Source organism: Mastigoproctus giganteus, chromosome 5, assembly GCF_048544385.1.
Source record: "Mastigoproctus giganteus isolate SK-2022 chromosome 5, ASM4854438v1, whole genome shotgun sequence".
Classification (NCBI taxonomy): domain Eukaryota; kingdom Metazoa; phylum Arthropoda; class Arachnida; order Uropygi; family Thelyphonidae; genus Mastigoproctus; species Mastigoproctus giganteus.
In genome coordinates, this window is record NC_143579.1 from 180,831,689 (window position 1) to 181,120,046 (window position 288,358).

The 288,358-nt window shown below is 39.5% G+C and overlaps 2 protein-coding genes across 2 annotated transcripts; both read right to left on the reverse strand.

Moving 5' to 3' along the window:
• Window positions 1-27,274: 27,274 nt before the first annotated feature.
• LOC150085891 (uncharacterized) lies at window positions 27,275-52,446 on the reverse strand. The gene is made up of 3 exons (XM_090373557.1): window positions 52,343-52,446; window positions 48,297-50,291; window positions 27,275-28,140 (listed from the first exon to the last, which is right to left on the reverse strand). Exons 2-3 carry the CDS (start codon window positions 50,119-50,121, stop codon window positions 27,407-27,409), a joined length of 2,559 nt encoding a protein of 852 aa, XP_090229683.1. The 5' UTR covers window positions 50,122-50,291; window positions 52,343-52,446; the 3' UTR covers window positions 27,275-27,406.
• Window positions 52,447-95,704: 43,258 nt separating this feature from the next.
• On the reverse strand, window positions 95,705-241,672 carry LOC150085892 (protein unc-13 homolog 4B-like). The gene is made up of 20 exons (XM_090374285.1): window positions 241,631-241,672; window positions 225,327-225,422; window positions 225,032-225,132; window positions 213,700-213,889; window positions 198,493-198,617; window positions 194,897-194,987; window positions 192,919-193,230; window positions 169,637-169,794; window positions 161,352-161,490; window positions 158,847-158,915; window positions 157,250-157,324; window positions 156,320-156,415; window positions 148,553-148,828; window positions 145,567-145,707; window positions 135,165-135,197; window positions 131,873-132,031; window positions 111,229-111,316; window positions 109,932-110,094; window positions 104,699-104,891; window positions 95,705-96,260 (listed from the first exon to the last, which is right to left on the reverse strand). Exons 2-20 carry the CDS (start codon window positions 225,420-225,422, stop codon window positions 96,105-96,107), a joined length of 2,661 nt encoding a protein of 886 aa, XP_090230411.1. The 5' UTR covers window positions 241,631-241,672; the 3' UTR covers window positions 95,705-96,104.
• Window positions 241,673-288,358: the final 46,686 nt, after the last annotated feature.

Sequence of the window (288,358 nt, forward strand, 5' to 3'; positions counted from 1 at the left end):
ATAGACAAGCGGTATACCCTTCTCAACCTACGCGAGGAGTCCCCTCCCAACCAGGAGGCACAAACGAAGCTAGGGCAGAGAAGACACTCCAGGGCAGACCCTATAATGACCTCCATCAAGATCACATCGATAACATTGTTTCCAATGCATGGCTCACAAGCGGGAAGCTCTTCCCCGAGACTAAAGAGCTCTCACAACTGGCGAACTCCAGGAATAGATAACGTCCACAACTACTGGTACAAGAAGCTCACTTGCATACACAAGCACCTGGCAGAGCAGTTCATCCGAATGATAAGGCACCCAGAGACAATCCTGAAGTTTCTCACTCAAGGAATCACATATCTGAATCTAAAGGCGAAGATACAAAAAACCCGGCGAAATATAGGCCAATCACCAGCCTCCCAACAATGTACAAGATCCTGACTAGCTGCATAACCAGGAAGATATCAGACCATTTGGAGAGCCAGAACGTAATGGCCGAACAGCAGAAAGGATGCAAGCGGAGGAGCAAAGAATGCAAGGAGCAATTAACCACAGATGCTGCAGTTATGGAGCAAGCCTGCAAGAAGTGCCGCAACATGTACACAGCCCACATCGATTACCGGAAGGCCTTTGACTCCGTGCCTCATAGCTAGCTAATAGAGGCACTGAAGATTTACAAAGTCAATCCGATAGTGACAAACTTCTTAGGAAAAACGATGGCGAAATGGAGTACCACCATTAAGGTGGAAAACATCACAACCAGGCCAATTCCCATCAGGAGAAGAATCTTTCAGGGAGATGCCCTGACCCCATTGTCGTTCTGTCTAGCACTTAACCCGCTATGCACTATGCTCAACAGTAGCAAGTACGGATATAACCTCAAAGAAGGAAGGAAGAACCTGTACACCCTCACCCACCCGATGTACACAGATGACATCAAGATCCACGTGGGAACCGAGAAGCACTTCCAGCAACTACTTTAGATCACCGAAGAATTCAGCAGTGATATTAGGATGGAATTTGGTCTAGACAAATGCAAGACCCACGGATTGCACAAGGGAAAATTAGTCAACCGAAACCACCAGCTGCAGACTGGTAAAAAGATCGAAGCCATGGCAGAGGGAGAGGCCTACAAATACTTGGGGATGATGCAGGCTCAGCAGTTACAGCACATGGAAATTAAGGCTGCCTGACCGAAATATACCATCAGAGGCTCAGAAACCTGCTGAAAGCAAAGCTGAATGGAGGGAACACAGTTAAAGCCATAAACACCTATGCAGTCCCAGTGCTAATATACTCCTTTGGGGTCATAGATTGGACTAACACCGAGCTGGAGGACATCATGAGAAAGACAAGGACAATGATGACCAAGAGCCGCCAACACCACCCGAGATCTCCCATGGAGAGACTGACAATTGCTTGGGAAGAAGGAGGAAGGGGTCTGATAAACCTCATTGAGCAACAGAAGACAGCGATAGTTAACCTGAAGGAGTTCTTCCACTTCCAGAAACACACAGCAGCACTCCATAAGGAAGATAGACAAGCGAAATATACCCCACTTAACCTAAGTGAGGAGCCCCCCCCCCCAAACCAGGAGGTACAAACAAAACTAGAAAGATGGGCTGAGAAGGCACTCTATGGCAGACACTACAACGATCTCTATCAGAGTCACATAGATAAAACTGCTTTCAATGCATGACTCACGAGTGGGACGCTCTTCCCTGAGACTGAAGGATTCATGCTTGCCATCTAAGACCAGGTAATTAACACCAGAAATTATAGAAAATGCATCGCCAAGGAGCCCGGAGTGTCCGATGATACAACCTGGCTTCAGAAACGATCCAACACATCACTGCGGTGTGCAAGGTGATCACCCAGACTAAGTACACTCATTGACACAACCAGGTAGCAAGGATAATACATCAGAAACTAGCGAGGAAATACCAATTGACCAAAGAAAGTGTACCATACTACAAGTACGAACCACAGGCACTACTAGAGACCCCAACTCACAAGCTGTACTGGGACGGCGCCATAATAACGGATAGGACAATCCCACACAACAAATCGGACATAACCCTTGTGGACAAGAAGGAAAAGACTACCTATCTGATTGACATAGCGGTACCCAACACTGGCAACCTGAAGAAAAACCATGGGGAAAAAATCAGGAAGTACACGAACCTAAGACAGGAGATCAAAGAGATGTGGCATATGGAACAAGTAACGACCATCCCGATCATTGTGTCAACTACGGGTATGGTGCCAAAGACCCTACATAACAGCCTAGCAGCAGTACGTCTCCCAGCGAATACCTACAAGGAACTCCAGAAAGTCGCAATCCTGAACACCTGTAGGATAGTCAGAGAGTTCCTCGACCAACAGTAACACCAGACATAACAACTACCACCCTGTGTACTTGGTAGCAATACCCGTCACGAGGAAAATAATATAAGAGCAATAATAATAATAATAATAATAATAATAATAATAATAATAATAATAGCCCATTCTCAAGCTCATGGAGCCTTGAACATATCTGTTCAAGACTCTATGTGTGAAAAAAAAAAAAAAAAAAAAAAAAATGCCTTCCCATTTCACCCATCCATTGGCTCCAAATGTTTGTCTAGTTCTGCGTTGAATTTATTTAAGCTGTCAACTTCTACAACGACAGATGGAAGTTTGTTTCGGCAATCAACCATCTGCTGGCTAAAGACAAACTTCGGCACTTCTGTTCTACAACTGTCTTTCCTCAATTTGAAGTTATGTCCCCTCAGGCGATTAATCTGGGCAAGAGGAAGAATCCCATCAGCATTGAGCATGCTCAAACCATTCAAGGCCTTATATACTCCAGTCAGATCACCTCGCAGGTGCCTAGCCTTCAGACACAGTAATTTGCAAAACTTAAGCCTTTCTTCGTAAGAGCAACCCTTTGTTCTATTCACTAATCTTGTTGCCGTTCTCTGTACTCGTTCCAGCACCTCCACATCCTTCCTGAAATGAGGCCTCCAGACCTGTATACAGCACTCAAGGTGTGGCCTGACCATTGCCTTTTATACAAGGGGCAAAATCAGGCCACATCTATAGAGGAATGATCAAATTATGAAGGAAATATCTTGTGTTATTATCGCACGATTAGTATTAGCGTTGTTTTAGTTTTAGTGCGAAGAAAATACTCGGAAAAAATGTCCATGGAAAATATGTTCACGGTAAAAATCACCAGTGGAAAATTGTGTTCTTAAATATCAAATGTTCAAGGATCTATGAGCCTGAGAGTGGGCTACTTGTTTATATCTTTCTATATCATAATATTTTAGAATAGTTTATTATTATATTATTAGTTTATATTATTCGATTGAAAATGTCCACCAAAAAAATGCCACGAGAATATTAGTGTATAGTAAAAATGCACACACGAATTAAAAAATAATACAGCTACGTTTTGTCATTTTAAACACTTTCTGCAGCTCCGAAAGTCTCACAGTACGATGTCCATGATTATTTGTTTCATATTGATAATGAACTGCTTCTCTAAACCCCACACTTTTTAAAAAGTCGAACACCTTTCAATACAGCCTCTCCACTTTTCTTCCTTGCTTAATATCGGACATTCAAAATAAAAAGCTAAAATCCTTGCAAACAGAAACCAATTCCCGCCTTGGAAATCCGAACTACGGTGGAGGGGGGGGGGGTTTCAGTTCCGGTAAGGAGAATCAGGTAGATCAAACTTTAAGCCTTGTACCCTGTTCCTGTTTTTCTGTCGTAGCGTCCCTGGTTTCATTTATTCACTTTCTTTCTGTGTGTTCGTAACGTTAAATGTTTATGGATCCATAAACTTGAAAATAGGCTATTTATATATTTCTGTATCAAATTACTTTAGAATATATTATTTGTATATTATTAGTTTCTATTATTCGAATGAAAATCATCTGGTTATCAAAAATTTTAGATTTCGTTTCACGGAGCATCCCCCGTTTATATATATATTATTCCTTTAAGTGGTGTATACTGTATTATTTCTTCATTCATGTGGGGATTCCAACTTATATCGCTATATTATCGTGGACATTTTTCCCTAGATTTGAAGGATGTCGTAGGCTTTTGCTGCGCCAGAAAAAAAAAAAATATATATATATATATATATATATATATAAAACAATAATTAATTAATTTATTTATTAATAATAAATAAATAAATGAAAAATAAATAAAAGAAAATAAGCTATGTATGTGTTCCTCTCCTGACGTAGGTACTCTATAATTACACTTATTGGCTAAATAAATTTTGTAGTATGTCGATTAGGTAAAAACGCTTCTTTTTTTTTTTAACTCTCTAAATATAAGCGTCTCCTGTTCATGCATTTTAAAGCATTTCATAGATTGCAGTTAAGTAAAATTGATTGATAGATTATAAAATGCCGTTATGCTAAAAATCTGTAATAAATGCATCATTTGTTTTAAAACAGAATTCTGGTTCTGCAAGAAGTCCTTGTAATGTGATTCGCCGATGTGCACGTGTTCCAATTCACATAACTGGAGTGCACGAGCCACGATAATCGTCTGTACAGTTAGCAAAGCAAAATTACTTAGATCAAAGCGGAAAATGTCAAGAAACGTTTCATACCAATAGTGTAGTGACCATTTGGAATTCAGAATTTTTAGTGTAATTTCTTTAATCGGAAAATATAAGTGAACTTCGGCGTTTTTTAATCAGAAGAGATGGTTTCGTTTAATATCTGTAAGTACCTCGTTTTACTTTCATATTATTGAAATGATAGAATATACAATACAGTATATGGAATTTTTATGAGAAATACCGCTCAGATAAAGCCTAATATCTGTATTATGTTGGCCGAAATATTATTTTGTGCAAAGAGTAATTAAAGTATAATTAGTGTTTTTTTTTTTTTTAATTTTATGTAAGATTTGTATGACGTTTACCCAACTAATTATCAGGTAATTCAAGAAGAAAAATTTTCTCTGCGCTGGAAATGAAATTAATACCTGTGTATAGTTTATTAAAATCTTATTAATTTTATGCATTTCGCTGTTTATATATTCACACATATATATAGCAGAAATATGAGAAAATGTAGGTGTGAAAAGGGAAAAAGAATATGAATATCCTATATGTTATGATGAATTAAGTAAAATTATAGGCTAAATTGTAAAGCCAATTAGAGAGGAGTGACCTGTAAAGTAAAAATGATTGTCAGAATGATAAATTAATAAAAGTAATGGTAGCTGGCATCAGATAAGGGTGGGTAAATTTGGCTATAATTCAAAAAGTAGGGTAAATTTGGCTATAATTCAAAAATTTAATTGCAAATATGCATTTAAATCTGATGTTAGCAAAAGTAAATATTGATACATGAGCAGGATTTCTTCAGGGGGACTATACCTGACCACGTATCAGGAAAAGCGTTTCTATACTTGTCCATAAAAGTTGGGAGAGGCGAAATATATCAAAAAGATTAAAATTAGCACATTCTCTCACAGTATGGACAAGGTAGCCCCTAATAGTTCCTAATACATAGGTGTAGTCCCTTGATGATGAAATACCTGACCATATATCAATATTTACTTCAGCTTGCATCAGATTTTTGCTATCCCTATATTCGACTTATAACTAAATTTGTCCACCCATATCTAATGACAGCTATCCCACCCTTTATTTTATTTGTTTAATCATTTTATTTTGCAGTTCCCCCACCTCTAATTGGCTTTGCAATTCAGCTTATAATTCTCTTAATTCATCATAACACAAAGTGCACTTTGTGTATTTTTCAATTCCATCTATGTAAACTTTATCAGACTTTTCAATTCTTACATTCTTATATATATAAACTAAAAAGAGAATAAAACAAAAATCAAGCGAGTAGTAGCATGGCAAACCAGAAGAGCGAAATTAAGTTCAACTGAAAATAAAAAATCAAACCAATAGGGAGCGGGGAGGGAAGGTAACCAAGACTAAAAATATTGTAGAAGCCATGCTCCAAAATAATTTAGAAGTCTAAATGGAAAATAAATTTGGAAAATCAATTAAATGAGAATTTAACGGCGCCGCCCACGAGGCACTAGGTCCAAATTGCTTTCTTTTTCTTTCATTAATAATTCTTCTTTTATTAAATTTTCATTATATATATACAGGGCCGGACCAAGGTACTCTCGATCCACGGGCAGAAAAAATTTTCCGCGCTTATTTACTAAAGATATATGTATTTTTTTCATGATTCGCAAAATTTGGCACCCCCTTAAAGAATGGCACCTCGGGTAACAGCCCTGCTAGCTCGTACCTTAATCCGGCACATATATATTTATTTATTTATAAGATTAGAAATATAACTAATAGAGTGAAGAGATTTAGAAAAAGAGTAAAGATATAAATGGACAAAAGTAAAAAACGAAAGAAATCACAGTACACGTAAAAAACTTCTTAAAAAAACTTCTGTTTTTTTAAGAAGTGTAATATTTTATTTTATAAGTTTAGTTCAAAGAAGTATATATATATTTAATTTATATTTTCTGTGTGAATTTTTTTATAAGTAAAAAATTAAATATAAAATATACATATAAAAATATACAAATAAAAATTGATCAGTATACTGTCGTATAACTAAAGTGACCAGATGTCCCGGATTATGCGGGACATCTGGTTGGTCATTTTCACCGCATTGCAAACTGTCCCGGAAAACGTCCCGGATTGGACATGTAGCCTCCATACTTAATGGCAAACATAATGCAAATCGTTTGTATTATGCTTGCCGGGAACAAATAGTACAACGGAAAGAGTTTTTTCAGTAGTAAATAAGTTGTGGACGTCAAAAAAAAACAGAAATGCTGAAAGCAATACTACAAAATAATGAAGAATTATTAAGAAAAATTCACTCAGCGGAAAAATATATTTAATTATATTGTTTTATTATAATATTATAATTATATTATTCACATAAAAGAATTATGTGTTATTATTAGTATTATTTCACAGAAAAAACAACCTTTTTTCACTAAACAAAAATGAAAGTCGATTAAAAACATGACCCTTCTAATAAGAGTTATTTGTTTCCTTCTAATAACTATTTTTTTTCAGTTCATGTTCTTCACGCAACCTTCTGTTCTTCATGTAGCGTAACACGAAGGGTACCTTTCCTGACTGAAAATATAATATTTCAAAATTTTAATATTTCTTAATATCCTATACATTATATTTATTATCCTATTTTTATTTGGTCTAAATTCAAAACATCATTTTAAAATGAAGACACAGCTTCTCTATAAGAGAAAATCACAATAAGGTGGCATTTGTCCGATTTTACGAATATTAGCGGGTCTCGATAACACAAGTTGTTTATCCAACATGAGGGATAACTATACTGAATAGCCTTACTGTGAAAAAATAAAAAAATAATATATATATATATATTTGTTTTTTGTTTTTTTTAAGAAGTGTTATATTTTATTTTATAAGTTTAGTTCAAAGAAGTATATACTGTATATTTAATTTATATTTTCTATGTGAATTTTTTTATAAAAAAAAATGTATGTATATTGTTTCTAGTGGGGTTATAAAATCCCCCCCCCCCAATGTCCCGCATTGGAATACTAAGGATCTGGTCACTTTACATATAAGTTATAACGGACAACTCTGGCGCTTTATATTATATTATATTATGTATGTCTTTGCTAGGGATGGGAAAGCTAGACCCGGGTCATATTTAGTGGACTAGATGATGCATAGCATGAACAGGTTGTGCGAATTGAGACAATTGGGGCACTTCTAGAACCTTGGGCTCTTGGTGCCGTATATACGTTAGGGCTAGCCTTAATGATCAGCTTAACTGTGATAAGGTTGTTATCATAAGTGCGCCACATAGTTTATCATAATTGAAAAATTCCTTAAAAATATAAATAAAGAAAAATAATATTAGGATACTGAATATTGCACATCGGAGAAACTAGGCAATTTTTATTCCACTATGCGAATTTATTTTAGTTTAGTTCAGTTTAGTTTATATATTTTTTGAATGTTTTAACCGGGGTTGGGGGGGCAAGGAATATCCCCAATGTCAGGGAGCAGTTGGTGGCATATCGTCCTGTGGTACATCACTCGGAGAATGGGATAGAAAGGAAAAGAGAAAAATGAGAATGGTCCATAAATTAAATAAATTACGTTGCCGTATCGTTCCCATACCTTTGTTTTACCAATTCATAGGTTTCAGTCGTAATTTTCCCCAACTTGAACAAAGTTTAACATTCGACTTTTGTTCCATCATTTAACAGAATAGCTGTAACACGACTGTGTGCAAACGACTTTAAATACGCAAATGGCGGTTTAGAATTAACAGTCATGTAGGTTAGCTGCCACAGCATTTTACGTCATGGTCCTGAGTGCTTTTGACATGTGTTCAGTGGGCTGGGTCCCGAAACTGAATTGTCTACTCTTGTAGTAGTAGTAATAGAGGCATGTGATGCAAGAAAACAAGCGTATGAATTTATGTAGCATCAGCCAAAAAATGCAATACTCACCATATTTGGCAGCGCACGTGTGCTCTATCAAACGGCTGGTGCTTGTTTGTTTGTTTGTTTGTTATTTGGTTTTTAGGAGCATTAGCAACTAAGGCCATATTGCTCCGGGATATGCGGTGGTCATTTCCTGACCTTTCCGCATCTTCCGTATTTGGTGGTGACGGGCTCGAACCCCGGTCTAATCAAGAAGCGTGTGCTATGCACTGCTGCTCCTTCCCACCTGGCTACGGAGGCGCCCACGGCTGGTGCCATAGAGTAGCATGCACTTTAATTCTGCGATTCCATTTGTTTTGTTGCTGGACATCCTGTTCGCATGCTGCGAAGGTAAGACAGCACTCAAGTCCCAATGCCTCGTCCCGTCCAACGTGTTGCCCTCTCTCTCTCTCTCTCTCTCTCTCTCTCTCTCTCTCTCTCTCTCTCTCTCTCTCTCTCTCTCTCTCCCTGTCTCTGACCTAATCTAAGCCTGGGTAGTGGAATGGATTAGGTCCGACACCACCGAGAATGTATCTCCTGTCAGCCCCCCCCCCTTACTTTCAAACTTGTTTAGGCGCGCCCCAGGCAGTTTTCACATGGGAGTAACTTACGTCCGTGGATTGACAAAAATCGCCACAAAAATGCGACACGAAATGCCGCACACCGTACTTAGGCAACGATGTAGACGCAGTCAGTACCCCTACAGCGCCGACACAGTGTAACTCGCACGCGTGTCGCGTTTGCGTTTTAAATCGCTATATCTCAGCTTCTATCAGTCCGATTTTAAAAATTTACAAACAGAAACATTTCTTTCGGCATTCTCTACTGTATTTCATAAAAAATTTCAATGGAAAACATTTATAATTCAACATGCCGAAGACAAATAGTGAGCGTTGTAAAGCGTATAGAGCACGTATACGTGCAATGCGACCATCGAAACCCTCCTCCATTGAGTGCAAAGGAGAGATCTGTAAAAACTTTGTAATGAACTTGTAAAACAATTGTAAAATGTTAAACCACTGTAACATTGTAGTCCTGCAAAAAGATTCTAAAGAAGTTTCACTTAATTTCCGCTATGCGTGCTGGGCGCACATAATTTTTTTTTTACAGGGCCTAATCTCTGAAATCCTGCGGTACCAGACTGTAGCCGAGTACAGAATATATGAATGATCAGGCGGCCTGCCTTCTTGGCCAAGGACAGGAAGTAGCAGCGAATTTTCAGGTGATTTTCTGCTTGTTCGGTGGCTGCTGAGTGGCTAATCATACAACACAACAACGCAACATGATGCTCAACATAGAATTACGTCACAGAAATTTACACAACATGCGTGACTGGTTATACAGAGAAATAACACAGATGACATCGGCGGATTGTAGAGTGCTCCTTGGGAACCGCCCAGAAAGAAACACATACATACTCCCCATGTCCTTCCAATATAGGGAACAGTTCAAGTTTCGAAGCTCACAATTCAAACTCCGGATGGTTAGAGCTTTAAAAAAAGCTGTGCAGTTTAGGGAGTCTTTCCATAAAGATTATGTAAAAAGGCTGTCACGATCTAAGTCAGCGTTTCTCAATCTTTTTGCCCTGGAGGAACCCTTAAAATAATTTTCAGGTCTCAGAAAATCCCTGCGTAAAAAATATATCTACAGCTCATGGTATGTTAGCGTGATCCGTAAGTTGTAGATATAATAATCCAATAATAATTGTCAATACCCTTTGGAGTAGAGAATGATATTTTTCTGTGGATCTGTTTATTTTGGTCAACTTATTAACCTACTCTTGTTGTGTGGTTCTCCCCTCCCCACAAAAGATATCAACTCTAACGCAAGTGAATAGTTTAAGTAGAGGAAACTTCAGATTTTCCCTTTTTTTAAATTTCTTACTTGATTTTTTTTAAAAGTCGTATCAAAAATTTCTACTATACAAGATGCTCATGAGGTATAGTATGTACAAGAGTAATTTTTTTCTCTATTTAAAACTGAAATTGATTTTTAACCAACCTTTCTTGAATAAAAAAAAGCAGCTAGTTTAGCGAAAAGCAGCTTAGCTTACCTTTCTTAAAATTAATCTTTCTTTCCTTTTCATAAATTTTAAAAACTCTTAAGGCAAACATAATAAATTTCTGTTAAATAACTGGCTTAAGCCAAAATGGAATTTAACTTTTCTAAAAGTAGCCTCTGTTGATTTAATTCAAATAAAGGTTGTAAATTGATTTTAATTAATGTTATTTACAACATGAAAATTTATTGACAATGTTGAACAGTAAAGCTACTAAAGCCATAGGCCAAAGCAATATGAATAAAAATATAACCAAGACACAATTTTATACAAGACTTTGAAAAAACATTTTCTTACTGAGTGACATGATCAGGCTCAAATATAGGCCTAGCGCTTTTAAAATTATTATACATGTGTTGGTGTCTTTATCCCTTTTAACGGCCTATATATGCATAAAAAGTGTTCTTTTTGAAACTAAAAATAGAGAATGAAATTTGTCTCTTTAATGTGAAACCCGTGCTTATTTTTTGCTGCACAAATACTCAGTTCTGGGTCGAACTTACGATAAGCACACGCGGATTTCATCTTCCACTGAAATGAGCCGATTTCTGTCCTTTCTCTTGATGCTTGTTAAACAAGAAAAAGCTTGCTCATACATGTAAGAAGTTGAAAAATGTTCATCGATTTCCTATGAATTGCAGGATACTCTTTTTTCAAAGAAATCCAGAACTAGACAATAGGCGCAATTCAGTAAATCTCATCTTGAGTGTACGATCAGACTGCAGCTCACAAAGTCTTCCTCTTCTCTCAAAGTCAAGTTCTCAGGCTGAGCAGAAGATTCAAAGAAAGGGTCCCTCACCCAGTCATACACTTGTGTTGAAAGGGAGGAAAAAATACTGTTCAGTTTTGTTCTGCAGTTCTTCCAGGTGGTTTCAATAAGACTTGCTGATATCCTTCCTCACTCTCACGTCCAAGCAGCAGCGGAATCATTTCAAGATTTCCATTTGCAACATGATTTTTCCAAAGAGTCAGTTTCCTTTTAAATCCAAGAATCTTGTCACTTGAAGTCAAAACATTTTCTCAAGGACCTTGCAGAGACTTGTTCAACTGGTTCATGTGATGAAAAATGTTTGCTAAGTAGTCTAGTTTCTGCAGCCATTTTTTAGACCTACTATTTTCTTGAAGTACTCCTGCAATTCACCTTTCATCTCAAACGCCCTGTTAATAACTATTCCTCTGCTAAGCTACAGGATTTCTGTTTGTGGCAGAAGATTAATGTGCTCTTTGTCCAAGGTTTTGACATAGTTTTTAAACATTCTCGAGTGAACTGGTCTTTGTTTAATAAAGTTAACCATTTTTGTAGCATCATCCAGAAAAAAATTTTTCGTTTCATCTCCAAGATTTTTTGATACCAGCACCTCTCTGTGAGGAAAGCAACGTGTTTCGCCTCTCTCGTAAAAAAAAGAAAATTTTTTTTACAAGGTTTCGCCTCTCTTGCAAAAAAAAGAAAATCCTGTTTTTTACAAAACAGGATTTTCTTTTTTTTACAAGAGAGGCGAAACCTCTCATGGAGCCAGTCATTGATGGAGGCACCATCAGTACAGATGCCAACGCAGTTCCTCCAAGACAGACTTTTTGTTTCCAAATATGAAGAGAAAACATTAAATATATTTTGGCCTTTGCATGTTTCGGGCAGCTCTTTACAGCAGAAAAAGTGTTCTTGAATTTCACCATCATTTACGAACCTTACAAATGCTATAGCATGACATTTATTGGTGGAACCTGTTGACTCATCAATCTGGATGAAAGCTGTTGTTTTTCAGTTTATTACACAAAACCTCTTCAGCCTCATGTGACATGCCATCAATACGTCGACTTATCATGCCGTTTGAGAGTGGGACCTTTTCAATCTCTTGTATTGAATCTTGTCCTAGCATTTTACTCACTACAATATTACATGCTGGCATTATTAGTTTCTCACCGACTATATGACTTCCTTTTCTGGGCAATAACTTCTGCTACTAAATAACTTGCTTCCTGAGCCTTTTCACTGAATGTGACTTTTTTTTTTTTAACAAAAGCTTTATTCTCTTTGTTTTGAGATTCCAATAGCCGTTTAAAATAATCAGCACTTTTACTTGTCAAATGGCTGTGATATGTAGTTAAGTGTCTTTTCAATTTTGCTGGAGCCATTGCTGCATTTGTAAGTTGTTTGCTACAGACGACTCACAGTGGAACAGGACAACTTTGATTACCAGCCGATGTAAAACCCATTGATAAGTAGCTTTCATTGTAAAGACGGACTTTTTTTGTATCCCTTGTTGCACTAGTGCAGTGAAATTATTCAGAAGATTGTAATTCTTCATCACTTATCTTATCAGATTTGCCTAGGCCTAAAATCCTCCTCTTCTATCTCACACCTTGTCTTCAAAAATCGTCACATTGGATCGTCAGATATGTTTGTAAAATACAAATGCTAATAAAATATAAAACAGAAGAGCATATTTATTTATTTATTTATTTAAACAGCTACAAAATAGCAAACAAACATGCCTTAGTGCGCAGCAACAAAAATAAAGTTACACAGCTACAAATCAGAGACTGAAATACAAATTTCATCAAGCAAAAAACTGAAAAAGTGCATAAATGAAGAAAAAAGCTATTAAAGGCTCAGGTAACGGATGCGGTTAGAGATTTCAGTTGCCTCTTGAAGTACTTCTCTAGGAATATCAAATATCTCCAGATCTTGCAGTCCTGTTGTTGTAGTTGTAATATCCATAATTTGTTCTTGCATAGGATGGTTTCTTAAATCTCTTTTCGGTGCGTTGAAGTTAATTTGTGAGAAAAGGTAAGGGCAATTTATGGTACCATTTACCAACTGGTTAAATAGGAGTAGATCGGCTTTGTCTCTTCTTTTTTCCAGTGTTTCAAGTCCAAAGAATATACTCTTGGTAAGATTTTTCATTCTATTCTAATACACTTTTAAAACAGACGTATTGCATTGCTCTTTTTTGGATATTTTCAATTTCTTGTTTTTGGTAAGCTGCATGTGGGGACCACACCTGGGAGGCATATTCTAGGGCTAGTCTAACATAAATTTTGTAAAGAAATATGAATACACAGTAGTGCCAATTGACTGAAGTCTCAGTTAATTCTTTTAAGAAATCCTAGTCTTTTGCTAGCTGACCTCACAATGTTTGAGACATGGACATCAAAGGAAAGTGATTCTTTGATGAAAATGCCCAAATTTTTGGCAGAACTAACTTTTTTGATTGCATTGTTGTTGATGCAATAAGAAAAGTTAAGTGTTTTTTTTTTTGTGTACGTTGGCAAAACTCATCAGCTCGCACTTATTTTCGTTGACAACCATTCTATTCTTATTCAGTCACTGAATTTACTCGTTTCAGAACTTCGTTAAGAATGGTACAGTCGTTGGTATTGCGAATAGCTTTGTAAATTTTTATGTCGTCTGCAAATATGTTGATTTTAATTTGGTAGTCTCCAAGAGTACTTGGCAGGTCGTTGACGTAGATCAGAAATAGCAGCGGGCCTAAGGATGATCCTTGCCGGACACCCATTTCTGGTTTAAAAGGATGTGAGATCTTACCTTTAAAAGCTACCAACATTTTTCGCCCTTACAAGTAGTTTGCTATCCAGTCAAGTGCCTGTCCTCTGAGCCCATAACGATCCAGTTTATTAATTAATTTTTGATGAACTTTTTTTTTTTTTTGGTAGTTGTTGGCGCATAGGCTTCTGTGGCCATAATGCACCTCCCAAGGTTTTTGCAGTACTTTGATCCAAGCCCGAGGCGGGAATCGAACCCGCGACCTTTGGGTTGCCAGGCAGGCACTTTACCCACCTGGCTAGCCCGGTCGGCTTTTGATGAACTACCAAAGTAGTTCATCAAAAATTAATCGAAGACTTTGCTTAATTCAAGGAAGATGGTGTCGATTTGTTCTCCTTCGTCAAGCGCCTGGGATATATCCGATATAAAAGAAGTCATATCAGTGCAAGTGGAACGTCCCTTGATAAATCCGTGAGAGAAATCCGACAGATTAAGATTTAAGTTTCATAAAATTAAGTTTCATAAGATTAAGTTACATAAAATTAAATAGCTGCTTCATTATAATGGATTCAATTATCTTTCAGAGTGTGTATTTAATTGACAAATTGGTCTGTAGTTGTTGGGTGAGGATGGGTCTCCTTTTTTATAAATAGGGGCAACAAAAGAGTTTTTAAGTTGAGTGGGATGGATTCTACTCTCAAAGAATAATTTTATTAAGTGAAGGAGTGGCTTAACTAGTGTCGTTCCAAATTTTTCCCCAAAAAAAAAAAAAAAAAAAAAACCGGTCAGAATACAATACCATGACTTCATGTGAGGTTATTTTTCATACTGTGGATTGTGCCCAGAAATTCTGATTGGTTTATTTCAAATACTCTTAATGTATCAATGTAATTGAGGGGAAAATTTTCGTTAACTTCAGGCAAGTCGTCGTCTGATTCTGTTTTTCTAAGCTGCTAGCAAGGTAGTTTGCCTCAGACATAGAAAGATCTTTGAGAATATCCAATGTGCTTACAACAGCGTTTTGATTTTTTGTCTTGAAATAACTGAATATAGGCTTCATATCTTTTGCCTCAAAGACTCTTCTTTCAACGATAAATAAACGAGAAAAAATACAGAAATTTCATAATACAATTCATTTCTAACCTACACAAATCCACGTTTTGCAACGTTTATAACAACAACAGTTGGGGGAGATAATTCGGGAGGGAGAGGCTGACATCATCATCCTACCGTCCTCCCCTCAGTGCAATACAGCACTCACCAAATATCAACGACCTCCCCTATCTTGCGTCAAAAACTGAGAATGGACTCAACCAAATGAGCACGGTCCTATTGTGCACTGCCATATTGGGCCATATCGCCATACAGATATATCCACCGAATCAAGATGAATTTTTGATGAACTACCAAAGTAGTTCATCAAAAATTAATTAATAAACTGGATCGTTATGGGCTCAGAGGACAGGCACCAGTAATAACAGAACTGTACGTAGGACAATCTTTGACCACTTCCAGACATACCTGCTGAAATCGACAACCACTGATTTAGACGTCGTCAACTTGACTGACAACACCTGAGTGGACACTATCAGCGAAATACCGCAGCCAGGGGTTCTTGGCGAACTCGCACTAGGCTCCCTTGCCTAGTGCCCTTTAACCACCCCACCATCATCCCGTTTTTCACCTGGTGGAGTTCAACTTCACTTTAGATTGGGGATTCCTTCACTTACTTCCCAAATATTTCTGTTTCCCACTTCCTTCTCTAAACCCCGCACCCTAACTTTTTTTTTTTTTTTTTTTTTGTCTCTGCCAGGAAGCTCAGGCGACCCTGGCAGAGGACAGCTGGAGAATATGGGACTGCCTGGCTTACCTCTCAGAGGTAGTGGCGGGCAACTTGGAGTCCTACTAGGGGCATTGGGCAGAAAGCCAGATGAATAACCCAACCCAACCCAACCCAACCCAACCCAACACTATACCTAAACAAAACATCGCACAACTCACACTTCTGGCTTACACAGAGTTCTGTTTTACCACACAAGAGAAACAATGGCGGAGCTGTGGGAAACCACAGGTGGGCCTCAACCCAAACACTATGCCATACGGAGCCGAAAGACCAGTAACAAAATTGCTAACGGGGCTACTGGGTCACTGCCCATCACTGCATCCTGAGGACATTGATAAGTTCAACATGTTCCAGGAGTTTTCAATTGCACTATTTAAGAGACGAACTGTAGTGCGATATGCTATGCATTTAACCCTGCTCATTGTGTTGGGCTTCGTTTGGAAGTACTTTGAACTTCGATATTGATACTGAATTTGGATCTTCAACACCCACTGGTATTGCACTTTTTCCTGTGGGTGCGGTATTCATGCAATATGCACATACAGTGAAAGTAAACGAAGGCCCAGCTTACACTTTTATTCTAAGTAATCCGCAGGCCGGTTATGTAGTTTTTACAACAACAATAACATAGGTTACCAAGGTGAAGATGGGATTATGACTGGGGGCCACCCCCGATACAAGAAAATACACACTTACACATCCACCCCGATACAAGAAAATACACACTTACACATACATGAACTAAGATTTGTACAGAGAGCATATTAATATATGGAGATAATAAATCTTGTATATAAATTGATGTATATAATCTTGAAATTGTAAATTGGGTATAAAATCTTGAAATTGTAAATTGGGTATAAAATCTTGAAATTGTAAATTGTGTGTAATAAATAAACGAAAAATGAAATGAATGCATCGCGCGGCTCGCAAAGTTCAAAAAACGATGTTTATTTTTTTTTCAATCACGATCTCTCGCGTAACCCCGGTCGAGAAACCCTGGTCTAAGGATCCCTTCCATAATTAGTAATGTATAGTATTGGTACTCGTACTGAAATAACTAAATAATGCAAGGAAGTGGACGTTTTCTACATTTGCCACAAACTGAATGTGTATCATAGTCATTATCATACTGTATTAATTGCGGCACTAGTACTCCTGTTATTTTTATGTTGTTTCTATGTTTTTTTTTTTGTTTTATTATGTGTCTTGCTGTAAATAGTCGTGTAGATGTGAACATTCTTAAATGTTACTTTTAATTTCTTGTAAAATTACAAATTATGCTTTAAATGTAAAAATAACTATACAGGGTGTTTCAGTTAAACGTTTCAGAACTTCTAAGAGGGGTAGGGTACATCCTGACAACTCGAAATCATATAGCAATGTGGGGTCGGAAATGCTTTCCTGAAGCGGTGTTGTACACAGAAGCACCATAAAGAAAAGAGACCGTAAGTGAGAAATCGTTTTAATAATACATGAAAAGAAGCAAAAGGTACATGGATTAAAGTAAGTGTTCGAAGTTTCTTCCACGGGCTACAATGCACGCCTCACATATCCGACGCATGGACATCCGAACATTCTGGAATACTCCAGGCGAATTTCGAATTTCTTCGGCAGCTACTGCGATTCTTGCAACCAGCTCCTCAGCATTGTCAACAGGGGTGTCATAAACTAGCGATTTCATATGACCCCAGAAATAAAAATCAAGACATGATAGGTCGGGTGACCGAGCAGGCCAACGCACGGGACCACCACGTCCGATCCACTGTTGACCAAATGTGACATCCAGGTAGTTACGAACATCTCCGCTATAATGGGCAGGGGCTCGTGTTGCAACCACAGTCTGTTGCGTCGATGCAGAAATCTGTTCATCTCTCAAAAGTTGTGGCAATACTTGCTGCAGAAAGATCAAGTAGATAGGTCCGGTTAGACGACACGGTAACAGGTAAGGTCCGATGAGGTGATCTCCCATAATACCGGCCCATACATTGACCGAAAATCGAATCTGTGCTGCACGACGTCGTATTGCATGCGGGTTCTCGACCGCCCAGATATGGTCGTTATGCGTGTTGAAAATTCCTTCCCTTGTGAAGGATGCCTCATCGGAAAACAACACTTCAGCAGGAAAAAGGGGATTTGTAGCACATTTTCCAAGGTACCACTGTGCGAAAGCAATACGAGGTGCATAATCCTCCGGTTGCTGTGTCTGGACACGCTGCACGTGAAACGGATGCATGTCTTGTTCTCGGAGAATCCTCCAGACGCTGCAATGGGAAACCCCGACTGCGTTTGCTAGACTTCGTGTATTCGTTCTTGGATTCCCCTGTACATGCTGCAGCACACATTCTGTTCGACGGCTGGAGTCCGTGCTGTTCTTATCCTGTCCCTGTCAGCTCTTTCAAATGAACCTCTCTCAGCTAACCTCTGGTGCAGTCTTGCAAAGAAATTATGACTGGGAATACGCCTCGTCGGATATCCTTCCGCGTACAAACGCTGTGCGGCTGGCCCACTACAATTTGCAGCCCCGTACGCCAAATGCATATCGGCTAACTCTGCGTTCGTGTAATCATCCATCCTACTAACTTGGCGTTCTTGTTCAAGAAATTCGAAATTCGCCTGGAGTATTCCAGAATGTTCGGATGTCCATGCGTCGGAGATGTGAGGCGTGCATTGTAGCCCGTGGAAGAAACTTCGAACACTTACTTTAATCCATGTACCTTTTGCTTCTTTTCATGTATTATTAAAACGATTTCTCACTTACGGTCTCTTTTCTTTATGGTGCTTCTGTGTACAACACCGCTTCAGGAAAGCATTTCCGACCCCACATTGCTATATGATTTCGAGTTGTCAGGATGTACCCTACCCCTCTTAGAAGTTCTGAAACGTTTAACTGAAACACCCTGTATAATAAGACAATATGTATAAATTATAAGTGCATAATAATATGTATACCTTATATTTGTATATCTGTATGTACACTGCGTGGTTAAAAGGCATAACCGAGTGTCAGAAGAAAGTAGTAGTAGCAGCAATAATTTTTATATATTATGGTCTTTTTTTTTTTTTTTTTTTTTGGTAGTAGTTGTTGGCGCATCGGCTTCTGTGGCCATAATGCACCTCACAATGTTTTTGCAATACTTTGATCTAAGCCCGAGGCGGGATTCGAACCCGCGACCTTTGGGTTGCTAGGTAGGCACTTTACCCACCTGGCTAGCCCGGTCGGCTATATTATGGTCATCCGTAATTCATTACATAAACACTTGTATCTGTAAATTGCGTGTGTTCTCTGGTCTATTTTCCTGTTTTGCTGGACGAAAAAACCCCATTTTCTGGGGGGGGAACCTTGCTTTGTGTTAATTACTACGTTAGTAAATCAAACGTCACGGATTCCAGCACCTGTTGAAACGCACTGATCAATATCTAATCAAGAAATGACCTATGTAATTATTCACCCGTGCATTTGTAGTGACGTAACTGCCCCGCCTACTTGTACCACTTGACTCACATCCCTCTTCTTCAATTGGCTACCCCACCACATGGCATTCTCAAGGTGGAATGAATATCACTATGCAATTTTCTCTGTATTTACATAGGTCATTTAGGAAAAGGCCTTTTGCTTTGGGTTCCATAATCATGAGGAATAATGTTGCATCCGAAAGAGCAGGACTAAAATATTTACAAACTATACAAATAGTTAAAATATTTACAAAATACTAAACTATTTAGAAATATACAAACTATATTGGCTCCCTTCATCAGTTGACATTACAATGGAACATCAGATGATGCCGGGTGGGGTCATGTATTAGACAGTGAAACACGTGCACGAGTTTGGTGAACGTTATGGAGGCAGTCGACTTTCAATGGTTGACAGCAATGTAATTATTAACCTACGCATTTGTAGTGACGTAATTGCCCCACCCTCTTCTCCCATTGGCTCGAATAAATATCACTAGGAAGAAAACTTTTTTAATGTATAGATGTCTCTCTTGAGCACCCTCAAGAGATACAGCGTTCGCATTTGTATTGTAGTGTATATACATGTCGAGGGTGGCACCCAGACTAATGACCATCTCCACCTGTATATCTGTATTCAAGTAGAACTTCTACAAATGGGCCTGCAGTATTATGTGTGTGATGTGTTGTTAAAAAAAAAAAAAAGAAAGAAAGAAAAATATGCCTCTTGGCCAACAGGGAGCGGCACTGTCTCAGTGCCTGATATCTGGTGACTGTCCCTAGACACGTGGTGCTGGGAGTGGGTCTACTACTCTGTCAGTGCAATTTGCACTAAAAATCCCGCACCCATCAGAGGTAGTGCAATACCGGTGGATACCAGCAATCTCGCTCCCAGGCTGCCCAAACCGAGAAATTGAGAAGCCAGCAAAAAAAAAAAAAAAAAATCAAGCTGTGTGTCCCAGCCAAAGATGACTGAGACAGAACTCCAGAAAAATTAAATGAAATTAAAATTAAACAAAAAAAAAAAAAAAAGAAAATTCATTCCAGCATTCAGTATCAGTAAAACATAAGTAACACGGACAGCTAGAAAATAAAACAGAACAAACAAACAAAAAAAAAAAAAAACAGAACAAAAAAAAACCAAACTAATATATATACTATATATCTATTAAAACAGCCAACTGTTTTCTTTTTTTGAAAAAATAATCTACAGTATTCTTGAAAGCTTAAATAATATTCTTTGGATTGAACATATAAATATTCAAAACCATTATTAAAATTAGAAAATTAATCTCTTAATATATACATGTATTCTTCATATGGTGGGCACACATACAGAACATGCTCCCAATTCTTTACCATTTTGCACTCAAAATATGGTTGGGATTCTAAACCAAACTGATAAAACTTTTGACTTAGAGAACCATGACCAATTAATATAAAACAGGTCTCAATATAAGGATAAAACTACTTAGTAACTTGTTTTCGTAATTAAAATTAACAAGTGGATTGGAATGAACAACCGAGTCACAGCACCAGTATTTCTATTATTCCATCTTTGCTGCCGAATATCAATTAATTTCATAAGAATATTTCTTTTTTCTTTCTTGCTATCTATCATTAAATCATTGGTTATGCCCAAAAATGTAATCTCCTTACCTAAAAAATATCCAAACCCAAACAGCGTCCACAAGAACTATTATTTTTAGGCCACCCGTATAATTAAATTCATCTGCCATGCTGTGTGTCTTATGTCTGTTAATTGCGTGTGTTCTATGATCGCTTTGTCTGTTTTTCTGGACAAAAAAAAAACCCCAGTTGCTTGGGGGAAAAACCTTGCTATCTACACCTGAGACTGAATAACTCAGCCACGAAGTGAAAAAAGCCATTGATAGTTCCTCGCGTCATCGATGGGATTCGAACCCAGGCCTTTTCCACCTGGTGTGGGGAGGACGGTGATGATACCACTGTGCTACTCGCGCAGACAGACAGCGTCCACAGCGAGACCAAAAATCAGAGAATATTAGGAGAATACTTGGACACACTGAAGCAGAATCTCCTCGCACTCAGCAAGAGACTACGCCGATACAAAGAGAGTTCCCAGAAGAAAATAAACAACCGAATCTTCGATGAGGACCAAAGAGCCTTCTACAGGAGTCTAGGAAAAGACGGAAACGGACCACCCGACTAGAAGGAGATCAAGGAGTTCTGGGGCAACATATGGAGCAGTGAAGTAAGATATAATAGCGGAGCCCCCTGGAAAGAACTAGAACGGAAAAAAACCAAGGACTTAAAAGAGATGAGAGAGTGGAAGGTTCGGAAGGAAGAAGTAAAACAGTCAATTAGGAATTCCCACAAGTGGCGAACGCCAGGAATAGATAACATCCAAAAATATTCAAATTGGTACAAGAAGCTCACTTGCACACACAATCACCTAGCAGAGCAGTTCACTTCAATGATAAGGCACCCAAAGACAACCCCCGAAGTTTCTCACTCAAGGAATCACACATCTGAAGCCTAAAGACCAAGATACAAGAAATCCGGCGAAATACAGGCTAATCACCTGTCTCCCAACGATGTACAAGATCCTGACCATAACTAAGAAGAAGATATCAGACCACTTAGAGACCCAGAGCATAATTAACCATACATACCGCAGTTACAGAGCAAGCCTACAAGAAGCGGCGCAACCTGTACACGGTCTACATCGATTACCGCAAGGCCTTCGACTCCGTGTCTCATAGCTGGCTAATAGAGGCGCTGAAGATCTACAAAGTCAATCCGTCAGTCACAAACTTCCTAGAAACAATGATGGCGAAATGGAGTACCACCATTAAGGTCGAGAACATCACAACCAGACCGATCCTCATCAGGAGAGGAATCTTTCAAAGAGATGCCCTCAGCCCATTGTGGTCACTGAGGAGATGTCCTTAGCCCACCTTGTTTACTAATTCTAGAAGTAGATAGTAGACTGATGTATTAATGAAGTTAAATTTCTACCTTACTAGTTCAAACAGCTTTTAACTTAACCAAATTTTGTTTTCTTAAATTAGTAATAATATGGAATGTATATAATGTTATTACCTATACATACACCGATGAGCCAAAACATGATGACCACCTACCTAATATGATGTTGGTTCTCCACTTGCAGCCAAACAGCTCGTACCTGGCGAGGCATGGACGCTACAAGATTTCTAAATGTGTCAACACGTAACAAGCAGATCCTTTAACTCCTGCAAGGTCCGTGGTTGAGACGCCGCAGATTGGAGTTGCTGTTTCAACACAAACCACAGATGCTCGATGGGATTGATGTCTGGGGTATTTGGAGGCCAGGACAATACCTGGAAGCCTTTCTCATGTTCTGCGAACCAATCTCAAACAATCCGGGCGGCGTGGCATGGTGCATTATCCTGCTGAAAGACCGCACCGCCAGAGGGGAAGCCCGTTGCCATGAAAGGGTGTACCTGGTCAGCAATGATTTTTAGGTAGGCGTAGACGTCAGAATGCCTGGCACATGGATGACTGGACCCAGGGTATCCCAGCAGGATATCGCCCAAAGCATGACACCGGCAGCTCCGTAGCCAGGTGGGCAGGAGCAGCAGTGCTTAGCACACGGTTCTTGATTAGACTGGGGTTCGAACCCGTGACCACCAAATACGGAGGATGCGGAAAGGTTAGGGAATGACCACCGCATATCCCCGGAGCAATATAGCCTTAGTTGCTAATGCTCCTAAAAAAAAAAAAAATAAATAAATAATGACACCAGCTTGTTTTCGCCCCACGGTGCATCCAGGCGCCATCACTTTCCCAGGTAAACGACGCACACGTACCCGGCCATCCACATGGTGCAACAGGAAACGTGATTCATTGGGCCAGACGACCTTCTTCCAATCACTCAAGGTCCAGTTTCGATGCTCGCGTGCCCATTGTAGGCGCTGTCGCCTGTGAACCGTGGTTAGCATGGGCACTCGGAGCGGCCTGCGGCTATGCAACCCCATTTTCAGCAGGGTTCGATGTACTGTGTGTTGTGACACATTACTTCCGTAACCAGCATTCCAATTACCTGCGAGTTGCGCCACAGTCAGCTTCTGTTGCCACGTACCATCCGGGAGAGCCTTCGCTCACCTCGAGCATCGATGAGCCGTGGTCGTCCAACACCTCGCTGGCGGTTCGTGGGTTTTCCCTCCTCGGACCACTTTCGATAGGTTCTAACCACAGTAGACCGTGAGCATCGTACCAGCCGTGCCGTTTCGGATATTCTCTGACCCAGTCGTCTGGCCCTTACAATTTGGCCTTTGTAAAACTTGCTTAAGTCTGCTGCCTTTCCCATCCGAGGAACAAGAGTAACACTGATTAACAGGCGTTTTTTATACCGTGTTCCGACTCGCGCACTCGCCGTAGTTCACCTACAGTTGCTTCGATTTGCATAACAACTTGCTGGTCATAATGTTTTGGCTCATCGGTGTATAAGGATTTACTCGTTCTCAGGGATTGAGAACCTTTGGTTCAATTGTTTTAAGGGGCTGACATGTGGTCTGTGTTGCCACAGTTCAGATCTAGTTTTAGGACAAGATCACACAAGCTGTGTAGTCTTTTCTTAGAGTATAAGTTAATCCAGTATTTAAAATTATATTTTAATGTGCATTCAGCTATATACAGGATTTAGTAAATTAGCATTAGCATTAGTAGAGGCATTTGATGCAAGAAAGCAAGCTTATGCAGCATCAGCCAAAAAAAAAAAAAAAAAAAATAAAAAATAATAATAATAAAGTAAAATAAATAAATAAAAAATAACAACTTCCACTTCACCCCTCTGTTCGTTCGAAATACCTGCCCAGCTGAGCCTTAAAGTTATTTAGGCTATCAACTTCCACGACAAGCGATGGAAGTCTGTTCTACCTACTAACACCACCCGCTGGCTAAAGGCAAATTTCCGCACATCTATCCTACATCTGTCTTTCCTCAATTTGAATTTATGCCCTCTCAGGTGATTATTCTGAGCAAGAGGAAGAATCCCATCAGCATTGAGCATGCTCAAACCATTCAAGGCTTTGTACACCTCTATCAGATCACCTCGCTGGTGCCTAGTCCTGTTCCGCCTATCAAATTTTTTATCACTCAGGTTGGGCAGTCTGGGGCTCCTGTCCTTTGGTATTGCACTCCTTCCACTGGACGACAAATTGGTGCAGCAGTACTAGACAATAGAACCAGGCACAGCTCTTCGTGCTTAGGAATAGGCACTAGACAGTGATCGACCGAGTGTTGATCGCTCACTGGTGGCGAAAAGGCCTGAAAGAACATAACAATATAAACCTACACTTACACGTCACATTAACACACACATACACTGCATATTCAGGCCTGTAGACAGTGTTACTTTTTCAACACAGATTTTCCAAGGCGGAGTTCGACTAGGTGCCACCCAAAACAAGTACATACACACATGCATAGTGTATGTTTTATTGCTTTTCATAGCTTTAAGTGAAGCTGTATAATTGATTTTTTACACAGAATCCGATGGTTGTAAATAGAAAGTGTTTGTACCTATGTATATATGTAATAAAATGTATGTAAATAAAAAATAAGCCCAGTGTGTTTCTTTCTAGCACTCAATCCGCTATCCACCACGCTCAAAAGCAGCAAAGTATGTATATAACCACAAAAAAGGAAGAAAAAAACTGGAGTTGCTTCGCGGAAGCCGAGAAGCAACTCCAGCAACTACTCCGGATCACTGAAGAATTTAGCAATGATATCAGGATAGAATTTGGTCTAAACAAATGCAAGATCCACGGATTGCATCAGGGAAAATTAGTCGGCCGAAACTACGAACTGCAGACTGGTAAAGACATCGAAGCGATAACAGACGGAGAGACCAACAAATACCTGGGAATGATGCAAGGCTGGCTCAGCAGTTCCAGTACAAGAAAATGAAGGCCTGCCTGGCCAAAAAATATGCCATAGACTCAGAAGCCTGCTGAAAGCAAAGCTGAACGAAGAGAACACAGTTAAAGCCATAAACACCTATGCAGTCCTGTGCTAACATACTCCTTCGAGATCATAGATTGAAATAACACCGAGCTGGAGGATGTCAAGAGAAAGATAAGGGCAATGATGACAAAAGCCGCCAACACCACCCGAATTCAGCCGTGGAGAAACTGACAATAGCTCGAAAAGAGGGAGGAAGGGGACTGTTGACCTCATCGAGCAACAGAAAACAGCGATAGCTTAGCTGAAGGATTACTTGCAGAAAAACGCAGCAGTTCTCTACCAGGCTATAAGGAAGATAGACACGCAGCATACCCCACTCACCCTAAGCGAGGAGTCCCCTCTCACCCTCCCAGACGGCACAAACGAAACTAGAAAGATGGGCAAAGAAGACACTCCATCAAGACCACATAGATAAAATTGCTCCCAATGCATGGCTCACAGACTGGACCTCTTTCCCGAGACTGAAGGATTCATTCTCGCCATAGACCAGGTGATCAACACCAGAAACTATAGAAAATACATAGCCAAGGAGTTCGGAGTGTCAGATGACACATGTCGACGATACCACCTGGCCTCAGAAACAATCCAACACATCACTGCGGGATCCAAGATGATCACCCAGACTGAGCACACTCGTAGACATGACCAGGTACCCAGGATAACACATGAGAAGCTAGGAAATACCAGTTGATCAAAGAAAGTGTAATGTACTACAAGTACGAATCTCAGGCTGTACTAGGACCCTGCGTCTGCGTGAGTAGCACAGTGGTATCGTCACCGCCCTCCCCACACCGGGTAGAAAAGGCCAAGGTTCGAATCCCGTCGATGACGCGAGGAAGTCCATCTGAGGCGTAGATAGCAAGGTTCCCTTGCTATCTACACCTCAGATGGGGGTTTTCGTTCAGCAAAACAGGCAAATATACCGGAGAACACGCAATTTACAGACAGAAATAGGGGTTGATGTATTGAAATGTGATTAACCCTAATATAATATATATATTTTTTGTACTGAGACCCCGCCATAATAACGGATAAGACAGCCCCACACAACAGACCCGACATGACTCTTGTGGACAAGAAGGAAAAGGTTACCTATCTAATTGACATAGCTGTGCCCAACACTGCCAGAAAACCCATGAGAAAAAAATCAGGAAGTACCAAACTTAAGACAGGAGATCAAAGAGATGTGGCATATGTAACAAGTAACGACCATCCGGATCATCGTATCAATCATTGGTATGGTGTCAAATACCCTACATAATAGCCTAGCAGCAATAGATCTCCCAGCAAATACCTTCAAGGAACTCCAGAAAGTCGCAATCCTGAATACCTGTAGGATAGTCAGAGGGTTCCTCGACCAACAGTAACACCAGACATAACAACAACCACCCTGTATACTTGGTGGTAATACCCGTCACAAGTTGGAACTCCCAATCAGGGTGCAATAATATAAGAGCAGTAATAATAATAATAACAACAAATAAATGAAATTCCCCATTTACTCGTAATTTTTCCATCGCGGAGGTATTTACCATACTCTCCGCCTCGTTCACTTGACAGGTAATTTATTCTAACGATTTGTAACATGCTGGCCGAGGGGTTAACGTCATGAGATCTAACCTTCTGTCACTTTCTAAATTGTTATATATTTGTTCCCTGGTTCTCGTCTCTCCCATTATTGAGAATATGCCTCCTCCATTCCTTTTACGACTCCATTCAGGACTTGACAATCTTCAATTATTATTCAGTTATTTTTGACGGAATTCAGTCCTTCTAACTAGAGACTACATATAAATAAATTAATTAATTTTTAATAAATAATTAATTAATAAACATTTTATTCTCATAAATATAATTAAATAATGTTTCTTAAATGGAGGTAACAATAAAACAATTAAGTTATCACAGCATGATCACAGTACAAAAAGTGTATTTACACGTAGGGCGTATTCAAAGTGTCAGAATATTTATTAAAATTCATCTTCTACGTGAATCGGCCATCTCATTAACAATGTTACCCATACTCACACAGCAGTGTCATTTTGAACTTCGACCTTCTTTTTTTGCAATTTTATCTTAGTGATGGCGCAGTTATCACATTTCTTTCACGCTGCAGTTTACGATAAACCCTCCTTATTATTTTTTTCTTCTGTCTACGCGAGAAGTACATGCATCCCAAGTTCATGCACATGGACAGTAGGCAGAAGCCGAATACTAAGTAAATAAGGTATCCGATGTTCTGTCGTATTTCTAAAACTTTATTGAGATCCAGTCGGAATTCCGTTTCAACAGCTCCTGGTCCTGTCGTTGTGAACATGAGAAGATTGAAGTATACGCCGTCCATAATCGTCCAATTCTCACGTAATGCTAGAGCAATAGATCCAAATATAAAGTACGCGAATAACAAGATGAGTCCAAATACTATTGGAATTATATGATCAATGGTAATGTCGGGTTTTTTCGATATGGATGATCCTGCGACGACTGGTGTCGATGAGCAATTCATAGTGTGATGAGTTGCAGCTGTGTAGTCAGTGGGTGCAGTCTGTTTCTCTCCAACACTGTAAGGCTTAGCTCCCACGATGTATGGTTTTCGAGACTTCATCTCGGTGTCTATAGGACATACTTTGTTACTGGGTCTACGGCATGGCCGACAGAACACTTGAACAAAAGTCACGGTCCAGAGTCGGGCAAGAGACCAACCAATCAGTGCCAGCCACGCCACTGTGAGAGGAATGCCGATTAACATGTACAGCAAAGTCACCAACTTTCCCCATTCCGATCGTGGGACAGCTACACCATAACCTGTAAATGTAAAGAAAAAGAAAATAAGAAAAATGCATCACAGTACACTTGAATTGCCCATACGTTAAATCAAAGTCAAGCATTTTTTTTTTTTTTTTTTTAAGTGGGTATATTTAAAATTATTTGAAAGATGGTTACACATCAAGCCCGAACCCCATTCCACAACAATGTATAACTACACCAGCATAGCTACCTGTCCTCTCTAGCGGAGTCTCCCAAATTATATCCGAGAGCGGGTGCAACTTATGGATATCTAACGTGGAGATGACGAGCGAACATCGGATCGATCGCATTCCAGTTAGAATATCCAGTAAGAGAGCACATCAAACGCGACATCGATCCCGGGACGAGATTTCAGATCATTATGTGGAAAGCAAATACTGTTCCAAGAGAAATCTCATCATAGTACAACCTTCTGTCGAAGTAAAAATTCGATGTTTCCTTCAAAATATCAGGAGTGTCAAAAACAAGCTAGATGGCCTACTTGATTTGCTTTCCTGCTCAGAGTACGACTTCGTCATTCTGATTGAAACCTGGCTCAGAGATGAAATGGAAATTGCTGCCTTCACCTCAAATCTTGGCTATCACACGCTGGCTGCTAATAGAATTGGGAGACGAGGTGGCGGTGTAGCAATCTGTCAAAGGAGTTCAGTACCCCTGATTAAGGCATCCACTTATCCAGGAGGTGACATAGAAGCTGTTCTTGGAATCTACCGAATTGCTGGTTTGTCGATCTCTCTGTGTGCGGTTTATTTACCTCCACCAGTTTCTGAGGATTCTGTCCTTAATCTGACAGCATGGCTGTCATCCACAATCAATCATCGGCAAAAGCTCATCATCCTCGGAGACTTTAACCTTCCACTGCCAGCCACGAAGCTCCTAGATACTCTGTCATTGAACATGTCGGAAATGGGCATTGGTCTTATTCATGTTCCTCCCTCACACGGCGATGCCACCCTGCAGCGCATCTTCTCAAACTGTTTAGTAGAGGAAACCCTGACCATAACTGAGAACTTCCTCCCGTCCGATCATGTTCCAATTGCTGCGATGATATCTCTGCAGGCACCTAAGGATGAACGTACGCAAGTACAAACTACGAACACTGTCAGGAGAGTATACAATCCAAAATACATCAACATTGGAAAAGTTACTACCCTTTTCCAACTTTACCCATGGAACATACTGGCTGAGATTAACATAAATGAGACTGCCTACTGGCTTTCGAGATGGATGGAATTCATTGCAAGGTCTGCAATGTCCAAAACTTGCATCCTTAGTCCCCACTCAAAGCCATGGTGGAATGACCTCCTGACCAAGGCCTTTAGGGAAAAACAGGCAGCCCATGCCTCTTACAAGAAGTCGCCTTCACAAGAGTCATACGCCAAATTTTCCAAAGCAAGGATGAATTTCCAGAAGAGGAAACAATTTTCTATTGACAATTTCATGAACGGCCGGCTATCCAGGGGAAAACGTGTGTGGTCCACTAGTCATATTTGCGCCCCTCTATCTTTAGATGTCCAGGAATGGTGTGAGCATGTGCTGCGTTTTCGAGATCACCGTGTGTCCGAAGCATATCCTTAGAATGAAGCGTTTAACATTTCTTCACCTACTAGTAATACAGAAATTTCCGAAGAACAACTAATAAAAATAATAAATTCACTGCCTGACAAGTCCACCATAGGAATTGACGCAATACCTCTGTTTAGTCTAAAAATTGCTTCTCATTTCATCAGCAAAGAGCTCACTCAACTCTACAACAAAGTACTCAAATTTGCACAGGTGCCTTCAAGCTGGTTATCATACAGAGTCGTGGCAGTTCCGAAAAAGCCTCATGCGAAAAGACCGGCTGACTTCAGGCCAATATCAATTGCCTCTCCCTTCCTGAAATGCCTCGAGAAGTGCATCTATAATGATGTAGCACTCGCAATCTTTGCGCATAGGCCAGAACACACCCATTATGCCATGCCTAATAGATCTACGGTAACCTGCCTACAGTCATTATCACAGAAAATACTTCAGGCCTGGAATGACAACGAAGATCTTCACACCATTTTTCTCGACATGAAATCTGCTTTCGACTCAGTCCAAATAACACCCCTTCTTGCCTTACTTGAGAGATTCTACGGGATATCCGGAAATATGCTCAAGATCCTCAATAATTTGCTATCTAGAAGAATGCTTCACTTCAAAGGCGATGGCATTGCAGTCACTAAAAGCGTCGAAGTAGGGATCCCACAAGGTAGTTGTCTCTCAGCCGTGTTATTTGCAGCAATATTCGTTCCACTAATGGATCAAATTCCAGCGTTCCTATCGCATGCTGATGATATTGTTTGCTACTTGCCATGCAAACGCCATGTTGTTCATTCACAAGAAAGACAAACCGCCTCTGAATCTGTAAACAGCTACCTGAATACATTCTATAAGTATGCTAAATTTTTTGCCCTGTCAGTCAGTCCAGAGAAGTCAAACTATCTCATCTTTACGCCAAGTCGGATCACTTCTACTGATACTGCATCTTCTCTACTTCCGGAATGGCAGGAAATGTCCTGACTCCCACAGACAGTGTCAAATTCCTAGGAGTAATCCTTGATGCCAACCTCACCTATAAAAAACAAATCCAAGCTCAGTATTCCAAAGCCCTGAGAGCGTTCTGGGGAATGAAAATTGATCTGTGCAAAACGCACAATAAGAAAATAATCAAGAAGTACCTCGCAACTTACTTCTGTAGTGTACTCTGCTATGCCGTAGAAGTTTGGTCGGCGGCACAACCTACCAGCCTCAGGAAACTATGGGGCCTCGAATTCTGGGTGCTGAAATGGGCCAACTTGTGGTCGCACCAGATCTACACAACATGTAAATCTACTCTCTGCTGCAACCTGCAATATGCGCCCATAGTCCACAGAGCCCATGTGCTAAAAATAAAGTCATTCCTTCATCTGTGCTCAGCTAAGCAGGATCACATCAACATCTGGAACACGGTTGGTTGGCGTTTGCCAGGCAGACATCTCCGTAGTACCCCTCCTTATGCTCAAGGCTCCAGCGGTTACAGAATTTCAAGAGACACTTCCCTAATGTGACTCTGGACACTCTCAACTCGCTCAACATCGACATCGACCTGTGGACTGTAGACAAGGCATATCGAGATGGCATCTTGTCCCATCTTGCTGTTTGTAAAGGACATTTATGTAAGTGCCGATCTTAGTTAGCCGATGTAATTTCATGTTCTGCTCAGCTTGTAGTCCTTTTTCGCTGTAATTACTACTTAATTCATTTTTACATTTTGACTATTATCTTTGCTTTGATCTATTAATTATTATTTAGTTATTATTATTTTATTTATTTATTTATTTTTTTTTTTTATAAATCAAAATCACTTGTATAAACAACTGATTGTAAGATTCCTCTGGCTTTCTGTGTAAGAATCACCAGTGTATAAAATTTATGTTAATAAATAATCTTATTATTATTATTATTATTATTATTATTATTATTATTATTATTACATATGTTTTGGCCAAAGGTGAGCGGGACTGCATCATCACTTATCGTTGAGTTTTTTTTTTTTTTTTGGTGTGAGTTGACGTCATTTTTGTGCAGTCTTATTTCAACATGGCTATCAGAAGTGAGAATTAAGCTAAGTCTAATATCATGTGGTCACTAGACGCCCCCGGTTTACGACGCTACTAACCGGAATTGACGTTTTGTCTCCGGAAAAGCTCCCATTATTATTTTCCGGCGGAAAGGTCCCAATCTATCTTTCCACAGATAGATTGCATGTGTGGAAAAGTGATTTACTAGAATTGTCGATCATGGCCGCAACAGTGTGAATTTCAAGGTGTAATTTGGGTATGGCAAACACTCAGAATAACCGAATTTATTATTTAGTTTTAAATTATGACTGATTTTTATTATCACGTCTTAAGTCTGTAGCTTTTATATTATTATTAAATAATATAAAATTTGCTATTCAAAAGTCTGTAGCTTTTATAGAACAGCTACAGAAAGTCCAGAGTACTTTTTGAAACATCTACTAAAATAACTCTTCTCTGCATTAACTTTTGCACTTGACCCTCTGGGGACACTGTGGTCTCTCCAATGATAGCGACAGCACTCGAGCTTGTATTCTTTAGAATCGACTACCATTGTCCACATAGCCAACCAAAAGTAACTAATGTCGTTTTTAGGCGTGTTTGCATATACAGTGTATATGCATATACCTATGCTCTTTACAACGTCCGTGTCTCCGTCTGCATGTAACACAGAGACTCTCAGTACACGGATTTTCATTAATTTTTTTCATTTAGGCCTTTAAAAAATATTTGCCGAGTCATTTCCAAATTTCATTAAAATCGGACGAATAGAAATCCGGCAATTATTATTTCTTTTTTTTTTTTTTTCCTATACAAATTGTTTGAAAAAAAACAGGAAAAAAAAAAAGAAATTCATAAATTAAATGTATTTTTAATGCGATATTGTTAGCTTTGGACAGTCCGCTCACACTTCGCATTGCATTGATATGTAACACTCGTGAACTTAGTGTTGCTTGTGAAGAGATACATATACATTCATAACCCAAAACATTATGACCACCCCTGTCTCCACGACTGGATGCATTCCACAGCACCTAGAAGAAAACGTCACCAACCGGCACAGCATATATAGTGACGGCACGGTAGTGCCAGTAATTTCTCCAGTATGAAGCCCCCGTGAAATGGGGAAAAGGAAGTACTGACGGTGTTTTAACGGGGAGCGATTTTCGGCGCTAGACTTGCCGGGAAAACATCTTAGCAACTGCAGTTATTGTCGGCTGTTAGAGAGCCACCATACTTACGGTGTGGCGGGAATGGTCCGAAGAGGAACCCACAATCACCGAATGCTGAGACGGGGAGATCAATACTCGTTGACAGTCGCGGTGAACGGCACTTGGCACGTGCTGTCACGATCTCACGATCCCTCAAGTAACAGCGAATACAACCAGGAACACAGAAACGTTTCTGAGCACACCATCCAGCGGAGACTTTTGCGGATAGGCCTGCAGAGTAGACCTGTTCATGTGCTGGGGTTGACCGACCGTCATCGAAACCTCCTGCAGTGGGCAGAGGAGCACCGTTTCTGGACTTTGGACGACTGGAAAAAACTCGCCTGGTCTGATGAATCAAGTTCCAGCTCCATCATGCTCATGGGCAGGTGCATATTAGACGGCGAGTAGGTGAGGTGAACAGCTGCAATCAGGCTGCTGTTTTGGACAAAAACAGGCCATTGGTGGTAGTGGTATCATGATTTGGGGGATGCTTGCGTAGACATTTAGTGGGTCCCCTCAACCCATTGAACACACTCTCACCGCCGGATCCTACCTCGGCATTGTTTCTGACCAAGTTTACCTGCATGGTGAACGTGTATCCAGATGGCACTGGATTCTTTCAACAAGACAACGCCCCGTATCACAAGGGGCACATTATGCAGGAATGCTTCAAGGATCATATCCAAGCATTTGTGTGCTCGTATGGCCGCCAAATTCCCCCGACATCAGTCCTTTCGAACAATTGTGGGATGCGGTAGAACGCAGCGTTCGCCAGTGCATCGATCCGTTGCTGATCTCTGGGACGTCCTTCTGTCCAGGGATATCTGAGAATGCCTTTTACGGTCGATGGCACGCAGAGTGCAAGCCGTTATTATGGGGAAAGGCGGCCCAACGCGCTGTTACGTCATAATGTTTTGGCTCATTAGTGTATATATAGAGATGAGTAATAAATAGGAGAGTAATAAATATTACACAGTTGTAATTAAATTGAACGAATAAATTTAAACAACGTGAAACTATAGAATTTTATTAGGTGTTCTATAAAGTTATAATCTTAGTCATTAATTAATAAGTAGATAATTATATTTACTTTTTACTTCTCTTAGAGAAAAAAAATTCGGTTAATTTTTAAAAATCGAACTCGCCTGAAATGCAATGCGCTGCGTATATTAACTGTTAACTGGATATCACCCATTAAAGTGAAGTGTCATATTAGGACGAGAAGTATCTCGTCTGCTCATGTGTAATATGTCCATAAATTGTGTATTCTCTGGTCCATTTTAACTGATGTTAAGGGACGAAAAACTTGAATTTTCCAGGAAGGGGGGGGGGCAAGACCATGCTACCCTCACCTGAATCCGATTAATTTAGCCGCGTTTCAACAACTCCATAAAATTTCCTGACGGGATTCGAAGTCCGGCGTTTTCTATCCGGTGTAGGAAGATGGTGATTATAACCACTGTGATACTCGCTCCGACTAATTTCGCCCATTAGGTGAATTCATTATTCATTAAAAACTGGCCAGTGTGCTACCCCTTGACTTTGAGGTCGTCAGATGCGGGTTGCTATATCACTGGCGCCTCTGTAGCCAGGTGGGCAGGAGCAGCAGTGCGTAGCACAGCTTCTTGATTAGACCGGGGTTCGAGCCCGTGACCACCAAATAGGGGGGATGCGGAAAGGTCAGGGAATGACCACCGCATATTCCCAGAGAAATATGGCCTTAGTTGCTAATGCTCCTAAAAAAATCAAATAACAGCTACATCATCTCTCTAAGGGCAAAGCAGTATCAATCATGGATTACACAACAGACCCAGCTAACACAGCTAAAGCAGAGAAAAAGCGCCTGTGCACTGCTGCTCGCGCCTCCGTAGCCAGGTGGGCAGGAGCAGCAGTGCGTCGCACACGCTTCTTGATTAGACCGGGGTTCAAGCCCGTGCCCACCAAATACGGAGGATGTGGAAACGTCAGGGAATAACTACCGCATATCCCCGGAGCAATATGGCCTTAGTTGCTAATGCTCCTAAAAAAAAAAAAAAAAAAAAAACCAAATAACAAACAAACAGCACTGCTGCTCCTGCCCACCTGGCTACGGAGGTGCCATTGTAGTCATGAACGGATATGGAATGAAATGCTGCCTGGACGTCGATATACGCAATGGTGATTTCCGAACCGTACTCAAATGCCTCGAGGATCTTGGTAATGGGTTGACTAGATTTGTGATCTTGACCGGGCAGCATAGCGGATCTGCGGTGACGGTTGTGGCATTAATTGGGTGGTTAACGTTCTCAGAAGAGATTTTACAAAAAGCTTTAATAGGCTTGATGCAGAATACCTACCTGCACGGATGCAACTTTATAGTTTTTTTTTTTGTTTTTGTTTTTTTATAACACTTGAGTAAGTTGGTCTCGGGGAGGGATTGCATTGGGTTGTCTCTCAGCAAGTGGGGTTTTTCATCCAGAAAACAAGCAAACCGATCGACACAGTAACCTAACCTTGCCTAACTTCCTTTGTGACTTGGTTACAGACTAGCTTGTTTCTATCATAGGCTTCTGTGTCGCCTGACAATTTATATGCATCCCAGATACTCAAATGTCTCGAGGATCTTGGTAGTGGTGTCACTTGATTTGTGACCTTGACCGAGTAGCCGAGTAGCATAGTGGATCTGCGGTGACTATTGTTGCATTAATTGGGTGGTTAACGTTCTCAGAAGAGATTTTTCAAAAAGCTTTAATAGGCTTAATGCAGAATACCCATCTGCATGGAAGGAACTTTATAGTTTTTTTGTTTTTGTTTTTTTATAACACTCGAGTTAGTTGGTCTCGGGTAGGCATTGCATTGCTTTGTCTCTCAGCAAGTGGGGTTTTTCATCCAGAAAATAAGCAAACCGATTGACACCTTGCCTAACGCACATACTCAAATCGGAAAGCCAATGAGGTAATACTCACGTAGTAGCCTTACCAACCCCTGAACGGATATGGAATCAAATGCTTCCTGGTCGTCGATACACTTAACGGTGATTTCCGAACCGTACTCAAATGCCTCGAGGATCTTGGTAGTGGTGTGACTTCATTTGTGACCTTGACCGGGTAGCATAGTGGATCTGCTGTGACTGTTGTGGCATTAATTGGGTGGTTAACGTTCTCAGAAGAGATATTTTTTAAAAAGCTTTAATAGGCTTGATGCAGAATACCCATCTGCACGGAAGGAACTTTATCATTTTTTTTGTTTTTGTTTTTTTATAACACTTGAGTTGGTCTCGGGCAGGGATTGCTCAGAAAGTGTGGTTTTTCATCCAGAAAACAAGCAAACCGACCGACACAGTAACCTAACCTTGCCTAACCTCCTTTGTGACTTGATTACAGACTAGCTTGTTTCTACCATAGTCTTCTGTGTCGCCTGACAATTTATATGCATCCCATGCATTTTTTTTTCTCTGCCACGAGTCTTATTACTTCATCTGAAATCTCTTTGGGCATTTTCTGAAGGATTAAGGCATTGATGTAGTCAGCAGTGTCTCCAGAGTTGATGGGAGTGAACAGTTTTATATCAGCAAAGGTGATAATATCAGTTCGGCCCGTCACGAACGGCACGCGAACAGCTGAGAACAAGATTCCAGACAGGACCCCGCCTTGTGGAAGCCTTGCCAACGCGTGAACGGATAGAATCAAATGCTGCATGGACGTCGATATACGTAACAGTGATTTCCGAACCGTCTCAAATGCCTCGAGGATCTTGGTAGTGGTGTGATTAGATTTGTGATCTTAACCGGGTAGCATATTGGATCTGCGGTGACTGTTTTGGCATTAATTGGGTGGTTAACATTCTCAGAAGAGATTTTTCAAAAAGGTTTAATAGGCTTGATGCAGAAGAAATTGGACGGTAGTGACTGTACTGAGAAGCAGAGCGTATTTTCGGCAGGGGTGTTACTAGATAGACATGCCACATAGGAGGGAAAATTTTTTGATGAAGGATCTTGTTAAATAATTCTATACAATAAAGATGATTTATTTATTTATTTACTCAAGCCCATTCTGCAATTTTGCAAATCAGTGAAAAACATGCTGGTGAGATAGGGCATCGTTACCATTCACTTGATTTATCCTTGAAATTCGTAGCTTTTCCATCGCACTTTTTCCGAATTTGAAACAAAATGTAATGTTCGCATTTTTGTCACATCACTTAACACAACGACAGTGTCTTGAACAGTGCAACAGCTCTAACATGACTGCGTGCAAATGACTTACGATATACAAATGACCTTAGAATGATGCAACCACTTAGATCAGCCGCTATAGGGCGTTGCAATTCTTTCTTGTCTGTGTTGATATACGTGCAATGAACTAACTTCTGGAACTTCATTTTTAAACCTTGATATAAAGAATACAGTACAGATCAAGAAGAATCACTTGTGTGTATAATCACATTAACACTCTTTTGTGGCGAGTTGGATATTTTTATGTGTAATTCTAAAAATATTTGTGTAGTTCCAAACGTGTTATAGCTCGTACAGAATATGCGCAGTTTTGCATATACTCGATGCAAATCGGATATATGCAAAAACGTCTGTCTTGAATTCGAAGGATATTTGTACATCTAAAAATGAAAACGGAGTTATTAATTAAGTAAACATCGTTTACGTTTTTTGTTACTGAAAGGCACTGATATTATTTTATATTTCGTGTTTCCGGGTACGAATGAATTGATTTATGGCTGAATATTGCAGTATGATCAGGATTAACTTCCATATTCAGGATACGAGTAAATCGAGAGGTTACATTACGGCGAAAATGCCTGTTGTTTGTCATTTCCCTTATGTGTGTGTGTGTGTGTGTGTATGTGGGCATGTATCAAGCGTAACACTACATGGCGTCTGTGTCTGCTGGAGACATTACAGAAATGATCGTTTCCACATAACATGCTATTTTGTGATCACTTTCTTAGGGGATCGATTGATTCTACTAAATTTAGTGTCTGGCACCGTTTCGTTCAGAGCCATGATTATTATTAAAATTATCCACTGTAGACTGCGCTATTTTCAACTTAGCACTCTCCGTTCAGTACTGTAAACATATAGGGAGTACTGTACTGTGTTTTGAGGTAGGTGGAGAAGAATATAATCGAAGCTCTGAATTGAGAAAACTACCATTTCTAGAGAGCTGAGACAGGTATCAAAGCGGCAAACTGCTCCGTATGATGTGACGTGTGTTCCTTGATAATATCAGCGCGATATTTTAAAGTCAAGGAACATTGAATTCCATCTTATAAGTGTACTTAACGGCACCCACTCACGCAGGGAGATGAATATATCCTGCTAAGCAAACACCACATTAATATTCCAAAATTTTATCTTCGGTTTCAGACAGCTACTTCCTACTGGAATGACAAGCGAACGCAGCAAAAAAGGCAGCAAACCCGTTTCATGGGCCTTTTTTTTTTTTTTTTTTTTTTCCCCTCTTATCAGCAGTTGAAAGTGCTTCCTGAAGCAAAGTAACTCGGTCTGACGGAACTTTCTTGAAAAGTTTACTTCGAGACCCTTCTAAGTATTATTAGGTCTAGCATCGTGAATATGAAAGTTTTCTTCACGTGTTCTAATATTTTACCCCAAAGGACCAAATACACGAAATTTAGAACAGGTGTATGTGAATATTTAAATGATAGGTTTAGAAATGTTACAGTTTATTTTATATTTTGGTAATGTAGTATAACTTTCGGCATATATTTAGTGTTGATTAATGACTTCAGTGAATTTTTATTAAAAATTAAAAAATATAATAAAAATTATGACATCTCCTATAAAAAAAAACAAAAAACACAACAACTTTTAATCTTATAAAGTGTCTAATTCAAACGTTGGGTGTTAGTTTGTCCAAAATGCACCGAAACGCCATTATGGTTGATATGTTCACTTTTTAAAATTAAGCTGAAATCATTCTAGATGTTAAACGTCCTTTCCAAAAGGGTTTTCCAAAATGTTAAGATGGCCATTGCCGGTTACAAATTTTAACACATTAATCGTGGCGTTCCACTGTGTAGACATAAAAAAAAATAATTAAATAAATAAATAATAATAATAAAATAAAAAATAAAAAGTTGAAACCTTTGGCGTTTTGATATCTGAAGCAGCTTCAACTGGTTATGATATTCTCACGTGTTGGATAAACTTTTGACCAAAATATAACTAATTTCATTTTTGATGAATATTAGTGATAAACGTTTTTCAGTTTGGCACTGATCAGCTTTCTGTAAATCAGAGTTTCTCAACCAGTGTGCCACACACACTGATGTACCACCGAAAATTCCGAGAGTTTGTAATTTTCGCTGAAGCATGTAGAAGCATAGAACTTCCCTTACAATGTAAGGCTTACATTTTATTTCACCTATCATGTTGGTAGTACAGTTACCATAAAAAACGTATGTTCGGTGAAACCTGTTATGTGTATTATGTATATCATGTTCGCTGAAAATCACTATATCTTATCAGAAAACTGATACCTTCCCTTTTCGTACGAAGTATTATTTTCTCACGTTCTGCTGTTTGCAAATGATATTAATACTTAGTGAATTGTTACACAAAACACTCGACAAAGTATTCATTTCATTTACTCTCTGCTCCCTTAATTTGATAGAAGAACCTCATCCCGCTGACTTACCTTCGCATTTGTCATTCAGAGGAAATCCCACGGTGAAGTAACTGATTCCTCGGTTTTGTGATATATTCGAAGGAAACGTTTGGTAACTTATTTATTGTGCATACTACTGCTGCAGATGTCTTTAAATAATTTTCCTCATTCTTGATTTATGAATTCACATAGTTTATTTTATTAATTTCTTTCTTATGACGAAAGTCGTATGAGATAGCTTTCAGTAATTAATTTGCTTCTGTTTACATCTCACGTTCGTCAGAACGAGTGTGGACGATGCTTCATTACATAGCACTAATACTGGAGTAAACATGTGTGGTAAGCGTTTTTTTGTTTGTTTTGTTATTTGGTTTTTAGGAGCATTAGCAACTAAGGCCATATTGCTCCGAGGTAAACGTTTCTTTTGCAGTTTTTGGTTTCAGCTATTTGGTGTGTTGTAAGATTTGAGCAAATATTTAAGTGTGCCGCGGAGGGTAAAAGGTTGAGAAGCACTGCTCCGGAAAGCTTTCTCATTTCATCTGATTGATTCTAGCGAATCTCTTCCCTGCTTAGAGACGGATCCCAATTTTGGACTACGAGCAAACATACAAAAAAAAAAAAAAAAAAAAAAGAAAAGGAAAAAACCTGCCGAAATTCATGGAATTACAAAGTTTTGTGTACTGCTAAGAAACAGTTCACGGAAATCTAGGAACGAGTTGCATGTGTGCATCAGAGAATGCGTGTATGCCACCCTCAGCGATAATTCTCCACTATTACAGAAAATTAACACTGAAGATGACACATGTGTTGCCTTTACAATCGGCAGTCTAAACATCAGTCCTTGTACCATAGTCGACGTGTTGAATTTGCCAAAAAGGCGAAAATTTCATGCAAATCGAAAGGCAGTCAGTCTGGCCGATCAAAGGCTTTCCTTTGATGATGGAGTTCTTCGCCAGCAAGAATATCGTTCGCGAGGAATTTGTCCTGTATGATCATACCAAGCATCTTTACAGCGACGTATCTTTACATCTCCACAAGGATCTTTACAGCGACGTATTTCCTCGCTTGCGAGATGCGTTGACTTAAACACCCAACTGTAGAAAGCAGGCAACTAAAGAAATCTGTTTCTCCGTGCCCATTTACTATGCGAGAAATGCATAAACGTGACAAGTTCAGGTTTATGGCTGATGACCAGACGAACATTGTCAACAAAACCAGCCAATGTCTTGGTGTCGTTTGCATCTTGTTCCATATGGCGTTGTTCCGAAGTCAACGCGAAGAGATACAGCAAAGCTTGCGTGTGTTATTTTGGGTATCTACTTGAAACTTACCTTGTTGAGACGAGAAAATAGATAAGCGCTGAAGGGTAAAATTACCCCGTTGAATATCAGATGAGTGATTTTTAAGATAGAAACGAGAAAATAAAGCAAAAACACGTATACCTGAGATTAAGAATTAAAGGTTAATTGGAAAACTAGCATGCCATTTGTTAGCAAAAGGGCGTACGTCTTTGCCGGGTTCTGGCCATGTTCCTGTTTTATTCAAACAAGTAGTTAGTTCTAGCTCATAAATATCGTTATATTTGTATATAACGATATTTATGAGTATACTTGTACGTATACTGTATAAGTTGATTGGTTGCTTGTTTAGGCTTTCATGGTGAATCAGCATTTAAGGCTATAATGTGCCAAGTCAAACAGTGTATAAGCAATCGTACAACCTCTTTACAAGAAAGTTCAGTAAATTAACTACTTTTTCAGCAATAGGAATTATAAAAGTTTTCTAGAAGCCATACACGCGAAAAGTCGATAATAATAAAATATTCTTACATCTACTGATTAAACAAATATGTAACAAAATATTTAATAACTATAAAATCCAAAAATGGTAAAATATAACAAGAGCGGACATATCCCGATATTTCTTGTTAGGGACTTTCTAATTTGGAATTTCTTCTTGTTGATCACCTCTGGATAGAAGGCCGCCGTAGCCTACTGGTCAGGCACGTGGGTGCATAAGTACACGTGCCTTGAGTGACCGGGGTTCAAGCCCGTGACTTCTGAATACGGTGCTGTTTCTTGTATTCTGTCTGTCTTGTGAACTCCTCTGACTGTTAGGTCGTCTCGGAGTATAAACAGAAAATTAATTTTATTTATTAAAATCGCTTTGCCTCCATTCTGTCAAAATTCATATGTTGTCTCTATTGTTCTCACAACTCCACTAATAACTCAGAGCACTTTGACATCCTTTCTTTGAAACTCAACTTCTTCCAGTCTGACTTTCCTAACATTGAGGGCCTTTTCTGCCTGTAAATCACCGAAGTAATTTTCCTTGGTGATTTCAATGTTCGCAACTCCAGCTGGTTTCACTTGTTTAGTCACAAGGACGTTCATATTTCTAGACAAGATCATATATATATTAAGGATTATTCTGACTTCTAATCTCGCTCGGAAGCAATATTTGTGATACACATACTGGCCACAAAAAATACGAACCTTTGTACTGAGACAGTCACAAACAGAAGAAATGCAAATAGATGAAAAGAAAACTGTGATGTGGAGTGGTAAAGTGTTGCCTTGTTGAGTATAAAGACTACACAGGCTGTTCTACTGCAGTAATCTGAAGCCAGAATGGAGAAAACGCATGATCTATCAGACTTTGGAAAAGGTCTTATCGTGGGTGCACGTTTAGAAGGAGCCACGATTCAAGAAACGAAAAGCATAACTGGTTTCTCAAAAGCATCCATCTCAAAGATTTTTAATTGCTGGAAAGCAAGCGGTTCTTCAACATCTCAAAGTTGTAAATGTGACAGAAACACAATACTTCAATGGCGAAGCCGTCACACTCTGAGGACTGTTAAAAAAAAAAAAAATAAATAAAAATAGGACATTCAGTGTGTAGCAAATAACATCTGAATTCAACCAAGCCCAGAGCTGCCCTATTTCAATTGCACCATTCGTAAAGAATTGAAGAAATTGAGTATTGGCTGTTGCCTGCTCTTTTGGAAGCCACCTGTTTCAATGAAAAAACAGAAAAACCTGCTTGTAGTGGTGCCGTACAACGTCGTGATTGGACAGTGGAACAATGGAAGAAAGTCGTGTGGTCAGACGAATTATGATACTTTGTTTTGCACTAATGGTAGGCAGAGAGCGCGTGGCGAGAATCTCACGAAGCGATGGACCTTGCTTGCTTTATTAAGATAACCCAAGCATCTGGAGGTAGTATTATGGTATGAGGAATATTTTGTTGGTACGGACTGGGTCCGTTGATACCGTTAGAACTTTGAATGTCATCTAGGGAGTACCTTAATTTATTATCAGATTTACTGCACCCTGCAACGTTACAATTTTATACCGAAGGTGATGGCCACTTTATGGATGACAATGTAATAGCTCATCGTACCAGAATCGTGCAAGAATGGTTCTGAGAACATGACAAGGATTTCAACCATCTTCCATCTTTCCTGTCCCCCCCATTCACCTGATCTCAATCCTATTGAGAATGTGTGGGATATGTTGGAGGGTGCTATTCGACAACGAAGTCCTATTCCTTCAATTTTGCCACAGCTTAGTGATATTTGATAGAAGAATGGTTACAGTTTGACCAAAACGCATTAAAAAACCTTATAGAATCCATGCCACACACTTGCTGTTACAGGCAACTCTCTGTTTACGAACGAGTTCCGTTCCAGGCCGTTGTTTGTTATATTTTTTGTTCGGTATCTTGCATTCCTGAACTTTTACGATACGTATCGTATAAATTAGCAGCCATTTTAAAGCATTAAAACCATGTACTAAACATCGAATGGTCTATACAATACGTTTTATTATAATGGATGTATGCGTTATGGTTTATCGTATACGATACGTCACGTAAAATAAAATAAAAAAGAATAAAAAAACAAGATATCATACTTGTTAATTTTAATTAAAAACATAAAGAGTTACCAAATAAAAATAAAGAAAATGAGTACTAACATACATGTGCTGTACATACATATGTATTCAACTTTTATAATCAATATCTTTGCATTGAACCATTGAGGCTAATTATGCGAGCATCACTAGACTCTGGGGAGATTCCCTTGGATTGGAAAAGTGCAAATGTATCTCCCATACATAAGGGTGGCTCTAAAAGTGAAGTTGGAAATTATCGACCTGTCAGTCTGACTTCAGTAGTAGGGAAAATCATGGAGGCAATGATCAAGGGTGGAATTCAGGTTCATTTGGATCGAATTGAAATTCTTAAGGATACTGAGCATGGTTTTGTAAAGGGAAAATCCTGTTTAACAAATCTGGTTCGCTATTTCGAAAGGGTCACTCACGAGCTGGATTTAGGGAATAATTTCGACATTGTTTATTTAGATTTCAGCAAAGCTTTTGACTCAGTCCCATATGAGCGGTTGCTTTATAAGCTGGAACAGGTTGGAATCACTGGGAAAATCCTTAGATGGATAGAAGGATGGCTTCAGGGCAGGAGGCAGAGGGTTGTGATAAATGGCTATTCCTCAGATTGGGTTGATGTAAGAAGTGGGGTTCCCCAAGGATCAGTATTAGGACCACTGTTGTTTTTAATTTTCATAAACGACATGGATGAAGGGATAGAGGGCGTGATGTCTAAATTTGCAGATGATGTTAAAATTGGTAGAATAGTTAATGATCACTGTCAAGCTGAGCTTCTTCAGAGAGACCTAGATAGACTTCAGGAATGGTCAGAAAAATGGCAGCTATGCTTTAATCCAACAAAGTGTAAGGTATTACACCTGGGAAACAGTAATCCCAAAATAACTTATTCACTTGGTGGAGTTCAACTAAACCCAGTACTGGAGGAAAGGGACTTGGGTGTTACAATAGGATCAGACATGAAATTCTCTGAGCATTGTAAACAGGTTACAAGGAAGGCCCATGGTGTCCTATCGATGATCTATCGAACTTTTGCAAGTAGAGATAGGGACGTGATAATCCCATTATATAAGGCTTATGTTAGACCACACTTGGAATACTGTGTTCAAGTATGGAGACCGCACCTAAAGAAAGACAGCTTCTTGAAAGGGTGCAAAGACGGGTAACTCGCCTGGTGAGATCGGCAAAAGGGCGTCCTTATGAAGAAAGACTTCGAATATGTGGGTTGCAGAGTTTGGAAACTAGACACCTTAGAGGAGATTTGATTGAGGTGTTTAAGGCTCTGAGAGGCATCAGTAAAATGAATGAGGACGAAATTTTTAAGATTATAAATGATGCTAGAACTAGGGGACATAAATTCAAGTTACGGGGGAAAATGTTTAGATTGGACTGCAGGAAGTTTTATTTCAGCCAGCGAGTTATAAATTACTGGAATAAGTTGCCTTAATGGGTGGTAGAGGCCGACAGTTTGGGGAAATTCAAAGGTCATCTGGATAGTACTTTCGGGTAAGGGAAGCGCATAGGATGATAGGTTTAATTTCCTTTTTTTATTTTTTTTATTAATTATTATTATTTATTTATTTATTTATTTATTTTTATCATTTTTTTTTTTTTTTTTGGCTGGTGCAGCATAAGCCATAGGCTTTCTTGCACCATGCGGCCGTTACTAATACTAATACTAATCTTCATCAGAGTTCAATATTTTCCACATAAGCGACACTAGGTGCAGCTGAGGTAGATGGAAGGGCGTCTGATAATGAAGAAACAGCTGGGTTTTCCACTATTTTAAAATATGTTTTTATAGAAGATTGCACAGTTAGATTCTTTATTTTTCTTAAAAAATCTCACTGTAGCATGCTAGAAAGTCATAAACGCCTCTTTTCAATTTTGCAATTCTTTCCATATTTGGGTCTTGTTCTTCAATGATTGCCAACCGCTCAGAAATTGATTTAAAAGCTGCAGCCATTTTCTGCCTTTTAAATGTTCTGGGAGGCTGTGGAATATCAGGTTCTTCTGTTACTTCAGAATTTAAATGTGTCTCTATTTCAATTATTTCATTGGTTGTTAATTCCTCAAAATGCGAATCCAAAAGCTCTCTCACGTCAATCACATCAAGGTCGAGGTCCATTTTATTGCCGAGTTCAACAATTTCCTGATAATTATTGTAATAAATACATTTTTTAAAAGTTTATTTATATAAATCTTACAGTTATGATCACTATACGTTTGGCATTTCGTTTTATAAGGAACTCTATCTATTGGCGACTTTAAGAAATTTTGAATAATTTCGACGTTCGTTATAGCGAATGTTCGTAAATCGAACGTTCGTAAACCGAGAGTTGTCTGTATTCGAAACAAAGGCTGCCCGATTCGATACTGAATAAATGTTCCTATTTTTTAGGCTTCTGTGTGTATAAGTATATCATAAACATTGCTTCCTCTGAACAAAAAAAAAAAAAAAAAGCGTTTCCTTTTTGGTTCTCGGTGCTACTGTTAAAAACATCTACTCACTTTATAAATATCTCAAATTAGTATTGTTCCCACATCTAAGGGTGTTGCCTCAAAACCTCTCCCAAACGTCATGGTTCTATTCAAAAGAGGCCAGTCAGGTTAATTAATGACCCGTCTTTTAGGAAGTCTCTCCACTCTGTCTCATACACGTTCAGCTTCTGCTGCATGTTTTTCAACAGATACTTCCACTGGCACTTTTTTTCTGAACTGGCATCTGTAATTTCTCCAATCTCTTCTGAGCAAGTCCGTACACACGCCACAACCAGTCAGCATCCATTCAGTGTCCAACTCCAGACTCACAGAACCAACTTTTCCTGTTCTCCATTTATCCATTCCATTCTGATCTCTTTTTTTCAGTTTAGTTTTATATACTAGAATTTTCAGTTTAGTTTTATGTATTAGAATTTTCAGTTTAGTTTGATACGTTTACTAAGCAAGCAATAGAAGGTGACATCCAAGAAGTGGTCAACAACAAAAAAATACGGAAAGGGAATCGCTAAACTGGAATTTCAGAACTGTGCTTTTGCCTACAATAGTCTCGATGTGTATTATGTAACATGTATGTATTTCTCCTGTGTATCTCTTATGTACAAATTTTGTATGTGTATCTCTGTTGTTTGCAAGATGTAAATATGCATCGTAAACCCCTGGCACCACCATGCCGTGACGGGAATAATTGTATGTAGGTTATAGTACAATTAAAGATTCTATTCTGTTCTTTTCTATAATTATGTTTGTTTTTTCGCGCTAAAGGAACCAGGGCGTTAGAGTCAGTGTATTGTGTTTTGTAAATGATGTGTATTCTACGCTTTTCTTGTTTTACGAGACAAAAAAAAAAAAAAAAAAAAAAAGAAAGAAAAGAAAAACGGGTTTCTTGAGGAGAAAAATTATTTATTTATTCAGTTTTAACTCCTGTACAGCGTTTATGTTAGGATTGTATATCATGCGAAGAGACCGACTAACTTGGTCGTCATTTGAATAAAACCATAAAAATTCTCCTGTTTTGACAGAATTCGAACCCAGCCATTTTCCACTCGGAAAATGTATGTAGGTCTTTGTGATTCTAAACTGTACAATCGTACAGATCTTGATTGTACACAGTGGTTACGACAGCGAGCGTAAGCATGGATGCTTACGATCGCTGTCGCAAGGATGCTTATTTATGCTTGGTTTCTGTTTGTTAATCGCCACTGCAACTAATGACATGCGCTTCAGTGTTATTAGTTTGCATGCAAGGTTTCAGATGTCTAGGTGCATAAATAAATAAAAAAATTTAAGGTGTTAGTTGAATAAATAAATAAAATTACATTTGGGTATAATTTTACTTATCACTATTTTTTAACGCTTCTTCCTATGAGCTATTAAAACATGATTTCGAATAGTATGTTATCTAAGCGGGAACTATTATCCATGATAGATAGTTAAATGAAATACAGGGCAGGCTTGATGAGAATATCTATGGTGCCACTGTTAAGTTTTCTTTTTCTTTTTTGTGATTCTAAATTCGTTTGAAATCGCGAGAGGAGTCGTGCACATAGCTGCGCCTGCTCTGACGACTTTGTATTTCATTTTAATTTCATCACGTTTATGAATATTTCCTATTTCATGTCTATAAACAAGATTGAAACTTTAAATCAGTTTGCTTGAAATTTTTTCGATATTTATTCATTTCCTCAATGATTAATCTTTGTTATATGCATGTATAACAACGTAGCAGATGTTTATAAATAAACACAGTCGCACCTTACTTCCTGTTGGCCTAGCTGTCGTGCTGATACAGAGTAAACATTTGATTTCCACATCCGTTGCAAGCACGAAATGAACAGAACTGAATTATTCACTTGTAACTAAGCAGTCTGATTGCTTAGTAACTTCAGACCGAAAAAACTACAAATAATATAAGCAGATGAATAATTTTTCAGTATATTACTCAAATAACTGATGACAGGGAGAGTTTTTCCATGCCATTCCTTCTTCGTGTTTTCTTGGTATCATTTTATTTAGTCCCCCTCCCAACAACAAGATGGATGCTAATTGAAAAGCGGTTAAAAATGGACAGAATCAACTGGACTGAATTACAACTGGTCATTTAAGCACAAAGAACAATAATTTATCATAACGTGATAAGATGCAAATCAACTACAACTAATAACTTGAAAACAAACGGGATGCTGCATGACTGGAGCGTCAGGCCCCATTTTTAATCGGGGAGATTCGTCCTAATCCGAATAGGGATGAAGGAAAGCTATTTCATGCTCTCAACATACAACAGTATTACATTAACCATTTCGGAACTGTATCTGGCTTTAAACAGCATCTTACCTGTTGTTGTCATTACAGATACGCTGAAAAACAAGGCGCTGCTGAAGCTCCACACTGGCGTTTTTTCGATATCTTCCGACCTTCTATAGCCATTATGACAGGCCTTCAAGAGATCACGTTCAAATATGTCTAGGTGGTGATAAACTTTTTGTGGCCACACTGGCTCGTGTTCAACAACATGTCGTAGTTCTGTTGCTAGCAAGACAGAGGTATCATTCTTCCATTTCTCCGTTTTCACTGCAGTCGACACCTCTCTGGAGTGCTCAAGGAAAGAGAAGAGAAATGCTCCAAACACTGCTTGGGATACCACAATCACAGTTAGCAACAACGTACACACAAACCTACACGAACACATTTGCTTTGCAGGATATGAAGGTGTGTTATCATGACGTGGACTTTGATCCAATCTCGCCCTCTCCTTCTCCACCTCCCCCTCCCTCTCTATTGCTGCTGCTGTTGCCGTCTTGGGACGCGATCTTTGCTGTTGCGGTGCTGTTGGAACTTCTTGCTGTGATCTCTGCGGCACCCCTTGACTATTAGAGGAGGAGTTAATGTCTGTGCCGTATCCGCGATGAGTGCTTGGCTTATCTTTCCAGTTATTCTGTCCTGATTGATGAGCATATGCAGACTGACTGTAGACTAGGCTTGACTCCGTGTTCTTTTCACACACAGTTTCGTTTATTTCGTTGTTCTCTTTTAACTGAGTTTCTTGAGGAAATGATTTGAGTGAACCGCCACCAACTAACGATACTGTCCTTTTCAGTTCCGGTTCTTTAGGCCTAACTCCTCGATTTTCGCTAACAGAATTCAGATTAATGTTATACACCAACTGCTCAGTTTTCGACTCTTCAGGTACTGACTTTTGTTCCTGTGTATCTTGAAAGGACTTTGATATTGAGTTATAAACTATCGGATCCAGTCTTTGGGATGTGCTACTTGTAGACATGGCTGTGCCGTAATCTTGAGGTGACACTAGAGGGTCATTGAAATAAGAAACTGGGGGCTTATATGAAGGATTATGGGACCAATTGTCTTGAAAACGACCATATGGCATTATAGATGTACCAGGCAAGGATATTAAATGAGAATTGTTTTCAGATAAAAATTCCTTCTCTGTAGACTTATTAAGGTTTCCACTTGGTGGCACTTGTGACTGAGATTCCACCTTTGGAGGTTTATCAATAGAATCAGAAGAGGATGCAATGGGTTTAATGTACACTGAAATACGAGTTTCTGAGTTATCTTTGGATGATTTCATACTAAAGGATGGAGATTTCGCTGTGTTTGTATACGTCAAAGAATTCTCGATTTGAAGTTTTGTAATAGGCATGTGATCAGATGTAGAGGCTGAAGATGGGAATGAAAGTTTTTCGTTATGATTTTCGACTTCCGACTCCTTGCATTCATTGCTTGGAGATGCCGGAAAAGATACATTTGTACCTTCGACCTCGTTGTCCAGTTGGTTCAGTGTTTTATTTTCTGGAATTCCTGGAGATAACGTGGGGGTTGGTGAATTGATGGAGGTTTCATTCGTTACGGTAATCACCGGTTTACTAAATATGGAACTGGCATTTGAAAGCGTGTTTTCTTCTTGTTTTTCATTTTCTTTGTTGTCGCTGTCGCTTTCGGAGGGAGGTACAAGGTTGTTAATGGTGCCATTATTAGTTGGAATAGCGTCGTATTTGTTGGCAATGTTTTCATGCGAGCTTTCAGTCTCTGAGTGTACCACAGAGTAATCGTTGTTCACCTTGTCTGGTTCCTCTTCCCGCTCTGATAAAACGGATGTTGGAGAGATTAAGTAAGGGATTTTGGGCTTACTTGCCATAGGGTGGAGGGTTCACATGCTAGGAACAGAAAAAATACACAGGTTCTGATCACACACCTGAAATACGACACTCACTAGAACGACAACGGGTTTGATGAATGGAACAATAGGAAACACTCTGTAATACAGGATTTACTTCTTTCTTCATCAGTGCACAGAAATTGCAGCAACTGTAAAAAAAATAATATAAATATAATAATCGCTTAAATTTCGCTTTTAATTATATGACTTATAAGGATTTGTTAGTTAAATACAGTTACTTCAGTAGAAATAATTTAATATTAGCTAATATTTAATTGACTTCAGCTTCATTCAAGGTGATCATTCTTTGCTCTTAATTGAGGTTCGCTGTTTCCAGAGGCGCATAGTATCCCGAGAAATCTGAACATTTTTCTGGCTGGGTCTTATGACAACCACAAAGGTTCGTAGAAATAGCGATGTAGCAAGAGGATCAGGATCAGAAAACCTCTGAGTCGGGTGTGCAGCAGTTTTTATATTATGCCGATATTTCATGTGAATCGAGTAATCATTGGAAGCAGTAGATTGTTCTCTCAATCACTCCTCTCTAATAATTCTACATCTGCTATGTAATTGACATACTTATGAGCATTTTGATAACGAAACGTTGCGCCACCATAGCAGGAAGTTTTCGCCATTTTATGTAATATACAGTGTCGCGTTTGACTATACAAATGTCTGTAGGGACAGGGCCTATTGAAAAAGAAATACAGTAGATATAAAATTGACAGGAGTATAACAGTCCTGTTATAATGTAACGGCGACAAATTAAACTGTAGAATATGTCAAAAGAGATAACGCTGTAATGCCTTAACTGACAAACTAATTTAAACTTGGCATTTAGTTTAATTACAACTAATCTCCTCCTATATTACTCTGTTCACAAGCAACATCACATCCACCGGTCTTGTATAACAAATGTGCGAAGCGTGCGCAGACTGTCTAAAGATAACAATACTGCATTAAAACTACTTGAAGTTGAAATAAATTTTTTTCTATAAATTTCTTTTTTCAATACAAATCGTATGGGAAAAAGAAATAATTGAAAAAAAGAAAAATTTGACTCGGCAAATATTTTTAATAAGCCCAATATACAAAATTTCATGAAAATCCGTCCACTGGGAGTGCCTTTATTACATTTTATGCTATTTTTTCATTTTATGAAAATCCGTCCAATGGGAGTGCCATTTTATGCTGTGATTATGCTGACGGACGAACAGACGGACATGGTGAAAGAAATAGGCCAGCGATTCCCAATCTGTGCGTCGCGGGATATTTTAAAATTTAGAGGGAAACACAGCGATACTCGACACCTGTTGGACACCGCACGAACTACTAGCTTGAGGTAGTTCACAGTTTCAACATTACTTATTACGTTGTTTGGACCTAGCTACTTAACAAACGGAACTGTTTGGTATTTCTTTTGGCCTAGGGGCGCCGTGAAAAAATTACTGAGACACTAAGGGCTCCCTGAACTGAGAAGGTTTGGGAACCTCTGCAATAGGCGCTTAGCATTTTGTATATATATATATGCGAACGCATCTAATAATGGCTGTTGTCAGGACACAGAAGATGACAGTATAGAGATTTATCACTCTTTTGGAAAGATGCGGATGTTCGAATCCTCTCGGAGGAAATTCTAAAGACCTCTTCATTCGGGCTGTAGTTAGTCGATCACAGGCGGAGACACTACGGTTCCCCCCAGTGAGTTACTCCTGGTTTTTCAGCATAACATGGATGAGGGCTGAACTGATCAACGTGAGCTTACAACACTTCTACAGGCATAATAACACACAGCACAATATGGCCTACCGCCTACATGATTACTAACAACAGCGAGATGTCATAGTAACATATATTATTTACGTAATCATCATAAGGTAATAAAATCATACTTATTTATGATGCTATGATTACGTAAATATTTTGTTATGAATCTGATTACGTCAAAGTAAATCAATGTAATTTTAGCGTTCAAATTAATACTTTTTTGCTGTAGTTGTATAGAGAAGCTTTTGTTTTCCAAGAAGTTTTACAGAGGGATACAGAGAGTGTACAGAGAAGCTTTTGTTTTCCAAGAAGTGTTACAGAGGGATCTATTTACTACGTCTACTCACACATTACGAAGGTAAACATAGCTTGCGAAAATACCTTTCTTTACGTCTGTCACATGCATAAAGAATGTCCAAAAGGTGAAACTTACCTAGTGGAGGAAAAAGAGCGGTATGATGGGGTTCAACGGAAGTTATTTCTCTAATAAGATACGTCGCGCATAACTCAGTAATCGTGGTATCATCCTGTTCAAGTGTTCGCGTCTGCCAACATCCACCGTACTGGTTTACTTCCAGTTACCCTAGTTACCTGCGTGCTACCAATGAGCATTCTTACAGCTAATACAGATCACGCTCCGTTTCGAGCACGCAACCCCAAGGACAGCCGTGCTGCGTACCTACCGCAAGGATCGCTGCAAAATACCGTGTCCACACAGCGAAAGGAGCCGTTTGTTCACTGATACTTTCACTCATGCTTGATGGGTGAGCAAACACATAGCAAACGTCACATACACGTCTGTATAAGAGACCACAAGATATGAGCTGGGTTGGAGCAAGTTCTCGGCTGTCTCATTTTGTGATTCCTTATCTGCCTACCGTGGTGTTACACAGCAAATAGGATATTAGGGTTTACCTCTAACTGAGAGGCTAAACCATGGACGGTTTCGAACAAAATGAAGATGTTACGGTAGAATTAGGAACAAATAGGGAGAAAATGCGTTATTAAACTTAGAATCTGAATTTGTCTTATTTTACAAGGGAGCTATTACTAGGTTTAGCGAGAGAAAGAGAGGTTCCAATCGATTATTTACAAAGATACAGAGATTTAGGCCTCATGGCCTTAGTTAACTGGCACAAATACCAAACAACAAAAATATTCTGTCATTATATTTGTGTGAATGTGTGCGAGCAGTTTTGTGGGTTTATTGGTTTAAAGAGAGTGAAAACAGTTTATTAAATATCGAAAACAAATTTCCTTCATAAATAAATAATATTGTTTGTGACAAGTACGTATATGGTCTGTTAGCAGATATTAATTATGAATTCCGAAAAGACATTTTATAAAGGTGACTAGATCTTGTGAAGCACAATGCTGAACACATTTATAACGCTGCCGCCTTATAATGAAATGTATGTTTACCTTAAGAAAGTTTATTACTTTATACTACTACTTTACATTTATTAGATTAAATGTAAAGTGATTATTGCCTTAAGTGATTATTTGCTCAACAAATACAGTATACAGTATAGGACCAACCGAATTATTGCATATATTTGCATAAAGTGGTGGATTATTTTATTTTTAACAAGAAAGAGTAAATATATGCATTTACACACAACAGTAGTGAGAAAATACGCTTTCTTTTGCAAAAAGCAGAACAAAAAAGTTCAATTCTCATTAGTACAAGTTAAATAAGTACAAGATATTGTAGTTTATTATACGAAGTTGGCAAATTCACTGCTCTTTGATTCGTTAAAGAAAGGTGTGAGGGGGCATGTCCTGCTAAATGTAGGACGTCTGGTCTCCTTATGCTTTAATTATGTTGCGTTATTAACCTAACCTGACTTAATATAACCAAGAATTTAATCAGACTGTGAATATGATATAGATACACTGAGGTTTGGATACTAGAGCTATACCCATAATATTTCATAATAAACAATTATTATAATAAATAAATAAATAAATTTTCTGTTATTGTAAAGTATATGCACTGTCTTACCAAAAGTCACGAGGCACTGCACTGATTGGAGGAAATTGTGGCTATGAAATGTGAACAAATATTTTGGTCGATAAAAGTAATCAGCGGAAGAATAAAAAGGTAGTCCGGAATTCATTTCAAATGTGTGTTCCAGGTCGACACTTGGCAATGAGCTGAAGAAATTTAAGTCAGTAGATCAGGTAGGAGTAAAATACTAACTGATAAAAGCCGATGTACCTTTAGATGGCAACAGTCATATCACCATCAGACCCTACAGAATATGAGTGTAGTTCTTTGAGCAGCTATTGGCAAACCTGTGTTTCTACAGCACGTCGAGTTAGTTACATGCGATGAATATTTCATGGAAACGCTGCAGCCTACAAGCTTTTGATATCAAAATATACACTGTTGACTGGCATGTGCAAGGCACACTGAACAGAGCTCGAAGGAAATCGGTCCTTTGGAAAGATGTGTCACGCTTCAGACTCTTCCATGATGGACGTGTTTGGGTATGAAGAGGGTATCTGGGAATCCTTACTACCTAAGTGTTTTGTCAACTGTGAAGTTGGGAAACCTGACCATGGACTGCGTTCTCTGTTCGCAGTGCATGGAACCATGAATGTTGCGCCTTACATTGTTGCTGTGGACAGTTCAGTGTGATGGACATTTGTGAAAATTTTATGGAAGCAGCCCTTACATCTTCCAAAACAATGACTCTCCATGTTACAAAGCACGGAGTGCAAGCGTATGGTTTGTGTAGAATAATATCGTAACATTGTAGTAACCAGTCCAAAACGTCGATCTCAACTCAACTAAAAATCTTTGGGATTAATTGGAATATTGTGCACCACTTCTCCAATAACGAAGCTTTGCCCAGTTAGAGCAAGGCTTCGTTATTGAAGCTTACAGATGCTTTGAAGGAGAGGTGGAGTACAATATCGCAAGCTTTCTAGCAAAAATTAGTAGAAAGTTTTCCACGACGTATTTAATCAATCAGTCAGTACTGCCAAAACATCTCAATATGCTAATGAATTTGAATAAATACACACTTTCTTCATAATTATGGCCCATGACTTTCAGTAGGACAGCGTATAGAAAGTAAAAATAAATTTAAAAAGCTTGTCGTTCATTAAACTTAACTCAATAGCTTTGATCTTGTCAGCATGATAGAAAATTTACACACCCACTAGATATTTTTATAGTTGTTGCGACAATATTTGTTTCGTAGAAAGCGAGCTCGGTGCAAAAGTAAAGTGCAGCCGTTATCAACCCACTGCAGGGTGGAAGCCTCCTCAACAATTCATGCTGAGGGAAATGGACCATAATTTGCCACGCTGGCCTAGTGCGGGTTGGCAGATCGACCGTAGTCAGCAGTCAGGGGCTTGAACCCCGGTCTACTCAAAGAGCGTGTGCTATTGCACTCCCGCTCTGCCCACTCGGCTACGGAGCTCGGTGCAAGTTGATACTAATTGGTCCACTAGTCTCCGTCTTTTCTTTGCCAAATCATTTTAATACAAGTAAAATTTTATATAATAGGAATAATACTAATGCTAATACTTTTATAGTATACTGCATCAGATACAGCATTAAAATGCTGTATCGTTTAATGCATGCCATCATCATTTGTGTTATCTGTTGTTAACAAATCTAATTATGTATTCTGTACGAAATAAAGAACATGGAAGTCTCTAAAAGAGAGAATTCATTCTATTACCTTAGTGAAAGGCGACTGCTGCTTTTCATTTCTCTCCCAATATTGAACGAGTGCCATTTTAGCGTGCAAGTATATTTCGTGCCAATTCAAAGCGCATTTTTTTTCTAGTTTTGATAAACATGCGCAAAAAATTTAGTAGTGTATCTCTCACAGTAATTTCAGAAATGAAAATTCAGGCTGCAGTAAAATAATGATGGGGAGTACATAAATGAATAAATGTCTGCAGAAAGAAACTCATTTACAAATTTAATTTCTCGGAATGACATCTAGCTCTAAGATCTTTTCAAAGAACTTTGATTAGTTACCCTGTATAAGTCACGTCATGAAGAATTGCATGAAATTCTTAGTATGATGCGCAATTTTTGGCTCATTTTTTGTCATGGTAAGGAAGGTAATAAAAATTTAAACGCTTCTAGGAATACATTTAATTTAAACTATAAATACCTTGAATATGTATACAGTTTTATAATACGTTGTAGAGGTGAAAGTAATCCTTTGATGATGACGTTACACGTACTGTCCATGTTGGGAATGTATTTGTAAACGTGATTTGTTCAAAAGTTTTCGCCTCCAGAACAACAGATTTAATATAAACTATAAGAATTTTTCTGCATTCTTGTTAAAACACTGTAGAAGAAAGTATATCCTTTTTCGGGATTAATATAGTTTAGTAAACTTATATTTCATTATTCATCATTACCACTTGAAGAATACGAACTACTTTATAAACAAATCATCTCAGAACGAAAGCATCATGTATTGCCTCTTATTATAGTAAGAAGAAAAACAATAGGCCAATCAAGTTCGTTCATCAAGCCTACCCATTCCATGCGCATACTATGGAGGGAAGTACTTGAGTCGTCTATTGTTTTTCGCTTTATTATAACAAAGTTTAGACAATATGTCCTCACAGCTAACAAAGTGACTACGGTCGCTGGTTCGAATTCCATCTTGTTAGGAATGTTTATTGATTTCTTCCAAGTTAGCGGCTTCCCCTATTGATCTGTTTTATTACCTTCTCAACAGTAAGTCACAGCCCTTTATATTCTACACATATACACCCACCACCCAACAAAAGAAATCGTCGTTAGTCAGAATAAAACAGCGACATTTGCATTTTTTGATCTCCAAGAAATTTTCGGGTATTTCATCTCGTGAAACAGGAAACCGATTTACAGAGCGCACACAATTTATAGACATAATGTACAAAAGCCTGATAGACTTAGCTGCCTCCACACAAAAGTCAGCCTAGCCTCATAACAATTCGATATTTCCCAAGTTTTTATCAGAAAATGAAAGAGACTGTTTTTCCGTGCAGTTCTTGGAAGAGTATATAAATACTGTATATGATATTATTAAGATATGAGTATATAAATTAACATTTTTAGGCTCTTTAGCATATATGCGTAAAGAGCTTATTCTTTTGTCTGTCTGCTCGTCAGGTTGAACGTAAGAACTCGACTGCCTGTGGATGGATTTTACATTTGGATATATATAATTACCACTGTAAGAGTGTAATTGGTACCATATAGGTGTTCAAAGTGTGTTAAAACTTTAGCATAAAAGTACTAGACGGCCCATTGGGCCAAAAGAACCTATAATGACTAAGATAGCCTATGCTGGTTTACTTCGTTATACCCTAGAAATAAACATATAATTAGCTATAAATAAAAACATAAAACAAAATAATGATTGTGTGGCTAATTATTGATAATTAGCCACACAAATTATCGAGGGAAATTGAGGTACTGTTACTTTACTTATTCTTACCTCCTTCTTCCTTATGTCAGCATAAGCTTTCTTTTGCACATGCATAAATTTAAATAAGCACCAATACTCAAGTTAAAATTATGGTTGGCATTAATTTTCTGTATTATTTTCAGTATTATTTGTTTCAGAGCTATCTGTGGGGCTAGTTGTTATCTTGCCTGTTTGCTGTTAAATTTAAATTTAAATATAGATTGCCTTAACGTTTATTATTTGGACCTAGTTAAACAGGCAGATAACAATCAGAAACAGATAGCCTTGCTAAGTATTGATGGGATATATTGAATGATGTTGGTCCTCGAAAATGTCCGTTCAATGTATCCAATTATCAATAATTAGCCACACAATCATTATTTTATTTTATATTTTTATTTTATTGCTAATTATATGTTTATTTCTAGGGTATAACGAAGTAAACCAACATAGGCTATCTTATTCTTTTATAGGTTCTTTCGGCCCAATGGTCCGCCTAGTACTTTTATGCTAAAGTTTTAACACACTTTGAATACCTATATGGTACTAATTACACTCTTACAGTCGTAATTAGTTTATAGACTGATGTAATATTTAATCTATAATTGATGGCATTAATCTGATCTGATATACCTTTTACATTCATTCGATTATTCCATTATTTCATAATAAATTATATATATATATATATATAGGGTTGTTAAAAATTAAAGTATCCCTGTGTAGAGGGCTCTTGAGCGAGTTCTAAGGCTCGTACTGAAGAGAAATTTGGAGAACAAGTACAATAAAGAATGCGCTTGCCATTTATTAGAAAAAAAAATTAGTTACAAAATTTGTCACTATATGGCGCTGTGACAATACAAATCACTTGAACACGCTACAATTGTTCAATGTATCCTCCATTTTGGTCAACTGGAATAGCCAGCACATGACGTCTAATCTGTCGTTCAGATCTGCCAGAGTTTGACATCCTTCCCGATAAGTATAAGGTATGTTCGTGTCAGACGGCACCTGGGATTTCTCCCATCTCCGCGTGTGTTCGCTGTATCGAGGACAGTACACTGTCAAACCAGAGACTTGAAATGTGTGGGCCATGCCTGTGCAGTGTGATGTGTTGTGCCCATTGTTTGTCCGGCTTATTGGCCGCCAGGCCCCTAGTGGGGCCCGACGTTGCCCATATCCAGCCGGGTGTGTCCAGTATCACAAGTTGCTCTGGCAGGTCCTGCCACTTAGTTTTCTGGGATTTCAGTGGCTAGGACCTAAAAAAAAAAATTACGCGTTTGACATTAATGCTTAATGGGATTGCTGTTAGGAAATCGCTGGTTGGCGTTGAACACTAGAGAGATGTGTTAAAAGGCCTAATAAGTCGGGCAAAATTTTTGATATAATAATTATATTAAATATAATGATGTTATTAAATTTAATTAAATTTTTGATGTTATTAAATATGAGGCTATACGCTAGATAAAAGATAATAGTGTTAGTTGTCTTAGAGATTTACACGAAACCGGTAGAATTTAGACGTTGATTAGAATTTTACTCGGTCGGTTTAGAGAGAGAGAGAGAGGAGGGAGATTGAAGACTGGGTGGAAAACAGATAGAAGAATAGGGACGATAGAGTAGGCATCCTCAAAAAGGTCAGTGGAGACGAGCTCCACCAGGCGAAGTATGGGGGAAGGCAGGGAGGGGAGGAGACAGAGACCTGTTTCTGTCTCTGTCTCCTCCCCTCCCTGCGATGGGGTTTTAAAGGGAACCGGGTTAGAGTACCCAGTTCAGATCGCCAATGGCGTGTCGGCAGCAAAGCCGCAGTATGTCTTTGTCGGTGATGGTTGTCATGTCCATGTAGTGTCGAATCCGGTAAGAAGTTCAAGCTGCCCATCCCGCTCTGGGGGTGGGATAAGTTAGTTGGCAGCGGGAACTCACCAAGCGAAGGGGTGGGAGAGACACACGTTTACTTCATTCATAATCTGCATTCTCATTCTATTTGCATTCTTTTTTTTTCTTTTTTTTTTATTATTTTTTCCTATTTTATAATTTTTTTCCAAAGTTTTATATATATATATATATATATATATTTGTTTTTCACTCACACTCAAATATCTTTTTCTCACACACCAGGGGGGATGTAATTATGCGTAATGTAAATTTAAATACTAATTAAAACTAGGGTTAGTGTGTACTTAACTGTAGCATTTATGGTTTGTGTTCTTTTTCTCACACACTTATACTTTCATTCATTCTTCTAGCTCTCATTTCATTTATTCGACTCTTGCTTTCTGCACTGCACTCTCTGGGCACCTCAACTTACTGTTATTCTTCAGTTTTGGTGCAGGCCTAGCCGCAATTTTTCTTTTTTTTTACAGGCCAGGGGAGAATGCAGTGATAATGTTTATGTGGTAAGTAAATATTTGTTAGTATACATAAAGTAGTGTAAGTTATTTTTAACTTTGTATTCTTTCGGCCAATTACATTTGCTCTTCCATCATTCCCATTCACTTTCTCTTTCCCTCATGCTAGGTCACTATTTCTTTCACCAAAACTGCCATTTATTCCCTTTTGCCATAATTCCTAATTCACTCAGTGCCCAACCTATTCATTCTTTTTTCATTCTATATTGCATCCCCTTGCTACCAGCTTACTGATATTTTTCAGCTAATCTGCTTCTCTGGCTGCCTGTACATCTCCCTCCCCTACATAGTTACTTATTTAGTGTGGGGCCCAGGTTCCTACACGTGGCAGGGTAGCCCTGGGGAGTTTTGCGTGTCAGGTTTCTGTCAGGCCACAGAATACTGCTATCCTGACAGTTTTAAGTCATCGTCTGGGCGTTGTGAGAAACTTGGGCAATTTTAACTATTGATTATTGTTTAATTGCTGGGTGACTGAATTGCCATTCTTTGGATTGTTCTGCGCATGCATTTCGAATACTTTCTGTGTGAAAGTTGTAAAGGCTTTATAATTTTCCTCTTCTATGATAAACAGGTCTTCTTCTCTTTCTTCACAGATTGGCCCACAGGATTAATGGGGCCCACAGAATCCCCATTCTGTGGGCCCCTTTTAGGGCATACCCACAGAATCCCCAGAAATTCTGTGGGTATGCCCTTTTTAAATCTATAATATAAGTCTCTTTTGGCTACTTCCAGGTAAAGTGGGAGAGCTCCGGCCAGCACTGTAGCGCAGGTGTGCTTACTGTGCGACACACCTGGTTCTTCTGCGAAGAAAGAGAAGAACATCTATTAGCTCTGTTCTCGGGATGTCATATATTATACTTTCATATAGCATGTGTGCCCAGTCTTCACTCTCGCCATAAGTGCAGTTTGGGTCATCAGTCAGCCCTAAGGAGGTTAGTTTTGCCTTTAGGGAGCCGTGACCTGTCAATATAAATGTTGTGAAAAGTCCAAGGCTAATCATTGACACCTGTGGCAGAAACCGTTTGGTAACCAGACCTTTTGTTTCCTGCTCCCACTTTGTTTGCCATAGCTCATGGAGCTTTCTGGCTATTCTTTTTTTTTTTTTTTTTTCATCATTGAAGGTGTTGGTTATATCAAGGGATATCCCCAGAAATTCTGTGGGTATGCCCTTTTTAAATCTATAATATAAGCCTCTTTTGGCTACTTCCAGGTAAAGTGGGAGAGCTCCGGCCAGCAACTGTAGCGCAGGTGTGCTTCCTGTGCGACACACCTGGTTCTTCAAAAACCCCACAACCAGAAGTCGCATGGGGTGAGGTCCGATGATAGGGGTGGCCAAGATGTCTGGAAACAACTGCTGATGACCCGTTCGACTGTAAAGTGTTGCCTAAGCAATCTTTGGACACAACGGTGGATGTGGGATGGCGCACCATCTTGCATGAATATAGTATCCTGAAGGCACCCACGTTGTTGCAGCTCTGGTATTGCGAAATTTGCTAACATTTCATAATATTTCTGTCCGGTGACAGAACAAGTGCGGGGTCCAGTCGGTATTACCTGTTCAAAAAAATATGGCCCAATCATGAATGTGGTCATAAATCCACACCACACTGTCACTTTTGGAGAATGGAACGGGACTTCTTGGATAACTCGAGGGTTTTCTGTTGCCCAAATGCGATAGTTGTGCGTATTCACTTGTCCATTTAAGCAGAGGTGGACTTCATCATTCCAAAGGACGCTCCATGACCAAGTGTATCCACTGTCATTCGCGCCAGAAACTGAAGTGCGTATGTGAAACGAATATCTGCATCACCGTGCTTTAGCTGCTGCAGCATGTGCATCTTGTAAGGATAGTATCGCAACACCTGACGCATTACTAGCCTTACAGTGGTATACGGCATGTCCACTTCACGAGAAACAGCTGGCACACTTGTGCTACCACATGGAGATTGACTTGAAAAATCACTGACAGCCAAATTACATCTTCAACACAAGATGAGTCCACTCGTTTTCGACCTCTACCTGGTTGAACACCAAGATGTCCTGTCGCTTCAAATTTTGCAATCATTTTGCGGACAGCACAAACAGTCATAGGTCCACGCCTTATGTGCTTCTGACGCCGGAATTCTCTGATAGCAGAGAATTTAGCAGCAGCTGCATTAATACGTACAGCTTCACTAATAGCGCCTTTCCTGGTATTGCTGCTGTAGTGCAGGCAAACATCAACTGTATGATTTTGAAGAGACTGCTTTGCTTTTATACAGTACAGTAGAGTTGAGTAGTGGGGCTGTGGCAATAACTTACGGTTATGTAAATAACGTAAGTTATTTGCATAATCGTAACTAAGATAGTTACGCGCCATACAGTGATACAGTGACAAATTTTGTAACTAATTTTTTTTTCCCAATAAATGGCGAACGCATTCTTTATCGTAGTTTGTTTGTTATTTGGTTTTTAGGAGCATCAGCAACTAAGGCCATATTGCTCTGGGGTTATGCGGTGGTCATTCCCTGACCTTTCCGCATCCTCCGTATTTGGTGGTCACGGGCCCGAACCCCGGTCTAATCAAGAAGCGTATGCTACGCACTGCTGTTCCTGCCCACCTGGCTACGGAGGCGCTATTCTTTATTATACCTGTTGTCCAAATTTCTCTTCAGTACGAGCTTTAGAACCCGTTCCAGAGTCCTCTACATAGGGATACTTTAATTTTAAGAACCCCTGTATATATATGTATATACAGGGCGATTCACTACCAGTGGGACAAACTTGTAGGAGGTGTAGGGGGCACAAAGACGAATTGGAATCACATAGCATTGCAGGGTCCGAAATGCCTTCGTCATGCGGTAGAAGACGTTGAACGGGAATTCGCGTGAACAGCGATCCCGCTGGAAGTCAGCATTTGCGAACCGTTTCTGTTGAAGAAACCAAGTAGCAAAAGTCCTCCGGAGTGGATAATCCGCAGGCTCCAATGATTGGACGCGTTGCAGATGGTATGAACTCATTTGGTTTGTTGACAGTATCCTCCATACAGTGGATTGGGAAATACCCAATCGTTGGCCTATCGCTCGAGTACTCGTACTCGGATTGCCTTATGCAAGACGTAGGACATTCTCCTCATTGTCTGGCGTCCTCGTCGTTCGCTTTCGATTCATGGTAACTCTCGTGAAACAACCAGTCTCACGTAACCTTCTGTGCACACGTGCGAAAATCGTATGATGAGGAGCACGCCTGTGCGGGAAACGTTCCTGGTACAATCGCAGAGCGGCGCGCCCGTTACAGTCCGCAGCTCCATACGCGAGGTGTATGTCGGCCAGTTCAACGTTTGAATACTCGTCCATCCTACTGCCTCGGGAACCGGTTCGCAAATGCTGACTCCCAGCTGCATCGTGTTCACGCGACCTCCCGTTCAACGTCCTCTACCGCATGACGAAGGCATTTCGGACCCTGCAATGCTATGTGATTCCGATTCGTCTTTGTGCCCCCTACACCTCCTGCAAGTTTGTCGCACTGGTAGTGAATCACCCTGTATACAGTACATTAAAAACGTTTTCCTCCTACTGATATTTATTCGAGCCAATGGGAGAAGAGGGCAGCCAATTACGTCACTACAATGCAATTAATTATTGACAACTGCCTCTGTAACGTTCACCAACCACCCACGTGCACGAGTTCACTAATATTTGATATTCCATTGTAACGTTTTTTTGTTTATTAATGAATATTGTATATTTGATATTTCCCTTCCTGTAGTTTAGTGTTTTGTTTAGTATTTTAAATATTTATATAGTTTGTAAATATTTCAGTTAAATATTTTAGTCCTGCTCTTTCGGATGCAACAATATTCCTCATGTATTATGGAACCCGAAGCAAACGGCCTTTTCCTAAATGACATGTAAACGCAGATAAATAATTGCATAGTGATATTTATTGCACCTTGAGAATGCCGCATGGTAGTGTAGCCAATGGAAGAAGAGGGATGCAGGTCATGTGGTACAGGTGGCCCCGGGCAATTACGTCACTACAAATGCACAGCTAAATAATTACATAGTGATATTGGCTGAAGTCCAATATAGTATACACCTGCAGGTACTTCGATGAAAGCGAGAAAGACGGCGATAATTGACTTGTGAAGGCATCTCTCTTTTCTGATTGTTTGTATCGTCAAGGAGGGGGACCTAGCTTATGTAGGGTGTTTATCTCCTCATCCCGCTGTTTTAAAATGGGAAAACGAGTTCCCAATTTAAAAACAGCGACAAATGTGGGAAAAAACAGCCTAGGCATTTCAACCTAGGAGGACAGTGGGCGGGGAAAGCAGTGGTATCTGCCAATCAATGCTTTGTTCCTGTCCGTTTGTCGAAATATGGAAGTCACAACTTGTCAATCACTGCTTTCCCACTGTTTTGCTTGCCGCCATGTTTGGAGAGTGTACACCGTTCTGGGTTTTACCGTGATATTTATTCGACCCTGAGAATGCCGCGCACTACAATGCACAGGTATATAATTACATAGGTCATTTCCTGATTAGATATCGACCAGTGCGTTTCGACAGGTGGGTCTTTTACATAGAAAAGATTTGACTTACTCTGTATACCTCTACATTTTACGTAGAAAAGCGTGCGCAAGGGTGGGCGAGCAAAGGGCGAAGCCCAGTAGTATATTTGTATTATAAAAAAATTTTACATTTTTTATCTCATTTAAAAAGATTGATAAAATTTCATTAAAAATGGACGATTCCGAAAATCTGGTAATTATTATTTCGTTGTCCATCCGTCCTCATGTTATACTCGACTCCAATGGATGCATTTTTATGAAATTTTATATTTAGCTCTTTTACGAGCGATTTGTCAAGCCATTCCAAATTTCATTAAAATTGGATTATTAGAAATCCGGAAATTCTTTTTTTTTTTATACATAACACACAGGCTGTCCATATACTATATATCGCATTTGGAGCACTGGATATTATGTTTGTTGCCATGCACTGATTGGAGAAATGAATGGAGAAAAGGGCAGATGCCTAGAAATGAGACGCTCTCGGTTGGCGCATAAAAGTTGTTGTTTTTTGCTTTTTTGTTATCAATTTACTAGGCACCTCTGTAGCCAGGTGGGAAGGAACAGCAGTGCGTAGCACACGCTTCTTGATTAGACCGGAGTTCGAGCCCGTCACCACCAAATACGGAGGATGCGGAAAAGAATGACCACTGCATATCCCGGAGCAATATGGCCTTAGTTGCTAATGCTCCTAAAAACCAAAAAATAACTAATAATAATAATTTACTAAACACATAAATCGTGAGTTATTGCTATTTGCGTATTATATTAATCACAGCAAAAATATTAAAATGCGTGTTATATTTCGACTGTTATTAAAATCTACGGAAAATAAATAAACTGCATTACGAAAGCGTTGCCAGTATACCACGATTGTTTAATTTATTAAATCATAGAGTTAGCACAGAACCTGTAGTGTGCTAGGCTAAGCACCATAATAATAATAATAAGATTCTTTATTAACATAAATTTTATACAATAATGATTCCGTACACAGAAATCCAGAGGAATCTTACAATTCGTTGTTTATACAAGTGATTTTGTTTTATAATAGAAAAAAAAAAAATAAATGATAAACAAATAAATAAATAAAATAATAATAATAATAATAACTAAATAATAATTAATAGATAAAAGCAAATATGATAACCAAAATGTAAAAATGAATGAAGTAGTAATTACAGCGAAAAAGAACTACAAGTTTAGCAGAACATGAAATGAGATCGCCTAACTAAGATCGGCACTCACATAAATGTCCTTTACAAACAGCAAGATGGGCCAAGATGCTATCGCGATATGCCTTGTCTATAGTCCACAGGTCGATGTCGATGTTGAGCGAGTTGAGAGTGTCCAGAGTCACATTAGGGAAGTGTCTACTGAAATTCTGTAACCGCTGGAGCCTTGAGCACAGGGAGGGAGTACTACGGAGATGTCTGCCTGGCAAACGCCAACCAACCGTGTTCCAGATGTTGATGTGATCCTGCTTAGCTGAGCACAGATGAAGGAATGACTTTATTTTTAGCACATGGGCTCTGTGGACTATGGGCGTATATTGCAGGTTGCAACAGAGAGTAGATTTAGATGTTGTGTAGTTCTGGTGCGACCACAAGTTGGCCCACTTCAGCACCCAGAATTCGAGGCCCCATAGTTTCCTGAGGCTGGTGGGTGGTGCCGCCGACCAAACCTCCACGGCATAGGAGAGCACACTACAGAAGTAAGTTGCAAGGTACTTCTTGATTATTTTCTTATTGTGCGTTTTGCACAGATCAATTTTCATTCCCCAGAACGCTCTTAGGGCTTTGGAATACTGTGCTTGGATTTGTTTTTTAAATGTGAGGTTGGCATCAAGGATTACTCCTAGGAATTTGACGCTGTCTGTGGGAGTCAGGACCTTTCCTGCCAATTCCGGAAGTAGAGAAGATGCAGTATCAGTAGAAGTCATTCGACTTGGCGTAAAGATGAGATAGTTTGACTTCTCTGGATTGACTGACAGGCCAAAAAATTTAGCATACTTATAGAATGTATTTAGGTAGCTGTTTACAGATTCAGAGGCGGTTTGTCTTTCTTGTGCATCACCAACATGGCGTCTGCATGGCAAGTAGCAAACAATATCATCAGCATACGATAGGAAGGCTGGAATTTGATCCATTAGTGGAACGAAAAATTGCTGCAAATAACAAGGCTGAGAGACAACCACCTTGTGGGATCCCGACTTCGACGCTTTTAGTGACTGTAATGCCATCACCTTTGAAGTGAAGCATTCTCCTAGATAGCAAATTATTAAGGATCTCGAGCATATTTCCGGATATCCCGTAGAATCTTTCAAGTAAGGCAAGAAGGGGTGTTATCTGGACTGAGTCGAAAGCAGCTTTCATGTCCAGAAAGATGGTGTGAAGATCTTCGTTGTCATTCCAGGCCTGAAGTATTTTCTGTGATAATGACTGTAGGCAGGTTACGGTAGATCTATTAGGCATGGCATAATGGGTATGTTCTGGCCTATGCGCAAAGATTGCGAGTGCTACATCATTATAGATGCACTTCTCGAGGCATTTCAGGAAGGGAGAGGCAATTGATATTGGCCTGAAGTCAGCCGGTCTTTTCGCATGAGGCTTTTTCGGAACTGCCACGACTCTGTATGATAACCAGCTTGAAGGTACCTGTGCAAATTTGAGAACTTTGTTGTAGAGTTGAGTGAGCTCTTTGCTGATGAAATAAGAAGCAATTTTTAGACTAAAAAGAGGTATTGCGTCAATTCCTATGGTGGACTTGTCAGGTAGAGAATTTATTATTTTTATTAATTGTTCTTCGGAAATTTCTGTATTACTAGTAGGTGAAGACATGTTAAACGCTTCGTTCCAAGGATATGCTTCGGACTCACGGTGATCTCGCTTAATACGGAGCACATGCTCACACCATTCCTGGACATCAAAAGATAGAGGGGTGTAAGTATGACTAGTGGACCACACACGTTTTCCCCTGGATAGCCGGCCATTCATGAAATTGTCAATAGAAAATTGTTTCCTCTTCTGGAAATCCATCCTTGCTTTGGAAAATTTAGTCTACGCTAAGAGGTTGTACATCACACCATCTTCAGGCTTAACAGGCCTGAAGACGGGAAACAGTGAGTTCCCGAAACGTAGTCACAAATTGTTTACGTGTTTGGCATTAAGGTGGTTCAATCTTTAAAAATTTTATCATTTCAGTAATAAATTTCTTAATCTACCACGTGATACAACAGTGTAGCATTACCATAAAATTCGTTAACATAAATATAAGAGGGCTATCGTCGCAGAAATTACGTGATTTTTTTCCGTAATTTTTGCCACGTTCAAACTGTTCTTAAAAGTGGGTGAGTTAATTGTTTTAATCAATGCTTCATTTTCAAGTCAGGAATCTGCCTTGTCGGGATTGGTTTAGCAATTAGTCATTAGTGAATTACTCTGAACTTGCTCACCTGCAAAAGTTTGTCTGCCTGTCTGTCTGTCTCTCTCTTTACTGTGATTGTATATATATATATTGTGAATACCAAGCTTTTCATAGGTATTCAATAGATATCTCTGTAATATTTTTTGTTATCTGGTATCATAATAGTAATTATTATGATACCATATAACACATTAACAATTATAATTGTTAATGTTATTTTCTTCATGCTGCTTGTAGAACATCACATTTCTATTTTGTAAAACCCCTAACTGTACAGCTGTGATGGGATATTGTATATTATACATTATGGTAACTATACAGTAAAGATTCCAACAAAACGTGTAGTGAATATTACGTTGTAGAGTGCAGTGGCATGAAAACAATTACTTTTATTTATTATTAATTAATCAGTAACAAGAAAATTAGTTATTTACTTTTCACTTCTGTTAATCATAGAAAAAGAAAATCAATAAATTAAAGAAATAAAAATCTAATGCCCCTTAAAATGAAACGCACCGTATACGTTATGTAACTTGTTTTGTTATTGGGTTTTTTAATGAAACCTGCAAACACGAAAGGTATTAGAACTTATAGTACTTAGTATCGTGCATGAGTTGAAGATTGAGAAAATGAAAGACGATTTTTGTTGACAATAGTCTTGAATTTCTGTAGATTATCATTTTCAGGAAACACATGCGATGGAAGGTTGTTCGAGAAAACGGAAGTTGAAGGGGTAAATTATGAAGAAGTAAAGTTGGTTCGGTGAGTTCGAAGTTGAACAGTAAATGAATATTAATTGGTTGCTACGCACGTATTCGGATGAATTTTATGAAATTTTATTGCCAATGAATTTTATGAAAATTCATTGGCAATAGACCCTGTGAAATACTCCGAGAGCAAGAGCAGTACAGAGTGAAGAGCTTCTCTGAAGGGCACAGCTTACTTCAGCTATAATCTTGTCAATAATTGAATTTTGTCAGCACTATTGTAAATATACGCACTTGTGTAAATATTGTAAATAATTGTAATTGTGCATTGTTGTACACCCTTTTTATATTGTAATAATTGAAATTCTTGCATTTTTGTACACTCTTCTAGCTGTAGGCTGTGTATAAGGGATGAAAGCAAACACTTGCTACTTTAATAAACGGATTTAATAATAAAACAGTCAGTCGATCAGGAACACCCACAACTGACGAACCCCAGGAATTGATAACATCCACAACTACTGGTACAAGAAGCTCACCTGCGCACACAAGCACCTAGCAGAGCAATTCACTCGAATGATAAGGCACCCGGAGACAATCTCGAAGTTTCTCACTGAAGAAGTCACATATCTGAAGCCTAAAGATGAAGATACCAGAAACCCGGCGAAATACAAGCCAATCACCTGCTTCCCAATGATGTACAAGATCCTGACCAGTTGCATAACCAAGAAGATTTGTTTGTTTGTTATTTGGTTTTTAGGAGCATTAGCAACTAAGGCCATATTGCTCCGGGGATATGCGGTGGTCATTCCCTGACCTTTCCGCATCCTTCGTATTTGGTGGTGACGGGCTCGAACCCCGGTCTAATCAAGAAGCGTGTGCTACGCACTGCTGCTCCTGCCCACCTGGCTACGGAGGCGCCACCAAGAAGATATCAGACTACTTAGAGAGTCAGAACATAATGGCCGAACAGTAGAAAAGATGCAAGCGGAGGAGCAAAGGATGCAAGGAGCAATTAACCATAGATACCGCAGTTATGGAGCAAGCCTACAAGAAGCACCGCAACCTATACACGGCCTACATCGATTACCGCAAGGCCTTCGACTCCGTACCTCATAGCTGGCTAATAGAGACCCTGAAGATCTATGAGGTCAATCCGATAGTGACAAACTTCCTACGAGCAACAATGGCGAAAAGGAGTACCACCATTAAGGTCGAGAACCACGCCAATCCCCATTAGAAGAGGAATCTTTCAGAGAGATGCTCTGAGCCAACTGTGGTTCTGTCTAGCACTTAACCCGCTGTCCACCAGGCTTAACGGCAGCAAGTATGGCTATAACCTCAAAGAAGGAAAAAAAGAACTGTACACCCTCACCCACCTGATGTACATGGATGACATCACGCTCTACGCGGCAACCGAGAAGCAACTCCAGCAACTACTCCGGATCATCGAATAATTCAGCAAGGACATCAGGATCGAATTTGGTCTAAACAAATGCAAGACCCACACACTGCACCAGGGAAAATTAGTTGGCCGAAACTACCAGCTGCTGACTGGTAAAGAGATCGAAGCTATGACAGAAGGAGAGACCTACAAATACCTAGGGATGATGCAGGCTCAGCAGTTAGGGCACAAGGAAATCAAGAAGTGTCTGACCGAAAAATATCATCAGAGACTCAGAAGCCTGTTGAAAGCAAAATTGAACGGAGGGAACACAGTTAAAGCCGCAAATACCTATGCATCTCCAGTACTAACATACACCTTTGGAGTCATAGATTGGACTAACACCGAGCTAGAAAATATCATGCGAAAGACAAGGACAATGATGACCAAGAGCCGCCAACACCACCCGAAGTCAGCAGTGAAGAGACTAACAATAGCTCGGAAAGAGGGAAGAAGGGGCCTGATAGATCTGATAGAGCAACAGAAAACAGCGACAGTTAACCTGAAGGATTACTTCGAGAACAAAACAACACAACTCCACCAGGCCATAAGGAAGATAAGTGATATATACACTACTCAACCTAAGCGAGGAATCCCGTCCTGCCCAGACAGCACAAGAAACGAAGTTAGAAAGATGGGCAAAGAAGACACTCCATGGCAGACACTACAATGACCTTCATCAAGATCACAATAATAACATTGCTTCCAATGCATGGTTCACAAGAGGGACGCTGTTCCCCGAGACTGAAGGATTCCAGCTGGCCATCCAAGACCAGGTAATCAACACAAGAAACTATAGAAAATACATCGCAAAGGAGCCCCGGAATTCAAATGACACATGTCGACGATGCCACCCGGTCTCAGAAACGATCCACACATCACCGCGGAGTGCAAGGTGATCACCCAGACTGAGTACACTCATAGACACAACCAGGTAGCCAGGATAATACATCAGAAGCTGCCGACCGGGCTAGCCGGGTGGGTAAAGTGCCTGCCTGGCAACCCAAAGGTCGCGGGTTCGAATCCCGCCTCGGGATTGGATCAAAGTACTGCAAAAACCTTGGGAGGTGCATTATGGCCACAGAAGCTGATGCGCCAACAAATACTAAAAAAAAAAAAAAAAACACATCAGAAGCTAGTGAGGAAATGCCAGTTGACCAAAGAAAGTGTACCATACTACAAGTACGAACCCCAGGCAGTACTAGAGACTCGAACCCACAAGCTGTACTGGGACCGCACCATAAGAACGGATAAGACCATCCCGCACAACGGACCGGACATAACCCTTGTGGACAAGATGGAAAAGGCTACCTACCTGATTGACATAGCGGTGTCCAACACTAGCAATGTCCAGAAAATCAAGAGGAAAAAATTATGAAGTACACGAACCTGAGACATGAGGTCAAGGAGATGTGGCATATGCAAGAAGTATCGACCATCCCGATTATCGTGTCACCCACCGGTATGGTGCCAAAGACTCTACATAACAGCCTAGCAGCAAAAGGTCTCCCAGAGAACACCTACAAGGAATTCCAGAAAGTTGCAATCCTGAACACCTGTTATGATAGTCGGAGATTTCCTCGACCAACAGTAACACCAGACATTACAACCACCCTGTGTACTTGGAAGCAGTACCCGTCACGGAATGGAATCCCCCAATCAGGGAGAAATAATATAAGAGGAACAATAATAATAATAATAATGGACGCGATGGCCCAATGGTTACGACACTGGACTACCAGTCTGATGGACTCCGGGTTCGAGTACCGCCTTATTATTATTATTAATAATAATAATAAAATTAGAATAATAATAATAAATAAATTAATAGTAATAAAAATTAATAAATAAATAAATATCGTGAAAGTTGCTCCAAGGTCGGAGTGGCGGCTATGGCAGATTGCGGTGCCACCTGGCGTCACTCCCGAGAACTACTGCTGGACATAACCCGAAGCTAAACAGGTCCACCTCTATAGATGAATGATGTCTCAGAGAAATATTAATCATACTGCATCGAGTGTGGCGCAGGATAAAGTCATTTGCGTTGAGGCCTTAGGCAGAGGAGTAGGATCGAAAAATCGGAGACGGTCTCCCGAGGAAGACAGTGGAGCAAGTGGCGCTCCACTTGCTCCACTGTCTCCCGTATCGCTACCACCAGAGAAGGGCAAGACCATCCAGCCCCACCAACTGGAAGTGCTTCCTGCGCAACTGCGTTAGTGACCACCCAGGAAGAGAGGAAACGCCAACGCATGAAGTGGAGCATCGAAATGAATACGTATATCATGCAATTATACTACGAAATAACGAAGCTGGAGACTGATATGACAACTTACAGGGCGAGACTACATACTGGAAAAATTCCCGGATATTCAGGTCACCGAACAACGAATAGCGGACCAGAGAAGGACCATCGTTACCAAGAACCTGATAGCTCCTGCAATCTTGGAAAAAATCAAGAAGGACGTGAGCGATAAACTACAAAGAATAAAGAATACGGAACCAGAGGAGGAAGAACAGTAAGAAATACTACCCACAGCAGCTGAAGTGGAAAGAGACGAGGTCATGATATCCAGAATAGAGGACGAGTGGAAGGAGGCCCTAACAGAATTCGAAGGAATGGATACCACAAAGGCTCACGTGATACCGAAGCAGAAGCCGAATAGAACCTTGTGGAGAGTCACAGACCACCTCAGTTGGCACATAATACCTCATTACCTCGACAGCAATGGTGCAATATTGGAGGCCATCCACACAGCCGTGTATTTTGAGCCGAGTGGCTGTGCACTACAGTTGCACAAGACGATAGGAGTCGGCAAAGACTTTCAATCTATAGGCTTTTTCGTTACAGAGCTTTTCCGGTTCAATTCTTAGTTGATTGAAGAGTTCTATTGTGTTTGCTGGAAAAAAAGTGACTTAGGCTGTCCAGATTTTTTAAGTTGCTTTGAAGAGGATGTCTTGTTTCAGCATTCCTGGTGGTTTCTCGACGAGAATGAAATAAGCCGTCAATACTGGGAGCGTCTAATCTTCCTGTTAGCAGCTAATATGAAAATGTTTCTTGTGTTAATTTTCTGTTTCCAGGAAGGAATACTGAGATTGGAAAGTACGTAGGATGGCTCTAGAGTTAGTAAATGAGTGATTCGGGATCCTGTTCAGCCATCTCAAGAGCCAGTGTTCAATACTAAGGAAAGATTTCAGGTTGCTCGGTGGGGCAGAGGACCAAATCTGTGAAGCACACAATTATTACAATCACGCTCATTTCACATTGGTTCTTGCTAATCAGGACTAACAGCGCTTAGCAATCAGATTACTAAAATGGGAAGTGAAGCGAATAAATCATCGCCAAAAATCGCTTGGCAGCCTTTTCTAATGGTAGTAGTAGTAGTAGTAGTAGTGGCATGTGATGCAAGAAAGCAAGTGTATGAGCTTATGCAGCATCAGCCAAAAAAAAAAAAAAAAAAAATCACACCATTCCCTCCAAATGCCTGTTCAGTTCCTCCTTAAATTTATTCAGCCTATCAACTTCCACAACGACAGATGGAAGTTTGTTCCAGCAATTAACCACCCGCTGGCTAAAGGCAAATTTCCGCACATCTATTTTACATCTGTCCTTTCTTAATTTGAATTTATGCCCCCTTAGGTTCGTAATCTGAACAAGTGGAAGAATCCCATCAGAATTCAGCGTGCTGAACCAATTCAAGGCCTTATACACCTCAATCAGATCACCGCGCAGGTGCCTAGTCTCCAGCCACTGCAATTTGCAGAACTTAAGCCTGTCTTGATAAGGGGATCCCTTCATTCCCATCACCAATCTTGTTGCTCTTCTCTGTACACGCTCAAGTAAATCTACATCCTTCCTAAAATGAGGCCTCCAGACCTGTACGCAGTACTCAAGGCGTGGCCTGACCATTGCCTTATACAGAGGGATAATCACCTCCTTTTCCCTGATAGCAAAATTCCTATATATCATTGATAAAACCCCTTGACCTGCCCTGGCAGCCTGGCTGCATTGCTCAGAAAACTTCATATCTGCCTGCACAATTACTCCCAGGTCTTTTTCATTTTCTACCACCTTAAGTGTAGTACCACACAGTTGGTACGTTTCTCTGGGGTTACTTCTACCCATATGCAGTACTTTGCATTTGTCAAGGTTAAACTTCAGTTGCCACTTCTTAGCCCATCTGCCCAAATTATCCAGATCCTGTTGCAGTAGCACACTGCCATTACTGTCATTAAAAACCCTGCCAACCTTTGTATCATCTGCAAACTTCGACATTAAGCCTGATATACCTTCATCAATATCATTGATAAATATACAAAACAACAGTGGACCACCTAACACCGAACCCTGTGGGACACCACTAATAACACTAGTCCAAGAAGAGCAGCACCCATTGTTTACCACCCTCTGTCTTCTCCTACTTAACCATCCTTTTATCCATTGTAGCAACTTACCCTTAATACCATTCTGCTCCAATTTGTACAATAGTCTTCCATGCGCAACAGTGTCAAAAGCTTTCCTGAAATCCAAATATATGATATCAAAATTATTCTTTGCATCCAGTTCCTTTGTAACCACATCATAATATCCTATCAAATTTGTCAGACAAGACTTTCCCTTAACAAACCCATGCTGTGTCTGAATTATTGCTGCAGTCTTGTCTAGATGATCCTGCAATGCATCTTTAACCAGTGACTCCATTATTTTACCAGGAACAGAAGTTAAACTAACTGGTCTGTAACTGGTGTTTCTCACTTGCTGGTTTTTCGCTTCGGAAGGCAGATTTTGGCTGACTGTCCGCATTTAAGAACAAGTTAAAAGCTTTTAAATTTGTTTTGGTAAAATGCATGATCTCTGTTTTTAGAGAAACAGACCTTATTAAATAAATGTAGGTTAACTAGGTTACTTAAAGCAGATTAATTAAGTAGTCAATGTTGATATGCGTAGTCAGTTTATTCATTTAGGAAATTTGACGTTATTAAATAAGGTTAAATTAGTTAAAGTAACTTTTGTAGCATAAACTAAAAAAAAAACACTTTTAAAAATTTTTGCTATAAATTTTTATTGGCAGCAGCTGTTAGTCATTATTGCCAAGCCATTATTACCAAGGAGAGACGAACATCATAGCTATCGACTGTCATGCCATCTTATGCATCAACTGGTTATGTGAAACCCTTGATTAATGACGAGTGTTTTTCTTTAAACTGGGACAACCCATTCACGAGATCTGTATACTTCAGGTAATTGGAATCACGAGGCAGTCTGTCTTGGCTTCATTATCTACTGTCCTTCCCCAAGGAGGAGTCTGGAGATTAAAAGTATGTCCAGACGGGTAGCAACACAGCTTTCCCAAGGCCGATGTTGATATGCGTAGTCAGTGAAATAAAACTTTCAAGCAGAGTTACATTTCCCTGCTGATATTAAATAGGACTGTGGCCACGCCTAATTGCCTATTCATTTTTATATACTTCGATGTCATATATCGCAGTTTTCAAGGCTCAACAGATATGTTCCTTCATTGTCTTATGACAACCGAAGAGCGATAATCTAAGTCTTCTCCACCCTACGGCGCTCTCTATATAACTGACTTGGTTCGTTATTGTAACGATCAATATTTAAAATTTCACCCAGATTCGAGATGAGAAGACGCACGCAAGTTTCAGTATCACTCTCTGTACCTACTAACCTGTGAGAACTAACAGCTGGGGTGTGCGGTGGTAACGAAACGCGAGGCAGCAATAACACGACATTAACACCAATGTTGTGTTTTTATTTTTAAGTGAACTGGTTACATAAATTACACGTGGATAATTAAGTGGGCCAGCCAGCCTTCACTTTCTTCTTATATCGAATACTTTGTGTGCTCGAGTGTCAAGAACACAAAAGTAATGGAACGAGTCCCTAATTAATCGATTATTAGTGGCTCGTTTCTCCTTCCTGGTTTAAAACGAATCACTTGTCGAATGTATGGGTACATTTAAACGTGCTCCTCAATTCCTTTGATCTGCGCTAATAGACGAAGATTGTTTACGTTTAAGCGTAGTGTCTTAGGAGCAGTCATGATGTGGGATATATTGTAGGGTCCAAAATAAAAATGAAATGAAAAAATAAAAAGTCGTGTTAAGTGATGTCTAATTCTGTACTGTTTATGGAGCTGTGACTGTTAGAATTTTACAAAATGACTCTGAAGTTTTGAATTGTGAAAAAAGAATAATAATAAAATAATAGAAAAATAAATATGAATAAAATGTTTTTCATACATAGGTATCTGCTTATTTTTATTTTTTACCATTCAAAATTCTATACCCATTTTTTTAAAATTCAAACAGCCGCAGTTTCTTAACCGTTCAGAACACTTTCCCAGTCCTTTGAACTAATAAGCCGCTTATCTAATACAGCAGAGACTTGTTAATGATATTTTGGCTGCCGATATATCCAGTGGTCTGTTGGCCGTTTCTCTGACCATTTACCTCTTCAGACTGTCCATCTGTCTTTTGCAGAATGTTAATAGCTCCAACTCTGCTTATCTTCTGTAGTCCAGCAAGTTCAAGTCAAGACTTTTAGACTAATATTCAAAACACGTGCTACAAGTTGACACATAGATAGAAAGTAATGCTTATGATATCTTAACGGTATGAGCTAGAACTGAATCTTGCTTAACCAATCTCTTAAAAACTCTTAACCAACCCAGAGCGTTGGTTAAGGGTTTTTTTGCTTCTAGATTGATTCAAAGTTTTTTTGCCTCTGGATTGGTTAAGAATTTTTGCAAAAACACACATAGATGCAGAAATGCATCTCTGTGAACGGCTTCAGTAGCCGAGTGGTCAGGAGCGGGACAGCAGTAGCACACGCTCCTTGGATATATCGGGCGGCCGGTGACTTGCGGTGAAGGGAAGATGATAATCGGGAAATGTTATAGGCCAAACGATTCTGAGGAGCATAATAAAAATCATTTTAGACATACTGAATAGGCAGCCAAGTGTGATTTACTCATTATGGGCGACTTCAGCCTTCTTATTATAGATCGGAAATCGTGGAGTGACAACACGCTTTGGGGAAAACACATTTTTAGCCATCTGGATGATTATTACTTAATCCAGTGAGAGAAAGTACAAGGGACGCTAGTATCCTCGATTTGCTTCTCACCAAGGACACTACAGGTGGTGGAAGCAACGCTGGCAAGACAGGTGGGAGGTTCCACAAAAGGACGGGTCACCTACAGATCATCCTTCTTCACCTGTGAATCCACATTGAAATGGTTTCATCCAAGTCTGTATACTTTCTATCTTCTGACTGGTCAAGACTTATTTAATGCAAAGCTGGGTACCTTCAATCTTTCACAGTCCGTACATTGTATATGTGGCTATACCGAGGATTGGGAGCGCGTCTTCTTTCACTGCGCACTTTATCAGGACCTTCGTCACTTCCTTGCTTGCGTCGGTATAGCTATTCCCGGAACTAAAGCAACTAAGGCTATGGGGCCTCATAGCCTATTGTGTCTTTAACCCGCGTGTATTCTGTGGTCGATTTGCCTCTGTCCTGGACGAAACATCTGAGTTTCCAAGAGGGGGGAAAAAAAAACATGCACCCTCGCTTTAGAAAGACTAACACTGCCACATTATGAAAAAAAGCCAATAAAAAGTTCCTTGGGAGAAAGCAAGTAATTATTCAATTTTCGCTATTATAGGATTTCCCACTTTTGTAGTGCTTTTTGCATTCAACGATGTGCAGCAGGTAACTGAATTTTTAATTTTCTCAACATTTCGTCTAATTCGTCCTATGCTAGATTTATTTGTGCTATATGGCTTGGCCAATGCCACAGTCCTTACGCTACTTTTTAACTCCTTAATGATTTTTAAATTTTCACTAAATTTAAAATTTTTTTCATTGTAGCTTTCTTCATTTTAGGCCCTTTAAAATAAACATACTGTATATATATAGCTAAACACACCCTTTATGTATATAAGAAATAGTGAAGAAAGCAAAGAACTATCATTTTCATATTGAACGGTATGTGCCAACAAAAAAAAAATATATATATATTCTTTATTTTAGGCCCTTTAAAATAAACATGTTATTGTTTGTTATTTGGTTTTTAAGTAATATATATTATATATATATATATATATATATATGGATATTCCAACAGGTTGCCATCACTACAGTCTAATTTAGGAGAGCCTGTTAGAACAACATACATTTTACATGCACTCAGCCCAATTTCACAGTCGTCGTACACTCTTTCCCCCCACAATTACACTCTCCCCCAATTTTACATGCATATATAGGGCAGACTGAAAATAGCGCATAACACAACACTGACAAACAGGACACAGGTGCCACCTAAATATAACAACTACCAAGACATCACTTTTTTTTTTTTTAATAAAACACTTATTAAGTATGTACAAAACTTTTGAATGCTTGCATTGCACTTAATAAACTCTTATTCAATTCTTTTGGCCATAGGGCTCCCTTGGAATACTTTTATTGTACAGTATTGCACTTTACACAATCTTACAAACGGTTGTAATTTTTAAGTGTTAAGCTACGGTTAACACTTATAGAACATTCTCTTTCATTCTTTATTTTCACACACTTTTCCCACTCAATACAGCACCTTGAATAGGACAAAACACTATTTTTTTTGCAAGTTAAAGTGGACTCATTTTCCTGTATAACTACCCTTATATACAGGTATATATACATATCTACGTCATTTACTCATACATTTGCATACATACATACTAACAAACATTTACTGATACATTCGCACATACTAAAACACACACACACACACACACACACACACACACACACACACACACACACACACACACACACACACACACACACACAGAGCACATACTTATGCACCCAAAAAATGTGTATACATTATCACATTTAAACCTACTTGTGCTCATATATTCACGCCATGTGTCCATATATATTTATAATTTGTATACTTAGAATAATAATAGTAGACATAATATATGACGAACAGTAGAGCGCCCAGAGCAGAACCCTGTGCCACTCCGCAGCAGGAAAAAAAAAAAAAAAAAAAAACAAAACGGTGAAGGATGATGAAATCTCTTAGAGAACTACCCTTGCTGACCTGTTATTTAACAACCGAATTATATAGTCAAGTAAAGGTGGCAACACTCCATAAGACTAACTTAAAACGAAGCACTTTAGGATGAAGAGAGTATGCTTTGGCAAAGTCTAGGAATAGATAATCAATCTGACCCTTATCCAGATTAACACTCGTGAAGTGCGAAAATAAGGCCAAATTGAAGCAGACTAATTTACGGAGTATAAACCCGAATTGATATTCTTGGGTAAAAGGAAGGATGTACGCTTTCAAATTCTTGAAGATCGCAGTTTCAAGGATCCTGGCTAAAACTTAATAATCGAGATGGGTTGGTAATTACAGGATCCAATACGATCAGATTTATATTCACGGTTTTTGAAAACAGAAACGAAGTGTCTGAAAGCATTATAATAAACACCAGAGGATATGCAAAAATTGAATAAATTAATAAGAATAAGCATTTTTTTAAACGGTATGACTGATAATCCATCAAATGCTGCGGTAATATGCTTTGACCTTAGAAATAATAGTTAAAATATCACCAGACTGAAATTCAAATAGACTCAGACAATCCTGAATGTTAATTGTCGACTGAGAATAGTGGTCAGGAAATGTGTAACAGTTCAGGGATGAAGCCAAGAAAATTTTCGCGAAAAGATCTGCATTTTCGGTAGGAGAAGAAAAGAAATTGCTTATCGAAGAGAGCAGGTATACGTTTCGATTTAATTTAGTCAACCTTTTGACTAAACCCCAGAAAGATTTGATGTTGGAGTCATGTAAAGCATATTCGATCGATCTGAGATATTGATGGTGCCTAGAATTGATTAATTTTTTAACCTCTCGTGTGATATCCCAGAAAGCCGCATACAACGATGGGTACGGTTCTTAATGGTTAAGGATCCAATACGGAATCATCTGGATAGGAATTGTATCCTTAATGGATTACAGCATGGGTTCTTGAAGAGGAAGTGTTCCCGACCAATATAGTTACAATTATAACGAAGTTATTAAATAGTTGGATGCAAGAAACCACTTTGATATTATTTACCTTGGCCTTTAGCTAAGCGATACGGTTCCCCTGAAAGGCTATTATGTTAATTGGGGAAAATTGGGATTGCTGGTAAGATCCTTCGTTGGCTTAAAGGCTGAATATAAGGTAGAAGAGAGAGAATAGTCATAAATGGACATTTCTCATGGTAGACCAGTGTAGCAAGTGGAGTACCCCAAGGACTTCTTTTCTTCCTTAATGACATTGATGAGGGAGTGAAGAGGGAGTTTTCAAAGTTTGGTGATGATTTAAAGGTGGCAAGGGCGGTTAACGACTAGAATCGGACCAGTTATCTTCAAAATGACTTAAACCATTTGCACAAATAGGCTGAAAAATGGCAACTGAAGTTTAATGAACGTTTTGCACCTATAGAATAGAAATCAAGGCGGAAATGCAGTGGCGGATCCAGAAAAAAATGACACGAGGAGCACCGTTTGTGACAGGGAGGACACCATTTTGTGTTTTGTTTGTGCACAAACAAGGCACAAAATAATTTTTAATAAAAATAAAAAATAAATAAATAATAATGTACAGAACAAAACAGATATGACACTCAAACATAATGTGACCGGCGGACACAGCTAAAGCCTGAATTACTTTGAAGTAAACATTACGCACGACCAAACTGCGTGACGCCTCGAACTAGAATGGCGATCACATCAGCATCGACGTTGCCAACTGTAGTCAGTTGAAGATAGCTGAGCCGCAATGCAAAAATAGATAAAATCCTATGTTAACAATGGAAAAAAAAAATGTAACTAAAGGGAATTTAAACGATTGGTTTATATGCTCCGAAAAACGATGGGGGAAGAGGCACGTAACCCGATGCCCTACCCCGAATCCGCCTATCGTTGTGTGTAAGCTAGTGGTAGTGAAGTTAAAAGTGATTCAGGACGAAAAAGACATAGGGGATACGTTAGACACGAAATCAAGCGTAATCATGAAATCTGTCTGTGATATATAGGACCTTCGCAAGTAGGGAAAAGGTGTGGTTGTCCCTTTATATAAGATGATGAGGGTTGTCTCTTTATATAAGATGATGGTCCCTTTATATAAGATGATGAGGGTTGTCTCTTTATATAAGATGATGGTCCCTTTATATAAGATGATGGTCCCTTTATATAAGATGATATCCCATTTAGAATATTGAGTTCAGGTATGGAAGCCGCATTTAAAAGACATAAGAGTTCCGAAAAAGGATTCAAAGAAGAACAAACAGATTGGTGATAGGTGCTAATCGATTCCCATATGAAGAATGTTCAGGAGATCGGATGACTGCATAGTATGGCACTAGACATCTTAGGCAGGGGAAAGAACCTGATAGAGGTATATACAAGACCCTGAAGGGAACCAGTAGAATGAACAGGGAGGTGTATTTTCACAAGAAGGAAAAAGAATCATACATCACAAACACAAAATTTTGAGGAGTAACAGAAGGCTGGATTTCAAGAGTGTTTACTTTCGGGAAACGTGTTGTAGATGATCAGGATGAATTGCTTACAAAAGTGGTCGAGGCGGAGACTTTGGTAAAGTTCAAAGCGAAAATGGATAGCCATGGAGACAGGGAAAGCACGAGAATTTTATTTTTTCCTTGGTTTTATGTCAGATGCAGAAAAAGGCAACTTTCCTACATCACTTAGCCTTTATAATAATATTAATTATTATTATTATCATCATTAATATCAGTTTATTTCCAAAGAAATGTCCCTTTACAACTATCCAGCTAGAGGACACGGATTACATGATAATATTGAATAAATATTGCCATACTCAGTGGTGTAACTAGGTTTTTGGGGTCCTTGGCAAATTCATCGTTACGCGTCTTTTTTCGATAATTGCTAAAAATCATAATAAATGCAGTTGTTTAACGAACTTCTTTTTAGCAAATTTTTCTATTTTTCGAATTTTCTTGAATTTCTCTTGATAATTACATTTAAATGTAAATGGATTTAGATGTTTCCAGTCCTTAAATCCATCTGTGTTGCAAAATGGAACATTATTTGTGCCAAACACAAACAAAAAGCACGGAAAACAATATATTATATCTGTTTTTTCAATAAAGTAACCATTTCCTCTGTTTTTTTTTTTTTTTTTCAATCACTTCATATTTGTATTTCCACGAATTATTGAAACATCGGCGATTAGTGACAGGATACGCACTTAACTGTTCAGGATCGTGTTGCACTATAAGAGATCCGTTTTTGTGGATATTAAAATTCCATGTGGTTGAATCATTAAAGTCCAGACTTACATGTTCCGTGTTAATATCATTGCTGCCATCATTTTTTTCTGTTCGTTATTCTCCATACCTTCTAATTCTTTTAAAATAACTGTTTGGATTTTTTCTTGGACTTCCATTTCATTGACATCCCCATCATCATCGTTTGCTTCATCCTCATTCGAATCATGTTCGTTTTCGTTGTCACTTTTAGTGCATGGAGTGGCTTAATGTAAACTAGAGGAATTTTTATTATTTTTATTTCCTATTTATGTGGTCTTTCTACGCAGTACTGTTTTCCGCCTTTTGGCTTTTGGCGGTATGGCCAGGGGTATTCCTAGGGTATGTGGCGCCCGGATGCCCTTTGAACGTTGGCGCCCGGGTGCAGTGCACCCTTTCACCCTCCTCTGGGTATGTCATTAATTAATTGGGATAAATTAATTGGGATTAATTGATTGGGATAAATTAATTGGGATTATTTTAGACATACCCATGGACCACCCGCCCCTGGGTTTGTCTTAAATTAATTGGAATTTTGTTGTTTTATTTAAATTACAAATTACAATCTTCACGATTACCTGTTTAAAGCACAAAAACACTATTATGCACACATTACTTATAACTTATTCAGTGTCTTAGAACGTACACCAGTGGTCTAAAACTCAAATTGCATGCGGGCCGAATGCACGATCTGAAAGCAGCTGACGGGCCGTACATTAGTTTGTCTCCATCTATATAGCAATATGAACTGCGCAGCTGTGCATCCAGCTAACCAACTAGTGACTGACTCAAGGAAAATATATATATCAGAAATACCAACTCAATAGAAAAAATCGGAAACACCACAATACTGAAGCGCCACCAACTGTCGGCTGGCGAACTAAATTTACTGATTGTACCGACGTGGGAAGTTCTCCCATATTACCCCAGTCACGTGGCCTGGCATACAAGCATACAGTGACAAAGACAAAGCCGCAACCTATTCATTCTATCGGTTTTTTCCTTCAATAGCAGTCGCGCACATAAGCTCAGTCCATATCTCTATGTCTCTAAAATTATAAGCACCGTATTAAAAAAAATACATAATTGAAATGTATTCGCAGGCTGTGTAAAATTGCTTCGGGGGCCGGATGCGGCCCGCGGGCAATTTTACACAGCCAGTTTGAGACTACTGACGTACACAACGCATGAATTGCGAACTGCTATGCATTCGAGCATGCACTGGTGAACCATTCGCTTGATTGGCCCCCCTTCAAAGTTATGGTTTGGACGGCAAATAGATCAGTGCTGCTATGTACTGAGATTTAACGATGCGTGCAGGTTTGAATCGATCTATTCCTCTGAAAACACGCCATTTGGCGAAAATTAAATTTCACAGCGCCCTCTACTCTCATCCTGATGCTGTGTCATCTAGAGGCGCCATTTCGTCGCTAGCCTCGGGTGTCGATCTGATGTGGCCTGTCAGTGACGCCCTTCTGATACTGGCGCCCTTGGCACCTGCCCCAATGCCAAGGCGTTCCTACGATACACTGTTTTGAGTACACTGTACACTGTACATATATTTACAATAAACTATATATAAATATATAGTTTACAATTAACTATAAACTATTTGAGTACACTGTACATATATTGTAAATATATATACACTGTCACCTAGGGCTTGACGAAGGCAGACATATCTACTAGAGAGGAAGATCTGTAGGTTTTGTCCTTTCATAGCCTCTGAAAGTCAATGGATAACCTATTAAATATTTCGAGGAATTCAATGGAAACATATTATCTAGGGAGCTTAGATCTGTATGGGAGTGCGTTGGTATGCTTCTATTACGATCCGACGGTCTGGCAAAGATATCCCAGATATCAGATGAGTTTAATTTTCTGGACAGAAGCTGAAGCGAAGATCATGAGGTTCCTAGAGATGATGTGATACTTCCAAAGTAGCATATTTAGATTAGAGAGCATGACAGAATTTGAGATTGTAGGTGTGCAATCTTATTTAGCCATTTTAAAATCCAGTATTCCGGGGATAGGAACCTGGGTTTGGTAAGATGTGGGTGCAGGGGACCATATAGTTGAGGCATACATAATACTAATATTAATATTAATACTAATCTATCAATGACATAGGATGAAGACCTCTCTCTCTCTCTCTCTGAATTTTTATTATAAAATATTTTCGGTACTACGTTTTTATAAGCAACATAGCGTAATAATAAAAATTATTATTAAGTATCATTTATACTTTGTAAAGCAGTTATTAATCAGTCCAAACTAGATTTTGAACAGGCTAAGAGTAGAAAACTTGCTTCTTGTCCAATGGTAGCCGAGCATTTTGGTCTCTTGCCAAAACTATTGGTTGCAATTTTTGCCCATCTCTGTTCCCAATTCAGTCAAAACCAGACGATTCTGTTGCCACATCAGCCAAAGATAAAGCTAACCAGCTAGCATCCTAATTTTCTTCCAACTCATGTATTGATGATCTTGGTAAATCATCTCAAACCATTCCTAGTACACTCCATTCAAAGTCACCTGTGGTCTTCCGTCAAAAGGATGTCAGGATTTTGATGAATCTGATGCTAAGAAAGATGAATCTGATGCTAAGAAATACCAGTTCCTGATGGTATTTCTCTACTTGTTCTTAAAACATGAGCTCGTGAACTTACTTCTGTTCTTTGCCGCTGTTTTCACTTCCATTTTCCAAAGGCGTTTTTCCTTTTGCTTGAAAATTTGCTCATATCCAACCAGTTCCTAAAAAGGGTGACAAATCCCTCCAATCCAATTATTGTCCCAATGCAATTACTTCTAATTTTTCTACAGTAATAGAAAAATCAATTAACCGCCAACTCAAACTATCTAGAAACATTCCGTCTGATCAACGATCGCCAATATGGATTCCGTCAGTGTCGATCCACTGCTGATATTCTAGCTTATGTTACCCATTTATGGACAAATTCAATAGAAAAGTTGTGTGAAACACAAACAGTTGCTCTTGACATCTCCAAGGCTTTCGTTCGTGTTTGGCATAAAGTTCTAAATAAGCTTCCATCCTATGGTTTGCCAGCTGTTTTTTGTAATTGGGTATGCAGTTTTATCTCTGACCGCTCACTGGTTAATGGTAGACGGCTCTCTGTCTTCTAACTACTCCACTAATGCTGGTGTTCCCCAGGATTCAATTCTTTCTCCAACTCTTTTCCTCTTGTATATTAATGACCTTCATCCATTGACCGGAAATCCTATCCATAATTTTGTTGAAGATAGCACATTACATTTCACCTTCCAGTTTGAGAAACCTTGCCTTGCTCAAACAGCTTCAACTTCTCGAATATCCACTACCATTTCCTTAAATGCTGATCTCCAGGTAATGGTAGTGGGGCAAAGATAACTTAATTTCAATCCTTCTAAAACTCAGTACTGTCTGATATCTAGCAAAAAGGATTCTTCTGCTCCTATCGGGGCGTCCTTCGAGACGCCCCGATTTCTAGGCAAGATCTTGGGGGTGTTACACTGACTTTCAACCTCTCTTGGCACAAGCACATTACAAATATTGCTTCCTCTGCATCTAAAAAATTTGGTTTTCTTTTTTTCTCTTGTCGTTACTTTTCTTCCAAACTGTTGTTGCTCTGCAGAAATCGCAAATCCGGCCTGCCATGGAATATTGTTCCCACATCTATGGCGGTGCTCACGAAACCTCTCTCAGGCTTCTAGATTCCATTCTAAAGAGGGCAGTTGGGTTAATTAATGTTTCATCTCTAACAAAAAAAAAAAAAAACCCAAAACAAATTATGATGTTAAGGTCACCCGTAAATGATTACATCTACCCATATATTTATTGTGTCTGTAAATTGCGTGTGTTCTCTGGTCGATTTGCCTATTTTTCTGGACGAAAACCAAGTTTCTGGGGGGGAAAACCTTGCTATCTACGCCTGAGACCGACTAACTCAGCCACGGAGTAAAAAAAAAGTCCATTAAAATTCCTTGTGTCATCGACGAGATTTGAACCACTGTGCTACCAGCGCAGACAGTCTTATCTCTAACAGAGTCTCTCCACTCTTTGTCTCATAGACGTACTGTTTCTGCTGCATGACTTTTCTATAGATACTTCCATGGGCGCTGTTCTTCTGAATTGGCTTCTATAATTCTCACTCTCTCTTTTAAAGCAATCCGAACACGTGCCGAAACCACTCAACATCCTTTTACTGTCCAAGTTCAAACTCACAGAACCAACTTTTCTCCTTCCTCATTTATTCATTCAGTTTCCGTTTTCTGGAGCAACCTTCCTTCATACGTATTTCCTGAAAATTACAATCGACAGAAGTTCAAGTCTAATGTCAACAAGTATCTTCTTTCAACCTTTCAACCCATGCACGGTACTGAGTACTATAGATTCTAAAAAAAAAACGTACCTGTACATAATAATGGTGCTTGAAAAAAAAAAAAATTTAGTATAGAAAACATATTTATTTAACATGATATACTGTAAGATATTAAACTAATTATAAGGAATTGTGGGAAATGTGGTTTCTTTCTTTGGCAATTCTTTACTTTTTATTTAATGTAATTTTACTGTATTGTTTATTATTATGTATATATTTTGTAGTTTACAATAATATACCTATGTAAATAAATTTAAGCAGACGTCATTATAGAATTTTTAGTGCGAAGTCCCTGGAACACTTTCGCGAACCCCTGGGGTTTCGCGAAAGTGTTCCAGGGTTCAGAACCGCTGCTCTATAGTAACAACTTTCTGATTTCCTTTAGATCAAGAATTACTTTTATCCTGCCCTGAAGTCCTGTAGGAAGGACCGAAATAATCTTTATCAGATCCTTCACTCGAAGATTTCTAAAATCTGCCATAGCCATGGTTTAAAAGAATTTTTATATCTAATGCGATATTCATCTCCAACTCACCAACTCCAATACCACAAACAGTCTTATTAAAGAAAATACTGTCCTCTAAAAAAAAGGTCCTCGCGGTTAGCACAGTTGGTATAATCACCATCCTCTCCACATCGGGTGGAAAAGATCTGAGTTCGAATTTTTATGGGCTTTTTTTCAGAACATGGCTGAGTTAGTTATTCTCTGGCGTGGTAGCATGTTTTTTCTCCCGGAAACTCTGGGTTTACTCCAGCAAATAAGCACATCGACCTTAGAACACACGCAATTTACAGACATAATACGTACGGACCAATATGATCTAAGTCGTTTATGCGCCTAAAACTTCATAACAAAGCAATCAATCAATTAGCTCTGAAAGAGAAAATAAGGTCCTCTAAAATCCATCTCCAGTTTCTGATGCTGTATTCTTATATATGTGATCATTCTTGAATATATCAAAAAAAATTGCCAAAGTAGCTGGAACATCAAAATGTTCTACTCTGAAACCACTGGCCTTAAGAAGTTAATTAGCTCTTCTTCCCTGACATAGGGTTGTTGAGAAGAGGGGTATATCAAATGATGTGTGAAAATTTTCAGGTTAAATGCTGGATGGGTGGTTGATATGAACACCAGAGTGGTGTCGTTATATGACGACTGTAGATTGCGAGTATTCCCATGCAATCTACAGTCGTAAACTTCATGGGAATGACAAACCCAAGTTTTTGGGTGAAATACTCACGAAATTCTTGCCCGATACCGACTGCCTTGACCATGGTGTGAAATAAGCAAGTAAAATTTCTCTCTTCTCAACGCGTTTCGAACCCAGGAGGATTTTCCACATAGTATAAAGAGAGAAGAGACCGTAACCACTCTGAGATAGGTTAAATTCTTTTGAATGAATGAGCAGTCACTAATTGAAATTAGATGAGTAATGTAGGGTGACTTTTAGGCACTTCGACACATAATTACTTATAGGCTTGCATATATTATTTATTAAATACTGTATACATAAATGCTAACTAACACAGTATTCCTTTACTTAAATATCTGAAGCGACTCTATTATAACAGTAGTTATTCGGTCGTGAATGTAGCTAGGATTAAACGAAAATTTTTAAAAATGTAAATTTGTGAGTATGGATGCCTGAATTAGTAGTCAAGGCGACATAATAATTTTAAATATCGGTTAAGAGATAGAAAAGATTGATAAGTATTGCATTTCGGAAATTTTCCATCATTTGTAATGTTTTTATTCATTTAAATGTAAAAAAAAAGTGGTTACTGCCCTCTGTCAGTTTTTCCATCTGTGTCTCTGCATGCCAATGTAAATAGCACCCAACAAACATTTTAGATGCCAACAAAAGAAAGAAATGAATAATATTTTTGTCGATTTATCTTACTGCATTCTCAGAATTCGCACCACATGAGTCAACTGACTCCACACGATACATTCGGAAAAAAATCACAGCCTGAGTGAGATATCTCTTGATACCAAATACTGCAGGTACGCTTGACAACGAAAAAAAGGAAATGGAAATCGATGTGCATTTTAGAAATAGATCTGAACAGAAGCTCTTGATGTGTTATTATCATATCTTGTAAGCAGTTATCATAATTATTTTTATTTAATGATTTCAAATACTTTAGCAAATAACAATAATAACCGTAGAATTTTTTTTTTTTTTTTTTGAAGAATAACCAATCATCAATATCAACAAGAAAAACTTTTTGGCTTATTATTAATATTTTATGTGTCACGTATAATTTTCATTTTAGTGTCTCTCTTTTAGTATATCTTTAATACAGTCACATACCTGTTCTCATATAATGGACGAGTAGACGTATTTTTAGAGATGACATGATTCCATAACAAAGGATACAGCAAGTGTGTGTGAGTGTGTATTTTTAAAAACCAGATGCAAGTGGACTTACCTAGTTATTCTGGTTCGTCCTTAATGGACTTCTGTAATTACCAACGTTTCACCTGTAATCCCGCCTGGTTCAATACACATTAATATCCATTTTTGCCTTCTTTCAGCAAAACGTGACAGTCCTTGCCGTAATGTATAGTTTCCAACGTAACCACCTGGCGTCTACTCCAGCTATTGGTCACCCAATCAGTAAGTGTGGTACCGTTCTCGGACGACCGTGCAGATCACAGCACGTGCAGAGTAATGAGTTGTACTCACGAAAGCACTGAAATCCCCCGTTTTTACCTCCCCTCCTTCAACGGTACCTATTAGTTTTGTTACTGAAGCGTAGACTAAATCAATCCAAACATTAATATTCGGCCGAAGTTGGCTGCGTGGTAGAACATTTTATGGAATGAACGAACATGGAAGCAAATTTGGATTAATGGAGCCTGGCATTTCCTGTTACTTAGGGAACACACAATGCATGATATATCTATGATGGTATCATACATTTGTTTTTGTTTGTTTGAGAACCCTTTGGTAACCATTAGCAACAGGTGTCCAAATATCGGAGGACACTGCTCCGGAAAACTCAGTGGGGAACAAATAAGAGCGCGCGCGCACACACACACACACACACACACACACACACACACACACACACACACACACACACACGTCATTCAAATTCTATTGAAAGACTATGTTGATAATATGTATCTGGTTGTTGACCCGCACTGAAAATATTGACTGAATCCAAACCTTATCTGTTTTGTAATTACACGTAGTTGATATTTTTGGTTTACGTGATTATTTCCGGAGTGCTCCAGGAAAAAAAAAAAAGAAGTTTTTATTCTGTATTTCTTATAGCGGAAAGGTGTGTGTTTTAAATAAATGAAAAAAAGAAGAAAGTAAAAATGAAAAAGGAAAGGGAGATTTATGGAGAAGGGCCACTGACAAACAAAGTACCCAAGGACCAAAATGAATATAAGTAATAGAAAGAAGAAATATAGAAAAAAGAGTAAAAACATAAGTAATAGAGCGAAGAAAAGAGTAAAGAAATTACGGCGTAAAAATACACAATAATTTTAAAATATACAAATAAAAATAAAGAAGTGTATTATCGTATATCCCACAACCCTGGTGACGTTATCTAAAGTCAACCACTAGAATTGCACGAAAAGAAAACATTATAGAGCCTCTGTTTTTAATGTAAAACACATGGCAAATCGAATCACAATTAAAGATGATAAATAAAGGAGAATTTAATAAAATTAAGGAATTTGAAATATAAGAGATAAAGGCCTAAAGGTTATAAATATGAGGAAAAATAATGCAGTTATGTGGTTCACGGTCGACACTTTGTCGGTCAGGTAAGTTCTTTTGCTATTGTGTTTGTACATTTTCCTTTTGTTCCTCTGTCCAGTCAATCTTGAACCCCATGCCAGCATTATGTGTTCTCTCCCATATTTATCACCTTTTTGCATTTATTGTTATATTTCAAATTCATTAATTTTATTAAATTCTCCTTTATTTATTATTAACATTCTTTTATTTCCACATCAGTGGCCACTCCGGAACAGAATGGTTTGGCTAGAAGGGTGTACATTATGAAAATTCAGGGTGGTTACACTGATTGTATAAAAAATGAAGAATAACACATTGTATTTACACAAAAGCAAATAAAATAATTAAGTCTCAGAACAGGAAAAGAATATAGAGCCTCTGTTTATAATGTCGTCTAAAGTTGTAGTTATCTTTTCGTGAAATTCTGGTGGTTGGCTACGTAATAGAGTTATACTATAAAATATCGGTGTAAATAAACGGTGAACTCATAATGAAAAACTACATAAGTAGTGTAAAGGCATCGATTTAATTGTCATCGCTACAAACTGACTGTATTTTCAGTGATCGCTTTGAGCTGCAGAATGCTTCGTGGATTGCTCTCATAATCTTTCTGCTTTAATAATCCCTATAAAAGAAGTCTAGGGACGTTAAATCAGGAGACTTAGGTGGTCAAACTCTTTGTGATATGATTCGATCCCCAAAAGAATTCTTCAACCGTTTCACTGGTTCAGCATGTAATATGGCAGGTTGCCCCGTCTTGTTGGGGCCAGATAGCTTTTTCAGTTTCCTCTAGCATTGCAATAAACATATTATGATGTTTTCGTAAACATCAGAGGTGACAGTTCAAAAAATATGGGCTTAATTATCCATTTTCGGGATATGGACACCACACATTGACTTAGCCACTGAGGCGAGACTACGCTTCGTCAGTGAAATAAATTTTATTCAAAATTTCAATATGTTCGACGATGTAAACCTTTAAAGCGACAGTACCGTAATCTTTTTTAACATTATCTTGAAATTGAGTTCATGTTTAATGTGGACTCGGTATGGAAAAAAGTTAGGTGTTTTCTTACAGCGAAATAAGCTGAACCCAGTGATACCACCATCCCCTTCTGGATACTCAGTTTCTGTAGGGATTTGTTTAGAGGTTGCAAAATTGTTTCTCAAATGTTGTCTAAAGTGTCACGTGTAAGTATATTTCCTTTCCTGTTCCTTATTCCCAACTGATCCACACGCACGAAAGTTCTTTATTGAAAATTGCAGCTTTACATGGTCGTTTAGTGTTACTGAATTTTTATGTGAATTTTTGTTGACATTCACTGTATTTATTTTCGAAGTTGTTGTTGTTATTTGGTTTTTAGGAGCATTAGCAACTAAGGCCATATTGCTCCGGGATATGCAGTGGTCATTCCCTGACCTTTCCGCATCCTCCGTATTTGGTGGTGACGCGCTCGAACCCCGGTCTAATCAAGAAGCGTATGCTACGCACTGCTGCTCCTTCCCATCTGGCTACGGAGGCGCATTTTCGAAGTAAGATTCCCCTTAAATAAACATGGTGCTAGATCGGTATACAGCGTGATATTTTTTCAGTAGCAATGACGCATGCAATTTCAAATATGAATTGTGACAAAGTGAACACTTTATGTGTGTTAAAGGTGATTATTTCACCTTTCAAACTCTTGAAGGGTGTCTGTCCGGTCTAACAACTATAGCTGTTGTTAGACTGGAAAGATCTCCTTTCATACATCTTTCTCTCTTCTACGACTGGAATAATTTTTACCTTTTCACTCCCAGCTGTAGTCAGCCGCTCCCAGGCAGAAGTATGTAGGGTTACTACTGGGAATTATTTCGGATTTTTCATCCCGCAAGCATGAATCCCATCTTTTTAACAAATGCTTTCTGCGAACTTTTATTTCCGCCTGTATTATTGGAGTATGTGGTTATTTTTCCACCTTGGAGCATGTGGTTAATCTAACCCATTTGGTGTTTAAATAAATGAATAAAAAAATGCCTTAGTAAAACTCTCTTTGGTATTCGTAATGCTCACTTTCTGTTATCCTACAAATTAGGGAGTGTAGAAAAGGGAAAGGGAAAATGAAAAGTTAACAGGAGTCTACAATGAAAAGTTCACTGTCAGTATTACTGAAACGAAAAAGTAGTTAAATTTATTTAAAGGTTGACGACCCGCTCTAGAAGAAAGCTGATAAACTTCTTTATTTTCTTGTTAATACAAGTGCATATGCAGTAAGATAAGACGATGCAAATATTGCACGTATTAGCAACGGAATTCTGAAATCCTACATATCAATGAAAAATATAAAAAATTCATATTTGTTAACCTGAGCTTTATCTCCACTAACGGCGCACTGATAGTTCTTTACGTGCAGCAAATTAGTTATCTCCATATCAATTGTTAATTACTTTTTATAGATTATTGATATTGGCCATTATGTATTTTCCCGTCGAACACACGCTCGTATTTATCTTCCCCACCTGTGTGATATACACACTAGAGAGATAAGCGAAATGGATTCCTTAATTTGGACTTCTCTCATTTGTTTCTTGTTTAAGACAGTCTAATGCGAACTCTGTGTCTTTCCATGTACTTGTTTTTTATTTATAGGCCCTCTTGGATAGTAAGTGGATAGCGTCACTGTTCTCTCGAATTGTGCGGAAAGGGACTGAGGCGTTTTCTGTTGCTGGTTCAAGTTGAAAAATGCTTCGTAGAAAGAAGAGAGATATTTTATGTTCTGAGTTAGTTCGGTTTCGAATGAGGCTTAAACGTGGGTTTTCTTCACTCCCGGAAACTGTAGTCCCTTATATCATATGCACATGTGGTACTTATGTTTAATATGTACATATTAATCTAAAAGAGATATTTATAAAATTTTATGAAAATCCATCCAGGAGCCCAGTTATTACATACGGACGGACGGACGGACGGATATGGTAAAGACAATACGCGCGTTACTTTACGCATATATGCTAACGCGGCTAAAAAGAGTGCTATTAAAAACACAAATACACACACAGCCGCACATTGAGAGAGAGAGAGAGAGAGAGAGAGAGAGAGAGAGAGAGAGGGAGTTCCCCAGTAATTCCATTTTTATGGAATTGCTGGGGAACTATTTGATCAAAATAGGTACCGTTCTTTTTTAAATTGTAAGTATTGAGGGGGAGGTACATCCAATTATGTGTTGAAACATTACTGTAGTTGAGGTGTAATTAATTCTACATTAAATTCTAAGTTATCAGTTTATAGGATAAGCTTGCTCTTTCGTTTTGCGGGGATGAAACAGATATTGAACCTTATCTATTCGACATGTGGATAGTTTAGTAACAACGATTCGCCCTATTTGTTTTTGCCTTTGGATCGAAAACAAATCTAAACTTTCAGAAATTTTTATAAATTTATTTTTGCTAAAGGATTGAATTGATAACTGAAGGTTAAATTCATTCATTTAAAATATATACTATCCTTCAAAATATACTGCGACACCTTACCCATGGGAAGTAATGACTCTATTAGTCACATCATATATCATCTCGTTGTGTTCAATTTATTTGGCATTTATCAGTAACAAGCAAATTGAATACAACGCAATGAAAACAGGATCTAGATCCCTTCACAAGAGGTGTAGTAGTAAGTTGTCATGTAGCCGACATGTTCATTCGCCAAACACCAAAAAGAGTAGGAAATCAACTGTAGAAATATCGTACGCCAATTGAAGACAAAGTAACGCGACCATTCACTTCAAGTCAGATAGGCCACCATTAATGATCCCCGAAGCACGATGGCAGTTGAAACGGATGATAAGTTGAAATTGGAAAGGCATCCTTAGTGAGGTGATAGTTGCTTAAGTAACCAGAATAGAATGGGTTACTGTGGCCTCGTATACGCCGAAGTTGTTCCCTAGCAATGTCTGTCCTGGTGAAACGCGCACGCAGACATGTTAAAACAGTTGCAGAATGCGATGTGAAAAAGATGGGTTTCACCCAAATTCTGTTGCACCAACAGTGAAGTTCGGTAGTGGTGTGATAATATGAGTCTGTTTTACCTGTTTCGGATTAGGTCGACTGATGTAACCATGGATGCAGCAGTCTGTTGTGATTTTCTGAATGATTCAGCCATTGTCATTTGAAGTGGGAGGGACCTTATTTGTATCAGTATTAACATCACGCTGTGTAACAAAGAACGATTATGGTGAAAGAGGCCTATGCGCTCTGGATTCATGTTATTGAAAGAAAAATTATAATTCCTCAGAGCGGTTTTTTAATTTCAGAATACACATACAAGTACGGTTAATATATAAATACGGTTTATATTTATATATTAACCGTACTTGTATGTGTATTCTGAAATTAAAAAACCGCTCTGAGGAATTATAATTTTTCTTTCCATAAAGAACGATTAGTAGGACAGTACTAATCGTGCTTGAAGCTTGAAAAGAATAATCGTAGTTGAGGAGAATAATATGGCAAAGCTACGATGTGCAGCTCAGAGCCCAGATGTGAATGCAATTAAATGCCTTTGGGAGATGTTCGAACAACAATTGAGAGTAAGAACTTGTAGAAAGAATCTCAGAGGGTTATGGATACCATTAAAGCTAATTGGTATTCGATATTAAAAATTTTTCTAACCAGGTGTTTTTTTCATTTACTGTCCCAGCGCATTTTAGAGTATAATGGATGTTCTGATCGGTTTATGCGGTATCTGTTAGGATGCTGGGGGAGAGTTTCTGTTATCCTGTTTTCAGCAATCAGTGTGGTGGTTGCCTATAACGGGCCACCTGTAGACTATGGAGCCTGCTGAAACTGAACGGATCGCCTACGCCATTCATCTTATTTGGTAATGACTACTTTAAAGAAAGGATGCGCTTACGATGAACACCGAAGTGAAATATTGAACATCTTTCTAACAAATTCAGAATCTTCTCCAGACTACAGGCAGTTCAGCAGAACAGTTATCTGTCATGTAACTGGGATGTAGTACCCAGGGACATGCTGAAGAAAGAATGGCATAATTTCCCGAAAACTTAGTGATATTTTTTCTATCGTTTTTGGTTCCATATAAATTGCCTTATGTGAATGCACTGCGTTTCCCTGATGTGACATATAGATTTTTAAATTTTTAAAAAGTACTTCTTTGTGGAACTGTTCCTTTAAAGAAAACCTATTTACCTTCTTTCTGAAATTACTGCAAATTTTAAGAAAAATGTATTCACACAGTTTCATGATACTATATTTTTACATTATTCTGCAGCAATTATAGCCGAGAAACTTTGCCCACTTGTAGAGCAGTAGTTCAGGTGATTAACACAATTACCATGATGATGTTTGCTTATTAAAAGCAATGTTCAATAACTGTCGGGTATTTACAGGAAAACAATTATCATTAGGCACGTTACATGAAAAACTTCACAGTCATGAAAAAATAAATACATGAATTAAAAAGTCATTGTACATCTCAGGCGTATCGTCTTTCTGTACGTAGCTCCATATGTACATAAAGAGACTTCAGACAGGCTACGCTCAGGAAAGGGGCATAGAGAAGGTGGTTCAGGACAAAGCTATGTACAGAAAGACGCTATGCCCGACAAATACAATAACCTTTTACAGCTTTTGTAGCTTGAAGCTTTTGCCCTGAACTTAATTATGTATTCATAAATTACATAATGGTAGCGCCAGTTATAGTAGAATCACTGCACATGGACAAGCCATCTCAAATATCACACTGGCACTACTACGGGAGGGAATGTTGTGCTCTCCGGCGCTAGACAAGACATTAACAGGGAACCATTTCTTGTTTTTTTTCTCATGATGGTTTCATGGTAGTTAACAAATTGCCGAGCTTGTTTATCTTCTTTTTTCCTTTGTTCCAGAACCTGAAAAATAAAAGTGGGAAACGTTTGAAAGAAGGAAAACAACGAAGGAACGATATTTTGGCCGCATGCTGCCAAACTTCTGGTCTCTAGTACCCATTAAAAATACTCACTTCTAAAAAGATACATCTCTTAAATTGAATTTGTATATATATATATATATATATATATATATTTTTTTTTTTTTTTTTTGTTCAATGTTGGTGGTTTGGATCAAACCTTGAACAGTATTATGAAAATAACTTTGATGAAATACATATATGATTAGCCAGGATAAGAATAAGCGCTTAATTTATTTTTTTTAAATATGATTTGGCAAATAATAAAAAAATTACATATAACTCTGAAACTTACAGGCAATACAAAACTAAGATGTACTGTAAGTATAAAATGCAATGATTGCTGAAGGTTTAAATGAATAAGTTATGAAATTATTACAGGATTAACTAAAATAACAAAATGCTTCCTCTTTAACCGACCATGTAAGACTACGCAATACATCGTTTAAGAGAGTGCGCCTGTAGCTAAAGTAGCACATAAATTCTCCACCTTGACTAGCTTGAATCTGTGATATTGAAACAGAAAATTCCTGACTAGATGGGGATAATTCTAAAGTTGAATAAATAACAAACTTGAAGATATGGACAGATTGGATATGAAATCATTAGGAGAATGAATAAGTCTCTTTTGATGGTGTACCATTTAGGATCAATCCCATGGTTGATGAATTTTGAGTGGCATGGGTATTTTCAAAATTACAGTAAAATTTGCTAGTTATTATTACTGTTGGTTTCATCTATAGCTGGGACAGAACTATGTCTGTCAGTGACATCTGATAGAGTAAATTTCTCATCTCTCTGGATTAAATGAAAATATTCCATATGCATACAAACTGTTTACAGCCTTTTCTAATGTTTGAATAGGTATTATACTGGTGTGAAAAACTTAAGGACCAACACTATTTCTAAAGGTTATAACCACAAAATCTTTACTTAAGGTACCCTTTACTGATGAGAGTAGATTCAGTCTCAGCAGCGATTCTGGACGTTAGGTAATCTGGCGAGAGGTTGGCAAACGGTATCACCCCGCAAACATCACTGAAAGGGATCGATATGGCGATAGAGGTGTTCTCGTCTGGGGAGGCGTTATCTTGGATGGACGTACACACCAGATACTGGAAGGCGGTACTGTAACCGGTGCACTCTACTGTACTGAGGTAATCCTTCCCCATGTGCGTCTATTCCGAGGTGCTACTTGCCCCAAGTTCGTGTTTATGGATGATAACACCACACCCCATCGCACTGCAGCTGTTGATATGTTTTTTGGAAAGTGAGGACATTGTTCGTATGGATTGGCCTGCCCGTACAACGATCTAAATCCCATCGAACACATATAGGACGCTCTAGGGAGATGCCTAACAGCACGTCCACACCCATCAGAAAATGTTCACCAGCTGAAGATGGCACTGACAGAGGAATGGACGATGTTACCGCAAGAACTTATCAATATCATTGTTCTAAGTATGGACAGTTGGTGCAAAGCCTGCATCGACATTAGTGGTGGCCATATCTCCTACTGAGTACCACCTCTTCCCTTTGTTCCATCCATGGCAGTGATGCATCTGTATCCAGTGCTATGTTGCCATTTTTGAATAAAGTCCCTCTGTACCATTTTGTTTCTGTTGTTGTGTCGGTGTTATTTCCTTCATAATTTCTGTATTTGGTATGCATTTCTCATGCCACACCATGTCAAAAGCTCCAGTAAAATCTATAAAGATGGCTAACACATACTTATCCTCAACCTGGTTGGTGAAATTCATGAGATCATTAATGGCATCCTCCGTAGAATGCCCTCTCTTGAAGCCATACTGATAAGGCAGGGTCAAACCATTATTATCCATGACTTGGTTCAATCTTAAAAATAACAATCTTTTAAAAACTTTGCCAAGATTGGCCAAAATCATTTGGTTTTTTACCCGGCTTAACTAACAGCTTGATCAAACCAACTTTCCAGATCCCAGGAAAGGTACCTTGAAGTAACCATTTATTATATAAGTTTAACAAGATGTTAGGATAAAGCTCAATCACTTTAAGAACAGCGATATTCTCTACTAAATCGATCCCCGGAGCTTTGGAAATGTTAATTTTCTTAGAAACGGCTCTCAATTCCTCTAAAGTAAATAAGCTAATATCGACATACCCAAGGTATGTTACATTAGAGTCCTTGATACCTTCTTGCTCTGTTGTCTCCCTCCCCTCTTCCTCATGAGGAAACAACTCCGATGTTATTGCCTGCACTGTTGTAATCCAATCAGTTGTTTCCACACCATTGAGGATTACGGTATTCATTATCTCTCCAGGTCTTACTTTATTCATACTTAGTTTATAAATTAATCCCCAAGGATCTGTATTGCCCACACTAGTAACTAGATTTCTCCAAGCCTTTAATTTACTCTCATAAATAGCCCTATAATAAATTTTCTTTTTATTCCTATAACATGCGTGATAAAATTGAGCCTCATTCAGCCCCCACCGCCTATACCTCTGATATGCCTTCCTACATAAAAATACTTCTTTCCTTAACCTGGATAATTCCGCATTCCACCAATTAACAACTCGCCTCTTAACTCGTTGTCTTCTTGAGGCACAACTGAGGGCTCTAAGCAATGAAGACTGAACGAAAGCAGCATACTCACAAGCATTTAAAAAATTCTAATTAACCATATTGTCTCCTGAAAAATCTAAAGCCACTGACCGTGCAAAACTAGACCAGTTAATCTTCTTATAAGTAAATCTAGTTAATTCAAAATTATCAAAATCTAAAGTAGTATTTAAATCAGCCAAATTAATATGAAAAACCAAAGATCTATGATCACTATTCGTATAGTCCGTTTTCACAAGCCAATGACAAATTCGTCTGGATAACCCCTGAGTAACTAAAGTCAAATCAATGTTCGACCTGCCATGAACATTATTAAAAGTATAAGGCTGACCTGATATATTGACTACACACAAATTATTCATTAAAATAAAGTCCTCCATCAAGCGACCTCTCTGATCAGTCATGCCGCTAAACCATAAGTTTAACTTTGCATTGGAATCCAATGCAATAATTAAATTACTACAACCAGTTTCACTGAAAACAGTTTCCATATAATGGATAGAATTAACAATTTCGTGACTTGGAGGACAATAAAGAGATATTAAATTAAAAGACAACCTAGGAGTACTAATGTTCACACATGTTGAGTTCTGACTACACAGCCCAGAGAGGACAGTTACCTGCAATAACTTATTAAAGACCACAATTGCTGTTTTAGGTTTCACATCAACTACACTTATAACTCTGGCATCAGCAGGAAAACCAACAATTTTATGTCCATGTGCAAAGGAACCAACATACGGCTCCTGCATACACAAAATGTCAACACTTTCTTGCACGGCCACCATTCTAATTTCATCAGTAACCGCACGACATCTTTGGGCGTTGAGTTGAACCAACTTAAGCACACTACCTTCATCTTTATGTTGAAAACTACCATTCACATTAAAAGTACTACAGTTATCCATCATAGGTACGCGTACTGGCGAACTCTAGAGCCTTTTTATACTCAGGACAACAACTACTGCTCCTTAATGAGTGATCATAAGCTCTACCTCTGCGCTTGCAGTTCACACAACATGGATCTTTATTTTTATTTGGGCAATCAACAAAAAGATGGCCACTCTGAGCACAATGACCACACGACACAGTCTTGTGTGTGCAGTGTTGTATAGAGTGGCCATACCCCAAACACTTAAAACATTTAGTCACAACTGTAAAACGCGTGAATTTGTGTGACGTATATCCAAAATACAACCTGTCATTACACATAAAATTTTGCAACATATGAGGAGCTACCCCAATCACCCAATTATTAAACCTTGCCTTGGAACTGTTACTAAATCTAAAAACAATGCCCTCTCTCTGACCTCTTGCTCCTCATATCCATAATCTTGCAGGTTTTTCTTATATAAATCCCTAATAATATCCTCCTGAGTTAATTCCTTAAAAAACACTTAAAACATTTAGTCACAACTGTAAAACGCGTGAATTTGTGTGACGTATATCCAAAATACAACCTGTCATTACACATAAAATTTTGCAACATATGAGGAGCTACCCCAATCACCCAATTATTAAACCTTGCCTTGGAACTGTTACTAAATCTAAAAACAATGCCCTCTCTCTGACCTCTTGCTCCTCATATCCATAATCTTGCAGGTTTTTCTTATATAAATCCCTAATAATATCCTCCTGAGTTAATTCCTTAGGAACATCATACACTAAGATGGTAGAGTTCTGTAACTTTACTTTATCCAGATTAATACCCTTTTGAAAAAAATCCCCGTCAGTAGGTCTTTAACTGGTGTCGGTTTGAGACATCCGATCACAAGTCCGATTTTGTAGAGGGATCTAATTTTGTAGCATGACAGGATCTCGCCAGTCCTGTCTGGCCGAGATCCTGTCATGCAACAAAAGGCTAAAGCTGTCGTTCTTATTATGTGCTGATCCGCTCCCCATTTAGTTGACGTGAGCCTCTGAAGGCTGTTGTTTCGCCTCCAACTTTTAGTCTAGTTTTTTCCTTGTCTTTTAAAGATAAGTGTAACATCCAGCGTGATACCCAGGTCGACTGGGTTCTTATCAAAATTAAGATGGAGGTCATTCCAAGAGAGATGTTCAGGGGGCCCGTTAGCATTCTTGTTTTTAAGGTGGAACAAGCTGCGTTTTGTTTTGTTTAGATTTGCTCATAAGGCATTTTTTTATAGTACTCGCCAATATTGATTAAGGCCAAGGTGTTAGTACTCGCCAATATTAATTTAAGGCCAAGATGTTTTCAATAGTCTGAAAAGGTTTAACCTGGACGACAAGAGCTAAATCGCCTCCATACAAAAAGCTCCGGGTTCTTCGAAAAATGGGCTGGTCGTTTGTGTAGATGTTAAAGAGCAAAGGAGCTAGAACGCTGCTTCGAGGTAGGCCACTTTTCTGGGAATGTTGCTTTCTTTTCCCCAGCCAGATGAACAAAAATTTCCTCAAGAGGCAGTGGGTTAAACACGACTGATGGAAGCTTAGTGAAACTGTAAACATTGTGCAGAAGTAGGCAATGGCAAACTGTGTCGTAGGCGGCGAGATGTCTACAAAGGCAACCCACCCCCTGATGAGCTTCTCCTCAAAGCCATTCTCAATAAATTGAGTCAAGATGGAGATCTGTGAGGTACAGGATCTGCCTGGTCTAAATCCTGCCTATTCAGGAATTAGGATCTTGTCAATTTCAAGTTGGATTCTATTAAGGATAAGGCGCACACAGATCTTGAAGAAACTGCACAATTGCGAGATGGATCCATAGTTCTTAACATCATCTGGCATTTTTCCAGGTTTAAGGAAAGTCATAATCCTTGTATGGCTCCAGATCATTGGAATAGTTAAGGTTCTTAGGCTGTTTTTATAATAATGTAGGGCCCATAATTTAGCTTTCAGGCTAAAGGATCTGTTCATTGCAGACATTGTCTAAGCCAGCTAGCTGCTTACCTCAGGGCCATGCCGAGCCATTTTAATACCTGAGGTAAGAATGAAAAATTGCGCCCTACTGTTAATGGCAACATTGGCAATTATTTAATCTTTATTTTCACGCCCATTTCAGCTTTTAATCTGAGGCAAGAGCCTCGTCCGCCTCATCCTTGGCACGGCTCTGCTTTGCCTGTTTTGTAAATGTGATTGAAAAGCAGGTACGAAGGGTGAAAGCTTTTATAACAATCATTTCCTTTCACTCCAAAATTTCTATACAAGGGTTTTTTAGAGGTACCGGAAACTTAGGCTATACTGCACTGTGTATAATATGTCTGTAAATTGCATGTGTCCTGTGGTCGATTTGCTGTTTTCTGGACGAAAAACTCGAGTTTTGGAGATAAAAATTCATACTGCCCTCGCTTGACTACTCAGCCACATTTCGAAAAAGATCCATAAAAATTCCTCAAGTCATTGACGGGATTGGAACTCAGGTGGGGATCTATATAAGATATACCAACTATTGCCAGCTTCTTCCTAATGAGATGGTTGGCACGGGTATTCAGATCTGCCATCACACTCGTTGCCTGTCTTCGTTTCTTCTTATTTTAAAGGCATAGTTATGAAGTGAATAGCACTCAGGCTATTTCTTGTAATCAACTGAAGTGCATAGTGGAAAATAATTATGTACCGTACATGGGTGTTAACAAAAGAAGCAGATTAGCATAACGATGAACGAAACAGGTTAATCAAGAAAATATTTATACTACACCGAGTGGACAGAAACCATGGGATACCTACCTAGTAATGGTTAGGTCCACCTTTCGTCCCGATAAGGGCAGTCTCACGGCGAGGCATTGAGTCCACTAGTTCACGAAAGCGTTCCACAGGTATTTCCATTCATGCTTGCTATACCACTGTCCATAATTCCGTTGCATTCCTGGGTGGAGGATCCCAAACTCGAACGGACCTTTCCACAGCATCCCAAAGATGTTCCACAGGGTTCATGTCCGGTGAACGGGGAGGCCATTTCATGGTGGTAAAATCTGCGGAATGCTCTTCGAACCATGTTCTAGTCACCACGGCTCAGAAGGAAGGCACATTATCCTGCTGGAAGAGTCCATTGCTCTGTGGGTCATGATGACCATGAACGGATGCAGACGGTCTGCAAGGATGGACACATAACCTGGACCGTTCAGAGATGCGTCTAGACGTACCAGACGTCCCAACATGTGCCAGTTGAACACGCCCCAGACCATTACCGACCGTCCACCTGCCCGAACAGTTCCTTGTTGACATGACGGGTGTATAGCTTCGTGCGCTTTCTGCCGGATTAGCAGCCCTCCCGGTTGCTCGAAATAACTGGAAACGGGACTCATCGGACCAGGAGACCCGTTTCCAATCATTCAAGATCCAGTTTTATGTTCTTTCGCCCAGTTGAGGCGTACAGCTCCGTGTCGTTGTGTTAGCAATTGCACTCTGGTGGGTAGGCGGCTCCCATAACCTATTGTGAACTGGTCGCCTGATGGGTTTGGTGGAGATGTTTCTGGCACTTCCCTCTTGGAAATCAGCGGTGATTTGTGCTAGTCTGCGCGGTAGCACAATGGTATCGTCACCGTTCTCCCCACCCCGGGTGGTTCGAATCCCATCGATGACGCGAGGAACTTTAATGGGCTTTTTTCATTCCGTGGCTGAGTTAGTCGGTCTCAGGCGTAGATAGAAAGATTCCTCCCCCCATAAACTGGGGTTTTTTTCGTACAGCAAAAAAGGCAAATCGACCAGAGAACACACGCAATTTACAGACATAATACATACACGGGTATATGTATGAAATTACGGGTGGCCCTAATATAATAATTTGAACTTAAATTTGATTTCTGCCACTGTCGCTCTCCGGTTGGCTGAAACAATGCAAGCAGACGTCGACGGACACATTCATCCACCACCTCTCTCCGCCCACAGTGCTCTCCACGATGAGATGCTATTCCGGAAATGGTGTATTCCCGATACACTCTTGATACTGTCGAACATGGATAGTGTAATTTCTGCACCACATCCGCAATAGAGTGACCTATGAGTTGAGCACCCACTATAATCCCTATTTCAAAGTCAGTTAACTCACGACGTTTATCCATACTGACATTGAATTACCGTCTACGCGAATGCAGTGTACCTATATACCCGCCAAACGGTCGGTTCGTCCGCTAGCGAAAGGGGTGACAGCGTCGCGTTGGCCACGAACCAATTATCCCACGAATTCTGTCCTTTCAGTGTATATTAATATATTACTTCCATAATCTTATATTTTTGTATTTACTGAAAGTATTTGTAACTATTTAGAAAATGACAATAAAAACTAGTAACCAAAATTTAAAGAATAATTGCATTTTTTTCTAAATATTTACGTAATAAAATAATAGAAAAGTTCAATGTAATTTAAACTGAAGTTTTATTTTTATGATCTTTCTACATCGTTAAATAGTTTTTCACTTCCCTGAGAAAATGATGATATTCATTCATAATTGCTGAAGATTCAGAAAGCCAATATATATTAAACACCAATTGTAATTAATAAGAGATAGTTAAAAAGCCATGTACTGTACCTAACAAAATTTTTGCAGTTAGATATTGAGTCACGGCGGCGTTAATAGTGTTTACAATAAACGCTAAACGTTATATGTTAAACGCAAGGGAAAAAACAGATTTTTTTACGTAGAATTTAATTAATAAAATATATGTTACCATGCTTTGTTTATTATTTTTTATTTAAGTTGTCTGTTGCTGTTAGAAAGTCGGTAAAGTCTGAAAACTTTGCTCTATTGATATGAGCTATTAACTGCTAGGTGTTAATTCATAAAAATGCTAATGAGATCGACCTAAGAAAAGGAGTTACTTACTTGAAACGTAGCATTCCGTGGAAGCTCGCTGAGAGGTAAAATGTGAGCTGGAAGATATTCTATAGATCTGTATGATGACATATTGGGAACAGAGCTTAACGGAAAAATGGCTTCGCCAACAAAGTTAGGGCCTTTGAGGATTAAATGGAGAACTGTTCCCTTCATGGTGATTATAACTGGAGGTAGATCACATCTTGAAAAATAAAAAGTTTTTGTTATTATCTCCATTGTGTCTATATAGCGACATTTGAACTGAATCTGCCTCATTTCAAATGTTGCTACACTGTATTCGAATTTCATTTTATAACAATTTTATAAGTTTTATAGTTAATAACTGCTTATTTACAAAAAAAAAAAAAAAAAGAAACATTATATCCCCCTTGGCAACTTTCTGAATGTGCATTATGTTTTTTATAAAATAAAAGTAAATATTATGAAAGCAAAATTTATTTAGTTTTACTAAAAAATCATTTTAATAAAACAAAACTAGACTCCGCTATGAGTTTTAAAAAATAATAAATAGATTTTGGACTTTTTTTTTTATGGCAAATTTTAATTAGCTGGCAATTACGATAGCCAGATTCTGTTCTACTGACGCCCGTGGCGGAGTATATCAATAAGAACTGTGCGAATTGTGTGAATAACATGCAAATGTTAATAATAATTTTTATTAATTTATTTGCTTGTGATAGTGTTATCAACTGTAATTAGATGCCAAATGGAACAGTTTATAAAGAAATAAACTTTTTGATTAATACAAATTATGCTTCATAAAAAACTAAGTCAACTGAAATTATAGTTGTGGAATGCCTTGTTTTTTTCACTTGTTATAGTTTTAGTGGCAAGTATAGGTAACTTCATTTTTCATCTGTTTGTTTTATTGTTAATTAGAAAACTGTATTTCAAAGTTACAGTCTGGATGGCAGTATTTTAAAATACTCTTATAATGCGTCACTGTTGTGAACGTATTTATCAATCATACTATATTAATAATTTTAAATTAATAAACTTACTATTAATTTAATGAAATAAATATATTAAATTAATAAATTTAATAATATATGTAGATATAGCAAAGCGATAATTTAGTGAAGAACGTTTCTTGGGAAGTTATTAGAACAATTAATCGTGCGATGTAATAAAAAAATACATATTTTTGTCTTAGTTCTATCACAACTACTATACTCGCGTGTTGGAAGTCTTGCAGACAGTTGTCACCAATGTTATCATACTAATAAACAAACCACTTTTGTGTGTTAAAAAAAAAGAAGAAAAAATAAATAAAAGAATCAAATGTCGGTTCATTAATAGTGTACATATTAACGTGATGGTGTGTGCTGATGTGTTTCAGCTAACATATTTGCCAAAAGTAAGATGATCAGTGTGCTATTTTTGGTATTCATACTAAGTTAGCGCAAACACACTTGACACGGAGATGTAACCTTGGTATTATAAAGAATTTGTAACTTTGTTGTTAGATGTAGGCCACTGGGGAAAGCTTTAATTATGGAGGGAAATGTGTTTTAGCCTAAAAGATGTCATTTACGATGAAAATGCTGATTTTCATTGCACGCATCAACTTAAATACCCTCTTGCTTAAATGCCCTACAGGTCTAATAGTTATAGCTGATGTACAAGACTTTTATCATTAAACGCTATGACGAATAAAAAAAAAAAAAAGAAAAACAAGCGTTTCTCAGCAGCAGATTACTTGTCAGGTCGACACACAACTTGAGAGCTGATGTTTTAAATTGATTGGTACAATTTAAAAATAGCATCACATACCAATTACATTTGCACAGTTATCAGCATTCTTGGCAACACTAATATACACTACTCTGTCAAAAGTATACGAATGCCAGCACGTTTAGAAAAACACGAGTTTTAATGAACAAATTAATAAGGTGTAGACTACCTTTGTCCCCTTACAGCATTGATAGTTCCTTGCAGCAAAAATTTGTGCTAATTCCATCTTCAGTGTAGTCGCCGCCCTGTTCTAGTATATTGATAGATTTGAGGTATGGGCTCTGGGCCGGACAGGAGTTTTTGGACAGTGTTTCCTTCAAATGAGCGTTTTGCACGCTCGCTGTATGGGACGGAGCATTATCTGCTGGAACATGGAGAGGGGGGCATTTCCATAGAACAAAGTATGGGCACCATGGAATTATGGAAGATATTCGTATCAATGCAAAACGCGACATTGATGTCGCGTTTTGCACTACAACCAATGATCCAAGACCGAAGTACGAGTAGCAACTTCACACCATTACTATGCCACATCCGAACTTCATTGTCGCCCGCCGCGCTACTGGACCTGTTCCCCGGGCCAGGAACGAAGCTAAGCGCTACTTGCACCCGACTACCTGGCGTTCACTGATATCACGTGGAGCTTTTTTTTTTTCTGTTTTGTTTTTCTTTTTGTTGCCGTAACAGCCAATGCTGGCAAGATGTTCTGTATAGGTAACTTCATTTTTCATCTGTTTGTTTTATTGTTAATTAGATAACTGTATCTCAAAGTTACAGTCTTTGAATGAGCAGGAAAATGAGCAGGAAAATAAAGCTAGGAAACAAGCCTAAATAATTTCCATGGGTGTGTGAAGGTACTAAACTATAGAATAATACTTAAGTCTTATCTGTGTCTACAGCAATGTCAGGAGTGTTGTCGATAAAATGGATGAATTCAAACTCCTGGTTAGGACAACTAACGCTGACATAATAGGGCTAACAGAAACGTGGTGTCATCTGGAAATTGGAGATTACGAGTTCTGCTATGCTATGTATAAATTACATGCTGGTGCAAATAATAATCATTTAGTTTATTTAAAAATGCTGTTCTCCATAGTGAGTTCCCCTAATTATTCCAATCAATTAGGGGAAAATTGAAGTCATGACACAGCCGAGTTGTCTGGAGCGCAATTGCAGAGTGTACGCTCTTTGAGGGGAGCAAGGTTCAGGCCTGTGACTGCTAAATGCGATAAAGATTGTATTCATGATTTACTATAAACTCCTCTGACCTGCTGGTCGTGCCGGAGCATAAACAAGGAAAAGGACAAGGACTATGAGACATTCACACTTGCTTGCCCGTTACATATAGAGACGTCATATCCTTCACAATCCTCTGATCTGTTGATTACTGCTACTCTCATTACAGTGGCAGTAATATACAGATTAAATTACAGATGACTGTTTATTAGTAAAAATTTATTTCAAGCATAAAGTCAAGTAAGACTCCCGGAGTTGATGGCATATACCCAGTAATTTTGAGGGAGGCGGCCAGAGAGTGTATTGCAAGATTGAGGTTAATTATCAGGGCATCATTGGACTCGGAAGAAATTCCTTTGGATTGGAGAAGTGCCAGCGCATCGCCAATACATAAAGGTGAGTCTAATAGTGAAGTCGGTAACTGCAGACCGGTTAGTTTAATCATTGGTAGGGAAAATCTTAGAGGAAATGATCAAGAATACAGTCCAGGGACATTTAGATAGAAATAGCATTCTGAAGAACACAATATTGTTTTGTTAAGAGAAAGTGATTGACTATTAATTAAAAATTAAAAATGATTAAATTGCTTAACTAACCTAGTAAGTTATTTTTACTCAGATACTCATGAGCTGAATGTAGGAACAATTTCGACATAGTTTATTTCGATTTTAATAAGGCATTTGACTCAGTCCCTCATGAGAGGTTACTGTATAAGCTGGAACATGTTGGGATTACTGGAATGATTCTAAGATGGATTGCAGGGCAAAAGGCACAGGGTTGTTATTAACGGATATTCTTCAGATTAGTGTAACGTTAGAAGTGGGATCCCAAAGATCGGTTTTTGGATCACGTTGTTTCAAATTTTCATAAACAGCATTGACGGTGGGATAAGCGTGATATCAAAAAATTTGCAGACAATGTAAAGATTGAGAGGGTCATTAATGATCAGTGCCAAGCAGCGCTCTTTCAGGATGACTTGAACAGACTTTAAGAATGGCCAGAAAAGTGGTAGCTATGTTTTAATGCAGAAAAATGCAAAATCTTGCACTTGGGAAAGAGCAACCCTATAATAACTTATATACTTGGTGGGATTAAATTGAAAACAGCAGAGGAGAAAAGGGAACTGGTAGTTATGACACGGGCTGATGTGAAGTTCTCTGAGCAGTATAAATAGGCAACCAGGAAAGCCCATAGTGTCTTATCGATGATTTATCTAACAATATCCTGTAGGGAGAAGGAGGTCGTAATCCCACTGTATAAGGAATTTGTAAGACTGCATTTAGAATACTGCGTGCAAGTATGGAAGCCTCATCTGGAAAAAAAACATTGAACTTCTTGAAAGGGCCCAAAGACGGCAACTCCAGAGGTATAGTGCTAAAAAATAGTACCGGAACGCTCATTCTCCAGAAGACTATATGATAACGCCACATCAACAGTACAGTAACTGAATCAGACATCAGACTTACGGTTCATAGAACAACCAGTTCTAGAGTTCAGCTCATGGCGAATCAAAATGCAGCGTTCGCACGCATCACAGTATATCCCATTCGTTGGATCGCTTTATCTAACACATTGTACTTTAGTAAGAAATCTATTAATTTTAAAGATTACTAGTAATGTAGCAATGGGTAAAATAGATATTTCTCCTTCCCCTTTGATTATGCCATTTTTTCATAATATTAGGTGTATAAATTTAATGATTTTCTATTATGACATTTAGAAAAAAGTACCGGAACGTTATTCTGGCCAGAATACACCACTGGGCAACTCCTACGTTGAGATCAGAAAAAGGGCAACCGTATGAGAAAAGACTTCGCTTATACAGAGCTTGGCAACCAGGCACCTTAGAAGGGACATGATGAGGATTATAAGGCTCTGAGAGGAGTTTGTAAAATAAATAAAGGCGAAATTTTTTCTGTTATGAAGAATCTATAGAACTACGAGCCATAAATTCAAATTACCGGCGAACAGGTTTAGACAAATTGTAGGAAGTTTTCTTTTAGCCTGTGAGTTGTTGATTACTCGAACAAGTTGCCTCCTCCTTTGGTAGTTAAGGCTAACAGTTTAAAAAAATCAAAGCTAAACTGGATAGCAACCTAAGTAATGAGGGAAACGCACTGTTTGTATTTTCTTATCTGCTTTTTTTTCTTTCTTGTCCCCTGCAGCAAAAGCGTGTGGCTTCCTTTCACTAGATCGCAAATACTAGTACTAAAACGAAATGGTTATATATAAAATAATTATTTTTACTTACATTTCAAATGTCTCATTAAAGGAAGGCCTAGCTGTGTGTGAAACTTTTTTGGTCTTTTTCAACTTTACCTTCGGGAAGAGACACAGTGGACATAGAGATGCGAGCACAGCTACATTTGTTATAGTTGCCATTTTCGGGACAGGAATCCCACGTCCATTTATTACTGAAAAAAAAAAAAAATAATAATTTAGGATATATTCTAATGAAGTGAAATTTTCCTATATTATAGCGCCTTTAGGGTAGCACAGTGGTTAGTGTTGCAGCTCTTACATAGTACGGAAAAGAGCCTAGGTTCTTTTTTCCATCGTGAACCGATGTTGAGAATGCTTTTCGGCGAAAACGAGAACTTTTATGGTTGTTTTTCACACCTTGGAAAAGTTGAGGTTCAGGCGAGGACTGCATGAATTTTCTTTTCTTTTTTTTTTTTTTTTAAATCCACGAAACCGGCCAAGAATACACACATACAGGTTTACAAATGAAACATCATGATGAATCAAGGCCTTAGTTGCGTCCTTGCAAAGTTGTAAACATCGAAACCTCACCGCCACACCCAAAATAATTACACTAGTGAGAGAGAAGGATAATCTGGTTAGTAGGGGGGTTAGTAAAAATTTATTATCATAAACGTGATATCAGTGCAATAATCAGCAACCAAGTGCTTTCGGATCCGTTCGTATTCCTAAGTTGGATCTCCAGGTTCTTCCCTTTACCCCCACTATTTAATGATTTCATCAGTGATCTGCCAAATGATCTGGAAAAAAGCCTGAGTGTTCGAATCTCGTCAGGAGGGGAGCAGTTGTTATATAGGCTCTTTTCACACTATGGCCTGACTTAGTTGGTCTTGGATGAGAGTTTCACGGTTCTTGGTCCCGAGGAACTTGGAATTTTCATCCAGAAAAACAAGAAAACTGACCATAAGTCAGAATCCAAAAGCAATTACAGAAACTAAAACACTGACTTTCCGTGGTCCCAGTTGCTTAATCATAGGAGAGAAAAAAAAAAAAAAAAGGAAAAGAAAAAAAGAAAAAGCCCAGGGTGTCAAGTATTGCTGTGATCAATATACAGATATAATACATGTGATAGAAAAAGGACCGGGTATGAAAATTAGAAACAAATTAAATTATTTTGCTCAGAGTTCTGGGAAGAAAAAGTTACTTTCCTATATTGCTAGAAGATAAAATATTTTTAATATAAGGTATTGCTTATGAGAAATAAATATTTGAGAAGATATATAAGATACTGAGGTTTCCCCCCCCCCCCCTTGTACTAAAGGTCTTTGGTAGAATGTGTTACTCACCTTTCACTGTAAGCGTTATGAGTCCTTTGTTTACTTCCTTGTAACCGGTGGCGAAGGCCAAATGTCCGAGATAGGCTTCTGGCGTGCGCTGAAAAATATAATTGTCGTATATAATATGACACGTGGTATAAGTGTGTTTCATTGTATGACTTATCAATTGTCATATGTTATAATTTTCTAAAACTTTGTATTAATATTTTACATTAGATGTTACTTCTTGAATAGCCGCCCTCGCAGTAGCCTAGTTATTAAAATCATCACCCTCTCCACAACGGGTGCAGAGAGGTCTCTTGAGAGTTCAAATCCCGTCAACGACGGGAGGAATTTTTATGGGCCGTTTTCACAACGTGGCTGAATTAGTTGGTTTCGGGCGAGGATAGCATGAGTATTTTTCTTCTGGAAGCTCAGGTTTTTCATCCAGCAAACAGCAAATTGACCACAGACCACACGCAATTTACAGACATTATATACGGCGCGATATGGCCCAAGTCTCTGATGCGCTTAAACCCCAACAGCAACGAAACTTCTTGAACATAAAAAATAGCCCTCATGTATTTCATTTTACCCCGTACAATGGCATACTTGTTCCAGTAAAGCGGTTCTTGCCACTTTCAGATTATTAGTATAATATAAATTATGAGAAATTAAATAAATAAATAATCTTTATTGAATAGTAGAATATACAGTACAGACAACAGTTCAGTCTTCATGGAAACTAGGAAAGCTAGACGCGTAACATAGTTTGTAAAAAATATAAACTAAATCGTATAAGAAAATATACTTGTGTAGGTGTTTTTTTTTGATACTGCTGATAACCGTGAAATTAACCCTTGTACCTGTCGTTCGGGCTCAGGACGCATTTTCCTTTGAGGTGTCATTACAATGAACACTGGTTATAAATACCTTCGAAATCCAGTCTTTTTGTAATCATTTATATGATATATGCTGTGTTATGTACATTCTTTTATACGCTGTCTGATTTCTGATGCAAATTTCGTGAGCTTGATACAGATTTTGGATTATTGGGAGCTTGAGTAGGGAGAAATCGGTCACTTAAAATTTATTACAAATTAGACACATGGATTGAATGTTATGTATGTAATTTTAAATGGTTTTGTGAACAGAATTAGACAATAAATTTATTCTTATTTTCTACCAAAAAAAGGCAAATCTGTTGCACTAAATAATATTACACCGTGTGTTTTCACACCTACATAAGCCACCAGGGAGCAATCAACACCTGGACAACTGCTACTTGGTGCCCGTTCCTAGCACCAAAACAACAAAGGCAATGAGGCGTCAATATACATATATTGTGTCAGTAAGTAGCGTATGTGTATTTTGTGTTTGATTTGCCCATTTGTGTGTACCAAAAAGGCAAACCTGTTGCACTAAATAATATTACGCTGTTTGTTTGTTAGTTAAGAAGGAAAGTAATTAATGTAATGAGGGATCAGTATAATGTGTATATTCTTTGTTTGATTTGCCAGTTTGCTGTACATAAAACCTGAAGTTTGTAAAGAAGTTGGAACAGATTGATAATGTGTTAGACGGGGGAGGGATATTCATGTGTTGTTGTGGCGGTTCCCAGGGTTCCCCCCATTAGTCGCTATTGTACTTCTTGTGTTGAAGCTTACGCCAAAACTGGCCATTTGTATGTAGTGTGTTGGGCGTGTAAGTGTTATGATGTGTTCCCCTTGTAGGCAGAACTTCATTTAATTAATTAATGTGTTAGACAGTAAGAAATGCGTTGTATTAAAAATGATTGCATTCTTGTCATAATTATTAGTAGTAAATCATTGATCTATGAAAAGAACATTTTGTGCCTGACGTAGCTTAGTGGTTAGGGCGTGGGTGTAGTAGCACACACGTTTGAATTGACCGCGGTCCAAGCCACGTATGTATTTATATATATACGTTCTTCGGTGGCCCCTAGACATAAGTCTAAATCCATCTAGTATCACTGTCTAATGTTATACGAACTACATAAGCCACCAGGGAGCAGTCAACACCTGGGCAACTGCTACTTGGTGCCCGTTCCTAACACCTGGAGCCGGGCCTGGTCCTACTATTCTGTCTGTGCTATCCGCACCAAAATCCTACACCCACCGGTAGAAGTACTAGACCGGTGAGTGCAAGCATTCCTACTCCCAGGTTGCCCATGCCTGAGAGCCAGTCAAAAAAAAAAAATAAATAAAATAAAATAAAAAAATAAAATAAATAATAATAATAATAATAATAATAATAATAATAAATAAAGAAACGTAAATTAAAAAAACAAAACAAAAAACTCCATCTCCTCATCTACCGACCTACCTACCTAATCCCGCGCTAGGTCAACTGGGCCCAGCGCCAACAAAAAAAAAAAAAAAAGAAAGAAAGAAAAACTGGGGAGGAAAAAAAAAAATTTAAATAATAATAAGAAGAAAATAAATAAATAATATAAAAAAATATATTCAACCCAGCCCTATCAATAGTATAGGGCGGGGCGAAAACAAAAAAAGTTCCATTCAACCCAGCCCTGCACAAGTACGAGACAGAGCGAACACAAAAAAAAAAAAAAAGTATATAACCCCACCATACTCAGTCCGGCTAGAATCCCGCACAATCTGCAAAAAAAAAAAAAAAAAAATAAATAAATAAAAATAAAAAATAAAATAAAAAAAGGGCCAGGTTCGTGGGAGGGAGGGTACAAAAAAAACATTGCACAGTGAGAATTTATTTAATAAATAAAAGTCCAAACTGAAAGTTGCCTTCTTTTTAAAAATGCTAATGTTGCAAATTTGTTGAAAGGCAGTAAAATTATTAACGTTAATTATGCAACTAAATTCATTTCTACTGAGTAACTCGCCAATTTCATTTTTTAATTGAGTTCTGTAATCTAAATACAAGAGGCAACTATACAGAATGTGACACCATGTTTCTTCTACGCCACAAACAATTGGGATCAGTTTTCAAACCAAAGTAATACAATTTATCATATAAGGAACCATGACCTGAATTTTTATTGTTCAAAGAGGAAAATGCACGGCACTCCTGCTCCATTGAATTCGCCTTTTTATTTATTTATTTTTTTGTTTATTATGTAAATGTCAGCTACCAGCGAACTGGTAACTACTGTACTGGTCATCAATAAAAACGAAATTTTCATTCAGTGCTTGGTACTGAATAAAAACCTCAGTCTTGAAAATGCTGTTTTTTTAAGTTCACAGTAGTTATACACGTAAGTTGTGAAGTTACTTTTGAATCACGAGGTTGTTTCAAAAAATGAAATAGCAAGAATTCCTTGGAGTGCTTCAAGATGTGAAGGGTTTTATTCTTACCTGCATGCACTACACATGAGAATTCGGTACACATTACTTTTACACATACCCCCCCCCCCCCATTGCACGTGCATCGCAGTGTGAAAATTGGTGTCAAGCTTCTTTATGCTAAGAACCGACAGCGCTCCGCATGCCACAATTTGTTGCGAATCGCTTGTCAGCCAAGTGCACTTTCAAAGGGATGCAAAGAGATGGAAATCACTTGGTGCGAGCTGGGCTTATGGCACGTCTCCCGGTGTTAGTCCCGTAACTACTGCCATCTGCGGCTGTGTAAGCAGCTGAGCGTTATCGTGCAGCAGATGATTCTTTCAACCTGCAACCTGCACCTCCGTAGCCAGGTGGGAAGGAGCAGAGTACGTAGCACACGCTTCTTGATTAGACAGGGGTTCGAGCCCGTCACCACCAAATACGGAAGATGCGGAAAGGTCAGGGAATGACCACCGCATATCCCGGAGCAATATGGTCTTAGTTGCTAATGCTCCTAAAAACCAAATAAACAAACAACAAACCCTGCAACATAGACTGTTTTGCGACGAAAGGTCATCTGTAACTAATTCAGCGTGAAACAGTCACGTCCGAAAAATTCATCCACTTCAGTGAAACCGAGGTCCCGAAACTGTTGCTATTATTTCTGCCGATGGCGTTGCTTTGAATTTCTTTGTGGATGCAAGGTAGTCCACATCATGGTTGTTTTTTCGTTCCTGGATTTCCATAAGTTCCCATGTTTGAAATGTGCTGTAGGAACTGCATTCCTTTGTGTTGGAAAGGTTTCAAATCAGAGGCCGAAATGGAAAAGTTTACGAAACGGACGTTTGTTAATAAATCATCTTTCTAATAATCAAGTATGTATAACGTATTACCGATGCGTGTGAGGAACAGGAACGGCGTTTCGGTGCATTTCACTCCATTCTGAGCCCTTTTTCAAATTAAGTATGAGAGAGAGAGAGAGAGAGAGAGAGGGGGGCATTTGATGAACTTTGTAATCATTTATAAGGCGCCCACACGACAAACATTGTCATCCTTGAAGGATGGCAATATTTGAGCTCCCGGATCGCTGTTTGCTATGAGCGCCTGTCCTACTGTTAGTAAAGGCAATGCATTGAACTCAAACCTGTGTTTGTGACATGCTGTTTGGCTCGTACGTGTCTATCAGTTAGCGCGAAATTTCCGCCTGTTTGGTACACTTAACACACAGAAATGGGGTCACGCAGTCTAGGGCTTATAATACCGGGATCCTGGTCATTTTTTTCCGGTATTCAAATCCCGATATTGATACAAAAATACCCGTTTCTCGGTACTAATTTAAAAAATAATTATCCATGATTTATTCACATAAAGGTTATAAAATCGACAACAGTAAATCATTAATACTGCTGAATTTGCAAATGAAGAATTGCTATACACAGTACAAATGCAACGGAAACCTGAAAACGTCATGAAACTGTAAGACGTAAAATCTTACAGATATATTTCTCTCAGTAAGTATAGTGTTTGTGGAAGTAAAGCACTGAAGGAATAACGAAAACATCATTACGGAAATATTTCCATTAGTGGCAGTAGGCCTGGTAGTGCAATTAAGGAATACGGTGAACAATGGTATGGCTGGTGCGGAAGGGTTGAAATTAAAAGCTTCTGAACAATAGTTTAATCTCTCTATTACACCGTTACTTCAGGACTTGAGGATGCATTTTGGGAAAGGATGTCGGTATGGAGCAGTTCAAAGGTATTGTGAACGGGTGATCTTGCGGTAAAAGATGAAAGTGTTTCGTTGTGTGGGAAAAATATTCTGTTTTTCCCACCAAAGGAAGAAGAGTGAGTTTAAAGAATAACACCACGATTGGGTCAGGTTTAAATTAGATAGGGGAAGATACGTAAATACGTGCAAACCCCTCTCGGGTTTGCACATAAGTTCGCGTATAAAATAGTACGAGGGGCGATTCTAACTTGCAATCAATTCAATAAATAAATAAATGAGAAGGAAATAAATAAGGTGCTCGCAACAAAAGAGGGGTTTGTGGTTGTTGTTCGGAGGGGTTGCAGACTTCCAGTGGTAGTTCTGGGTTCAGTTCGATCTGGTTCTGGGAGTGTCCAGCAGTGTAGGGTTCCGCCGGACATGTTCCTGCGCTAGAAGTTAACCCGGAAGTTGAATAACAAGTCAGTCAGATGGTGTCCTGGGTTCTACTACTGCTGCGGTAATTTCTTTCAGTATTAACAGAGAACTGTTCTCGAAATTCCGAAATAGGACAGTACTGGAAGAGCTATACAGCTAAGAAGAGAAAGAGAGACATCACCGCACTCAGTGGAAGGAACCTGCACAAAGGAATTCCACCTTGAAAGAAAAGGAAGGTAAGTCCTCTGAACTGTGTTGTTTTGGAAATGGTATTTAGATAAAGTGGGAGATTAATCTAGAGTAAGGTTGAAGGTGAAGAAACACGGGAAATAAGGAAATGTTTAGTATTGAATTGGTTTATTGGTTGAAGTTGTAAAGAAAATTAATATTGCTAAATTAAGAGAGATTACGTGGAATCGTTAGTATTAAGTTAGCGACTTATGGATTGCTGTTGTGAAGAGAGTGATGATTAAAAAAAATATGAGGAAGTGATTAAGATTGAACTAGTTCAGTGTTTGAAGCTGTAGAGAGAGTTGAGATTATTAATTGAGAGAAATTTTATGGAAATGATAGCATATATTAACAGATTAAATGAGAAAAACGAATGGATTAGATGTAAATAAACACCAGTTATTGTATTGTAAGTATATTTTTATGATAAATGACTTTTGTTTATTTTTGTGTCATTGCTCTTGAGAAACTGACAGCTCATGTATAATATATATTCTCGTGGGGGGGTGGGGGGGAATATCCCTCAGCTCCTGGAAATTCTCATTTTTTAACGCAGTCAGGTAGCTTGTGGGGCTTAGTGCTTGAGGGGAGCTGCTGTACGAAAATCATAACAATGGCCACTGACGGCGATACTAATGTACAGGGAAATAAATAAATACTCCCCACCCACACAACTTAGATTTGGTTCCCTCACCAAGCTTAACCGTCAGTCCCTTTCTTTCGTTAATACGGATATAGTGCCTCAAAAAGGAAATATTTTTTATTTTTGATAAAAAGGAAATTAGATTTTTTGATAATGAGGGAGTAAAGGTTGGGGGTAAACTGCAACTCGTCTACGACTATCTCAGTACAAAACACCAACCAGCACAGAATCCAAAAGGACGTTTTCTGCCGCTAATTAAATATATATACCAAAATTAGATCCAGTTTAAACGATAACACTGTTGAGTTTCTTAAGAGAAACTCAACAGTGTTGTGTGGATGCTTATTTTTTTTTGTTTTTAGAATTTAGTATGTTTAATAATTTTTGCTAGAATATTTATTATTGTAATAAAAGTTTGATTTAAAACGTGAATTCAATTAAATATTTGTTTTTTCCTTACTTTATTGCACCTAATTGTCATAAAAATTTATTGCGAAAAATGTTTTTTTTTGACCGGTATTGTGATTAAGATTTTGACCGGTATTGTGAGCCCGATAAATCACGCTGCGCATCTCTTTGATAATTTTTCCATAGTCCTCCGTCTTTTAAGTGATAGTGGGGCGATACGCCACGCGCATAAGCTGGAATCTCGTGGTCGTATGAGGAAACAGACGATTTACGCGCTCGCTTTACTTGGTAAAACCGGCCGCGAAACATGCCTTTTCACCTGCGATATGCTATTTTCTTACCTACTTATTTTAGTAGCGATCAGCGCCATCCATTGTTCATCTCACTTTTCCTTCTACTTATATATGCATTGTGAATGTAAGTAGATTAAAATCGGTGATGGTATTACGCTTTCGGATGATATATCGATATAAATCAATTTGCATTCTTATCCTGCAATTATCTTCTTCTTCTTCTTCTTTTTTTTTTTTTTTTTTTTTTTTTGGCTCATCGACTCCTTTGATTCTGGCGCTCCGCCATGGCCCTTGTTTTGCACACGTTTATATGAAATAAATGATTTAGGCTTAAAACCTAGAGATGTCGGGGTGGGGGGGGAACCTCTCTTTATCTGAGATTGACAAACCACAGCCTCATTTGGAGAATCCCTTAAGAATGTTCCATTCTCTGACGGGTTTTGAGCTTAGCCTTTCAAAGCGAGTGAGCAATGGGGAAACTACTATACTGTTGATACTATACCTTGGTGTTGTACTGCGAACTTTCAATAACAGACGCACTTCCAAACGAAAAGGCACGAAGCGCGTTTGAAACGTTCGTGGCCTGAGTATGGAAGGGTAGTAGTATAGCGTTAAAAATTTCTGTACTTCAATATATATAACACTGAAAATAGTAACCCACTAAATTTCGTGCATTTTCAACATCTTTCTTTAATTATAGGTGTTGAAGTCAACAAAGTTGTGTGAATGAGGAAAGATGAACAAAATCAGTCGTATTTGGATAAAAAGGGACTAAACGCTACAGGAAATTTATGAAGATATGGTTACAACAGTTATAATACTGGGAAGGATGCCGCTTCCTATTCCATGGTTAAGAAGTGGGCAGCAGAATTTAAACAAGGGAAGGTGAGCCTGAAAATGACCCACACTGTGGAATACCTGCAACGTCCATCACTCCAGAAGTTGTTGGCCGTGTGCATGATCTGGTAATAAGTGATCGATGATTTACAGTTCTGTATACATTGCCGGCGACTTGGGCATCTCATGTGAACATGAATAACGCATAATAACAGAGGTTCTCGCTATGAAAAAGGTGTCAGCACGATGGATCCAAAAGTTGTGGACAGCAGATCAAAAGCGCACAAGGATTGTCAAGTCAAGTGAACATTCACATCATTTTCAAGCAGATCCAGAAAATTTCCTTGCAAGGTTTGTCATCGCGAATGAGACGTGGATTCATCACTTTCAGCCAGAGACTAAGGAGCAGTCCAAATAACGAAAATACAACTCTTCTCCCCCCTCCTAAGAAATCGATTCCTTCTGCTGGCAAGGTGATGGCATCGGATTTTGGGACGCAGGGGCATATTACTCAGACAGATCATGTAAGGTGTTGGCGTGAAAATATCAAAGACAAACTCCGAGGAAAACTCAGAAAGGAGTCTCTGTTCCCTCAGGACAACGCGCCTGTTCATAAGCCTGTCATTGTTGTGGCCGCACTGCATGAAAGTGGCTTTCACTATCCTCCATATTTAGCACCATCGAACTTTCACCTCTTTCGTAATTTGAAAAAAATACATGGCTGGCATCCATTTTCCCACCAGCAGTGACGTCATTGCTGGAGGCCCAAGAGAAAATTTTCTTCGCAGCTGGAATCAACGCATTGCAAAATTGGTGGCAAAAGTGTATTGACTCCGAAGGGGACCATGTTGAAAATTGCTGTTACCAGATTCCTCAAATAATTCCTTCATACTCAGGACGCGAACCTTTTAAGAGTCTCTCTTATATTGCTCTCATAGAATGAAGTCTTGCCCTAATTTCTTTGAGATTTAAAACTGTGTCACTAAGTAATAATTCCGAATATATACTCAGTACTGTAAATATGATATACAGTAAGTCTAAGTCTGTAGTTACTAAGTGAGGAGACATTCATTTTCAGCCCTGTTGTGTCGTGTGAAAATAGTCATTTTAGACTGAGGACCTTTTCCTGAGTACACTATAATTACCTTGTTAATGAAGGAAGGGGGACGACCCTGATCTTTATAACATAGGCACGCACCTCTGCTTAGAGAAACTAATTTTCCTAGTCAAAGTTAATGTCACGCCTTTATCACATACGTGGGTGCGTGATTGTAGTTTTCGTGCTTGTTGAATTATTTTTGTGAACACAGTATATGGAAATTACTGTCAGCACAGGAAATAAGAAAATTATGTAATGGCCAATGATAATTTTCTTGCTTTTAGAATCAGCTTACTGACACACAATTTCAATGTAGTAGTACTTTACAGGAAATTCGAAGAATACATTTCCTTCATGGAAATATATTCTTCGTTTCTTCTACTTATATAAGAATTAATACGAAGCATGATTTTCAAGACAACGCTAATATTATTATATTAATCAGTTTCATCTCGCCAAGTTTTGCGGGCTAAAAAAAACCGGTATAACTTTCGAGGAAAACCATATTCCCTCCGACTGACATGGCCTAATTACCGACTCGAATGAAGAAGACTTGAATTTCCTCCAGTCATGGAGGGGATTCGAACCCAGGCCTCTCCAGACGAATAGCACACGGATATGTATCATTCCAACTAGACTGACACGTAGGAAATTCGCTAGGTGAGGAGTGGATATTGAGTCTAGACCCCAGTCTGTTCTCCACATGCATTCTACGAGATGTGAGGGTATCTTTCTGGGTAGGTAGCTTCAGACCCTGAGTAACTTTTATTTTCATCCATTTATTTAATTTTTCTCCGTTTCCCCGTTTCGCCCGAGTTCTCTTACCTGAAAGGTAACATCAGATAATACAAATTTGTATAATTTTTCCAATATCCTATACGGACCCCTAGCCCTTCGTTTCCAACCACCCTTTTTCTGATTGTTCTCCTTTATCAACATCCAGTTCCTTGTATAACTTCACTTACCATGCTTCCATAGTATGCGAAAGCTTCCATATCATTAATGCCGTAACAGAAAGTATTTAAGTCGTATTTTCTTTCAAACAGTAGTGATATTTATTTTAAAAATTACATTATATGTATTATAAATTACAGTAAGTTATTAGTGCTAATATAGCAAGTAATTATTCCATGAGTACATATAAAAATGTAATTTGCCATATATTTCTTGAAACACTTCATGAATCTGCATTTAGTTTGGAAATTTATCCATTCGCTTACGGTAAATCAAAATCTCGAATAAAGAATTCTGAGGTAAGTTGCCCAAGGAATATGCAAAGAGTATATTAGTTGTATATTCGATTAGCATGAAGAGAATGTTTCAACTAAAGCGATGAGGAGTCAGGCAGCAGCTGGGCAGCTGCTGCCTGGCACTACAATCCAGGCCTGGGTCTATTATCACCTGTGATGTGCGAAAAGCACGAAATCTCGCACCCACTGGAGGTAGTGCAATACTAGTGGGTGCCCGCAATCTCTCTCCCAGGTAGCCCACATCTGGGAGCGAGCAAAAAAAAAAAAAATAAAATAAAATGAAAATAGTTATTAAAAAATGAATAATAAAATCCTTATTGAAAAAAAAAAAGAGAGTAAGAGAAAAAGAAGTTGAGGAGATCACTTAATTACATCCTCTGAGAGCCAGGGATCTTAGTTGAAGCCGCTTCTTGAAAACATTTGTAGCAAAATCTTGAAGGGCTTTAAAGTTGGCACACTCAACAAGAATAATGACGTTTTCTTTTGTTAACTCTGGAACAAGACCAACTAAAGTCTGTATAAATTGTTTATATTCCGGACAAAATAAGAGAACATGTATCCAAGTTTCGAGGTCATTACATGTACAGTATGGATCAGGTTCGAGTCCACGTTCAAAGAGCTTAGCCTGTAAGGAGCTGTGCCCCGTGAGCAGATAGGAATGTTACATATTTGGCGTAAACCATGAGTTGATAGCTGGGGATGTTAGATAGTCAGCCTTTTGTATATATTTCCTAGTGATGAGACCAAATTGGCTTTCATCCCATCTGCGTTGCCAAATTCCAGTTAATTCACTCCAAATGCTAGCATTTTCTTGCTTATGTTATTTTCGGGGTCGGTTGTTATTCCGTACGCTGTGATCGAAAGTCCCTTTTTGAGATTGTACAACATTCCTCGATAAATGATATAGAGGTCAAGTGGTATTACTCCTCCCAAAACCTGCAAGGCATTGTTAAAAGTAGTTCTTGGAATGCGGTGAATGGTCAGTAAGACGGATCTTTGCAAGGATATTAGCTTTGTTTTTATCTTGACTTTGGTAATATTTTGATGCCAAATGCTGGCGGCATAAGAAGCTACAGGAAAAAAGATCGTCTTTTAATACAATGATAATGTCTTCCTAATAAGACCCCATTATTTCCTAGAGATCCTAACCACTGAGGCAGTAAAATTTCGAATTTTGTTCTTCAGTTTTGAAACATGCGACTGAAAACTTAATCTATCATCTAATATAACTCCTAAATATTTAGTCTGAGAGACATATGGTATCTGTATGTTATTAAGAAGGATCCTAGGAGGTCTATTATAGTTGAAGTGATTTGCTAAAAGTCATCTTATTGGTGAAATTTTTAATTTGTTTGTATTCGTCCATGTTACCAAATCGTCAATAATTGGTTGCATACACTCCTCAAGAACCGTTCTGGATCTCCCCTCGATGGCCACTACTAAGTCATCATCATATGCAATTTTAAGTACACCTTGATGATCTCTCAAAAGCCATTTGTCTAGAACTGCATTCCAGAGGAGAGGCCCCAACACCGATCCTTGAAGGCATCCTATGGATATAGGGGAACTATATGTCAGGTGCTTTGCAATTACCTTTATGATACGATCACTGAAATAAGTTCTTAAGACCTTGTAGGTATAATCACCACAATTAGCAACTCTTAAGGACTCGAGAGCACTCTCCCCACCAAAGGGAGTCGAAAGCACCCTCGAAGTCCACAAACACAGCCAAAACATTCTTTGAAGTAGAATTCCGAGCATAAGTAGTTAGAGCAGATATGGCCTCCTATGTAGATTTCCCTTTTTTGAAGCCAAATTGTAGGTTAAAACAAAGTAGTTTCTCACGTAACGTCTTATGGAGTCTCGGGGCTAGAAGTCTTTCAAAGAGTTTTCCGAGATTTCCAAGCAATGAAATTGGTCTGTGAGCACGGGGATTGGATGTTGGTTTCCGTGGCTTGTGAATTTTCAGCAAAGCCACTTTCCATTGCCTTGGAAAAATACCCTCAAGGAGACACTTGTTCATAAGATTTAACAGAATTTGCGGAAACAGGTCAAAAAATTTAAGAATAACACCATTCTCAATAAGGTCAATCCCAGGACATTTTTTACTGTTTAGTTTACTAACAGCAGCACCAAGATCCAAGAGGGTAAAGGGAACGATGTCCATAGGGTCACTATATATTTCATTACTGTGTCTTATCTCTTGTTCTTCTGGTGTATCAAATTCAGGGGAGTCCAAAGGGAAAAAAGGTTGGAGACAATAGACCTTATTGTGGAAATCCAGTCACTTTTGTTTCCTGCCCTTGCTCCATAACAGTATTATACACGTCTCCTGCAATCATTTTATTTTTTGTAATACAGTAAATTAAACCGCACGGTTCCGTGTTCCCTATTTCTTTAACTAAGTTTTGCCAACAACTCCTCTTGGAATTGGCAATCTTCCTATGGTATCTTTTCCTGAGATTTCCATAAATTTCCTGGTAAGTCTGCACATCCACATTTGACAGATGTCTGTTTCTCTGAAGGTTCCTTCTCGTTGGAAGGACTTGTGTTCGTAAGTGTGACAGTTCAGGCGTCCACCATGGGACAAAAGGTTTCTTGGACTGTTTTCTTTTGTTGGTGTATTGCATAGCAAGGAAAAGATGAGTCTGGATAAAGTTGACATATTCGAGTGCTGTCATTGAGTTTAAGGCGTGTTGAATATCCCGTGTCAGGATAGCGTTTAGGTACTCCTTTAAATTTGTTCCATTTTGTCGACTTCACAGAAAATCGTCGAAAATCTTTAGGTTGTTCATCAATGCAAGTGTGTCTAGATGAGACCCCGAAAATAATAGCCTGGTGGTCACTATTAATAAGTCCTGGAATTACATCCCAGTCCACAATCAAACCATCCATTTCAGCAGATGTTAAGGTTACGTCGAAATTAGATTCTCCTTTGGATGTGGAGAAGGTGGGAGGTGTGTCGGATAAGTTTTGGACACAAAGATTAAAAGATAGGATAAAGTCCTCTAAGGCCAAGCCTCTAGGGTCAATATTTACAAATATTGACCCCATATAATATATAATTATATATTATAGCCATTTTAACTTTAGAAATGTACTGAGGGAGCAGCTAATTAAGCTAATCATTTCAAACACTCTAATAATTATTTCATTATGAGGAAAATATCAAATATATAATTTTCATTAATTCAATTTACAAAAAACTTTACAGTGGAACATCAAATATTAGACAGAGAATCACGTGCACGACGTTGGTGTACGTTATGGAAGCAGTTGTCAATAATTAATTGCATTTGTAGTGAGGTAATTGCCTTGCCCTCTTCTCCCATTGGCTCGAATAAATATCACTAGGAGGAAAACTTTTTTTTTAATGTATAGATAGATAGATAATAAAAACCAGACAGAAAACTCTGAGAGACGTCAGTGGCATCTCTTGCGAATATGTTACATCATTTCACGAGAGTTTTACAAAATTTCCGTATCTATTTTGCGTTCTTTCAGTGTTTTGTCATTGGGTGTGCAACTCCAGTTATCTGCAGAACTACTGGGGCGGCAATGATTTTCCTATTAAAATTTATTTTGTTTTTTGTATTTGTTGCTTATTGCAAAGACTGAATCTTGCCCATTTATATTTACAATAACTGTTAGTTTAAGAAGAAATAAAAAAAAAAAAAAAGAAGCTATATCATCCATTTGCCGATACTGTTAAAGCATGCGCATCTACCTTGCGTGAGGGGATTTACAGTTTTTTTTTTTTTTTTTTTTTTTATGCAGGTCATTGCATTTTTGCGCTAAAAGCATATCGTCTGCCAGTAGGATAAAGTAGGAGTTAAAATTAGAATCCACTGTACGTAATGAATTTTGGAAGTGTTCCATTTTAATGGTATATGTCCTCAAAAGTCAGCTGGTTTTGTCAGTCGGGTGGCTGCTTTCCAGACCAACACACTAAGAGCAAATAATATTCACCATAATTCATCACGGACTCTAGTTTGTAGCCAAACTCTTCGTGTGGTGTTTAAATTTAAATATGCAGGCATGGTTCTTGTTAACATATATCGTGAATTACAAGAAAATTTTGAGAAGTTCTTGGACTTTTTTACACCCTCCACTATTAGCCAGTTGGGTTTGCTCCCTTTTTTTTTTTTGTCGTAGTACAAACGAAGATTGTGAAATGCTGATGGTTTGTTAGTATAACATCGTTCTTTTTATTTGAATCGGACTGATACGCGAATGATCACAAACGAACAGTGCGACGCCTTACGTGTTGATGTGTTAGTGGGGGACACTATGTGCACATTTTCCACTAGGAATGGTTGCATATAATAAAACGTGGTGCTATTCGCGCAATAAAGCAACTTTTGGGAGTAGGTTTTTTTTGTGAATGTTCTCAAACATTAAGCACCTATAGTACCTACGATACCGAAGTATCGTTAAATGATCGCCAGTAATTCATGAATTCAGTTTCAATTACTTGCATATAATAAAAAGTGAGGATTTGAACACAAGTGTTTAACTTTAGAAATGTACTGACGGAGCAGCTAATTAAGCTAATCATTTCAAACACTAATAATTATTTTATTATGAGGAAAATATCAATAAAATTTGTATAGAGATGCAATTCGTCATTGGCAATACATGATTAAAATGAATAATCTGTGTACTGGCAATAACAGAGCAAAAATATAGATATTTAGAAGTCAATATAAAGTATAAGTTTTTCTGACTGCTTGACCAGTTTCACATTGCCTCCAATACTCAATTTTAAACTTCTACCAAAGATTGAAGCAACAAATCCTACCGCCCCACGAGATCTAATTTCATCAAATCTTGTTCCTGCAAGATTATTCTATACCTGTTCGAGGGAATAAAATCAGCGAAGTCATCAGACCTTGCTGGTTACTCTTATTTTTTGTTATCTTCGGTTTCTAGCTGAATTCAAAGGAGGGAACAAACTTTCTTCCATAAACAGAAATTAGGGCCAACATTCGTATAAATTCACACATAGAGTTTCAGGATCTTTTGAACACAAGAAAAGAATATGATTGCTGATATATAATACCATTTCAGACCTCCACCATCATAGCTCTCTTGTTTGAAGATCAAATAACATCTGAAATGTAGTTATAGGCTGAATTGATATTGGAAGTACATGGTCGATATGAGCATCCTTTCAAGTTGACATGTTGGTGATATCAGTTGAGACGACTTGCTTGTGGTTGAAGGTGACTCGCCTGTGGTGGACGTAGACCACTGGCCTTCTTGCATATCGATTCTCGTTAAGCCTTCGTGTCGCCGTGGCCCTCGAAATTGTCCTTTCCGAAGAAGCTGATAGCGCCAGCACATTTTCTCATCATTTTGCTTTGTCATGAGGATAATACTTGTTTTGTCTCTAAGCAGTGGTTCCGTATTTTGAAACTGATGTTGAAAAATCTTTGGTTTCTCGATGCATTCAGTCATCCTTTTTCAGCCTTTTTCTCGTAGTGAATCTGCTCACTTGGTCACGATTTCACAGCCTCCCTTCTAATGTGATGGTTTTGAAGCGACGCGGTTTCCAAGATGCCAGCTTTAATAATTTGGATGTTGTAATGCAACCAGTTTCACTGGATATTTGGAATTTGCGTGTAAAATTACGTATAAATACTAATTTTATATGCAAACGTGTTTTCACCTTTATATTTACTGCTACAATTAAGATATTGATCAAAAACGCTGTTATCTTAATTTTATCTGCCACTGCACATTTGTCACAGTTTTTAATCTGCTGGTTTCAGAGCTTGCAACTGTTCTGTGTAGTAGTACCATGAAGGAATATACTATACCAGGGCTTCTCAAGACGTGTGGCTTGCTCCCTGTTGAGAGCGTACTTGATTGTTTTGGTAGGCGGGTGTTGTTTTTATGAAGCGGTTTTTTAAAGAAATATAGACAAATTATCCACTAATCCAGGTACGAAAAGTATTTTATTTCAGTCTTTGAGATTAAATGTGATAAATTATAAAAGTATTATATACTCATAGCTAAAGTTTATGTCAAATCTGTTTATTTGCACTTGTTTTGAAAGATGGAAGCGTTTTAGGGAGAGTTTGCAAGGCATAAAAGTTTGGGAAACTCTGTACTATACTACAATTTTATTAAATAATGTAACGAAAAACTCGTTCACGTGGTATTAGAGCAGGGGTCGACAACCTTTTTTGAGTGAAGAGCCATTTTTGATCTAATTAAAAAAAAAAAAAAAAAAAAAAAAAGTGGGAGGAGTGGGTTTTTTTTTTTTTTAAAGAAATGGAATAGAGTGGGAAGGTGTTTTATTAAAAATATATATATTTTTTGAAATATTATTTATTAATACTGAAAAAAAAAGGTAACAAATGTCCATTTAGGTTACGAATTAATGTTACTTTTGCTGTTGAACTTCTTGAGCGAGTCTTTCAACATCAGGGGAGTATGCCGTATTTTCATCTTTAAACATGCTGAGACTCGCATTGTTCAGACGGTTTCTTGATTTATTTTTAATATACAGTAGTTCATGTTCGAAAATATCTGCCCTCAGAAATTCATTGAACCAAAAACTGAGAGAAGTCCAAACACAAAAAAAAATATTTTCAAATTTATATACGTGTCCTTCACGCATCGAACACAATTTGGTCCTGCCTTTTCAACTCATCTATCGCCGTCCATTTGAGTAGAATTGCAAGGGCAGCCTTTTGCCTCTCAAAATCCTCAATTTCAGTTTTAAGGCATTTTAGTCTTGCACTCCACATGTTCTTGATTTTTGAATACTCTTAACTCCATTTCAAATTGTGCTTCATGTGGGTTAAAAGAGCCGCAATTACATGCTAAAAGAGGCGGATGTGGCTCCAGAGCCTCAGGTTGCAGACCCCTGTATTAGAGTGTTCCAATTACATTAGTACATTATTTAATCTATGACTAACACCACATGGCACCATTAGATAGCGGGTAATTGATTGCTGGAACAGACTTGCATCTGTTGTTGTGTAAGTTGATAGCATAAATAAATTTAAGGCTGAACTGGACAAAAATTTGGAATGACCGGATGGGTAAATGGGAAGTTTTTTTTTTTTTTTTTTGTTTTTGGCTGATGCTGTATAAGCTTGCTTTCTTGCATCATATGCCTCAACTAATGCTAATATGCATCGTTCGAACATCGTCCTCCTAGCATAATAACACTTCATCCTCTCTGCAGACCATCATATTTTCACATCTACAGTTCTTCTGACTAACAGAATTTGACACTTGGGCTTAACCCGGCAATTTCAGTACACTTATGTTATGCTCTTGATTCGCAATAAGCAACAGATCGCCACTGGAAGTCTTAGTTGACTATTCCGGCTGTCAACTGCCTCTTGCCATATTTTCCTTCTCGGCTGCTCTTTTATGTAGTGTTTCGAATGTAGTTTTAATAAATGCGTTATTATTAGCTCTAGCATTCAGGCTCATGAATGTGGTATCGTTTGTTAAGACACACACACACACACACACACACACACAGTGATCACTGAATTATGACCACCCCTATGAAAACTGAATACGACCCGTTGACCACGTGAGGTACGAGAGTGCGGAGTTAGTCGACCTAAGTAGCATAGATAAGGTGTCAGTGGTTCAGTAGGTAGTAAAATTCTGAGCGTGATGGGTAAAAGGAAGGATTTATCGGACTTTGGTAAAGGACAGATTGTCGGTGCTCGACGAGCTAGTACCTCGATTTCCCAAACGGCTGAACTGGTGGGGTGTTCGAGAGTCGCTGTAGTTAAAGTGTACCAGGACTGGCGTTAAAATAGTCAAACAACGACCCGACGGCAAAACTGTAAAGGACAGCGAAAGGTTGATGTTAGAGGTGAGCGCCGGGTCAGACGACTCGTACAGGCGACGCACTGTTGAAGAGTTGACTACCCAATACAACATGGGCCAACCCGGAACAATATCTGGCATGACCATGCGTCGTACACTCGAACGTATGGTCTATACCAGCAGACGACCCCCCCCCCCCTACGGCATCCTTTCCTAACCAAGGTTCATCGGCGTAAGACTCACTTGATGCAAAGCGCATGCAAGTTGAACGTTAGAAGACTAGAAGAAGGTATGCTGGTCAGATGAGTCACGTTATTTACGCCACACCGTGGATGGTCGTGTACGGATTTGGCGCATGGTGTGGGACATGTTTCACTGGCAGGAACTTGGACCCCTGTTGCATGTGGAACAACGTATCAGTGGTCTCCGCTATCGTCAACTGCTTGCTGGCTGTGTACACCCGGCTATGTTACACTTTTTCCCGAATGGCGATGGTGTCTTCCAAGATGACAATGCGCCGAGCCATCGGCCACTTGTTGTGCAGGAATGGTTTGAGGACACAGTTCTGACTTCCAGCATATCGATTGGCCTCCGAACTGTACCGATATCAATCCCATAGAGCACTTGTGGGACTATGGAAAGGCATATCGGGCGTCTGGATACACCAATCACCTCCATACCTGCATTGCTGACCGCATTACACACAGCTTGGTTGGCCATACATCCCGAACGCTTCCGACATCTTGTTGAATCAATGCCACATCGGATGGCTGCTGTACTGAGGGCAAAAGGAGGACCTACGAAGGATTAGGTAGGTGGTCATAATTCAATGATCACTCAGTGTGTATATATATAAAGAGAGAAAAGGGACTTAAAAGTATATGGGAGAAGAGTATAAATATCATACAGTTGTAATTAAACTGAAAGCGAAGTTTAGATAACATAAAAGTATAGATTATTAAGTGTTATTTTATTAAGTGTTTTATTAAGTTATAATCTCTTACTAATTAACTGATAAGGAGTTAACTATATTTACTTTCACTACTATCACCAAAAAAGAAAAAAATTAAATTAACTTAAGAAAAAAGTTGAATGCGCCTGAAATGTAACACACTGCGTGCTTTAACCGACTTGTTGTATTCACTATTAACCATTAACCCTGTCATTCACTGTTAGAATTTAAGTTTTGCTTTCTTTTTTTTACGTGGGGAAGACCGATTGGACGGGCCTACCCTATACGCGATATGCGCATTTTAAAACTATATCTTCACTCCTCAAAATCAACTCCTAACTCTGTCACACCTAACTGGATTCTACACACCGATTTACGCAGAAAAATTTGCATATATTTTATATTCTGAATATCATACCCCCTCCTTACCCATCAAAAATGTCCAATGAGAACTGTTACTCTTGATTGGTAGCCCTTTTCTATCCGGCTAAACTGTCAGTTTTATAATTATTGAATCTCATTGTTTACTGCACATTTTAAAGCCGAAAGTCTTTTCTCATGTTTACTTTGTTTTGGCCGTGTATGCCACCATATAAGCGATGGCTCTAGTGTGCTAAACGATTTAAAGTGATTGTAGGGAGTTCTGTTTTAAACATTAAATTATATTTTAATCCTACTTTCTCTTATATGGGGAAAAATGACTTGAAGTAATTTTTCTCCATATAAGAGAAAAAGACAAATACTGCTGTAGTATTAAGTTCTATGAAAGTTTAAACTTTATGGGCTTACGAAGTTGCGATGCAGCGTGGGGCTCTGGCCGTAAGTTGGCGTTGTCATAATGCCCCGTTGTATATCTATCTCAACACTACAACAGGTTTGTGTAGGGGAGCAAAATCGATTTGATCTGATCAGTGTAAGGTAAATCTACTGATCTATAAAACACATACACACCCCCATATGCTGTGCGCTGACGTTATGCCATTTTTTTTTTTTTTTTATATTCCCTGCACATGGCATGAAAATCACACAACTGCGGCTGTGGATAGGAAGAAATTTAAGGCTCAGCTGGACAGGTATTTCGAACGAACGGAGGGGTGAAGTGGAAGTGGTTTTTTTTTTTTTTTTTTTTTTTTTTTGGCTGATGCTGCATAAGCTTGCTTTCTTGAATCATATGCCTCTACTAATGCTAAATTCCGCTTATTTTCGTAGCATCTCTCACTTTGGTCCCCTTCTGTGTTAAGTGATTAATTCAAATACGGGCCATACAATCAAGTATAAAGTGTGTACTTATGCCGATTTATATGTTATGCAGGCGGTAAAACCTTACATCCTTCGTCCCAGATCGGATAATTACACTCCCAATTGGAGAGGACTAAAAAATTCCTCTAGTCACAGACGGGAATCGTACCCAGATTTCTCCAAAGGGGTGGTAGGCAGCAATGTATCGTGTTGACCAATCTTCTACTCCGGAACTCTAGACACTTACAGTTCCACAGTTATGTATTGTGATGATGGGAAGTAGTAAAATGTGATCGTTTATAACTTATAAGCAACGTAACAGATCTTAAATATTGATCTTTGTAATACATGATACTTGAATGTCGTTATTTCTAAGACATAGGATACAAGTGGGAAATAAGATAATATGATAGTAATGAACACTAGATTAAAATTATTTAAACATTTACTTACTACTTGATTGGCAATCGTGCAATAGTAGTCTAACTGAAGTTCTAAAGAACATTTAGAATGCAGTTGTAATGACGTCATAAGTCCATTCAGAAATTTTAAGTCTGAAGCACTTTCATCCATTCCAAGACGGAGCAGGTACTCATGCAAGGCTTGAACGTGCTGTGAAAAAACAGTTACAAGTTCATGAGAAACTAGTTTAGTGTAGCAGCACAGTTAGACTAATTATATGTTACACTATTATATTGTTTTGTTTTTGGAGCATCAGCGACTTAGACTATATTGCTCCGTTGTATAAGTGTGTTCACGGGCCGATTTGCACGTTGTGTAGGTTGAAAAACCCCGGCATAACTCACGGAGGAACACTACCTCCTCCTCATAAGATCGGCAAGCTACAGCCCTGACTGAAAAGCTCTTTAGAAGGGAATCCTACTGCCTCCACTTAAGATCATCTAACTACAATATAATCTCATTATATTGTAGTTAGATCATTATAACTACAGTATAATCTCATTTGAAGAGAACTTGAGAAAGTTTTCCAAGTCGTTTACGAGAATCAAATCCAGACCTCTCCAAATAAGACCGCCATGTATTGTGTCGAATAAGTTACCGGAGAACGAGGCCAGAAGACAGGAGAGGTGTCTCAAAGGAAAGTTCAAGGTCGGCCAACAGTAACAACATTTCTGGATAATCGCTGTCCGGCTATCGCAGTGAGATTGAAACTTTCAGTACTCGTGTAAAGCACAGTTGGTAGAATCGTCGTCCTTCCCACATCGGCTGGAAAAGACCTGCATTCATATCCAGTCAATGACGCAAGGAATTTTTATGGGCATTTTTCTTAACATAGCTGAGTTTATCGGTCTCAGGCGATGGTAGCATGGTTTTTTTTCTCCCTCAACTCAGGTTTTTCGTCCAGCAAAACAGAAAATACCACAGAACACATGTATGCAATTTACAGACGCAATAAGGCGTCACGGAAGCTCTCCGCGACCACAAGAATGACAGCTTCAAGGCAAACTGTGTGTTAGGTAATAGGATTCTACGCTTACGTTCGTTCCACTTATCCGCTTCCACAGAGGAGCTCGTCTGACTTCATATAAACAATGCCATCTCTGTAAGAAATATCAATGAGACAGTATTTCTTTACAAATGTGTTAAGATTCAGTATAGAAACTGATTATGGAGGTGTTCTCATCTGGAGAGAATGTAGACTATGCTCCCGTTCTTCAGTGAAAGGGCACCAGTGCCCTTTCACATCAGTGGTGCCCTTTCACATCAGTGAAAGGGCACCATTATCTTGGTGGTGGTCTGATGGCCTGTGGAGATATCATGACGGATGGCCACACCACTCTACATCTTGGCTCCTCAAAGAGATTTTCGATAATGTATAAAACTTTTCAGAGGTGCTATAAACGCTGAATTTTTCTCATAGCCTATATAATGCTCTTCTCTGGATTATAATGCTTAGCTGGTCGATGGATTCCTTCATCAAAGTGAAGCAATTCTTCGAATGGAAAGATTAACTGGATCTCGGGATCTGTACCGGATTGTTTATGTCTGGGATACTTTAGAGAGACGAAATGGGGCATGGTGGCCTTCTCTCAGGATCCTCCGCATGAAATGAGTCTAATAACAGTATTGTTAGATATTTTTGTCGATATCTCAGATTTAATGGATGTCACTTTTGGATAAGAATACAGCGTAGTAGTTAATAAATGACAATAAGTTCAGTCTTGTTTCTTTAAAAAAAGAAAAAAAAAAAAAAAAGAAAAATATCCCTGTGCAAATCTCAAATTTACTCTGCTCACATCTTACATGTACACTCCACTGTGTTTTTTTTTTTCTTACGGGTTAATGACCAAGTTGTGGAAACCTACATTTGTAATCAAGTAATTTGCCAAGAGCACGCTTGGAATGTGAGAAAACTCCCACAAGTTCTTCCACCTGACACGGGCTAATAACGGAGCGAAGGGACTTTAAGAATTCCTCCATACTTCTACGGATTTGAACTCGGATATCTCCAAACAAGTGTTAAAATGGACATACACCATAGAATAGAAATTGCCTTCACATACAGAATGGCGATCCTAAAAAATCCTTAAGTCTTATCTGAAAGACAAAAAGAAAGTAAGTTAATTGAACACCCAATTTTGTCAAATTTAATTTCTTTTCTCCACTTTGTTTCCATAGTATAGTGTTTACATGCCCACTGTTTGTCAAAATCGGAAATCCACCATTTCGATGCTTTCTCCATAACCACTTAGAACATCTGACACTTTCCATCATTCCTTCATAATTAAATTCCAAACTCGCCGAATTGCGTTGTTCGCCGAGTTTGGAATTTATACACTCCTTATCTAACTCAACCTTCCTTCATTTTTCTGAAAGATGCAACCTACTGATATTGAAGTTCAGTATTAAAAAGTTTCCTTTTTGCCAGGCTTTCAACTGATCTCGAGGATCAGCCCAATTACTGCAATACAAATGCAGTAATATTTCACGATCCCAAAGATAGTATAATCTCAAAGTAATCTTTGGGATTAGGTCTTAAAGATAGGCATATGTGGAGTCACGTGGCACCAGCAATCTGCCGACCGGGCTAGCCGGGTGGGTAAAGTGCCTGCCTGGCAACCCAAAGGTCGCGCGTTCGAATCCCGCCTTGGGCTTGGATCAGAGTAGTGCAAAAACCTTGGGAGGTGCATTATGGCCACAGAAGCCGATGCGCCAACAACTAACAAAAAAAAAAAAAAAAAACAGCAATCTAGCTACCAGGGCCGGCCCCAAAATTTGATTTGTGGATCCTGTTACAGAATTACTTGCGGAACCCTGTTTGTTATTTCCTTACCTCCAGAAGCTAAAAACAATACAGATATTACTGAAAGTGAGTATAACATAAAAATTACATTTTTAAATAGCGTCCTATGTTCGATATCAAACGAAACATACACATTGAGAATGAAGTACACGCTCTACTTCTAGCAATTTTCAAGTCGACTCGCGCAAGCGCTCTTGGAGTGACGATAATGTGGGTAAATAGATAATAAGACAGGGTAGGCTCGTTGACAGAAATGCGGAAAAGACGCGGATGATATTATTATTTAGACCATTTGAGCGCGGGGGCCCCTTTTCGACAGAACTGGTTGAACATGCTTGTGGCCGGCACTGCTAGCTACTCAATGAGTATTCATGCCTTGATCCTCCCTTTCCTTTTTTGTCAGATGCCTCTCTTTCTGTTTTTTACGGAATAATCTGTAATATTATTGTATGGTAAATATAATTCAGGGATTTTACTTACCTTTCTCACCAACTGGCCATACTCTGGATTTAGCTGAAACAAATGAATGAAACAACATAAACTTCCTTTAGATGGACACGTATACAGTACAGTACAGTATATTTATTTATTTATCATCACACATTACACTAACTTTACAATTGTGAGAAAATTGTCATAGCATACAAATATAGTACATAAATATGCGAACACAACTATACAAACAAGTATAGAAGTGAAATACAAATAACTGTATAAGATACGTTCACTCATGATATATTTACTCAACAATGAATATTGAAATTTAAAACCAAAAATCACACACACACACCTTATGGCTTTAGAGACCTCTGTGCAAATTGGAAACAATCAAACATCTTCCCCACCCGAAAAATGTAATAACAATAAACAGCTGAGTATAGCTAGAGCCTGCGATCTAAAATCATTTTCAGGAGCATTAGCATATTATGCATAACGGCCTATTGTCTTCTTTCGTCTGTTGTCACTCTCAGTGAACGGATTTTCATTAAATATTTTATTTGGGCTTTTAAAAAGATTTGTTGAGCCATTTCAAATTTTACTAAAATCGGATCGATAAAAATCCTATAATTATTATTTCTTTGTTTTCGGGCCACATGCAATACTCCCAGAGGATGGATTTTCATGAAATTTTACATTTTGCTCTATTAGAACGGCTTGTTGGAACCTCACAAATTTCATTAAAATCAGATCATAAAAGTGCGACAATTATTATTTCTTTGTCCCTCCGTCCGCATGTAATAACTTGACTATCAGTGGTTGAATTTTCATGAAAAAAATCGGACCAATATAAATAAGGCAATTATTATTTATTATTTCTTTCATAATGTAAACATTTATATTGTAGCTGAAGCACTGGATATTGTCTGATAACGTCGCTAGTTGGAGGAATGAATGTGCAATATGGCGGATGCACAGAAACGAAATGTTTTCGGTTCGCGCATAAGAGCCTTTGCTTTTTTTTTATTTATTTTTTTTATATAAATCAGAAATTTAGTTTTCTTAGCATATGCGCCTATTGTCTTCACCATATTCGTTCATCTGCATATAATAACAGGCATCTAATGGATTGATTTTTTTCATAAGATTTTGTAATTGAGTCTTTAAAAAAATGTCGAGCTATCACGTACGTCATACCAAGATTCAAAATCTACGACAAATTCAACTTGTTTTGGCAGGAATAATTTGATTGTGCTGTTGCATTTCTGTCTAAATTGAAGTGGAACCGTATTTAATTGAGTATCATTGAAGCGAAACTTATTTAAATATCAGCTCCTCTTGTCAAGACACAAAATTCCACTAAATTTTTGTTGTTGAGTTAAGGAAATCATTTGTGCCAGAATTTTCGAATACAAAGCAGATTTTGCATAGTTGAAATTTAAGTCACATGTAAGAGAAATTTCCCGAAAGAGGTACTAATGATCAAGAAGCTTAGCAGGATGACAAATGGCAAAAGCGTCTGAAATAATATTTCTTAATTCAGATATATACACTGTGCCACTTTATTAGGTACACCTACCTAGTAGCGTTTTGAGCCTCCTTTAGCCTTAAAAACAGCCTGAATTCGTTTAGGCATGGATTGAACAAGATGCTGAAAACGTTGTGCAGGAATGGAGTACCATGCAGTTATGAGTGTGTCACGCAGTTCCCTGAGGTTCGACGGAGGTGTAGGCCTGCAGCGAACAGCCCTTTCCAGCTCATCCCAGAGATGTTCAATAGGACTGAGATCCGTAGACTGAGTGGGCCACTGCAGCAAAAAAAAAAGTCATTGTCATGTTCCTGGAACCATTCCATAGTGATTCGGGCTTTGTGCACCGGCGCATTATCCTGTTGGAGGTAACCATCTGACTGATGATAAACTGTCAACATGAACGGATGCACTTGGTCAGAAACGATGTTTAGGTACGATGTGGCATTCAGATGTGAGTCTATGGGTATCAGTGCCAAGAAAACATTCCGCACACCTTGCACAGTAGTCGTCAGAAATTACGGGTGGGTGGATTCATGTTGTTTTCGCCAAATTCTGAGCCTTCCATCAACATGATGCACCAGGAACTTCGAGTCGTCAGACCAAGCAATTGTTTTCCAATCCTCGATAGTCCAGTGCTAGTGTTGCTGTGCCCACATGAGGCGTGCTCTCTTGTTCTTCATTCATAACAAAGGTACGCGATGTGGCCGTCGGCTGTTGTAGCCCATTCGCGACGAAGTGCGACTAGCGGTCCGTTGCGATATTTTGTTCTGCGCAGCAAGGTTGTATTCTGACGTGATGTGCAGCATTGTGGCCCGTCTGTTTGCTTGCACAATTTTAGCCATCCTCCTCTGACCTCTGTCATCAACAGGCGATTTTCTTCCACAGGAGTGCCGTTGAGAGGATGTTTTCTGTTCGTTACACCATTCTCGATACACCTTGAAACTGTGGTGCGTGAAAAGTTCAGGAGAACTGCCGTTTCAGAGATGCTTTGTCCAGCACGTCTTGCACCTACTACCTTGGCACTTTCGAAGTCCGTTAGATCACTCCTTTTCCCCATTCTTGCTACGGTTTGTACGCTTAACTGATACTAGAAAGGTTGTTCTGCTGCATTTATATCCACAACTGTGGTCATGTGACTTGCAACATTGTGGGACAAGCCATTTGTCTGCACAGCAGGGGTGTACTTAATAAAGTTGCAGACATTGTATATATATATGAGTTACACGAAAGCCAGAAGCAAAGATAGCCTAAATATAGCTGGCATCAGATAAGAATGGGCAAATTTGGATATGGTTCGAAAAAGGGGAAATAAAGCAAAAATAAAATTATCTCTTACAAAGTATGGACAAGATAGTCCCTATGCAGTGTTCAGAAAGAAAGTTACGGTAAAATTACGGAAAATGTAATTTAAGTACAATAAGAATAGAAGCAAACGATAAAATGCTAACGCCAGTACCAAAAGCCGACGTAAAGAAAGTTAAAAAAGGAGATCTAAAATCGAAAAATTAAAAGCTTTAAAATTTTGAGACTATACCTGAGATACAGAGAAGAAAAGGAAATGACAGTGTAAAAACATCTCATTATGATAGCTGCAAACAGCGGTAGCAAACAGGGACAATCCTATCTGTGTTAATAATTTATAGTGATCAAACTAACGTGAGAGAGCTGAAAAAAAAAAAAAACAACAACCAGAGACCTCTATAATCAATTTCGAAAAACATTATTATTATTAGCTATATGGTTCAAGAAGCCTGAGGCTTATGCTGCAGCAGCCAAAAAAAAAAAAAAAAAAAAATTCCGAGTTACTCAGAGAGAGAGAGAGAGAGAGAAAAAATTGAATCACCAAGAAAGGGAAGAATGATGATATCCAGCTCAGGACCCTGGGTGTGCCAAGCCCATACTCACCAGATGTGAGCCCCTGGAGTTAATATATAATGAATCTACGTTAAAATTAATCTACATTAAATTTTAGATGAAAAAAAAAATGAAGAAATATGTCAGAAAGTGCAACAAACAAGACTATCCAAAGAAATAAAACAGAAGTGGCTGTATATTAAGCATAGCATCGCGCAAAGCAGCAGATAACTAAAGCTTAAATTGATATAAAATCAAATATAATAATAATGAGTTAAAACGAAGAGAAAAACGTGGAGATATAAACAGCGATTGATATAACAAATGCAACCGAGCGCGCAAAGCAGCAGCAGCAGAGGATGCAGATGTATATACAAAGGGTGCTAGGAAAGTTTTGCAATATGACCCAACAATGAATCACAGGAAGCTGCTTGTTGCTGCATGTTGAGACATGTTCATACGTGCATAGTAGCCGCCGCGCCAAGTCGATGGGCTCAGTTATTCATTAGTAGTGAGAGTGTAAAGTGCTTGCGATGGCATCGTGGTCACGAAATGAGATAAGGACAGTTTTGCGGTATAATTTCGTGCGTGGTTTAACCATAGACCAGTGCTTAGAAGAAATGACTCTTGCACTAGATGATGATTGTCCACATCGTACAACGATATTCAGGTGGTATAGAGAATTCCAAAGAAGAAATTTCACTCTGGAGTGCTAAGTGGTATACTGAACAATGCCTGCCTAAAGTCATTGGATCTATGAAGAACCTGCGGCCAAAGTCAAGAATGGACACCTGGTACCTCCATCACGAAAATGCTCCAGCTCACCGCGCCAAAGCCTGCACCGAATATTTGAACACGACAGGACTGAAACTTCTCGAGCACCCTCCCTACAGTCCAGACCTTGCTCCCTGTGACTTTGCTGTTCCCGCATGTGAAAATGAAGCTAAAAGGGAGGCGGTTTTCCAGTGATGAGGACCTTCTACAGGCTTGGGACAACGAGTGTGCTTTACTCCCTAGTGAAACTTGGCAGAACTGGTTTAAAGATTGGTTTCGGAGGATGGAGAGGTGTATTGAATGTAGAGGAAATTACTTTGAAAAAATTAAATAAACAAAGCTGTATTGCAAAACTTTCCTAGTACCCTTTGTATTATAATAACCATCACAGTTAATGCAAAGATGGAAGTGCGAGTCGCACATAATGCCATAAGGAAAAGGACAAAAAATAAATAAATAAATAAATAAAGTAAGCAAATGGCCGAAGGTGTAACCACCAGACTATCTATCGATAAGAAACTGAAGTTTCTTATATCAATATTGATTTTAATTGAGATATATATATATATATATATATATATATATATATATAAGGTTTAAATTTAAAATTTCCAGAGGATGTAAATTGCAGTCTCTGGGAACTAGGCATCTGCTTGGCGACGTAAAGTACATAAGGCTTTAAAATGTTAAGTGAAACAAATGCGGATGATATCTTTACTCTTTCTCAGATGAAACACACAATGGTGCATAAATTTAAATTAAAAAACTATGGTTGCTCAATAGAAATGTTGAAATTTTGAATTCAGCCAAAAAAGTAATCCAGTTGTTGGCAAAACTTCGCCTGGAGGTGGGTATTTGAATAAATTTAAGGAAGTTTGGAGAAATTATTGCAAAGAATTGGGATTTTTTTTTTAACGCTGAAATCAGTTGCTGAAGTATCGCCAATTTTTAGCAACTGACCAACCAGATCGTTGTCAATTATACGCGTTTGTTTGTCAGGATTGAATTAAGAATAAGCAAACTATATTTTAAGATATGGGGAACTGCATGTGCACCATTAATGAGCACACTGTTGGCAGAGTTGAATCAAACACACTAAACAGAATATTTCCAGCACATTTTGTATCAGTTTTAATTAAATTCTGTATTTGCTATTCATAAAATTCTTGTATTGCAAATTTTTTTTGTTGTCGCATTTTAACTGGAAACAGGTACAATAAAAGAGTGGTTGTGTGTCAGCGTCATAGTTGCAAAAGGGTGAAACAACTTAGAGATGTGAAACGTCTGTTTTTTTTGTTTAAAATACGACATTTTATCCTCCACCACTTGGTTGCAGTAATTATATTTTATTTTTAGAATTTATATATTTATTTATATAGTTTCCTTTTAGTATTTTTGCGCATTTATGGTCTGCAAAGCATGTATTTTTCATGACTCATTCAAGACATTACTCTACTGGAGATCAACTTTAAAGAGCAAATAACACATTATTTTAATCGCCAATGTTAGCCAAGTACTTGGTTAAAGCTAACAGCCAATGAAATTTTTTTAAAACTAATTCATAACGTCACAGGCTCGTAATAATGTAACAGTCAATAGAAATGCGAACTTATCCTGAAATTTAAATGCAAATTGCTATCTATTGTAAATAGTAGATTGAAATTAAATCTCAAGAATGAAATGCTGTAAACACCGAAGTTAAATTACTTAAATGTAATACATGTAAATATATTTATTTTACTGTAAAAGAAACCCAGGATTAACAGTAAGCTGCTGACTTTTTTGTCTCACTTTTAACTTTTGCTGACATGCTACAAAAACATCATGTTAGACTCGTCCCCATAATTACGGACAGTACTGTATTTCAGTTTATTGTCCAGTAAACAAATTGAGCAAATGCCAAGCAAAAAAATTCAGCAAATGTCCAGCATTTGCTGAATTTTTTTGTGTAAATTTTTTAACTTGTAAATTTTGCAGATGTTTAGGTACAATAGTATTCTGAGGTCTACTTAGAGATCTGAGGTCTACTTAAAACGGTGTTCGCAGGACGGACGCTAGTTAGTACACCGGACCGAACCTATTGGTAACTCTCTAGGAGGCTTCCGGATCAGCTAGTGTATAATCTTGCTACTTCTACTTCTATTGTCAGATAGTGACTGGAGGGAGTCCGAGTAGTGTGTGCGCGGGGGGCGTTGTCGAGGCCACGTTATGTCAAGGATCTGGGTATATTCTTACCATATGTACGCCATATCCAAAAATTTCATTACTTCATACAGCATGTCCCACCCACTTTTTCTTACTATTGAATACACCATGAATTGTCAGACTAATAGAGCAAGCTTATCTGCGAAAAGATCTAAACCTCCCAAACACTTCCTAATTCATTTCACAAATATACGTGGTCTCAATTCTAATCTCAACGATGTCCATTTCCACTTGCAGTCTGCCAAACCCCATGTACTTTTTCTGACAGAATCTCAGTTATCGGTTCATTCAATTACTACTCATCTCAGATGCCCAAATTATTCGCTGTATGATTCCTTTCGCCTCAAAGGTGGTCCTTGTGCATATGTCCGTTCTGATATTCCCTGTCAGAGACTTGGTAATTTGGAATCTCCTCTCTTCGATCTTCTCTGGCTTAAAATCTCTCTACCTCATTGTGTCAAATTCATCTGTAGTCTCTACCGTTCTCCCAACTCTACTAATCACTTGGAGCTCTTTGACTTCCTCTCTTTGCAACTTGACTCTCTCCAGTCCAACTTTCCTAACAGTGAGGTAATTTTCCTTGGTGATTTTAATGTTCACAACTCCAGCAGGCTTCCGTTTTCTAGTCACACCGACCCAGCTGGTCGAGATGCTAAGGTTTTTGCAATTACTAATGACCTTGCACAGATTGTTCATTTACCTACAAGAATACCGGAGAATCCTAATCATACAGCCAACACGCTTGATCTTTTTCTCACAAACAACCCTTCTAAGTATACGGTTGAAGTGAGAGGTCCTTTAGGCACTTCAGATCACAACTTGGTGATTGTCTCTTCTCCAATGGAGCCTTTATCTCGTGGCTATTCCCAACCTTGTGTTGTTTGGCATTACAAGAATGCAAAATGGGATGACCTGCGAGATTTCTTTTCTTCTTTTCCTTGGTCGGATTACTGTTTCAAAACTTCTGATGTCAACGTTTGCTCAGATCGTGTCAGTGAAATTATTCTTGCAGGAATGGAATCCTTTATCCCACACTTCACTTTAAAATCTCGTCCTTTATCTAAACTTTGGTTTTCCAATAAATGTGCTAAGGCTGTTCAAGAGAACAATGTTGCATATCGTAATTGGCTCGTTTCTAATTCTTCAGCTTCATTTTCTGCCTACACCAAAGCTCGCAACAATTGTAAAGCAGTTATTAATCAGTCCAAAATAGAGTTTGAACAGGCTAAGAGTAGAAAACTTGCTTCTTGCCCTAATGGTAGCCGAGCATTCTCGTCTCTTCCCAAAGCTATTGGCTGCAACTTTTGCCCATCTCTACTCCCACCTGTGTCCCAACTAGATGGTTCTATTGTCAGTTCAGTCAAGGATAAAGCTGACCTGCTAGCATCCCATTTTTCTTCCAACGCATGTATTAATGATCTTGGTAAAACACCTCCCTCCATTCCCAAACGCTCCAATCTGCCTCCTGTGGTCTTCCATCAAAAGGATGTCAGAAGGATTTTGACGAATCTTGATGCTAAGAAAGCTCCAGGTCCCGATGGTATTTCTCCACTTGTTCTCAAAATCTGTGCCCCTGAACTTACTCCTATTCTTTGCTGCCTTTTTTCACTTTCTTATTTATTCCAAAGGTGTTTTTCCTTCTGTTTGGAAATTTGCTGATATCCAGCCAGTTCCTAAAAAGGGTAACAAATCCCTCCCATCCAATTATCGTCCCATTGCAATTACTTCTACTCTTTCTAAAGTAATGGAGAAATCCATTAACCGCCAACTCTTAAACTACCTATAAACCATACATTTGATCAACGATCGCCAGTATGGTTTCCGTCAGTGTCGACCCACTGGCTTATGTTACCCATTTATGGACTAATTCAAGGGAAAGGTTCGGTGAAACACAAGTAGTTGTGAGGCGCCTCCGTAGCTAGGTGGGCAGGAGCAGCAGTGCGTAGCACACGCTTCTTGATCAGACCGGGGTTCCAGCCCGTGACCACCAAATACGGAGGATGCGGAAAGGTCAGGAAATGACCGCCGCATATTCCCGGAGCAATATGGCCTTAGTTGCTAATGCTCCTAAAAACTAAATAACAACAATAACAACAAGTAGTTGCTCTTGATATCGCAAAGGGTTTTAATCGTGTTTGGCATAAACGTCTTCTAAACAAACTTTCATCTTATGGTTTGCCATCTGTTTTTTGTAATTGGTTATCCAGTTTTCCCTCTGATCGCTCACTGAGGGTGATGGTAGATGGCTTTCTGTCTTCTAACTTCTCCACTAATTCCGGTGTCCCCCAAGGTTCAGTTCTTTCCCCCCACTCTTTTCCTCTTGTATATTAATGACCTTCTTCCATTGACTGGAAATCCTATCCATAATTTTAACGATGATAGCACATTGCATTCTACTTTCCATTTTGAGAAACCTTGCCCTGCTCAATCAGCTTCAACTTCTCGAATATCTGCTACCAATTGCTTCAATGCGGATCTTCAGGTAATTCTCCAGTGGGGCAAAGACAACTTAGTTGATTTCAATCCTAAAACTCAGTCTTGTCCTATATCTCGCAAAAAGGATTCTTCTGCTCCTATGCTTATCTTTGGTGACACTCCGATTTCTAGGCAAAATGATATATCTCTTTTGGGGATTACCCTAACTTCTAATATCTCTTGGCACAAGCATATTACAAATATTGCTTCCTCTACATCTAAAAAACTTGGTTTTCTCTTTCGCTCTCGGCGTTACTTTTCTTCCAAACAGCTGTTCACTCTGTACAAATCTAAAATCCGCCCTACCATGGAATATTGTTCCCACATCTGGGGTGTTGCCCCCAAAACCTCTCTCAGGCTTCTTGATTCCATTCAGAAGAGGGCAGTTAGGTTAATTAATGATTCATCTCTAACAGAGTCTCTCCACTCGCTATCTCATAGACGTACTGTGTCTGCTGCATGCCTCTTCTACAGATACTTCCATGGGCACTGTTCTTCTGAATTGGCTTCTATAATTCCTGCTCTCTCTTTCAAAACAGTCCGAACACGTGCAGCCACCAGCCAACATCCATTTACTGTCCAACTTCAAAATCACAGAACCAACATTTCATCTTTCTCATTTATTCATTCAACTGCCATTTTCTGGTACAACCTTCCTTCGTACGTATTTCCTGAAAATTACAGTCTACCGAAGTTCAAGTCCAGTAACAACAAATATCTTCTTTCATCTTCTCAACCTGCAACCCAAGCACGGTACTAAGTACTATAGGGTCTAATACCTCTCGTGTTTGGGGTTTACATTAAAAAAAAAAATCTATACATAGCCAAAATAATAGTTTCAACTGCTTCAATGAAATTGCAGTTTCTATAGACAGATGGACATAACAGTTTCTGCCCTGAATCTGTACGAAGTAACTTTGTCAGTTTTTAACATACCTCCCAGTTGTTTGGAGTGAAAGATATTTTCTCTATAAACAATTGATAAAAAAATTCGCAATAAAATTTAAATTATAAGTCGTAAGTTATTGTTTTGAATAAAGTTTTAATTTTAGTTCCATTATATTTTAGATTAGTATTTCTTACTATAATCTAACTCCTTTCCAACGAGACTTGTAGTTTTTTGCGTCAAACTTTCCTCTTGGGTGTTCGGTATTCTTATGTAAGCCATCGAGCAAGACTACCAGATTTGAATTAATTGACACGAAAGCGCAAAATCGGAAATTGTAGTTAAACGAAACCGGAAGTCTGCCGATATGTGCAACCAGTGGAGGACTGGATCTAAAAATATTGATTGCCCGGAGACAAAGGGGGCCCACCCACAACTATTATATTTTCAAGCTACTAAAAGGTCATTAACATTTTTAACATATTGTCTAATGCTATTGCAAGGGGGCCCGCTTGCCATCGGTCAAGCTGACACCCTGACCAGTCCACCACTGTGTGCAAGGAATTTTTGCCGATATGAGCTGTCCGAATTTTTGAGGATGTTACCTGTCAACTGTACCCATATTTGTCTTTATTTACTCTTTTTAAGAAGGAATTAAGGCTTATTACAGAAGCTATGGCAAAGAATTTATCTTCGATTTGAGAATTATCTCGACTTACTCCATCCTGGAATTGTTCCTTGACCAAATTAATGCTTGTCTGCCACACTCTGGGAAGGAGTTTGTGAAACAATAGTTCATTCAGGGTCTTATTCACTGTGTGCAGCATGTTATCCAGACACTTGAGTACCCTGTCTGCTTCCTGTGAAAGAAATAAAAAGAAGTTTTATTTTCTCTCTGTTTTGAAATTTAGATATATCTTTAGTAGATAAAGTTATATGCGTAATTCATTTCTACTTGAGAGAGTGAAGAGAAGTTCTTGGGAAGTGAACTGAAAACTGACGCTGCTGTTCTCGTTGCAGATTATAATTTTCAGTTGATAAACTTAAAAACCTTGTATAAATACTTCTATGTATAGAGAAAGAAGATAACAAATAGCCTGTTTCAGTGTCTGAGAAAGCGTTATAATTAATATATATATATATAGTAACGAATAATGGTACTAAGAAGCTAATTAATATAGGGGGAAGTGCCTGTACGAAAAAGATAATAATATAGCTTATGGATCAGGGACACTGCATTAGCAAAACGTACCCTACAGCCATAATGTGTATATATATAATATTGTAAGTAGAACGCGTAGATTAGATTTAATTGGTTTAAGTCTAATGAAAATACGGTATACACTGGGAGCGATATATGGAATGAAAAAGAGAAAGAAATGGACTGGAGATTAAAATAAGAAGTGAAAAAGCGACTAAAATGGAATAACATTGCGGTGTCTCTCACAATTTCAGTGTCATCATCAGAGGTCATCCACCGAAATTATGAAAAAGACAGCAATGTTCTTGCTTATGTTTCCGACATGATCTGTATGCTATTGTGCACGTGTAGTTGCCAGGTGCTGTGAAGGTAAATTTAGATATGAATTTTGCATTAATAAGTTTATAAAGGATGTGCCAATAAAAGTGGTTATAACACGTAGTGCATACAGATCATGGATGACCTTACAGAAGCAAGTGAAAAGAATTGAAAAACTGGATAAACTATAATAAGGAATATCAGTATAGGTCGGAAGAAAGGGACTGACCAAAAGAACAATATGGCGGGGTGCCGGTATATTTATGTGGGGGAACGCTAGCGGCTCCTAGCGTTAGGTGTGGGGGAAAAATTATGGTGTTTGTATAGATAGGAATGATATGAAATAAAGTAAAATTAAATATGTTTACAATATATACATGTTTAATACACTGTATTAATCCAATTGGTGGGTACAAGTTTTCTAGACTGTAAGACACCACAGAGGCCTAGTGTATTGTATATACACTATATACATACTTGGTGTGTATGGGTTTAGTTATTAATTAAAGATTATGCTGTTTAATTTAATGTCCCATAGTTTTTTATGCTTTAAGATGTTAAGGGCTTTACTGAAGTGGTAGCGAAGATATGATTTAGGAAAATGGTTGTTAGTTAGTTTATGGTATAGTATCTGGATGTTATCGATAGTTGTTCCCTTGTTGCTGCAAATGGTAGCTATTCTGATGTTTTGGGTTAGTATAACGTTGGCATGTACTCCTCTAGAAATATTGGAGTTCCACTGTGTGAGGTTGGACTATATTAAAGTTGAAGGCGTCACGTTTGTTGTATAGGTTGATGGCAGCTTTGTTGTTTATTAATATCTAGATCTAGGAAATGGGCTGTAGTATCGTTGTTGTTTGTTTTTTCTAGTATGAGTTCATTGGGGTATAAGTGTCCATAATCTGTGATGAAATTAGGGCAGTTAATAACTATGAGGTCATCTATATATCTGTAGAAGTTAAGGTTCTGTGGAAATGAGTTTTCAGACCAGTATAGATAAAGGTTAGCTATAATGCATGAAGCAGGACTTCCCATGGGTGTTCCGTTAGTTTGCTGATATACTGTTACCGTCGTATACAAAGTTATTAGATATACACAGGTTCAGTAGGTTGTTCCAGTAATTGGTATTGCAGGTTATATTCTCTCTATATTTAACATAAATATCTTTGAGTACAGTTTTTAGTTTGGTTTGGTTAATGCTGATGAATAAGCTGTGGAAGTCAAAGGTTTGTATATTGGTAACATTATTATTTTGTAAGAAATTTAATACTAGTAGGTTGTTGCCTATGATTCTGCTATTTTTTATAATGTTTAATAGTGGTTGCAGTAGCCGTTCCAGTGTTTTGCCCGGTTTGTGTACATAACTATTTTTGCAGGACGTTATAAATCTGAATCCTATGGGTTTTTGTGGCATTTTGGAATGAAATATATATATATTAGTAACGGCCGCATGGTGCAAGAAAGCCTATGGCTTATGCTGCACCAGCCAAAAAAAAAAAAAAAAAAAAAAATCCGAACAAAACAATGATAAAAACAAAAAATAAAATAAATAATAATAATTAATAATAAAAAAAAAAGGAAATTAAACCTATCATCCTATGCGCTTCCCTTACCCGAAAGTACTATCGAGATGACCTTTGAATTTCCCCAAACTGTCGGCCTCTACCACCCATGAAGGCAACTTATTCCAGTAATTTATAACTCGCTGGCTAAAATAAAACTTCCTTACCATATATATATGGTAAGTTGTAATTGTTAATGTTCAGTTTTAATTTTTCGTTGAAAGCTATGATTTTTTTTTTTTTTTTTTTGTAATAATATTGCAGGTACTGGATATTGGTTTGTATGTGTTGCTGGAGTTAAGTTCAGTTATCAAGGTTTGTGCATAAAAACTTTTACAAATAAAGGCATAATTGTTTGATACTTTATCCACAGGTGTAATGATAATACACCACAGGTTTAACATATATCATATATATATATATATATATATAAGAGATTTTGTTACTGAAATTGAAATACCTGCTTTTATTATAATCAATATGTTTCATTAGAAAAAATATACAAACAAAAAATGTAATTAATTAGTTAATTCATCTGACCGGAATTTAAAACATTTTAATAATTATCATTAAATTAAGTAATTCTCATTAAAAATAAATAGCATGCTCGTAAATCTTAATTACCTTTGCTTGTCCTGTATTTTGTACCCACGTAGTCAAACTGACCTTCACTCGTTGATGAATCTCGTCAGCTAACTTATCCAAAAACTTATCCAGAACAGCGTCGCTTTTTATCGAGGCACTGCGAACGAGATCCTCCAACATCTCAAGAAACTCTCTCTTCTTGTCGTGAGAGTTAAGACGATGCACGGCGTCAAGCACATCTTTCCAGTTCATCACTTCTGGCAACTGCTGCAGGTAGGTACGGACGTATTGGACATTATTTGCCCTGATGCAGATCTACAAGTACAAACCAACCAAAGGTTGTAGGGGATATAGTGAATCATACGACAGATTAGCAGAGTTTTATGATTTACTGATCCATTAGGAACACTGTAGACTAGTACCAAAAAGAATAGTTCAGAAAGAATCTCAACAGAGCTGCAAGGCATTTCGGCTGTTACCGGTGGCTGAACACATGCTTCGAGCGTCTGGGAAAGTACCCTCTACACCCATACTCCCGTACTTCACAGGCGATCCGCTGTGAAGTACGGGAGCTGTAATTATTATTTTTATTATTATTTTGCCACAGGGAAGTTAAGAGTTATAATAATCATAGCGACATATTTGTAGAAATGTATTTTACGTTTTTCAGATGGATAAATTGTTAGGAGTCGTATATAACCAAATCAACTTGTTACTTGCTGCTGTTTTTGTGCTCACCTCAGTTTCCTCTTCCCTTCAAATGAATTTTCATTAAAACCTCCTAGGAAGTTTCTCCAGCTACTAGCATACCTTGTAATCCGCCATAAAATTACAGGAAAAATACTTTTTTTTCCACTGAATTTCTGAAATATTTGAGAATTTTAGTCTAGCTTGGATATCATCTTTTATTACATTTGACGTAGGTATTGCGATGGGTTCTGTCTTAGAAGCTTGCTATATAATTCTATTGTTTTGAACGCGTTTTTTCATAAAAACAATGCTATAAATAGTGGTTATTTCCTCGGATTAATCCGCAAATACCAATTTAATCTATAGCTAAAATGAAGGGCCCATTTAAGTACTCTGGAGCTAAGCACAATTTTGTGGGCCTTAAGATTGTCCAAAATATATAAATAAATTGCAATGTAAGTAAATTTTTGGTCTCAATATCATAGTTAGGACCTAGGGCTGAAGCACTCCTAAACTCCGTTTTAGTATTCAGCTGGATAAACTCATCTCAGGGCTTGAGTCTGCGTTGGACAACAAAACAAAATCTGCTTTACATTAAGGATCCTGGAATCATTAAGAAATACATCAGAACCATTGTCTACCTCCATTATTGTATTCGTCGGAAGTTTGGGTTTCTGCCAACTCGACGACCAAAAGGCCTCTCATCGTATTAGAATATTAGCTACTGAAGTGGGCCAATTTGTACATTTAACCTGCCCCCCTCCAAACAGAACGACAGCATTAGCAAATACAATGGGAATTCCCCGACTCTCCGAGCTTATTGATGCCCAGAGATTGGTCATCATGGTAAAAATAGTTGCGGGACTAATTTCTGAATCATCCATATGGAATTCATGCTGCTGGAGAATTTCTCTCCGAGCTTTGCTGACTACTCCAAGACTGGCCTCCCAAATACGAGATTTTTCCTGACAGATCGTTTCCTCCTCCTCTTTCAAATGCTGTCTCAGGTCTACAAACCTGATGCTGGTCTTCGCAAATTTACATATGACAAAAGCTATAGCAAGGAAGTGTTATCTACGCAAGGCACAGTTGGACTAAGCATGTCGTCTTTTTTTTTATTTTTTTGTCATACTTGCAAACATGTGATAATGTAAAGTAATGTGAAAGAGGTGAAAGACTTGTGGAATTTGCAGAATCTCGAGGATTGTCAGTAACGAACACTTTTCAAGAAAAGGGTGAACAGAAAGTGGACATAGAAGAGCCTAAATGGATTAACAACTAATGAAATCGACTTAATTTTCACCAACAGAAGATATATCGTGAATGATGTTACCGTCCTGAACAAGGTAAATGTTGGAAGTGATCACATAATGGTAAGATGCGCACTTCGTATAGATAAAAGAAAGGAAAAAAAAAACTGACTCGAGTAAATAATACGATGGTCTTTGAGATAACAGAAGAGGAGAAAAAGCAGTATGTACTGGAACGTAAGAACAAATTTGAGTTTCTGCGGACGGCTCAGAACAAGATATCGACGAGGAATATTACAACTTTCTGAAAGTGATAAAGCCTGAGACACCTATAGGTAAAAAAGAAATCCAAAGAAGAAAAATTAGTCAAGAGCCGAAGACGACAAATGAAAAGCAAGATAAACACTGACAAGGAGAAAATTGATTATACTGAGTTATGCAAAGCCATTAAAAAGAGACTCAGAGAGGACATAAGAAGATTTAACTACAAGAAAAGTAGAACAAGCATTAAGGGAAAAACAAAACGACTTAAATCAGCAGCCATGAGCAGTAATACAAAAAGACAAATGATACTGAAACTGAAGAATAGCGATGGTGTACTTATAAATGGCAGAATTCAAATAGCAGAAGACTACTATAGAGAATTATACAAGGAGCGAGGGGATGATGCTAGCAGTGGGGAAGTTGGATCGCAAATTAGTAACACATACGACATACCCGATATTCTTCCTGATGAGGTAGAACATGAGTTGAAGAATCAGAAAGCCCCGAGGGAAGATGACGTTACTGTAGAGTTGCTAAAATTGGGAGGAAGAGACATGGCACAAAAACTGGCAAGACTTCACAAAATGCATTAGAAAAGGTGTAATGCCTAAGGAGTGGAATAATGCAATCATAGTTTTGCTGCATAAGAAAGGAGATACATTAAAAATTATAGACCAATTAGCTTTTTATCCCCCATCTACAAGTTGTTCACAAGGGTCATTACTAACAGATTAGAAATAATATTTGATGAGAATCAATCAAAAGAGGAAGCTCGCTTTAGGACAGGATTCTCAACTATGGATCACCTTCACATAATGTCACAGCTAATGGAGAAAGCAAATGAATATAAAACACCATTATGCCTGGCATTTGTGGATTACGAAAAGGCGTTTGACTCCTTCAGCATGAGGCAATGTTTCGGGCACTGGAAAGACAAGGCATAGATACCCCACATATTATGATTTTGAAGAAAATATATGAGAACGCTACCTCCTTTATTAGACTAGACAAAGACAGTAGGAAATTTAAAATTGAGAAAGGAGTTCGACAAGGAGACAATATTTCCGAAATTTTTTACTGCTGCCCTTGAGGATGCTTTCAGAAGATTAGACTAGTCGCAGAAAGGAGTCAATGTGAATGGAGAGTACCTAAACCATTTACGATTTGCAGGTGACATTGTGGTCATAAGCCACGATCCCAAAGAATTAGAGGAAAATCTTAATCAGTTATGCACAGTTAGTAAGGATTTTGGACTAAAGATGAATATGGCTAAAACAAAAGTAATGACGAACAAGTATGCCACGGAAAGGAAAATAATGATTGAAGGAGCAGTAATTGAAAAGGTGGAGTCATATACTTTATCTGGGACAAGTTATCAGCTGTAATAATGATAAATGGCTGGAAGTCAAGAGAAGAATAAATTTTGGATCGATAGCATTCAGAAAATATAGTCACATACTGAGGAGCAATATCCCAATTTGTCTGAAACGTAAAATAATGAATCAATGTATACTCCCACCATGACTTATGGAAATGAAACTTGGGCACTCACCAAAAGAATGGAAGAGAAGCTGAGAACGACACAGCGAAGAATGGAACGAATTATATTGGGAATCAGACTGTTAGATAAGAAGAGAAACACATGGATTATGCAGCAAACTCAAGTAATGGACATTCTTATCAAAACTAAAGAACTAAATGGTCTTGGGAAGGACACATAGCTCGAAGACATGATGACAGATGGACTAAGAGAATAACAGAATGGTACCCAAGAGGAGCTAGAAGAAAACCTGGAAGACAACAACGGAGATGGACAGATGAAATTCATGAGTTTGTGGGTAGTAAATGGATGGCCAGTGCTCAAAACAGAAGGAACTGGAAAGTTGCTGGAGAGGCCTTCATCCTGCAGTGGATTGAAAATGGCTGATTATGATGCGATGATCCTTCTCAAATAGAATTAGGATGGTGATGAGTTCTCAAAACAGTCGAGTGAATTACAAACTGTAGGTGCGGAGATCTTTTCTCTCTCATTGGTTGTGATTAATCCACTTTAGGCTACTTTAATATAAGACACTAAATTTTAATTTGTAAATACCCTTTACCTTTTTTGTATGCAATTTACTTTCGTTGTTTCTTAGCATATAAATCCGTAGTCTGCATGCCGTGGCGAGTAGGTTTCAATATAAATTGCTGTTTTTTTTTTTTTTTTTTTTTGGAGCAATATGGCCTTAGTCTTATTAGCAACTAAGGCCATATTGCTCCGTATATATTGTCTGTAAATTGCGTGTGTTCTGTGGTCGAATTTCTGTTTGCTGGACGAACCGGGAGAAAGACCATGCTCCTCCCTCACCCGAGGCCGACTAACTCAACCACGTTGTGAAAAAGGCCCATAAAAATTCCTCCAACATAAACTGCACTCTGGCCATGTTATTTTCATGTTGCAATAAAGATTTTCTCTCTCTCATCTTAGCTCTCCCCCCCTTAAACGTGCAATAGCTAAAATGCTATGCGTTTGCAGTGCAAAATAATAGAAATCACTGTTATTTATGTTTTTTTTTTTTTAATTTTTTATTTTTAAATTTCCTTGAATGTGGTACGCGAGCAGAGATTTTATCTCTGAGCATTAAAAGCTTACCGTTCCACTCAGAACGCTCTGAAGTGCAATACTGTAATTATTTTATAACATGAGCGTATTTGTTAGTGGTCTGTTGAATAGGTTCAAGAACAGCGGACATTTTGTACGTCATCCAACAACGACTAAACCTACCATAAAACACACCCGGCGCAGACAGAGTGGCGAAGTTACTATACCGCCTGGTTCTCTATCGCGGGTGCCCTCCAAGACTCAGAGGCTCAGCAGCTGATTTGGTATGGTTATTAAATTTCATCTGGGGGGCCAGAATTTATAGTTTCGCTTGTGCACAGACGGACAATCTTTCTTGACCCAAGGCCCAACTATTCTTATTCCACTTCTGTCTCTTGAGATATTGCTTTTTACCGTCGAAATTATGGAGCTCTTTGTGGTCGCTTCAGAATCATTCCTCTTCACTCCAGACGAACTCCATGGGTCTCTTTTTTGTCGACAATATCATAAACTCTGTTATCGATTCTCCATCTCTTCTTGAACAAATACCTTTCACTATACCCCATTTGAATTCTCGTTATAAAATTAATTTCTCACTGCCTGTTCCTCGTACTCATCACTACTTGGTAGTCCTCTGTTTCGTTTCCTTCAGGTACTGAGTAATTACAATATTGATTTTAAACTTAATCCATCGATCTATAAGAATTTGCTCCTTACTCTGTTTTCTTATTGTAAATTTTGTATATATTTTAATTCCAGTTTTGTATTGATTATTACTGTTTTGTATTTTCTGTAACTTAGCGTTCTCACCTCTATTTACGGTCTGTGTGCCCTGTTTGTGAGAAATGTGTGTATATATAAATAAATAAATATTCGAGGACGTGGCAATTCCGTATCTCGAATCTACGATTGAGGAAAACATGCTGACCTATTGATGTTATAGTTGCCTTTGCTTTGAGAATAGCCTAACCAAGCTTATGTTTCAGTTTTCTCTAAACTTCCTCCACGATATGCTCAGCTTGATACTTGAAAATCATTTCCATTGAAAATTATGTACATATGCTTTATTTTGTTGTATTTTTGAAGCCTTTATGAGCATTCGTCTTTTAAGAATTATTTCTGTATGTTCGAATATGTTTCATTCTTCTGCTTTCGTCACCTGTCAAATATTCAGCCCCCGTATAACGAGAGATTTATTTCTAAATGATGCATCTAGTTTATGAGCTTATGGGTCAGACAACAAAAAACAAGATGATAGTTATAAGAGACCATTTGAAAATATGGACGACTTAATCATGTTAAGCAACTGTTGTTAATCATGGATAACAAAACTAGAAATTCTGGCCATCCCTTCTGAAATTCTTGAACACCCTCCTCGTGCTTTTTAACGGCTATTAATTACGGCTTTAGAATCAATATGACTTTTGCTTAGAGCCACATCGCTTGGACATCGTAGCCTTTCAGCAGGCACGGTTTACGTGGCTTGATGGGCCTGTCCTAAGGCAGATCAAGCAATGAGACATTATCTGAGTTACCTTGGTTTGATCGGAACAAACCTAAGAAGGAATATCAAAAAGTTTTTTTTCCCCCTGACTATTTTCCTGTTTTACGTGTCCTAGGAGGTTGAAATTTGAAACAGGCCTCCGTAGCCGAGTGGTCAGGAGCGGGAGTGCAGTAGCACACGCTCTTTGAGTAGACCGGGGTTCAAGCCCCTGACCGCTGAATACGGTCGATCTGCCAACCCGCACTGGACCAGCGCGGCAGATTATGGTCCGTTTCCCTCAGCATGAATTGTTGAGGAGGCTTCCATCCTGCAGTGGGTTGATAATGGCTGCACTTTACTTTTTTTATTACTCCTTATCTCTGTAATTACCACCCAACGCGGCACATTTTGCGGCAATAAGCAAAGGTCATTGAACGTCTGTCACTTTTCTCTTGAAACCATGCATCTGCAGCAGAAATTACCACTGCAGTGGCAAAAAATGCTTTACACGATTGATTTCAGTTGGGGAAAGAGGAAGAAGTTAGAGGTGCTAAGTCAGAGAAATAAGGTGGGTGTGGCAAGATATGAAGTCCTAACTTCCGGAGAAGGCCAGCGGTTGCGACAGCAGTGTAGGCTGGTGCGTTGTCGTGAAGTAACAGCATATGATTGTCGCATGTAAGTTGCTGAAGTATGTGCATTGACGGGCGATACTCTTGCAGGTAATCTGTGAGAATAATGTCCATCTTATGCTAGAAAACTGATAGCAACACATTCCCTGCTGATGGTTGCACTCTGGTCTTTTTTGAGAGTTGGTGATATTGGATGTTTCCACTGTTTTGAAACCTGTTTTGTTTCTGTGTGATGTATCCATGATTCATCCATAGTCACTAATCGGGGAAAAAACAGGTCAAGATCGCTGTCACATACGGCGATCAGTTCAGGGCAGGCTTGTCTTTTTCCTTTCTAAGGATATGTTAGCGAGCGAGGAATCTATCGTACTCAGACCATTCATATTCAAATCATTGTGAATTATTCTCTCCACTGATCCGTAACTTATCCCATTCTCAGAAACTATCTGTCTAATTGTTACCCAGCGGTCGTTGAGGACCAGCTGTTCAATTTTCTCCACAAATTCAGCAGTGTGAGATACGGATAGCTGCTCACTTCTTTTTTTCATCATGAATGTTCTCCTGGTTGCGTTTGAACTGTCTCCACCTACATTTTACAACGTCATACAATGGACAGATATTTCCATACACCGTAGTAGACACCTCTTAATGGATAGTCTTCGGCTTTTTGCCTTGCAAAAACAGGAATTTGATAATGGATCGATATTCAACCTTATCCATGATGATACTGTCACGCATTTATTTCTGTAACAAAAGAAACAAAAGAGTTAAAGTAATGAACTTCTGGCATATATTACTAGATAAACAAGTACTACAGTCAATAAAACACAGAATGCATAGAAATTCAGGGCAAAAATTTTGAAACCCCTTATACAAGTAAACCTTAATTCTATACCACGGGCTCACCAATTCTAGAATATCAGGATGGTCACTCTCTTGATGAAGCTGTTCTACCGATGCATACATCTGGTTCGCGTATAGGTTCATTCCTTCGGCTACCACCTAAAAGAAGAGAAAAGGAGATATGCAATCAGTTTTTTGTAATAAATTTGCAAGCTCGTATATTGTGAATTAAATAAATTTTTCCAAAAACTCTGCTTATTACAAAAAAGACTACGTGATTATCCTGGAGTATAAACAGTAATTTATTTTAAATCTTAAAAACTAACTGAAATTGAGTAAATACGTTATTATATCGTATTCTATATATTGTATAGTATTAAAGTAGGACCAAACGTTACACCCTTATCCTTAAGATAGATAGCACCTAATAAGTATATGATACTTATTAAAATATTTTATCCAAATTGCAGTGCAATGTAGTCGTAAAATTAGCGAGAGGGTATACTCTATGAACGTTACGAAAAGCAGAGAGTATATGTACTGTGCATATCAGGTTTATTAATCGAATTCGCTTTGGTCGCATAGAATAAAACAAGCGATTTTTCAACACAATATTCTATATTTTGATAATTAGTATATGAAAAACTTCTTTCTTTTTTTTAATATTTGTTTTTTCATGTCTTTCAAAAACCAGAAGGTCTTTTCTAAAACTCATCTAAAGACCAGTGTAAAAACAAAACTCATCTAAAGACTAGTGTAAAAACAAAACTCATCTAAAAAAATCCAGAGAGTGTATGAAGTATACCTTCCACTACAGTCTTGCCAAAATGTTGTTTCAGTGCACGTGTATGAGCTTCGGTAGTGTAATACCTCCCTCCCCCCTACACCTCCCTCCCTTAAAGAATGGTTAGCTTGTTTGCCATACCATCAGTTGGATGAGAGTAAAATATATGTTTGGTGTTCGTTCTTTAATTGATGAATTTATATACTGACCTCTGTTAGATTTGAGAGAAATGCCATTTGAAGTTGGTTGTCTTCGATATTTAGCTGTTTCCACTCGTTCATCGCCTGAAAAGAAAGGAAATGTGGCATTTATAACCGTGTAATAGAGTATAGTGTAAGACTAACCTAGGCATTTATAACCGTGTAATAGAGTATAGTGTAAGACTAACCTAGGCATTTATAACCGTGTAATAGAGTATAGTGTAAGACTAACCTAGGCATTTATAACCGTGTAATAGAGTATAGTGTAAGACTAACCTAAATAATCATGTAATAAACTTTTTTTCTATGATGAATGTTGGCATTATCTTGCAAGCAGTCTGTAATGTTAGCAATAGTACGGTAATAAAAGGTAATACGCCGTAAAGAAAAAAAGTTTATTTTTGCGAACTTTTTCCTTTATGGTCATACATAGAAGCCAGATAAATCTTACGATTGTTGACTAAATAAATCAGGGTATCACGAGTATGCTGCAATTTAAGTGGAGACCTAAAATCCATATATTACGTCTTCTGACACCGATTAAAAAAAAAAAAAAAAAGTTTCGAAGCATGCTTGCATAGCGTCTCTAAAGATTAATCTGCGGGTGTTGTATGTGTAAAGGATAATACCACATATGTTAATATTACTGTATTAAAATCTTTGGGTGTGATTGATTTGTGGGAAAACGGCTAAAGTTGTCTAGAAATATAATAAAACTGTTGCACAGTTACGAACACGTAATATACAGTGATGCATTTTTGTATATTGTAAGAATACTTATAGTTGCATAATAATATACACAAAACATAGCATTTCATATCATGTAAGATTTTTGTGATCTGCTGAATACAGTAAGTAAAGAGCATGACACACAAAGTTCCCTTGTGGAAATCTGAAAACATTCACTAACCAGTCAACGTGTTTACTTCTCAGTTAAATGTGACTGACAGTAATTGAAAATTAAGCTGGAATTTAGCTTGAATTTATCGTAAAAAATTTTAACCATCCATGAAGTAATATACAAACAGCATGAATAACCATAATACACCTTAATAACATAAAACAAACACAAGTTTCTCCAGTTTACTTAGGCACCCTGGGAAGGATGGAACACCATCTTCCCTCTTTCCCCACCTAGATCCACCACTACCTCAGAGAGGGTACACTTTTTGGAATTTCATCACTTTTATATTCACGCGGAAAGTAGAAAACTGACTCAAAAACACAAGAAGTACGAAGGAAAAAGTTAAAGAACAGAAAGCTGTCTTTTTGTATTCTGGACTGTTAGGAATGTTGGAGTGCCTGGATTAGCTACTCTAATTAGTAGGCATGGCTAGCTGTAGTTAGCCACGCCTATTAAGAAGATAAAAAAGGAATTTGAAAGAATGGGATACACTTATCTTCTCATAATGCATATACGTTTATAATACATACTAGTGACATCATCATTCAGTAAGAACGGGAACTGGAAATGTCACCAGTTCCACAGTTGAAACTTGGTGATTAAAAGTTGTTTCTCCAGGATATATTGCTTATCCTTCGGGGAAGTCGAATCTCCGAAGTAAATTAGTTTAGAATAAATGAGTGAAGTGAGTAATTGCATTACCGTACTGAAACAGTTGACAACATCAACAGATGAAGTGGAGCGTCCGTTATGAGTAAGCCGGCACTTGTCCTAAAAAAAAAAAAAAAAGAAAGAAAAGAAAAGAAGAAAACATTAGGTTAGTTATAACTTTTAGACTTAAATAACTAAAAAACAGTTCACTATATTCCAGCTCATTCGAAATGGCTGTTAAATACATCAGTGGACTGTGAACACAAATTTTATTTTACAAACTCATTAAAATGATTAAGAGTCACGGAAACTGGTTGATCATTTCATTATTATATACTCGTAGTAATCACAGAAATTAGGTGATCATATAATGTGGCTACCTGATTTCTGCTGCGGTAGTTGCAGATCAACATTTCAGTATTATTATCTGGTTCTTGGTTGGGGTGTTTGTTCCATTTGTTTGTTTGCTGCTTTCCTTTCTCCCTCCCTTCTATTTCCATCAGATATTGTTACGCCCGAGAAATAACGTTTCACAATCGGATAAATGCAAGTACCACTTCCTATAGAGTGGAGTAGCGGTACTTGCTATACTAGTATTTATTTTACTTTCATTTCTGGTAAAAAAAAAAAAAAAAAATTGATGCGCACAAACTGTGGTCATATACGGAATCTGCATAATCAAATTAATTAATTTTCTCTCGCATTTGATAGGCATAGCTTCTAGGCAGATAGCTGAACTATCGCTGACCGCGTATAGTAACAAAGGTTCCATAAATACGGTGCTGGTTCTTGTATTATATCTTGTGAACTCCTCTGAACGTGCTGTTGTCCCGAAGTATAACAGAAAATTTATTTATTGATTTATATGAATACCCTAGAAGCAGTATCGTCGGAATGAGAAAGACCAACAATGTCGAAGTTGGCTAGAAATTTTTCTCTAGTATCAGTAGTTTGGCAAGAGTTGAAGTTTTATGCTATGCCTTGTAGTGAATGGCTTTCTTGGTTCACCTTAAGAGCGAAAATTACAAAGAATCAGTTGACAAGTTTATTGAAAATTACGACAAAATGGGATGCGGAATATTAATCAAGCTCCATTACTTGCATTTCCACCTGGATTTTTTTAGAACGAATCTAAGCGACGTTAGCGCAGAGTATCGGGAGAGATTTCACCAGGACATATGAAAAGGAGGTACCAAGGAAGGTAGGATGAAGCTATGATGGGTGAATAATTTGATTGTTGGTTGGGAATGATCAGATTGACCACAAAAGATAAGAACTTTCAAATGTACATTTTTAAAGGATATTTTAATCTAGCTTTTTACTTTTTCATTTGTGATTTTTTAAGCTCGTTTATTTGTAGCAAAGATATTAATAAGCTATATATATACGCGTGTATACATATGATAAATGTTAACAGTTGATTTAGTATTACTGCGTAGAAGTATTTACTTTTCTTTCATTTCTAGGGAAACTATTGAATACTCACAAACTGTAGTCATATACGGGATCAGCATAACAGTATTATTAAAAAAAAAAAAAAAAAAAAAAAAAAACCACCAAGAAATGCATATAAACAGAACCTTTTTTTTTTCAACAGTGCCAACTTCATGCTTGCTAAATGCTAAGGCACCTTAAAGGTTTTGGAACATAGCATAATTAAAGGATGTTATCCATTCTGATGTATTTATTTCCAACTAGTATGTTACTATTGCCAAAATGATGCAATGAAATACAAAGATTATGAAGCTCAGCCTGCTAAGTTGTTTTATGTTTCATATAAATCTTTATTTAATCCATCTCTAAGTTTTATATACCTTTTTAATCCATGAGATTAGATTCGAGTTTTTTCAGCAGCCAGTTACTTGCTACTACTACAGTAGTTGCAAATAATTGGCTACTAAAAAAAAAAAAAAAAAATCTTGTCTCAAGGGATAACGATGGACGTCCTTATTTATACATACGCACCTGGATGTATGTGTGGTTAGACCAGGTCCGTTGCTCAGTTCTCAGTCTAGTGCTGCCATCTAGTTAAAGCTTTCGAAATCAGTTTGTGGATTTTGTACTTTGTTATGTTTTGTTTTCTGCAAAATCATTATCGTGTAAATGAAAGGTAAAGAGAGACAGCAGTTGTAGGACTGTTACTACTAAGGTCGGATTTACCGAGGCGCAGTTGTACCAAGTGCTTAGGGTGGCCGGAACCTATTGACCTCCACGTACCTTTATTTGCAGGGTTTCAAAATTATGCGTACCAGGGCTCCAGAATACCCAAATCGGGCACTGATAACCCCCTCCGCGCTGAGCACTTACTATGTGCACGGTTCGGCCACTTTTTTTAGAACTGTAGTGGTTTTGGCTATATGCAACAATCTATGCAAAAATATGTAAATCGAGGAGATCACATGGTGTTGTGTGTGTGTGTGTGTGTGTGTGTGTGTGTGTGTGTGTGTGTGTGTGTGTGTGTGTGTGTGTGTGTGTGTGTGTGTGTGATGCTGAACTGTTATGCTAGACTTCCTAGTAATTTTTCTAAAACCAAAACTAAAAATATGTATTCCTTACTTTAGTGTCTATCTCCACTGACTTGTTTATTCGGAGTCTGCATTCTCGACCAATCACTCGCAGCATTACCATAAAGGGTTTCTGGAATAGTGTCCAGTATCCTCCCAGTTCCAGTGGAGGACTTGCTTTTTCATTCGATCTGAAGAAAAAGAAATAATAATATGTTTCATATCGAGGGTTTAGTGTCAGACAACGTTAACTACAAAATAATTTTGTAGTAAACGTTTTTGTAATTAACAAAGAAAAAGTAATTTGACATTTACTTGGTTTACCGGAAATGTCCTTATAGCAAGCTAACTTGTAAACTACTAGAGAGATACAGTTTTATGATATGATATGCATTGTTAAAGTTAAACTAAAGTTGTCTGAAAACAAAAATGCAATTTTGTGGTTAACGTTGTGTGACACTAAGCCCTCGATATGCTTCGCGAAACTAATCCTGGCATATTAGATGTTAAGATGCCATAACATTAACTATCAAATCATCAGTTATATTTGTTTATATATAAATGAAATAAATTAAAATAAAAAGTTAAAAAGAGATCATTGACCTTTTGCAAAGCTTTTGTGTTGAATATGACTACCCCAACGTGGCCACGTCAACTCTCCTCCTTTTTGGAAAGGTCTGAATTTGAATTCCATCAATGACCTTAGGAAGCCTTTTTAAGCAGAGATACAAGTTTCTCCAGGTATTTTTCCTATTTTCTCCCCATTCCAGCCTTAAAGCATACGCGATTACACTGACCTCATGTTCTGATTGCCTAGGTACAAATCCATGTTCCCTATTTCTTTCAGAGAAAGAAATTGGGAACATGAATTTAGAAAATTTGTATAATTTCCTTTTTCATTCACGCAGCTTATGTACATACCTGACGTAGCCTAGTGGTCAGGGGCGTGAATGCAGTAGCACACACGATTAACTACATTAACGACTACATGATTTATTGTGAACTCCTCTGACGTGTTGGTCGTGCAGGAGTATAAACAAGAACATTTTTATTTTTAAATTAAAAATCATTAACCTGTTCGCTGACACTCAATACAGTTATCATATACGATTAAATGGTAACTTTATAAATCTAAAATATATGTAGTGTTGGCTACATATATTTTAGAAAACTAATTTCTTTGTCTCTTGGTTTATTGTGAAAACATAAAATGGCTAGAGACATTGTTTTTAAGCAATAAAGAAATGTGGAAAGTTTTGTAAAATACGCTATAACAAATTGTTAGGGACGTTTAAAAAATCACTTTGAGGAATTCGTGAACAGCATCTTTTTACGCAGCGTTGGCCGAATTAAAGCTTTTTGGCTATAACTTTGACGTATACGACGAGTATATAACTTGACTTCATGGAGGATTGATTTATGCACTTTTTTCTTCTGTGTTCCAGTAGAATAGCTCTCTCTCTTTAGATATCAATATCTTTGTCATGAATGAAATTTTTATGGCTGTACTGGAGACCATTTCGTAAATAATGCAATCTTATATTAACGTTCACGGTATCTCCATCTTTATATTAAGTTAATTTCGGTTTAATTCAATTTAACAAATTTAATTTATATTAGAAAAAGTATATTAGAGTATAATATCGATCAGGTTAGTTTTACAAAAAACAAAAAAAAAAAAAAAACACTTTGTGTTTCATATGATGTAAACCCTCGATTTTACGGAATAATAGAGAAAATGGGTGTCCGTTATTGCTGAATACCGAGCTTACCCGTTAAATCGAAAGTTTTTCATATTTGGAGATCACTTGTACCAAACATAACTGTCAAAAATGTTATTCTGAATATGAGTGTATTAGAAACACTGAAATACAGTTTAACAATAAAAAAAATAAATGAATAAGCTTTTCATTTACCTTGACTTCATTCGTTGATACATTAGTACATAGTCAGTAGAAGATAATTTACCTTGACCGAATAGTGGTGCTTGGAACAGCTTATTCAGAGTAACAGCTAAGAAGTCGAAGTTGAGGTACTGGGGCACCTGGAACGATATTCCCAATGCGTTTAGCCTAGATTTTTACCAGCTATTGTATATTGATGTCGCTAGGTGGCTGCCAGCCATGCGTCTATCTCTACCTACGTACTCTGTTGGCAAAAGAAACTCAGTATTCAGACCCAAACAGTGTAAATGTGTAGGTGTTGTGTTGTGTAGTGTAATGTGAAGTCAGGTCACTTTTCCACCGGGGGAGGGGGGGGGCAGCCACCACGTGGGTAAATGCAATACGGCGTTTCCAGGCTGCCCAGATCTGGCTTAAAAATAAATAAATAAAAATAATAATAAATAAATAAATAAATAAAATTAAAAATAATAATCCCATGCAGGGGAATTAAACCCGCATCAGCAAACTTAGCTAATGCCAGCAAAAAAAAAAAAAAAATAAATAATAAATAATAAAATAAAATAAATAACAATAAGAAGTAAGAAAAAAAAAATATCCCACGCAGGGGAATGTAATCCCGCATCAGCAAACTTAGCTGATTCCGGGAAAAAAAAAAACCAAAAAAAACTCAGTACAGCTATCAAACAAACTTTAAACAGCAATTATTGACAATGAGTCATAAAAATAGACTTAATGAATGTTAACGAAGACAATCGCCTTCTTTTCATGAACACCAATCTGACAAACTCCTGTAAAGCCATGAAATTAACAACTGATTGTAAACAAATATATTCTCAACCTCTTTCCAATTTGGAAATGTCTCCTTCAATTTTGTCTATATTCCTCATACAAGGAACAATCATGGTCCCAAGACTCAATCAAAATACACTTGCAATATGGCTAATCTGCCAAACCAAATTTAAACAGTTTGAAATTAAGGGATCCATGACCCATCAATAAATAGGAGGTTTCCATTGATAAATAAAACCACTTGTTCAGTTTATTATCACTATTGAATAAAACATCAGGTAAAAATAATCTAGTTACTTCACCTGTGGTACTTGAATTCCAAAGTTCTTGCCATAAGTCAAGTAATCTCTTAAATATATTACTCTTTTCCTTTTTAATATCTCCAGCACAATCATAAGATAAACCTATAAACGATATTTGTCTATCTTTCCTTATAAAATAACAAAAAGACCGAAATACGACATATAGATCCAAGGACAAAGCCCCGGCAATAACCTGCATAGCATTGGTGGATACCGTTTTACAAACTCTTAATATTGTCACTAACATAACTCTTTGAAGGGAAATTAAATTTTGACGAAACTTAACATTTTCTATGCGTTTATACCAGATAGACGCAGCATAAGTAACAATAGGTAAAAAGATAGCTTTATAATATACACTGAGAACACGCTTTCCAAGCCCCCAATCCGACCTAGTATTACGAATTATAGAGGCAGTAAATTTTTTACCTTGGAACTTAAGTAATCCAAGTGTGCAAAAAAACTGAAATTTGTCCTCTAAAAGTACACCTAAATACTTCACCCTAGAAACCAAAGGTATCTGTTTATTGTTAATTAGCAATCGCGGCGGCCTGTCATAATTCAATTCCCCTTCATTAGCATCACGATTCACTTCAACATTGTAAAGTGTGTTTAGGGTCAAACGGCATCAGGGGTCCCCCATCTCCGCGTAGTTTCCATTGTCATACAGCACACTGCAAAAGCCAGAGAATTAAAAGTGTGTGGATCTGGTGGTGTAGCGTTGTTCTTCTGGCCTATTAGCTGATGGGGCCCAATGTTGCCCATACTTAACCTCTGGGAGGTTGACCAGATACACCAGTTTTAAATTTTTACGCTGGCAGGTCCTGACACCTAATTTATTGAGGTTTCAGTGGCTAGGACCTAAAAAAAAACTATCGTAGGAGTTAGCGCTAGAATTGAAAAGGCCAAATGTTTATAAACGCGATTTAATTTAGACGTGATTAAGTTTGAACTTTGTGTGGGGCATACGCTAGCTGTAGGTAGAGTAGGGGGAGAGGCTGAAGACTGGGGGGGTGAAAGGTAGAAATATGGGGACGACAGAGAAAGCGACCCCAATATAGTCAGTGAGGTCGGCCCAAGCCCCACCAGAAGAGAAGCACGGGAGGGGAAGACGGAAGACCGTCCCCCCTCCCCTGTCGGGTAAGGGAGTAAAAGAAAACCAGGCTTCAGCATTAGTTTAAGGTGTGTTTATGGAAAGACAAGACATAGATACCCCATATATTATGATTTTTGAAGAAAATATATGAGAGTGCTACTTCCTTTATTAGACTAGACAAAGACAGTAGGAATTTAAAATCGAGAAAGGAGTTCGACAAGGAGACAATATCTCCGAAGCTGTTTACTGCTGCCCTTGAGGAAGCTTTCAGAAGATTAGACTGGTCGCAGAAAGGAGTCAATGTGAACGGAGAGTACCTAAACCATTTACGATTTGCAGTTGACATTGTGGTCATAAGCCACGATCCCAAAGAATTAGAGGAAAATCTTAATCAGCTATGCACAGTTAGTAAGGATTTTGGACTAAAGATGAATATGGCTAAAACAAAAGTAATGATGAACAAATATGCCACAGAAAGCGAAATAATGATTGAAGGAGTAGTAATTGAAAAGGTAGAGTCATATACTTATCTGGGACAAGTTATTAGCTGTAATAATGATAAATGGCTGGAAGTCAAGAGAAGAATAAATTTTGGATGGATAGCATTCAGGAAATATAGTCACATATTGAAGAGCAATATCCCAGTTTGTCTGAAACAATGAACTGAAACAATAATGAACCAATGTCTGAAACAATAATGAACAAATTTGTCTGAAACAATAATGAACCAATGTATACTCCCCACCAGGACTTATGGAAGTGAAACTTGGGCACTCACCAAAAGAATGGAAGAGAAGCTGAGAACTACACAGCGAAGAATGGAACGAATTATATTGGGAATCAGACTGTTAGATAAGAAGAGAAACACATGAATTATGCAGCAAACTCAAGTAAAGGACATTCTTATCAAAACTAAAGAACTAAAATGGTCTTTGGCAGGACACATAGCTCGAAGACATGATGACAGATGGACTAAGAAAATAACAGAATGGTACTCAAGAGGAGCTAGAAGAAAACCTGGAAGACAAAGGCGGAGATGGATAGATGAAATTCATGAGTTTGTGGGTAGTAAATGGATGGCCAGTGCTCAAAACAGAAGGAACTGGAAAGTTGCTGGAGAGGCCTTCATCCTGCAGTGGATTGAAAATGGCTGATGATGATGTGTTTAGGGTTAAACGGCACCATGGGGTTTCCCCCATCTTCGCGTAGTTTACATTTTCGTGTGATAGTTCGCTGTAAAGGCCAGAGATTTAAAATTTTATGGATCTTGAGGTGTGTGATGTCATGCATCTTTGTTCCTCTAGCCATTTAGCTGCCAGACCCCTACTGAGGCCCGACGTTGCCCACACTTCGCCCCTTGGAGGCAGACCAGGTACCCAGTAGTTTTAGTTTATTCTGGCAGGTACTGCCACCTAGTGTCCTGAGATTTCAGTGGCTAGGACCTAAAAAAAAATATATTTTTACGTTTGCGTGGGTTGAATGCTAGATTGAAAGACCGAAATGTAGGCGAATTTAACTTGAATGATATTAAATTTTGACCCATGGGGTATACGCTGGCGTGCAGATAGAGAGGGAGAGGAAACTGAAGACTGGGGAGAGAAAGACAGAATAAATGGGATCAATAGAGGAGACGACTCCATTACAAGTCAGTGGGGCATGCCCATGCCCCACCAGGAGGAAATCTGGGTTGGGGAAAAGAAAGATTGGCTCGGCAAGAGTGCCGGCACTGATTGCCATCATGGCTGGCATATGCAGAAAGCTCTGCGGTCTCATTCGGCTGGTTGGAATTCAGCTGAGTAGAAAGTTACTCATGAGACTGCAAACCGTTGGGGGGTCCACATATCAGGTGTGCCATATTGTTTCCTTTCGTGGGTCAGGTCCGGTTCGTATGATCCTCTTATCAATTTTTTTTTTTTTTTTTTTGCTCTCTCTGAGGCAGTTAGTTGTTGGTTTGTATTGTTTGCCGTCATTGGCACTTGGTGGCTGTGGATTCTCGAGGCTGGTGAAGGTGAGGTTGCAACTTTCAGACGCAATTCGGCCAAAGTTTGCACTGGTAGGTTATTCATGGTTGTTGCTGCTGCTGCTGTTGTGGTGGTGGATGCGGGAGAGTTCGTCTTCTCGTGAAGAGGTCTTCTGCATATTGAGTGACGGCACTATAGGTATCTCTTTCGGTTAGTATCAGATTTCTTGGTCTTGTAGCATTATTCGGGTGGTGGTTATAAATCGGCAGCGGAGATCCTCGTACAGTGGGCAGTCGTACATCAAGTGCCCCCATGTCTCGCGTAGACCGTAGTGGCACAGTGGGGGGTGGTCACTTAATCCGAATCCATGGAGTTTCGCTTATTGCACCATGGCCGGTCAACAAGTAGGTGGCGAGAAGTCCAGGAGAAACCCAAGGTGGATAGTTTAGGACCACTTGGATATCGGGAATAAATGTTTTGGTAATTTCACCTTTGGTTGATGTCTGCCAGCGGTTTTTCCAGGTCTGGTTGAGGTGTGCGAGGAGACGCTTGCGTTCCACTTTGTGGTCGATTTCAGGATCCACAATGAAGTTCAAGCGGTTAGCCTCCCGTTCCTTGGAGAGTTGTTATATTAGGCCGCGGAAGATTTATTTCCAGGTCTAGGGGAAGCGCCCCCGTCAGTACCTGGAAAGCGTGCGTGCTTACAGTATTGCAAGCTCTTGTTATTGTAAGTAATATATACCGCTGCGTGGTGTCCAGTTTTTTGGCTTCAGCATTGCGTACTTACGCCAGTTGAGCGCTGCTGTTGTACAAACCACATCTTTGAGGTTAATAATGGTTGCCACTTTATGTGCTTTCTATCGCCAGCTGTTGAAACACTTCCATCAATGTTATGCGTCAGCGTAAACTTCTTAATCCTGGAGTGTTGGCGCTGCATCTGTAAAGTTCCTGTCGAAAATAACTAACTTTCCTTGACTGTTGGCGCCTCCGTAGCCAGGTGGGCAGGAGCAGCAGTGCGTAGCACATGCTTCTTGATTAGACCGGGGTTCTAGTCCGTGACCACCAAATACGGAGGATGCGGAAAGGTCAGGGAATGACCACCGCATATTCCCGGAGCAATATGGCCTTAGTTGCTAATGCTCCTAAAAACCAAATAACAACAACCTTGACTGTTAGTTACTCATAAATACAAAAATCTGTAATTTTCTGTCCCTTCCGAAAGATAAAGAAATTTTGTATAGTATAGTACTTGGTATATTTTTTGAAATTATTTATATACACACAGTTATTGCATGCAAAAACCTGCCAGTATTGAATTATATGCAAGTAGTGTAATACCAATGAAACTTGTTGTGAAGGTAATTTTTTTATGCTGTGAGCGTGAAGAACACTGCATTTATGCTACGAAGCTTTGAATAATAAATGGGAGATTAATTTTTTGGAGATATCATTTATTTGAAAGTCGCGTAGTACTAGCGCAACTTGTTGCGAAGGCAAACTTGTTCTGCTGTTTAGCATAAAGAATAGTAGAATAAACTATCTGTAGTTATTTAAGCTTAGCCTTACTTTTAACAATATCTGATAGTTTGTCTTTTCATGCCAGATTCCTCACAGGTGCGTAAGAGAGATGCAACAAAATGTAACTTCTCTAACAGTTTTAATTTCATGCAAAACTCAGATGTGCACTCTTTCAGTTTTCACTAATTTTCTTAGGGGCCACGACAATACTGTGTAATGTAAGTGAGGTTTTAATTTAAAAAAAAAAAAAGCAGTGCAAAGACAAGAAATTAATGATATGATACCGAGTTTTTATCCTTAAACAGACTGGAACGCTTGCTCTTGATTCATAAGTTCCTGGTTTCCTCTATTCCTTGTGCACCTCAGGTTAGGTACTCTGGTGCCAGTCGCTTTTTTCGTCCATTAAATTTCAATTCCGTTAAGTCGAGGGTTTACTATATGTGAACGCTGGCAAAACATTTAAAAAAAGTAACTGTGGTTGATATTAGCTGTTTTGATTATGCTAGCTACCTAACTGTAGAAAATGTTCATTATGTGATAATTCACATTTAAAGAAATCATGTCATTGCATATGTGTGTGCTCAGCGTAAAGAAACTAAGACTATAAGGCGGCAGAGTCATTTTTGACCTCATGAAAAAGTCAGTCGTGATCCTTTTGGAGATACTCGAACAATATACTGATAATTAAAAAAGTTGAAAATAAATTATAAAAATACTTAACTCTATGAATTTAAAGCATTTAGAAATCGGCAATACTAATACTATACTTTCTTATCATATCTTGCAACGTCGTCGTAAGATCTCTCGTAGTAACAAACAGGTTGCTGCAGATGATGCTGCTATTGCGTAGATTGACATGAAATTCTTTGTAACGAGTCTGATATTTTTGGAGGCAGGAAAGTGCCGACTTGCAAACGGGAAATACCTGAAAAATATAAAGGATGTAAATACTAGCTTTCGATCCATGCTTATAAGAAAAAACAATTATTAAAATTCACAATGGTTTTTAAAAAGATACCAGCTCGCAAAAATTGTAGTGTTATAACTGTTAGGTTGACTTCAGTTTCCAGAGTCTCTGGCTACATTTTGCATTATCACTTGATATTTAGAAATAAACACCATAGTTTCTAAGTCACTTTTCAAAAGAAGTATCGGTGTTCTGCAACAGTGTGCCGTAAATTCTGTCATTGCTTTTTATGAATGCTTAAATGTTTTGCTTATTTCACGCATTTCAGCACATAAAATACATTAGATATTAAAATAAATTAGAATTTCTCTCAACAGGAGAACCGTATTTTATTTAAATATCTAATGCAGTTTCGCATTCATTTGATATCCTTAAAAATAATATACAGTCGACCTCCCAAACGTGGCAACTTCAAGATTTGATCTTTGTCGAATCTAGGAATTTTCTGGATCAAATTTGGGTGGTCATATTATAGTCATTAATGACCACCTGAAATGGTTACTTCCACATCCGGCAATATGTTACATTGCCGTATTTAGGGAGGTTCATCTGTGTTTTACCATTTATAAAATTAAGTAGCCAGCTGCAAACTATCATTCAATGTAGTGTAGTGTAGTGTAGTGTAGTGTAGGGTTGGGTTGGGTTGGGTTGTGCTGGTATGTTGTTCCTTCGGCCATTTAGCCGCGGAACGCCTGGTGGGACACACCCTTGCCGCCATCACCGCGTGGAAGTAGGCCGGGTGAAGAGTTTAGATAAAGTCTCTGGCTGGGGCAATCCCTGTGCATCGCCTGAGCTTGCCAGGGAGGACCCTTAAGGACCCCCCCCCCCAAAAAAAAACTCGAAGATTTTATTGGAAAAGGAGCGCGGGGGTGAAAGTTCAAGTATTGGAGAAAAACTGATGATGATGAAGAAGGCGAATGATAGAAAGGCTTCCACCTGGAAACATTATATTAAAGGGGACAAAAAGGCTGTGGAAAAACCCCATCCTCTAAGGGGTCTTTCCACAGCCCTTTTGTTTTCCCTGTTAAGAGCAGGGAAAGTTTTGTGGTGATAGGTCCACCAGGCGAGAGGTGTGGATAGGAGGTGGGGGAAGGAAACAGATATTGAAGGGAAGTAAGTTCATAGGGCTAGTGCTCCCTATATGGGGGAGGAGATCGCATTGTAGACCACAGTACTTCTCTGTCCTAATTCCACACCGGCCAGGCCAGCTGAAGCAATGTCAGCAGATCCGTCGTCGTGCCTCGCCGGAGAGGGGCATGATGTCAGCAAGGAGGGTGGGTTCTGATAGGTTGCCCCTACTGCAGTCTAATTTGGGCTGTCAGAACAAAACATACTCTAAATGTACTCAACCCACCTGCACACATGGAATACTTACACATACACAAGCACACACGTTTTTTATGACATATTAGGAGGCAGGCTAATTAACAGCACATTACATTATTTTCTCTGACACATTTGCCATCTTGCATTCATTATCATACAACTAGACAGGATGTATGTGCTATCGAAATATGGACTACTACTAAGTTACCAGGACAATCACGTTTTTTTTTTTTTTTTTTTTTTTTTTATATGATACTAATCACATGCATTCACTTGACCACCAAGTTTACATAGATGACCTGGCATTCATACACATTTATACAACTTAAGCATAAAAATGGATATATATTTTTTTCTATACACATATTTAGGGTATAATTAAAACAATTAAACACTTATTGGACATTCTCACGCACTCACCATTCTTACACTTATCCCACTCAGTAGAGTACCCTAAATTAGACCACCCCACACAGTTAAGTAATCTTTTACTTATTTGTTTATTCTTATATACATAGGAATGAGAACAATAACGTTTATATATTCTTGCATTAATTTTCACACATTTGGATATTCACTCACTCACACTCCAGATTGGAGAAGCACATGGGGGGGGGGACGTTCTCTTAATCATCAGGCATTCCCACTGGTACAAGCTCTCAATCACGTGTGGCAACGCGGAAGCAACTGAGAGATCGAACCAAGCATAGACTGTCATACACACTTACTGCCATTCATACAATTATGTAAACTCATATCGGAGGGTTAGCATTGTTCATACTTCAGCATACATTTACACATATACAAGCTCTCTATCACATCCGTCAACGAAGACGTGAGTGACAGATCCAAACGTACAGTTACTTATTATCCCATAGCCAGAAACTCAGCTACGGCAGGAACATACACTCCTGCACACAAAAACATGCTTCACATAACTATCTGCTTAGACTCATACAATAATAACATTTGCTCATGACATCCATTTGTACTAATATTCATAAACATGCATTAATTCATCATATAAATAATTATATTTACATTTATATATACTTTTTTCATATAAATAATAAGAATCCTACTGGGTGAGAAACACATTCTGACAGGCCATGCTGATTTGGGATTGTCTATGTCGGTAGATGTCATTATAGGGTAGTCGTGATTGCTCATTCAGGGGGAATTTATTGGGGGGGGACGTGGACCGAGTACAGGCATGTACTTGGTCATCAGTCCCCTCAACCAATTTGTCAATGTTTAAATTAACATGGTTTTGGTCCTTCGCTTAGCGTCAAAGACCTGTTGAGCGAAGTCCGAAAATGCCATGTAGTATATTTCTTCAGCTATAAAGAGATTAGCATTAGTAGAGGCATATGATGCAAAAAAGCAAGTTTATGCAGCATCAGGCAAAAAAAAAAAAAAAACATGCTCTCATTTCACCCCTCCGTTCGTTCCACGTACCTGTCCAGCTCAGCCTTAAATTTATTTAGGCTATCATCTTCCACAACAAAGGATGGAAGTCTGTTCCACCAACCAGCCACCCGCTGGCTAAAGGCAACTTCCGCACATCTATCCTATATCTGTCTTTCTTCAATTTGAATTTAAGCCCTCTCAAATGATTATTCTGAACAAGAGGAAGAATTCCATCAGCATTGAGCATGCTCAAACGATTCAAGGCTTTATACACCTCAATCAGATCACCTCGCAGGTGCCTAGTCTCCAGACACTGTAATTTGCAAAATTTAAGCCTTTCTTCGTAAGAGCAACCCTTTGTTCAATGCACTAATCTTGTTGCCCTTCTCTGAACTCGTTCCAACAGCTCTACATCCTTCTTGAAATGAGGCTTCCAGACCTGTATACAGTACTCAAGGTGTGGCCTGACCATTGCCTTATATAAGGGGATAATCACCTCCTTATCGCTGCTAGAAAAATTAGTATATATCATTGACAAGAAACTATGAGCTACTCTTGCAGCCCGTCTGCTCTGTCCAGAAAACTTCATATCTGCCTGCACAATTACCCCGAGGCCCTTTTCGTTCTCTACCACTGTCAGTGTTGTACCCCAGACTTGATACGTCACTCTGGGGTTGCTGCTTCCTATATGTAGTACTTTACATTTGTCAATGTTAAACTTCATTTGCCACCTCTCAGCCCATCTGCTGAACTTTTCTAGATCCTGTTGCAGCAGCGTACTGTCATTAATGTCCTTAATAACCCTGCCAACCTTCGTATCGTCTGCAAACTTGGACATTAAGCTTGATATACCTCAATATACATCAATATCATTTATAAATACAGAAAACAACAATGGACACAATACTGAACCCTGAAGGACTCCCCTAATAACATTAGTCCACGATGAGCAGTGTCCATTGATTACCACTCTCTGTTTTCTCCCACTCAACCATCCCTTTATCCATAGCAGCAATTTGCCTCCAATGCCACTGCTCCAATTTGTGCAGCAGTCTTCCATGTGCAACAGTATCAAAAGCCTTTCTAAGATCCAAATATTTGATATTAAAGTTATTCCTGGCATCCAGTTCCTTTGTGACCACATCATAGGATCCAATAAAATTGGTCAGGCAAGACTTTCCCTTAACAAAACCATGCTGTGTCCGAGCTATAAGTCTGAAGTCTTATCTAGATGATCCTGCAGTGCTTCTTTAATCAGTGCCTCAATTAATTTCCCTGGAACAGATGTTAAAATAACAGGTCTATAATTACTTGTGTTGCACATCTCCAGTCCATGGGTACCTCCCTTCAGTCCAAAGAAGCTCTCATAATTATGGCTAAGGGTTTGTTTAATTCCTTTGCTGCCTCCTTTAATATAACTGGATAGATCCCGTCCACCCCGGGTGCCTTTTTTTATGTTTATCCTAAAAAATTTCTCCTCCACTTTCCTCTCAGTTATTACAAAATTATCCAGCTCACTGCCAGAGTTTAACTCACCTCTGGCATTCCCCTCCCTGAATAACTCGTCATGGGTGAATGTAGATGCAAAATACTCATTTAGTTTGTTAGCCACCTGAGCAGGATCACCAACAGTTGAACCATCAATATCCAGTGGATCAATCTGTTTCATCCCTTTCCTTCTAGAGTTTACATAGGTAAAGAACTCTTTGTTGTTTTTCTTTGTATCCTTTGCCAAAGATTTCTCATAATATGCCTTTGCTTTCCTAATCTCTTTTGTGACTTGGAGAGTCACAAAGGAGATTTGTGACCAGCTTTGTGACCTTTACAGACCAGCTTATATCTATCATAGGCTTCCATGTCACCCATTAATTTATGTGTATCCCATGCATTTTTCTTCTCTGCCACATGTCTTATTAGTTCATCTGATATCCATTTAGGCCTAAACCTTGAACAATATTTCTTAGTTGGTATGTAAAGCCTAGTAGCTTCCAAGATAAATCCTTTGAATGCTTCCCATTTTGAATTTGCTGTTAGTAACATCATCAGTTGGTCTCACCGTATAGAATTTAAATACTGTCTTAGACCACCGTAGTCACCTTTACAAAAGCAAAAACCCTTCCCTTTACCCCTAATGGTAGTTACCTCTTTGAGTAAATCCCACTTCAGCACACTGTGATCACTGCCACCTAGTGGTTCCTTTATCTGCAGATTCTTAATGCATGAAGAATCACTACTGATAATCAGATCAAGAGTATTACTCACTCTAGTTGCCTCCTGAACATGCTGATGTAGAAAACAATCATCCAATAAATCCACAAAAGTCATGCTATTGTGTGAGTGACCAACCCACAAATTCCAGTAAATCTCTGGGAAATTAAAATCCCGCATTAAAAAGATTCTCTGATTTACTGGCCCACTCTATTTCCCTGTACAGTTCCTTATTATACTCATCAGAGTCATTAGGCCTATAACACACTTCTACTCTCAATTTTGATCTCCCAATGCTTACGTCACACCAAACTGACTCGACACTGCACTGTCCAGCGATGTCGACTGGCTTAACTTCCTTGGATTTTATGTGTTTCTTAACTAATAGTTTTATTATAAATCAACAGGGATTACCTTTATTTTAGATATAGCAAGCTTCTTTCCAACTCTTCTAGTCCAACTCGCTAATAATTCTTGAGGATGGTGATATCTATTTTGTAAACCAGGTGGGACATCTTATTTCTTTTGGTCCTATAGCTGGACTTTAGAGTTAAATTTAGGGGTCTAATAAAATTGGATATGGGGGGAGGGATTATTCTCTACATTCCTTAAAATTGGATATGGGGGGAGGGATTATTCTCTACATTCCTTAATTTTATTAGTTCCCTAAATTTAACTCCAAAGTCCAGCTATAGGACCAAAAGAAATAAGATGCCCCACCTGGTTTACAAAATAGATATCGCCATCCTCAAGAATTATTAGCGAGTTGGCCTAGGAGAGTTGGAAAAGAAGCTTCCTATATCTAAAATAAAGGTAATCGCTGTTGATTTATAATATAATAGAATATAGGAATTATCGAGCACTTAATAGCTCTCAATTATCCAATCTATTAACTAATAGTATAACGCCTGCTCCTTTCCTATCTTGTCTATCTTTCCTGTACACATTGTACTCCCCAAATTCCAGTTCTGCATTCCTTATATCTGTGTGACACCACGTCTCTAATATCCCAACATTATCTGTCTTTGATGTTTTCAGCAATACCTCAAATTCATCAAATTTATTTACCAAACTCCTAGCATTGGTGTACATGCAAGTATACATGCACCTGTTACTATTCTTAGATACTCTAACTCAACCCATGTGTTTACTTGTACCGCAATGACTCCCAGCAGTCACTGAAATACCCTGCATCTTGTTTTCCCAGGCTGCTGCTCATTCCAATAGAAACAGTGCAAGAATCACTTTCATCTCTGCCAGTGGCTACTGTTAATCTAATAGTCCTTGTATCCCCCCCCAAAGTTAGCAGTTTTCCGACCCACCTAACACTGCCTCGATAGCATCAGCAAATATTCTTGCACCCTTTCTATTTAAGTGTATCCCATCTCTATAGAAGCAGTCTCTCCTGTTAACAAGTATAGACCAGGCTGAAAAAAATTCTACCCCTTGAGCCTTGCATAATCTTTCCAGGGCCGAATTGATCGACAAGGCTCTCATCATATACTCCCTCCTATCGTGCCTGGGCAGAATTGCAGACACTTTCAAATTCAACCCTAATTCACGGCTTTTTTTCAACAGTGACCTGTACTTGTTAAGTAATTCTACCGGTCTCCTACTCTTAATATCGTTAGTGCCAACGTGTACAATTATATCACCCTTGGTGCCCTTAAAAGATGACATTGTAGAGCAGATGACATATCTGCTCTACAATGTCATCAACCTTTTGCCCCTGGCAGACATACCCTGGTCCTGTTCCATCTATCCTTTTTGCACAATATGTTTCCCGTTTCCCTGACAGTAGTCTGTTTGTTTGTTATTTGGTTTTTAGGAGCATTAGCAACTAAGGCCATATTGCTCCGGGATATGCGGTGGTCATTCCCTGAATGACCTTTCCGCATCCTCCGTATTTGGTGGTGACGGGCTCGAACCCCGGTCTAATCAAGAAGCTTGTGCTACGCACTGCTGCTCCTTCCCACCTGGCTACGGAGGCGCCCTGACAGTAGTCACCTACAACAATTAGTTCCTTTGGGACCAATGCATTCTGCCTTGGTGTTGCCGCTGTGTTGCGTGATGTTCAAGTGCAAGCTCTGGCATTGATGTGGGCAGCTGAGAACTTGATGGGCCCCTCAATTTAAATCCTTCGAGGGCATGCAGTCTGTCCTTCAAGCAAGCAGTACATTTTAAAAGACTGTGATTCAGAGGGCAACTGCTCCTCTCAGTTCTACCTTGAGCCTTTTGCTTTGGTGCTCTGGTCTGAGTTATGATTCCGATTCAATTTCAATAAAATTTCAATTTCAGTACAAGATTTTAACTCTAAACTTGTATCCCAACGCAGTTGTAACACTATATATCTATATATATATTTTAACTGTCAAGTATTATTTTCGAGTTTCTTTTTATTAGTTCCGTATCAAGTTATGTATTAATTAATTATGTTACTTTTGTAAAATCTAAGTCGTTATATGTATTTAATTAAAGTACAATTTAGGACAATGAAGTTCAACAAGATTAATAACTTTACTGATTAATTGATAATATTATATACTAAACTGTTCTAAGCTCACGCTATCTGATTCGGGATATAACGTATCGTATAACAATGGCGGCAAGTTACGAATGGTAAATCTAGGAACACTTAAATATTAATTAACTTCCAAAATCTCGCTGTCTCAATTCAGAATAAATCAAGGATCTTGCCTAGGTCTGTAAGCTACTTACAGAAAATAATTTAATATAGCAATTGGTCAATAAAGCAGCTAACTATAGCTAAAAAACTTCCTGTTCGTCGGCTCTGCAAAATTTGAAAAACACGTGGATTGGATACCCTTACCGATATTAAGTAATAACCTACAAAATCTCTATCTACGTTAAATTTAAACTAAGTATCGTAACTAGGAATATAAAGCTACTCTAGAAAATAAGTTAATATGCCAATTCCAGCCAATTTAAGTTAATAAAACAGAAAATTCTCTATGTTCCTCAGCCGTAAAAACTTCGCCTGCACAAGGCTACTCTTGTCCCCAACTCGATGTTCATCATCAACATGTGGAAGTGGTCCTATTTTAATCATAATAATGCTTCTGTGACTGCGATAATTGGGGAAACCATACAAGATATGTTCCCAATCCTCGTCAACTCCACAAATGTATCTAGAATCTAGTGTAAATCCGAGTTGCATTAAAGGAGTCATATCCTGTAAAGAAAAAAGGTGGGTTAAAGACGTAAGTATCTAATCTGCTTAACAGTGGGGTGGCCATGGGGAGACCAGAGATACTTGGGAGAGGAATTTCCTAGTAACAGCCCCTTTGGTTCTTTCTTCCCATATGGCTTACCACGTTTGATAGACAGAGTTTAGAATTCTCTCTCTCTCTCTCTCTCTCTCTCTCTCTCTCTCTCTCTCTCTCTCTCTCTCTATATATATATATATATATATATATATATATATATATATATATTTTAGTGGCAACAGAACGCTATACTGGCCATTACTGTAAATATTTTTTAGTATTTCCAGTATTTCTCTCGCTCCTAGATTCTATTGTTTAGTTATTTATAAATTCTGTTCACGTATTCTATTTGCTCGCTATATATATATATATATATATATATATATATATATATATATATATATGAGGAAGTGTTCCTGCCAGCACCTGAACGCAAGCATGCTGACAGTACAACAGGCTTCTTATGATTCGCTGGTTGGAGTCAAGTTTAGCTCTGTTTCTGGCTAGAGTTGCTCTAGAAAACCAAGTACCTGCACCATAGGTACACTGGGAGGAAGACTGTTCTATAGATAAGTGCGAGAGTCTTCCTTTTCAATCCCCATTCGGCACGGCTAATTCTTGCCATCATGCCAGTATAATTTATAACTTTTTTGGCTAAGTTTTTTTTTTTTTTTTTTTTTGATAGTTGTTGGCGCATCGGCTTCTGTGGCCATATTGCACCTCCCAAGGTTTTTTGCAGTACTTTGATCCAAGCCCGAGGCGGGAATCGAACCCACGACCTTTGGGTTGCCGGGCAGGTACTTTACCCACTCGGCTAGCCCGGTCGGCTTTGGCTAAGTGCATAAGGTGAGGGTATGAAGTTAACTTATGGTTAAATATTATACCTAGATATTTAATTTTTCGGACTAAAGCTAATATTTTGCCTGAAATTTTATTTATGGAGGTCTGCGTATATTCAAGTTGCTTTTTAACAGAATTTATTTAGTTTTAGTGCTGGATATTGTTAGTTTTGGATATTTGCTCATTGCTGGAGAGTGGTTATTGCTAATTTGGCACGCTGTTCTAGAACAGCCTGGGGGTTGGCCTTTACTAGCAAAAGAAAGTCGTCAGCGAAGGCTGCCATGTCAGTCGGGCGGAATATCCATCCCCAGGAATTTATCCAGTACAAGGTTCCACAAAAACAGGGACCCAGAACAGGACCCTGGGAGGCAACCTTATTTCACTCTTCTGGTGATGCACTGATATTTGGTTTTAAGTGAAATTTGTCTATCCATGAGGTAATCATGTATTATCTGGTATACGTTTTGTGGTATTCCAACATATCGTGGTCTGCCAAGTATACTGGACCACCATAATGCATTAAAAGCAAAGCCTATAGACATGGAAAGCATGTATTTTTCCTTAACTGCAGTTTTCTGACAACTAGGTAATCCTGGCATCCTCTGTAGAGCCACGGCTGACTATGAGCATCCCAACAGCCGTGCTATTTCGGATATGCTCTGACCCAGTCATCTGGCCATTACAATTTGGTCTATGCAAAATAGAAGATGCTCTAGGAATTTGTTTTTATTACATTCAAAATATTCGTTCATCTGATGAACGAGTAACACTTATTAACGGAGCCCAGTATCAGGTGATTTTTATACCGTGTCCCAACCCGCGCACGTGCCATAGCCTACAGTTGCTTCGATTTGCATAACGACTTGCTGGTCATAATGTTTTGGCTCATCGGTGTATTTTTCAAATAAAATGCTTACTAAGTAGTTTAGTTTAGCTTTGTTTTTAATTTATTACAAAGTCGAGTGATAGTAACCGTAATTCTAATTCAGTGATTAGTGAATCGAGAAAAAGAAAAAGGGAACCAGAGAATCACAAAAGAAACAAGATCCGTAATTCAAAAGTTAACAAGGGTATTCAACATACAAACTAGAAGGTAAAAACTGTTGACGCTCGTAGAATTGGTCCGGACTGTCTGTGCCATATAGGGTGTTTCAGTAAGTTTGATTTTGCTGAAAAACAACAAATTTTAGAGCGATTTAATAATTTTGCAAATTTGCAAATTTTCACTCTGAGAATGAGCGAGGTTTTTTTTTTTTGTTTTTTTTAACATAACCTATTGAAAAAACTCAATTTAACACAATTAAAAATAAGAAAATTAATTAAAAGAATTTAACGAAAAAATTTCAAAACGATTTTTCTTTCATGAAGCTGTCTCTTTAAAGATACCGAATTTAAAATTGTGGCCAGGCCAATACGGAAATTACACACTATACTGAACAATCGCTGTCTTTTCCTCGTTCGCAACACAAATTAATGACCTGGTATACAACATTTCTTGCGGTGATTGCAACTCTTCTTACCAGGGTTCGACTCCCTTTCCTTTGAATATGCGTGTTAATCAACATGCGGCCTCAATTCGTGCTTCTCGTTCAGCAGCGTCAGAATTAGCCTTTCACGCCGTTAACGAAAAACATACTTTTTTATTTAACGAGGCCAAAATACTTAGTGTTCAACGTAATTATACGCGAAGACATTAAATTACACAAAAATTCTGTTAATGTTCGTCGGCCATATCTGATCTCCGATTCGTGGGCTTTTACTCGCAGGCGCGAAGACTAATAATCCCTATTTAAGTTTCATGCGCAACCATATTCGGTAATTTTCATTCCTGTGATCACGACATACGGTCGAAAAGTATTGTCAGCTTCAGGAAAGAAAAATCGTTTTGCAATTTTTTCGTTAAAATTCTTTTAATTAATTTTCTTATTTTTAATTGCGTTAAATTGATTTTTAATTGTGTTAAATTGAGTTTTATTGGTTAAAATGATTTTTAATTATTTGTCACTCTAATGAAAGTTTTTCGATTTTTTTTTCATTTTAATTTCTGGAGAGTATCATACGGAAGTGGTCTACGTACTATATTGAGGTAAACTCCTCTTATTATTTTAAAAATATTGATATCAGCGTAGAACGTATTGAGCATCACAGCTCTGGTTCATACTATATTAATACTACTCTTATACCACGTGATATTAATAATAGTTTATTAACCTATTCGCCTAAACTACTTTACAATAACGTGACGTTTCAGGTATCTTATCGATACTTGACTTGGCGCATTATAGCCTTAGATGCTAATGCGCCATAAAACTCTAAAACAAACAAACAAACAAACAAAATCTTATCGATACTCATCCTCTTTCCGATGCTCTCAGAAACCCGATACCAGATTTCTGTGAGCATCGGCAAGAGGAGTCTGTCAGCAGCATGATCTGATGATGGGTATCGGTAAGCTACCTGAAACGTTACGTTGATGTAAAGTAGATTAGGCGAATAGCTTAATAAACTATATTATTAATTTCACGTGGTATAAGAGTGGCATTAAATATATTAATAATCTTAATGTGAATTATTGGTCAAATTAGGGGATGCAGCAAAACGAGTAACTAAAGCTGAATTAACAATTCATAAAAGACGTGCGAAAAAGTTTTTTATTCAAAGATTAAACAAATTTCTGGTCTATGCAAAATAGAAGATGCTCTAGGAATTTGCTTTTATTACATTCAAAATATGCGTATGCCCGGTGTCTCTGTACAGGATGTGTTTTTTTTTTTTTTTTCATATGAAACAGTTATATTGTTTCGGTATACAGAACGTAATGACAGAAATGACAAAGCTTCTTGCATGCACTTGTGTACCATGAGGAAGCCAACCAAGTATGCTGTATGTTCATGAAATATATTAACTCCTGTATTCCTAGTAATGTTAAAAAAATATACCATTTTCGTGACGGATGCCCAGGCCAGAACAAATATAACACTCTGATAGGACATTGTCAAGCACTTGTAGATATTGGCCAGAACAATGAATTTCGATTTTTAAAATTGAACATTACTTCCCAATAAGGGGACATTCTCTGCTCCCAAATGATAGGAGCTTTGAAACCATTAAAAGGAAACTTAGAAAATATGATTAAAGATATACATCTGAGCAGTACAAACAAATTATCAAGAGTTCGAGCCGAAAATTTGATGTTGAAACAATAGAAACTATGCAAATATTGGATTTCAAAAGTTGGTGGACATTTCACTACAAAAAGTCCTCTCTTGCCATTGAGTCCTTGGAAAAATAATTGTTCCTGAACATCTTAATAAAACTTTGGTTCCATCACAATTCATATCTTTTTCATATGACACATCACTGAATGGTGTCATTTCTGCCCATGAATCTATTTTTTTATGAAAACCTAAAACACGAGAAGTATTAGAACCTATAGTACGGTGCTTGGGTTGGAGGTTGAGAAGACGAAAGAAGATATTTGTTGACCTTAGACTTGAACTTTTGTAGACTGTAATTTTCAGGAAATACATATGAAGGAAGGCTGTTCCAGAAAACGGCAGTCGAATGAATAAACAAGGAAGACGAAAAGTTGGTTCTGTGAGTTTGAAGTTGGACAGTAAATGGACGTTGGCTAGTGGCGGCACGGGTTCGGACTATTTTGAAAGAGAGAGAGCGAGAATTATAGAAGCCAATACAGAAGAACAGTGCCCATTGAAGTATCTGTAGAAAAGGCATTTAGCAGAAACAGTACGTCTGTGAGACAGAGAGTGGAGAGACTCTGTTAGAGAGGAATCATTAATTAACCTAATTGCCCTCTTGTGAATGGAATCTAAAAGCCTAAGAGGTTTTGGGGGCACCTCCCCAGATGTGGGAACAATGTTCCATGGTAGGGCGGATTTGCGATTTGTACCGAGTGAACAGCTGTTTGGAAGAAAAGTAACGCCGAGAGCGAAAGAGAAAACCAAGTTTTTTAGATGCAGAGGAAGCAATATTTGTAATGTGCGTGTGCCAAGAGAGATTAGAAGTCAGAGTAATCCCCAAAAAAGATACAGTGTGCTGCCACTTTATTAGGTAAACCTACCTAGTAGCGTATTGGCCTCCTTTAGCCTTCAAAACAGCATGAATTCGTCTAGGCATGGATTGAACAAGATGATGCTGAAAACGTTGTGCAGGAATGGAGTACCATGCAGACATAAACGTGTCACGCGGTTCCTTGAGATTCGACAGAGGTGTAGACCTGCAGTGAACAGCCCTTTCCAGCTCATCCCAAAGATGCTCAATAGGTTTGAGATCCAGGGACTGAGCAGACCACTGCAGCAAAGAAAAGCCATTGTCATGTTCCTGGAACCATTCCATAGTGATTCGGGCTTTGTGCACCGGCGCATTATCCTGCTGGAAGTAACCATCTGACTGAGGATAAACTGACAACGTGAACGGATGCACTTGGTCAGAAAGCTGTTTAGGTTCGATGTGGCATTCAGACATAAACCTATGGGTATCAATGGACTCAACGTGTGCCAAGACAACATTCCCCATACCATACCACTGCCCCCACCACCTTGCACAGTAGTCGTCAGACATGACGGGTCCATGGATTCATGTTGTTTTCGCCAATTTCTGAGCCTTCCATCAACATGATGCGCCAGAAACGTCGACTGGTCAGACCAAATAACTGTTTTCCAATCCTCGATAGTCCAGTGCTGGCGTTGCTGTGCCCACAGTAGGCATGCTCTCTTCTTCATTCATAACAAAGGTACGCGATGTGGCTGTCGGCTGTTGTAGCCCATTCGCAACAAAATACGACTAGTGGTCCGTTGCGATATTTTGTTCTGCGCGCCAAAGTTGTATTCTGACGTGACTCTTCTGATCTTCCAGCACTGGACCCCAACCAACATCAAAAGCTCACAACGGAAATCATCATCCAGGCCTGCAATCAATCAATTGGAAAGAAAAGACCAATGCCTTATTCCGTCCAATGGTAGTCCTCAGAGTTGGAGCACCTTCGCCGAATTGTACACTCCAAAAGAAAAGCTTTTCAGAGAGCTTGTACCTCTTGGCCCCAAATGAGGTCAACAGCCTCCGTGAAGAATATCGAAGAGTCAGAAACGACTACACCTCCCTTACCAGGCAGTGTAAAAGATCATCTTGGGAACGACTCGTCAAAACGACTGGCAATACTGAACCCTGGGGGGTGGTGTACCGCATCACCACCAAAAAGCTCCCGAGGGGCGAAGTTATCCAATCCACTCTCACACCAAACGGGACTATGACTACATCGTGGGAGCAGTCTATGGCCAATATTCTGGACACTTTTTGGTACAGATACTGATCCTCTGACAGTACAACAGCAAGAAATATGCCAGGCAAACAACATCTACTTCAACAATGCTGTAGAAGACCAATTTACCACCGATGAACTGCAGCAGGCTCTTACTAAAATGAAAGAGAGGAAATGTCCCGGACCAGATCTCATTGAACCCGAAGTCCTTAAAAAGACCGCCCAAATTAATATCCAGTTTCTACTCGACCTCTTCAATAAATGCTTGTCCCATGGATCTTTCCCAGAAGAATGGAAAAACGCCAATGTAAAACTGATCATAAAAAATCCGTCTAAACCGCTCCAACAACCAGAGTCATATCGACCCATTGCCCTTTTATCCATGGTCAGTAAACTGTTTGAACGACTACTCCTAGTACGGTCCAAGACCATTACACCAAAGCTGGGCTCCAGTCCAACTTCCAGTTTGGATTTCGACCGGGGCGTTGCACAGAAGATGCACTGCAAAGGATCATCTCTGCAGTCTCAACTTCTACCTCCAAATACTACATACTAATAGCAATAGATTTCGCAGGAGCATTTGACAGGCTCTGGTGGGCAAGTATCCTTCGCAGACTTAGGCAAGCAAATATACCATTAAATTTATACAAATGCATCGAAAACTACTTATCAAATAGGAAAATTACAATCTCCTCAACATACCGAAGAATTACCAAGTCAATCTACAGAGGTTGCCCCCAGGGTTCAGTCCTTGGTCCTTTTTTGTGGAACATTGTCCTGGATGAGCTCCTTGGACTGGACCTAGGTCCTGTAGCTATACAAGCCTTTGCTGATTATGTGACCATCTCGATTGAGGCTGACAGCAGAGCTTCTCTGGAAGCCAGAGGAAACCAGGCACTTCAAATCCTTCAGAACTGGGCAGCCCTACACAAAACTGAGACTCTCACCCCAAAAGACACAATCCATTCTCCTAAAGGGATCACTGCAGCCTACTAGAAACCCCACTATCAAACTTCAAGGCCAAACCGTCAAGCTAGTTTCTACGTTAAAACTACTGGGAATAGTACTTGACCCTAAGCTCACTTTCTCTCTGCATCTTGCACACCTCCACGCGAAAGTGAGAAACTACACTGCTCTCATCGCACGGGTGAGTCGTCGCGATTGGGGATTGAACCGACGCACCCTTAAGATTCTGTACAAATCAATCTTCCTTCCCTTCATAACGTATGGATCAGGGGTCTGGTTTCGCAGGGCAACTCTTTACAACAACAAACGTAAACTGGAAACCATCCAGCTCACCATCCTTCTTACTATTACAAGGGCATGCTGCACAGTTAGAAACCCAGCCCTTCAGGTTCTTGCGGGCGTCCTTCCGCTTGATCTGGAGGTTATTCGAAGGGGCCTCCACTACTGTCTATCCAGGGGATTACCAGCAACTATCCTTGGTCACTCCATCAGTAACCTGAATGAAATCAGGCAGGAAAAGAAAAAAAATTGCCATCCTACTACTTCAGACCTGGCAGGACAGATGGACTGCTACCGACAAGGGCCCAATCACCAAGAAATTTATACCGTATGTGAATGCCGTATTTCCTAAATCTCCCACTTGGTTTTCTCCTGGTCTTTATACCACCTACCTCATTACTGGACACGGATCAATAAACCATAAATTAACATCCATGGGAATCATTGACAACCCCTACTGTGCATGTGGTGAAATAGAAGACTGGAACCATCTAGTATATACCTGTCAACACTATGAGGACCTCCGCAGCATCCTGTTTACTCGTATACAAGATAACCCTCAAGAAAATGAACACTTATTCATCACAGAAGAATACTACTATGAGTTGACCAAGTTTGCACAAGCCCTCTTCACAAGACGGAGCACCCTATTGCCAACACAAAATAGGAACAACCCAAACATCTGATCCTAACCTAACTGGCCAACCGATCTTAACCTGGATAGGATCAACTGGCGTATGGACCACCTCATTCCTCAGTGGCAACTTGCACACGGCTCTCTTGCTGTGTCTTATTTATCGTCCTTCCCGGGTTCCCCTTTCAACTGATGGCGCTTATTGCTCCATTGATAACCTGGAGGATACCTTCGCCTAAATCCTCCATATTTCTAGCTATACCCTCCTTTCTTGCGTACACTCTGTACTTCCCCGACTATACCTTTTTTTTTTTTTTTTTTGTCTCCGTCCAGGAAGCTCTGGCGACCCTGGCGGAGACAAGCCAGAGAATAATGGGCAGACTGGCTACCTCCTAGTGGTGTGTGCGGGCAACGTGGAGTCCCACTAGGGGCCCTGCGGCCAAATGCCAGGACACACACACACAACAGAACCTAACACAATATGTCATATACAACACACAACACTTTTCTGGCATTTACAGTAGTACTGTATCGGATTGGACCGTACGGGAGGGCTGGTCCACCTCAGACCATCGGGCCATAACTTTCAACATGTACAGATCGATTACTCAGTCCACAATTATCAGACAGAAGCAACACAGATACGCTTTGAACAAAGCTGACTGGAACCTGTTTAAAGAAACACTCATCAATGGGATATTGCACTTACAAACCGAGAATGTGCAAGTTCAGCATCCAGACTCCCATCAGCGCAAGGTCACGGACATAATTACGAACGCTGCAAACACAGCAATAAAACGGAAAAATCCCATCCCTGGAGCAGTCCCCTGGTGGTCAGGAGAGCTTCAGGCCCTCAGACGTGAAGTAAACCAAAAGAGGCGTGCATTACAACGAGCCAGGCGATCCTGGCCCCCTGCAGAAATTGAATACCTCCGGCAGGAGTACAGAGAAACTCGAAACACCTACAACGCGATGATCAGGCAGCGTAAAAGACTGTCCCGGGAGCACCTGGTATCAACAGTTGGTAACTCTGACCCCTGGGGTGTCGTGTTCAAGGTAACAACAAACAAACTGCCAAGGGGAGAAGTTATTCGCTCCACAATCACCCCACAAGGCCACATGACCTCCACCTGGCAGCATTCAATTTCAAACATACTTGATTACTCTTTCAAACAGCCACCAGATGACAACTCACCAGAACAACAGCAGCTTTGCCTCGACAATAACAACTATAACTCAACACTCGTGGGAGAGCCTTTCACCGTCGAGGATCTCTCTATGGCCATTGGGAGACTGAGAAATAACAAGTCACCAGGCCTGGACATGCTCGAGCCCGAAATAATTAAAAAAGTTGCTGAATTCGCTCCAGAAACCCTGCTAAACCTCTTCAACCATTGCCTGCTAAAGGGATGGTTCCCAACTGATTGGAAAACTGCGTCCATTCGGCTCATACTCAAAAATCCAACTAAACCGTATGATCGCCCTGACTCGTACAGGCCTATTGCTCTCCTTCCTGTGCTGAGTAAGGTTTTTGAGCAGCTCCTTAGACGGAGACTGGAAAACCATTACAATACTGCACAGCTACCAGCACGAAATCAATTTGGATTCAAACCGGGCATGTCTACGGTCGATGCGCTGGAGGCTATTACAAATGCTGCCAGGAACTGCACCCAGAAGTACCTCCTTGTCATCTCGATCGACTTTGCTGGGGCGTTCGACACCTTATGGTGGCCTAGCGTCCTCGGACGGCTGAGACGCGCTGAGCTCCCAGGAAATCTCTACAACTGCATTGCCAACTATCTCAGTGACAGGAGCATTGTGGTTCAGGCTCCCTTCTCCAGCGTGGAACGTCGTGTCCACCGAGGTTGCCCTCAGGGCTCTGTCCTGGGCCCCCTTTTCTGGAACTCTGTACTCGACGAGCTTCTCAGTACTGACTTAGGCGATGTCCAGACCTTGGCATATGCTGATGATCTCTCCCTGATCCTGGCAGGGGACTCCAGGGCTCAGCTTGAAGTATCTGCCAACAGAGCTCTTACCACCCTTCAAGCGTGGGTCCGGAAAAACCATCTGACCATCTCATCCACAAAAACTCAATCCATTCTCCTGAAGGGCTATCTTGATCCGCAGAGGCCGCCTCAAATCAAGATACATGGCACAACCATCAAGCTTGTTACTCAGCTGAAACTCCTTGGCATTATCATCGACAGCAAACTAACATTTCTCCCACATCTCAACTATCTACAAAAGAAAATTAGAAATTACATTGCACTGGTTGCCAGGGTTACCCGCCGAGATTGGGGGCTCAAAAAACGCACTCTAGCCTTACTGTATAAAGCCATATTCATACCAGCTATCACCTACGGTTCTGGCATATGGTTCACCAAAGCCTCCACTGTGGTAGGACGAAGAAAGCTGAACATCATTCAACGGCCAATTCTCCTTACGATAATCAGAGCATGTTGCACCTCCAGCACGCACGCCCTACAAGTCCTCGCCGGTGTACTGCCCCTAGACCTTGAGGTGGCCCATGTGGGGATGATGTATCAACTCAGCAGAGGAAAGTCTACCACCTTTATTGATTTTACCACGGATCCTGCTAACACCTATTCCAGCGAAAAAAGCAGACTCCTAACCTACTTACAACAGACCTGGCAAGCCAGATGGTCTGAATCCACCAAAGGGGCCATCACCCGCAAATTTATACCAGACATATGCAAAGTATATCCAAAATCACCATCCTGGTTCTCCCCAGGCCTTCTAACCACGTACCTCCTAACAGGGCATGGTGCCTTTCGCAGCAAACTGAACCTTCTTGGACTTTCCGACAGCCCCCTTTGCACCTGTGGTGCCCAGGAAACCTGGGACCACTTGATGCATGACTGCCTACTATATGATGACCTCAGATCTTCTCTCATCACACAAATTCATTTCATCCCGAGAGATCAGGAGCAACATCTCCTGGAAGACCACCATACCTATACAGCCTTTTCGAACTTTGCTCAGGGCCTCTTCACGAGGCGGAAAACCCTACCACAACCACAGAATCAGACCCAACCAGACAATGAAACGGCCTAAACAGCCATGTGTTAAGACCACTACTTGCTTCAGCACACTGCAATCCCCGTGAAGACTTTCAACCTGCACAATAATTGTGCCTTTACAATGTAGTCTCAACATCACCTTCATCTACCATGACTCCGCTCCGGCTTCGCCTCCCACCAAGTTGACTCACCACTGAAATGACTCTACTATCTGGACGGGACTTCTTTGTCCCAGGATTGACACTACTCGGATTTGATCCTCTCTGATTGACTCTACCAAATACATCTTCATGCAGCTCACTACTGAAATGACTTCACCACCCGGCCGGGACCTGTCTGTCCCAGGACTGCACTACTCGAATCTTACCTTCTCGGAGTGGACTCTGCCAACTATGACTTCACGCAGCATTGCTGCCAATGCCACGTGGCGATCCTGAACCCTTGCGCGGCCCTGTTTCTCCCCTGTCCTGGCGGGGAGGAGGTGAAGGTCCCCTTGTCTCCTCCCCGCCACCCCCCTTTCCTTCTGGTGTGGCATGGGCCTGCCTCACTGATTTTGGGGTCATCTACTCTATCGACCCTATACTTCTGTCTCTCACCCCCCAGCCTTTAGTCTCCACTCCCCTCTCTAGCTTTCCAACTAGCGTTCATCCCATGTCAAAATTATCCTAGCCCTACACCCAAAATTCTTAATTCCACACTGTATAACTTAAAACTGCTTGGCCTGACCCAACCTCTAGCGCACCCCCCATTTTTTTTTTTTTTTTTTTTTTTTTTTTTTTTGGTCCTAGCCACTGAAATCCCAGGAAATTAGGTGGCAGGACCTGCCAGAGTACTTATTTAAAAATACTGGTGTACCTGGCTTGCCTCCACGGGGCTAAGTGTGGGCAACGTTGGGCCTCAGTAGGGGTCCAGCGGCTAAATAGCCAGATGAACAACGGTACACGACACTACATCCAACAATATCCATACACTTTTAAATCTCTGGCCTTTACAGTGTTCTGTAACACGCGACAATGTAGACTACACGGAGATGGGGGTAACCCCTGGTGCCGTTAGACCCTAAACACACTTTACACTTTTACACAGTACTGTATTCCTTCACAGCGAACATATGGCGCAGATGTGGGAAACCACAGGTGGCGCCTGACCCTAATACTATGCACACTATGTGCGATATTGTGGCCCGTCTGTTTACTTGCACAATTCTAGCCATCCTCCTCTGTCATCAACAGGGCGATTTTCTTCCACAGGAGTGCCATTGAGAGGATGTTTTCTGTTCGTTGCACCATTCTTGATACACCTTGAAATTGTGATGCTTGAAAAGTTCAGGAGAACTGCCGTTTCAGAGATGCTTTGCCCAGCACGTCTTGCACCTACTACCATGCCACTTTCGAAGTCCGTTAGATCACTCCTTTTCCCCATTCTTTCTACGGTTTGTACACTTAACTGATACCAGAAAGGTTGTTCTGCTGCATTTATATCCACAACTGTGGTCATGTGACTTGCAACGTTGTGGGACAAACCAATTGTGTGTACAGCAGGAGTGTACCTAATAAAGAGGCAGCACAGTGTATATCGTCTTGCCTATAAATCGGAGTCCACCAAAGATAAACATAGGAGCAGAAGAATCCGTTTTTCGAGATATAAGACAAAACCAAGTTTTAGAAGGATCGAAATCAACTAATTGTCTTGGCCCCTCTAGAGAATTACCTGGAGATCGGAATTTAAAGAATTGGTAGCAGATATTCGAGAAGTTGAAGCTGATTGAGCAGGGCAAGGTTTCTCAAAATGGAAAGTGGAATGCAATGTGCTATCATTGGCAAAACTATGGATAGGATTTTCAGTCAATGGAAGAAGTTCATTAATATAAAAGAACACCAGCATTAGTGGAAAAGTTAGAAGACAGCGGGCCATCTACCATCACTCTCTTTGTGCGATCAGAGAGGAAACTATATAACCAATTACAAAAAAAACAGTTGGCAAAATATAAGATGGAAGCTTGTTTAGAAGACCTTTATGCCAAACACGATCGAAAGCCTTTTTAGATGTCAAGAGTAACTGCTTGTGTTTCACCTCACTTTTCCATTGAATTTGTCCATAAATGAATATCACCATTGGATCGACACTGACGGAATCCATACTGGCGATTGTTGATCAAACTGAAGATTTCTAACTAGTTTAAGAGTTGGCGATTAATTTATTTTTCCATTAGTTTAGAAAGAGTAGAATTAATTGCAATGGGACGATAATTGGATGGGAGGGATTTGTCACCCTTTTAGGAACTGGCTGGATATGAGCAAATTTCCAAGCAGAAGGAGAAACACCTTTGGAATAAGAAAGTGAAAAAAGGCGGCAAAGAACAGGAGTAAGTTCAGGAGCACAGGTTTTGAGAACAAGTAGAGAAATACCATTTAGGATCTGGAGCTTTCTTAGCATTGAGATTCGTCAAAATCCTTTTGACGGAAGTCCACAGGAGGCATTGAATGGAGCGTGTTGAGAATGGTGGGAGGTGTTTTACCAAGATCATTAATGCACGAGTTGGAAGAAAAATCGGATGCTAGCAAGTCAGCTTTATCCTTGGCTGAAGTGACAACAGAACCGTCTGGTTTTGACAGAGGTGGGAGCAGAGATGGGCAAATGTTGCGGCCAATAGCTTTTGTTGCGGGCAAGAGACGAGAATGTTCGGCTACCATTAGGGCAGGAAGCAAGTTTTCTGCTCTTAGCCTGTTCAAAATCTAGTTTGGACTGATTAATAACTGCTTTACAATTGTTGCGAGCTTTGGTGTAGGCACAAAATGAAACTGAAGAATTGTAAACAAGCCAATTACGATATGCAGTATTCTTCTCTTGAACAGCCTTAGCACATTTATTGGAAAACTACGCTTTAGATAAAGGACGAGACGTTATAGATGGGCTGATTTCTTACAGTTTCAAAATTCTAAAGCCAGGCAATAACAACCTCAAAAGTTTGCCAAGTAACCAAACATATCCTGCAGTAAAAGTCCCTATACAAAGGAAAAAAAACTTGAAAATGTCCGTCAGCGTCAATCCTACTCTGACGATGAATGAAAGACTTTTATGACGAAATATTAAATCACTGACCTATCGATGAAAATGAAGAAGAGAGTGTTGAAAACAAGATTCATTAAAATCATTCAAGCTTTTGCGAATAAAATGATACTGTAATTCCCCATTATATGAAAAAATTAAATTTAATTTCGTTTCATATTTTTCACTTGGTTTTTTAAAATTCCTGAGTTAAAACTATAACAGCTGACTTCACGAAGTGCAGAAACAACATGACTCAGCCTTTTTATTTTTGTTTGTTTCATTGTATTTTAAAAGTTACTATGCATTGATGGAAACAAACGAAAAATAATTTGTAATGGATACATCGACGAAAAATAATTTGTAATGGATACATCAAAGAAAAACAACTTTATAACTTTCCTGTAAAATTTCAAATATGTGACATGTTGTTTCTGATCTTATCGATTCAATTATATATATATATTTTTTTTTTTTTTTTTAAACGAGCAGTTCAAATGAGATCCCTGAGCTTTATATGGCTTAACTAGTTAACAAATGTTGAGTTCTGTGGTAGTATCCCTCATATCGTATGACAAACCAAACGTCCCAACAATTTTTAAAGTGACTCCTAGGGAGCGATAGCGGCCCTTTAGGAACGATTAGTTTAGAGAATAAACTCTAGTGGCTATGTTAAAGCTTACTTTCCATCAGTGATACATACTACTTGAAATTCTCCACATATGAAAATTTTATTTATTTTAATATATAAATCGAGGTCTCTTTAGGGAATGCACTCTGGTAAGATTGCATTCTTTTAAGCATCTTGAAATAAACATTACCTACCTGCTCATCTACAGTGCGTGCTAACACTGATATATAATCCATCTGAGGTGTCATTAAGGGAAATTGTGGCGCGAGAACGACTGCAGCTTTTAACTGAGACACGGTTTCTTGGAAAGAATCTGCCAGCTTTTGTAAATCATCTAGGACTCCGTCCCTTTTCGTTTTCTCTGATAATTGAAACCAAGTTTCTGGACTTTCCGTTATCGCTAATGGATTTTGGACGTCAGCTTCAAGTGAATCTTCCAAATTATCCGGTACTTCAACTTCGGGCAACTCAGATAAATGCCTTTTCCACCATTCTCCAAACGATTGCTGTAAAGGAGAAATATTATTATTGTTTGAATTACTACTTGCTTGGTTGCCTACTAATATTCTCTTAGTTTCAAGATAAATAAATTTTCTGTTTATACTCCGTCACGACAACCAAGTTAGCAGAGTTTACAATAAATCGCCAATACAAATATTTATCGTATTTAGTAGTCACGGGCTTGAACTCCGGTCCAGTCAAGGAACGCGTGCTATGAACTCTCGCTCTTGACCACTCGGCTAGGTTAGGCCTCAAATAGCATGAACAATTTTATTAAAAAATTGTTGACCAGAACCGGCATTAGGCATGCGCAGTTTATGCAGCCAGTCGAGGCCTCGCATAATGAAATTTATATTTCGTATGATCTTGTTTTCACTAAAGCTTAAAATAGGTTAAAAAAGCTGCGCCGACTGTGTTGTTAACTTTGTTAATTGCAGTAACATAATTTGTGTTTACATTAGCGGAAGTTGCAGAAATGGAACAATAAATGAAAATGTTCTTAAAGCTAGATTATTTTTATTTGAAGCATTTTAAGAACATTCAGTTGGGTTATTTTAAATGATCTTGATGTCAACCTTTGGAACTACTATTCAGTTACTTTCAGAATCAAAGGAAGTTAAATTTTTGGAAATGACAAAAATTTTTATCAATATCACCGTGGTTCCATCACTTTTGAAGCAAAGGTTCTGGAAGTCGCATTCATCACGGTATGTGGTTTTGATGAACATGTCCAGAATATGTTGAATCAAAAAAAAAAAAAAAAAAAATCAAATTGTTTTTATCAAATGATTGTCTTAAGATTCAGGGACCCTCAGTTCTTAGTGCTTCCATGTAAGTCTAATGCACTTCCAATATTTGAGATTTTTTTTCTCTGATTTGGACCTCACAGTATAACTTTGATACAGCAAATTTAATCCATTGCATCTATCTTTATAGTGTTTGACCACTGAGTTTTCTACCCGAATTTGTGCTTCTGTTTTAGGCTCTAACCATTAGAAACACATCGAACTGTTCTGGGTCTTAAGGTTTGGGCCTGTATCGTATTTTCTCTGGATTAGCTCCTCTACAGATCTGCTACATCATCTTACTTTCAATCCATCGGAGGGGTAGTGGCTACTGAACAGAGATTACCTTCCGTATCAATATATCAAGGTTAGAAATATCCATGGTTCTTTTAAAGAACCATGGAATTTATAAACAAATATGACTTGAATTTAGCTTTGAACAGAAAGTAGTTTCATCTATTTATGTTGTGAGATTTCTGATTTACCGGTCGCTATGACATCCCACTTTTATGGGAAATTTTCATGAAACTGAATTAGAGAAAATACTGAAAATATCGAGTGAATCCGAAAATGTGCATCTTTCACCACTAGCTGAATTGACCGATGTTTGAAAGAGGAACGGACAGAAATACCTTCTTCTTTTTATAAAAAGTTTTTCAGTCTATTGACGAGGAACTGTTAGACTCCGAAAGAATATTTAATAGCATATGACATTTACCTTTTGGCAATATAATGTAAAAAAAAATTACGTTTATACTCGGGGACGGCCACATAAATTCAGATGAGCTATATATTGCTAAACTGATATTTGATAACAGGGTTAGCTGTATTTTGGCTTGTTCCTCGTCAACACAGCCGTTGGTTTACACGAATAATGGAAACCTACCTGTATCCAAGATATTAAATATTCTTTTAGTTCTTTTTGGTACAGTGGTTCCCATCCATTCAGATGAAGTGAAGAAAACTTGCGAAGAAACCTGAAAAACGAAACATTCACAGTTTTAAATTATCTCATTTTCTTTTGAAAAATATGTAAATTCTTTTACCGTATCACTTATAAAATTTGAATTATTTGTGGCAGTCGAAATATTGTAACCTGCAGAAAGTGATTTTATCAAAGGTAAATATAATCATTAATAATTATAGCATGGTCAATAAGGCAAAAACTAGTAAAGATCAGAGAGTCCTCAAAGAAACAAAATTAGATTAAATCTAAAGTTTGAAAGAACAAAACTAGCAAAATCTGGAAATAAAAAGGATAGTTCATCTCCGCCATGGTACACTGCGACGAGTACAGAGTTCTGTGAAATGGCCAGATACAAGTATGGTGTTATGTCTGCGAAGTATATGTCTTGTTCCGTTGTTTTGTTGTAGTTGGCCACTTAGCTACTAGGGAGCAGCGATCACCAGGATGGCCGCTCCCTAGTACCCGTCCACGCAACGAGGAGGCGGGCCACAACAATACGCGTACTATCAAACGAAAGTGACAAGGTAATAATAGTGCAACCACTGGAGGAAAAATCAATTCCATTGGATGCCAGGAAATCCCGTACCTATCACTGGGAGCCCAAACCAGTGGTACCATCAGATAAATAAAAAAATAATAATAAAATGAAATAAAATAATAAAAAAAATAATAAATATATATATAAATAAAAAAGATAAATAAATAAAAAAGCAATGAATGTAAGCAAATAAAAAATATATATAATAATAAATAAAATAAAAATAATAAAAATAAAAAAAATAATACGATAAAAATAAAAAAATAATAATTCTAAAAAAACAATGAATATAGGCAAATAAAAAAATTAAAAAAACCTGCCAAGAATAATGAATTGAGCAGTGGTCATGTAGCTTAGTGATAGGGTGGCAATCAGCAGTAATCGAGTCGTTAGAAAAATCAGTAGGTAAAGTCAGTCTGGTATCTCTTGTTTCATAATAAAATTTCAGATAGATTTGGCCAGGGCGACACATGGCAGAACACAAGACTCAGTGGAATTGGCCGACCAGGCTAGCCAGGTAGGTAAAGTGCCTGCCTGGCAAGCCAAAGGTCGCGGGTTCAAATCCCGCCTCGGGCTTGAATCAGAGTAAAAAATGCAAAAACTTTGGGAGGTGCATTATGGCCACAGAAGCCGATGCGCCAACAACTAACAAAAAAAAATCAGTGGAATTGATGCCAGAATCGTATGATTCAATGAGATTCGCATTCAATGATCCATGACCTGTTATTAAGTATGATGTGCAGAGACTGGGAAAGAACCATTTCTGTACAGTGTTGTAAGAGGTAAATGAGATGTCAGGTATAAGAGGCATCAGTAAAATGAATGAGAACGAAATTTTCAAGATTATAAATGATGCTAGAACTAGGGGACATAAATTCAAGTTACGGGGGGGAAATGTTTCGATTGGACTGCAGGAAGTTTTATTTTAGCCAGCGAGTTATAAATTACTGGAATAAGTTGCCTACGTGGGTGGTAGAGGCTGACAGTTTGGGGAAATTCAAAGGTCATCTGGATAGTACCTTCGGGTCAGGGAAGCGTATAGGATGATAGGTTCAATTTCCTTTCCTTTTCTTTTAATTATTATTTATTTATTTTTTATTAATTATTATTTATTTATTTTTTATTAATTATTATTTATTTATTTTTTTATTAATTATTATTTATTTTTTTATTATTGTTTTATTCGTTGTTTTTTTTTTTTTTTTTTTTTTTGGCTGGTGCAGCATAAGCCATAGGCTTTCTTGCACCATGCGGCCATTACTAATACTACTAATAAACGACTTGTTTACAGTACCTTTAGTAGACATGATAAGAACGATGGATATCAGGACGATGATTTTCGGAGGTATACTTTTTTTTTTTTTTTATGAACCCCAAACACGGAAGGTTCAAAACCTATAGTACTTAGTACCGTGCATGGGTTGAAGGAGAAGTATGGGTGGGGGATGCCGGAAACTTTGCTCTAGAGACCAAACATGGGTTTCCCCACTTCAAGCCTCCAATAAGCAAAGTGGTGGTATTGCACCGGTTGATGAGAATCATCTACCACCTGTATGGGGGTAGAGTTGTGGGACTCGGCTGCAGACACGACAATCAAGCCATTGAACGCCATACAACACTGGCTCCTGAAGTGCGCGACCTGGAAGTGCCATCTCCCACCATAATAACTTCACAGAACACCGATGGCCAAAACACTGAATTTAACCAGATTCGCAGCCTTAATGAACGAAAGAAGACTAATCTTCACCATCAAAATGATCACTGGAAGAATCTCAGCGCCCAACATTTGGGACATTGTGTGTTGGCGGGTTCCCCAACCAACACTCCAATTCCCAAGCTTCTTGCTCTTCCTTCGAGGCTACATTTTAAAGATCGGTTTCTCCCTTTTCAGAAGCTGTATCTAGCTCAGTCCTTGGACACTGACTTGTGAGAAATCGTAGATGACAAAAAGCGTAGACGGCTCAACTTAGATCTGCACGGGTGTTCCACAACCATCAACTGATATTAGATCGCTTCGGGTCGGCAAGAATTTCACGGAAAATCGAATTCAAGAAACTATCCTGTGTTATATTAATTTATTTTATTATTTTAATTTGATGTATTATTATTATTGTATTTTTTTAAGTAAATATAATCTGCTCTATGTTATTTATTTATCCTATATTATATTTCCGGCTAGATGATATCTCTGCCTTGTTAATCCCTAGCTTAGTGCTGTGAAGGATTTTGTAAAGTCTGGGTACCTGCATGTTCTTTGCACCGTACAATAAAGATCATATTTATTCTACTGCGCCGATCGCTTGACGTGCGAATCGTTTTCATCCATACACATCACAGTTATGTATGTAAATTTTCATGTAAATCTGTCCACTCTTTCTACTGCACTTTCTGCAATGATCGTAATCAGTGTAGAAAAAGCACAATACTTAGAGATAAAACCATTTCAGACAGGATAAAGAAAGAAATATTTAACAAATACATTCCATCTGCATTGACCTACGGATTAGAAATGTGGTCAAAAAAACAAATGAACAAACTTTTAAAAACTCAGAATAAATGGAAGAATAATCCTGGGGAATCATCATTAAAGTTAAGAAGAGAAACAAATGGTTAAGAGAGAATACTTGGGACAAAGGTTATAGCAGAAAAGATAAAAGTAAACAAATGGAGATGGGCTGGACACGCGTTAAGAAAAGAGAACAACAGGTAAACATGAAGAGCAACATAATGGACATCAAAAGGGCTGGCTAAAAATAAATAGAGGAAGATCCAGAATGAGTTGTAACGATGAAATCCAAACAAGAGAGTAGGATCACGGTGGATGAAAGACCATATTGGAGAGGCGTGACTCCAGCAGTGTGTGGTAATGGCTGATAATGAATTATAACGCAATACATTAAAAAGAAGCAAGTATTAATACTTTACGAAATTCACAAATGCAACCAGTGCATATAAGAACAAAACTTATCTACTTAACCTGTAAGTAGATGCAATTGTCTCCAACGCTTCTTTGGTCAAGGGAAACAATACAGCTCCTTTCAGCTTGTTTCTTGTGAAGTAGTACTCAATGTATGCACTTGCTGCTCGATCGAATAATTTCAGCTAAAAAAAAAAAAAGATGACAAAAGACAATTAAACCAAACTCATCCATACAGCATATACCACCCTGTTTAACGTATCATTTTTTTTTCTTTGGTGCGTTATATAAAGATCGTTTATTTATTACATTCGTAATGAATTGAGTAAATATATCAAAATGTCATGACTTCAGATTATCCTTTTGCAAACCATTATATAAATTTATTTTATCTAAAGAAACCTGTCATGGTGCTTATTTGTTGTTCGGAATATACAGGGTCATCGAAAAAGGTGTCCATGATTTCCCTTTTATCTTCGGAAATATTTGGGCGATTGCTGTGATCGTAACAGCAGAGAGTGTAAGTGTGTGTGTGTGTGTGTGTGTTGTTGTCATACGGAACCAGGGCTTTCCCCCATCTCCGCGTTGTTTTCATTGTGGTGAACCAATTCACTGGGAAATGCCAGAGATTTAAAAAATGTGTGGGAATTGTTTATGTGTAGTGTCATGTATCGTTGTTCATCTGGTCATTTAGCCGTTGGACCCCTGTTGAGGCCCAACGTTGCCCCACTTACGCTCGTGGAGGCAAAACAGGAACACAGTACCCATAGATTCACTATGGCAGGTCCTGCCTTAATTTCCCGCGATTTCGGCGGCTAGGACCAAAAAAAAAAAAAAAAAAATAAATAAATAAAATAATAATCATTAATAATAATTAATAAAATAAAGAAAGAAAATAAATAAAGAAAAAAAAATCTGCGCTATTGTAGAGGTAATATCGCTTAGGTTTGCTAGGCCGAGTTTTGGGTGTAAGGTAATTTTATCATGTTAAGTTTTTGATGTGTGGGGCTTTCGCTATAATGAAGGTAGAGAGGGGAGGGAGACCGAAGATTGGGGAAAAGAAATATAGGGCCAATAGAGAAGATAGCCCCAGTGGGGCATGCCCATGCCCCACCAGAGTAGAAGTTTTAGGGTGGAGGAGAGGAAACATAGAACGTCCCCTCGCCCCCAAGGAAGCAAACAGTGTTATAATTCATTAAGTTTTATTTGACACCTCAACAGTGACCTTGTCTGGCCGTGAGTGTGCGCAGAATGACTCTTGCGCGCACCGCCTCAGTCAGTGCCAGTAAAATGGCCACCGTGCAACAGAAAGCGCAGTGTGTGTTATGGAACGCTGAATTTAAGTCTGTCATAACAGTGAAACGTCAATGCCGATGTCGGAAATGACGTTGCACTGTTATGACAAATATTCCCGGGATGCCATGTTGCATTATTTTACTGGATAGAAAGGGGATCTACCAAGATGATAATGCGCTGTGCATCGGGAAGCACTGGGATCAAGCGAATTTGGAGGTCTAATTTGCCTGATCTCAATTCAAATTAGCACCTGGGAGATGTTTTGGTACGGGAAGTGAGGCATATGGACATGCAACCGTCATCAATTCCAATATTGTAAAAAGTCTTGCAGCAGCATGGCTGCATATCCCTACGGACGTCTTCAGACATCTAGTGGAAACATAGTTCAGTAGTAACTCAGTGTATCTTGACATCCATCCACCGTTTGATACAATCTTTGTACTTCAACTGCTTGCTTCCCACAAAGCTATTTCAATTTCTACGGTAATGTATTCTGGTTCCTAGAAGCTCTCCTATTCAAGAAGACGGTCGTCCTAAAGGTTGGGAGATAGATTGACATCAACATACACGTAATAGAACTGTCGGCGTACCTCAATGCAAGGATTTATTCGGCGTTCCTGTTCATGGCAATTCTGGTGTGTTTGTTAGCCAACAAACACAACTGGAGCACATGTGCTGACGGTGCCTGAGTGATTTTTGTCCTCTGTCATTTTGTCTCTAAAACAGTGATTTATCGGAATCTGCCAAACTGTCAATGTTCTTCAGCAGTAGCCCAGAGTCCTGAGAAGCTGATAAGATGTTTTTGGATACAAGACTCCAGAGATAAGTATTTTAATTTAAAATTTTTTTTCTAACTCTCGCATGCATAATATATACTCACTGTATCGCTTCGACTACTGCCTGCCGTCGCAACAAGGTGATCTCTGACCGTTGGTCTCTTTGACTGCCTAAGGGCTTTCAAGTATCCTAGAGACCAGACTATTGTTCTCCTCCTGCTATGGTGCCTCCGTAGCCAGGTGGGCACGAGCAACAGTGCGTAGCACACGCTTCTTGATTAGACCGGGGTTCACGCCCGTAACCACCAAATATGAAGGATGCGGAAAGGTCAGGGAATGACAACCGCATATCCCCGGAGCAATATGGCCTTAGTTGCTAATGCTCCTAAAAACCAAATAACAACAACAACAACAATCCTCCTGCTATAAAGTGATTTCCTCCCTGCTACCCCTTGCCTTTTGTTTCCAATCCTCTGGAGACAAAGCAAAAGCTGACGTTTTTCGCCCAGGAGAAAACAATAAAACTATTCCTTGACCTGAATTTAACTCACACAAAATGCACTGCCTAAATCCTAAGAACGACAAGTGTGCACGTCATTTTGCTTCTTGTAGTTGGTAAAAAGAAAAACTGAAATCTGCCCGCTTATCCGAAGTGCCTGTAAATCCGTACTTTCCATCTATCAAAACTGACAATCTCCACCATGTTAAACAGCGAACCGGAAAATGAGGAAAGAACATTGATTGTCCCCCTAACAAGATCCCGGGGTGACTTTGCACTAAATTGAATCTATGGAAGATCAAGAAGAAAATAGGCCTAACCTTGCCTGCAGGAAACGCAATAGGGAAACTGCAGCCAAAGCGGATGGCATTCCCACGATGCCATTAGAGAATAGCGTTTCCACAGATATGATAGCCATATCAAATACCGATCAAACTTACCAATACAATCGTGAATCTGTATCTATATGCACCTGTATGCAGAAACTGTAACTGACGAAGTCTTTTCCCTTAGATCCCGCTTGGAAGCTCTCATGGCCAAGCCGACCAACCGGATTACGTCTGCGACTCGCGGAGATATAATAAAGATATGGAGCCAGATGGAACAAAACCTTTTTGACTTTCACGTTAACAACGAGCGGCTCAAAGCCAAAGTGGAAACCTATCAGGAAGAGCGTGGAAATGAAATGCTACAGCGTACCCGCTCTTATGCAGATCCGCTGAGGAATCCTTCAAAAAAAGATTACTGGAGCACACAAGCCAACCCAGATAAAGAAAACGCTACTAAAGGAGCAACATCTGGTTTTATTAAAACCAACAGAAGACAGTCCCATGGAATCGAGTGAAGCTGTCAAGACGGCCGTTGTACAAAAATTAGCAAGCGACTTAAAAAAAACACCCGTATCAAATCAATAAGAAAAACCAGGAACATCGGAGTAATAATTGAGACTGTAACGCGACATGAAGTCCAGACAATACTGGACAACCCAAAAATTTCCACCATGGGACTCACAGTTGAGACACCCAAAAAGAAAGGTCCAGCAATTATTGTTTTCGGTATCAATAAAAACCCCAAACCGGAACAAGTGGCTGAAGAAATCTATTGTAGAAACCTTCAAGGTGAAAGCGAATTTACCAGCATCGAAGATGCGGTACAACCAAAGTACCAGCCCAAAGGAAAATCCTCCCAGAATGTAAACTGGGTCATTGACCTCTCGGCACAAGCTTGGCAAGTAATTAAGGAGCAGGACAGAGTTGTACCTGAGTGGACCAGCCATGGGTTCAAAGAACACAGTCGTCCCAAAGTGTTTTCGCTGTTGCAGGTTCGGCCATACTACACACATGTACACAGGTCGATTCCACGTGCGGGTACTGTGCCCAGAAAGGGCATAACTTTAACACTTGCCCTAAGAAAACTGAAGAACCGGTTTGGCCCAACTGTAAACTAGCAAAAATGGATTACAAGCATTCGATAAGGGATAACAAGTGCACGGTTTATCTGAAAGCAAGAAGCATACAACAACAAAGAATCAACTATGGCCCGATATAAGACATATAACTGTACAATCATGAAATTTATGCAGCTGAATGCTCAGCGACCGCGTGCTGTCGTGGATCAAATAAGAATAAAGGCTGACGAAGACAATACAGACGTCCTGTTCATCCAAGAGCCCTACACAAATGCAAGAAAAGTCAGCGGATATCCGCTTATGTACAAAATGATACAATCAGAAGAAGACACTCCGTGGGCGGTTATCCTTGTTAGGAACCCGCACATAACTTCCACCAAAATCCACACCCTCTCTACCCCATGGGCGGTGTGTGCCCAGTTTATAGGACCTATGGAATTGTTCCACGTCATCTCATTGTATTGTCGTCCAGGCGAAGACATAACCCCTGCCATCAGGTATCTGCAAGCAGTCCAAGCCCTCCTCCCAGATGGATAGATTATTCTCCGTGCTGACGTCAACTGTCGTTCTGCAATGTGGCACACCAACTCGGAAGACCTCCCGGGCAACCACAGCGGCCGGCAACTCGAGAACTTTCTCTCTACATCCTCTCTTGTAATCCTTAACAAGCCTAACAACATGCCTACCTTCAGTAATACCCTATGGGAGTCCACAATAGACATCTCAGCAGCCACAAGATTGGAAAGTCCGTGAGGCTTGGAAAACTTCCGACCATAGAGTGATTACTTTTAACCTTCAATGCTCAATAGAACCAGCACCTCCGCTGTTGTAGTTGTTGTTTGTTGTTGTTTTGGTTTTTACGAGCATTAGCACCTAAGGCCATATTGCTCCGGGATATGCTGTGCTCATTCCCTGACCTTTCCGCATCCTCCGTATTTGGTGGTGACGGGCTCGAACTCCAGTCTAATCAAGAAGCGTGTGCTACGCACTGCTCCTTCCCACCTGGCTACGGAGGCGCCTCAGCATCTCCGCCTAGAAACAATATCATCCGTTATGCAATTAACAAAGCAGACTGGAACCTCTTTAATTTAACGGTCCAAGCTTCCCTCCAAATTCCTGGAAACACCAATCTCACCAACATCAACCACAACCAGCATCAGAGGAAAATAACATCAATCATAACCAATGTCTGTGACAAAACAATCAAGAAGAAACACCCTTTCCCGAGTGCTGACCCATGGTGGTGCAACCAACTGGATCATCTCTGCCATCAGGTTCATACAGCACAGAAAACGTTTTAATGTGCTCGCCGTACCTGGCCCCCTCATTAAGTTGATGCCCTACGCAATAACTATCGTAGGCTAAGAAATGACTACACTAGTTTAATTAGAGCCAAGAAGAAACAGTCTTGGGAACACCTGGTCTCCACGACTGGAAACAAACCCCCTGGGGAGTTGTGTATCGCATTGTTACGAACAAGCTTGCCAGGGGTGAGGTCATCTCCTCTACAGTCGCCTCGCAGGGCACCACAACCCTCACATGGGAAGAGTCAGTAAACAACATCTTGGATACCCTGTTCCCGCTAAGCACAGATCCTCAATCCAGCCAGCAACAAGAAATCTGTACTGAAAATGCATCCTACAGCACCACCTCTATAGAATAGCCGTTCAACTTAGATGAATTAAAACTTGCCATTGGCAAAACAAAAAACAAAAAATCCCAGGGTTAGATTTCATTGAAGCAGAAGTAATTAAGAAGTTTGCAGAAACGCAATCAAATCTCCTTCTCAGCCTGTACAACCATCGTCTGGAAGTTGAACTCTTCCCGGATGAATGTAGGAAAGAGGCCAATCTACGCCTCATTTTGAAGAACCCAAGTAAACCACCAGAGCAGCCAAGGTCATACAGACCCATAGCACTCCTTCCCGTTTTAAGCAAAATATTTGAACGTCTTCTCCTATTCAGATTGGAAAAACACTATAAAAATGCAAATCTCCAGTCCCCAAACCAGTTCGTTCAGCAGAAAATGCTCTTCGACAGCTCATGGAGTCTATCAAAAATTCAGCCACCAAACACTTCTTAGTAATATCAGTGGATTTCGCCGGTGCCTTTGACTTGCTCTGGTGGCCAAGTATACTACGAAGACTCAGAGAAGCTAGCGTTCCAGCAAATCTTTACAGCTGCAAACAGGACTATCTTCACAACAGAAGTGCTACAATCAGAAATGCCTATCGACAAGTCTCCAGAAATGTCTAAAGAGGATGCCCCCAGAAATGTCTAAAGAGGATGCCCCCAGAAATGTCTAAAGAGGATGCCCCCAAGCTCTGTCCTTGGCCCTTTCCTATGGAATGTGGTCATGGACGAGTTCCTGAACCTAGACCTGGGGGATGTTTCCACCCAAGCCTTCGCAGACGACTTGATACTGACAGTCACTGGAAACTCCAGAGCTTTCTTGGAAACAATAGCCAACGGAGCCCTTACAAAGCTACAAGAATGGGCCAGCCTCCATAAACTACATATATCCCCTGAGAAAACTACTTCAGTTCTACTCAGAGGAACCCTTCAATTAAGCAGTCCGCCACAGATTAAAATTGCTGGTAGAACCATCAAACTGGCAACTGAGATGAAGTACCTTGGGGTAATTCTCAACCCCAAGCTCACGTTTTACCCGCATATAGACTACCTTCATCGCAAAAGTCAGGAACTACACCGCAATGGTAGTGAGGATCAGCAGGTCTGACTGGGGCCTAAATCGCCGCTCACTGCAAATGCTATACAAAGCTGTATTTATTCCCACTATAACCTATTGTGCAGGTGTCTGGTATCATCGTGCACTCATTGTTCGTAACCAAAGGAAGCTCACCTCCATCCAGCGTAATATCATTCTCACTATCACCCGTGCCTGCTGCACAGTAAGCAACCCAGCGCTCCAAGTCTTTGCGAATTATCTGCAGATCCCTCTGGACTTGCAGATAATTCGGAAAGGTGTGCGCACTACCGGCTCGCAAAGGGACTCCCTACCACCATCCTGGATTTCACTACAAACCCAGCAAACACCATCAAAGAAGAAAAAAAAGCGCCTTGCAAGTACCTTCTTAACGCCTGGAAAAACAGATGGAATACCACCCCCAAGGTTCCATCACTAAAAAATTCTTGCCTGAAATAGCCCAGATCTACCCTAAAGCTCTAGCATGGTACAACCCAGGGTTTTATACCATTTTCCTGATTACACGCCTTGGATCCATAAATCAAACTTCCCTCTATGAACATCGTTGATGACCCTCGCTGTCTTTGTGGTGAAAACGAAAACTGGGATCACCTATTCTATGTTTTTCCTCTCTACGAGGACCTGCGAACGTTCCTCATATAAAAAATACATGCCTTGCCTCGAGGAAATGAACATTTTCTGATCAATGAGGAAGACCAGTACCACGCTTTCTCTGCCTTCGCCCATGATCGCTTCACCAGAAGAAGATCACTGGTGCAACGTCCTGGAACTGATGCACATTGATCAACACCTTTTTCTCATATACTGAACATCTTCACCTAGATTGTGACCACTTGTAGCTACTAAACTTGACACTGAGGTCCCTTGAATTGTTTCATCCTTGTCTCTCTTGATACGTGACTGTCTTCCGACCCTCTCGAGGGCTCTCTTCTTCCACTTCGACCAGAGAATTCCCACCCAACCTGCGGAGGATGCCTTCCGTTACTTACATCCTCCGTCGCTCTGTCTATACCTCCTTTCCTTTACCCTCTCCGGTACTCCCTGTACCCTATATCTTTTTTTTTTTTTTTTTTTTTACTTGGTTTCTTTGCAGGAAGCTCAGGCGACCTGGAGGAGACTAGCGAAGAATTATGGGCAGCCTGGCTACCTCCTAGTGATGTATGCGGGCAACGTGGGGTCCACCAGGGGCCCTGCGGCCAAAAGCCAGGACACCCAACAGAACCCGACACAATAATTCATTTACAACACAAAAAAATTTTCTGGCTTTCACAGTGATACAGTTTGTCTCCACAGAGTTTATATGACGCAGATGTGGAAAACCACTGGGGGGGGGCTTTTCCCCCAACACTATGCACACTATGTGCTGACGGTGTCTGCGCAGGTAGCACAGTGGTATCGTCACCGTCCTCCCCACACCGGGTGGGAAAGGTCCGGGTTCGAATCCCGTCGATGACGCGAGGAACTTTAATGGGCTTTTTTCACCCCGTGGCTGAGTTAGTCGGTCTCATGAGTAGATAGCAAGGTTTTTACCTCAGAACTGGGGTTTTTCTTCCATCAAAACAGACAAATCGACCATAGAACACACACAATTAACAGACATAAGACACAGCACGGCATATTATGAATTTATTCTGGTGGCCTAAAAATAACAGTTTGATTTTTTTTTTTTTTTTTTTTTTTTTTTTAGTGCTGACAGCGTCAAGTTCTTTACGAAGATGTCACCATTCCACTTGCCAGCGAAAACTACTCACTAAATTAACAGGCAACTACGGGACCGCAGACTACCTCAACTTTTAATTGCAAATCAGTCCCCTATAATTGGTACAGATTATCTCGCTAAAGGCCAGCCCAACAACTTTAGAATCTCTGCTCACGGGTCCCCAATTCCAAACGTCCAATCACATAGGATTTGGGAATTGTGTTCGACTCCAAAAAAAACTATCATTTAACGAGCATATTAACCTAATTCAATCGAAGCTAACCTCTCTAAGGTGGATCTCCAAGCAACAGCTGCTCCATACCAGTGTTTTACACCTGCTAAAAAAGATGTATCGTATCTGATCTGTACCTGGTCGATACGTCTAGGAAATATGAATTTCGATTGTCGAATCCAATTTTAAAGAATGTTTTTGGCGGGATTCCGGATGTTAAATTGGATCTGCACCATGCATTGTACCCCCCCCCCCTTCCCCTAGGTCTCACAGAACGCATTTAGCAAATTTAGAACTGGGGAAGTTGCGGTCATAAACCGGAGAGTGAAGGCTACCATTCACTATTAAGATAGCAACGGATAAGATAACAGCCACTTTTCTGGAATCTGCTCTTGGCTGATTCCCAGGTCTTAATTTCAGTCATCAGCACAACTCTGCAAACCGCAACTGGCTAGCACTCATTGATAAATTGCATGCTACCCTCACTCCAAGTTGTTTACTACTTCTTCAATAAGTGGTAGCCAGCAAGAAAAAACAGAAAATCCTCTCTAAATTTAAAACGCTGTGTTCATCCAACTGTATCTTTCTCCGCCTAGTTGAGGCCCTGTGGCCCTGGGTAGCACAGTTGATAGAATCGCCGCCCTCCTCCCACTGGGTAGAAAAGAACTGACTTCAGATCCCATCGATGACGTGGGAAATTTTTACGGGCCGTTTTCACAACGTGGCTGAGTTAGTCGGCCTTAGGCGAGGGTAGAATGGTTTTTCTCCCGGAAATTCGAGTTTTTTTCGTCCAACAAACAAAAACTGGACCACAGAACACACGCAATTTACAGACTATATACGGCGCAATATGGCCCCAAGAATACAGAAATATATTCCCACAACTCCATGCAACTAAGCTTAACCAAAAAAAAAAAAAAAAAAAGCCAGAACCCAGAACTCTTGTCCAGCTCTGCTCCTAGACTTTGGCTCCGGGCTTTCATATATCAAAAACCACAAAGGCTCTGTATCGTTACATTAAGAGTGTGTTTCATCACATAAAGTTAGTCTATTAACATATAATAATGTGCTTAAGTCTAATACTAATAATGTACAATGTTAGTTCATGTGCTTATTTATTAGTTGATTGTAATCATATATGGATTGTAAATCTCTGACACTGCCATGCCTTAATTGATTAATGCGTACGTTTTATACTGCTATTCTGTTCTATTGTATTCTATATTTTGTTTTTGCTGCCTATGCGGAATTTTACTTTCGCTTTACTGTAAACGAAGTACAGCATATAAAACTTCCTTGTTGCAAGGTTAAGAAGTACGTCACTTCCTCTTCTATTTTTGTTGCTACGGTAATTATGGAACGGATGTCACATTTATCGGAAAATGAAATCAGGGATAAGAAATTAAATGAAGGTGTTGTGTATTATTTTATTAAATAATAACTATTCAGGATGTTACCTGTTTGCGTTTTTAATAATAAAAAAAGAGTGAACAATTGGAGAACGCCAACTCTCTTCACATGGAGAGACAGACGATATCGTGAAGAGACTGAGCGTGTAAACACTACTATTTTATTTTATCATTATTTTTATGTAGCCCTCAAACACGAAAGGTATCAAAACCTATAGTACTTAGTGTACCGTGCATGGGTTGAAGAAATGAAGAAACTTTGCTATGGAGACTAAACAGATTCACCACTTCAAGCTTCCAATAAGCAAAGTGGTGGTATTGCACCGGTTGATGAGAGTCATCTACTACCTAGCGTTAGTTTCAGTACTAGTAAGTATTAGCATTATATCAGTCATGATTTTGGAATAGGACCAGGGTACGTCTGCCAGGGGCAAACGTTGATGACGTTATAGAGCAGCTATCTTTTTAAGGGCACAATATCATCTTGTACAACAATATCACCTTATCGAATTATTAAGATGACATTGTTGTACATGTTGGCCCTAATGACATTAAGAATAAGAAATCTGCAGACTTACTTAATAAGTGCTGGGCAACGTTGAAAAAAAAAAGTCCCGAGTTAGGGTTAAATTTGAAAGTGTATGCATTTCTGCCCAGACATGATAGGAGGGGGTATATGATTTGAGTCTTGTCAATAAATCTGGCCCTGGAGAGATGGTGCAAGGATCATGGGGTAAAATTTTTCTCAGCGTGGTTTGTGTTTGTTAACAGGAAAGACTGCTTCTACATGGATGGGATACACTTAAACAGGAAGGGTGCAAGAATATTTGCTGATGCTATCGAGGCAGTGTTAGGTGGGTCGGAAAACTGCTATCTTGGGGGGAATACACAAAATTCCACGATGAACATTTTACCAGCAACATTCATTGCTTTTACTCCCAAGATTTTTAAAACCTGTTTATAGGGTCTGAATATATCAACCACTAAGGGTTAATGGAAAAAAATGTCCACAGAAAAAAGGTCCAGCTAAAAACATTACTCTACTGCTAGCTTCACCACTGCTGGGGACATGACAGCTTGCATGTATTTTTTAAAAGGTAATGTGGATCCATTCACGAATCTTGCAGAAGATAGCATTTCTAGTTACGCTACTGTGCGTCTTATTCACATATCGCAAAAATTACCAAGTAAGCCTTAGAAGAACTAAATTATTTCTGTCATGTATTGGCGCCTCCGTAGCCAGGTGGGCAGGAGCAGCAGTGCGTAACACCCGCTTCTTGATTAGAGCGGGGTTCGAGCCCATGACCACCGTATATCCCCGGAGCAATACGGCCTTAGTTGCTAATGCTCCAAACAACTGTCATATATTTATTTTTCTTCTTTATTTCTATTCCTTCTATATTCCACTAAAACTGCATTTATGATACATGGTACAATTTTTATGCATCCATTTCACTTATTTCAGCGTGTCTGAATTTAATCAGCTTTTTCTTTATGTTATTAAACATAATATTTTCCAAATGCTCTAATAACTAGCAACCTCTTCTATTTCTCACTCATTCTCTACTTCAATATACTTTTTTCAATTCAGAACGTGCAAATTGCTTCTACTTTTTTTGTTTAGAAGGAAAAGGAATTTTTAGCAGTGAGCTTGTAATTCACTCTGAGGCTTAGTTAAATTGTATGAAGATTGAACTAAATGACCATCTTTCGGTTCAGCATTTTTGGCTTAGATAGATTTTCTCTTGTACTCATGTTGTCAGCATTAGGCATATTTAGCCTACTGAGTAAGCTTCATTCTGACAACTAGAACCAACACAAATTTGTAATATTGTATTGTCTGCATCAGTAGTACGAGGATTCAGTGGATAGATACCAGTATGAAATTAAGAACCGTCGATTTTTCGAGGTGAGCTTTGTTTCTTGATTAAAAAAATAAAGAATTAAAAATTAAATTGTCGAAGACTTAAAAAAGGCTTTGTTACAAGACATGAAAAACATAAATTATCGGTTGTAAATTCGAGCATTTCCATTGAACGAGTTGTGGAGTTATATGTAATGCCTGCCATTAAAGTTGCTAATTTGTGCTACCCTACCAAAAATCATGGAACGGAACACCCTCTCTGATTTTATTATCATTTTAAGGGGCATAACCCATATCCGTATGTGTGCGTATTATGTTTGTAGAAGTGTACGTATTTACGGGCAAATTTGCATGGTGTGAGCTGAAAAACTCGGGAAAACGCTACTCTCTAGACCTGGAAACAGAGTTTTCCCCATGATCGGCTAACAACAGCCTCGATTGAAGAGGACTTTAGAATTTCCTGCAGGCATTGACCGTACTAGAAAGTACACCTCTCCGAAAGAGTGAAAAGTGGCGAGACCCTTATTCTGTTACACGAGGACTTGCGCTCTCTAATTGCAGGAAATTGTGTTTGATTATGAAATATGCAAATATTTTCATTATAAAGGTAATTAAGGTGAGCCCAGAATTCGTTTTAGAAGCCGAACGATTAATCCAAGAAAAGTACAGTTTCAAAGGGGAATTTGTCTATATACAATTATTCCTATATTATTGCCATCTTAAAAAAAAAAAAAAATTCAGGAACTAAACATTCCGAAGTTGACTGTCGGCAACGCTTTGCCCATTTGTTTCGTGATTTTCCTGAAGAAAAAACATGTAGGCTTCGTTCGAGACCGATTGACTCAGCCATGGTGTAAAAAAAAAAAAAAAAAAATCGGTAAATTTCCTCATGTTTCAACACATCATTCAGACCTAAGTTCTTTCCACGTGGAAGAACAGTGACACTGAACATAATGGTCAAGGATGAATCGTCGATGGAATATCGATTTCAAGTTAATGGGGGGAGTGACCCCATCTGATTGCAATACACTTTGCAGCTGGTGAGGCATCAAAAATTCAAGGTGGCAGTCATGCAGACTAGTTCAGGAACACGCATCTAAGCTCCTGGACAAATTACGGAAGTAGTTGAAGAGATAGCAGTGCCTCTCCCAAACGCACTCAAGACTGAAGGTCTGTAGATTGCACAGGCAGCCATACAGACAATTATGTTCATTCCCAAACAGCAGTCGCCCATTCTGGAGTGTCGACGTGAGAATTATTAAAAAATATCGTGTGAAGCACCATGGCAACTAAAGCTGTGAAGTGTCAGTATACTGTGTCTGTAATTACGTGTATTCTTTGGTCTGTTTGTTTCTTCTGGGCGAAAAACCCGAGTTTCAGGGAGATTAAACTATGCAACCTTCTACCTAAGACCGACTAACTCACCTATGTTGTGAAAAAGGTCATAAAAATTCGTCGCGTCATTGAGCATTCAAACACAGGTCTTTTCCACTCGGTATGGAAGGACGTGAGTATAACTACTGTGCCACCCGCGAGGGCTAATGCGAGATGAAATTAACCACTGTTGCACTTGCTTAAGGGCAGAATTTCATCTCTATACTTCTGTGTGAGAATTTTTCATCTAAAAACAGCCACTGGACGGCACATCTATCGAAAGAGATGTCTTTCCAAACCAGCACATTCCCCATTCCATAGATACCCTGTTTAATGATATTATTTAGAAAATGCCAGTGTTCGGGCTCTTTCTACTGAGTGTAAATCTCGGAACACTTTTCAGAATAAAACTGGACTTATTGATAATCAGTACAGCTGGTCATTGGTCTTTGGTTTATTTTCAGTCTCTCTCCCTCTCTCCCCTGTGATGCGGGGTGAGGAGAAATACAAGCTGGCAGTCATGCACCTTGCAGAGAGGCAATCGTAGTGTAACACCCCCCGCCAACTTGTAGGCAGACACAAACATTCGAACGTCTTCTGTGAGGTTCAGCCATACATAATGTCTGTTGTCAATTTCGTGTGTTTTGTGGTCTATTTGCTCTTTGCCAGAAAAAAATCCCCCAAGTTTCCCAGAGAATAAACCAGGCTACCCTCGCCTTAGATCGACTAATTCAGCCATACTGTGAAAAACAATCCATAAGTATTCCTCGCATCATTGACGGCATTCGAACTCAGGTCTTTAGACCGGGGTTCGAGCCAGTCACCACCAAATACGGAAGATGCGGAACGGTCAGGGAATGACCACTGCATATCCCGGAGCAATATGGCCTTAGTTGCTAATGCTCCTAAAAACCAAATAACAAACAAACAAAAACTCAGGTCTTTATCACCCAGTGTGGGGAGGATAGCGATTGTACCACCTGTGCTACCCACGGGCAGCAAAGTTGGTACAATCACTATTTAAATAATGACACTAGTATCCACGATGGTATTAGTGTCATTATTTAAAGTCTTTGCCCTAGATTTATCTCCACGATATCTTCCGATACTAATTCCTGATTGCTGGAAACTTCTCCCAAATCTTTGGACAACCACATCAAACCAGACGTGGTTTCCAGATCTTCTCCCAAATCTCTGCATCAACATCAAACAAGACGTTTACATATGCTTAAGGCTGGCCAGCCTGAAGCTTTCCAATTGTCCACCGAATCAAATATTTAGACTGATAACTCCGTTCAGACATTCTTGTCACATTGGAAACCCTAGCATGAGTAGTTCGTTCATCGAATTAGGAATAAGCTCACTCTCCTGTTCTCTCTACAGAGTCTAATGGTGGATAGATTACGTCAGCGCTTTCGTCACTGTGGAATCAGGTCACTTTAATTCACTTGCGGCATTTGAAATTAGCTCCATCTTTTTGCTATGCACGGATCCGTTCATTGCATATATCATATATTAAGTAATTTTACCCATGTTTGTTACCCATGTTAGTTAAATAGCAGTATACTTCTCCTTCGGGGACAGCGCTTTTTATTTGAAGTGAAAGTGCAATACCGGTATAGTTCGAGGTGACTTGTGCCTAAAATTTTAAGAATCTCTACCGAAAAAAGTGTAAGATTTCATATTATATGAGTTTGTCTCTTTTCTCTTTTTCTATTTTTTTAGAAAGAAATAGTCTCTCTTAATTTCTCGCTTTGTTGCAGAACATCTTTTTATTTCCTACCAAATTTCAGCCCTCTCTTATTTACTAGATCTTATATTTATGAGCTTCTCTCCGAAGTTTGAGTTTTGAAATATTATCAGTGTTAAGTGGGTGTCTTTAAACAAAATTTAAAGTTTTAAGACTATCTCTGAAAACATCTCAGTTAAATGCATTAAATTTTAATTATTTCTAATTCCAGCGTTTGGTATTAATTCAGTTACCTCAAATTCTGTAAACAGCAGATCGTAGCTGCGTCCTTTGTGATCTTTCTCTGTTTGATGAAGCAGTTCCCAGGATTCGTCAGATCTAGTGAGATCGCATTCTAGTGCTGCCAGCATATATAGTAAACTGATTTCCGTGACTTGAGGTTTCCTTTCTTCAGCGACCCACTCCAGCATTATGGCCAATTGACTGTTTCGTAAAACAAAATAGAAATAAACATCTTTTAATGCAGAATTTATGAATCACCCAAAAGTAATGATTATTATTATTTTTTTTTTCTGAATAACGGTTAATGTGACTGTGTAATTTTTGGAAATGGAAACATTTTCAGCCATCGCAGGCATAGTTTTCGCCTGCACCACAAAAAGGAACGCCGTGGGAAGTGGGGCAAGTAGCAGGTGGTTAGTTGCACTAGTGCCGAACAATGTAGAGGTGGGCCCGGATGTTCCATTTTTTCCCCTCCATTTATTTACACACACACAATTTTATGTACATTCTCATGATATATAGACATTAATTTATATACAAGATTATATACAGTTTTATACATATTATCATATATATATATATATATATATATATATATATATATATAATAGTAATCAAGGTTGTGTGTGTGTGTTCTTGTATCGGGGTGGCTCCTAGGCGTTAGTCCATCTCCACCTTTATACTCTGTTATGGTGCAGAAATTCTGCACAAATAACGGGCCTGAAAAAGTGTAAATGTATAAATATTAATATGTGTTGTATTGTTTGTGTCAGGCCACTTTGCTACCAGGGTGCAGCCAACACATGGGTAGCTGCTGCCTGGTGCCCATCCCTAGCACCGGGCCTGGGTCAACTGTCATACTGTACCGGTGTAATTACCACAGAAAATTTCGCACCCGCCAGAGGTAGTGCAATACCAGCGGGTGCCTGCAATCCCGCTCCCAGGTTGTCCATACCTGGGAGCCAAAAAAAAAAAAAAAAAAAAAAAAAAACTAGTGGTTATATATATTTATGGTCTGATGGCCCGGATGTTGAAAAAAGATGCTGTTAGTGTGCATATAATGAAAAGATTGCTTTACAGGTTCAAAAGTTATGACGTATTTTTATATGATACTTCGCCACCTTTGCATGCCTTCGAAGTGAACGATCAGCACCAGCAGTGAGTGTTATAAGCAGGACTGATTAACTGATACGGGATAATGACTGATCACCGGCCAGACTGATGACATAGCTGGCTTTAACCATCATCCTATCAAGACAGTCATTAATGACTTAAATATAGTGTAGTTTATGCTGATCATTATGAAACCGAGAAATTAAATGTCAATTTAGGTGTCGTAGAGGTGAAGTTCAAAAGCTAGATATCCGCAGGCAAAGTGATAGTTGTTATTTTTTGGGATATTTGTCGTGTGATTCTCGTTGATTTTCAATCTGAAGAGTCGAAATAAATTCAGAACAGAATTTGAACACTCTAAAGAAACGCAACATTAATATATACTTAAGTATAACCGAATATGGAGATGCAAGATGCATTACCAGGACAACGCATGTCACACAAAGTCGTCAAACGTGGGAAGCCGTTGTAAAGAATGGGCGAGCTTTTCTCCGTCATCCTACATATAGTTTACTTTGCTCCCTGAAATTCTATCGGATGGATTTGCAAGGTCAAAAAAGTTTGAATTGGACGATTGCGTATTGACAGAAGTTCATTGTTGGCTTCATGAATAAGATGAATTTTTTTTTTTTTTTTTTTTTTGCCTTGACGACATTTCTGACACGTGTGTGCAAATATGTGGAACACAACGAAAACTACAGAATGTAAGCGTATATATTATTATCGATTTATTACCCCAGGAAACCGTGGGCCACCCCGTGACGGCAATGTGCCAGGAGGGTGTGAGATTTACTTACTAAGGTGCGAGGAACCACACGTACAATGTACAAGAGTATTATTATTTTTTTTTACGTGCATAATCGACCTGACATAATTACAGAGATGAACTTACAAGAGCTCGAAATAAAAACAAAGTTTGTAATAAACAGCAAAATAAATGCAGCAGGCAAAAAGATCCAGGTGTAGGTGAACGTCAGAGATTCAATAGCTGGTAACAGTTCTTAACTATTTCCTTTCTGTAGAGCTTGTCCTCAAAGAACTTATCAGGGTGGATGCCTAAATTTATTGTATATGTCACCGGCAAAGTGTAGAATCCAGGCATTGTATATGTTACCGGCAAAGTGTAGAATCCAGGTATTGTATAGAATGCCTAGGCAACGTATGAAATAAACTTTTCTTTATTACAATAAATACTGTATATATGTAATAAAAAAAAGTTTATTTCATACGTTGCCTAGGCATTCTCTACAATGCCTGGATTCCACACTTTGCCGGTGACATATACACTGGATTGGCTTTGCATTAGCCACCAATGCATTACATTGTGATGCTGGTAAAGGCTCAAAGTCGGAAACGGTTGTTATAAGACTGTTGTTCGTACCTTCTGACGATCAGTTTTTGAGTGTTTTCGAGGAAGAATCGGTCGGAATCGAGATATTTCTAACTTCAAACGTGGAATGATTGTGGGGGCAAGATGTGTAGGTTCCTGTATCTGGAAAACAGCTAACTTGGTTGTACTCTGTGTTTTTTTTTTTTTTTTGTTTTTGCTATAGCTCTGGTTAGGTCAGTGGTCTGTGCGAACATAGTAAAATCTGCTCCTTTGTTAAGTGAAAATATACTGGATTTACTGTCTCCTAGATCACGATGAATGCCGCCAGATCAGGATCATTTTATCAGGTTTATATACGATTTCACTGTCTGCTTTTTTTTTTTTTTTTTTTTTTTTTTAAAGATTTTAAGCATCCCTTACACCATCGCGGTTAGGTGAAGCGACATACTCCTCTGACCATTATGCCTAACTCGGCAATCGGCTTCGGACAAACTCGGAGAAGTCACCACAAATTTTAGATGTCTCTTCTTGGCAAAGTACTTGACAGTTCTGTTCAAAATTTACATGAAAAACTAAAAGTTCCCTAGGAATTGGTACATTTGAGGAATATATACTACAAACTCTATAAAATTCATGCTGCACATGATATATATATATATATATATATCATGCTTTATTTCCTGTAAAATTTAATGAATTATGCGATATTCCCTAAAGGATTGTGATTTTTCTAAAATACTTGGATGCTTTTGAGTCTTTTGCACCGATTCCTGATTCCACTGGCATTGCTCAGCATAGCACTGAGAGCCACTTTTGTGGCTTGCCTTATGCGTACTACATTAGGGTGTGTAGGACGCAGCAAACCGCTTACCGGAAACCAGCAGCGACATGCAGCTTCCCACTAGTTATGAACACATAGAAAGCAGTTGACCAGTGCAACTTCTCGGTATGCGATCGGGTACAGTTTTACACGGGTTACCTACTTTCTATGTATTCATAGCCAGTGGGAAGCTTCAGCTGCATGTCCTGCTGGTTCCAAGTAAGTGGTTACTTGCGTTCTACGTGTAATCACTCGCCTAGCACTACTTTCTAGGCAGCTGTAGTAAATATGTTTTCTGGCAGTACGTATACTAGGTATGATAGATATATATACCCCTCTGTCCGAATGAAAAACAGTCACTTTTGTATGTCTTCTGACAGTGAGTCAGATATAGACTACTCCACTGATGCAAAAATAACGGAATTCAAAGAAAATCAAACCAGAGGCCGATGGACATAAAGAGAAATACCAACCAAGTGCCACTTTATCGAAAGGCGAAAAAAAGCCCCCCCCCCCCAAAAAAAAAGGCAGAAAGCGATTGAAGGAGAGAAATCATAAAGAAACCTCAAACTGCGACAACTACATGGAAGAGCAACCAAAAGCCCCAACCCCAGGAAACATTTTCGCTGAACCTAACATCTCGAAACCAGAATCGCACGGAGGATCCAAGCAACCAACAAGGAAAGCTATTCGTTTTGTTGTTATTAGAAGGTTTTACGCCGCATCGGCAGCTAAAGGTCATTATACCCCAATGAATGTACTTCGGAGAAAAAAATATTTAGTATTGGGCATTAAAAAATGTAACTATTCTTCTTAAGGAATACTTATAACGAGGCATTCGCAATATATATATATATATCAATTTACATGACATTTTGCTTTTAATGATATATTTTGCATAAGTTCAGTCAATTTCTGGCACGTAATAACGAAGTTCCGTTCTTGCCGCCATTATAACTACAGCAAAATAAAATAACGGGCGGCTCAAAGTCAACGACTAAGCCTTCTCTTCCATTGCGTTAGTACCGATTGAGCCTCACATTTCCTATCTGCTTTGGTCATGCAGCTGACGAGCTGCACAATTAGTTATGATGAAGGCAAAATCCTTGGTTGTCTGGAATTAAACCTATTGCTTGTACGCGTCAGTAAGTCGCTCTTTATAGAAGAGATAAAGGTAGATTTAATGGAGCATGCGTTTTTAAAGCTGTACCCACACATAGAATTTTCTCTCTTCCCTCGCAAATGTTTTTAAAGCGATACCAACCTAGTCACCCGTTCACAGAAGCGCTGTATGACTAGCCACAAGCTGTAATTTGATGTTTGCGCCGCGTTACGAAGTTTGCCCAATAAGCGATATCACCAAAATGGAGAAAGGTCGCCCTTTTTTTGCATGGATTCTTTAGACAAATGCGATCGTTGGTACGAATGCCGGATTGCTTTCTTAATATTTCTGGACTGTAGTAAAATTCATGGCTGAACTCCAGTTAACGGTACGCTCTTCTAATTGGCTGTGAGAACGGGGGAAAGCAGTGATTGACAGATTGTGACTCCGCCCGCTCAATGCATTCCCTCTTCGTTTCAGGCGGACGTCACTGGAGCGGTAAATACGAAATTTGTTGCGTTTGGTTTCGTTTGCATGCTGGTTTCTGGTGTGTGGTGTTCAATTGTTGCTGCTTGTTAAGAGTTAATATTCCATTGCTGCTTGGCATGTGGTTGCTTATTTAGTCCTGAGTTCCTGTGTCGTTATTCTGTTCCATCGTGCTGGTAAACTGTTTGGTTGTTTTTTTGTGCCGTGTGTTGCCGTCACATTTTCTTATTTTGTTTATTTCTTTCTGTGTTTTTTATACAAGCCTACAGGCGGGAAACAGGTATCGTGTGTGTGATCAGACACTCAGTCTAAAACACTGATGGATCCAATATCTTTCTATTACAGAAGATTTAGGCCTGCCTCCCTAAAATCCACTCATGCACACCTTCTCGATGGTAAGCCCTGTTACGTCACTTTGGTGGCAACGAACGTGTAGAGTGGTTCTCTTCAAGACGCCTGGTCAGCGTGAAGAAGAAAAGACCAAACCCTCCAGCATATGACAGCACGATGAAACAAATGGCGCTCAGTCCCCCAGCAGCTTTCACTCCTCCCTCTTACGGCAGCGAGAGGATCAGAGTGGAAGCAGAGGGTGCTAAGAATCTCTGGGTACGACCAGGCTGCCATGCACGGAAACTGAACTTGGCCTGTTACAACGTAAGATCACTCATCGGTGAAGACAGGATATTAGAACTGGAAAAGAAATTAGAAAATGTGAATTGGAATATCGTTGGTTTGGCTGAAAGAAGAAGAAGAAATGAATCACTTATAAATTTATCAAGTGGAAATCTGCTGTACACCAATGGAAACAGTGAAAGGAGTGAAGGTGGAGTTGGGTTTCTGGTCCATAAAGATTTAAAAACAACATTTTGGAATTCAAAAGTACATCACCGAGGGTGTCAAGATTAATACTCAAGATTTCTAAAAGGTACAAGCTAAAGGTTATAATGATTTATGCACCAACATCGTGCGATGATGATGATGATGAAGAGGTTGAAGAAATGTACACCGAAATTGAGTCTTCTAGATGAGCAGAAAACCCACTACACTATTATTATTGGGGACTTCAATGCTAAGATTGGAAAAGACAAAACAGCACAGAAAGGGAAACTATAGGAAATTTTGGAATTGGTGAAAGAAATGAAAGAGGCGAAAGACTTGTGGAATTTGAAGAATCTCAAGGATTGTCAGTAATGAACACTTTTTTCAAGAAAAGGGTGAACAGAAAATGGACATGGAAGAGTCCAAATGGATTAACTACTAATGAAATCGACTTCATCCTCACTAACAGAAGGTATATTGTGAATGATGCTACCGTCCTGAATAAGATAAATGTTGGAAGTGATCACAGAATGGTGAGATGTACACTTGATATAGATGTAGGAAAGGACAGGAAAAAATGATTCGAGTAAATAATACAAAGGTCTTTGAGATAACAGAAGAGGAGAAAAAGCAGTATCTGTTGTAACTTAAGAACAAGTTGGAGCTTCTGCAGACTGCTCAGGACCAAGATATCAACGAGGAATATTACAACTTTCTGAAAGTGAGAAAGCCCAAGAAACCTATAGGTAAAAAGAAATCCAAAGAAGAAAAATTGGTCAAGAAATACTTGTCATGATGAACCGAAGACGAAAAATGAAAAGCAAGACAAACACTGACAAGGAGAAAATTGATTATACTGAGTTATGCAAAGCCATTAGAAAGAGTCTCAGAGAGGACATAAGAAGATATAACACAAGAAAAGTAGAACAAGCATTAAGGGAAAACAAAGGATTTAAATCAGCAGCCATGAGCAGTAACACAGAAAGACAAATGATACTGAAACTGAAGAATAGCGATGGTGTACTTATAAACAGCAGAGAAAGCATAACTCAAATAGCAGAAGACTACTATAGATTGTTAGTTAGTTAGTTATCTGGTTTTAGGAGCATTAGCAACTAAAGACATATTGCTCCGGGAATATGCGATGGTCATTTCCTTGACCTTTTCGCATCCTCCGTATTTGGTGGTGACAGGCTCGAAACTCGGTCTAATCAAGAAGCGTGTGCTACGCAATGCTGCTCCTTCCCACCTGGCTACGGAAGCGCGACTACTATAGAGAATTATACAAGGAGCGAGGGAATGATACCAGCAGTGGGGAAGCTGGATTGCAAATTAGCAACACATACGACATACCCGATATTCTTTCTGATGAGGTAGAACATGCATTGAAAAAATGAAGATTCAGAAAGCCCCGGTGGAAGATGAAGTTACTGTAGAGTTGTTAAAATTGGGAGGAAGAGATATAACACAAAAAATGGCAAGGCTCTTCACAAAGTGCATTAGAAAAGGTGTGATGCCTAAGCAGTGGAATAATGCAATCATAGTTTTGCTGCATAAGAAAGGAGATAAATTGGAAATTATAGACCAATTAGCTTGTTATCCCCCATCTACAAGTTGTTCACAAGGGTCATTACTAACAGATTAGAAAGAATACTTGATGAGAATCATCCGAAAGAGCAAGCTGGCTTTAGGACATGATTCTCAACTATGGATCACCTTCACGTAATATCACAGATAATGGAGAAAGCAAATGAATATAAAACACCATTATGCCTGGCATTTGTGGATTATGAAAAGGCATTTGACTCCATACAGCATAAGGCAATGTTTCGGGCACTGGAAAGACAAGGCATAGATACCCCACATATTATGATTTTGAAGAAAATATATGAGAATGCTACCTCCTTTATTAGACCAGACAAAGACAGTAGGAAATTTAAAATCGAGAAAGGAGTTCGACAAGGAGACACAATATCTCCGAAGCTGTTTACTGCTGCCCTTGAGGAAGCTTTCAGAAGATTAGACTGGTCGCAGAAAGGGGTCAATGTGAACGAAGAGTACCTAAACCATTTACGATTTGCAGATGACATTGTGGGCATAAGCCACGATCCCAAAGAATTAGAGGAAAATCTTAATCAGTTATGCACAGTTAGTAAGGATTTTGGACTAAAGATGAATATGGCTAAAACCAAAGTAATGATGAACAAGAATGCCAAAGAAAGGGATATAATGATTGAAGGAACAGTAATTGAAAAGGTGGAGTCATATACTTATCTGGGACAAGTTATTAGCTGTAATAATGATAAATGTCTGGAAGTGAAGAGAAGAATAAATTTTGGATGGATAGCATTCAGGAAATATAGTCACATACTGAAGAGCAATATCCCAGTTTGTCTGAAACGTAAAATAATGAACCAATGAATACTCCCCACCATGACTTATGGAAGTGAAACTTGGGCACTCACCAAAAGAATGGAAGAGAAGCTGAGAACGACACAGCGAAGAATGGAACGAATTATATTGGGAATCAGACTGTTAGATAAGAAGAGAAACACATGAATTATGCAGCAAACTCAAGTAAAGGACATTCTTATCAAAACTAAAGAACTAAAATGGTCTTTGGCAGGACACATAGCTCGAAGACATGATGACAGATGGACTAAGAAAATAACAGAATGGTACCCAAGAGGAGCTAAAAGAAAACCTGGAAGACAAAGGCGGAGATGGATAGATGAAATTCATGAGTTTGTGGGTAGTAAATGGATGGCCAGTGCTCAAAACAGAAGGAACTGGAAAGTTGCTGGAGAGGCCTTCATCCTGCAGTGGATTGAAAATGGCTGATGATGATGACAGGCCAGGACTGATGAGGTAAGTTTTGTTTGTATTTCTGTGTTGTTTTCACATATCATTAACCTAGTAGTTGAATGTTGTGTCGGTTGCGTTCTTTAAAAAAAAAAAAAAATCTGTATTGTCGTTTTGTGCTTATGCAAAGAGCAATTTCATTGTCAATTGCACGTGTTCATTGACTTTCGTTTCTGTTTAGTGAAAAAAGATTATGTTTTTATGCGACTTCGGAATGGATTCAAGCAAAAACCGGTCGTTGGACGAAAAAAAAATTATAACAGGAGTCATGTTTTTCATCGACTTTCATTTGTGTTTAGAAAAAGGGTTACCTTTTTACGCGACTTCGGGAGGTATTCAGCAAAAACTGGTCGTTTGCTGCATGTCATATTACTTTTTGTTTTTTGTTTAGAAAAAAAAAATTACCATTTTTGTGAATTTTCTTAATTTTAACTCTGACGTGTTATTACGTTGCGTGACATTTTGTTTTCTCGGAATGAATTGCATTTATTTTAGTTGTTACTGCGAAAAAATTGGCGTTGTTTTTCAGCTCCGACATACTATTATGGCGCGTAACATCCGCCACGTGCAGTCGTCGAGAAGAGGAGGGGGAACGCAGTGAGTGGACGGAGTTACGAACAGAACGTCACTGCTTTCCCCCTCTTCTTCTCGGCGTCATTTCGTAAGGGGTACCGTTATCTGGAGTATTATCATGCATTAATAATGCATAATAAGAATCTTAGGAATCTGCAGATGATTAAAATTTTGTCCGTTATTAACAAACATATACACTATCCTCCAACATGCATTGGTACACAGAACTCCTGGGAAGTAATGATTGATTCCATATGAAAAATAGATAGCAGTACCATTGTGACAGTTGTTTGAAGGGGGAAGGCATGTTGTGTCAGCATGGCAACGATTCGTGGCCAATGATCAGTATGATAATGACTGATGAGATTAAATGGTGAACCTGCATTTTCCAGCGTAGAGGGGGAGACCTGAATGTAATTGGATACCTGGGGTTGTTTCGTAGCACTTGAGGGCCAGATGTCCTAGTTCAAGCAGATAACCAGTTACAGATTTACGGGAGTAGTGGAGCAAACTTCTACATACCAAAAACTTGCAGAAAGTTTCCCCATGGGCTGTTCATATTGTATTAAAGGCCATTTACGCAATATTAATTTTTTTCTAACAAGTGTTTTTCTTTTAGTATTCTGATACGTGTAGGAGGATAATGCATACGTATTTGGAATACATGTAACGTACTATCATGTGCGAAGTGCGGAGTAATGTCATTAATGATCCATGCAACGGGTAGCTGTAACGAACATAACGCACAAACCGTGAAATAGTGTCATTACACAGGCATCAGTAGAAATAGAGCCAAGACCACGCCCGTTGCCTTCTGCTCATTCTTAATGATTGTTATGATATACTTGTAAGAAGTATAATGATAGAATATTTTTATTTTTTTTAATGGAAAAACGTTTTTTTTTTCTTTAATGTCTTTTAATTAGGATGGAGAGAATGGATTTTTTCGTTCCCATAATATGCAAATAGCCCCTCAATATCCACTTCTATAGACGTGGTAGTAAACGATATGAAACAAATCAGAACCGAAAGAGTCAATATTTTCGGGACGGAGCGGCACTGAAACTGGACGGAAAAGCAAAATAAGTCAGAAATCGAACGAAAACCGAAACCGTTATTTATTTCATTCCTCTTTTTTTTTAGGATCGTATTACTTGTACGATCAAGAGGAGATTTTCCTAACTACATTACAGAATTTTGGATTTCTTAACATTTAGTGTGACAATACATAGCTTTGTGTTTCGCAGTTCATTTAAAGGAATGGAAAAAAGGAAAAGGGAAAATTTGGAAATAAATTCAATTAAACTATCCTTCCATACCTCATCAACTGGCTACCATTGAATTGTACACCACCAACCCAAGTTAGTGTAGAGTGGGCTTTTCTAACGATAAAATTTCTCTCTCCGGTTACACTGATAACCTGAACGTAATTTACTTGAGAATATTCTATTATTTAGATCAGAGGAACAAAGGGGGAATGACTGCTTCGATAATACTGTAATTATTTCCTTTGTACAGACGTTGCATTTTCTACACTTCATGGCTACCTTTATTAGGACCATGAGCTAATAACCTGTTGGCCCGAATCGCTGCTCCGACACAACATGGAATGAAGTCAAAAAGATGTTGATAAGTGACACGAGGAGTATTCGACCATTCATGCAACAAAACTGTCCCCAGTTCCTGAGTGACGGAGGTAGAAGATTGTGTCGAGGAAGATTTTCATAGTTTCAGTTTCCACATCTATATGTGCTCAATGGGATATAGATCCAAGGATTAAACTGGCCGGGATACATGTTAGAAGTACTCCTCGTGTTACCCAAAACTCTCTTTTACATTTTTGACGAGGTGGATGATTGCATTGTCATCTTGAAATCACCCCTGATCGTCTTAGGGGTAATTTCAAGGGGTAAACACATAAATATTTCTGGGTGTAAGTGATCCTCAAAGATGTTCAGATATGTTCGAGCATTCACGATTTTCTTTTTATTTTTATCATGTTCATATATTACTAAGACTAACTGCTGAAACGATTAACCTACAACTAAAAGTGAAGATATAAATGTATTTTTTACCACTAATGGCTGTGGTAAAAAATACATTTCTACCCATCTACTGTTGGTGGTGGTGTTTGAAGTCATACCCTTATTCCACCTTAATTAAATAACAAAATAAATAGATAAATAAAAATAAACAAATTCTAAAAATAAGCAATTCAAGAGACAAATGTAATCTTACAGAATGTCATAAGTAGATTTAAGTAGGTCATTCTCTTTTGCAAATTTCTGAAGTTTTTTCTCCTCTTCACCAACAAGGACGCCATCATAAGTATCGTTAATCTGGAAGAGAGTTGTGTATTCTTAAACTACACATACCTAGAGCATTTCCGCTGTAATAAGTAGTACAAAAGGAGGATCTTAAGAAAAATCTATAACTACACAAATAGCAGGAACACAGATAACAGCAAAAACAGTAAGGTTAAAATGTAAAAAAAAAAATATTTAAAATTTTGATTTATATGTGACCTACTTACATTCTTAAAGATTGCATTGTAATGAGCTTCTTTGAGTCTTATAAAGAACTGCTGCACATTCCTTTCGTGATCGACACTTGCAGCACGCTTCTGCATCTATTAAAAATATGCACAAGGTAGTTATGTTATATTGGGTTATGCATTGGCTAAAATGTATGCTAAGAAACCCTGAAGACATATTATGCTACTGCTACTGCTACTACTACTACTACTCCAAACCAAATTTGGAAATATTCAACTGTATTATCAAAAGTATTCGAAGCTAATGAATAAGCACATTTTATTGGTACGCATATCACTGGTGGTACACCTAATTGTGCCAGATTGTATGCAACTCCATAAGAAAAATATTGAAAATTAATACAAATACATAAAAACACTGCCTTAAGTATCATCAATTTAATTTGCTAACTTTTTAATCCTAAAGAAATACCAGTCAGATCGACAGCGTTGTTTTGTTAAAAATAATTCGTTTGAATATCTGTCAAGACAGGGCGCGTGTAACAGTGCACCCTTAGTCGAAGTCGAAAGAATTACTGAGAATAGCCGTAGGTTTGTTGTTAACATAACATCAAAGGGGGGGGACTTAAATGTCAGCCGTTTATACATACCTAGTACAGTATATTAATAACCGGGAAAAAAAATTAATTAGAATGATACAAAAGTGGTGTACGCTAAAAATATGCAAAATTTATTATTATTGTTTTAATTATTAATTAGCATTTTTCACTGAAAGCTTTGAATTGCATATTGCTGAATTGAGTTCACATCACTAGTGTTCCGCAGAACACACTTTGGAAAACGCTGACCTAATGTTTTACACCAGATCAAATGAGCTCGTCACAAAGTTCGATGTGTGTGATTGCTTGAGGGAGAATAATGTGACATTAGCATTAGTTGAGGCGTATGGTGCAAGAAAGGAAGCTTATAGAGGTTCAGCCAAAAAAAGTGACCGGATAGGTGAAATTCCATTTCACCCATCCGGTCACTCCAAATGTTTCTCTATTTTAGCCTTAAATTTATTTAAGCTATCAATTTCAACAACAGATGGAAGTCTGTTCCAGAAATCAACTACCCGCTGGCTAAAGGCAAACTTCCGCACATCTATTCTACAACTGTCTTTCCTCAATTTGAATCTATGCTCCCTCGGGTTCTTAATCTCAGCAAGTGGAAGTATCCCATCAGCATTGAGCCTGCTCGAACCATTCAAGGCCTTGTACACCTCAGTCTGATCACCTCGCAGAGTGATCTGATTGAGGGGTACTTGAGTGAACCTAGTCTCCAGATTCCTCAACTGACAGAATTCAAGCCTCTCCTTGTAAGAGAACCCCCTTTGTTCCTCTCATCAAACTTGTTCCTCTTCTCTGTACTCGTTCTAGCAACTCTACATCCTTCCTAAAATGAGGCCTCCAGACCTGTACGCAGTACTCAAGGTGTGGCCTGACCATTGCCTTATACAAAGCTATAATCACCTTCTTGTTTCTGATAGCAAAATACCTAAATATCATTGACAAAACTCCATGACCTGCTCTGGAAGCCATCTGCACTGCTCAGAGAACTTCATATCCGACTGCACAATAACTCTTTGGGGATGATCCTTGTTGGCTATCGCCAATAGTGGGAACTTACTTCTAATCAATTTTTTTTTTTTATTATTATTCAAATTCAAAGATAGGATCAGTCCACAAGCAATCTGATTACGTACTTCAATCAGAAGTTTCCAGTTTCTGAGTTTTTTTCCTTCTTGTTTCCCAGCCAAGGTAGTATCAGCATAGTGTTTTCGGGCTGTGTGTTGTTCTCTTTGAGTAAAAAGACTCCATGGACATGGTAATCAAAAGTAAAATACAGATTTAATTTTCCATTTAAAAAAAGTAGTATCATATAACATTGAACAGACATATATACAATTTACTTACAATTCGTTCTATACCTTCTACCCGAGTACATTCCTGTCCTGGAATAAAATTATCGCCACAGATGGTTCATCCTTCATCTAGTTTTCTTACACATTTGATTAATATTTATATTACCTTTACATTTATACATCTGGCCCTTTAGATCTACTATGCAGACTTATTGATCTAGAAACACAAACCTCTCAAATCAAATTCACTACACCTCTGAATACTATCAGTTTCACTAGTGCCTGCATATATGGCCCTAATAGTCTTACAATTTTTAGATTATGATTTAAGTGACCCAATCTCTCTCAATCACTCATATTTGTTGATTGGTACTTTAGAATCTATACATTATTCTTGTTCTTAAACTCCTCTAATAATGATACACAGTACTATTCCTTAACTTAACCAATGCGTTCAGTTCAAAGGGCTTACACATTCCACTATCTCACTCTCTACCATTAATTTTTACAAGATTCCAGATTTCACATTCAGAAACGGAAAAGTTCATCAGTCTTTCCCCCTATTTTTTTTTAATAAATAAAAATGAACGGACTTACTTTCGATGTCTTTGCGATACCTCATTCGTTCCTTCGTCAAGGTCCTCCCTTATAGGCTCCTTTGACTAACGATCTTTCTAGTTGTTGCGGCGTGGTACGGGTTTGGCTTCTCTTGCTCAGAATTTCTCGGGCTCCCTTGCTTCATTCTAATGCTTATGCCTTCCTTTTCTCTCTGTTTGTCTTCACTTTGCTGCATTTTTTTGACTATATCTTTTTCCCAAGATTAACCCCACTTAGCTGCATCCCTATCCGGACCGCATTTTCCTTGTGACCACCACAATCTAACAAGACGACACTCTCTCTCTCTCTCTCTCTCTCTCTCTCTCTCTCTCTCTCTCTCTCTCTCTCTCTCTCTCCCCCTTTATTTTTTCGCGCCTTTTTCTTTGTTCCTCTCTCAACTTTTCTCTCTTGCCAATCACTTGCCCCCAATTCTAAGCAACTTCCTCCTTATTCGGTCGCTGGCCCTTGTACCCCTTCTTTGGATTCATTCCGATTGGACAGTCCATCTTCCGTAGTTCAGGACAGTATAATCTCAAGTTCTAGAAAGCTCTTGCAGTAACCCCCTCTCTACTTATTGCCATTAGTTATGCCTGTTGCATTGACCATCTTTGGAATTCATGCAGTTGCACTTAAACAGTGCCTTCCCCCTTCCCTCTCACTACCGAAACTTGTATTCCTGGCTGCCTCCTTAACAATCATGACCTTTCATTTATTCTGAAAATCTTCCTCATCACAGACTTTGTTTTTCCGTACTACTTTTACTAAGTTCTTTCTCTTCTAAACCTACCTACTCCATATAAGCTGTCTAGCTCCCATGTAGTTTGTCATCCATTGTTGCCTCCACTTAGAGCAACACTTCTCGTTAATCTACTTTGTCGCGATTGTTCTTTTTTTTTTTTTTTTTTTTTTTTTTTTTTAAGAATAGACTTATTTACAATTTCATTTCCATGTAATATATGAACTTAATTTCTCATTGCATACTAAAACCCTGTAATATACAAATATTATTTTTGTATATATTCTTTCTGACCCTATTAAAATTTGTATTTATGCTTATTAATTCTTACCCTCTATTAAATTTTCTTTAGCCTTCGTATATATACATACACAATATACTTATTTACATGTAAGATTTCCATCTTACAATCCCCAGGTCTTTTTTTATTCTCCACCTCCCTGAGTGCTGTACCCCACAGTTGGTACGTTTCTCTTGGGTTACTGCTACCCATATGCAGTACTTTGCCTTTTTCAATATTAAACTTCAGTTGCCACTTCTCAGCCCATCTACCTAACTTTTCTAGATACTGTTGCAGTAGCGTACTATCATTGACAACCCTGACAATCTTTGTATTATCTGCAAACTTGGACATAAAGCCTGATATACCTTCATCGATATCATAAATAAATACACAAAACAACAATGGGCCTAGCATAGAACCCTGGGGGACTCCACTAATAACATTAGTCCACGTAGAGCAGTGTCCATTTATTACCACTCTCTGCTGTCTCCCACCCAACCATCCCTTTATCCATTGCAGCAACTTGCCCTTAATGCCATATCGCTCCAATTTGTACAGCAGTCTTCCATGTGCAACATTATCAAAAGCTTTCCTGAAATCCAAGTATATGATATCAAAATTATTTTTTGCATCCAGTTCCTTTGTGACCACATCATAGTATTCAATCAGATTGGTCAGACAAGACTTCCCCTTAACAAACCCATGCTGTGTCTGAACTATTACTGCAGTCTTTCTAGGTGATCCTGCGTCACTTCTTTAACGAGTGACTACATTATTTTCCCCGGAACAGAAGTTAAACTAACAGGTCTATAATTATTTGTGTCACCCTTTGAACCCCTTTGCACATCTCCAGTCCATGAATCTAATTATGCTCTCATAATTATGGCTGAGGGTTTGCTTAATTCTCTCGCTGCCTCCTTCAATATAACTGGATATATTCCATTTGTCCCAGTGCCTTTTTTTATGTTTAACTTCAACAATTTCTCTTCCACTTTGCTCTCCGTTATTACAAAATCATTTAGCTCCCTGTTAAAGTTGAGTAAACGTCTGTCCTCCCCTTCCTTACAGAATTCCTCATGTGTGAATGTAGATGCAAAATACTCATTCAATTTGTCAGCCATCTAAGCAGGGTCATCAACATCACATGGACCAATCTGATTCATCCCCTTCCTTCTAGAGTTTACATAAATAAAGAAGTCTGTGTTGTTTTTATTTGCATCCTTTGTCAAGGATTTCTCATAATCAGCCTTCGCTTGCATTAATGGACTAACTCAGAGGTTCCCAAAGTGTGGGGCGCTCTTCCCTCGAAGAACACTTCGTTTGTTTGGAGAGCGTTGTTCTTTTCATGAAGCACTTCTTCAACGCAATATGGACAAACCGTATCGCTAATCCGTGTGCATAGCGTTTTTTTTTTTATTTATTTCTGTTATTCGTATTTTATTTCTTTGAGATTAAATGTATTTAAGTATATATTAATTTATAAAAGTACATATATTCATAGCCAACTTTTATGTCAAATCTGTTTACTTGTTCTGGACTTGTTGGAGGGCGTGAAATTTATGAAAAATTTTTAAGGGAGCTCAAGGAATAAAATTTTTGAACCTCTTGACTAGCTTGTTCTGGGCACAGATCTGATTCCTATAGACAGGGCTGTAGTGCAGGATATACGCGGGTATATGTCGTATACCCACTGGAATTCTATTAAGAAGCCAAACATGCACAGATGCCTTAGCCGAGTGGCCCGGGGTTCAAACCCGTGACTGCTAAATACGATTAACATTTGTATTGATTGACCTGGCGGTCGTCCCGGAGTATAAACAAGAACATTATACTCTCTGCTTTTCGTAACATTCATAGAGTATACATTCTGCTGATTTTACCACTACAGTACTAAATTTTTCGAAAAACAATCGAGGTCTCAGCGATGGATGCCACTATCAGTTGTCAAAAAACTGTTCTGCTGGAGAAATATTTTTGTCGAAGCATGTCCTAAGTTGGTAAAACGTGGTCGGCGGACTGCGGTAGGGATGGATTAGTCGTACCTTATGTGTGCGCTGTTTTTTTTTGTTAAATGAATAAATCTACATTACATCTCTTTGAGTAAGCTTAGCATCATTAGATGCCTCATGATATCACCTGTCTGAAGAGCATAGCCAGTGTCGTAGTACCTAATAGGCACAGTAGCACGTGCAGAGGCCCCCAGCCCTGAATTATGTAAACAACAATAGTGAAAAACAAAACGAATAAATATATCAAAATATCGAGTGTTTCTTGCTCTAAGGAGCTGAAATACAGTGATTAATACCATTGGCTAGGGCTTCCAGGGCGCCCTTGGAAGCCCTGGCCCCTATCGGTTAATATGCGGGGTGGTGTATTTTAAAGAGGAGATAATCTTTTATTACGACTCTGCATGTTTATTTGTTTGCTTATACATTTTATTTTGTTAATTTAATTTCTTTATTTTTGTAATATACTGTGTACCGTACCTCAGTATTGTTCTCCAACAATACTGTAGTTGTCTATCGTTCAGAAAACAGCTCTCCTCAAAGCATTATGTCCCACAATTCAACTTGACTGCCATGTTTATTCTCAGTGTAATAAGATGATCTAAGAACTGAGAGTTATTTTCTTTACACGTATTTTGGACAGATCTATGTGGTGAGTAATTGAGGGATGACACGCAAAATAGAATAACAAAACATTTAAGAGCTAACTACCAATGAATATACTGTTATACCACAGTATACTATCCCAATATCTCCTCTTCTCGTTGATGTCGACAAAAAGTATCATGCATACTTATTTCGATACCTTCTAAAACGTATTTTATGTTCCTATGGGACGAATGAATCCTCTGTCAAATTTCCTGTTTTTTTTTTTTTTTTGTTTCAGTTCAGTTATGAGTTGTCCACCCACACCGGGTGAAAAATACCTGTGTTAGAATCAGGTCAGTGAATCGAACACAGACCTTTTTCCGAGACTCAGTTAGCGATGTCTCGGAACTGTTGCACACCGAAGACTGCTGTACAAATTGGAGCGGTATGGCATTAAGGGCAAGTTGCTGCAATGGATAAAGGGATGATTGAGTGGGAGACAGCAGAGAGTGGTAATAAATGGACACTGCTCTACGTGGACCAATGTTATTAGTGGAGTTCCCCAAGGTTCGGTGCTGGGCGGGAGAAGGTAGCATTGTATTTATTTTTTTTATTATTTTTTTTTTCCGTCCAGCAAATCGGTCGAAGAATACATGCAATTACAAACACAATACTGTATCTCATAGCATTAATTGGTATGAGATAGATACACCCACCAAACAACGAAATCCATAACTATAATCTTTGTTTAATTGACCCCTATACGAAAGTTTTCTAATTTCTAAAATATTCTCTAGAAATCACAAATATCTTTTGTAATAACAAGCATATTTCCTAGCTCAATTTCACATATTTTGTGCATAAAAAAATGACATTGAAAATGTCTTATTTTTCTGTGGAAGATTTTCACCTGTTTTCTTTTACAAATATATTTATCTAGTTGGGAAGATATTATGTTGTCCGAATGATAAAAATTCAATCTCAAATGGCACAATTTATCGGTTCACGATTTCCTTTTGTATTCGTGCGCTGCGAGACGGATACTGAAATTAATAATGTCAAAATTGTTTTCGTGATGTCTGCATATTGCAAAGGAGCCCGGCTTCTGTATCATAATAGCCAAGGCCACAGAATTCATTCAGCATTGACATGTGCAGAGTCATACTAACTTGTTTTTATTTATTGGAAAACACGTACAGTTTGTTATGTCATGATTGTAATATGATTTTCATAAAGATAGAAAAAATGTTTTCCAGTATGCCAAAAACACTCCAACGTTCAATGCTGGACCCATTGTTGATTTCTATATACAGTACTGTATATATAAATCTCAGAATAGCATACTAACTATGTGGTACAATACTCAGGATAGCGGAAAATGAAGAACACTTGAGGGTAGTTGTGCAGATATGAAGTTCTGTGAGCAATGCAGACAAGCTGCCAGGACAGCTCATGGATTTTGTCAATGCTATATAGGAACTTTGCTAGCTTTGTTAGATAAGGAGGTGATTGTCCCTTTATATAAGACAATGGTTCGGCTTCATCTTGAGTACTGCATATAGGTCTGGAAGCCTCATTTTAGAAGGATGTAGATCTAATGGAACTTGTGCTGTGAAGGGAACGAAAGCATGCTCTTACCAGGAGAGGCTTCAGTTCTGCAAAATGTAACGTCTGGAGAGTAGGCGCCTGCGACATATCTGATTGAGCTGTTTAACGCTTTGAATGGATTGAGCAAGCTCAATGTTGATGGCATTCTTTCTCTTGCTCAGACTACACCTGTGAGGGGGGCATAAATTGAAATCGAAGAAGTATGGTTGCGGTATACACACGCGGAAGTTGGCATTCAGCCAGCAGTTGATTGTGGGAACAAACTTCCATCTGTTGTTGTGGAAGTGGATATCTTGAATAAATTCAGGGAAGAACTAGACGAATTATTGGCGAGGATGTACAGGATTTGGCTGATGCTTTATAAGCTTGCTTTCTTGCATTATATGCTGCTACTTGCTGCTGCTGCTGCTACAACTACAAAAATAATAATAAAGAAAAAAGATACAAGAAACCCGGCGATAACCAAGAAGATATCAGATCACTTGGAGAGCCAGAACACAATGGCCGAACATCAGGGGGATATTCATGTATTATTGTGGCAGACCCCAGGGCTTCCTCTATTAGCCGTTATTGTTTATCTTGTGTTGAAGCTTGCGCCAAAACCGGCCAAACCGGCCCTGAACAGCAGGCCTCTGGAGGACGCAAGTGGCGGAGCAAAGGATGCAAGGAGCAATTAACCACAGATACCCAGTTATAGAGCAAGCTTAAATAAGCGCAGCAACCTGTACACGGCCTGAATCAATTGCCTTGCGGCAGTTGATTCAGGCCGTGTACAAATAAGTCAAATAGTCACGGAGTCAAATAAGCCTGCAATAGGCTTATTTGACTCCGTGCCTCATAGCTGGCTAATATAGGTGCTGAAAACAGTTCTGTTCTCTGATGAGTCCCATTTTTGCCTACAAACAGATTCTAGAGGTTATTTCATCTGGAAACAACGAAGAATGCGGTACCATCCCTCCAAAATTAGAGAAAGGGACATTTACGGTGGGGGGGGGGGTTCTCGTATTGGGCTGAATAATGATCAACGGCCGCACCCCTCCATGTTTTTGATAAGGATACCGTAACTGCGCAGAGGTACCGAGAACAGATTCTCGAACCCTATGTGTGACTTTTTAAGGGTTGGCCCAGATTTTATTTTCATACATGACGACACCACTGCACCTAGAGTTCAAGTGATCTAGGAATACCTTGAAACTGAAGATATCCAACGGCTGCCGTGGCCAGCACGATTACCAGACTCAAATCTGATGTAACATGTGTGGAACACCTTTGGGCGTTGCATTGCACGCCCACAGCCAACTCCTCTGTCACTTGGTGAACTAAGGTCTGTGCTGGGCGAAGACTGGGATTTGCTGCCACAGAATCTTACAGACCTTACACTGAAAAGACAGAATTCATGGATACCTGGTTCCTGGACAATGCGACGCTGTCACTTCTCTCGCTAGTGCACGAACGCACCGCTTGGGAGGTATATAGGTACATTGCATCACTGCATTCACGTAGACGGTAATTCGATGACAGTATGGATAAACGTCGTGAGTTAACCGACTTTGAAAGAGGAATGATGTGGTGCCTGACGCATGGGTCACTCTATCGCGGAGGTGGTACAGAAATTGCACTATACCCTTTCGACAGTATCAAGAGTGTATTGAGAATACTCCATTTCCGGAGTAACATCTCATCGTGGACAGCGCTGTGGGCGGAGAAAGGTGGTGGATGAACTTGGCCGTCGACATCTGTCTCGCATTGTTTCAGCCAACCAAAGAGTGACAGTGGCACAAATCACCGCCGACTTCAACGAGGGAGATGCGAGAAACGTCTTCACCAAGCCCATCAGGCGACCATTAGCTGCAATAGGCTATGGGAGCCGCCGACCCACCAGAGTCCCATTGCTAACACCATGACGACGCAGGAGTCTACGCCCCACTAAGCTATGCCCTCGTCATGTCAACAAGGAACTGTTCAGGCAGGTGGACAGACGGTAAAAGTCTGCAGCGTGTTAAACTGGCATACGTTGGGACCTCTGGTATGTCTAGGCGCACCTCTGAACTGTCCAGGTTATGTGTCCATCCTTGCAGACCATCTGCATCCCTTCATGGTCATCGTGCACCCACAGGGCAATGCAGCGCCAGACCAAGGTATTTTCGTTCCCCGGGCAGAAATAAAGATTTATAACTAAGGATATATATATATTATTTTTTTTTTTTTTTCATTTTTTCCTGATTTGTAAAATTTGGCGCTCCTTAAATAACGTTGCCCCGGCGAAGGGCCCCACCAACCGGTGCCTTAATCTGGTACTGTGGAAATGGATTCTTCCATCAGGACAATGCGCCTCCCCACAGAGCTGTGGTGACTAGAACGTGGTTCGAAGAGCATTCCGTATGTTTTACCACCATGGAATGGTCTCCCCGTTCAACGGATATGAACCCCGTGGAGCATCTTTCGGATGCCATGGAAAGGTCCTTTCGAGCTTTGGATCCTCCACCCAGGAATGCGACAGAATTATGGACAGCGGTACAGCAAGCGTGGATGGAAATACCTGTGGAACGCTTTTGTGAACTAGTGGACTTAAAGGCTCGCTGTGTGACTGCCATTATCCGGGCGAAAGGTGGGCCTACCCGTTATTAAGTAGGTATCCCATGATTTCTGTCCACTCAGTTTATATCGAGAATGTTTCAGCTTAGCTGTTGGAGGGGATCATATGCAGTACTGATGCCATGTGAGCATATTTTCGAGCATCCTGTATCGACTTCTGTAATGTGACCTTTTCTTATGCAACTCCTATAAATGTCCGAAGTTTCTAGCAGTCTCATTTCATCGTTATTCTATGGTACACCTCCATACCAAATTTTGTCCAGCTACATCGCAAGCTGCACGAGTTACACCACGTTTTCTACGTGTTAATTTTGTCGAGCAGTGAGCTTATAACAAAAGAACATATTACAAGTAATATAAGTATTGTATAAGTACTTATATCGTTATAAGTACTGTATATTTAAAAAGTTCTGTTTTGATTGAATGGTGAACTATTTGAGTTTTGTAGTTATTGTGTGTGATGGCACTTGGTAAAAGTCAATTATACCCATTCCTGAAATACCTTTTTCCCCCATGTGAAATTCTTGTTTACAGTTGAGTACTATTCTTCTGGAGTGATCTATTCTGTTGAATACTACCTCACGCATTGCATCTCGTTTATATTTTAGGAAGGTGGCTCGCTTTTTCTTGTAGATGTGGTAGTCAGCCGAGTTATTAATTTTTTTCCATTTCCGGAAGGCGTTTTGTTTTTTGCTGAAAGCTTCTCTGACTTCAGTGTTGAACCATGAATTAGACCTTCCAGAGATTGTTATTTTCTTGGGTGGCAATATTGGCAAGCTCGTTTGCGAGGTTTGATACGGCGACGTCTGGGTTTAAGTACTTAATGGAACATACTACTCGTATTTTGGGCACGAATTCATCATTACCCAGCGCTTCTCCCGCAGCTGAACTAACATCTTATTCCACAGTCTTTTACATCTCAGTATGACCTTAGAACACGACATCAAAAGCTGTGTGTTCTGAGGTCGGACCGAGATGTAGGAGATTGTCAAATAAGAGATCCAACATCTGGTTTCTCCATGTAAGAGGCGCCTCCGTAGCCAGGTGGGAAGGAGCAGCAGTGCGTAGCACACGCTTCTTGATTAGACCGGGGTTCGAGCCCGTCACCACCAAATAGGGAGGATGCGGAAAGGTCATTCAGGGAATGACCACCGCATATCCCGGAGCAATATGGCCTTAGTTCCTAATGCTCCTAAAAACCAAAAACAACAACATATCCATGTAAGAGGTGTGATCTGCTGGACCAATCCAAATGATCCAGTGACTGGCACAAAATTTTCAATGGCCTTCTAATGTCTGGGCAGCATGTTAAAATCGCCCATAATGAAAGTAGGGGTATTGGAGGCAAGGTTGGCTGCAATCCATGCTAGGAGTTCGCTCCTTGAATCTTCGGCGTGGTCAGGGGTAGATACACAAAACAGATTTGGAGTTGTATGGATCTTTTCTGAACATGGCACACCAATTTACTCGCCTGCTGTCTGGTTTGTTTGTAACTTGACGAGAACAGTAAGCCAGCGCCTCCGCCACGTCTGTTATCTCTGGAGTTATGGAGGCTGAGGTATGATATGATATACTATTACATCCAATTATCTCCTGTGTGATAACCAGGTTTTGTTCAGCAGATAAACTGATATTCAGATGGTAACACGATAGTTTAAATGGTGATTTTATTGCTGATGCTGCATACATTTTGGTAAAAGCATTTAAGGGGAATTATTCGGACAGATTAGCAAGATGCAGTCATTGGTTGGTATTCTAGTGTTGCAGTCTATTTCATTTGGTGCGACAAAGATGAGGTTCGTTCTCAGTATGTTTATATTAGTTCTCCTCGTGGCCAGGTGTGTGTGTCCAGGATTTTGGTTTGTCGCGTTTATCACAAGTAATAACGAATGAAGCATAAAAAAAACAAAACCCAAACTATTATATTAGCCACCCGAATATTTAAATTCATATGCCGTGTTGTGTGTCTTATGTCTGTTAACTGCGTGTATTTTATAGTTGATTTGTCTGTTTTGCTGGACGAAAACCCCCAGTTTCTGCGGGGAAAAACCTTGCTATCTACGCCTGACACTGAGACCGACTAACACCGGCCACGGAGTGAAAAAAAGCCCATTAAAGTTCCTCTCGTCATCGAGGGGGTTCTAATCCGGGCCTTTCAACCTGGTGTGGGGAGGAAGGTGACGATACCACTGTGCTACTCGCGCAGACAACGCAGACAACGAAGGAAGCATATGAAGGCTCTGTTTTTCAAATATTTAGATGTTTGCTGTTTGTTGTAGGGTTTTAGGCACATAAGCAACTTAGGCCATATAGCCCATATTGCGCCGTATATACGAGGCTATGTGGCCTCGTATATACGGCGTTTCGCCCCCCCAGACCTTTCCTGCTGATGGTTCAACTTTGAATTTCTTCCGCACAGGCGATGTTATGTGTCTCCATTCCACAGACGCTCTCTTCGTTTCTTGGGTGAAATGGTGCACCCACATTTTATCGCCAATGATGATGCGGTGTATCATCATTGGCGATAACATCAAGTCATGGCCTTCCACAGAACATCGTTGAAGGAAGGCTAGAGAAGACAAAAAACGTTGACCTTTGTGTTCGTCTGTCAGTGAACGAGGAACCCATCGTGCACACAATTTGCGATAGTCAAGATGTTCTCGGACGATGGAATTAACACTGCCTATCGAATTATCAAATTCCTTTGCCTTTTCTGCGACTGTCAGTCTTCGATTATTGCGAATCATTTCATTAACCTGCATTCCGTTGTCTGCAGCGGTCGACGTTGATGGCCTTCTCTTTCAATCAGCATCATTCGCCAATTATGTGTGACCAATTTCAAACTGCTGGCACCACTTCACTATGGCTGGACGCGACATTGCATTTTCCCCATACACCGCCGTTATTTCACGGTGAATCTCGGAACAATTCAAACGTTTCGACCACAAAAATCGTACTGTTCCGCGTACCTCGAACTTGGAGTAACATTCTAGTTGACGTGCCATTATGAATGCTTGCTCCTACACAACTGTTACGCTACGTCAACGAAACTCACCTACCAGGGAACGCACGATATGAACTCCATTCCGCGCAGGCGCCACATTTGTTGCGCAATTATGCCAAGAGATGGCAGCAGGTTTAACTTATTTTTTTGAATGCCCCTCATGTCTTTAAAATTGCATGTATTCTGTGGATGATTTGCTGTTTGCTGGATTATAAACCCGGTTTCCCTGACAAAAAGGCCTATAAAAACTCCTGGCGTCATTGTTTCCACCGGGCGTGGGAAGGACAGTTATTGCATCACGTGTTATCCACGAGGGCCAAAGATTTAGCAGCTGTTAGATCCCTATTTCTTTTTCAAAGAATTTACATAATATTATCACTTGTGGTGGGTGGGCCGAGTTGAAGATCTCGACTTTGTTTCAACGGACGTTGTTGTATATATGGTTATATTTCCAACCACGCTGAGTAAAGCCAATTTTTTCCACCTTGACTTATTCTGTTGCATTCATCATATCTTAGAGGAATATTTTCTATATTCTCTTTTAGCTATTTTACAATTTTAAGCATAAACAAAGAAATCTATTAGGTGTAGACCTTTCTAAAATCGCACCGGTGCAATTTACGCATCCACTTGTGGTGCGATTTTTCCGCAATAAAAATCTAAAGTGCAGCGTTAAAGAACGGAACGCAACAAACACGGAACTCAAGTAATTGTTATTATATGCACTTTTACAGTACATTAGAAAATATACTTATCATTACCGTCTTCGCGGCTAGCACAATGGTATCGTCACCGCGCTCCCCACATCGGGTGGAAAACGCCGGGTCGCATCCCGTCGATGACGCAAGGAACTTTAATGGGCTTTTTTCGCTCGGTGGCTGAGTTAGTCGGTCTCAGGCGTTGATAGCATGGTTTCCCCCGTCAGAAACATCAACAGTTAGCACATATTGTATAAAGTTATTCCAGTTTATTAGTTAGTTTCTCGGCTAGTTAAGTGATGATGCCTTGTTGTTAGTTGGTCCCTCGGCTAGTTCAAAAATGACTGAGTATTTTCTTTAACTGAATTTATAATTCATTTTAAAAATATGCCTACGGCTGTTATTATCTAAATCAATTATTTATCTGTCTGTCTGAATCAATTTTCTAAAAATCTGTAGCTGTTATATAAAATCTATACACTTTTGAATAATAATAATATAATTATTATTTTATTTAATATTTTAATTATAATAAAATCAATATTCTAATTAATTATCAGATTAATTAAAACAACAATAATTTGGTTAGTTGCTTGTTGTAGGGTTTTAGGCACATCAGCAACTTAAGCAATATTGCGCCGTATATAACTCAAGTTGGCTGTATATTGCGTGTGTTCTGTGGTCGAGTTTCTGTTTGCTGGAACGAAATATCCGAGTTTCCGGGAGGACAGTCCCATGTATACTCCAAGCTTCTGCTTTGAAGCTGTGTAATAATGCTTTGTAGCTGCACCCTCAGGCACGTTTGATTGTTGTTTTGTAGCGGTTAACAACAACAACAACAACAACAATAATAATAATGTTACCCTCGCCTGAGACCAAATAACTCAGCCACGTTGTGAAAACGACCACCCATAATTTCCTCCTCATTGACGGGACTCGAACTCAAGTCTTATCCAGACGGTGTGGAGAGGATGATGACTATACAGACTGTGCTACCCCCGAGGAAGCAATAATTAACATAATAAAACTTTAAATAAAATTATTAAACAACTGTTTTATAATTGAGTACCTTTCAATACATTAAAATAATTTTCCTCCTAGTGATATTTATTCAGCCAATGTGAGAATAGAGATGCGGATTACGTGTAATACGTAACAAATACTAAAATAAGTAACAGAAGCTTGTTTTACTGTGGTAAAACAAGCTTCTGCTTAATTAAGTATTTTATTTTACTTTATCAAAAGAATAGAGCGCAGCGTGCAGGGGGTGAAACCCCCTAGTATTTTATTAAATTATTAAATAATACTTTAATAAAAATTATTGAAACAGATGTGCATTTCTGATTATTTGGCCCTAATTTGTGGTTACTATTACTACTCAGTGTGAGAAATTCCCACATTATCGTAAAAGACTAGAACAGGGTTGGCCAAAATGTGTCACGCTCAGCTCCTCTCAGTAGTGAAATAGAACCATTAAATTATACAGTACATACATTATATCACTACCCAACAGAGACGAAACTACAAATTCTGAAATCCCCCCCCAAAAAAAAAGATGATCAGACTAGTCCTCCTGAGCACTTTAGCAACCACGTCGGTCTCTTGAGTCTTCGACTCTCTCGTGGTAGTAGTAGTAGTATGGTAGTTTCGCTACTAATTCAACGTCAATTGGTTTTACACTTTTATCATAAAAGTTCCATACGAAGCTTGGTGGATGAATGCTAAATGCCATGTCGCGTGACAGCCAAGTAGTAACTTTCGGAACTTCCGAAGTCAGCCGGACAGACTTTATGTTTTAAACATTTAACAGGTTTTTTAGGACACTCTTATATATATGGGACGTGGATGCTTTGCACCTAGTATATATCCGTTTACAGGACCCCGACTACTTGAAACAAACTGTCAGCTTAACATAATTGCCTTAACAAGTGGCGCTACAAGCAGTAACGAAACCACACATTCTGGGTCCAATGAATTTCGTAGAAGTCGACAGTTTTCTAGTTTCGTAAGCTTAATTTGTAGTTAGCTCTTTAACAACTATTAAAAAAAATAATAATAATCCCGTAGAGCGCCCAGACTCTTCGGGACTACGGTTGTCGAGAACGTGGCCGTATAGTAGTTTCGCCTCCGTCTGAAATCCATTCATAGGCATGTGTAAGTCCAGTCAAGCTCGTGGTAGCACACCAGTGCTTTGCTTAACGTGCAGTTTTCTTTTGTTTGTTCGCTTTTCTAGGTGAAATATCATAATTGAGCATATTATTAAGTTATAAAACAGATATTGAATGCTGCTAAAAAACAGAGAAAGAGCATATTTGTGATACTCACCGGAAGTGTCACCTTCAAGACGCCTGTTACGAGTTGTGTTTAGAACGCAGTTCTGTCAGTCAGTGCCACACACTGTAAACAATCACGTTTCTAGAAGTGGCGCAATTATATTGGCAGCGTTCACCATCTCATCCGGTTTCCTTCTGGGAAACCAACCGGGAAATACTGATACTAGCGAAGTTCGCTTGAGTAGCAGACGCCTTCGTCTTGGGAATATCTGCTGAATCAGAAACATTGTACAGTTGGTCGGCTACTTTCAGGTTAATTTGTGGAAATTCCAGTGTTCTCAACTTGTACATCCTGTGTCTGCCTCTGTACAAGGTATCATGATCACAGGTGATTGCAGGATGCTCATGTTGTGCTTTAAAATGCACTTAACAGTGCATTTGTATTATTTAGAAATTAATAAATCATGTCTAATTTCGTTCGGTCAGTGTGCTTGACTTTCATACCTGACATACGTGCAATTTTTCTGCTACCTCGTCGTTTTTACTTGTATTATAATTCATCTTCACTTTCATTTTGCTCTATCGAAACTTTCATTTTCAAGTAACTATTTTCACTATCGTCAGGGTCCCTATTTGCTTTCATGTCACTCACCAAATTATCTAAAATCAAACCTACGCTTTCTTCCCACGTTCAAGAAGTACCATCACTAGCCTGAATTGAACATGTGATATCTCCCCCTGGGTGTTTAATTTTATTAGTACATAAGGCCTATCGCTATGGCATCTTGTCCTATCTTGCTGTTTGTAAGGGACATTTATGTAAGTGCCGATCTTAGTTAACCGATGTCCTTTCATGTTCTCCTCAACTTGTAGTCCTTTTTCGCTGTAATTACTACTTCATTTTTACATTTTGATTATCATCTTTGCTGTGATCTATTAATTATTATTTAGTTATTATTATTATTTTTTTTATAACAAAATCACTTGTATAAACAACGAATTGTAAGATTCCTCTGGCTTTCTGTGTAAGGAATCACTATTGTATAAAATTTATGTTAATAAAAAATCTTATTATTATTATTATTATTATTTATAAATTAATCCCCGGGGGAGTCTCTTTTCCCACATATCCTTACAAGCTCTTTCCACACATTAAATTCTTCTTTTGCGATCAGATGCGTGTATCTTCTTCTCAATCGTTGGTACTTATTCCTTAAATGTATTTGATCATCTTTACCCCAACGTTTACTTCTTTGGTATATTTTCTTAGCTTTATTGGTTTCATTGTCAACTGTGGAGTCCACCACTTAACAGGTATACGTTCAGTTTGACAACGCCTCATTGCAACTGTAGAGGCATTATATAACCAACCCTGCACCAGTTGAATTGCTGCAGGGCCTCCCAAATCGTTTAAAATATGGGCTGACACTGCAGCCTTCTGTTTGCGTAATTCTTCGTCAAATAGATTCCAGTTAGCAGTACGGACAGAGAATCGTCGCAATTACTCTGCATATACTTAGTTTGACGAGTAACCCTTTCTGTTATCTCAAATCTGATCCCTCTGTGATCACTGGAGACTCAGGCAGACCCAACATTCCAGCTCGTTATGTGCTTGTACCCTCTTATAGTTTAAAGTGTGATATCGATATTTGATTCCCCATTAACTGTCCAAAATGTGCTATGCTGTGACCTCTGATTATGGATAACGAGATTATCCATAATCAGAGGTATTATGGATAATCTCGAGGAGGAAACAATTAATCGAAATTAAACCTATTTCGATTAATTGTTTCCTCCAATAAACGTCCTCTATTATCAGTATACCTGCTATACCACGAAGTATGTTTGGAATTGGAGTCCAAGCACAAAATTACTGTTTGTCCTTTTAAATATTCTAACAGACATTCCATGTAAGCTAAGTGGGTTTCAATATCTGCACCATGCTGGAAGTATATCGACGCTAAATAAAATTTTACGTCCTCAATTTCAACACAGACACATATAGCATGAGAATTACAAAACAAATGTAGTCACCTGTAAGTTATAATTGAAAATAATGATTGCGGCCCGGAGATTATGCTCTCTGCTGCTTATGGGCTACTGCTTTGGGAATCAGTAACCCTAGAGTAACGTATCAACTCTGTGGTACTACACTGAACAGTGGTAGAGAATGAAAAGGAGCTGGGGTAACTGTGCAGGCCGATATGAAGTTTTTTGAGCAGTGCAGACGGTCTGCAAGAGTAGCTCATGGTGTCTTGTCAATGATATACAGGAATTTTTCTAGCAGGGATAAGGAGGTGATTATCTCCTTGTTTAAGGCGATGGTCAGGCCACACCTTGATTACTGTATACAGGTCTGGAGGCTTCATTTAAAGAAGGATGTAGAGCTGTTGGAACGAGTACAGAGAAGGGCAACAAGATTAGTGAATGGAACAAAGGGTTGCTCTTACGAAGAAAGGCTTAGGTTTTGCAAATTACAGTGTCTGGAGACTAGGCACCTGCGAGGTGATCTGATTGAGGTATATAAAGTCTTGAATGGTTTCAGCATGCTCAATGCTGATGGGATTCTTCCTCTTGCTCAGAATAATCACCTGAGAGGGCATAAATTCAAATTGAGGAAAGACAGTTGTAGGATAGATGTGCGGAAGTTTGCCTTTAGCCAGCGGGTAGTTGATTGGTGGAACAGAAGTTGATAGCCTAAATAAATTTAAGGCTGAGCTGGACAGGTATTTGGAACGAACGGAGGGGTGAAATGAGAGAGGGTTTTTTTTTTTTTTTTTTTGGCTGATGCTGCATAATCTTGCTTTCTTGCATCGTATGCCTCTAGTAATGCTAATGCTCATTGCACGACGCAATTTTTGTAGACAGGCAACCCCATGGGTTTTCCGTCAATTTCGTAAGGTTCCTGTATGCATGTCAGATCAACCTGTTCACGCTTGCATGCTATTCTCAGTTCAGCTGCTACATCTTTTGACACTAGAACTTTTGACCGTTGTACATTCAGTGGACTATTTTTATATTACTTTTACCATCAATCCGTCCGTTACGATTGCTGCATGTACCATTCCCATTCCCATATTTACAGTAATTCTGATCTGAACTTCTTTGGCTACCGTTTCGTTCAATTCTGAATATCAGATATGTCCTCCTTTCAATTATTAATTTCCGTGCTCTTTTAAATTCCGGACATCTCTTGTCCCTAACTGAACGATCTGCTTTATTTCCTCGATTCAAACAGTTCACACACAGAACTTTTATATGACTATCTGGACAAGTGCGATATGTATGCCCACTCTTTGCACGGTGGCTACAGGCTCTTTTCGCCTGCAAGTTTTTGCAGTGTGGCCAAATGACTGGAAGTTGTAACATCTTGTGACCAAATGAAATGAATTTAGCTGATAAGACATCATTACTATATAAACTGTTCCCTGATTTATCAAAAATTTAAATATGCGACGGGACACCTCAATTATCGTGTTTCTACCAGTTTTTGTTTTGTTTATACTTCCAAAACGAACCAAAAGTTCTGGCTCTACCTTTGTTCTGTCTACATTCATGTAGCTCAAGTTTTTCTGATATATATCATTCAAAAGCTCTTCTTTGTTTATTCCTTCATCGACATTACAAATAATTATTGTCGTGTGTTTCGTCTCGTAGCACATCAGCGACGCAGCACAGTGGCCCTGCGTCCCACTCAGCACAACGTCGGAATAGCAAGACCAATACCCACATGTGCCGGACATTAGCTCATACGGGCTACAGCTGTCGACGGTCGTCACTGGTACCCATGCTTACTACAAGACACAAGAACTTTCGGTCTCCGTTTTTTAGGCTTCGAAAATGAAAGGCCTAATCGCCGAATCCGTTCAGTTTTCTTTATCTTATTGATATCTTTTATATTCTCCTCCAACTCCAGTATAATACATCTTTCCACTATTTGTCGTACCTTCCGGACCCTTACTGTTTTCAGCATTCCGGACTTGAATCTTCTTTTGCTTTAATGACAAACGCGTAGATTCCATCTACACGTTTTTCTTTAGGTTTATCATTACCTTTTTGATACGTATGCCTTCCGTCTCCTTGAACCACATCGCTGTACAGACTATTACCTACTTACAAACTCCCAGTCTCCATTGCCTTATGAAATAGTATTTTTTTAAAGTCACACATCTGTCCTTCATATGTTGTAACCATCCTTTGCAGACAAGACACGCTTTCCTTCAAAGTTTCATTTTGGACACCCAGCTCTATGGCTGAATTTTCTAATACTCCCCCCCCATCTGAACAGAATTTCTGCTATCACAGTTCTGTTTACATCGTTGTCTTCATTTAAGAGGAATTCTTGCAGATTACTTCTATGCGAACGAGTGAGTTTCGTGACTGGACATATGTATACTTGACCTGTCAAGTGTCTGGTCTAGTCTCCTCAGGCTCATTTTCTTTAAGTTCAAAGTCTGGGCGAAATTTTGTTTTGATCCTCAACTTGTGGGGATATCTGGATCGAGGATACAAATCTCTTCACACCACTTATTTATTCTAAGTTAATATCGCAAACGAAATGTAGCTTTAGATCTTTCTTCAATGGATGGTGAACGGCCAACATGGTCAAGTGCTCCAGTTCTGTGGTATCATGAGCCAAAAAAAAAAAAAAAAAAAAAAACCCAAACTATTATATTTAGGCCACCCGAATAATTAAATTCATCTGCCGTGCTGTGTCTTATGTCTGTTAATTGCGTGTTTTCTATGGTCGATTTGTCTGCTTGCTGGACGAAAAACTCCAGTTTCTGGGGTGGAAAGCCTTGCTATCTACGCCTGAGACCGACTAATTCAGCCACGGAGTGAACAAAGCCCATTAAAGTTCCTCGCGTCATCGACGGGATTCGAACCCGGGCCTTTTCCACCGGTGTGGGGATGACGGTGACGATACCACTGTGCTACCCGTGCAGACGGTGTCATGAGCCTAAGTGACTGACTCAACAGAGATCGAACAATTAACCAAAAGTCATATGTATAGGACAGCCAAGTGTGGTGGAAGCCCATAATGATCGCCGTGTGTTTCGTCTCGTAGCACAGCAGCGACGCAGCACAGTGGCCCCGCGTCCCACTGAGTACAACGTCAGAATAGCAAGACAATTCACACGTGCCAGACATTAGCTCATATCGGCTACAGCAGTCGACGGTCGTCACTGGTACCCATGCTCACTGCGACGCACAAAAACTACGCCTTGCATGGGTACAAAATGTACCAACACTGGATCACAGACGTGTGAAAATCTGTCGCTCAGTCTGATGAATCCCTTTCCAACTCTATCATGCTGATGGGCATATATATGGAACGTCTGGCTTTCTATCGTCGCTGACCAAGTGCACCCCTTCATTATGACAGTGTTTCCAGACAACTCCGGCATCTATCAACAAGATAACGCGCGTGGCTCAGCAGGGTACTAATGCGTGGTGTTTTCTCTAATGAGTCATGTTTTAGCCTACAAACAGATTATAGATATCATTTCACCTGGAGACAACTAGAAATGTGGTACGATCCCTCCAACATCAGAAAAGAGACACGGTAGAGGCGGTGTCCTCACGTATGTAGGAATAATGATCAACGACCGAACCCATCTTCACGTTTTTGATAGAAGCTGCAACTGTGCAGAAGTACCAAGATCCTCGAACCCTATATGCGACTTTTTAGGGGTACGGTTGGTTCAGATTTTCTTTTCGTACACGACAACGCCACTGCATAGAGAGCTTAAGTGGTGGAAGGATATCTTGAAACTGAAGATATCCAAGGACTGCCCTGGTCAGCAGGATCACCAGACTTATATCCAATCGAACATGGGTGGGACCCCTTTGGGCGTTGCAATGCATTCACTGCAACTCCTTGGTAACTTCGTGAACTAAGGTCTGTGCTGGTGGAAGAATGGAATTTTTTACCACAGAATCTTATAGACAACCTTATATGGAGTATGGTTCAACGCTGTCAGGCCTGTTTAGCCATTGGAGTTAACCGTATGCCGTACTCGTATCGTGTGACCATATTTTCTAGCATCATGTATTGACTTTTGTATAGTGTTTCTTGTTTCGCCGGGAGTTTTCCCTACAAACCACAAAGTATGCTTTGTGATGCAGCACAAATTCTGTAAATGCCAGAGATAGTGTAAGTACTATCTATTTATTAGGGTCACCAAAAATATTAATTCAGCTACCCATGTGTATTGTGTCTGTAAATTGTGTGTGTTCTCTGGTCGATTTGTCTGTTTTTCTGGACGAAAAACACCATTTTCCGGTGGGAAAAACCTTGCTGTCTACGCCTGAGATTGAGTAACTCAGCCACGGAGTGAAAAAGCCCATTAAAGTTCCTCGCGTCATCGACGGGATTCGAACCCAGGCCTTTTCCACCCGCGTGGGGTAGATGGTGGCAATACCATTGTGCTACCGCTCAGACATACACCGACGAGCCAAAACATTATGAGCACCTACCTAATATGATGTTGATCCTCCACGTGCAGCCAAAACAGCTCATGCCCGCCGAGGCATGGACGCTACATGATTTCTAAATGTGTCTTGTGGTATCTGGTACCAACACGTAACCAGCAGATCCTTTAACTCCTGTAAGGTCCGCGTTTGAGATGCCGCAGACCGGAGTTCTGTTCCAACACAAACCATAGATGCTCGATGGGATTGATGTCTGGGGAATTTTAGAAGCCAGTGCAATACCTGGAAGTCTTCCTCATGTTCCGCGAACCAGTCTCGAACAATCCGGGTGGTGTGGCCTGGCGCATTATCCTGCTGAAAGACGGCACGGCCAGAGGGAATGACCGTTGCCATGAAAGGGCGTACCTGGTTAGTAATAATGTTTTGGGTAAAGTGTATTGATGTCAAACGGTACCAGGGGTTTCCCCCATCTCCGCGGTGCTTTCATTGTAGGTTTCCAATTCGCTGGGAAGGCCAGAGATTTAAAAGTGTGTAGATTTTGTAAATGTATAGTGTTGTGTGTCGTTGTTCATCTGGCTGTTTAGCCGCTGGACCCCCTACTGAGGCCCAACGTTGCCCACATTTGGCCTCGTGGAGGCGGACCAGGTACACAGTAGTTTGAATTTTACTCTGGTAGGCCGGCCCTGCCATCTAGTTTCTTGATATTTCAGTAACTAGGGCTTATTAAAAAAAAAAAAAAAAAACTCGATAAGGGTGAGCGCTGGAATTAGAAAAGCCAAATGAGATTTATGCGGTTTAATTTGGTCGAAAAATTAAGTTTTTGCAGTTAGTGTGGGGTATACACTGGCGTATTAGGCAGAGTGGGGGTGGAGATTGAAGGCTGGGGGGGAAAAGACAAAAGTATGGGGACGACAGAGAAGGTGACCCCAGGATGTTCATCGAGTCAGGCCCGTGCCCCACCAGGAGAAGAATAAGAGTTAGCAGGGGAGGGGGAGAACAGATTGTTCCCCCCAACCTTCTCCCCACCAGGGGGAAAGGGAGTAAAGGTATCATTTTCCCGTGGGAAAAACTGATGCCTGATGGCGATCTGTACCGGGCTCCCTTGCCCGGTACAGATCGCCATCAGGCATTGGCAGTAGAGAGCACGTGAAGAGTCCAAGCGATCTGAACCGGATCTTCGTTGGTGATCATGTCCAATGTAAGAGTCAAATCCAGTCGTAAGGTACATGAGGCAAGTCTCGTCCTATAGTTGGTCATGTAACCTGTTCGGGTCGCCCGTGCATGTTAATGAGGATGCTGCCTTGGGTCCTGGTGATATCATTTTCCTCTGCACTTAGTTCACGCATTGGCCATTTGGTGTAGCCATCCAACTAGTGGTCCAGTGCGAATAATTTGTATCCAGCTCATGTCAAGTCCTGTGTCAGTTTGTCTGGTTCAGACGTGGGTCTTCCTGGTTGTCAGTTCACTTGTGAACAAGGCTAGATGACGGTCATTGTACGTGGTTGTAAGTTATTTTGATACGGTTTTCTTGCGTATCAAAGTACCAGTTTTCTCAGTGATTTGGAAGCTAGACAGTTTTGCATTAAATGCCCATGTCAGGTGAGCAGAAAGTGATGTGGAGCCCCGGTTGGAACCAACTCGGAGGTTTTGGAAAGACTCTGTTTACGCTCGGGAGGAACTTCTTGGTGATTACCCCTTTAGTTGACTCTGTCCACCGATCCTGCCATTCCTGTCTGAAGTGGTTGAGCAGTCTGGTTTTTTCAAGCTTCCTGTTGTTGACAAGGTCCAGAATAAAGTGTAAAGTGTATTGATGTCTAACGGCACCAGGGGTTTCCCCCCATCTCCGCGTTGCTTTCATTGTAGGTGTACCAGTACTGTAGGTGTATCCAGAGATTTAAAAGTGTGTGGATTTTGTATATGTGTAGTGTTGTGTATCGTTGTTCATCTGGCCGTTTAGCCGCTGGACCCCTACTGAGGCCCAACGTTGTCCACACTTGGCCTCGTGGAGGCAGACCAGGTACACAGAATGAAGTTTTAGTACACGGTATTTCTTTTGCCATATATGTCAGGGCGCATCTAATGATTTCCAAGTCCAGCAGGAGGTCTCCCGCCAGAACCTGGCGTGCGTGCGTGCTGACCGTCGAGACAATTCGTGTGATTGCCAAAATTATTGACGGCTGGATACTGTTCAAAGTTCTTCTATTTACCACTGTGGTTACCTTTTTGTACCAAACTGGTGAAGCATATGTTATGACCGGGATGAAGGTAGATGTGTAGTAGAGGGACATGGTCCGCTTGTTTAGTCCCCAGCCCTCTTGGTCACTCTTGCGACAAATGCAGAATATTTCCGTATCTTTTGTTTAATGTACTTTAGATGGGGATGGAAAGACAGATTTTTGTCTATGATGATTCCGAGATATTTGATTTCTGTAGCAAGTTTGATTGTGGTGCCTTGGATTTTTACTTGCTGTGGTCTGGCAAGGTCGAGTCTGCCCTTCAGGAGTACTGAGCAGGTCTTATTTGGCGAAATCCGCAGGCAATAGATTGTAGCCCAGTTTTGCAAAATTCCTATCGCGTGGTTGGCTTTTTCTTCTTTCTGCGCTCGTGAGTCAATAGCAACAGTTATTATCAAATCATCGGTGAAGGCCTGGGTGCCGACTTCGCCAATATCAACTTTTCGCAAAATTCCTATCGCGTGGTTAGCTTTTTCTTCGATCTGCGCTCGTGAGTCAGCAACAACAGTTAGTATCAAATCATAGGCGAAGGCCTGGGCGCCGACTTCGCCAATATCAAGGGCCAAGAATTCATCTAAAATCATATTCCACAACAGGGGTCCTAGGACGGAGCCCTGCAGGCCCCCCCCTGTGGATTTGTCTGGTTAGCTTCCTGTACGGTGCATGTACTTCATGCTTCTCTGTGTTAGGTAACTCCTGATTGTGTTATACAAGTTTAGAGGCACTCCAGCCCGCCTGTCTCACGAGGACGTTCGGCCACCAGATGGCGTCAAATGCCCCCGCGAAGTCGACGCTGATAACAAGAAAAATATTTGGTAATACTGTACAGGTTTCTACTTTATCTACTAGTATCTTGAGAGCTTCGATCGTGGATAGACCAGGTTTGAACCCAAATTGCATTGTGTTTGTTAGGTTTGCCTCTTCGTAATAGTGGAGGAACCTCTTGTGCAGCATTCTCTCGAATAGTTTGCTTATAACTGGGAGTAAGGCGATCGAACGGTAAGACTGTGGTTTCTCTAGCTGTTTTGATGGATTTTTCAATATAAGTATGATGTTGACAATTTTCCAGTTATAAGGAAAGGTTCCTTCTTGGAGGCAGGTGTTATATAACGTGAGTAACAGATCCGGGGTGTATTCCACCGTTTCCTTTACAATTTCTGTTCAATAAGGTCCGGGCCAGGGCATTTTTTGCTTCTCATTTGCATGGCTACCGCCTGCAACTCATCCACAGTGACAGGTGTTTCTTGTTGGTCAGTGAAGTAATATTTCATTTTCTTGACAGATCCGCAGTTGTTCCTGGAGGATAGGAGTTACCTGTTGCAGGAAGATGGTTTTTAGGATATTGGTCACCGAGTAATCCCACGTAGAGATCAGGAAACCAGCGAGGTCATTTTAAGCAAAAATGACCCCGCTGTGTTCCCTGACTTCTCCTTTGGGGTGTCCGTTAGTGGCTACTTTATAAACCACTCCCCACTGTGGAAACGAAATTTTCCCAAATTTTGCGCTTTGTGTCCTTTATTAGTTTGGTGTATCGAACTAATAAAGGACACAAAGCAGGTTTTGAATGTCGGGGTCCACCAGGGCATGGCGCCTGGCTTTGGGGTTTTCCTTTTCATAGCCTGTTCGCTAACTCTTGAGATGATTTCAGTAATTTTTCTTTGCAGGTCATTTGCCTCTCTGGGTTGGCTCGCAGTCTGGGATTGCTCCCCAACCTTAGTGAGTTTTTCCTTGAAGGTTTCCCAATTTGCCTTATTAACTGCGAAGAGGTTTAGTGATGTTTTTATCATCGGAGCTCTACTGAGTTCGTTGTGTATCTGGTATGTAATCACCCTGTGGTTGGACGTGGTCCAGGAGCCTTGGACCGTCAAGTGTTTAATATTTCGGGCAACATTCGCAGTTCGAGTGATGCATCTATTGTGGCTTCCCACAGAGTGTTACAGAAAGTTTCTAGTTGGTGTGGCAGGTTGAGGATCTGAAGCGTAGTGTTTGACAAGTTGTCGTCCAGACTCTGGCCATTTCTCGTGGCTCTCCTATCTGGGGCATGCTGTGCCAGGCCGGGGAGCAGCAGTTTACATCCGCCCATATGATGATTCTCTGATTAGGCAATGTGTCCAAGAGGGTCTGGAGGTATTTAGTTGCAAGCGTTATATCCTCACTCGGCCTGAAGTACAGGGACACTACAAAGAAGGTGTCCAATGGGGAGATAAATGAGCACAAGCAACCCAGGCCGTGCATAGTTGGGACATTCGTGTTACTGTGATGGCAGAGTTTCGGATTATGATGGCCGCCCAGGGGCTGTCTTCGTCAGTTTGAACGATCTTGTAATTGGCTGGATAACCTCGTACTTTTTAACATGCGTGTATTGTTCCTGAAGGATCAGTATGTCTGTGTTTTCCTCGTCGGCTTTCTTTCGAAGTTGCTTGACCACTGCTCGAGCTTGTTACGCGTTAATTTTCATGATTTTTAGCAGGGCCGTATTGTAGTGTTTAGGCTTAGTCCCTATAATTGATTCTTTGTTGGAAAAGACTGCTTTGAGGTAGGTAGGGCATTTGGAGTCTCTGATGAGTGGTTATGCTCCAGCTTGAGTGCTTTGCAGTTTACACAGGTCGGCGGTTTAGCCCTGTTCAGACAGTTGTTATATTCATGTCCTTTTTCTCAGTAGTAGCCACAGGTGGCAGCGACCTGGGTGCATGTATGGGAGGTGTGGCCATATCGTCAGCATCTATAGCATTTGGAGACGGCCACGTACTCTCGGAAGCGATGACTTCCCTATTCTATGTAGATCCTGGATTGATGTTTCAGTTTTTTTTTTTTTTTTTTGGCTCATGCTACATAAGCTCATACTCTTGCTTTCTTGCATGACATGCCATTATTACTGTTAGGATTTGTGGGGTGACTTCTTTGTCTACATTAAAGATAATAATTGATGGTCCCTTCCAATTTGGTGACTCTGCAGTCAGTCCCATGGTAGTTATCTTGGTGTTGATCATGATATTCTCAATGTCTTTCTCTGTCTCTGTCTCCGTTTCTATGACAATACCTACGTTTATTGTCTTTCTTATTGCCTTAATCTTTGTGGTTTTGAAGTCATCTTGCATTTCGACATAACTTCGTTTTTCGGCTCTTCACTGATCTCTGTAGGTCTAATCACTACCAGGTTTGGGGTTTTAATCAGTGGGGGTTTCCTTGGTTGGGCACTCATGTTTAAAGTATTTGCAGTGTTTGGATTCCTCAGAGCTTGTGCGTATGTAGGAGCATGCTGTAGTTTTTGATTTGCCCACATTCTAGGTATGTCTCTAGTTTTGCCAAAGCTTTTTCCCTTGCTTTGTCAGACTGGAGGAGGATGTTCTCCAGTTTTGTCCAGAGGGACACTATCTGTCCTCTGACGCCAGTTGTGACCTTGTTCGATTGGTCTTTGAAAAGATCTTCTAGGGCAGTTCTAAATATCAGGGACGTAGGAGTCTGCTGACGAGGCTAGTAGGGGCCAGACGTGTTCAAAGCCGCTAAGTGGATTTTTCTTATTTATTGATTTGAAATTATTGTTTTTCTAAAACTTTTGATTTAAATTTAGTAGTATAGCATTATTTTGTGATTTTCTGATTAATTTGGTGTATTTATTCTTTACTCGGCCTTGCAATTGCATAAAAGTATCGGTAAGGGTATCCACGTGTTGCAAGTCGCAACTCCGCTGAACGAGAAGTTTTTTAGCCATATTTAGCCGCGTATTGAATATTTTTTACATCAAGTTATTTTTTTTAAGTATCTTATAGACCTAGTAAGGATCGTTAGTTTATTCTGAAAGTTAATTAATACTTAAGTGTCCATATATCTTTACCGTTCGTAACTTCCCGCCTTTGTCTTTGTCATACGATCGTTATATACAGGGTGTTTCAGTTAAACGTTTCAGAACTTCTAAGAGGGGTAGGGTACATCCTGACAACTCGAAATCATATAGCAATGTGGGGTCGGAAATGCTTTCCTGAAGCGGTGTTGTAGTGGGCCAGCCGCACAGCGTTTGTACGCGGAACGATATCCGACGAGGCGTATTCCCAGTCATAATTTCTTTGCAAGACTGCACCAGAGGTTAGCTGAGAGAGGTTCATTTGAAAGAGCTGACAGGGACAGGGTAAGAACAGCACGGACTCCAGCCGTCGAACAGAATGTGCTGCAGCATGTACAGGGGAATCCAAGAACGAGTACACGAAGTCTAGCAAACGCAGTCGGGGTTTCCCATTGCAGCGTCTGGAGGATTCTCCGAGAACAAGACATGCATCCGTTTCACGTGCAGCGTGTCCAGACAGCAACCGGAAAATTATGCACCTCGTATTGCTTTTGCACAGTGGTACCTTGGAAAATGTGCTACAAATCCCCTTTTTCCTGCTGAAGTGTTGTTTTCCGATGAGGCATCCTTCACAAGGGAAGGAATTTTCAACACGCATAACGACCATAACTGGGCGGTCGAGAACCCGCATGCAATACGACGTCGTGCAGCACAGTTTCGATTTTCGGTCAATGTATGGGCCGGTATTATGGGAGATCACCTCATCGGACCTTACCTGTTACCGTGTCGTCTAACCGGACCTATCTACTTGATCTTTCTGCAGCAAGTATTGCCACAACTTTTGAGAGATGAACAGATTTCTGCATCGACGCAACAGACAATGTGGTTCCAACACGATGGAGCCCCTGCCCAATATAGCGGAGATGTTCGTAACTACCTGGATGTCACATTTGGTCAACAGTGGATCGGACGTGGTGGTCCCGTGCGTTGGCCTGCTCGGTCACCCGACCTATCATGTCTTGATTTTTATTTCTGGGGTCATATGAAATCGCTAGTTTATGACACCCCTGTTGACAATGCTGAGGAGCTGGTTGCAAGAATCGCAGTAGCTGTCGAAGAAATTCGAAATTCGCCTGGAGTATTCCAGAATGTTCGGATGTCCATGCGTCGGAGATGTGAGGCGTGCATTGTAGCCCGTGGAAGAAACTTCGAACACTTACTTTAATCCATGTACCTTTTGCTTCTTTTCATGTATTATTAAAACGATTTCTCACTTACGGTCTCTTTTCTTTATGGTGCTTCTGTGTACAACACCGCTTCAGGAAAGCATTTCCGACCCCACATTGCTATATGATTTCGAGTTGTCAGGATGTACCCTACCCCTCTTAGAAGTTCTGAAACGTTTAACTGAAACACCCTGTATAGAACCTAGATAGCGTTAGTATAGTATAGGTTATAATATTTTCAGTGATCGGTAAAATCTATTAAACTTGTTGAACTTCGTTGCCATTTAAATCGTACTTTTAACTAAATACATATACCGACTTAGATTACAAACGTAACATAATTAATTAATACATAACTGATACGGAAGTTATATAAAGGGAACTCGGAGATAATTAATACTTGACACTAAAAAATATATATCCCGTTATAACTGTGTTGGGAGATAAGTTAGGGTTATAAACTGAAATTGAAATTTTATTTAAATTAAAAGAAATCATGACTCAGACCAGAGCAGCAAAACAAAAGGCTCAAGCTAATGGAAGTGCTGTGGCTCAGAGGAGAACTGAGGGGGGCAGTTGCCTTCTGAATCACAGCCTTCTAAAATGCACAGCTTGCATGATGTTTGTGGAGCATTCAGGTACGGGACATGATATTGCCATGGGGATGTCTTTGTGTGTGCGCAATGCAAGGAGTGTATCGAAATCAGGCAACAACTCAGCGTTCTTATGGGCCTATATGAGAGCTTGAAGGACAGGGTGGATGCCCTCGAAGGAACTAAATTGAGGGACCACATCAAGCTCTCAGCTGCCCACATCAACGCCAGAGCTTGCACTTAGTTGTCGCGCAACACAGCGGCAACCCCCAAGGCAGAATGCGCTGGTCCCAAAGGAACTAGTAGTTGTTGGTGACTCTATTGTCAGGGAAACGGGGAACATGCTTTATAAAAAGGATAGGTGGAACAGGACCAGGGTATGTCTGCCAGGGGCAAAGGTTGATGACGTTGTAGAGCAGATATCATCTTTTAAGGGCACAAAAGGTAATACAGTATAGTTGTACACGTTGGCACTAATGATATTAAGAGTAGGAGACCGGCAGAATTGCTTAACAAGTACAGATCACTGTTGAAAAAAAGCCGTGAAATAGAGTTGAATTTGAAAGTGTCTGCAATTCTGCCCAGACACGATAGGAGGGAGTATATGATGAGGGCGTTGTCGATCAATTCGGCCCTGGAAAGAATGTGCAAGGCTCAAGGGGTAGAATTTTTTTCAGCCTGGTCTGTACTTCTTAACAGGAGAGATTGCTTCTACAGGGATGGGATACACTTAAATAGAAAGGGTGCAAGAATATTTTCTGATGCTATCGAGGCAGTGTTAGGTGGGTCGGAAAACTGCTAGCTTGGGGGGAGACAAAGACGAATAGATTAACAGTAGCCACTGGCAGAGGTGAAAGAGATTCTTGCACTGCTTCTATTGGAATGAGCAGAAGCCTGAAAAACAAGATGCAGGATATTTCAGAGACTGCCGGGAGTCATTGCGGTACAAGTAAACACATGGGTTGTGTTAGGGTAGTTAAGAATAGAAACAGGTGCATGTATACTTGCATGTACACCAATGTTAGGAGTTTAGTAAATAAATTTGATGAATTTGAGGTATTGCTCAAAACATCAAAGGCAGATATTGTTGGGATATCAGAGACGTGGTGTCACACAGATATAAGGAATGCAGAACTGGAATTTGGGGAGTACAACGTCTAGAGAAAGGATAGACTGGATAGGAAGGGAGGAGGAGTTATGCTATTAGTTAAGAAATAGATAAAATCCACGGAAGTGAAGGCAGTAGACATCGCTGGACAGTAGATGACTTTCATCAACCGGTGAAATACCACCACTTTGCTTATTGGAGGCTTGAAGTGGTGAAACCCATGTTTAGTCTCTAGAGCAAAGTTTCCGGAATCTCTCTCCCCCCATACTTCTCCTTCACCCCATGCACGGTACTAAGTACTATAGGTTTTGATACCTTTCGTGTTTGGGGTTTTCATAAAAAAAAAAAAAAAAAAAGTGCAGTGTCGAATCAGTTTGGTGTGACATAAGCATTGGGAGATCAAAATTGAGAGTAGGAGTGTGCTATAGGCTTAATGACTCTGATGAGTATAATAAGAAACTGTACAGGGAAATAGAGTGGGCCAGTAAATCAGAGGGTCTTATAATGGGAGATTTTAATTTTCCAGATATTGACTGGAATTTGGGAGCTGGTCACTCACACACTAGCTAGGCTTTTGTGGATTTATTGGATGATTGTTTTCTACATCAGCATGTTCGGGAGGCAACTAGAGGGAGGAATACTCTTGATTTGATTATCAGCAGTGATTCTTCATGCATTAAGAATCTGCAGATAAATGAACTACTAGGTGGCAGTGATCACAGTGTGTTGAAGTGGGATTTACTCAAAGAGGTAACTACCATTAGGGGTAAAGGGAAGGGTTATTGCTTTCGTAAAGGCGACTACGATGGACTGAGACAGTATTTAAATTCTATACAGTGGGACCAACTGATGATGTTACCAACAGCAAATGCAAAATGGGAAGCATTCAAAGAACTTATCTTGGAAGCTACTAGGCTTTACATACCAACTAAGAAATATTGTTCAAGGTTTAGGCCTCAATGGATGTCAGATGAACTGATGAGGCATATGGCAGAGAAGAAACATGCATGGGATACATACAAATTAACACATGACACAGAAGCCTATGATAGATACAAGTTGATCTGTAACCAAGTTACAAAGGAGGTTAGACAGGCGAAGGCAGATCACGAGAAATCTTTGGCAAGGGATGCAAAGGAAAACAGCAAAGAGTTCTTTACTTATGTAAACTCTAGAAGGAAGGGGATGAATCAGATTGGTCCACTTGATATCGATGTGCTCAGGTAGCTAACTAAACTAAATGAATATTTTGCATCGACATTCACTACAATGAGGAGTTACTTTTGCGAGGGCGCAAAGTCAGAGGTGTATTCAACTCTAGCAGTAAGCTAGAGAATCTTGTAATAACAGAGAGAAACGTGGAGAGAAATTGTTGAAGATAAACACAAGAAAAGGCACCCGGGGTGGATGGGATCTATATAGTTATATTAAAGGGGGCAGCAAAGGAAGTAAGCAAAACCTTAGCCATAATTATGAGAGCTTCCTTGGACTCAAGGGAAGGTACCCACAGACTGGAGATGTGCAAATGTGACCCCCAATTCACAAAGGAGGATCAAAGGCTGACACAGTAATTATAGACCTGTGAGTTTAACTTCTGTTCCAGGGAAAATTAATGGAGGCACTAGTTAAAGAAGCACTGCAGGATCATTTTAGACAAGACTTCAGTTATAGCTCGGACACAGCATGGTTTTGTTAAGGGGAAGTCTTGCCTGACCAATTTGATTGGATACTATGATGCAGTCACAAAGGAACTGGATGCAGGGAATAACCTTGATATTATATACTTGGATCTTAGAAAGGCTTTTGATACTGTTGCACATGGAAGACTGCCTGCACAAATTGGAGCAGTGTGACACTGTTGGCAAATTGCTGCTGTGGATAAAGGGGTGGCTGAGGGGGAGAAGACAGAGGGTGGTAATCAATGGACACTGCTCGTCGTGGACTAATGTTATTAGTGCAGTCCCCTCAGGGCTCAGTGTTGGGTCCATTATTGTTTACTGTATTCTATAAATGATATTGATGATGGTATATATCAAGCTTAAAGTCGAAGTTTGCAGACGATATAAAGGTAGGCAGCGCGTTGTCAAGGACACTACTGACACTATGCTGCTGCAACAGGATCTGGAAAGGTTGAGCAGATGGGCTGAGAGGTGGCAAATGAAGTAAGTTTAACATTGACAAACGTAAAGTACTACATATGGGAAACAGCAACCCCAGAGTAACGTATCAACTCTGTTGTACTGCACTGACAGTGGTAGAGAATGAAAGGGACTTGGGGTGGTTGTGCAGGCAGATATGAAGTTCTCTGAGCAGTGTAGACGGGCTGCAAGAGTAGCTCATGGTGTATTGTCAATGATATATAGGAATTTTTCTAGCAGGGATAAGGAGGTGATTATTCCCTTGTATAAGGCAATGGTCAGGCCACACCTAGAGTATTGTATACAGGTCTGGAGGCCTCATTTCAAGGATGTAGAGCTGCTGGAACGAGTACAGAGAAGGGCAACAAGATTAGTGAATGGAACAAAGGGGTGCTCTTACGAAGAAAGGCTTACGTTTTGCAAATTACAGTGTCTGGAGACTAGGCACCGGCGAGGTGATCTGATAGAGGTGTATAAAGCCTTGAATGGTTGGAGCATGCTCAATGCTGATGGGATTCTTCCTCTCGCTCAGAATAATCACCTGAGAGGGCAGATTGAGGAAATTCAAATTCAAATTGAGGAAAGACAGATGTGGGATAGCCGTGCGGAAATTTGCCTTTAGCCAGCGGGTGGTTGGTCGGTGGAACAGACTTCCATCCCTTGTCGTGGAAGTTGATAGCCTAAATAAGTTTAAGGCTCAGCTGGACAGGTATTTTGAAAGAACAGAGGGGTGAAGTGGAAGTGGTTTTTTTTTTTTTTTTTTTTCCGGGTGATGCTGCATTAGCTTGCTTTCTTGCATCAAATGCTTCTTCTAATGCTAATGCTAATGACAGTGCCGTCAGGGATAGTCGAATCCAGGGGTTTGTCCTATTGTTTGGATCCTCACTTTGGTGGGGGTTGTACCCTGTTTCCATCCTGCAGATCCCTGGGCTCAGTTTGCTCCTAGTCTCTATATTGGACTTCGGAACATCCGTTTTCTTGTTCTTTTTCTGAATAATTGGTGTATCTTTCACGTTGTTGGTATCTTCTCCTGCTCGGGCTGCCGTCGCCTTCGCCTCTACCGTAATTTCGGTATATTTTGCACACTTTGTCAGTGGTAGTTTCCATGAAGTTCACAGAATTCTGGATTACTGAGAGTGTTTCGGTTAATTGAGGTTTTCAACCCAGTGCGTTGAGGGCCGTGAAAGTAGTTGGTAGATGCATGGATGACTGGACCAAGGGTATCCCAGCAGAACATCATTCAAAGCATAACACCGCTGCCATCGGCTTGTGGTCATCACACATTCATCCAGGTGCCATCACTTTCCCAGGTAAACGACGCACACGTACCCAGCCGTCCACATGGTGCAACAGGAAACGTAATTCATCGGACCAGACGACCTTCTTCCAGTCACTCAAGTTCAGTTTCGATGCTCGCGTGCCCATTGTAGGCGCTGTCGCCGGTGAACCGTGGTTAGCATGGGCACCTTGAGATGCCTGCGGCTATGCAGCCCAATTTTTAGCAGGGTTCGATGTACTTTGTGTTGTGACACATTACTCCCGTCACCAGCATTCCAATTACTGCTAGTTGTGCCACAGTCGCCTTTCTGTTGCCACGTACCATCCGGGAGAGCTTTCGCTCCCCTCGAGAATAGATGAGCTGTGGTCGTCCAACACCTCGCTGGCGGTTGGTGGGTTTTCACTCCTGGGACCACTTTCGGTAGGTACTGACCACGGCTGACCATGAGCATCCCACCAGCCGTGCCGTTTCAGATAAGCTGTGACCATCTGCACGGGTAGCCCAGTGGTATTATCAGTGATCTCCCCACACCGGGTGTAAAAGGCAAGGGTCCGACTAACTCAGCGACGCAGTGAACTTTTTTCACTCCGTGGCTGAGTTAGTCGGTCTCAGGCATAGATAGCAAGGTTTCCCCCCCAGAAACTGGGCTTTTCCGTCCAGCAAAACAGGCAAATCGACCAGAGAATACACGCAATTTACAGACATAATACATATATGGGCATATATAAGAAATCATGGTTGGCCCTAATATAATAGTTTGAGTACTTACACTACACCGATGAGCCAAAACATTATGACCAGCGAGTCGTTATGCAAATCGAAGCAACTGAGGGTGAACTACGGCGCGTGCGCGGATCGGGACATGGTGTAAAAAACACCATGTCCTGATCCAGATGGGAAAGGCAGTGGATTTAAGCGAGTTTGCCAGGACGGTGACGATGCCACTGTGCCACCCGTGCAGACCAGTGTAAGTATCAGTGTTAGTTTTCGTACAGTTGTGTGGGTTATGCTGGTCTTTTGCACCTCCGGCATTTAGCCGCCAAGTACTCCACGGGATTCATCACTTCGGGGAGGCAGCCGTGTACAGCAGAAGAAAAACCTTAGCGGGAACGAACCCTGAACTGTGCCTGAGCTTGCCTGGGAGGGCCCCAGTTGACTCTGATGAACTATCGACTTCTGTAATATGATCTTTTTTGGTAATTCTTATTCAATCCTTACTGTCCGTAGTTTCTCGCTGTCCTCATTTCATCTTTATATGGTATACCACCATACCAAATTTTGTCACCTTTCATCGTAAGCTGCACGAGTTACACCTCGTTTTCTAGGTGTTCTGTTAATTTTGTCAAGCAGTGTATAAGTAAGATATAAATGTATTTATTTTAAATTCTAGCTAAACTGCTTGGCTCATCAGAGGTTGCAATAATCAAAATTATGTGTATGTTAAACTCCTCGGATCACATGTGGCCGTTCCATAGTACAGTGAGAAAGTTTACTTTATAATTAATTAATTATTATATTTTTTATGGTGGCCCTAAATGGTGTCCACAAATGGTATTTGAGCCAATAGTATCTAGTAGAGTATGTTGGTTGACAAGTTCAAAGTTGATAAGACATAATTTATTGATGTTGCACTGAATTTTTGTAATTCAAGGACTGGGAAGCATTTGCACCATATGAGCTACTTTATAAACAGACATGGTCACAAGATCGATCTGTCACAATTTTTTACAAGTGTATATCTATTTTAAATAAAAGACTGGTTATTCTAATATGTTTAAAAGTCTCCATACATAGGGAAATGGTCACTTTTTTTTAATAGATTGTCACTTTATTCTCAAAACAAACATGTTGTACATGGTTGCCATTCCTTTGAAAACACATACAGATGCGTCTCTCGCGCTCATGTTGAACTCGCGTTAACACATGTGATGTTATGCGAGTTATTAAAATAAAATGTGTTTAGAGAAAGGAATTTTAGAAGGGTACCTAAAAACAGAAAAAAAGAAACATTATTCCGTATGTATGGAGACTTTTGAATCACCCTGTATTATATTTTTATTGATGTGTACTGCGATTGACCTTTTGCCGGCCAGCAGATTGTAGATTGTAATTTTCAGTACCACACGAAGGAAGGCTATTCCAAAGAAAAGAAGTAGGTAGGAGAAATGAGGAAAAGTTAGTTCGATGAGTTTTAAATGTGAATACCCGTTTGAGTATATTTATGGTAAGCGCCAAAGCAGCTAAAATTTAAAGCCTTCGGTACATTTGTCTGTTGTTGCGCTTGTTCGTCTGTGGGTTTTTCTGTTTTCTGGACGAAAATTCAGAATTTCCGGGAGATAAAACTAACTAGTTTGTAAGAAACAAATGGAGTTACAGATGCTTTTTTCAGAAGCCCTTAGAAATATCTTTAAAAAAAAAAGTATGCAGTAGAAACTGAATAGCTGTGTAGTACGGAGTTTTTAATTGAGGGATCATTAATTAAACTGACTGCTGTCGTTTGGCTAACGTATAAAAGTTTAAGAAATGTTTTGGGTTACCACCAAAGATGTGGGAACAATATTCCATGATAGAGCGAATTTGTGATTTGTAGAGTCAGTAGCTATTTTGAAAAAAGTAGTTCCGAGAGCGAAATGAGTGCTTTGATACAGAGGAAACAAGGTATTCGGCATAGATCATGCGATCATGTCTAAGAATTTGAATACCTGAAGATGGAACGGGTTAAATAGGATTCTTTTTCTTTGAAATAATACAGGACTGGGTTTAAAAGGACTGAAATTATCCTTTTCCCTCGCTGGAGAATAATCTCGATCAGAACCTGACGATGGATATCTGAGAAGTTATAGTTCTTTGACCAGACCACAGCTTAACGAACATGTTTAACGAAAGTGGAATGTAGTGTACTAACCTCAAAAGTAAATAAAAGGATTTCTACTTGCGTGTGAACTGGATATCTGTTAATTTTAAATTGGAAATTATATGCAGATGGAAATCACTGTAGTGGTAGGAACATACCATGAAACATCGAATTTCCATCTGCACATAATTTCCAATTGGAAATAAACCGACATTCTTCTTTTAAGATGTTTACGTTAGTCACTTACCGTGTCGTTCAGGTAGCATATATGGATAAGATTTCCAGTCGTTGGAAGAAGATCATTAAGATACAGAAAGTAAACAGTGGCTGAAAGTATATAACCTTGGAGAACTCCAGCATTAGATGAGAGGCAGAGGGTTATCTTCCACCACACAGTGAGTGGTCAGAAATAAATCTAGCTGTCCAACTGATGTAAACAGAAAGAAGAACGAAGATTTTTAAGAAGACCTCTTAGCCAAACAGAATCAAAAGTCTTATAAATTTCGAGAGTAAATGCTTTAGTTTTTTTCCGAACATCTACGTGGAATTTTTTCAAGGATGATTAACTTAATCCACAATTTCACCATTGGGCCGATCTTGAAGGAATCTATATTTGTGTTTTTTTTTTTAAATGAAGGGTTTTAAGATAATATAAGCGTAAGCGATTGATGGGTTTCTCCATCGCTCTAGAAAGATGAGGAAAGTACAATGCGACGATAACTGGAAGTGAGGAAGTTCTTCCCATTTTAGAAATTACCTGGATTTGGGAATATTCTCATGAAGAAGGAAAAACACCAGTGGAATAAGAGTGTGTAAAAAGGCGACACCACAAAACCGAAGTTAACTTTGGAGCACAAGTTTTAAGAGCAATTGGGGATATTCCATCAGAACCTGGTCAGGATTCTCTATTGTCTTTCTGCCCGAAACCAATAAAATTGTCAGAATGTAAAATAGGTAAAAGTAGTATCTGAGGTGAAATATCCAGGTATAAGAATTGATGACAGATTATCGTTTTTTCCACATTTAAATTACTTACACGAAAAAGTTAAAAAATTTAGTGCAGCAATAATTCCATTAACCAGGTCAGATTGGGGTTGAAAAGGAGAGTTTTAAATTTATACTACAAGGCAGTCTTCTTACCCATAGTTGCGTACGGAGCATCAGCATGGTACTTCAGAGTTACTAACGTTAAATTTAAACAGAAATTGTTATCGATTCAATGCTTTATGTTATTTCGAGTTTGTGCAGAACAATCTCAACGAATGCTCTGCAGGTTTTGGCCGGGCATTTGCCTCTAGACTTGTATATTGTGTATCGGGCCCTTTGTTATTACTTAAAAAAAAAACATAGTTGTTTCTTTTACGAATATTGCATCTGATGTCACTATAGAGATGGCTAAAGCTAAGAAAAATGTTCTAACACAATTGATTGGTATGTGGCAACAGAGATGGGATCTTAGTGTAACTGGGGATGTGACTAGATTGTTCATTCCAACAGTTACATTTACTTAGGATAGTAACAACAAATGGTTTTTACCTTCTATGGTAACATCGTTTATTTTAACTGGTCATGGATCATTAAATTTTAAACTATATCACTTTGGTCTAGTCAGCTCTCCTTTATGTACTTGCGGTCAACCTGAGACTTGGAGTCATTTATTATATGATTGTAGTTTGTATGTTGAACATAGAGAAAGGCTAAAAGTGAAGATTGGTAATTTAGTTAGAGGCTGTGAAAGTGATCTTATTGCTAATCAGGCTAAATTTCAAGCACTGCAAGAGTTCTGTGTAACTGTTTTTCAACGGAAAAGAGATTAGAATAATCTAATGCTTACTAATTAAGATTTGGTTATATACACTTTGATTATCTGTTTTTTTTTTTTTTTTTTAGTTTGTTTATATTGTATGTATATGTGTGTGTGTATGTGTGTATATGTATATAATTTTTTTTTTTTTTTTTGCTGGCTCTCAGGTGTTGGTAGCCAGGAGCGGGATTGCTGGCACCCACCGGTATAGCACTACTTCCAGTGGGTGCAGGATTTTTGTGTAGGAGGCACCGTTAAAATAGTAGACCAGATCTAGTACCAAGTGACTATGGGCGGCCATTAGGGAGCAGCTGTCCAGGTGCCAGCTGCTCTCTGGTGGCCATACAGGTCTGTTTCGCAGAGGTTTTGCACAAATTCAGTTTATCAGGTGGAGATAGACGGAAGCTTAGGTGCCACCTTAGACATAATAATAAAAATAAAAATAATATTGTCTTTCTGCCGGAAAGCAATAGAATTGTCAGAATGTAAAATAGGTGAAAGTACGGATGGAAGCTGCGGCCAATAGCTTTAATAAGAAAACAATGAGCTAAAGTACTATTTGGACAAAAGCAAGTTTTCCTTTTCTATGCTTAACCTTTTCAAAATTGAGTTTCGAGTTATTGAAAACTTGCTTACAATTGTTGAGAGCTTTAGGGTAGATAGAAAATAAAGTTCGAGATTTTGAAAGAAGCCAATTTTGATATGCTATATTTTTAATCAGAACAGCCTTAGCCGTAAATAAGGAATACAGGATTTCATTCTTACAAGAATAGTAATAGTAATACGATATGATAAAAAAATTAGAATTAGAGTATTTAAATCAGTAGTATAATCAAGAAAGAGGGGAATATAAATCACTCGGATTATTCAATTTGTCATTATTGTAATGCCAAATAACACAAGGCTGAGACGCCCCACGGTACAGATGCTCCATTACAGAAGAGACATTCATGAAGTTGTGCTCTGAGGTACCAACAAGACAACTAAAATTAACTGTGAACGCCGAAGCGGGTGGTTAGTGTGAAAAATTTCAAGAGTGTTAGGTGTGTGAGTGTGTGTTTGCGTGCGTGCAGTTTGGACCAATTCGGTATTCTAGTAGGTAAATGAACAAGTTGTGTAACGTCATTAGTAATAGGAAAATCCTCAGAATCTCTAGCAGGTGTAGCCATACAATTACAAAACCAAAGCACCTGAGACCATTTCTATTGACACAGAGGATACGATCGCCATACTTCCGGATTCCATGAAAAAGACCTGGATTCGAAACTCGTCTTGACGGGAGGATCTTTGGTTTCGCAATGTGGCAACCGATCCTTGAGATTCTGCTCGAAATAAAATTAGTGGGACTTTGCAATGTTGACGAAAATGGTTAGAATTGCATTTTGAAATGAATTAGAAACTTATTGTGAGGTTAATTCTTTTCGCACATGTTTTCCCATTAGTTTGGCTACCCTTGATGCACTTTGTAGATAAGGTAAATTTGGAGGAAGAGATATGTATGAATTCATACATATTTTGAATTTCGTACAAAATTCATACATATAAAAACCTACATATTTTGATAACAGTCCATTTTACTAAAATAAACTATTCATATCATTAATTTTATATTATAAGGTTTTTACATTTTTTTAGCAAAATAATGATATTCAGATAAGTAAAAGAAACTCCCCCCCCTCTCTCATTGCAATTTTGATCTTAGCTCAACTGATCAAAAATACAGTGACTTCTTACTTGACGCTTGTTTAAATTACAGTACACAAATTTAAAATAATTCACTACAACCATATTTACAGAAAGCGCCACGAGAGGCCAGCGTGATAGCCCGCCATTTTTTCATTTTGTTTTGCTGAAGATTGTCGATTTATTGTCTATTGTAAGTGCATAATTTTTTTTCTTTTGTGCTTATTTTTATTTTTTTTTGTTTTTATTATTACCCGTATGGCTAGTAAGCGTCCTCGTCTTTTTTGTGCGCGTATAATGTGTGGCAGTGAGTGGGCTCTGATAAAAGTTAATAATTAGTGCAGTTATACTGATGTGATTATCAAAAATGAAGAATTCATTTGGTGACGAACTGTCTGTTCGCCTGTACCTTCCTTAGGTAATGTTGATTAACAGTGCCGGATTAAGGCACGATATAACAGGGAAGTCGCCTGAGGCGCCATTCTTACAGAGGCGCTAGAAGATGAAGAGCAAGGGAAGGATTTTTTTTACAAAGCCTTATGCAGATTTCTATTTACAAAATGAAACCAAAAAAAGGTAACTATATAAATGAAGACATATTACAATAGAAATGAGAGATCTTCCCACAAGAGTTTGGTCTGATTGAGCTAGCTTAACATCGAGATAAGAGCACCAGCTCGATCAGAGAGAAACAGGTGCCAGGTACAGATGGATCAATGCTGATTAGTCCTGCTATTCATAATTTATTTTCGGTATCTCCGGCCAACAGCGAATTTGTTCATGTCAGCGTCAAGAGCATGAGTCTGCTTGAGCATCTGCTGACGGAGGAACCTGTCTGAGAGATGGAGTCGTGCTGAACGCTGGTAGAGTCGGCGCGTGTAGCACAGTGGTATCGGCACCGTCCTCCCCACACCGGGTGGAAAAGGCCCGGGTTCGAATCCCGTCCATGACGTGAGGAACTTTAATGGCTTTTTTCACTCCGTGGCTGAGTTAGTTGGTCTCGGGCGTAGATAGCAAGGTTTTTTTCCCCAGAAACTGGGGTTTTTTCGTCCAGCAAAACAAACAAATCGACCAAAGAACACACGTAATTTACAGACACAAATGCGGGTTTATATAATGAACTACAGGTGACCCTAACATAATAATTTGATTTTTTTTTTTTATTTTTGAATGCAGGTAGAGTCGGGTTTGTCCCTTAGGGCAGCAGGGGAATTCTCCAGCCACAGGAAAACCAGAATGAAGGTGTTGCAATTATGCCCGTTAACTTCTTGACTGTTGCTAGGGAGCGTTGGTCGTCGATTAAGGTGGGAAGACGTGAAATCCCCAGAGTCGGCAATCTGCGTGGTGCGAAGCAGAGCTGGAACATTCTGCTTCCTATTGGTCCTTCCTGTGCTTCTTGTTGGTCCACTTTAGGAGCCAGAATTCTGTTGCAAAGAGTGGTTTCTTTATTGGCGGTGTCGCTGAGGCCCAAATTTCGGCAGCATAGAGTAAAGGTGGAAAGATAACTGTTCTTACTTACTTCACGGTTGTCTTTTTATCAGTGATATGTAGGAGATGTTGTTTTGCTGTCCACCGGAGTCTTGAATCACGTGTTAGGAACAAGTTTAAGTGGGCATTAAATCGAAGTTTGGAGTTGAGTACAACGCCTAGATCACGATGGCTGACATAATTGGGATGAGGGTGTTAACGACTGAAGGCTGGAGAGATGAAGGATTTTGCTTTAGTGAATACACCATGAATTCGGACTTAGCAGGATTGATCTTGAGCCCGAATTGGCAGAGGTACGATGTGACTGTGGTTAGAGCGTTGTTAATTTGCCGATTCTAGGTCTTGACTGAGGATGATGGGAGTGAATATCTTGATATCATCCGCATAGCTCAGTAGACACTGAATAGTCTGCGCCTGTAGCACAGTGGTATCATCATCGTCCTCCCCACACCGGGTGGAAAAGGCCCGAGTACCAATTCCGACGATGACGCGATGAACTTTAATGGGCTTTTGTTTCACTCCGTGGCTGAGTTAGTCGGTCTCAGAATGCAAGATTTTCCCCCAAGAATCTGGGGTGTTTCGTTCAGCAAAACAGGCAAATCGACCAGACAACACACATAGTTTACAGAAAAAATAAATATATGGATGGATATAATCATTTACGGCTGACCCTAATATCATAATGTGCTTGTTTGTAGACACTGAGTATGTACAACCAGTGGGAAGATGACAGATGAAAACAGAAGGCCCGAAAGGACTCCCTATTGTGGAACTCCTGCACTGACGGATCCTGTAAGAGTGCGACCTTCTGTATAAAGCTTTACAACTCTGTCATGCAGAAGAGAGGAGAGAAAGCATAGTATGTTCCCTGTAATCTGCTAGTGACATTCCAGGAGAGTGAGAATTTAGTTTTCTTCGACTGCCTCAATGTCTAAGTAAGCAAAAGCTAGTTCTTGTCTTTTCTCAAATGCTAAGAAGATAGTACTCGTATTCGCTACAACGATCACCAACAGATTGGTGATCGTTGATCTGTTTGGAAGGGAGTAATGAATTTTGGCTGGATTGCTGGGCAAGATCTGCTTAGTGAGGATGGAGAGTAAGGCCTATTCCAGAAGCTTTAGCAGGCTAGAGGAGTTCAGTTGGGTCCGGTAGTGTTTAAGTTGCGATGGCGACTGTACTTAGCTAAAGGTCTGATGAGAGTTTTTATGCTGCTGTGGGAAAATCTAGTTTGAGAGTAAATTGTTGAAGACAATTAGAAGTGGCTGAATAATGTACAGACTTAGGCATTTAAGCATGAATTGAGGAACTCCATCATCACCGGCGGTTGACGAGGCTGGTAGAGAATTGATGGCAACTATCAGCTGTTGTTTTGTGATCTGAATGATATTCATCAGATCACAAACACCCGGTGTGGGGAGGACAGTGACTATCTATCGTCACCGTCCTCTCCACACCGGGTGGAAAAGCCCCTGGTTCGAATAACGTCGATGACGCGAGGAACTTTAATGGGTTTTTTTCATTCCGTGGCTGAGTTAGTCGGTCTCAGGTGTAGATAGCAAGGTTTTCACCCCCCAGAAACTGGGGGGGGTTTCGTCCAGCAAAACAGGCAAATCGACCAGAGAACACACGCAATTTACAGACATAATACACGGCAGATGAATTTAAATATTCGGGTGGCCTAATATATAATAGTTTTAGTTTTGGGCGGAGGTAGTAGCTTCATCTATCTCATCTGTGGCCCAGAGTTACCGTAATAAGTCTCACCACCCTGCAGTGGGATATTCGGGACGCCAAACGCATCAAAGAGAAGGCTATCATTTAAAATGGACACATCGGCCACCTATAAGCTGCAAGCATTGCACCCGCCAACGCTCCGCCTTTGACGAAGCCTATTCGTATCCAGACTTGTCCCAAATATAACTCCAAATGATATGGAATCATACATGAAGCTCTTGCTTTATGTATGATTGCTTCTGTCGCACTACTTAAGAAAGCATCCCTCCATACAGCGTTCAAAATCGAGTGCGATGCATAGCATTTCAACGACCTCTCTTTGGTCGTCTAGATCATTAATCAGGCCATATTACGAACGTAAGTCCAGGGTCACCCCATGTCCATCTGTGGCAGGCCCTTGCCATCGAAATCCCAGGAAATTGGTTGGCAGAGCCTGCCAGAGTTCAAATTATGTGCTGGTGTACCTGGTCTGCCTCCACGGGGCGAAGTGTGGGCAATGTTGGGTCCCATTAGGGGCTCAGCGGCTAAATGACCAGGTGAACAACGGTACACAACACTTACACTGTACAATATCCATACACTTTTAAATCTCTGGCATTTACAGTGTACTGTATCACACGACAATGTAAACTCGCGGTGATGGGAGAAACCCCTGGTACCGTTTAACCCTCAACACACTGAACGCTGTCCATCTGTGGCTACTGAACAGTCCCACCAAGACAACCTCCAAGCATGACTCCGTAACAGGCGTCTCTGTGCCCCAACCCCAGGAAGCTTGTGTGGATATGTGTTGTGTCTTATGCAAGGCGGAGCCTAAACCGTCAATTTTTGTATGTTAGTCACTTCGGGGTGACTAGCATACGAAAAAAAAAATGAAAAGAAAACTGTCCCCAAAGAAACTAGCATAATTAACAATTTTAGAATAAAAATATTTAAATGGACAAAATGATATGTAAGTTTTAAAAAGAAAATTAAAAATAATAATAATAATAAACTTAATTAGATGAAATGTTATTAGCGTCTAGTTCCTGTAGCGTCGAAACCAAACCTAAAACTCACTTTGAAACCGATCATGACCCCATTGTAAGCCCTATTGCAACTTCCAACCCCAACTTTCATATCTCCAATACTGTGAAAAGGAAGGTCATGATATCTCCTACCTTTCTAGAACCAAACAAATCCCTTGAAGCAACAAGACTCATTCCTTGGAGAGTTCTTGAAACAGGCAACCTGAAACTGACCCTCGACATATTAACTAGATGGCTACACACTGTTACAATGTTTCCAGCAGCAAAACAGGTCTATCTCTGCTAGAACCAACGCTTGGTAGTCTCCTGAGCTAAATTACAGCTTCAAGCACGAACAGTCCCTCCATAAACAATGGAAACAGTCTGATACAGGACATGGTAGAATTCTGTACTCTAAAGTCAGAGAACCGTTTAATAGACTGAAATCTCAAGCCATCAAAAAAATATACTAATGGGACCGTAACCAAAGGCAAATTGCCATAGTCTACATCTAGCGCAGAACCAGATGCCAACTTCAATCCAGTTGAATGGATTAACTGTGTCGCCAGAATTATTTGAGCTTCTTGGCGAGTTTGACTTTCGTTCCATGGACTTTTCTCTGGGGGAGGGATCTTCTGATGTCAAGAGTACCCCTAAGTAGAATCGAGCAGGTTTTTCCTTGTGATATTTTTAGGTGGTGTTGGTTGACCCATTCCTGTAGAGTGTTCAGGGCACAATTTGCAGAGGCTTGGAATGTGTAAAGTGCAAAGTGCGTTTAGGGTCAAACAGCACCCGGGGTTTCCTCCATCTCCGCGTAGTTTTCATTGTGATTGAAAAGTGTACGGATCTTGAGATATGTAATGTCGTCTACCGTTGTTCTTCTGGCTGTTTAGCCGCCAGACCCTGCTGAGGCCCAATGTTGCCCACACTTCACCCCATGGAGGCAGACCAGGTACTGTACATAGTAGTTTGAAACACACACACACACACACACACACACACACACACACACACTGTTGATCGATTGCATGGGGAGGAGCGTCGCTTGGATTTGAAAGGCCGGCCGAAAGAGTGGCCGAAATTATAATTTGGAAATTTAGATTTAGATGTGTGGGGCATTCGCTAGAATGCAGATAGAGAGGGAGGAGGCTGAAGATTCGGGGGAGAGAAACAGAAGTACGGGGTCAATAGGGAAGGCGACCCCAGTTTGGTATCATTGGGCATGCCCATGCCCCACCAGGAGGAAACTTGGGAGCCGCGAGATGCGGAAGAGACAGGAGAGACCGTCTCCTACCCCCCCCCCCCCCCACCGAGGAAAGCGTAAGAAAGGTGATCCAGGCAATATCGCCTGTTCAGATCGCCAATTAGGCTTGTGCAGAAAACTCTGCTGTCACTTTGTCGTGTGGAGGTCAATCCAGGGACAGTGTCCCGATGGTAGGTGCTAGGAGTTCAGTTTGTTGTGTGGTCGAAAGTAATTCACGGGATGAGTCCCGTCTGTGGAATGTTCTTGTTTCGCTCCCTTTGGAGCCGACCGGGCTAGCCGAGTGGGTAAAGTACCTGCCCGGCAACCCAAAGGTCGCGGGTTCGATTCCCGCCTCGGGCTTGGATCAAAGTAATGCAAAAACCTTGGGAGGTGCAATATGGCCACAGAAGCCGATGCGCCAACAACTACCAAATCAAAAAAAAAAAAAAGCTCCCTTTGATTTCTCTGCAATCGGATGGCCTTCGTGGGTTCCGTTAAAGATCCTGAGTAGCACATGATGCCGTTTTCTGAGAGTCAGTTTGTGTGATGGTCATTGGTCATGGGAGAGGACCCGTCCGTGGGGTGTACTTGTCTACATTCCTTTATTCTCCCTGGAGACAAGTAGTCTTCCATAGTGTAACCATGATCTGTGCCGAGTGGGTTTTCAGTAGGTGCTATTGTGGTTGTGGGTGCAGGAAATATGCGTCTTCTCAAGAAGGGGTCTTGTATTAACTGGGGGAAGACATTGTAGGTGTCTTTTTCAATTATTATTAGGTGCTCCTGGTCTTGTAACGTTATTTGGGTGACGGTTATAAATCGACAGCGGAGATCCTCGTACAATTGGCAATCATACATCAGATGCCTCCACGTTTTCCGCTGGCCACAGTGACATGGGGGGGGGGGTTCACTTAGTCCAAATCCCTGGAGTTTATCTCTTATGGCGCTGTATTCGGTCAACAGATAGGTGACGAGAAATCCAGGAGAAAGCCAAGATGTAGTTTGGGAATATCAGTTTGATGTTAGAAATGAATTTTTTGGTGATGTTAGGAATGAATTTTTTTCTAGATGTCTGCCGGCGGTTTTGCCAGATTTGATTGAGATGTACGGAGAGATGCTTACTTTCTGTTTTATGGTCGCTTTCGGGTCCACGATGAAGTCTAGGTGAGTGGCTCCTCGTTCTTTGGAGAGTTGATAAGTTAGACCACGGTAAACAATCTCCAGGTCAACGTGAGGGGCCCCTGTTAGGGCCTGGAGTGCATGCATGCTTACTGTGCTACAGGCTCTCGAGATCGTGAGCAGTATGTATCACCGTGTGGTTTCCAGTTTTCTTCTGTGACAGCCGTGTTCGCCTTTTGATACCAGACGCCAGCGGCATACGTAATGGCAGGTAAGAAGACGGTTTTGTAAAATAGTTTGTGGGTCCTCCTTCGTAGGCCCCAGTCCCTGTGGGAGACACTCTCAAACAAGGCTGCGCGGATGGCACAGTGGTATTGTCACCGTCCTCCCCACACCGGGTGGAAAAGGCCTGGGTTCGAATCCCGTCGATGACGCGAGGAACTTTAATGGGCTTTTTTCACCCCGTGGCTGAGTTAGTTGGTCTCAGGCGTAGATCGCAAGGTTTTTCTCCCCAGTAACTGGGGTTTTTTCGTTCAGCAAAACAGGCAAATCAACCTTAGAACATACGCAATTTACAGACACAAATACGGGTTAATGTATTTAATTACGGACAACCCTAAAAAAAATAATAATAATAACTCTCAAACAAGGCTGAGTATCCTCTAATCTTATTATTATTATTATTATTATTATCTGTTTATTTCTCTTTCGAGACACCCATAGACAGCACCTGGCTAGAGGGTGTGGTTACATTATAGTATTTACAAGCATGTTTACATGAACTTATTTACAAAATTTGGAGATGTAAAAACACAGAATATGTGGTTAATGAATTAATTGTTAAGTTGGTTTAATTAATTGCAAATGGTTGTTAAATACTAAATATTATTATATAAATTATTAAATTAGTCTTATTATATTTATACTTGCCGATACACATTACCAAAGATTTCTGTCCTATACATTTTGTCTGTACATAGTTTCTCTGCATCTATATTTAAATTATTAAAATAATTCACAGTATTTGCTGGGAAAAATCTCCCCAGAGAGTCCAATTGAGTCAGTTGGCACTTGAGACTTGGTTCTTCCCTCTTTATTCTCGGTCGTATCATCCGGGGGCGAGTGATCACGTTTCCCACTTTCGGCGAATCTATTCTCTCCGTTAGTAGCTTTGCCAGAGTTAAGATGTTTCTGGTTGTGATGATATACTTCCAGGGTGTGATGTCCAGATTGGCAGACAAGACCGCTCTTGAGATGGTAAACGGTTTCCCGGCAATCTTGTTTAGCCATCTCAGGAGCCAGTATTCTACTCCTAAGAAGGCCTTGATGTTGCTCTCAGGGGCTGATGACCAGATAGTCGATGCGTACAACGGAATCGGTGTAACGCATTTAAGGATGTATTGAATTATAAGATGAGGGCTTCGGAGACCGGTGAGTTCTTGTCTAGTGCTCCACAGTGCTGTGTATGTCTTTTTCCTAATGTGTTCGAAGTGAGGTATGAAGTTTAATCCTTCATCCCACTTAAGGCCAAGGTCAACATGTGCGGGGGAATTTTGGATTCTGGTATTGTTCACAAAAATCGTAATTTCATTTTTCTTCTTTTTGTTGGTGAAGGTCATTTGGGCAGTTTTCTTTTCATTAAGTTTCAGGCCAATGTAGTGCAGATATTCTTCTAGCTTCTTGATTGCCTTGTTTGCTTCCTCTGATAGATGGGGTGCAGTTTCTTGTTCTTTAGATGTTACAAAAAATTTCAAATCGTCAGCATATGTAATAAATTGTTCACAGTTTTGAGCTAAAAATGGGGCTAGTGCTATTGCAAAGAAAGTGGCGGACAATACGCCCCCTTGAGGTTACACCCCTGGAGATACAGTAAGATGCTGTTTGTTTCCCGTTTATTGCGATAATTTGTCTTTCTTGAAGGGTGTTAGTGAGAATGCTTAAAGTGCTTCCTGAAATGAGGAAATACTCCTTGAGGATTACTGTTATAGCTGGGATTGAGACGTTGTCGAAGGCTGCTGCAACATCCAGAAAAAGATGTCCAACTGTTGTTTATTGTTTAAAGCTAGCTGTATTCGGAGTAGAGTCTCCATTAAATTAGTAATAGTCGACCTTCGAGGAAGCACAGAATGTAAGTATTCTGGCCTGTCCCCAAAGCAGTGCTGATTGATTTTTTGTATGCAAGTCAGGTGGGGCGTGAATGAGAGGTTATTGTCCAGTATAACACCGAGGTGTTTTAATTGTTTTGTAAGTTTTATTTTGGTTCCGTATATGTGGATTTGTGGAGGTCTCCTTACGTCTAGGGTCCCTTTTAGTAGAATCGAGCTGGTTTTGGTTGAGGATATGTGGAGGTTTATTGTTGTCGGCCCACTCCTGCAGGATTATTGATGGCTGAAGCTTCTAGCATGGCTCTGGATTCCTCCCTTAGTACCAGGACCTGATCGTCTGCATATCGGACGTAAGCTGGCCAAGTTCCAGGTTTATAAAGCTGTCGAGGAGCATGTTGGAGCGGCCCCAAGACTGAAACCTACGGGCAGCCTCTGAAGCTCTATCTGGTTATGGATCAGCAGGGAGCCTCTACGACGACCGCTCTGTTGGTGAGATATGTCTTTACACATTGGAAAAGGTTGCCGGGGACGTTTGCCTTTCGGAGTCGGCCGAGGACACTTGGCCACCATAAGGCGTCAAATGCCCCTGCGAAGTCTATAGCTATTACTAAGAAGTATTTGTTGTTGGTTGTTTTTGCAGCTCTGGTAATGTTTACCAGGGCGTCCTGGGTGGAGCAATCCCTTCTGAGCAGTCCCACCAAACCAGTTTGGCTTGGTGACTGCAGGCCTGCAACCGAGTAGCGAGTTTCAATCCTCTTTCTGAGCAGGTGTTCAAATAGCTTGCTTAATATAGAGAGAAGTGCTATTGGTCGATATGACTCCGGAAAGTCCTGTTTTCTGTTTGGATTTTTTAAGATGAGATGCAGCCTGGCAGTTCTCCAGGCTTGCGGGAAGTAACCCTCGTCGAGGCAATGGTTGAGGAGAACGAGTATCTCCTCCTTAATCGCCTCGACAGCCCTCTTGACGATCTCGGATTCCAAGAGATCTGCACCGGGTGATTTCGTATTTCTCAGCTTCTTAGCGGCGTTGTTTAGTTCAGTTTTGGTGATTAGTTCTTCTTTGTTGGTAGTGCTGTAGATGTCATTTTCCTGGCATAGTAGCGCTTGTTCCGGTGTAGATGGGGTGAGGTGTTCCCAGAACATACTGTCCAATATGTTATTTATGGTCTGGTAATGTTTTTTACTCACGTTTTGATGTAGGTACCTCCCTTGCGGTGTCTTGGTTGCAGGGATGATTTCACCCTTGGGGAGTTTGTTTGTTGTCACTCTAAAGACTACCCCCCAGGGGTAATTTCCAGATGTGGAGACTAATTGCTCCCAAGAACGCTATTTCTGGTGTCGGATGAGAGCCCTGTATTGGTTTCTTGCTTCGCGGTTTTGGTGACAAAGTTAGTCTATTTCTGCTGCTGCTGCTGGCAGGATCGTCGCGCTCTCTGGAAAAGCTCTCTTCTTCTGTTTGTTTCGTGTCAGAGTTGTTGTAGTTCCGGGGACCACCAAGAGACGACTTCAGGAGTAGGGTTTCTCCTCTTGATGGAGCAGTTTGCCGCCTCAGTGATCAGGTCCACCACAGCGGCTTGATGTTGGTCCGGATTCAGTCCCTCCATTCGGAGGGTTTAGGCAGCTACTGTCAGGGTGTTGTGGAAAAGTGGCTAGTCCGCTTTTTGAATGGCGTATCTGATTTGGGGCTGTGAAACAGGTCGTTGCTATGGTACGATGGAGCTCGAAAGTTATGGCCCTGTGGTCCGACATGGTCCAGAATTCCGTGATCTTCCACGCAGAAAGGTGTTCGGCCAGAGATATTGAGGCTAAGGTTATGTCGAGTGTAGATTCCCACATTGTGATGGAGAAGGTGGTAGGATTGTTTGGATGGGTTAAGAATGGTAAATGCGCTGTTTGTGAGGAAGTCCTCTAGGCGTTGTCCATTGGTGGCACCTCGCCGTTCTGGGGTTTGGCTGAACGACGCTGAGGATCGACAGTTTACGTCTGCCTCCCCGACGATCCTGGCGTTCTGGAATTCGATGAGAATGACTGCAATTAACCGGTAGCAGAGAGGATATCCCCCCCCCCTCCCCGGTGGCAATACAGCGAAGCGGCGTAGATATCTCCAAGTGAAGTTATGATGTGTTCACAGGCGGCCCAGGATGTACTGATGTTGGGGATTTTGGTGACTGTAATGTTCGGAATTATAACAAGGATGAATGCCCTAGGTTGTCATGCACAATTTTATAGGCAACGTGGGTGACTGCTGTACAAAGTGGAGCGGTATGGCATTAAAGGCAAGCTGCTGCAATGGATAAAGGGATGGTTGAGTGGGAAAAGACAGAGAGTGGTAATAAATGGACACTGCTCTTCGTGGACTACTGTTATTAGTGGAGTCTCCCAGAGTTCGGTGCTGGGCCCATTGTTGTTTTGTGTATTTATTAATATTATCGATGAAGGTATATCAAGCTTAATGTCCAAGTTTGCAGATGATACAAAGGTTAACAGGATTGTTAATGATAGTAAAGGCAGTATGCTGTTGCAACAGGATCTAGAAAAGTTAGGTAGATGGGCTGAGAAGTAGCAACTAACGTGTAATATTGACAAATGCAAAGTACTGCATATGGGTAGCAGTAACCCAAGGGAAATGTACCAACTGTGTGATACTACACTCAGGGAAGTGGAGAATGAAAAAGACCTGGGGGTAATTATGCAGTCGGATAAGAAGTTCTCTGAGCAGGGCGGACGGGCTGCCAGAGCAGAGAAAAGGAGGCGATTATACCTTTGTATAAGGCAATGGTCAGGCTACATCTTGAGTACTGGCTACAGACCTGTTCTCTTACTAAGATAGGCTTAAATTCTGTCAACTGCAGTATCTGGAGACTAAGCACCTGCGAGGTGATTTCATTGAGGCGTACAAAGCTTTGAATGGTTTGAGCAGGCTCAATGCTGATGGGATACTTCCATTTGCAGAGATGAAGAACCTGAGGGGCATGTATTCAAATTGAGAAAAGACAGTTGTAGAATAAATGTGTGGAAGTTTGCCTTTAGTCAGCGGTAGTTGATTGCTGAAACAGACTTCCATCTGTTGTTGTGGAAATTGGTAGCTTAAATAAATTTAAGGCTGAACTGGACAAACATTTGGAGTGACCGGATGGGTGAAATGAGAACTTTTTTTTTTTTTTTTTTTTTTTGGATGATGCTGTATAAGCTTTCTTTCTTGCATCATACGCCTCAACTAATGCTAATACTTATTCATTCATTATGAATCTGCAGATGAAAGAACCACTAGGTGGCTGTGATCACAGCGTACTCATTTGGAATTTGTTTAATGATGTAACTACTATCAAGGGTTAAGGGGGGTTTGCTTTCGTAAAGGTGACTACATTGGTCTCAGACAGTTTTTAAATTCTATAAAGTGGAACCAACTGATAAGCGAAATATAAATAGGAAGCGTATGAACTTTGAAGTGCTCGTAGTTAAGAAACATAAAATCTAAAGAAGTGCATACAGTCGACATAGATGGGCAATGCAATATTGAGTCAGTTTGTGTGTCATAAGCACTGCAAAATAAAAATGAGCATAGGAGTTTGTTATAGTCCTAATGACTCTTATGAGTGCAATGAACAATCATACAGAGAAATGAAGTGGGCCAGTAAATCAGAGTGTCTTATAATGGGGAACATTATCTTCCCAGATATAGGCTGGAACTTGTGGGTTGGTCACTCCCACACTAGCAATGCTTTTGTGCGAGTGAGATTTGGATGATTGTTTTCTACAGCAGCACGTTAGAGAGGAAACAAGAGGGAGTAACACTCTTCATCTGATTATCAGCGCTAATTATTCATGCATTAAGAATTTAAAGATAAAGGAATCATTAAGTGGCAGTGATCACAGTGTACTGATTTGGCATTTACTTAAAGATGTAACTACTATCAGGGGTAAAGGGGAGGGGTTTATGCTTTCGTAAACGTGACTACAGTGGTTTCAGTGATGTTTTTTAAGTTCTATACAGTGGGACCAACTGATGATGTTGTCAACAGCAAATTCTAAATAGGAACATTCAAGGAAGTAATATTGGAAGCTACTAGGCTTTTCCAACAAACCTAGAATAGTATTTCTCACTAGGAAATACTGTTCTTGGTTTAGGCCCAAATGGATGTCAGATGAACAAATGAGACTCGTGGCAGAGAATAAAAATGTATAGGATGCACATAAATTGTCAGGCGAAGCAGAAGCCTATGGTAGATACAAGCTAGTCTGTAATCAAGTCACAAAGGAGGTTAGGCAAGCGAATGCAGATTATGAGAAATTTTTCGCAGATGATGCAAAAAAAAAAACAGAAAAACTTCTTTACTTATATAAACTCTAAAAGGTAGGGGATGAATCAGATTGGTCCACTCGATATTAATGGTTTGACTGCAAATAGTCATTCTCAGATAGTTGCCAAACTAAATGAGTATTTTGCACCTACATTCAGACATGAGGGGTTATTCAAGGAGGAGAGGGCCAGATGTTTCTCAAACTCTAACAAGGAGTTAAATGACTTTGTAATAACTGAGAACAAGATGGCGGAGAAATAAAAGAGTTAGTTTATAACTCGTTTGCTAAAATAAAACTTCCTGTAATTCAGTCTAAATATCTCCCCCACTGAACTTGAAATTATGGCCCCCTAGTTCTAGAATAATTTATGACCTTGAAAATTTCGTCCTCATTCATTATACTTATGCCTGGCCTTAAACATCTCAATCAAGTCTCCTCTAAGGTGCTTAGTTTCCAAGCTCTGCAACCCACATATTCGAAGTCTTTTCTCATATGGATGCCCTTTTGTCGATCTCACCAGGTGAGTTTCCCTTCTTTGAACTCTTTCAAGAAGCACAGTGTCTTTCTTTAGGCGGTCTCCATACTTTTTTTTTTTTTTTTTTATGTAAAACCCAAACACGAGAGATATTAGAACCTATAGTACGTAGTACCGTGCTTGGGTTGGAGATTGAGAAGATGAAAGAAGATATTTTGTTGACATTGGACTTGAACTTCTGTAGACAGTAATTTTCAGGAAATACGTAAGAAGGAAGGTTGTTCCAGAAAATGGCAGTTCAATGAATAAACGAGGAAGATGAAAAGTTGGTTCTGTGAGTTTTGAAGTTGGACAGTAAATGGATGTTGGCTGGTGGCGGCACGTGTTCGGACTGTTTTGAAAGAGAGAGGGGGAATTATAGAAGCCAATTCAGAAGAACAGTGCCCATGGAAGTATCTGTAGAAGAGGCATGTAGCAGAAACAGTACGTCTATGAGACAGTGACTGGAGAGACTGTTAGAGAGGAGTCATTAACTACCCTAACTGCCCTCTTCTGAATGGAATCTAGAAGCCTGAGAGATTTTAGGGGCACCGTCCCAGATGTGGGAACAATATTCCATGGTAAGGCAGATTTGCGATTTGTACAGAGTGAACAGCTGTTTGGAAGAAAAGTAACGCCGAGAGCGAAAGAGAAAACCAAGTTTTTTAGATACAGAGGAAGCAATATTTGTAATGTGCTTATGCCAAGAGAGATTAGAAGTCAGGGTAATCCCCAAAAGAGATATATCATTTTGCCTAGAAATTGGAGTGTCACTAAAGATAAGCATAGGAGCAGAAGAATCCTTTTTGCGAGATATAAGACAAGACTGAGTTTTAGAAGGGTTGAAATCAACTAAGTTGTCTTTACCCCACTGGCGAATTACCTGAAGATTGGCATTTAAGGAATTGGTAGCAGATTTTCGAAAAGTTGAAGCTAATTGAGCAAGGTTTCTCAAAATGGAAAGTGGAATGCAATGTGCTATCATCGGCAAAACTATGGATAGGATTTCCAGTTAATGGAAGAAGGTCATTAATATACAAGAGTAAAAGAGTGGGAGAAAGAACTGAACCTTGGGGGACACCGGCATTAGTGGAGAAGTTAGAAGACAGAGAGCCATCTACCATCACCCTCAGTGAGCGATCAGAGAGAAAACTGGATAACCAGTTACTAAAAACAGTTGGCTAAGATGGAAGCTTGTTTAGAAGACCTTTATGCCAAACACGATCGAAAGCCTTTGAGATATCAAGAGCAACTACTTGTGTTTCACCGAACCTTTCCATTGAATTAGTCCATAAATGGGTAACATAAGCAAGAATATCACCAGTGAATCGATAGTGACGGAATCCATACTGGCGATCGTTGATCAGACTGAAGGTTTCTAGGTAGTTTAAGAGTTGGCGGTTAATTGATTTCTCCATTACTTTAGAAAGAGTAGAAGTAATTGCAATGGGACGATAATTGGATGGGAGGGATTTGTCACCCATTTTAGGAACTGGCTGTATATGAGTAAATTTCCAGGCAGAAGGAAAAACACCTTTGGAATAAGAAAGTGAAAAAAGGAGGCAAAGAATAGGAGTAAGTTCAGGAGCACAGATTTTGAGAACAAGTGGAGAAATACCATCGGGACCTGGAGCTTTCTTGGCATCAAGATTCATCAAAATCCTTCTGACATCCTTTTGACATAATACCACAGGAGGCATTGAATGGAGCGGGTTGGGAATAGTGGTAGGTGGTTTACCAAGATCATTAATACATGAGTTGGAAGAAAAATGGGATGTTAGCAGGTCAGCTTTATCCTTGGCTGAAGTGACAACAGAACCATCTGGTTTGGACAGAGGTGGGAGCAGAGATGGGCAAAAGTTGCGGCCAATAACTTTGGCAAGAGACCAGATTACTCGGCTACCATTAGGGCAAGAAGCAAGTTTTCTACTCTTAGCCTGTTCAAACTCTAGTTTGGACTGATTAATAACTGCTTTACAATTGTTGCGAGCTTTGGTGTCGGCAGAAAATGAAACTGGAGAATTAGAAACAAGCCAATTACGATATTCAACATTCTTCTCTTGAACAGCCTTACCACATTTATTGGAAAACCAAGGTTTATTTAAAGGACGAGATTTTAAAGTGAAGTGTGGGATGAAGGATTCCATTCCTGCAAGAATAATTTCACTGACACGATCTGAGCAAACGTTGACATCAGAAGTTTTTAAACAGTAATCCGACCAAGGAAAAGAAGAAAAGAAGTCTCGCAGGTCATCCCATTTTGCATTCTTGTAATGCCAAACAACACGAGGTTGGGAATAGCCATGAGATAAAGGTTCCATTGGAGAAGAGACAATCACCATGTTGTGATCTGAAGTGCCTAAAGGACCTCTCACATCGACAGTGTACTTAGAAGGGTTGTTTGTGAGAAAAAGATCAAGCGTATTGGCTGTATGATTAGGATTGTCCGGTATTGTTTTAGGTAAATGAACAATCTGTGCAAAGTCATTAGTAATTGCAAAAGCCTCAGAATCTCGACCAGCTGGGTCGGTGTGACTAGAAAACGGATGCCTGCTGCAGTTGTGAACATTAAAATCACCAAGGAAAATTACCTCACTGTTAGGAAAGTTGGACTGGAGAAAGTCAAGTTGCAAAGAGAGGAAGTCAAAGAGCTCCATGTGATTAGTGGAGTTCGGAGAACGGTAGAGACAACAGATGAATTTACACAATGAGGTAGAGAGATTTTAAGCCAGATACGATCAAAGAGAGGAGATTCCAAATTGCCAAGTCTCAGACAGGGAATATCAGAACGGACATATGCACAAGTACCACTTTGAGGCGAAAGGAATCATATAGCGGATAATTCGGGCAACTGATATGAGCAGTATTTGAATCAACCGATAACTGAGATTCTGTCAGAAAAAGTACATAGGGTTTGGCAGACTGCAAGTGGAAATGGACATCGTTGAGATTAGAATTGAACTTGAACACAGTATTCCAAGTGTGTCTTAAATAAACCTACAAGGCTGGGACAAACCACGTTGATGATTAAGCTTCACACCAGCCGGAAGAATTTATTTATTTATTTATCTTCCGGCTGGTGTGAAGCTTAATCATCAACATTCCAAGTGTGGTCTAACAATAGCCTTATCTAATGGAATTATGACGTCCTTATCACACAATTGCTAGTAGAGAAAATTGTGTGATAAATCATCCATAGGACACCATGGGCCTTCTTGCAACCTGTCTACAATGCTCGGAGAACTTCATGTCTGACGGTATCGTAAAACCCAAGTCTCTTTCTCCATTATTGGCTTTAGTTCAACTCCACCAAATGTATAATTTATTTTGGAGTTACTGTTTTCCAGGTATAACAGCTTACAGTTTGCTGGATTGAAGCCATTTTTCTGACAATCCCTGAAGTCTATCTAGGTAACTCTGAAGAAGCTCTGCTTGGCGTTGATCACTAACTACTCTACCGATCTTTACATCATCTGCAAATTTGGACACCACTTACTCTATCCCTTCATCAATGTCGTTTATGAAAATTAAAAACAACAGTGGTCCTAATACTGATCCTTGGGGAACCCCACTTCTTACATCAACCCAATCTGTGAATAACCATTTATCACAATTCTTTGCCTCCTTCTCTGAAGCCATCCTGCTATCCAAGGATTTTCCCTGTAATTCCAACCTGTTTCTGCTTATAAAGTAACTGTTCATGTGGGATTGAGTCAAAGGCTTTGCAGAAATCGAAATAAACAATGTCAAAAGATAATTAAGCACTGTACTGTTTGATCCAGAAAGTTTAATAAACGATAAACGACATGTAGCTTTTGGGGTTAAATGGATCCCTTGATCGGCAATTTAACAGAATAAAGACGTTAGAGACAAAATTTTTAACGAATACAGAGTTGTGTGTGCATGAGAATAAACATTCAACTGCTAGGTTGCTGCTCATTGTTGTTTCATAGACGTGTGTGGATTTGCTGCCAGCGTTTATCCAGTTTCAAGATAGTTGCTCTAAGATAGGGTGTAGTCATGTGCTCTTGCAGAGATTCATAGTTCTTGAATTGCACGAGATGTTAAGTGACTCTAGCCAGAGGCGGTGGCGAAAGTGTCGGGACTGGTCAATCACTTTATAATCGCGCTTGGGGTTAAGGTCATGATGGGTCGACCAGAAGTGTTCCTCGATTGCGGACAGTCTCACGAAGGCGGATTGACCTGTCGTACTCTGGAAGGCGATCTTGAAGGCGTCTCGAGCTCTCCCCTAAGTAGCAGCTGCCACAATCTTTGCAACTTATGCGGTATACCACCTCGCTGCGCAAAAGAGAGGCGACCGGAGTCTTCACTTTAGAAACAGGAGAACGCAAGCTTCTACCGGGTACGGTAGAAGCTTGCGTTCTCCGGTTTCTAAAGTGAAGTAGCAGCACGCATTTTATGCGGAATTCCCGGAGGATTTTTTAAATCTGGCCCGACATGCCCGGATAGTAGGGAATGTAGGTGGTAGGCATATTATCATGAGCTGATGACGGTCTCGGTGGGATCGTGATCTCCTGCGCTTGCAATAAGCATTTGTCTAAAATATGGCTCGAATAACCACAATTGACGTGGTCCGTTCTCACTCTGGAAATCTTGGTACGCCTAGCTTCATCTGAGCCGGAATGGCTCCAAGCAAGGGAGAATAGGGTGCGGGGGGTGCTGTTCAGATGGCTAGGGGCGTGGCCCGATCTGTAGCTGGGAAACTGTCCGCACCCCATAAAGTTATTTATGCTCGTTTCCCTGGCATTGGCTATCTGTTCATTTGAAACGTTTCTGTCCTCAGAACATCCTGCAAATATATTTTATTGCGGTAACAAACAAACTTGAGGTATATGTGCAAGCGTTACTTTGACAAATATTATCAGATTAACGTGTATCTATATTATCCTTGTCCCCCAAACTAGCAGTTACCCTGAACCTTTAAGGTATCCTCAATAATACTGGAAAAAACTCTTCCACCACCTTTGTCTAAATGTTTCCTGTCTCTACGAAACAGATTCTTTCTCAGCGCCAAACCAAGCTATTTCTGCCCCCCTGGCAGAATGGCTTTTCGGCACCCTCTTGATATATATATATATATATATTTCTTGCCTCATTCTTCTTCTGCGTTTGGCGCCCCTTAAAGAATGGCGCTCCGAGCTAAGGTTCTGCTAGCCCTTGCTTTATTTCGACACTGTTCCTTCTACCTACAAGTGCTGGCAAAGGTGAGAGAAAATATCCCCCAAAAGCCTTACAGAGTCCTTCAAGTCTTGAGTTAATCCAAAAGGCTTTCAGTATATCTACAAGGCTTTCGCTCGGTCCTTGAGGTTGTCACAGACATTCTCTCAGATATGCCAGACAAGCTGTACTTGCTACCTGGGCGTCTAAAACGCTGATGGAACTGATATTCGCGTGACATTCAAGTCAAGTAGACCCAGTTTAGGCGAAGTCCGGACGGTCTGTGACATCCAAATCCTATGCTATACCCAGGATAACTGTTAGTAATCATGGGTATAACCTCCATGCACAAGCACAATGTGGGTGACCACCAAGTTATGAACCAACGTAAACAAGTGTGGCGCCCAAACCACAAGGAGGAATGCCACCTCTCTCTGTGTTACCAGGAAATACTAGGTGGTAGATGACTCTCATCAACCGGTGTAATACTACCACTTTGCTTATTGGGGACTTGACGTGGTGGAGTCCATGTTTAGTCTCCAGAGCTAAGTTTCGGTCAACCCTTCCCCATCTCTTCCCTCATGCAGTATGACTGATGACTTTTGAGGTTATCATGAACATTATATGTTCGTGTCAGACTGCACCTGGGATTTCTCCCATCTGAACATTATAGTGAGATCCAATCTTCCTTACATTTCGAGGGTACAGCTCTAAAACGGTGTTCGAAGGCCGTCCGCTAGTTAGTACACCGGACCAAACCTATTAGTAACTCTTTAGGAGGCTTCCGGATCACCTAGTGTATAATCTTGCTACCTCTACTCTGCCAGATCACTGGGAGAGTAGAGGTAGCAAGGATGACTGGGAGCCTGAGTAGTGTATGCGGTTTGGGGGGGGAGGAATTGTCGATGCCACGTTATGTCAAGGATCTGGGTATATCCTTACAATGTATACGCCATATCCAAAAATTTCATTATTTTATACAGCATGTTCCCCCCCCCCCCACTTTTTCTTACTATTGAATACACCATGAATTGTCAAACTAATAGAATAAGCTTATTTGCGAAAAGATCTAAACCTATCAAACACTTCCTAGTTCATTTCACAATTACACGTGGTCTCAATTCTAATCTCAATGATGTCCATTTCCACTTCCAGTCTGCCAAACCCTATGTACGTTTTCTGACAGAATCTCAGTTATCGGTTGATTCAACTACTGCTCATGTCAGTTGCCCAAATTATTTGCTGTATGATTTGATTCCTTTCACCTCAAATGTGGTACCAGCTGGGTCGGGATTCTGAGGCTTTTTCAATTTCTAATGACCTTGCACAGATTGTTCATTTACCTACAAGAATACCAGACAATCCTAACCATACAGCCAACGCGCTTGATATTTTTCTCACAAACAACCCTTCTAAGTACACGGTCGAAGTAAGTGGTCCTTTAGGTACCTGAGATCACAACTTGGTGATTGTCTGTTTTCCAATGGAACCTTTATCTCATGGCTATTCCCAACCTCGTATTGTTTGGCATTACAAAAATGCAAAATGGGATGACAAGCAAGACTTCTTTTCTTCTTTTTCTTGGTCGGATTATTGTTTCAAAACTTCTGATGTCAACGTTTGCGCAGAGCGTGTCAGTGAAATTATTCTTGTAGAACAGAGACAAATCTACAGAGGCTGCCCAAAAGGCACAGTGCTAGGACCAACTATATGGAACTTGCTGATGGACGATTGCCTGTACAAGGACCTGGAAGAAATTCGTTAGCAGGATTTCGCGGACGGCCTTATCTTGGCAATTGCAGACAACTCCAGACTACAGCTGGAAACCGAGGCAAACCGTGCCATATTGTTCCAAATCTTACCCACTAAAACTAACTCTATACTCCTCAAAGGAATGCTGGATATACGCAGACTTCCCCAGATAAAAATAAGCAATAAAACATTCAGCAAATTTCAGCAATTTTCAGCAAAGAACTCAAATATCTGGGAGTCATACTCGACAGGCAACTCTCGTTCAAACCCACCTTAACCACCTGTGAACGAAGATACGCTTCTGAACTGCCCTGGTTAAAAGAATCGGCCGGCGAGACTGGGGATTAAACCAACGCACAATGAAGCTGTACTACAAAGCAGCATTTCTGCCAATAGCAACACATGCAGCTGGTGCATAAAAAGTCCGGCACTGCTGTCAACCTAATGATCCTGGATTCCACTCACAGAACTATGCTATTGTCCGCAACCCACGCCTGCAGCATGGTGAGCACACACGCACTACAGATTATCGCAGGAGCCCTTCCCCTCGATCTTCAGGTGGTCAAAAGAGCCATGCTCTATGAGCTCAAAAGGAGTACAGCATGCACACACCAGGATTTCAATGCAAACCTCGCAAACAACAACGCTGCAGAAAAAAGAAGGCTCCAGACTCACCTGCTGCAGATGTGGCAGGCGCACTGGCATGCCTCCACAAAGGGACAAATCACCAAAAAATTCTTCCCCAAAGTTGAGAGATTTCAGCCGAAGACGCTGACCTGGTATTCACTAAGCTTATTCACGACCTACGAAATGGTGCCATCAAGGCCAAGTTGACCTCACTCGGAATCACAGACGATCCCATCTATTCCTGCGGAGAGTAAGAAACCTGGCAGCACCTTATGTATGACTGCTACCGATATGATGACCTCAGCTGCCAAATGGTCACAAGAATACAATACTATACCAAAGACCAAGAACAAAGTCTCTTAGATGGCAAGGAGGCATACATCGCCTTTACTGAATATTCACAGGAACTTATTAGCATTATTAGCATTAGTAGAGGCATTTTATGCAAGAAAGCAAGCTTATGCAGCATCAGCCAAAAAAAAAAAAAAAAAGAAAGAAACCACTTCCACTTCACCCCTCTGTTCTTTCAAAATACCTGTCCAGCTGAGCCTTAAACTTATTTAGGCTATCAACTTCCACG

Bases quoted from the DNA above. Each gene is read 5' to 3' on its own strand.
- LOC150085892 (XM_090374285.1), bottom strand. From the start codon at position 225,422: ATGCAGAAGCGTGCTGCAAGTGTCGATCACGAAAGGAATGTGCAGCAG. The intron at 225,133-225,326 runs GTAAGTAGGTCA...ACTCTCTTCCAG, and splicing joins ACAATGCAATCTTTAAGAAT to ATTAACGATACTTATGATGG. The intron at 96,261-104,698 runs GTAAGTAACTCC...TTTATTTTTCAG, and splicing joins CACGGAATGCTACGTTTCAA to GTTCTGGAACAAAGGAAAAA.
- LOC150085891 (XM_090373557.1), bottom strand. From the start codon at position 50,121: ATGGCAAGTAAGCCCAAAATCCCTTACTTAATCTCTCCAACATCCGTT. The intron at 28,141-48,296 runs GTAAGATGCTGT...TTACATTTACAG, and splicing joins ATCTGTAATGACAACAACAG to GTTATGGTGTAGCTGTCCCA.